Source organism: Cheilinus undulatus, linkage group 2 (genome assembly GCF_018320785.1).
Source record: "Cheilinus undulatus linkage group 2, ASM1832078v1, whole genome shotgun sequence".
NCBI lineage: Eukaryota > Metazoa > Chordata > Actinopteri > Labriformes > Labridae > Cheilinus > Cheilinus undulatus.
The window spans coordinates 44,063,563-44,266,529 of record NC_054866.1 but is presented as its reverse complement, the minus strand read 5'-3'; the positions used below and the strand labels follow the sequence as shown (position 1 = coordinate 44,266,529).

The window sequence follows — 202,967 nt, the reverse complement described above, 5'->3', positions numbered from 1 at the left end:
CTGTCAAAAGGAATCCAATGCTTTTACCAGCTTGACAAAGATGGCCTTCTTGACACCTCTCTCAAACCAGGCATCTTCTTTGGTCACTATCCTAACGTTAAATGTCTTTTATCCTTCATACATAAGTGAACAGCCAAGTTCTGATGAGCTGGCTGGTGTTATGCTCATGCATTTGTGTAAGAGTTGTTTTGTTTCCCTGTTATCATAGTCCTCATATTTATCAGTGCATTGCACATTCTTCAGTGCTCTGTGGTCAAATTAATCAAAATTTGAAATTCTTTTGTAAACCACAGACAGCATTTCCTGTGGACTAAAATGGAGAGGAACCATCCAGCTTGTTATCAGCGCATAGTTCAAAAGCCTGCATCTCTGACGGTGTGGGGCTGCATTAGTGACTTATATGTGGGCAGCTTACATATCACAAAAAAGGCACTATCAATGCTGAAAAGTATGTTGAGATTTTAGAGTAGCATATGCTCCCATCCAAACAAGGCTTTGCTTATTATAGCAAGACGGTGCTAAACCACATACAACACCCATCACAACAGCATGGCTTCAAAGTGAACTGGCCTGACCTTTCACCAGCAGAAAACATTTGTCTCATCATAAAACAAGAAATCTGTCAAAGAAGACTCAGGACTATTAAGCAGCTAGAATCATACATGAGACAAAATGAGACAACATTCCTCTCCAAAACCTCCAGTATGCTGTCTCCTTACTTTCCAGATGCTTCCCAATGGTATACATGGCCCTGTGTCTACTTTTGTGAGAAAATGATTGAAGCTATTATTTTTTATGAAATAGCCAAATGTCTCAGTTTCAACATCAGAAAGTTGTTTATTTATATTGTGAATAAAATATGAGTTTATAAGATTTGTGAATCATTGCATTCTGTACATTTTACATGGTGTCCCAACTTTTTTGGAATTTTAGAATTTTAAATCAGAAGATTCTAGTGATTTCTATGTTGCTTTTTAAAACATCCATTTTGTCTAAGTTTTACAACCTACAGACTGTTCCAAGCATCACAGGTAGTTTTAAGCAACACAACATGGAACAAACTGTCACTATTGCAAAATAAATAAGTGAAACCTAGAAACATGTGGCTGAGATTTTTCTTGCTTTTTTCCTGTTGAACTAAGCCTGTCTTGCAAAACCCAGGTATGAACTGAACCATGACCTCTGTGAACTATTACCTCCAATAAAACCAAACCTTTGAATGTCATTATTTGCCATCATTTGAGCAATCTCTCACAGACCTGAGACTTGAAAAATACTACAATGTGCACCAGGTTTTACTCATTCTTTCCCTTGTTATCTACCAGTCAGTTCCTCATTCATTACCTGCTGACTATGCCCATTTTTATTGTAAAGTGTTACCATCCACACTGAAGCTGAATTCCCAGTAAAGCACACTGCATGTTTGCTTCCAAAGCTGGTGGAGCAGTTCCAGTAATTTATCACCCAGACTTAAATTTGTGCCGGGGGTCCGGCTGGACAGGTATCACCTTATGAAGGTCAGTGAGGCAAAAACTAAAGCCGCTTTGCTCCTCTTTTGTGCGCTGAGGAGATTTGTAAGAGGAAAGTTAAGACACAGCCAAGGCTTTCAAGCGTGCTGGTCTGCATTTACTTTCTGGCTGTTGCTTTTTTCCTCAGGATGTGTCCTTTACCTGACACCAGACTCATCTCATACCGCTGTGGCATTTCCAGCTAAAAAAGCTTACCATCCCAATTTCCACTGTGCAGTGAAAAGCAATAAAGCAAATCCCAGAGGACTCTCTCATGCTTCAGAGGTGCCTCTTTGTGTAAGGAGGAGGTAATCGTGCATAACTGCTCAAACGTCATCTGGACATGGGAGTCATAAATGAGAGCTTGGCACTTGTCACTTTGGCAGATTGCACTGTCAGGAGGTAAACAACGGAAAGAATGAGGAAGGACTCATCTGATAGGAAATGTCAGAGCATGATTGGATTAAAAAAACCTGCTAAATTAGGGTCATTAATCATTAGCTGGGAAAACAGTGACAGGTCTCGTTCTCAAAAGCTCTCCTCTGGAACCAAGCTGAGTGCCACCCGGAAATTGTGCAATTACCTTAATACCTGATTTAAATGAAGAGTATGCATGGCAGTGTCAATTGTTAATTGGGGAAAAGCAGCTCATATTATTGAGAGGTAATTGCTATCACAAGAAGTCTGGTTATCTAATCCTGTCGTTTTTATGATTCATCTGTTTGTCCCAGTTGCATAATTAACACAAATCACTTATATCTGATGCTGCCCACATTGTGCAGTCACAGCTTGTTCTGAATGCCACATGAAAAATGTTCTCTGGTGTGGTCACAGCTGGACCCAGTAAGGATGGGAAATAGAGTTTTTAAGATCAGTGCTGTGAAAAAGTATCTGCACTCTTCCTTAACTATTTATTTTTTGTCATCCAAACCTACTCTATGTGAAAAAGCAATTGCCCTCCCTTGTTAAATCCTAGTTTACAGTGATTAACCACATGACACATGACTTCAGTTTAACTAGCTACACATAGACCTGGATCAAGAAATCACTTAAATAGAACCCATCTGACTAAGTGAAGTACACAGTACACAGATGAGAAGCAAAGAAATTGACATCTGTCTGCCTGGAAAGGGCTAAGGAGCAATTTCTTAAGCTTGGAACTCCAGCCAACCAGAATGAGAGCCATTGTCTACAACTGGAGAAAACTTGGAACAGTAGTGAACATTCCCAGGAGTGGCCAAAATTACTCTAAGAGTGCCTCAACGACTCATCCAGGATGTTACAAAAGAACTCAGAACAACATCGAAACACTTGCAGGCCTCACCTGGCTCAGTTACTTTTAATTTCCACATACACTGGCCGCGCCACAATCTGCAGCGCAGTGGTTTTACTCAGTGAAGGTGGACAACCTTGCACACTGGAAGCATGTCTAGTGCAGACCTGAGCAGCTTGAGCCAAGATGGCACAAGATCACAGGAGAACTATTAGTTTGCACAGGAAAAATATGTCAACAGTGGATCATTTGGCCTTGCAGGGTTGAGTTGCCATTCACTTCAACATGATTCCATGATTTTATCGCTTCTATCATGGGAGAGTAAATTAGGTAATTAAAAGCGTTATGTTTACTACAAAGGATGTGTTGTTTCATGTAAAATTCTGTGGTTTTCCACTCCAAAAGTTAATTTTTCCTTGTCAAGTGGTACTGTTGTAGCTCTGTGACCTGCTGACCTCGTGGTGATCCTTTGCTCTCGGTGCAGGTTGAAACGTGATGTTGATATAGTGATGATTTACGATCGGGAGTCCGTGCATTATGCTGTATTTTTTTAAGTTAACCTGATACTTTGCAGGTTTTTCCAGATCGATCTACTTTACCTGGATTTATGCAGTTTGGCATTGGCTGCCAATAGACTTGCCACACATCTCCAACAAAGCAGAGCAGAGTGGCGCTTCTAGAATGCGCTGGAGCCAGACTGGGCAGTGAAACCTCGAGAGGGAGTGGTTTGCTCTGCAGTGCGCTTCACTGGTGGATTTAAAGACAGCTGTTGTATGTGTAAATTATAGGTTAAGGTCAGTGTTCAGGATTCAACAATAAGAAAGAGACTGGGCAAGAATGGCATCCATGGGAGAGCTCCAAGGCCAAAACCAATGTTGACCAAAAAATCCCACAGAGGCTCTTCTTACATTTGCTACATGAAATCTTGATGATTTTCCAAGACTTTTGTGTAAATATTATGTGAACTGATAAAACAAAAGTTTAACTTTTTGGAGGGAGTGCATCCCATCACATCTGGTGTAAAACTAATACAGCATTTCATAAAGAACATCATACCAACTGTATGGTGGTGGTAGTGTGATGGTCTGGGGCTGCTTTGCTGCCTAAGAATCTGGAAGACTTGCCGTAATTGATGGAACCAGTTCTGCTCTCTAACAGAAAATCCTGAAGAAGAAGCCACCAGTTCATGACCTCAAGCTAAAGAACACTTGGGGTATGCAGGACAATGATCTGAAACATACCAGCAAGTCCACCTCTTAATGGCTCAAAAACAAACTAAAGGTTTCAGAGTCAAAGTTTGGATTAAAATCTGATTAAATGCTGTGGCATGACCTTAAAAAGGCTGTTTATACTCAAAAAACCTCAGATGTGGCTGAATTGAAACAATTTTGCAAAGATGAGTGGGCCAAAATTCCTCCACAGCGACATGAAGGATTCATTGCCAGTTTTTTTAATGGCTTGCTTGCAGCTAATTTTTCACAGGTCTGTCTTCAGTATGGTGTAAGATTTTAAAAATCTTGAGTGTGTACCAGGCTTAAAAGCACTGAGATATGAATTTTGCTCTATGCCCACCAAGCCCCAGTAACCAGTAATACACATGTCAAGTGTGACATCTTAAAGTCTATCATCTATGCTCTTCCACATGGACAGCTGGGCCCTGTGCATTGAGCAGAAACATATTTTTTCTTCGTCACTCAGTCATCATCTTTCACCCAATAACCCAGTTCAGCACTGCAGAGAGCACATAGCAATTAACTGGGAGCAACAGTTACACTAATGTATCACATTTCTCTGCTCACTGCGTCGATGTAACAAACTGCACCCCAGAGGGCTGCTGCTGCAGAATGATGGCAGGGAGGCTGAAATTGACGGGGGCATGTTAGAAACCCATCAGCTCCCCCTCCTTCTTCCTCTGCCACCACAATCAGACCAGACATCTTATGCATGCTGACTGCCCCACTGTGTGATGCAGCGATATCACAGGAAATCTAATCAGGAGTTGCCTGACTTGTGCATAAGTCATTGGAGAGCTAATCGATGCTTTTCTGCATGGATTATTGATATCTTTTGTGAATATCAAGCCTTTTTTTTCCACTTGAGCTGCTGATTCCCTGTCAGGCATGGCTGGGCTGGCTCTGTTAAATGCAGTGAGAACGAGACTGAAGACGTGGGAAGATATGTCTCGTATCTGATTTCTTCCCCCACACGTACAATATGTGAAGACATCTCCGTCGAATATTTGTGCAAAAGAAAGTGTGGTTGAACTTTTGTCTCTTGTGCGTGCATGCATGCTCCAGGCAGTGTCATAACGGGTCTTTGTGGTCTCCATAGGTGCAGTCACAGAGAAAGGCAGCTGCTCAGCCGACTAAAGTTTGCATGACTAATATGAATGTGTGAATGCCTTTATGAGAGAGGAGAAGAGGGACATGAGTCTCTACTGAGTATCATCTTAATTAAACCAAATTTTCCTCAAAGACTCTACAGGCAGCTATTTTAGATTGCAATTAGACGTGCTTCATACAGTTAAGCACTGGTCCACAAGTCTCTACTGGTGCGTTGTCAAGGCAATATTTTAGACTACTTTTCTGCATGATTCTTCCAGAAGTAGCATACAGCAGGAATGCACATCATATTCACTTTATTTTCAGTGAATTACCTCATCACTGAACCATCGCTATTCCCACGGTCATATCCCACCAAATGGATGAGGCATCCAAGGGCATTATTACGGCTGCAATAATCACATTCCCCCAGGCAGACTGGGCTCCCCGGCCAGCTATGTCACATGCAATTTTAATATGATTTTAGTGGTGGTGACCACAATAAGTGTTACCCCCACCCCCCACCAATGAATCAGTCAGGGTTTCACACTGGGTTTCATTTGCAGACGAGAGATTTCATCACCATAAATGCATGCGTCTAAAGAAACAGTCACATCTGCTGGTGCTGATACCTCAGGTGCAACCAGAGGCCACTTGCTCCTTGTGGAGCTCATTCCTCAGGCATTTTGGGAGTGTGTGGCAAAGAATCAGACATGAAGTAAAAGCTCATGTAAGCCTAGTTTCCTCTTATGTTTGTTTATGCTAGCAAGTCAAATGGGAATCCTTTCATTCCCTGCATAATATTTTTGCCTGGATTTACCTCAAGTTTGTTAGAGAAAAATAACTTTGGCTGTGAATTTTGTAGATGCCAAATTAAATTGAATCAAACCTCTGGTTAGGTAAAGGCAAGAATGAAGGGAAGGCTAAGGCTACCGAAGTCAACAGTAAAAACCCTGACCTGCAAAACCTAATTATAATTAAAAAGGCAGGATAAACAGTCTGCTTACAGGAAATAGGCTTGCCCTGCATGGAAACACTCTAACACAGCTAACATAGCTACATAGATAATGTAGGTGTGAAGTTAAAGAGCTAAAGCTTAAGCTAATGAAGCTACGCAAGCTACATAGGTAACATAGCTACATAAATAATGTTGCTAAAGCTAAAGCAAATGAAGCTATTTGAGCTACACAGAAAATGTAGGTAAGTAGCCAATTAGCTATGGTAAAGTTAACAAGCAACTCAAGATACATAGGTGAGGGAGCTGTAAAGCTAAGGTAGCTAAAGCTAAAGCAAATATAGCTATGTAAGCTACATAGATAGCATTGGTATGTAGCTAATGAGCTAAGGCTAAAGCTAACGAAGCTACTTAAGCTATGTAGGTGAGGTAGCTGCATAACTAGGGTAACCAAAGTTAACATAGGTGTGTAGCTCAGGCTAATGCTAATAAAGCTATGCAAGCTATGGAGATGACATAGCTGCATAACTGAGGCAGCTAAAGCTAAAGTAAACAAAGTTACGTTAGCCACATTAGGTTTTGCTGTTTCCAAAAGCTAGATCCGTTGTAGAAGTAGTGATGCAAAGGGTTGCTTAACCTAGCTTCGCTGACATTGTTGTGTATACGACAAGAGCTGACACAGGTGATAAAAAGATGAATAGCTTTTGAACTATGAATCTAAGCCTCTAACTTTGTTTATCCTCTTGAAGCTAGTCGTTTTGCCATTCCAGTGGCGCTATCCATGCCTTTGAAGGCCTCATGGAAGCTGTTCTAGCAAGACTGGAACTTGGGTGACTTTTCAGGTATTTAAAGATAAAATCCATACCCATTAATCTGATATTTAGTGTTTTTTGATCTATTTCTAATCAGTTTTCGAATGTTTCTGCTGCTAGCAGCTAATGCTTAATTCCAGTTTGTGTCCCACAATGCTTTGTATCGGGCTGCGACAACCAATGGCCGGCTGTTTCATTTTCATGTCATTCTTTGTCAAACTGTTCAACTCTGTACTGCTCAAGTCATGCAGGAGTCGGCCTGAAAAATCTTTGAGTTTTAATTTATGTTTTTTCTTTTCTATAGTCCCATAACTTTTTGAAAATGTAAGTGGCATTGCTGCAGCACACATATTCTGAAGGCCCAGGTCGTCCAAAAAAAAAAAAAAAAAAAAAAAAAGGATGTTTAGATCTTGACTGCGCACCACAGGGTTGATGTTGCACAAGTTATTTAAGTCCAGGTGAGACTTGAAGGGTTAACTACGTAGCTATCAAAGCTATGTAAGCATTAGCTTAAGCTAATGAAGCTAAAGTGTCAGCGTAATGATTTCTAAGTTCAGTCTAGGAGGAAATGAACTAGAGTACAGAGTTCATTTCAGTTTGTGTCCTTATATCTATCAACAACAGAGCAAAAATGAGCCTCAATACTAACAATATGTCTACAGACAGCTACTAAAAGCAGAGGTGAAGCAATAACCAACAGGATTTATATCTGGAGTCTTATTTCATCAGGGAGTGCAGACAGTGGAGCAAGTATGACCTTTTAAAGACTGCAGCAAAGTATCTTGTGTTCTTCTGATCTACGGATTCTGAAACTCATATTTTAGGTCATAATAACTGTGGATTAACAGCCATGTCTTATATGTCTCGGTATGTTCCAAGTTTACATCTACATTTTGAAGTTGTATGACTTTCAGTCAGTAAAAGGACATACAGGATAAATTCCTCTTGTTATGACGGTTCATGATGTCTACTTTAGGTGAGATAGGACATGCTTTTTAAAGCTTCAGTGACATATTACAGCTACAACTCTGATCATAGGTCGTTTCAACTTTATGCAAAGGTAGGTAATAGCCTGGGGCCTTATGCCCCAGGGGCCCCGAGGCAAAGGCGATACATGGTCACCTAGGATGCCACCCACTGCGAGTGAGTCATTTTGACTTAGCCTGGAAAGTAGTGTAAAATGTATATCTACTGCTAGATTGTCAACCTTCCTGCCCATTTATCTTTCCTCTGCTCACTCAGCGTCGCTTTGCTGCTCTCTCTCTCTTTTATCCTCACTGCTTACCCGCTCTTACTACATTTGCCCTAACACAAATTACAACATGAGAAGAGGTGGCACGTCAAAGAATTTATGTCCCTGCAGGAAAAAAAAAGTATCTTTTGTTGTTCCAAAAATAGTAGCAGGCAGAGGGTAAGAAGTGAGACCCTGTAGTAACTTTTCCAAAAATGCAGCTGATAAGGTTATGAGCATTACTCCTCATTATAACTGAAGGTCCTTTTGCTAGAATGGCATTTGAGTGAATCAAATAAAAGCCTGCTGAGGGTTATCACAAACTGACAGCTGCACATGAGAAATAGAGTGGTGAGAGAAAACAGCAGAAAATAGGGCACAAGGATTAAATGATCAATGAGTTAATCAATATTTGTATAGCGCCAATTCATAACCAAAGTAAGTGCAAGACATTCTACAAAGAGAGCAAGTCTAGCCTGTACTCTTTTATGTTATTTATGAGGACCCAACGTGAAACCACCATGAGCCCACTCAGCAGCATTCAATAAAGTTACAGTGGAGCGGTAAAACTTCCCTTTAAACAGGCAGGAACCTCAGCAAAAACAGACTCATGTTGGACATCCATCTGCCAAAGCTGTCATGGGGTTGATAAGTGATATAGGGAGATACAAACAAGAAACAAAACAAGCATATCCAAGCCATAAATCCACACTAGTAAAAAGAAAATAAAAAAAGAAAACAACGACACACACGTCTTAAAACAGGTGCTGGATCCAAAAAAACAAAGCAAAAAGAGAGGTCCACACTACAAGAAGCTCCAATGTCAAGAATTTATTTGCAACAAGTGATGTTTTGAGCCAGCATGCACTCCTTTAGACTCTCTGAGGAAGAGTGTGTTAGCTCACGATAATAGATAATAGAATTTGCATATTTGGTATTAGCAGGAGCAACCAAGCACATTGATCATTTTAATACTAGCATTAGCAGCAGTTATGGCCGTTAAGAAACAAATGGATGTAATTATAGCAATTCAAGTTGAGCAGTTTTTAAAATCACTTTAAAATGTATAATAATAACAATGATGATAAATGTTAGACTGGTTGTAGTGGTCAGAATCAGGTGGGTACACTTTAGCAGGCCATCAAGGGGAACATCAAGACATGGAGCGCCAGGAGCTCTCAGGGAGATAAATGACAGGTTAGTAGTGCCAGTGCTACACTGCATTAACCCTAGGCTATCAAGAAATAGTCAGTGTGTATCTGCAGACTGCAGATCTCTGACACTCCCCCTTGCAGACCACTACTGAGATTCACATTTGTCAGAACAGAAATACAAGCTAAAATTATCTAAACAAAATTGGATTAAACTTCCAGTTAGGGTTGGGGTAAGGGTTGAGGTCAAGGTTAGGCCACAACAGTTAAAGGTAAAAAAAAAAAAAACAGACCTGGGAAAACCTGTTAAAAAATGCTTAATGAAGCCAAGTAAACAGTCTGCTTACAGGAATAAACTTGTCCTCCTTGAAAACACTCTAATGCAGCCAGTGTAGCTAAAGCTATGTAAATAAAATAGCTAACGTCGCTAAACCTGAAACATGTTAGTGGCATAAATTACATAGGTTAATGTAGCTACCTAGTTAAATCTAAAGCCAACAAAGCTACCTTAGCTACATAATCTCTGCAGGTCACCTAGTTACATAAATAATGTAGCTTAAGCAAATAAAGACATTAGCTTCATTTGGTTATGCTATGTTTGCTGGGCAAGACTCATTTTAAAAGTGGTTACACAAACTCACTTTAGCTTTGTTAGATTTAGCTAAAGCTTATATGGCTACGTTGACTTCCAGCCTACGTCTATCTAGTAGATACTTTACATATGTAGCTATGATGGCTTCATCTAAAGCTACCAAAGCTACATAAACTATGCACTTTTTTGTACTTTTTTGTAAGGTGACCTAGAGTGTCATGAAAGGCACCCTTAAATAAAATGTATTACTATCATTATTATGTAGGCAATCTAGTTACAACACTAACATAACAAAAGAAAACAAAGACATAATTGACTATAACTGGTTACACTATGTTTGCTAAAGCTAGACTAATTTTAGAAGTAGCTAGGCAAACTTGCTTTAGCTTCATTAGCTTTAGCTAAAGCGATTATAGCTACTTTAGCACACAGATCACGTCTGTCTAGCAGATAGAAGAAGAAGAAGATATTCCTTTATTAGTCCCACAAGGGGAAATTCACAGTTTACACTCTATTGTTATACATGCTACACACACATAGGCTGAATTACATGCAAATACTCATGCACAAACAGGATCCCCATGGCCGTGCACTAATGGAGAGATGTCAGAGTGATGGCCTCGCTGCTCTCGTTGAAGCGCTGCCGTGAGCTGTTGGGGGTTCAGTGCCTCACTCAAGGGCACTTCGGCAGAGCTCAGGAAGTGGCCTGGCACCTCTCCAGCTACCAGACCAAAGTCCAGATATGGTCTGACCAGGTCTTGAACCGGCGATCCTCCAATTCCCAGCCCAAGTCCCTCCAGACTGAGCTACTAAACTAGCTATGTTCACTCCATCCGAATCTAATGAAGCTACATTAACTATGTAAGCTATGTAGGTAACTTACTTACATCGCTGATGTAGCTTAGGCAAACAAAGACCTTAGCTATGTTTGGCTATGCTATGTTTGCTAAAGCTAGACTCATTTTAGAAGTATGCAAACTTGCTTTAGCTTGGTTAGCTTTAACTAAAGATATTAAAGGTATGTTGACTTCCAGCTTATGTCTGTCTAGTAGATACATTAACTATATTGCTATGGTAACTCCATTTAAAGCTAACGAAGCTATGTTAGCTATGTAAACTATGTAGGTAACCTAGTGACATCACTAGCATGGCTAAATCAAACAAAGACCTTAGTTATGTTTGGCTATGCTATGTTTGCTAAAGCTAGACTCATTTTAGAAGTAGTTACGCAAACTTGCTTTAGCTTGGTTAGCTTTAGCTAAAGATATTAAAGTTATGTTGACTCCGAGCCTATGTCTGTCTTGTAGATACATTAACTATATTGCTACGTTAACTCCATCTAAAGCTAACAAAGCTACATTAGCTATAACTATGTAGGTAGCCTAGTTATGTATCCAATATAGCTAAAGTAAAGATGTAAGCTACATTTGGTGATGCTTTGTTTGATTAAGCTATACTTATATTAGAAGTATTTACGCATCTTGCTTTGATTTTGTTTGCTTTAGCTAAAGCTATTATAGCCACATTGACTTAAAGCTTACATCGGTTTAGTAGATACATTTACTATACTGCCAAGTTAGCTCCATCTAAAGCTAACAAAGCTAAATGTTTTGTCTGTAATGTTTGCAATGTGGTTATTTCATGAATATAACTGCCAGACTTTGTTTATGAATACAGTTGAATTTTATGTCCCCTCTGCTCTGACAGATACAGGGTCTCACAGTAGTGGTCTGCAAGAGGGTTCGTCTGAAATATGTGGCCTGGAGCCAGACCCCTGTCATAGCTGTGATATTGCAGTAAACTGTCCTCTTAAAACAAATTTTGAAGAGTTTTTCTGATTTCTCTTAGCAAAATGGGGACTTAGCCTATCTCATATTAGTATTTGTCTGGGCCCTACATGTCACTTAAAAATCATCACTGCTTGTGCTATAGTTGTACTTGATGGGATGGCCTATACTGGTATAACTTTCCAATGGCAGGGTGAGTCACAGGGTTAGGTCATGAATACAGCACATTGATTTTTTACAGAATATATATGGCAATTTCATATTAGAAGGGACAGTTTGACCACAGGACCAGTGGCTGGATTATGACATCTATACACACAAACAACTAGGCTACAGCCACTAGAAGCCACCTAGGAAGGTTATCTGTCTCTGATGATTTATTTCCCTGCTTCTTAGAGTCAAAGCATGTATCTTATTAAGAGAGGCTGCTAGTTAGTTATCAAGGAAGACAGGTACAAGGTAACCTTCCTAATGACACTGAACGAACGCCTCTCCCCTCCCACAGAGCACACGTCTGCTCTTGATAGCAGAGCATTAAATAATTAATGTTTTCTCATTTGACTCTGTTTTCTTTCTAGCCAGTGCTGCAACATTTTCCTCTCCGTGGAGATTGTTTTAACATGCTGCACTAAGATAAAGCCTCTTTCCAGCCCCCCCGACACTGCAGAGCACCATAAGCAGAAAAAGTCATCCAAAAGACTTAGTGCCACTGGTGACAGAGCCTCGGCTTCATGCCTACCAAAATACTCATTTAAGTGTGACATCATTATCATCATCTTTTCCCGCTGCTTGAAGAGAAAGTGACAAATTCCCCCATCTCCAATTATGCTCTTGTTTAATTACTTCCATTTACCAAGGTATTAATTCAGATCCCTCTCCTCAAACCCTCACTAATTCCACTATGATGCATTGTCACCCATAATTTCTGCACACTACACAGTTCATGACTTTAAAAGTGAACCCGCTGGCATAGTTGAGCCAAAAACCTAAGATGTGGCTGAGTCACAGCTCGGAGGGTGTAATAATAAGATAAGGAATTAAAATGGGAAAAAAGTGTAATATAGTGTGGAGCACTGAGTAATGATTGAGAGAGTTACATTTGTGCAAAAGCTTGTTATGGGATTCAGTTGCTTTGTTTCCATGGCAGAGTTTGGCTGTGATACAACAAGAATTTGTCATAAAGTTGTACCTGGATTAGTTTGTTTTTGAAGGTCTAAATTAGTTGATAAAGCTCCATCAAATACAGACTCAGGGTGCTATTAACAAAGCAAAACTGGCAAACAGCAATCTTGCTTTCCTTCTTTCTAAGTATACATTAATATTTAGGGCTGTCAGCATTAATGCATTATCCATGGTGTGATTAAAGTCTATGATTAGTGCATTTATTTAATTAAAAATCCCAGTGATCTCATGTGTTTTTGTCCCTTTCAGCACACTCTGGTTAAGTCACTGCAGTGTATCCTGCAGCCACAGTGATGAAAAATAAGTCCACCTCTGCTTCTTAACCCTTTTATAGGACAAGGATTCGTATATGGTCAAATCAGTTGATTTCCTTTGTGGCCTCCTCCCAACGCTTTGTAATACTGTAGAACCAGAATGGTTTCTTTCAGCCAATCAGTGATCAGTCAGCGTTATGGAACGTGATATCACACCATATGACCAATCAGCGACGGCCCTGAGCGGTTCAAACTTCCTGTTTCCTCCAGAACTCAGAAAATGCCGTTTTACATCTCTTTTGGTCCCAAATAAATGACCCTAAAATCCTAATTTACCATAAGTTGATGAAACTCACGCATTATAAATGTGAGTAGTAATGCTAAATTATGATTTTGTTTGTGTACAACTTCCAGCAATCATAGAAACTGTAGCTTGAAAACCAGAGGAACCATATTTACACATACTCCTGTTTAGGGGAGAAAACATATGGCCAACTTATCTAGCAACCGTATTAAGAGTATTTTCTTGACAAATAACACACTATAATGTAGGATAACAGTACTCTAATGCAAGGTTGCCCATAAGGGGGGATAAAGGGGAAAGCTTTCTGGGGCTTGTGGAGGTCAGCAAAGTCATAGTCCATTGTAAAAATAAGCTGAGATAACCTTTTGTTTTAGCTGAATAATAATCACTTTTATTAAAGCAATAATTTTGCTATTCATTTGTGTCATAGTATACCTCTGTAAAATGTAATCCCCTTTTCTTAAAACAAAATTATAACGGTCAAAAGGGGTAAAAATGGGATAACATACAAAAGTAGGGGTTACAAGTGGCAAAAATGAATTTAAAGTGGAAATGATGGACATTAAGATAATGAAATGCGGTTAAAATGGGCTAAAATGGGCATAAAAAGGGGTGAAAAGAGTTAATAGTGGCAGATGTTTTAAAACAACATCTGCACCTTGTGTTCTATCCTTGTCAATCCATAACAAGTTCCTTTTCCATGGTAAAGTTATGCCGTTATCTTTGATCTACCTGAAGTTTACTTTCCTTATAGTAAAAGCAGGTGTATATCCAAACAGGAAGCCAATCACCCTTGATCAAAGCCAGTACAGAAACCCCAAATGAAACCAAGAGTACCTTGATGCAGGCAAGATGGCCGACATACATCCAATCCTTACTGGAAGTCTCAACCGGAAGTCTGTACATCTAAGGTTAGACTTAGGCATTTAAACCCATGTGGTTAGGTTCAGGGTAAGGCAGCGGGGAAGGTGATATATTTGAGATCCAGTACCAAGGGTTACGCTTAGGTGCCGGCAGCTGAGTCTAACAAAAAGAAGAAACTTCCACCTGGGACTTCCAGCATGGATTGGATGTATCGCGACGCCCATGTCGGCCATCTTGACTGCAGTTGGGTCCCTCTCGATGAAACAAAAACAGTTTTAAACGCAAAATAGTGTGATTTCAAAATGTGACCCATACAAAAAAATAATTACACAAAATTAAGGTTTTAGAGAAGGTAATCTCATTTCGTTCAGCATCTATCATAGAGAGAGTTTCACTGCAAGGCTGCTCACTTAACACTGTGCACATGTGAGAACATTTAAGCAGAAAGAAATTAAATAAGAACTGTACAAAAGAATCTTCAACAAGTGTATTTTTCTGTTCAAACAAGATGAAGCATTAGAAGTGTTAACTTGGAGGGATAGAAGAAAGGATTAGTAAGAAATCAGAGTTAAATATTGTATTCTCAAACATTTACTCTATCAAATCAGGCAAAGTCTGGCCTTAAAGGTTTCACGTACTCTGTCCATTTAGCCCAAGTCTGGACTACAGGGGAAACTACCAGCCTATTCATAACATATACTTAATGTAGTATACGTGAACATTCAACAGTATGGACCAGGATTTTGCTTTTTGGCTGTATTCTTAAAATATTTTATATTTTATTTTCATTCATTCTTTTTTTTTTTATTTCTCCCTCAAATGGGACCATGGGCATCTGTTTTTTCTTTCTCATTAACCATATTTAGCAGAATGGCTATTCAGTTTTATTAAATATCACACATATTTACTGTATCACATCTGATAAAGGTTGACTCCTGAGAATTTCCCACAGGCGAGTTGGAGGGGTGGTGATGTTTATTCCCCGCAAACAGTGTATTAAATTTTTAACAGCTTCTTTCTCTTTTTTGTGTTGCTGCAATGCCAGAATTTTCCATCTGGGGATCAATAAAGTCTTATCTTATCTTATTTTGATATTGTAGTGACTCAACCAAAGTGTGCTGAATGGTACATTAGGGCATATATTAAAGATGATATAATAACAACAAAAATAAAATAAGAATAATGTTAATACTATGGAATTGTGGTAAAACGATCAGTTAGAAATATCTATTAATACATTTGCTTATTAATTTATTGATATAGAACATGAGTTTTGAAGGGGATGGTGTCAGGTGTGTTGGGGGGGCTGCTCAAGGACTAAAAAATATTCCTGCACAGCCCTGCTGTAATTTCATTTCTGAACCATTATAATGCATAACTAATGTAAGTAATCGTGAAAATATGTTTGTAACATCCCAGTGTAATCTTACTTTTGCTTTTTAATCGCTCTTTTAGCCTACTGCATTTTATTTTTCAACGAGATACACAAAAGCTAGTCTAATAGCATAGGACAGAGAAACCCCCAGTCGTGGATGACAGGCAGCACTTTAAACTCTCCAAAAGTTGCCAGCAGGAGTCTCGCGACCACTATTTTTATGATGGTGCCTGAAAAAAGTGAAGAAAATCAAAGCGGAAGTGAGGAAGCAAGCGGAGCAGGAAAAGTTTTTGGGGAAACTTGGAGGCGGTTGTATTACATCGGACCAACGGGATGAAAAGCATTTTCGTGTGTATGCTGAGTTAAAAAAAAGTCGTCTTCGTCGTTGAGGTACAATGGGACTCCCCACTTTGGAGTTCAGCGACTCTTTCCTGGACAGTCCGGACTTCAGAGAGAGACTCAAATGTCACGAAATCGAGCTGGAGCGGACTAATAAATTCATCAAAGAGCTCATCAAAGACGGGAACATGCTCATCACAGCGCTCAGGAGTAAGTAACCCTCCCTGCTTCTTTTCTCTCCTACGGCTCCACAAACAACGTGAAATAACTGTAAACTACCTGAAAGCCACAGGCGACTTGTAATTAGAGGATGCCTTCATTACAGCTCGTTGTAGTCCACCGTGAGTGAGCGTGGATGGTCCAGCCCCTCTTTGATGTCTCACCAACCCCGTAGTCTCCCATTGGGAAGCGTTCACTGCTGCTGAAAGCTTCAAATGCAACAAACGCACTAAATTCATTACACCTAGCTTGTTGTGACTCCTGTTGTTTGCCTTTGTGTCTTCACTGCATGCAGACACAGAGTCAAAGCTGTTTTGGTAATATTAATGTCTTTAGTGTAATAATATCTCATCATGAGGCCACATGCTGGCATATGGAGAGTATTAGTGCAGAAGTGGAATTAATAAAGTCTAGTCCATTCATGGGAAAGGCTTCCTCACTCAGAGGGCTTCACTTTTCTAATAGGACTGGAACTGCTGCAAGTTTATAATGTTATATAATGATATAATTTTCAAATGAGATATAGGATATACAATATCATATGGAGCTACAACTCAAATTCCATAAAGTTGGGGCACTTTGTAAAATGTAAATTTAAGAACAGATAAACCTTTGGCTGCAATGACAGCACAGAGTCTGTCTGAATTGGTCTCAATCAGGCTTGCACATCTGAACACTACAATTTTACTCCATTCTTCTTTGCAAAACTACTCAAGCTCCGTCAGGTTGCACTGGGATAGGGCCGTTTTCATGTCCAGCCCCAGATTCTCTACTGGACTGAGGTGTGGGCTTTGACTCAGTCACTCCCTAACACTCACCATGTTGTCTTTAAACCATTTCTGTGTAGCTTTCGCTGTATGTCTTGCTGGAAAATAAATCTTGCAGACCATGAATACTGATTAACCAGTAACTGGACATTCCAGTTTACTGGACATATACTGAGATATACGGTATATTGTGGGATATCATTTAGCTAACAAGATGGTGGTATGTTTTATGGTCCATATAGCCCAGACCTAAGCTGACACGCCAGATGGATTTGTTTCACACATCCATCTAGGAAAGCTTCAATAGGAAATGTTTGAGAAAAGGCAGCGGCTTTGAAACATCCTCTGAGTATGATTGGGTGAATGTTCTGTCACATCTCTACGGGCCAATCAGAGCAACAAAGCGCGTGACGTAGCCGCTAGCAAGCTGCGTGTGCACAGCTACTGAGGAATAACTCAAAACATGGCGGCTACAGACATGTAAGTACTCGACTTTTGTCGTTTTTGAAAAGAAAACTACTTTATTTATTTATTTATTTGTGACATGGGACAATGCACATTAATGGACATAGACATGTAAATGTGCCAGATTGTAGCCATAGGCTAATTTCCATCTGTAGTCCCTGGCAGGGTGATGGTATATACCAAAAAAAAAGTACATTAAAAATCTACATAAGAGTCAGACAACACCAAAACAAGACAACATAGATGATACAATAACATACAGAGACCCAAATAAAACAATACTTTGCTTAGGACAGACCAGAGATAAATTGACCATTCCAGTTAAAGTGCATAGGGCATATGATAAAGTGCTGTAGTGCTAAAGTGCAAGTGTGCTGATATATTGCACATGGTCATGAGTGTGCTTAAAGAAGAAATTGCACATCGCCCTAGGCCTAGTTAGATAAAGTGCTGATATTATTGCACATACCCCTATTGCACATAGTTAGGATTAACAGATGTGTTTATGCATATATTATTGCACCAAGAAGAAAATATACATAAGTGCATCTATGTATGTATTATTGCACAAAATGTGCATACATAGCTGTATGTAAGTATGTATGCATAGAAATATTGAGATGGTTAAACATGGTCACAATTCTGGTTTGTCCTGAGCCATACTTTCAGATTGCCCTTGAAACTTGCAAAGCTGGAGCATTCCCTGACAGAGAGTGGTGGAGTGTTCCACAGCGTGCTTCCTCTGAAAGATATGACATTTTGCCCAAAGGTGGAGTGCCTAAGAGGTATCTCGCAGTCCCCTCTAACAGTTGCTCTAGCGAGCCCATGTAAAACTTTATATATCAGGCAGGCAGTTTTAAATTTTTGAAAATTTTCAAAGCTCAAGAGCTTGTACTTTTGAAGGATATTACAGTGGTGGTATGAGAGCGGTTTCCTGTCCAGTATTTTAATGCTCTTTTATACAGGGATTCAACAGGTTTAAGAGATGATGCTCCTGTAAGTGACCAGCTAGTTATGCAGTAATCAATATGTGAGAGTATCATTGAATGTAAAAATAAAAGAGCAGCACCTTCTGAAAGAGATGTTCGAATTTGTCTGAAGTCATTTAGGTTAAATTTAACCTTGTTTGACACTTTCTTAATGTGGCTTCTAAAGGAAAGAGAAGAGTCCAGAGTAACCCCCAGGTACTGAAACTCATGCACTAGTCGTAATTCTTCCCCTCCTAGAAATACATTCGAGTGAGACATCTCTTTTGGCTGTTTAGAGAACATCATGCAGACTGTTTTCTTAGTATTTAAAAGAAGACATGATTTGTTAAGCCAGTCCTAAATGTGGCTCATTGCTAAGGTGAGAATTTGACTGGCTTCTTTGACATTTTTAGCTGGTGTAAAAATTACGGCATCATCTGCATACATCTGAAAATTAACATCTTGACAGGCACTGGGAAAATCATTGATGTACAGGGAGAATAGGATCGGTCTGAGAATGGAGCCTTGTGGGACCCCCCATGGACAGTCAAGGTAAGGAGATTTGACACCGTTGACCACAACACACTGTTTCCTGTTTGTTAAGTATGATTTGATCCAGCTTAAAGCTTCAGCAGAGAAATTGAAGTGGGTAAGTTTAGAGAGCAAGACTGGGTGGTCAATGGTGTCAAATGCCCTTTTCAGATCCAAAAATACAGCACCAACACAGTCTTTTTTATCTAGGAAATGTTTGGTTTTTTCAAGGAACATAGTGAGAGTGGTTTCAGTGGAATGGTGGGTGCGAAAATCAAACTGCATGGGGTGCAAAGGGGTGTGACCGCTGTTTAGATGTTCAATTATTTGTGTTGCAACCCATTTATTTTTTATTTTAGAGACAGCTGGTAGGATACTTATTGGCCTGTAGTTGTTTGTTTCTGTTTCATTTCCTGATTTGCTGTTCTTTGTTCTTCTTTTAATGAAGAAATGTTGTCAAGTTCTGATAAAACTGGCGCTTTAGCAGCATCCACGCTAATGTCTTCCTCCATAACTGCACCAGCTCTTGCTGCTGCTTGTTTATGTCACGACTCTGCTGCACCTGAAAGTACTGCCCCTCGTCGCTGATTGGTCCTGTCGCTTTCTAACTGGGCCCAAACGGTTCAGATGGGAGCTTTGCAAGATGTATTGGCCAGTGAGAAACAAGAAAATGGACATATCCATCTGCTTTGCAAGGTTAGCCCAGAGCTGCTCTGTGGTTGATGTTATTCCTGTTACTGCCTTCACTGGTAGCAGACAGAGCTAAAGCTGTGCCTGTCATATGAATGCCTGTTTTCCTAATAACACCGAATCATGAGGCCACATGCTGGCATATGGAGAGCATTAATGCAGAACTGGAATTAATAAACTCACGTCCATTCATGGGAGATGTTTTCACCTCCAGGCTTTAACATCACCTCTGAGACGTTGATGAAAACAGGCTATTTTTAATAATTTAATTTGAATGAGAGCTGTGGGACAGTCTCAGCTCTTTGACATGGGTCACTGTCCTCTCAAATTCCTCCATGCTGATTAAAGTTGCACTTCCTGTTCTGCTGTGTCCCTGGGGACAGGAGTTTGGTCCGTTACCGTCAGAAGTGTGTCTGTGAAATGGAAAGAGATTAGAAATATAGGCCTAATAAATATGGAAAATAGCAGGCCTGGAATGGGATGGGAAATCCTCAGCAGTAACCCATTACTGTCTTCATGATTCATCCAGGCATGGTCCTGTCAAACTTCACTGTGAGAAAGCATCGCTCCTCATGCTTCTGCTTTTTATCTCCATTCATGTGAACTGTACATGTTTTTGCTTTTTAATGCTGTTGTGAACAAGTCTGTTTTTGCAGCCTAAATACAACAGATGAGTTCTCTGCAGGGGATGTCAAAGCTGCAATATCAAACTTTTTCACTCTAAAGCATCCAATAAACAAACATCATCCGTTTTAATATGCAGCACACTGATGCTTTGTTTCTCTTTGTGGCTGTGTGTCCACATCATCATTGATTCAGCTCAAATAATGAGGCTTTTTGAAGTCTTCACCATGCACCATGCAACATATATAAGGAAAAAGACAGTTCTTTTAATGGTGTCTGTTTAAGCTGTCAAAAAAAATCAAGATAATTTTGGAAATTTTGTTGAAATACCTTCATTATTTTAATGATAAATAGCATCAATAAGCACTGAAGTTCATCTTCAGTCATATTTTAACCAGAGGTTGCTAAGAGTAAAAGAGAAAAGAGAAAATTTGCACAAACTGAAATGTTGCCTTCATATACCAATACAGCATCATGATGCAGGATGGCCTTCATGACAGGTTCAGGGATGTTACTCACTAAACTCTTTTCATTCATCATTCTGTTTCATTGCTAACTAGACTGAACAGAAAAAGACAGCCTTTTGAGTAAACAGCAGTATAGACTAGAGCTCAGAGTAAGAGGAAATTACATCTGTTTAAAAAGATACTGATTAATTTCACAAACCTTGGCAATGACGCATAGGTCATTGGCAGGGGAAAGGAATTTGTGCGATCACTGCAAGGCATTAAATATCTAATATTATTGACAGGACAGGGTGATGGAATCCAAAAGCAAATGTTAGATTTTTCAAACCAAACATGATTTACAATTTTAAATGGTTTTCTTTCCTGCTTGATATTGCAACATGTACATGAGGAGCAGAGAGAACAATGGATATAAAGATCAACAGTGTGCTTCTGAAAGTAAAATTCCCATTAATTTCCTGCATAGCAGAGTTGATTATTAGCTATATAAGCATGAAATATCCGAGGCAGACTTACAACAAGCTATCTAACTGTAAAAAGATGACATATGCTCCTAAAAAAAGATATCAACCTCATTTTATGAAAAACATGTTTTATTTGCAATTTCAGACAAAAATACTACAACAACCCCAATTCGGGAGTGTCACAGCGACTACTCTGACGACAATACATGACGCCGTACTACAAACTGATAAATATTTAAACTACGATGCATTGTAATGTTAACCTTTTAAAGTTTAAACAGGTCAGTAAAGGTTAATGTAAAACTTGACATACACTGCATTCAGAAAATATTGAGACCCTCCTCACTTTTTTTGTTTTCTTATGTTGCAGCCTGATCCTACAGTAAAAAAAAAAAAAAATTCATTGTCATTAATCTACACTCAGCATCCCATCATGACAACGTGAAAACAGAACTTTAGAAATTTTGCACATTTATTGAAAATAAATTAAATATCATATTTCTAAAAGTATTTATCCCCTTTGGAAAAAACACTTGAAATTTAGCTCAGGTGCCTCCCATTTCTCTGGATTGTTGCTGAGATGTTTCTACACTTTGATTAGAGTAAATTAAATTGACTGGACATGGTGTAGTAAGGCACACACCTCTCTATAAAAGGCCTCACAAAGATCTGGGGAACTCCAGGACTCCTCTAAAAGCTGGTCACTTGGCCTCAGTAAGAGAGGTGACCAAGAAACTGATGGTCACTCTGACTGAGCTCCAAAGATCCTGTGTGGAGATGGGACAAAGTTCCAGAAGGACAACCATCACTGCAGCCCTCCACTGATCTGAGCTGAGTGGCTCAACAAAAGACTCTCCTCTACAAAACCTTCAGTGCAGATCCCAATCCTGTCTCTGAACTCTGCAGGCATTTCCTTTGACCTTATGGCTTGGTTTTTGCTCTGATATACATTGTCAGCTGTGAGGTCTTTGCATGCCCTTCCAAAATCATGTTCAATCAATGATATTCACCACAGGAGGACACCAGTCAAGGTATAGAAACATCTCATAAAAGGAGGAACCTGAGCTAAATTTCAAGTGATGCAAGGGGTCTGAATACTTACGCCAATGTGATATTTCAGTTTTTACTTTCAATAAATTTGCAAAAAAAATTCAAAAATTCCATTTTCACTTTGTCATCATGGGTTTCTGTGTGTAGATTAATGAGAATAAAATTGAATTTTCTTAACTGTAGCATCAGGCTGCATGAAAAACAAAAAAGTGAAGGGGCTCTGATACTTTATGAATGCACTGTACATATCTGAACAATCACAAGCTAAGGAAAACCAGCAGACATACTTTTTTAATTAGAACTTGATATTTTGGACTCCATGTTGTTCAAAGTTTGTTAGTGCTGTTTCATGGAGTAACAATGATTTTGAACAGTTTTAACACAAAAACATATGGTTAATGTATTTGGCTTATCTTGGACATTTTCAAGGGTTTTGTTCAAGTGTGAATAGGGATTAAAAAAGCTACTAACAAATCTGCTAAGAAGAGGAATTATCTAATCAAAGATTGCAATAAAACTCCTGAAAACTGCCTAAATTGCACAAATACATGTCAATATTTGAGAACCAAAACATTACAGATGGTTTTTTTTTTGTTGTTGTTGTTGTTTTTTGCATTGTAGGCAGAGTGCAGTAGTCTACCTTCCATTTTCGGGAATTAAAATCAAGGAAATTGCACAATATCCCCAGGACTTACTTTGCATTTGTAATATCAAAGAGTTTATTTTATTTTACTTTTTATTTTTCCAGTATCAGTTCATTACCTGGTATTATGACAACCCCTATATGGACCTATTATTTAGAAAGCCCTAAATATTTAAAGCTTGTTTATTCTGAAACTTAATTAATGTATAAAAATTGCTCCCAGAGGCTATAGTTAAATCACTAATTAGTCATAATCCCTGTTTTTGTCTCCAGTATCAGGGCTCAAAGATACACTCTAAGCTGTAACATAACTCCAGGTTGGTTAACAAAAAGTACATTTAGGGTAGCTATATTTTTTATTGAGACTACCTGGATGTTTTCACAGGTTCAGTGCCATATTTCAGCGAGTTCTCTTGATATCAACAGAAACAGTGAGGAGCAGTTCTGAGGGCAGCTGAAGGTCAAACCTATTTTATAGCTTTCCTGCAGGAGTATTGTTGTATCAGTGGGCAGGGCACTGCAGGTGGACATGAAACCCCCGCTGAATGGTTTATTCATGGCACCTCGGATACTCTCCAGGAAGATGCCAAAGGTCCATGCAGTTTAATACCCAATAAGACCTTTACGCCCATTTTATCGGAATACATTCAAGAAAGGTGAGCTGAGTCTTTGATTACATTTGATTAGTTCATGGTTGGAGGGAAACTGCAAAGCTGAGGCTCCATTGAATCCATGTCCCAGGTCTGGAGTCTCCTGACTAAAAGATAAAACACAGAGGAAAGAAAGCAGCCGGTGATGAACCTCAGTGTGTGAGCTATCGCTGTATATAACCCTAAAAGTTGACCACATCTAAACTAGCTCCTGCAGGCTGTATTTGTCTTGTCTTTGTCATAATGAGCTGTACCACACTCTAACAGTTTCAGCGGAGGATGGAGTGAGGGAGCGGGAAGAGAGAAGATAGAGGTAAATTATTGATGGTCTTAAACTCTGGATGCCACAGAGGTTTACGAGCCTTTATGACCCACCATCAGTGGTGACATTACTGAAAGACCTCTAATGGACCCTTTCTAATAGTTATCATCTCATTTTTCAAAATTGAATATTGTATCATAACTCATCGTTTCTCTCATGTGCTGTTGTTGAGCATCAGCTGGCTTTAATGGTAAGACATTAGGTGTAAAATGCTTCCAGACACTCTCAGCAGTTTCTTATGCAGCTAGAGTACTTTACTGAAGTATTCCTAGAGGGTGCATGGTATGTTAATCTTGTATTTAAAGTTTGTGTAATGCAAGTTGGTCACCAAACACTACATTTATGTTGGAGGAAAGGGTACTGGATTAACTAAGCCCCACATTAGAAGGTTTTTCATCACTTTTAGATTTTTTTTGGGGGGGGCAGGACCAACTGGGGGACTTGATGATGCACCTTTGCATAATTCTGCCCCCATAGTGCCTCACAGTACCTCAGGATCCTCATTTCCCACCGCAAGATTGCAGGTTATTTCAACATTACACTCTGCTCATTTGCTTGCTGTGCTTTTGTCCCATAAGTGCGTCTTGCTTTCTGCAAATCTGAAAATATGAATTGCAGTTTTTAAGGGTTCAGAGAGGTCCTGCCTGGTTCTTGTGCATTCAATGGACAAGCAGCTTCCCAGAGCTAATATTACTGTGTAATTGTCCTTGATTTTGAACTTTAATTTATACACACATAGTAAATTGGTCATCACTACAGTGCTGAGAATTCAATTTCAAAAGCCACACCCAGCCTGATTACTGCCAGACCTGCTGAATCAAGAAAACACTGAAATTAAACCTCTTTGACAAAGTGAAGTAGGCCAAAAGATCTCAGTAAGCAATACATCATGCCAAGATCAATATAAATTGTAGAACAGACGAGAAACAAAGTTATCTACATCTATCTGTCTGGAAAGGGTTAGAAAAACATTCCTAAGGCTTTGGGACTCCAGCAAACCAACTGAGAGCAATTATCCACAAGTGGAGAAAACTTGGAACTGTGATGAAACTTTCTAGAAGTAGCCAGCATACCAAAATTACTCCAATAGTGCATCAAGGACTTATCCAAGAGGTCACCCAGAACAACATCTAAAGACCTGCAGGCCTCACTTGACGCAGTTTAAGTCAGTGCACATAATTCAACAATAAAAAAAAAACTGGGCAATAAATGACATCCATGGGAGTGTTCCAAGTCCAAACCACTGTTGACCAAAAAGAACGCAAAGGATGGTCTCACTTTTTAGAAAATATCTTGATGATCCCCAAGAGTTTGGGAAAATATTCTGTGGACTGGCAAGGCAAAAGTGTAACTTTTTGAAAGGCATGCGTCCTCTTACATCCAGTGTAAAACAAACAAGGCATTTCATAAAAAGAATGTCATACCAGCAGTCAAACATGGTGGTGATAGTGTGATGGTCTGGGGCTGCTCTGCTGCTTCAGGACCTGGACCACTTGATAGAACCAGGAATTCTGCTCTCTACCAAGCTCTGAATGGCTTAAATAAATGAATGAAGGTTTTGGAGCGGTCTAGTCAAGGTCTGGACTGAGATGCCGTGGCAATTCTGCAAAGAGGAATGGACCAAAATTCCTCCACAGTGATGATAGTTATACAGTTATGGCAATAGCTTATGGTTGTTGCTGCACAACCAGTTACAAGGTTCAGGGGCTGATTATTTTTTTTACATTGGGCCGGGTAAGTTCTGACTGTTTTTCTTGTAATGATTGAAATCATCGTTCAAAAACTGTATCTTGTATTTACTTAGGTTGTCTTTATCTTTGTCTAATATGAAAGTTGTTTGACGATCTAAAATATTTAATTGTAACATATGTGAAAAATAATATAAGGAGTATTCAGGAAATTGGCAATTACTTTTTCACAGCGCTGTAATTTTGCCTGGTGTTTAATGATAGTTTGTTGTCAGAAACTTGTAACACATATATTTCTTCAAACAGACTTTAAAGAATCACTAAAAAGGATCTTTGCTAATTAGTGAAGTCTGTGGTAATCTAAAGGCATCTTCACATTTGGCATGAGTGTTTTACACTGTGGTCTGGTATAATTACTCCCACTGTCCTCTTCCCTGCTGTCTGCTTTTATGTAAGGAACATTCTTCTGTGCCAGAGAACACTTTGGTATGTATTCTATCGGGTATGGTAGATCGGGTATGCACATATTTGGCCAAGAAGAAGAAAGAAGACAACCTTGGCTACCACTCAGGCCAACATTTTTTTTTATACTCGGACTGTATGGAGTCCATTCTGCTGGCCACAGTGGAGGTTTTTAGTATTTCAAGGTCCCAACAACCACTGTCCTACTTCCACATCTTCCATACTACTAGGAGGATGAAATGGGCCCGTGGTGCATGTTTATGACGATTTTTTGCATTCCATTCTGAAGGACAAATAACCGTGCCTACAAGCGGATTTGGGCACCGTGCATGAGAACGGTACACTTGTGTTCACACTTAAGATAGAACCAGACTTTTAAAGTCTGTTCTAAACTCATTGGTGTTTTACACAGAGATTTAAATTCCTTTTGTAACCAGCAGATCCTTCGTAAGGCTGAGTGTATTCTGGCTTCTCCTGATCATGTACTTATTGGTGAATTTTCTCTATTGCCATCAGGACGTTGTTATGTTTTATCAGTGTGTAGAACTGACCGCCATTTAAAATCATGTATTCTATGTGCATTCAGATTATTTAATGCTCCTTGGGATCTTATGTATTTCTCTTTCAGTCTTTTACCCTGCAACTCCCTTTTAAGCCTCAGTATTCACCTTTTTAGGTCTTATTGTGTATTTTAGCTTACACATACTGTTGCTGTCTTTGTCACTGTGTTTTTATCTGTTTTTATGTACAGGCTGCTCTGACACAGTTGCCCCTTGAGGGATTAATAAAGTTGTTGAATTGAATTGGGCTGAAGAGTACTCAGATCCAGACCCTGGTCCCAAATGTGAAACCACTCTAGAATAAATAAATATTATTTAAGTTGTTGCTCCTTGCTTGTTGAAGGAGTTACTAGATATCAACAAACCAGACTTTGATGATTCAACACCATATTTTCTTCTTGATTTTATTTATTTAACCTTTATTTGATCGTGTTAGTCCCACTGAGATCAGAGACCTCTCTTCCAATCGAGATCAGACCAATGCATAGTTTCAAAAATCAAACTCACACATACTCTTACAGTTCACAAAAACTTAAGTGCAAAAGGTGCAGAAAGCCTAAAGCTTTCTTTCCCAACTCAGTTTGCACTTTGAGAACAACAAATTACACAACGTCAAGCAAGTTCACGTTTTGCATTTCAAAATGAAGAGAGAAAAGGAAGTGTGGAATTTTCCCCAGAATGGCTTTATATTTAGATGAAGACCAATATGACATATATCCAAGATGACGTGCTCTTAAAGCATAGAATATAGAATGCAAGGATGAATTAGAAATACACTGTTTGTAATAAATGTCAGGGCGCCCTGATACACGTCTAATATATAAATACTCTAAGCAGAGGCATTTATTTGCAAAACATCACCATGGTCAAGAATCGGCAAAAAAGTGGACTCAACTAGCTTCTATTTGTTCATAAAGGAGAAACGAAGACTTCATCCTTCATTGACAAGCTGAATGTGCTCCCTAAATGAAATTTTTTTTATCAACTAGAAACCCTAAGTATGTAGAAGAAGATGCTGTTCTTTGTAAGTTTACCCAGAAAATGTTCTTTTTGCTGTTCTTGAAGCTGTAAAGAACATATAATTATATAAAGCTGATATTTTACTAAGTCAAACGCAGAAGATGTGTAAAAACGTGCACATGCATAGATGCACAGCAGTAAATTACAGTGTCATCAGCATAAGAATGAAATAAAGAATTAGGAATACTCTGTCCAAGACAATTAATATAGATGGCAAAAAATACAGGGCCCAGCACCGACCCTTGTGGCACCCCCTTCTGAATTTGCAGTACCTTACCTGCAATTTCCACATAGGATGACTGTGCTGTGCACTGAAGCACCGCAGGTTTGCTCCAACCAAAGGCTCACCCACTGGAAGCATGTCTAGAACGCTGCACTGTGGCGTGCAGCCCTGATTAGTGGGCAGTGATCATGGGAGAACTGCGAGTTCACGCAGGAATAGTATGTCGACAGTGGACTATTTTACCTTTTGGGGTTAATTTATTATCCTTTCTGGTATAAGCCCATGATATAATGGCTCACTGGGTGAGTACATTAGGAAGTTAAAAGGTTAATGTTTGCTTAAAAGAATGTGTGGTTTTATGAGAAAATTTTTTTGGCTGAATGTCCTCAAAAGTTAACTTTTCCTCGCTATCGTAGCTCTGTGACCCACTGACCTCCCGGTGACCGTTTGTTCTCGCTGCAGGATGAGATGTAGTGTTGATAGTAATGATTTACGATTGGGAGTCCGTGCATTGTGTTGTATTATAAAAGAATTGGATATTCTACACTTAAGACTTCCTATTTGGAGCTTTCTGATTGACGAGTATTGATGCAGTTTGGCAGTGGCTACCGCTGAAAATAAACCTGCGTACCTCGAACAAAGCGAAGCAAAGCAGAGTGGCGCTCCAGGCGCGCCGCCACCGGACTGGAGTGGCGGCTGTGGAAATACTCTGATAGACTAGAGATGGAGCGATTTGCTCTGCAGAACAATTTTCACCAGCGGATCATGGCGTGGTCACTGCATGTGGAAATTGAAGGTTAGAAGTAGCGTACTCTGACTGAACAAGCTGATCTCAAGTTATAGGTCTTCATTAGGAGTTTTTATATCAGCATAAAAAATATTGATATATGTCTTTGTCAATGCTCAGGATGAGGATTGTGATCCTGCTATTACAAATTCCCCTACATGTTGACCTTATTTAAGTCTTGGCATGGCTCATTGGTTCTAGGTGTTGGTCACATTAATCTGCACATGCTGTAGATAGCTTTGCCCGCTTATCTGGCACCAACTGTTCACACCTGGTGTAAATAACCACCACTGACTTTTATTAATCCCTCTGCTTGGCTGCTGTAATTGAATACACTAAAAACACTAATTAGCTCTTTGCTAGCAGGGTGGAGAAACCACAGATAAAACTCTGACAGTAATACATTTCAGATGTTTACCTACCTGAAGAACTTTGACTGGTGGTAGATATCCGTGGGTGTAATTTTAGACATTTTAAATTGTCAGTAGTGAGACAGGGTGAATAACACTGGATGCCAAAATGTCAGTTTGTAGGCTCGTTCATTGACCAGTGCTTCCTGTGGGAGTAGCAGATTGGGTTATTAAGCTATGCTGTGATTGGCTTTCTGTCTCTATTTTGCATCCTCAAACCATGTCTAATGAGGATTTGGATTAGGTAAGACCCCCCCCTCTATTGCATATTAGCTGCTATAAAAAGTGTGCAGATATTTTGGCAGATTTTGCCTTGATTTGTTTATGATCCAGCATCTACAGTTTATTAGATGTGCATCTCCCTCTTCTGATTTTTAGCCTTTTTCTACAACCACTCGTTTATGAAGTCAAATAAAATAAAAGCAGAGATTGCAATGCATAGCTGGCTTGTAAACAGGCTTGTGTTTTAAGGGCTGCTCCACTCACTGGGCATCTTTACAGTCCTTTTAGTACTCTTTGGTTGATGTTATCCAGCTGTATATTCTACAGATTGTTTTACATGGAGCTGCAGCAGTAAAAAAGTTATGTTAAAAGCTCCTCCAAGTGGCACTGTTATCTATAATTTTGTGGTATATCAAAGCATTGTTTAAACTTGCATGGCTGGTTCTCTATAAATTCACAGACAGTATTGAACTCTGCACTAAAGGAGCGTAGCAGGTACCAGTGCAATGAAAACATCCTCAGAGACCTGCTTAGCCTCAGGTAAGCCTTTAGGTGGTGGATTCTGTCCTTCACTAATTATTTGCACATATTAGTTAAAAAATGAACCAACCGAGTTCCTGTATTGGCAGCAAAACAAAGCTTTCAGGGTGGCAAGGATGCCAGGTTTTGTAGAAAAGGTCAAATGCATGTCATTTTTAAAGGAGACTTTATGAACCCTGTCTAGTCATCACTTGCTGGGTAGACATGCTAATAATTGCACTGAACCCCCTTATGCCTCTGTATGAAGGCTGGGGATCTATGTATGTTTACATTAGCAGTATGCCCCCACTTTCTGCTCCAGCTAACAAGCGACAACCTCCAGAGTTGAAAAATAAGGCAATGTGAAAGTGCTAAAAACGGCAGTTTCTTGAGGCTGGCTGCAAAAGCCCCAGTAGTCCCATTAACATGCAGCCTTATTAAAGTGACTGTTTTGACGGCAGAAATAAACATGTTTACAGCATGGTTCAAAAATGGTTTTGGTCTAAATAGCTCATGCTCATAATGCACACTGCACAGAGGGTGGCATTTTTGTCATCATTTTTGTCATCATTTTTGTTATCGAGGCCAAATGTTTTTGCATTTTTAGGGACACGGCTAGTCTGGCAGACAGCTGGGAACATTGTAGGCGTTTGTCAGGAGGCTTAAGGCCCAGCTCAACTTGTCCTTTACCTGCTGGACTGAAAGATTAGAGGCAAAAATTTTAACATGGGTACCTTCTAGGGCTGGGTACTTCTCACAACTTCATGATACCATGATGATGCCCCATGTATGATACAGCAGCATCAGTACAGTATGCATTGTGATAAATGTTTATTCAGGACAACAGCATGTTCTACATGGTATCAGGCCAGCACACAGAATTAGCTGGGCCCCTGAAAAACCCAGAGAATAGCCCCTCCCCAGCTGTGGTTTATTGATCTCATTCGAGTGTGTTGGATAAGTAGCATTGGTACTAGCAACCTGGCTATTTAACTGTACTACTTTTAAACCAAGTTTTAAGCCATTTTTTGCTTTTTTGACACTTTATTTGCCTCTTTTATCCCATTTTTGCCACCTTTGGCCAATTTTTGCAATTGTTTTGCCAATTATTTTTTGGCACTTTTATCACACTTCTGCTGCTCTTTGCCCCTTCTACGACTTTAAGAACATAAATTCACTTCTTCAGAGATCCAAGAAGTAAATTAAGAAGCTTTTCTTCTGTTTATAATCTTTAAACCTTTAATAAAGGAAAATACAATATTTAATTTTAAACTTAAAGTAGACCTCTCTGGTGTACCTTTTTCTTGAGAATTGTAGATACAACAAAAACATTTTTGGTTTCACTTGACCGTGAGTCCACTTGTATTTTTTTTTTTTTTAATCTGCCTACAGTTTAGGTCCTGCAGTTTCTGTAATGAAGCAGTGAGTGGGGATTAAATAGTGTGATTCACTCTTATCATTATGCAATTTGATACGGCACGCTTTGCTGTGTGATCTCAAGTCTTTACAGATAAAGCACCAAAAGTGAATTTGTGATCTTGTGAGGTCGTTCAGAAGTTGAGGTGAATTTGACTTTCAGTGGTAGTTGAGAGGGCAGAAACTGGCTTTGTGTGGTGAGCCTTAGCTGTTGTTGCTATAGTGACTTGTCATGTGTAGATGAAGGTTGGCTACCTTTGTTTTTGCATAGCTTGCATATTGTATGGGCCTTTCTCAGACTGCCCCCTACACCTTTATTGTGCACTTTCTCACTCCATCTGTGCTCTTTTCCACCACGCTGAGTGCTGTCAAATACCTCTGAGTGAGAGTACTTCATTGAACCTCCATCAGTGAGTCTGCATCGATGCTGACTTACTGCACAGGTGTAACACTTTTCACTGTTTGTTAGGGGAGACACTCCACAAACTTTAACACACCTAAATAAGTTAAAAATATAATTATACTGATATAGAGTGAAAATAAATATATATTATCAGGATCTAATTTAACCTGAACACCCAGATAGACTGGTCCACATATTTCATGGGATATATCTATCACCAGATTGTTACACTGCTCTACAGTGGTTGGTAGTTTGAATAAATAGTAAACCATACCATTTATCATGCTTTAAAGAGCTGATGAAATGGTGTGGGATAGAAATGCACTGACTGCAAAAACAAGGGCCTATACTGAATAAGAATTTTGCCAATGCTGATACTGGTGTTTTTCTCATTCCTTATTTGGTTTAACACTCCTAGTTTGCCATCACTTTTTCCCACAGTTGACCATTAAAAATAGATCGCAGTTTGTCCAACAGGTCACTTGTTCTAACGGACTCACCAGATTGACTGTTTCAGATATCCATGGCATAGGATATATTTCACATCTATCTGGGCAGCTGACCACAGTCCGTATTTGAGAATTTAAAGAAAATCTCTGAGGGTGATTGAGTGAGTGTCTGCCACTTTTATAACAGGACAATAAGAGCAACAAGAAATAACATGGGCTGCAAGTAGCACTGAATGGGCTCTTGCACCTTCATAGGCATAGGGGTTTGGTGGCACGGCTTGAGGCACAGCTGCTATATACATTGTTTTAGAGATGTCTGTCAAACAGAAAAAATCCCAAATATCAGACCATTTTCTGTAAAATGTAGAGATGGTTGTAGGGGTGAGTATGGAAAACCTGTACCAACATATCCGATACCTATCTGATTGAATTACAACATAGACATCAATACTTAATTTTGATACCCTGCCACCTTAATGTGCCCCCTGCTACCCAATTAAAGGCAAAAGATACGTTATGGACTCTGTGTGATTTATATTTTAAGTTACACTGGTTTCCTTTTCTCATCCCATGTTACACTGGCATCTTACAAAGATGTTTCTACAAATCATGTATGATATTCAGACAGCTTTTATTCTCCCGCTGACTGTCAACACATTTTTTTTTCTTTCAAAAGTATAAATTCAGGCGCCATTTAGGCATTAGCATGGTATACAAAGTATTGATTTAGCTCTGGTATCAGTAAAAAACAATACTCAACCCTAGAAGGCTGTGCATGAAAACCCCAGAAGATCAACATTTTCTGAAATATCCAGACCAGCCCATCTGCTCCAACAACCATGCCACTCTAAAAGTCACTTAAATCCCCTTCCTTCCCTGTTCAGATACAATACAATACACTTTATTGTTCCCTTAGGGAAATTTGTCTTGGACTCCAAGAGCTGCGCAGATGAAGAAATTAGAAGAATAGCAAAAATGACCTTGTGAACAGAGTTCCACATATCAATGAAGATGCAACCACTTAACCCACTCATATTGCACAAGACTCTCATTGAAATCATTACACAAAATGCTAGCAATAAATATTAATGAGAAAGAATTGAATACAGTAGGACAGAATATAAGGGAAAAAGATAACCATGACATTGTTGCACGATACGGCTACATTTTCCGGAAGCATTATTCAAAACCCTAATTGAGACGGGCACAAACAATTTTTTAAAACGATTCAACATTTGATGCTCGGTTTGAACTTCAGCAAGCCAGCTTGACCACCTCTACATGCCCGAGTGTATTGAGTTGCTGCAATGTGATTGGCTGATTAGCTATTTGTGTTAACAAGCATTTGAAAAGGTGTGCCTAATAAAGTGGCCGGTGACTGGCGGCAGCCATTGTTTACCAGCTTGCAGTACAATTTAACCACTCTGTCGGACCAAATCTGTCGGCTTTGCAAGGTTACATTCCTTCTGTCATGTAAAACATTTTGTATTAGTTAGATATACAAGTTATGGTCATAAAATTGATTCAAATAAACAGCTAAATCCTAGCTGATATCTGTACCTGCCTCATAATTTGGCTGGTGGCAGACTAGAGAGCTAGCTTGAGAGAACTAGAACAGTATTATAAAGCCTTATATAACTTTTCACAAGTTTGTTGATATTTTATGACCCCAGCTATGTTCCATGTTTGTAGTCTGAATAAGTCGTGCTTTAACTTTAGGAAAGTGTCCATCTCTGCCGTACCATCAGGTGTCTGCTGTTTGAACCCTGGGCTAAAATCTTCTGCTTAACTAATAAAGTTTTCATGTGCATCGCCCACTGTCTTTGTCTCAGTTATTTTGGGACCTTTCTAAAACAATGTTGTTTTTTAACAAGATCCATAAATCCCAGAAAGCATTTAATTTTCATAAGCTTTTATAAATGCACCCAGATTAGCTCAGTCTAAACTAGAAGACAGCCCATTATTATGTTAGCTGACTGTCACGCCTGTTCACCATCCACAGACTGAAGCTTCCTCCCCTGGATATACGCAGTAATGAACGGCTGACACGCATGGCTGTTATCAAAATTATAGTTTTTAGCAAGTCTGTAAGCAGCATCTTTAATTGTTCTAACTGTGCTTTCCTAATTCTGAGGTATTTATGCAATTTGATACGGCTATAATTTGTATCTCATTTATAAAGGAAGACATGGGGTATGAGATTTAAGTTAAGACATTCATAAATCACTTTGAGATGGGGGAACTCTGAGTGTTTGTTTGTCTGAGGACAGATGATGCTCCCCAGGCTCAGCCACAGGAAATGTCCTGTAAACACACTTGTATAACCATCCCCCATCCTCCCTCTGATAGCACTGAGCCGGACATCATTGTGCGTCAGTGTGAGAGCGTCTCTGACTGTAAAGCAGGCTGCGTGCTGCAGGATTATACCATTTATTATGTATTGCTGTCGTTTTGACGACTTTGATGAATTTGAGCTCATGTTATGGAGATGAAAAACAAGAGTGTATGATGTGACTTGTTTAGCAATAAAACTGCAGCGAGAGCGGCTCATGCAGCTCTGCGAGGGACACGGCTGTTTGTGTGGACAGATTTTGATAAAAGGATTAGAAGCCGTATTGGTAAAAGCTGCTTCCCCTCAGACTGTGCAGGGAAATGTGTTTGACTCCTGATTGAGGTCTGTTCTGAAGTCACTGTTGTTACTCTGTCAGTCAAAGTGATTGTCACAGCGAGCACGCCATTCTCATGCTAACAGTCGGCTGGCATTGCACGCCGCTGCTGCTTTTGTTGCTCCTTCAGACTGAACAGAATAAAGTGATGCTTTAGTGTCACTCCTCCACAACATTAAAAATTCACCAAATCTCATCAGCGGGATATGTTTAGTGATGCATTATTTAGTTTATGTGTGTTTTTATCTTTTTTCTCAATGTAGATAAAATGCCAGGTTATCGAGAAGATTTAAAGACAGCTCTGTCCTTTGATCCACGAGTATTATCTGGTGAACAATGGAAGAAAAGACTTTAAAGTGTGGTTGTGAATCATTCTGCATCTCTTTCTTTGATTCAGAATAAATTTACTATTCAAAGTTGTTTGAGATTTATAATACATTCTGTTTGTGCTTACTTAAGGATCCACTCCAGTCTGTTGTGCACAAAAAGCTGAAAATTATCATTTAATAATAAAAATCAGTAAAATGTGTTCAGGATGATGCAGTTTTTATATTTTAAACATTTTGTAATTTGTTTTCTGTGCTGTAAATTATGGCCTGACCAGTACGGATTTTTGGGGGCTGTTGCCAACACTGATATTAGGGAATAAAAATTCCAATAACTAATATATTGGCCGTGTTTATCTACATCCAAGCTAAAAGCTACACTAAGTAGAAGCCGCTGCTATTAGCTCACAGTCCAGTGTAACTGTGCCCGTCACTACCGCCTTGTTTTCCTCAAATAACACCGATTGGTCCGAACCCTGTTCGGTTCAGCACAAACGTTGTGGATTGGAGCTTTTCAAGATGGATTTACCTGATGAAACACATGGTGTCTGGCCAATCCATCAGCTTTGCAAGGTTAATGGTTTAGCACATTAAACTCTGATCACACCCTCATTTTTCAGCTGATGTCTGTCCAGCCACACTTGTTGAGACAGGAAATCTGTCTCCTTTAAGAAATCCAGGTCATTTGTCTAAGCCCAGTAGAGCTGGATGTTTTGCTTCCAAACAGCAGCTGTGAGTGATTGGATTTATTTACAGTATTTTCAATCATGTATTTTTATGAATATCAGCCATTACCAGCTTACAATCAACTGGAATATCCCTCACTGAAATGCATGTTGTCCAGATCTGTAAGTTGCCACTGCCTAGAATTAAAAATCCTAAAAGAATATTTTTGAGAGCTAAATGTTCAGTTTTATTGTAAGTCAACTGAAAAGTTTTTGTTGTTCGTAGTGTGCTAATGTTTACCACAATGAAGAAGGGTCAGCTGAAGTCTGCCTGCTTCCACAGTACAGCCAGTACATGAGAATGTAGACACAACTTACTCAGAAAACTCTTTCTCTTTTTCCCCATTATGGAAAAATCCAAGTATTATTTGTTGTGCAGACAGCATGTATAACACTATTTAAGGTAATACACAGGGTTTATTATATGGAGAAACTTAGAATGAACAGTGAGAATGAACAGTATGAATGTAGACATGAATCTCACCTTACTCACAGTGAGGAAATACATACCTTTAAATTGGAAGGCATCAAAACCCCAAGCAATAGCCACTGGTGGAGTGAACTTTCACGCTACCTTGTCTTAGACAAAATCTATTTCAGTCAGGACCACTTTGACCGCATAATTTGCAGTCATATTTTTTCAATCTTTTTATTAGCAGTCGTTAATTTTGCTCTCATTGCTGTTATTTATTTATTTCATCAAGCAGGATCAGCACACGCCCCTGACTGTCCTGTGCCTAAAAGGAAAGCCTGAGGCAGGGTTAAAAGTAGCAATAATATCAGAGCAGGCATCAGTGACAACAGAATGACATTGATTTAGTCAGATATAGCATGAAGGAGGAGCTGGGGTGGAGGAGGGTTGCATAAAGCAGCTTGCAGAGGGAGCAGCCAGGCTAGAACAGTTTAAATATTGCAGCATGACAGCTATTAGCCAATAGCACTCTTGAGCTAACATGAGACACTTAATTTTATAAATAGAGGCAGAACCTTGGAATTTTTGAATATATGGCATTATCATATTAACTGTGACTTTAAGAATGTTTTACATCAATGTTAAGAACTACAGTGGGCTCTGAATGCATCTATTATGTTGCTCTGTTGGCTTGACCATGGGTTTTGTAGTTGTTTTATTTTCTGTCTGAAATTAAATCTGAAAAAGGATGTAAAAACAGCCATTCTTTAGGGAAGATCGTGCCCTCATTTTTCAGCTGATGAGGAAGAATGTGTCAGCAGCTGGTGTGAAGTGCTCAAATTGGCTACTAGTGAAAATGTAGTCAGGATGAAAGACAGAACAACTTGAAAAATCAATTTTGGGAAATTTGAGTTGATTTAGGTTCATAGAAATTAGAAATGAAAGATTTTTCCTGCACCTCTGCCAAAAAAGTATTCCTCTCAGATATGAGCTGTGTGCAAAAAGATAAGTATATAATAAAAGATAAAAGGAAGATTTAGTCTTATTTAAAGTGTGATGTTGATACATTTTTCTAAATGGCTCATGCAGAGCTAGATAGAAAACTCTAACAAACCAAAAGAATGTAAAAGATGAACCATTTTCACATCAATTTAGCCTACGCCTGTGCTAAACTAAGATTTTGGAAGGCACATGAGAAAGTCTTCATGGCCCCAGGGGTTGCCAAGTTTTCTCCAAGTGTTAGGACAGTGGGGGGTTTCAAGTACTTTTGCACACCTCTTTGTTTTTGAATTGTCTCACTCTGAAGCATGTCTCTGGATAATTGTATGTGCCATGATGAGAGCAAGAAGCCCTCTCATGAAAGAGATCTTTTGTAAAGTTGTATTGTGAAGTCTGTTATAAATTCCAGTGAAATTCTGCTTATTTTTTTTAACAGAGCGCTTCTTCCTTCAGAGAGGAGTTCATCTCCGTCAGAGGTTGTGTCAGATGTGCTGTGAGAGTGTCTTCTGAAAGAAAATCTCTCAAGTCAGTCTAAAGGCTGCAGACTGGGTGATAAATGGTGGAGGCTGGCCTGCCTGGCTTTTTTCATTCGTACAGAACTGCAAGGCTAATAACTCTGATCCTTTTCTTTGGAGTTTTAAGAATTGGCTGTAGCATTGCATCAGCCTCATATCAAAGACCCAGGGTCAGTATTTTCCTTCTCCACGCTTGTTTTCAACAATTTAGATGAGACAGAGCAATTTAGATGTCTGTTCTGCAGGGATATGCGTGTGTGACGGATGCATCTCTTTTACTCTGAGAATCAGTGATCTTTTCATTGTTAAATCATTGATTTATAAATGTAGCCAGCACATACATGTTAGATTGTTGTAAACAAGTCGATGCGGATCAGCTCATGGAGTTCTTTTCTCCATTAAGTGCACTGGCATCTGAAAAGGACTACTGTTATAAGAGGCTGTGCCCTGATTGACCGTCTCATGACCAATATCAACAGATTTTCAGGCTATTTGGCCCTGACTGATGTCTGTGTGGTCCTTAAGAATACAGCCAGTTGTATCCCAACCTCAGACTACAAGTTTCACATCATGCCCACATTGATACAAACAGTAATGCCTCATCCACAGCAAAGCTAAGAAAGCATTGAAAATTGCAGAATTGCAGGATTTACTAGTCGGTTAAACAAATTACCTATCATTTTTTTTATGAACACGGGTTTGAAATCCCGTTCAGTAATGCTCTTTTAAACTGTAATGAACCTCCCGCCACTAGAAGCTGCTGTAACTTCAGTTAATGGCTGCTGCCTTCCTCTCTGGCCCTTCACCGGATGTAAATATGAGAAGCTCAGCGGTGGCTTAGAGGTTAGCGTGTAGTAGGATGACCGCGGTACGACTGTTGTCTAAAGTAGTAGATAGAAATAAAGTGGTATTTGGGCTGTCTAGGGTTGAGCTCACATATAACTACTAACCCAATGTGAAAAGAGGCCAAATATCAAAGCATGATATTAATCTGCAGAGGAATGAAGGCGGGCGGTGCTAGCTTTCAGTGCTAGCCATGCTGTTGAGAGTATATCAGACTAACATCACACCCGCTGACACAGTGACTCTGTGAGGAATCTGACTGTTTTCTAGGTTTTTTTTTTTTTCTGGACTATTTGGTTAAACAAAATGTAATAAAAATAACAAATGATAATAAAAATAAATGAGCGTTTAGCCGAATAGGGAAATAGATGCTTAGGAACATCCTTACCCAGAGGATGAATGCAGATTGTTTCCCAGGACTTTATCCTCTTGCCCAAAAGGAACTTCCTGCCCAGGCCAGATTTGCACATCCACACTACCCACAATACTCTCCTGCTACACAGAAATAAATCTGTACACTTTGTCAGGACTGATGTGATGTGTTTTACGATTCAGAGGCCAAGATATGATACATATTGTGATACATGTTTATTTCAGATATTAGATGTCATAATAAACATGTCCTACACTGACTTCACTACAACAGCTTGTCTTTAGTGATGGATAACAGAAAAGGTATCGCTTGTAGGTTCTTGCACTTTTAAACACATGAATTCAGATACTCAGAGATTCAAGTAAATGAAAACAGTCTATGATAACAGCGATTAGAAAATGCAAATACAGTCATATTCAATTTATAAACTTAAATGTCCCTCTCTGTTGTCTTTCTTGCTGTTGTTTTCGTACTATCATATTAAAATATTCTGGTTTCACTTCACTTGTATTTGGGATTTTTGCTTTAAAACAGCACTGCACTTTCTTTAAAGAGCTGACAAGTGGGGATTAAACAGCGTTACTTGGAGCCTTCATATCAGCACTGCTATTCGGCTCATGTCTTTACAAATAAAGCATAATGAAAATAAAAACTTATGATCTCCTGATCCCATTCAGAGTTGAGCCAGCTATTGTTGCTAACTGCTAATTGGCCTGGTGTCATGTGTTGTGTGTTACTGCAGTGTTTTACCTTGTTTCTTTCACAGCTCTAACTCTAGTGTACAACATCTGACGTTCTGGTGACTTTCCAAATAATCCAGTTTCTTTGCTTTTAGTCCTGCTGACAGTAGATAGACACTGTGATCCATGCTACTGGTGGGAGTATACCAGCTTGTTTTGGTGTCTAAGCGTGTGCTTAGTCATGCAGTTTAACAACTACTGCTGTCTGCTGATTTTTTTGTTGATTGTATGGGCGATGTGCAATTAAAACTCTTGTCACAGCATTTATGGCCGTATGGATTCTGTAACATCTGTATCAGTACATGTATCACCAAGGTGCACTTTACAGTATATTGTTGTATTAACTTTTTGAGCACCAGCCTTTTGTAAGACAGAGTAAATAACAGTAACATGACATCATGAAGAGATCTGTCAGTGAGTCTGTAGTAAGTCACTTATCTTTCCTCAGACATCTGTTCCATTCTTGGTGGCTTTTAATCCAGTGCAACCAATGCCATTGACTCAGTCACCAGTTTGGTTATTAGCAGGCTTCTTGGGTCCAAGTGCACTTGAGCCCAAAGTCCAGTTTGTATTGGTCAGTGTGATTGCAAACAAACCGAACCTTGGCACCAGGCCCGGGCCCACTTGGGGAGATTGTCTCGGGTGCGATTCAAGTGGACCATGGCACGGTTCAGATGAGATGTGAATCCAGTCATGCCCAGATAGATAGATAGAGGGTTGTGTCAGCTTTATGACCTCATTGTAAAAACTAAACTTCTTTCCCTGGCAAAGCAATTTGTTCACAATTTTCCTCAATAAAAGGCGGAAATCAACAGATTCAACTCAAGAAACCGTCTGTTATGACTCACCTTACAGATGAAAAAAAGTTGGAGTCAATAAGATGAAATTGAAAGGCAATAAAAGTCTCCTGTCACCTTTAAAACTGCTGTATCTGCTAAGGGCTAGCTCATTTAATCCTCTGAGCTGCACGTACATGTGTAGATATGAAGAGCGACTTTGCAGGCATCATCTGATTTTAAAAACATTCATAATGGCAGGATGAACTTTTTGCTGGCATAAAACATAAACAACCATCGCTTAGTTTATGACTTGAGTGGTTGCCATGGTAGCTGCTTCTTCTTCTTTCCCTTCCTTGGCAGGTTTGTAGGCCAGCTGCCTGCATACTGCCACCTGCTGTGTCAGACTGAGGGAAGACGCAAGTGGGCCCGGCACAAATCAATATTGCTAGTGTGAAAGCAAGTCGGGGGGGGAATTGTGCTGCAGCACGGTTCAGGCTAAAAGGGCTAATGTTTGTTTGCTTTTTCAATCACATGTCCCTTGAAACTTACCGTAGCTGTTGTAGAGCAGTTACTGTATTCCTCTCCTATCTTCATAAGCCAGAGCCAAGTTGGAGAAGTGGAGAAGTTACACCTTTCTGTACTGTTTCCTTCTTCTTTCTTATAGCCAGGAGATCATGTCAGACGAGTTACACATGTAACGCTAAAGCAGTTGTAGTGGCCTTAAACAGCATGTGTACAGTGTACGAATAACGAAAGGTTACTCTTCTCCACATCTACCTTATGAAAAAGACTGTTCTTAAAACTTTGGTCACTTTTGATATTATAAATCACTGAATTAGCAGCATTGGATCACTAAAAAATGTGTGGTATAGAAAAAGTGTTAAATAAGTATCTATAGTTCTGAAAAACCTGGTCCATAACATATTGTACCCTCACCCTAAAACTTTCTTGCTTGCATTTAAAAGAAAGTGGTGTGAAAACTGGCAACCAATATGCATTTTAATTGTACAGTATACAGTATATGACTGTGCCCCAGAGACAGTGTTCTCTAGTCTCTTCCCTCTCATGTTTAATTCAGCTGTATTAAGACCTCTCTCCTTAAAAATGAGTCCAGAGGCTGACCAACTGCTACATAAAGTTACCGCCTGCTCCCAGTTATTAGATCAGCCTTTTGTTTCAGGCAAAGGTTGGCTGTGGGAAACGTTCAGTATGCTGCAGGAGTACATCGGCCTGTCTGCTTGGCTCTCCTCACGCAACTATTCTCTCTCTCTCCTGCTGGGCGACTGACAGGCAAATGTTACAGCAAGCAGGTGGAAGAGGCCTTACCTGAGGGGCCACTACCACGTTACAATCCCTCCAAATGGAATCAAAGTGCCACAATGCACCCTACTGTTGCATCAAAGAGATCTCCTCATCTCTCCTTAAGCTGGGTGCATGGAAGTGTTCCCCTTTGAAGACCTTCTCATCTGAAATCTGCTGCGTCTCGCTGAAAGGATGAAGTAACTATAGCGGTTCTCACAACTACGTTGATGTGCAGGCAGGCAGTGTGTGCAGAAGAGGAGCATCATATTAGTTTTGATTGCTTGCCTTAGAGAAAGGCAAAAATGTAAAGAGTGGGAATGTGCCATAAATTTAATCAGATATTACCTTGACGGCACTCAGAGCCCTTTGATGGAGAGTGTAAATATGTAGCTCTTCAGCAAAAAGTGAAGCTGAATGCTTTATTGTGCACATAGTTGCTTTTTAATGGAGCGCAGTTATGCAGCAACTCGAGGTTTTAAAAGCCTTTCTGCACTAATTTACGTTAAAGCACTTCATTAAAACCCCTAAGAATAATCAGAGGAGTGAAAGCACAACAAGGATCCAGTCTGGTAATTAGAGTTGTGATGAGCATGTCAGTCACATAACACAGAGGGCTGGAATAGCAGTTCAGGTTTTAACGTGTCTCAGCATGTGCCACACAACAACACATTGTTGAAATAGTTTCTCTGTATGTTTTATAAACTTGTTAAGGTTTCCTTTCTGTAAGGAGGGGACAAATTATAGAAGAAATTACCACATACACTTTGTTTCTCTGTCCCTGCAGGTTTATTTTGGGCTTTATTCCAGCTTTTCATTCGTGTGATTGGTCTCTCTTGGTGGTGTGATGGTTGAGACTATTTATATTATTCATGCTGTTGCTTTAGCATTTTTGCCTTTGCAATTATCTCCTTTGGTGGCATTTTCTCACACATTACACTGATACATGTAGCAATTAAAGACAAGTGCTAAAAATCACCTTTGAATTTGAAATTTATATCACAGCAGTTGTGCACTCTTTGTGTTGGCAGAAAAACAGCACAGGTAAATGGAGAGAAACATGAAAAGTAGTACTCATAGGGATTGACACTGTTAGAGTGACTTAACCCTCACACCAATTTTTTAAAATGAAAATCTGTATATGTGGATTTAGTGGTACAGTGATCAGTTATAGGTTGTTTCCACTGAGCAGTCTGGTTCAGTTTGGTAGAGAGCGGTCTGGCTACAGGGGTCTCACAGAGCATTGAGATTTTTTTTGTAATTAAACTTAGATCATTTAGATTAGATTAGATTAGATTAGATCATTTTAGAAGTAGTTGCACAAACAGTGACTCTTTTTGCTTCATTAGCTTTAGCTAAAGCTAACATAGCTAACATAGTGTGGTCTTGAGTACAACACTACCTCAGACATCTGTTCCACACTTGGTGGCTTTTAATCCAGCTCAACCAACACTCAGTCACCAGTTTGGTTATTAGCAAGCTTCTCCGATCCAAGTACACATGAGTCCCAAGTCTGGTTTGTTTTGGTCAGTGTGAATGCAAATGAACTGCGCCTGGGCACCAGGCCTTGGCCCACTTTGGGAGGCGGTCTCAGGTCCAAGTGGACCCTGGCACGGTTCAGATGAGATGTGAATGCAATTGTTCCCCGGGTCAGAGAGTAACATCAGCTGTACATTTGCGTTACTACATAAGCCAGTGTAGTTAGGTTAGCTTTAGCAATGTGAGCTTTCATAAAAGTAGGTGGCTTTAGCTATGCAGTGTGTGAGTGCCATTATTCATAGCTACGTTAGCTTCAGCAAATGTAGCTTAAGCTGACTAAGCTATGCAGATAATGTAGCTTTCATAGCTGCTTTGTGAGCCTAAATTAAGCTCTGTTGGCTACATGGCTACATTAAAAAGCTAACATAGCTAAGGTTTTTGACTTTGAACTTTTGGTATCCTAACTGTTACCTTAACCCTTACCCCAACCCTAAACAGAAGTTAATCCGATTTTGTTTCTAAAGTTTTAGCGTGTATTTCCGTTCCGAGATAAATGGTGTCTCAGGTGAACAGTCGTGAGGCTGGTCATCAGAAGTTAGCGGGCCACAGCCATATTGTCTTCATTTGGTACGGTACATGTTTATTTGCGTTTCTATCATCAAAAGATGGAAAGTGTCCAAAATAACTGGCCCCTATCATCCCACTTTTTTGGCACCCTTATGTAGGGGTGCCAAGCTTACCCATCTGTCCCAAAAGAGAGCTACAGACAATAGAGGGTATTCACTGACGTCTTTTTCAGCATGTGAAAACTGGCAAAAAAACAGACTCGTATCTGCTTAGGAGGGATATTTGGACTCAACTGAGATCCGTCAGGTCAGGTATGGGAGCATATGCTGGTTCCGGTTCCCAGCTGCCCACGACTCACGCAGCCACGCCCACCCTCTGGACTAGCCCACTGGGTCCTGGGCACCCAGTATGTGGTGACCTGAATTAGGGCCAGGAAAGCGCGCCAGGTACCAGTAAAAGCGTTACTGCCATTCCCAACCCTACTCTCCTGAGCACGTCAGCATTTAACACACAATCTTTCCAATGATCCCCAAAGATGCGCCAAACAAAGTTGTAACAAAGTCCAGTCAGCAAATCTGGCCATCAGTCAACATCCAGGCCTCACAAGATTATAGTAAGACCAGGATGAACAAAACTCGCAAGACTCTGACTTTCGTTTGAATGCTCAGATACCATGAACGCCACACTGTCTTACTCAGCAAACATATCACCCAGTCTGTGGTTGATCTCAGCCTTGCAGTCAGCAGACTGTTAGATGATGCTTTAAACGTAGACAAACTGCTCTACACTGATTCGATGACAGCATCCAAGATGTCCCCAAATTCCTGGGGTGACTGTGTGTTTTGTGAAGAGGGCAGGATGGGAGGTGAGAGGTTACCTAGAGAAATAACAGAAAGGGCATGGCACAGGCCTGGAGGATGGCCATCAAGAGGCCAGATCAGAACAGAACCAAGGTTAATCGGGTTAATTTACAATGGCTACTTTATTTAATCTATAATAAATATCAGAGACTTCACAATGTTTGCTTTTCCCCCTACAAAGCCATGTTTATCAGATACCACAGGGCTTTATGTAGAGCTATAAAACATAATTCATTTTCCTTAGATGCCTTAGAGGCCTTATTTCTTTTAAGGTAAAAGGAAGAAGAATGAAGTAGTTTCTAAATACAAGATTATGAACTTATGAGGGTGAAAAGCGGTTAAAAAGTGGCACCAACTCTCCCTTTGTCTGGTTTGATTTGTTATGTATTCCAGAATGTTGTGAGCATTGAAGCAGCTGCTTGCAATACAAAATGAATCGAGTGGACTTTCAGTTGTGTTAAATCTCATACAGTGTATGACAGTGGTAGCTGCATGCACATGCAGTAATAATGGCCTGTATCTCAGTACTTTATACTGGTAAACTGGTTGCATTGGTATAAAAGATGCAGCCAGCTTTTTAGATTAACATTTATGTAGCCTGTTAACAGTGTGTGTTTCCACTAGATTTTAAAGTGATCAGTTACAAAAGATTTGCTACACAAAAGAAATGCTACACAAACTTGAGAACTGCTAATTTGTTCATTTCATAACCACAAAATTGTGCAAATCTGAGTGGCAGTCATCAAACCCATGCATGTCCTAAATGAACATTTCTTGAAGTCAGCATGCACCTGTGCTGTGCATCCAAACTGCAGACTTTCCTGCAGTGTTGTCTGTGTTTTGTCAGAGCTTGTCAGCAGATGGAATTAGGTAGTACGTGGTTGCCCTGGAGACGAGATAAAGGTTGTACCCGGGGGGCTTTGCTGTGTGGAAACTGACAGCCATAGTCCTCTCTCACACATCAAGAACACCGGGCACTGACTCGGGTTGCTGCTCCATCCAGTCGTGTCTTTCTTGGCTGGGTGGTCAGAGCTCCACTCTCTGATTAAAACCTGCTCAGGAGGACAGTCCACCATGACTATCGGTCACTCTGTTGCTTCTTTTTAAAGCCTTGCTGTGTGAGCAACCATTACTGCAGGTCAAAAACACTGTTAGAAATATAATAAATAGCCTAAGATGACATTTTTTCTGTGGATAATAAAAAAAGACGGCGCTATTTTAAGATGCAGGTATAAATGGTGTATAAATGCGCTCTTTCTTCTTATTTCAGAGATACGCTTCATGTAGTAAATAGCTTCTTCAGATTTAGACCTTATCAAAGTTACACTTCTTTCCTTTTATTACTCCCCTGAATGGCATGGCTCGTTTTTACCTCACACATTTGCAGCATCCTCATGCTTCTGTCAGAGGAGGTGTAGGGGAGTGAGATGAAATATCAGGGGAACCATGAGGTCTCCACTCCCTGCACACCTGAGGAAGTGTTCATCCTTCTTTCTGTCATGATTTTTACTCTCTTCCTTTCTTTAAGTGTGGAAAGTAATCTGCTGTAGCTGTGCTGCACTGATATCGGCTGTAAAGCCTTATTTTTATCATTGAAATGTGGACATTACGTGACAAACAGGCTCATACACATGCATGGGTACTGAATTACTCTGACTACTTTAAATGATTTACCCTTCGCTGAAAATCCAGCCTAGGTAACCACATCGGTGCCATTTTTACTAATTAATAAGCTGATAAAGTAAAGCTTAATACAACCTATTTGTATGCAAAATACAACAGAAAGCCTGGAGGATGAAACAGCCTCATAGCAGAGGGTTTCTGCCTACATTGTTTTCACTAAAACTTTTGATTGTACAACATGGATTATTCTGCACTGTTTATGCCTTTACTGCTTGCCTCAGGTTAAAATTTTTCAGCTGTTCATTTATCTTCCTTTATGCTCTTTTCTCTTTCCATTTATCGTTGTTACTCGCTCATGTGATCTCTTTAAGAAAGGTGGTTTTTTTGAGCGATTTTATTTCTGCAGCCGTGCGCACTAAAGAGCACCGGGCTGAGTCATTTCTGGTGATTCCAAGAGTTAGTAAATAATGCATGGGAAATAAACACAAATTTCCTGTTTAAGTTCTTTTTTGATTATTGCTCTGATTAAAGCATAATAAATTTATTCTTGCCAATGGTAATATTAAAGTTGCAGTGTGTCTTATCATTAAAGTCATCTGTGTCTTTTAGCTCTGCTAGATTTTGTTCTGCCTAAATATACAGTGCTGCTACTGCAATAGCATCCTTTATGGCACATCATCGTTAATAAACTTCTGTGTATTCAGAATTCTGCAGCACGTCTCCATAACTACACATGCGTCCATGGTCTCATCACTCCTGTCCTGTAAAATCTCTACTGGCTACCCGTTCTACTGCATCCAATTCAAAATCCTGCATTTCACTCATAAAGCCCTCAAACACCGAGTCCCCTGCTACCTCACTGACCTCCTCCATCGTCACGCTCCCTCCCAAAGCCTTCTTCCAATAAAACCACCCCTCCTCCATCAGAACAGAGCGTCAAACCTGGGGGGACAGAGCCTTCTTCATGGCTGCCCCCTCCCCCTGGAGCAAACATCCCATTGTGGGGATTGGAATCATTAAGTTTTATTGATATTGATGCCCTTAAAGATACTTCATATTGATCAGAATCCTTATCAGTACTCTATTGATACTTTTCAATGTATTGCTTGGTGGAAAGACAAAATGACAATCCACTTTAGCAGAAGTGGTATAAGCAGATTAAAGCTTGAGTTAGACAGTTGTTTTAGTTTAGTTTCATTAACAATGCCGGTGTAATTTGACCTTATGTTGCAAGAAGTGATTTATGTTTTTGCACCTAGGATATGACCAAATGATGTTACATCTAGCAGTATCGATAAGCTTAAACATAATTGGTTTTCAGGTTTGGAAAAATGCAGAGCCAGTTTCTTACTGAACCAGATTTCAGTCTCCTAGTCCTGGTGTATTTGTGCTATTTGCACAGTTTTTGGGAGATTGCTTTCAATTTTTGACCTTTGAAAACAAGAAATATCCTAGTATTGGGTGGCTTGTCTTGCTTCTAGTTTTTGTTGCGGTGGTATCAAAACAGGTGCTGACAGCGATGAAGCTAAGTGTTAATTCATGCAGGACAAAGAAGTCATACGCCCCACCATGATTATGTTCTGATGGCCAGCTGATCCCAATTATTACCTCCCAGGCCTCAGAGCCAATCACAGCTCATTCGCTCAACATAGTCATCCATTTACTAATCTGTACTTCATCAGTGCTGAGGCACCTTCTGCTGCTGCTGGCAAAGCTTCACCTCCTCCACCCCAGCCTCCTCTTTTATAGCAAAAAGCTTGTTGCGCCCTCATATTCAGATTCATGCTACTATGCATCAATTGCTTCTGAACTATTCAGTAAACATCGTCATAAATGCATCTATCCATATGGAGGTTTCTAGCTATGCAGTCCCTGGAAAGTTAAAGCCTGCTGCTTGATTTACCCAGGGAGCATCGTTTGAGCAGCACCTTCTCCACCAAGTGAAACTGTATAACCATTTTGGAATAAATGTATGACAGAGTTCCTTACTGAATTATATTTTAATAGAATCATAAGTAAGTGTAAAATCCTGGTATTTGCATGATTTTACATTCTGTTTTATATATATATGTATGTATAAATATTAACATTTTACAAGTATCCGCCCTTTTAATTGGTGTTAATCTGCAAAATATTTGAAGGCTGTGAATCTTGATGAACAGCACTATCCTTCATATGCTTTTTTAGTGTGTACCCTGGATTTTAAAAGCCATAAGAGACAATAAATGTTTGCGTTTGAGGTTGCCTGGCCCCTCTGAATGTCAGCACTGAAAGATCGTCGTTTATTGATGGCACAGAAAGCACATCCAGACAGCTGCAGCCAGGTATTGATCTGAAATCAGCAGCTTTAGAGTCAAAGCAGAAATGATAGGGGCTCATCGCTGGCACAATATGTCTCCACTCAGCTGCACTCAGCAACATTTACAAGTGGGCAGACAGACTCTTTCAAGGTAGAGTAGATGGCCTCAAGAGCCTTTCAGTCTTTGGTCTCATTTAGTCAAAGTCTGGTTATTCTACTCCTTCTCAGACCTACAAAGCACAACAGTACAATACAACAATGGTATGTAAAAAAAAAGGATACTCACTGACAATTATCACTTGATTCTCTGCTATCAGGCTTCCCAAACAATTGATGTTCCTGTGGTGATGAGAGTATTGATTTTTGTGGGCTTTTAATGCCGGTTGGATAAACTATTGTTGTCACTGTGAGAGCTGTATGTGTTTCAACACAAAATCCATTGTGGGCCAGCAGACCTTACATCGATGGGCAGAGCTTTAACAAACACTGAAAAATGTGAAACACTGTAATTTTAGAACTTACTGTCAGCTTTCCTGTTATTATTGTAAATAAGAAAAATCAATTAAAAAGGTTTTGTTTCTTTTGAATCCGTAATGTTGGCGTCACTGTTGAAAATATTAGTACTGATTATTTTATTCAACTTTAAACTTTTCTTTTTACTGTTGCTGCAGTAAACACTGTTACGTATGGGAATTGGACTGTCAAAATATATAATCACAAGATACTTTGATTCTTCAGTTCCAAAACAACCTTCATCACTTTAATGGCTGATATTAAAAAATGACTTACGCTGCATTTCTGTTTCATTGGGGAGGAATAAATCAACTTAATGTTGCAGAAAAACCTCCTTTACATTGTCTATATCGCACTAATATGTTAATGTTTTGTAAACAAAGCTTTGCCATTGCAATTTAGACTGTATGTAGGAGCTTGCTGACAGATTTTGGTCATTAATATCAATGTATTGTTTAATTTTGGTTGCCTGGGACATCCATTTTTTTTTCAATTACATATCAGTAAAGTACAATGGTGGGTCAAGAAGAAGGGCTGGGGTGGTTTCTGTAGTATTATGAATCAAAGACATCTTATGAGCAAGGGATGAACATAGAGTCAAATTGCCTTGACCTTTGACCCATGATCTCCAAAGTTTTATCAGCTCAGGCTTGAGTCAAAGGGGACATTAGTACAAAGTTTGAATGAATTCCCTCAAAGTGTTATTAAGATATCACATTCACAATCAAGAGTTGAACATGCAGTCAATTTATTTTGACCTTTGACCCATCACAACCAAATTTAAAGCAATCAAGCCCTGAGTCAGAGTGGACATGTGTGCAAAGTTTGAAGATAATGCTTTAGTGTAAAGAAACTGCAGGATCACCAACAAGGGATGAACATGAAACCTTTACTTTGGATCCATGGCACTTAAACCAGTTTATCCTTGAGTCAGAGTTGACATCTTAGTTTGAAGAAGGTCATTTGAACAGTAGTTTTTTTTTTTTTTTCAAGGCACTTCATGTAAAACACCAGGGTGTGAGGAACAAACTGTATAAGAAGCATAACTGAATATTATGTGCAGCTAGAAGTCGTCCAACAGTTCCTAGGAAGCTTTATATCTGAAATGTTGGAGTTCTGATTCAAACTTGTAAACAACAGCCTCAACCTCCATACGTTATATACAGTAATTAATGAGCTTCCTGTCACAATAAAACCAATTTTATGAGCATTATTCTTTATGAGCGTGTTGGTTCTTTGTTCTTAGAAATAAAGACAGCACTGTTGTGTGAGAAGAAAGAAGCAGGGAAGCAATTAGTGAGTCATTGTCAACAATGGATATGAGAAAAATGTCTGCATGTCCAACTGTGTGGGCTGACAACTAAAATGTCACAGTATTTTAATATCTCCATCCACTCTTGCCTTTAATTGTGAATTCAGCAGAATTATGAAATGTTAAAAGCCTCCATTATGTGCTGAAGCTTTATCGCGCTCTCAAAAGTACTTGTAAACATAGGTTGGTGTCACCTCAGCTACAATATACTCACACAGCAGACCCACACGCTCACCTTTATGTAGCTGAAGTAGCAAACAAATTGAAATCAGATGCATGATTTTAAAAAGAGACCGAATTACAAGTGAGTCATGCACATGGTTTTCTAGTTGTAGATTAGTATGCAGCTCTGAAAAAATCTTTCTTTCCCAAGTGTAGGATTTCATTGTAAAGATCAGCTCACTGAAAGGCCTGGTTTTTTTATCAAGGGTGTGTTTGGTGTTTGTTTTGGGTGTCTTGGTAGCTCTGTATTATTAAAGTTTATCAGATGAGATCCAGATTATATTGTATTTTTGAAATAAGTGTTTTTTTTGTCTTGTCTGTAATTGTAGTTATTAAATCTCACCCATCATCTTATCTCTAAACTGAAGCCATGAAAGCAGATCATTGTAATAGTCTTTTAAAAGATCACTCTGATAATGTTTATTTTTAAAAAGTAAAGTTTTCTAAAGTATAAATTTTAAAAGCAGCTTTACTGCATTTAAACATTTATGTCATCAAAATGAAACTTGGCATTAGTTCATGCAGGACATAGTAGTCATACGCCCAGGCGTGATCAGCTGACGGCTAGCTGATCCCAATTATTGCCTCCCAGCCCCCACAGCAAATCACAGCTCTTTCTCTCAACACAGCGGTGTATTTAAATATAACATACTTCCCATTAATCCCTGCTTGCATTAATGCTGATGCACCACACTGCTGACAAAACTTAACCTCCTCCACCCCAGCCTCCTCCTTTAAAGCATAAAGCTTGTAGCATCCTCATATTGAGATTCATGCCACTATAGATTAATTGCTTTTGAACTAATTTTATTGATTAATGTACTGAATATTCAAAATAAAAGTGTATTACTGTGTAAAACATAAAAATGTAGAAAGATGAATATATAAAAGTGAAAACAAAACTCTTCAGATAAGTTAAATAAACAATTATTTAACAAAACATGGCATATCTAGGGACTATTGTAGCAGGACGTAAAAAAGGTGAAGTTAATTGACAGAAAGAGAAAGCTGCTGCTGAAAGCACTACATTTCCTGATGTGGGCGTTCATAGTAAAATCACTCAAGGAAACAATGACTAAGGAATTTTATTGTAAAAGATTTGTCACAAGAACCATATTAGTTATTGATTTAATCAAGCTTCAACAGCAGCCACTGTGTTTACAGTCAGCCTCAGTGCCGCTCTTTACAGCGGCATCTCTGACCTCAGTTCTTTGAATCATCATAGACTTAAAACAAACAAGTCATGGGTTAAAACACACCTTTAAAAAGTAGTTTAAGCAATTATAATACTCTCTTATAGCTCTTATAAAAGCAAGACAGGTCAACAGAGTTTGACTGCTTCATGTAGTTGTTAATAACTAAGAGAGGAGAGAACACACCTTTACCTCATTACTGTGCTTCACTTCAATCACACAAACAGTCGGCATTTGGGTTTCTATCTGACTGCTCTTTAGTGTCTGAAAGCCATCCTATGCCAACAAGTAGTAACTAACAAGTTTGGAACATTACCTATCTCAGCTAGCATACCAAAGGGCTGTTCTCATATATAGACAGTAGCAACAGACTATATTCACCATGGCAACAGCTGAATCCCCATACCCATCCTCTACATGCAAACAGTTGGCAAACAACAGGCTCTATACACTAGCAGAGTCAAATATGTGCAGAGATCTGGTAATATTGTTAGTCACCATGGTTCTGTGGCATTGCCACCCTCTTAACCAGGGGTGTAGCACAGGGGGGAAAAGGGTACTGATTACCCAGGCCACAGTAGGGTGGCGCCCCTTAAGAGCCTGCAATGAAAGTGTGTTTATATCTACTTTTTCTTAGTAATTAGTGTCATTATTGAATCAGAAGTGACAAAATGAATGGGTCAGCAGACTGAAGTTTGCATCAAATAGAGTAAAATAAATACTGGTTGGCCCCAACTCCTCCCTTAAAAATGTCCAAATGGTATAGTCCAACGCTGCGAGATAATGCAAGTAAATTCAATTTAACCATAGTAAAAATATTGCTCCTAAAATGGGGAAATTATGGTTCGAAAATAAATTAAAATGCATATGTATTTGTAAAAAAAATGATGCAACATTTGTTGCTTGGCTAGTCAGTTGGGGGGCCTGTGTAATATTCTTTCTGGGGGCCCAAAATCTAGGGATGGGAATCACTGGTGGCCCCCACGATATAATATTATCACGATACTTGGGTCACAATTCAATATTATTGCGATTTTAAACATTTTGCAATACAGTGTGTATTGCAATGCCATATATTGTGATATATTGTGATCTATGCAGTTTTTCAACTTTTTAGCTGATTTAGCATTAGTCTTGCCCTCATGTTTGTTGTGTTTCCACAGTATTTTATTTTCATGTAGCACTTCTTGCAAACCTCATATGTCTTGTCCATCTAATTAGCACCCTGCTTGCATTCCAAATGTCCTTCCCCTGGTGCTGCCATGTTTGTTGTACTGACTTTCTCCTGCTCTACGACCGTCACTTCTGCCGACCTCACTGGACATTTGTCCAAACAAGTGATTTTATTTTTTCATTATCATAAACTTCAGTTCATATTAGCAATTCATTTGAAAAAAATCGATACTTGGTGGACGATACAATATGATACATCACCAGACAAAATATCACGATACTATGCTCTATCGATTTTTTCCCCCACCCCTACCAAAACCCTTAGCTACGCCCCTGCTCTTAACAAATGAAAATTATCTGTGATTGGTAGTTGTAACAGGGGGCCCTCAGTGGGCGCCACTAACGTCAAAGCATGCTCCAAAATCTCAGGTACTACCCTGAGTAACCTGACTGATGTGTCCAAACTCAGAACTCTTCAAAAGAATGAGTCAATCCTGGATGAACTGAACATTTCAATGAGTTCTCACTGCTCACGCCTCGTCTCAAATTTGTCCTCTTGAATGACAAACAGACTGAACAGTTCTTTTGTCCTGGCTGCCTTTTATTTGTGATAATTATGGACTGCAATTGTTTATCTGTCAGGTGTATTTTGCATTTTATTGTATTTATTTTCGTATTTTGTTCAATGGTTTGTGTAGTTCTGTGTCTTTGGAAGAAAATTGCCTCACCTCAGGGAATAATAGAGATATCCTTGTTCCTTAGACTGAATAGATAATGTATGTTCCTTTGAAGTTTTGAATAAACATAAGTCTTTTGGAGAATATTCACTGCAAGATTTTAAAAATACCATTCATTCACAAGTATGGGCACAATGATCCATTAAATCCTGATGGAAAAACTGAAAAAAAACTGCTGTTTCGTTCTATTTTTAAGGCTTATAATCCGAATGAAAAGGTGGGAGCAGATTGTTACGAGATATCACACATCCAGGATGCTCTGTGTTTAAGTTGTTTTTCTATTTTCTGTGCACAATAAGTGAAGTCAGAGGTTTTCTGTTCAACCACCAAGGTCCAGGAAGCAAAATAAAGATCTTTTTCTTTTACAGTAGGAGGTGAGAAGATCATAAAGCTCCTCTACTTCCTGAAAGGACATGCAGCACCTTGGCTGACTCATCACTACAAACACTGAGTAATACTTTTTGAACAATTCTGGCTTATTGCTGGTATGTCAAAGGTGGAACAGTGTATTCATCAAAACTTAATGAGACAAATCCTCTGGGTGAAAGCAGGGGTTGAGCTTTGTCACGCTAAATAAATTCAACATGTACTTTTGGATTCTTTTCCTGACTTTGGATCACATTTGGATCAAACAGCGGTGATTAAGCACTGATTTGTTCTTGACTGATAAATTTTAGCCTTGTTATGTATACACACAGTACGTCTACATGCACAGTAAAGTTGATCTGCAGTTACAGCTTGATTAGAATGATTAACTTGTCTGTTGTCCTTGTCCTAATATACATGCACTACAGGCGAATCGATTTATTGACAGAAGCATCACTGCCTCCATGAATAGATTGGGATATAACCTGCCACCTACTTATGATGGACATTTGTCCTGTTGACTATGCTAAGAAAAAGTAAACTGGTTGAGTGCTGAATGGTGAAAACATGGACAAAATTTACACCTGTGCATTTTTGATACACTTTATGCTTTATGCCTATGCCTAGCTTATGGTGTCGACAAAGTTGAGGACAGTGTGACTTCTGCTACTATTAGCATTTATGCTGTTTGACTTGAGGCTAAAACCTCAGCAGTAAGATGGAGTAGCATGTGCTGAACTACTAGTTAGAGTAAATCAATCTCCAACTACATGATCTAGGTGTGCTGTTGGGCTGAAGCGCTTTGGAAAAATATTGAATTGCAAATTAATCTGACTTATTCTGCAGTTTGGATAAGATTAGTTCTGTTAAGAGTTACATCATTATTCTGTTTTTAATTGGAAATCATATTTTTTCTGTCAGGAACACTCTGGTCATGCATTTCACCATTTAATTGCAAAATGGTTATACAGTTTTACATGGCAGAGAAGGCTCTGCTCAGAAGATGCTGCATGGGTTAGTCAAGCAGCATGCTTTGTTTTTCCATGGAGGACATGGCTAGAAACCCCCATTTAATTAGATACATTTACGACAACGCATACTGCATATAATTAAATTAGTTCAAAGGCAATTAATCCATAGTTGCATGAGTCTGAATATGAGGGTGCTACAAGCTTTTTGCTATAAAGGAGGAGGCTGGGGTGGAGGAGGTCAAGTTTTTCCAGCAGCAGCAGCAGCAGCGTGGTGCATCAGCACTGATGAAGCAGGGATTAGTGAGAAGTACCTCATATTTAAATACACCGCTGTGTTGAGAGAAAAAGCTGTGATTGGCTGTGGGAGCTGGGAGGCGATAATTGGGATCAGTTGGCTGTCAGCTGATCAGACCTGGGCGTATGACTACTGTGTCCTGCATGAACTAATTCTGAGCTTCATTAATCAATTATTGAAAGAGTAAGCATGATTGATGAGTGTGTTTTTTGCAGTTTTTACCCCTCAATTGGACCCATACTGGCCTATACTTTCTAAGCATGCTCCGTAGCTCGCCAAGCTTTGACCCCCAAAACAAAAAGCAGCAGAAAGCTGGAAGGTAACAAGATAAAGGTGTCAACATGGGGAATGCTAAAGTGAGAAGATAATGTACACTGCTGTAACACTGTCCATGTTTATATATTTTGACACACAACTAGTTTATCACTTGCTAACTTGTTCGTCGATTGTTTGGTCTTTTGATCAATTATGTAGTTAATGTTGATAACTCCACTTTCCATCAGTCATCATTATCTGCTCTTATTTACTCTGATTGTGTAAATCCTGCTTCTATTGTGTTTCCACTTGGGCTGGTACTTTATGTAAACATGAGTGCCCTCTGCTGGTGTCACTGCCAGCTTGTTTGTTGAGTCCTGAGTCTTGTAGCCAGTCTGCACCATGTTGCCCCATGGTAAGTTGGTTTGTTGTAAGCTCTGTTAAAATCCTTGACTTCAACCAGTCAGATTTCCATGGTAAAAGTATTTTATCCATGTTAGTGAGAATCTCTGAAATCATCATCAAAATTTCTGCTTCAATATTGATTTGTTTTCGAGTCATTTAGACTCATTAAGTTGTTATGCTTTGCTTGCTAAAATCTCAGCTACAGTATTGATCTGTGTGGTGAGGCATGTTAACCAACAGTTCATACTTGTTTCTACGTTTCAGCAGTTTTGGAGCTCATTACTACAAGAGTAGCTGTGAGAGACTTTATATGCTTCTGCTTTTATCAGAATGAATCGTGGGCTGGAGCCAAAAGTCTAACTTAACGCCTGGTTTGTCTTACAATGCAAGAGAGAGTTCACAACTTCTAAGAAAATCTGTAGTAATAAAAATAATTGTCAAATGTGAACATTTTTCCTGACTCCATCAATGAGTGTTTGAAGAAAAAGAGGACTCACTCTTCCTCAGTATTAAAGCTGAAACGACAAAAAGCTACAATATTTCATCCTTGGAGGTTGTCAAATGTCACTGGGAAAAAAAGCAGAAAAGAAACCTATCTGACTAAATGCCTTGTATTCAATAAACATCATACATTTATAGCTCTTGATGTGAGAGTTTCCAAAAGTGGAATATTAGAAAGGATTTAAATTTTTCATGTGCACTTCATCATTTCTGACACAAAGGTTAGGCAGCTGGGCTTAATTCTTCTGGACAGATCTGGGTATGATGATGAATGGACGAGTGATGGTGTAAATACTGTGGATCCTGCAGCCATCACAGAGCTGGTATTGTGTAAATGTCAGTGGGCATAGAGTTGGACAGTCAGCAATAGAGCTGTCACAATACCAGAATTCCAACTTGAACATGATGCTAGTAAAAATAAATTGATATAAATACCTGTTTCAATACCATGGCAACAGATAATGGAAATCCAACGTGGCCAATGTTGAAATTTTTTCATTCAGTTATAAAACGCTGTAAGCAAACTCCTACAAGCTGTCTTAACTACAAAAAGTAGGCAGCAACAATTTGGTACCCAGAACATTTGCATGAATTTGTACAATTTATACAGTGTGTCAGCAATTATAAGATTGATTGTTTCTTCTCCCGTGCACCTGTCTTATGATAAAAAAAGGATCTTTTTTTTCAAAGCTTTGGTACTTTTTGATAAAATCACTTATGAGACGTTAGGTGTTTAATGAATTGGTGGCAGATACACCTGGCTGCAGATGTTTTTCATGATTGATTTCAGATTGTGGGCAATTTTACAGATATATTCAGCTCAGAATTATGTGGACAGTGGTGCAATTTCTTTTCTGTCATTTGGTTCTTTTTAACACCGCTGGGATCTGAAATGAAACGCTCAAGAAATTACTGAAGTGTAGACTTTCAGTTGGGTTTCACAAAAATACAATATGGCATTTCTCATTTGGGAATTACAGTGATTTTATTCAGAACAGATCCATTATCAGGAGTTCAGAAGTGTTCGGACAAACTATCATTATTATCAATGTTCAAGCAATTTTGATACATGGCTGAAAATTGTTTGCAATCAGTGACTGCCTGAAGTCTGGAGCCTATGCACATTACTAAAACCTGAGTCTTCACCCTTAGAAGATAGCGCCTTTTATTTGAGCACACCTTTTTTACATGCGAGCAAAAGCATTGGAACACATGTGTTTTGTTGCCCAGGTGTGTCCTATCAAATTAACTATTCCAAGAATAAATAGCAATGAATCTCTACACTCAGTTTCAAATTTGGGTTTTGCCTGTGCAGACTGCATTTACAGTCTGAGGTGTATCCAATGAAAAAAAACAGAGAGCTGTCTAAGGGTGAATAACAAGCAACTATGAAGCTGAGAGAAAATGGAAAATCCATCAGAGTCATTGCACAAACATTGACCATAGCCAATACAACTTTTGGGAATGTCCTGAGGAAGCAAGAAACCACTGGCACACTAAGTAACAGACGTCAAACAGATAGACCAAGGAAACAGCAGCAGCTGATGACAAAAACAATGTGAGAGCTGTAAAGAAAGACCCTAAAACAACTGTTAGTGACATCAGCAAGGACCCCCAGAGCGCTGGAATGAAGGTATCACCATCTTCTGTCCGTGACATCAGCATCAACCTCCAGAGGTCAGGAGTGAAGGTATCACCATCTACTGTTAGTGACATCAGCAACATCTTCCATAGAGCAGGAGTGAAGGGATCACCATCTACTGTTAGGGACATCAGCAACATCTTCCATAGAGCAGGAGTGAAGGTATCACCATCTACTGTTAGTGACATCAGCAACATCCTCCATAGAGCAGGAGTGAAGGTATCACCATTTACTGTTAGTGACATCAGCAACATCCTCCATGGAGCAGGAGTGAAGGTATCACCATCTACTGTTAGTGACATCAGCAGCATCCTCCATAGAGCAGGAGTGATGGTATCACCATCTACTGTTAGTGACATCAGCAACATCCTCCATAGAGCAGGAGTGAAGGTATCACCATCTACTGTTAGTGACATCAGCAACATCCTCCATAGAGCAGGAGTGATGGTATAACTATCTACTGTCGACAGAAGACGTCATGAAAAAAAAAAAAAAACAGAGGCTACACCAGAAGATGCAAACCGCTAGAGGAATAGGAAGGCCAGGATGGAGTTTGCCTAAAAGTACCAATACAAGCCTCAAAAATTTTGGAACAAGGTTTTGTGGATGGATGAAACAAAGATGAACCTTTATCAAAGAAGAGGAAAGGCTGAAGTTTTGAGAAAGAAATTATCTGCTTATGATCCCAAACAAGCTTATCTGTGAAACGCAGTGGAGGTAATGTAATGGCTTCGGCTTGCATGGCTTCTAGGCTTACTAATTTACATTGATGATGTCACACATGATGGCAGTAGCAAAATTAACTCAGAAGTCTACAGAAACATTTTGTCTGATAATTTTTAAAGATGCAACCAAAGTGATCAGGGGATCCTTCATCATGCAGCAAGATAAAGACCCAAAATAACGGAGGAGTTCATCCGAGCAAGAAGTGGATGGTTTTAGACTGTCTGAGTCAATTTCCAGACTTAAAGCCAATAAAGCATGCATTTTACCCGCTAAAGAGTAGACTGAACGGCGTAACCTCCCAAAACAAACAGCTAAGAGAGGCTGCAGTGAAAGCCTGGAATAGCATCACAGAAGAAGAATAGAAAAGTTTGGTGATGTCAGTGGGTCACAGGCTTGATGCAGTTATTGCAGCTAAAGTTTTATTTACTTGAATCTATTTTAAGTCTATCTGTTACGATGCTCACCTAAGAAATGTGTTGTTCCGTTACAAATAATGCTATCTTCTTAGATGTGTTTCAGATCCAGATGTAAATACCTGGAAATAAAAGCTGAAATGTTGATCTCTTGTCTCATATTCATCTTTTGATGTCTAACCCAAATGTCTTCAGTCTACTGCAAAAATAAAGGAACTGGCCTCTCTGTTCCAAAACCTTTAGAGGAGAGTGTATGTTGTCAGGCTGCACTTGCACCCTTTCTTTGCTGCAGTTGCTATAAAAATGAAAAATATAAAGATCTGCCAAAATGATGTGTAATAGTATAGTTAAAGGCTGGTCAGTCCATATATGGAGAACATATGTGTACATGTTGGATGCTGCTTACCTGTGATGTAATCTTTCGCCTTTGTTTTTTACCATCTCTGCTGCCAACTTGTCAATAATCAGAAGATGATGCAAAGGCTATCCTGACATGCTGGTGCAGTCATATAGATTCTAATTCCATTTATCATCTACCCAAAATAATCTTTAAACGGCACAGAGAGGTTTCACATGCTCCTTCTGTCTCCTGCTCATGTATAGATTTTTATCCATGTGTCTTTAGTGTTTGATTCATCCCTGTGATGTTTTATTCTGATGCTCAAACCCTTTATTTTTCCAGATCTCTCTGCAGCTGTGCAGAAGTTTTCCCAGTCCCTGCAGGAGTTCCAGTTTGAGTGCATAGGTGATGCGGAGACAGATGATGAGGTGAACATCGGTAAGTCCAGTTTGGCCAAGCCCATGAGGGCAGATCCCTCTCCCTTTGCAGTCTTTCATCTTCCTTCCTCTCTGCTCTGCCCAATTAATCACTCTGTCCCCCACTCAGAACCTTTTCTGACATTTCCATAAGGGTCCTCCTGGGTGATACTTAAATACAATTGGCTGGCATACTTAAACGTATCATGAGAGCTAATATCCTCCGGCTGAGGGGAAGTGCTTAAACTGTGATATTATTGTGTTTGAGGAATTTAACATCAGCTAAAAAGAAAAGTGAATGGCTATCATTATCACTGGGAACTCTTTTCAGACAGAAATTAGCCTTACCCTGCAGATTCTGTGAATGGGATTCGGCTTTGAGTATGGATCTTAAACTTGTCTGCATTGCATGTATAATTAATGCTATTGATTTGCTTATGATGCTTCCCCTGTATCTTTTCAAGCCTATAAGAGATCAAAGGGACTAATTGTGATCAGTGTCAGAGATTAATGGAGGTGCGAACCTCCTAGCCTCCAACAGGAATATGAAAGCAGCTGTGCAGAGGGCCTTTCTGCCTCTAATGGGCAGGACTCCCAGTCTGGCCTCTTCTTTTTCCTTTTTTTTTCTCCCTGCTCATTATCCTCAGCTTGAGTCCTTCGCTCCATGGAGCTGCAGACTGCTGAATTACTGTCCATCTGTGAGGGCTAGACTGGATATCGACCTCCTCTACATGAGGCTGTAATGTTCATCTGAATGCGTAATGAATAGTCATTCTTCGCTTTTTTTCTGCTGAAGCTGCGGCGGCTGTGTGATAGGCAGGATGCTGGAGACCAATTATGCTTATTGGCAAAATCTACACCCAAATCCAAGCCTCATTAGAATCAAACCACTTTAATTTGAGGCAGCGCACCCCTTCTCTGGACTTCAATCAACAGCAGTGTTTGTACAATGGATATTTAAGCTGCCCACCTGTTATGTAGCTGGACACGCTTCATATTTACAGTGCAAACCACTGGGCTGATAGAAGCCAACGCCATGGCTGTGCTTCAATGACACAGCCGTTTGTTTGGAAGCTTTTCATTTACTCTGTAATACAGACGGTGTTTAATTCATTTGGGAGGCACTGAATGAAGTAAAGTTGTCCCATTCACAGGATGTAGAATGAGTCTGGCACATTTTAGGATGCAATTTTTAGGCTTTTTATGCCTTTTTTGGAGAAACAGGATGGTGGATAAAATCAGAAAGTGGTGATGGAGACAGTGTGGAATAACATGCAAGAAAGGAGCCACAGGTTAGATTTATACGTCGGCTGTCTGTTGCAAGGACTGCTGCCAGGCTATTCAACTAGAGGCTAGGCTAGGTCAGGCCCCTGAGGTAAATTTTAGTGAGACTAAAATACTTAAAAAGTGATCCGCACAAGATTTTTGATAAAATAATGTATAATGTATATTCTATTTGTATGATTATGTGTCACATTAATTTCCCAGTTTATTTGTCCCACTTCACGGTGTCACAAGATATTCCCGTTTATCTTTTCCTTTCATCCCTGTCTAACATGTGCGCTACTCTCCACTCTGATGGCTCAACATGCACATTTGGTCTTGCAGGTAAAGCCGGGCGTACACTGTGCAACTTTTAGCTGACACTTCCGGCTTGATCATTCGTCATTTGCCGTGGAACACACTTTGTCTGGCCATGGCCCGAACAGCTGCTCCTGACAAAGCCTGACAGAAGGAATTTCTTTTTGATGTACCTATCTTCACTTTAATAGAGAATATAAGCAGGTAGGAAATAGGCCTACCTGCAGACCTCCAGCTGAATTTTTGTTATGATTTAGCTGCTAGTTGTGTTTGCTGGTGGTTTTGTTTATGTGTAAGACACAGAGATAATACAAATTTGTTGCTGCTTGTAGACATTTGAAGTGTTATAAACGAGACAACAGATCTGACTTCAACCTCTGTCTGTGGTATTTTTTTTAAAGAAAACTTCACTGACTTTAGTTCCAGTCCGTCCCAACTTCACTCATACAGAGCAAGCACTCAGGTTGTGGCCGACCATCCCACCACCTGAGCACATACATCAAGACTGATGGTTGTGCGTTGTAAATGACTAAACATGACTGTTATAGGGTTGGATGAAAACTGCACAGTGTAAGCTTGGCTTTAGCCAGTAAGCCCTGACAAAAATGGTGCTTTCTTAAAAAAAAAAAAAAAAAAAAGTAGATACAGAGAGCAGACCCTTCAACAGCAAAAGGATAAAGACATATGTGTCCATTGACACTACTTTTTTTCACATGGCTCTGATATTTGCTGCAAGAAGATTTTATGGTTGACCTCATGTTCCAAACAAACATGTCGCAGGCTAGTATCAAACAAGACACAGCAAAATCAACTTCACTAGCAGCACACAGTCACCCATTATAACCTTCACATTAGGCTGTCGGGGTGAAGGTTGAGGGTTCAATCCCTAGCTCCTGCAGTCACATGACAATGTGTCCCCAGTTGGGATTCGTTGATACTGATGGCCAATTCTCCATAGCAACCTCTGCCATCAGTGTGTGAATGTGAAGTGACTGGCATGAAAGGGTATGAATGGATAGGTGTAAAAGTGATTTGAGTTGTTATGTAGAAGTTAAGTAGTTAGAAAAGTGTTATTCAAGCTCAGGTCCATTTAACATTCAAGACACAAGGCTTTTAATCTTCTAGTTAATACAAGTACAAGACACATGTTTTGATATCAAGGTTATAAAAATGTGTCCTAGGGAATCTTTGTATTGTTTGTAATGATTATAAATGACAAGCAAACTCCTGCACATAGTCTTAATTGGACAAATCATTATAGACAATTTGGCACCAAATGTGTCTTCGCATTTGAGACAGTTTGCAGGTCTTGCATGCAGTTTTTGATTGATATTCCTCTACTTAGAGCCTCTTTTACCCTAAAATTTCACGAACTCCAGGACAACATCCCAAACGCACCATGCACTTAGGTCAAATTTCCACTTTTCTACTCAAATTTTGGAATTACACAGCAATCTGTCTCTGTCTTGTGTGATAAGTGCCGCTCCATTCTGTACCACTCAAGATATGCGGAGCCTGAGGTGAAAAATGTCAGCCCAGTCTTAGGAGTCCAGAAGAATGCTTCCCAGTGCATTTTTTTACTTATCAGGCAGTTAAATGCACTGTTTTCAAACAGTTTTAAGTACAAATTTGGATTTAAAATGCCCTCAAACATCAATTTGAATAAAATGATAGACAGTTTCACCAGGGGGAAAACATCCCCTAAACCAACATATTTGTATTTTTAATTGTATTGTGTTTAAAGTGTCCTCATCAGTCTAACATTATAAACAACATGCTGAAGATAAATCATTTACACTTCTTGGGTTGCAGATTGTCTCATGTTAATTTTATGTGATGACGTTTGCGAGTTAGTTCTGTCAGTAATCACAACCACAATGATTCACACCTGACATGCATCTTAATCAAATCACATGACTCACATCCTCCTAAATTAGTGGTCTATTTAAGCTGCAAGATCTCCAGTCTCTTCCTCTGCTCTGCAATTGCCTGCTCTGCCCTGGATCAGCACCGTGCTCCCACTTTCAACCCACCTCCACCCCAGCATCCACCTTTTGCTGCCAACTGACAGTTTAAACTGTTATCTTATCACTCTTCATATTCTGTATGTAAAAATCTGCAAGGAGTGATTAAGTCAGAGTCTGATGCTAAGCATGTTATGTTGCTGTAATGAATGCTTACACAACCTACAATGTGAAATTATTGGCAGAAGTATGTTTCGTAAGGTTTCGTAAGTGGGAATTTTATGGAAAAAGAAATAGAATCAAAGCTATTCACTTAAAGAAAAGAACATGAAAAAGCAAAATCTGGACTTCCAGATAGAGGTTTTTTTACAAGGATGCAGAAAGTGTCAAACATTTAATATAGTGGTAACATAATTTTATACTGCAGTATCTGTGTGAGCTCTTAAAAGTTTAAAAATACTCTATTTGGGCACAAGAATTAAGTTTTCAGGTTGCATGGTCCATTTGCTATCATCATCTATTTCTTTATGCATTAATTGATTATAACAATCAACATGCTTTTTACCAACCTGAGAGATAATGGGCTTTAGAGAAAACATTTAGGCTTTCACCCCAGGCTCTGCCTGTGGCCCTGAGTGTATTTTCAGCAGAGCACGTCAGTACACGCCAAGCAGTTTGACCCAAACAGCATCTCTCTCCACTACATCAGCATTACCTCATAACCTGTGGCATAAGCTACAGTTTGTCAGGGGTCAGAGGGTCACAGAGGTAATGCGATGCCATGAACGAGAGAAGTTAATGTTTAAGTGGTACACCACTCACAGCACACATTCTTTCTTGAAAACGTAAACCATCTCACATCTTAAGGTAGGCTCAAGAAATCAACAGAGTAATCTCACATTGCTCACAGTGCTGCTGTTTGTAAATGAATGGATAAGGGCATGTGTAGTCAGCTGGAATTTACAGGTTATGGTAGTTGTGGAAGATAAAAAGGTGAAACAGTCGTAAGAAGCTTCAGTACTGTTTGATGCTATCAGTTATTTAGGCACCAATCATATCATTAAAATAAACATGTGAAACTTAAAAGTAAGTTTTAACATTTTGACAACCTTATTTAGATTTTTCTCTCTGCATTATCTAGCCAGAAAACAGTGGATTGCTGCCTCCGGGTGGGGAGTGACAGCGTCTGCTGCCATAGAGCGATCTCTGGCTTAGAACCATGCAGCAGAACACCGGCACCTCTTTAGACCACTTTACTCCTCTCTAGTCTCAGCCCAAAGACACAGAGCTCTTCTTTTACACTCCTCATGCCTTTGAGGGTAAAAATATATCATAAAATGTGTTTTTTAAATTGTTTGAAGTACAAAAGGCTGTGCAATAGCATATGATTGCATTGCAACCAATGTTTTCTAATGTACTGCCACACTCTCAGGGCCTGTTTCCACCACATGGAGGTGTGGTCCCTCTTTTGAGTGAGGAGTGATGATTTTTAATTTTTTGCACCAACAACACACATTATATTCCCCTATAAATGAGCTATGTGTCGTGTGCAAAGCCTGATAGAGTTTAGCGATTCAACATCCTGCTGGATGTGGATTATGTCCTCACTCTGAGCTCTGTACTGCTGTGTTTACTCACTATCTCAGAGAGAAAAGGCCATTATTTCTGCCATAGAAAAAAAATGAAACCGTCTGTTCAATCAATCTAGTCATCAATGAAACCGAGCTCTCTGAGTGACATGGCTGGACCCTTTGTGAAGGCCATCCTCCATCTTGATGCAGTATTGGTATAGCTCACTTTGATGCTCCTAACTTCCCACATATAACATCAGGATCCTGTATGTGCTGCCAGACAGGTTCAGCTGACCTTTATTGATTTTACTCTATGACTTCCTGCAGTGACATTCACATTCCAGGCCGGTTATCTAGGAATCAATGGGGGCAAAAGATTGATGCGGCTATAGAAATTTAAATTTTTAGAAAAGTTACGTGGCCTTCTCTCAGAAGGTCAATCCTTCAGTCCCTCAGAGCTGTGCTGAGCTTTCTTGAGTGGAACATGTCAGATAAAGGTCTCCATCTGGAAAGTTTAAATTCAAGCAGAAAGACAGCATTTAAGGTTATCGAAATATAACATTATTATCATACTGTAGATAGGGCTGGTCAGCCTGTCAGATTTTTTCTACAAGTACAATAAAGGGTAAAACAGTCTAATGTATATTGATACAGTTTGTTTTAGTTTAAACTCATTGCTGTCAGGTTAAATGCTCTAACCTCTAGATAAGATTATGAATCACTACAGTAATATATCATTTTAGACTCAGTCCCAGAGCTCTCATGCTAACAAATATGCACATCTGTTGCACAGCGTCAATCAACTGCATTTCTGAGTTCTGTATGCTAAGTTCTGCATGCTTGATATTAAAAGAAACATTTCTCCCTAGAAGACTAACAGCCCCAGAAATATGTGGCCAAAATATTTCAGTTGCCCCTGTGTTGAGGTGCTGCTGCAGCTCAGAGACCTCTCTTATACAGCCCTCTCCCATACAGACCTCACGCCTGCGTCTGCTGGGGCTGATTTATCGTTTGAAACAAAATAGTGTTCAGATTATTTTCATTCTGCTTTAGATTTAATTTAGAACACTGAACTTTGCCAGACATAAATCACACAGAATAAAAATGTGATGAAGGCCTGACATAAGCTAAGCTAAGCTAAGCTAAGCTAAGCTAAGATAAGATAAGATAAGATAGGATAAGACACACCATTGGGGGGAATTTGTTTTTTTGTCACAACTCAACAGGACAAAGTAACCAACAGTATAACAAACAGTAAGAAAAAATATGCCTGCAATACTTAAAATTCAAGATAACAAAACTAACAACAATAAAACTCAAATTATTATTCACGTTACGTAACATTATGTTACACTACGTTACGATACGATACGATACGTTATAATATAATAAGATAAGATATGATACAATATGATATGATTTATTGTTTCCTTAGGAGAAATTTGTCTTGGACTCCAAGAGCTGCACAGATGAAGCTGCCAGGTAATAACATTAAAGTAATAAATTAGAACAATAGCAAAAATTAGAGAGGTTGTCCAGTGATGAATATCACCTTCTCTATCATCCTTCTCTCACCATCTTCCTACACAGATGTGTATGAACAGAAAACATATCATCATAACACTGAATGTGAATGATTGTGCTTTAAATCATTTTTTATAGTATGAAAATAATGCTTGAAGCACATGGTATAATTTATTTTTCAGTTATGCCAGCCTTAATAAATAAGTAATTGATTTTTGTTATAATTAACAGAAATATATATTCCCCATGCATGGGAACTGGTGTTCTAAGTGGGTAACGCAGACTTGAATCCATTCCCCTCTCTCACTGATTTCAAACACTGTCCACTATCCTGTCCTATAATAAAGGTTTAATGCCTAAAAATAAATCTTAAAAAATAAGTAGGACTTCCTGACATACTGATGCATAATAACCACCAAAATATTTCCAGTTATACATAAACCATCCTTTTACCCATCTAGTCATATTTACTTCAAACAATAACATATTTAAAGTTTGTTTTGATATTAAAGTCATTATATTCTTCTTAGATTTATTGTTTAAGCACCAAAAAAGAAAATGAATCTGAAATTTCCCCTTAAAATGCTAATAAACACATTTTGCTGCACATCTTTTTGTGTCATTCCTAGTTTATTTTCTCTTTAAATACACTATTATATATTATTAAATCTATTATTAAAAAAACAATGTGGATGAGCTTCAGAATAATCTTTGTTTTTGTGATTTCTTCACAAAAAATGGAGATATACGTCCTATATCAATATTCAGCTAAAATATAGAGACGTGTTTTGTTTTTTTTTTTGTCCAGCCCTGATTCAGGTTAATGAAAATGTACCTTTAATGTCTCCCAGTAACTTCCTGTAAGCTCATCTTCTGTCCTCATCCACCCTTGAGGTAGTAAATTTGATTTTATTCAGTGATTCATCAGCTCTATTGCCTTTCCTCCATTTACCAGTGAATGATATGCAAGCTGTAACCTCACTTTGACTCCCATTTCCTTTCTTTGGAGTCTAATCTTGTCCCATCAACGGCTCCAGCTGTGCCCTTTACCCCCTGAGAGGTTTGTGCTGTTGATAAAGGAGATGGTGGCGTTAATAGGAGGCCAGCCTGCCTGCAGGATCACTGGCACAAAATCATTGCTCCCTGCTCTTTAAAAGCTTTGGTGTGTAAATGGACCAGAGTGTCTAAGATGATGCATGGCTCCCCATGCCAGGCCGTCGTGGCTGATAATGATGTTGCTGTGTTGGCAAGCACAGCAGCTCGACCGCTGCTAAATGGTTGGACACAGGGTGACAGAGGCTGACCAACAGGGGCCACACCGTATCTGGCCCCCTATTTAATGAAGCCGTGAAGCTATCAAGGCACTATTTTCTGGCAGATAAGATTCGATATATTGTATGCTGAATTCAGCTGGCCCTGCAGAATGTAATATAAGCTGGGGAAGTACAGCCCAGATGGTGTGAACACATCCGTCTCTGCTATATTGTCACAGTATAGTCTAAAGCCTTACAGGGAAAGAGAATTAAAGGGCGCAATTACATCTGGACAATAAGGACCAAAAGTCATACTCTGATATTTTTAGCTAAATGCCAATACACAATTTTTCTGTAAAGAAATAAGCTGGATCAGGACCTTTGTTATTATTCTAGTAAAAATCAAACAATATTGTTACCACAGCAACCGAAGCAGAAGTCCTTTACCCTCAGTATCAGGCGTTTTTAATCCTTAACTATCATAGATTACAGCCAAACAGGCCCCCAAGAAAGATTTTTTTGATAATGAAAAACAATAACAACATATATGAAAAAAAAAATATATATATATACATATTTATATATATATATATATATATATATATATATATATATAGTGCTTATCAAATTTATTAGACCACATGTCATATTTGCCTCAGAGACCATCCAGCATCATGAAGTGCTTTAATGTGGACTCTTTCATTTTCAGTCAGCTCTCCACGTTTTACCATTTTGAACAGGAATGAGGAATTTCAAACTGAATTCATCTTTTTATACCCAAATTTGAGCCGGCTCACTGGGCTTCTCTGAGAAGTCAGAAATTAATCAAGCATAACATTCAACCACTAAAACTCATTTTTCTGTTCAGGAATGCAAGTAAATAACTATAATTTGACATATTAATCAAGAAATATTAATGTGTTTTACTATTTTTTCAGGGGTTTTTTTGTAAATCAGTAAATTTGAAAACTCATTATAACAATAATAATTCTATTTTAGCATTAAAAATATCATTTGGGTTAAAGAGCTTCTACATATTGGTGTATTAACCATTGCAGAAACATAAAAAAATGATTTTGGTAATTACCAATGCTGTTAATTTAGGGCAGCTGTGGCATAAACCTTACTTTGGTTAGGGTTAGGGTGGTCTAATATATTTGTTAAGCACTGTATATATATATATATATATGTGTGTGTGTGTGTGTGTGTGTGTGTGTGTATGTATATCATTATATTAGCCTCACAGCATAATTGCCTAAGTCAAATTTTAAGGTTTTTAGGAAAAATAAAGAAAAAGCCATAACAAGGACTACTTCACAAATAAAAGTGACTTAAAACATAATCATTAATTGATGACTTTAAGCATATAGTGATTATGGAATGTAACAAGCACTCTGATTGGCTGAGGATATAGGCAGTCGGGCACAATGAATCAAAAGCATTTGGAGAGTAGAGTTAGGCAGATATCACGATTTGGCCAAAAAATTACTTCGGCAATTATACTATGATGCTAGCGATTGTGACATTATTTATAATGGTAAATGGTATTGGCTGAAATAAATGCTGGCACAGTGGATATTGACAAAAATCTAAAGATGTGCACCCCTGCATTAAGATAATCCATCCTTTTATCCATAATTTTCTTCTGCTCAGCCGCAGGCGGTTAGCGGTGGCAGCAGGCATAGCATGTGAGCCCAGACATCCCTCTCCCAAGTAACGTTATCCAACTCCTACTGGAGCGATTCCGGGGCATTCCCCAGACAGATGGGATACTCAATCCCTCCAGAGAATTCTGGGTCTACCTTGAGGGTTTTCTCCCAGTTGGAGCAGCAGCTCTAATTGGGATAAGCTAGATAAAATGTTATTTCCTTATTTGGACTTAACATTTAATGAAGATTATCTTTTAGTAAACACACGATTTAATGTTAGTGATTCTTACTGTAAACAGTCTTTTACAGAGCATGCGGCCTGACATCTCTCCAAAATAGTTAATTCAAGATTGCACTTACCATTTGCCAGATGAAGTCAGAAGATGTTACTTTAAGACGGTATAAATAAAATCATTAAAAACAACATTGTCATACTCACTCTGTCATTTGAAAGTACTTCTATATTAAAATCTCTATATGTTTCCCAGCCCTGTTGTATGCTGCATTCAGCTGGCCCTGCAGAATGTAATATAAGCTGGTGAAGTACAACCCAGATGGTGTGAGCACATCCGTCTCTCCTATATTGTGACAGTATATTGTAAAGCCTTGCAGGGGAAGAAAATAAAGGGAAGCAATCAGAGGGTTCCATTTAATTGAAGTATTGTGTTTTACTGCTATTCTTGGTTTTAAATTGGACAGCTGCATGATTTTATTAGGTTCTAAAATGTGCTGCTCTGAAAGCTCTGAAGCTGCAGTGAAAATAAACATTTTAGCACCGTGCTACAGTGCTAGTGGGGTGCCAGGAACATCTGATGTTTAATGACTGAGCTACTGTGTTAAAAGTATCTTTTTTTATCTGTAGAATGTAATAAAATGCCACTAGCACAATGGGAGACATACTGTCTATGATGTGTCATACATTTTGGTGCATTTATTGACCAAACAAATAGTATTTCAGCTTTAATATGGCATTATTGAAATGACTTTTCTTTGTGTTTCAGCCCAGTCCTTCAAAGAGTTCTCTCAGCTGTTGAACACTGTGGAAGAAGAAAGGAGACGCTTGGTAAGAATGAAATTTAGACTTTTTATTAAAGCAAGCTTGAACATGCATAAAACATAAGGGCTCATGCTTACTTTGCTTTATAAGGAGAACCACTTTAGCAGAAATTTGTTTGTCCTGTCATATTTGTATTTATTTGGACTGGTGTCATCTGGTGAAAAGAATTGAATCTGCAGGTTTCTAGCCTCCCACTTCCCCTCCAGAGCAAACAGAGCTGTCGAAAGCACTGTGGATTCTGCCACTTTGTGTGTACACAAGTCACCTTATTCAGCTCTGGAAGGACCTGGGAGGTGCTCTTTTGAAATGCAACGAGGCTGGAATTACCCCAAAACTCTCCTGACAGTGTTACAAAGAGGCAGTAATGGGAACTGAAAGAGGAAAACACCTTCTGGTGGTACACAGTACATCAGAAATGCTCAGCATGTTTACATGCAGTTGGAAAAAGTTGAATTAGTGTTAATCTGACTTGTAAAATGCATGTAAACATGTTAGGCTCGGTCCTGTCTATGACTTTTATCCTTACACTTCATTATCCAGCGCTCCTGTAATACTCAAAACAAAGTTATGGGGGTTTATGGTGAAATCTTCCCCTATGAACTGGGGCGACCCTATCAATGCCTGATTCGTCATTAGTGGTGGTTGTCGGCATTTATGTTAGCAGATAGAACAACCTCAACATGCAGTCATACTGCGAGAGACCTTTTAAAATGCTTGTTTGAAATAATAGGGCCATAATGCATTGAAAGAACATTAAATGATGCAGTGAGCCATCAGGTCCCTTTAAAACCAAAGTTAGAGCTGTCAAACACAGTCCCGGTGTGTGTTGGCCTCCACCAGGGCTGTTGCTTATCTCCAGTTCTGTTTGTGATTTACAAGGACATCGATGCGCAGGAGGGTTTTCTGTTGGGTGACCTCGGAATTCCATCTCTGCTTTTCACAGATGATGTGGTTTTTTTTGACTTCCTCAGCCAGGGACTTCCAGCAGGGACAGGGGCAGTTCGTAGCTGAGTGCGGAGTCAGGGTGAGTCAGCACCTCCAAGGTTGAAGCCAAGGATCTCTGCCGTAAAAAGGTGGATTGCTCCCTTCAGGTGGGGAGGGTGTCTTTGGCCCAAGTGAAGGAGTTAAAGTACCTTAGGGTAACAAGTGAGGGTAGAATGACTGTGCAACCACCTGGCAGATTGGTGCAGCAGCAGTAGTATTGCAGATGTTGTACTGTACCATCGTATTGAAGTGGGAGCTGACCTGGAAGGTAAAACTCAATTTAACTGTTGATCTTCGGTCCAACCCTCAACTATCATGAGCTCTGGGTAATGACAGAAAGATTAGGAAAGCAGATATAGGCGGTCGAAATGAGATTCCTCAGGAGGGTGTCTTAATGGTTCAGGCATCTGATCAGGACGCCTCCTGGTCGCCTCTATGTGGAGATCTTCCAGGTGTGTCCAGCTGGAAGGAGACCCCAGGGTAGACCCAAGTCTTGCTGGAGGGATTTTATTTCTCATCTGTCCTGGGGGCGCGTCAGAATCCCCCAGGAAGAGCTGGAAACTGTAGTTAGGGAGAGGGTTGTCTGGGCTGAATTGCTTAGCCTACTGCCACCTTGACTGGGCTCTGGATAAGCAGAAGAAAATGGATGGATGTCAGTGTTTCAAAAGTCATTCTGGGAGTTTTTCCATAATGCTCACTTTGGAGTGTGCCCCTTGAGAATCTAGCATAAAATGTATGGAGCTGTAAACATTTGACATACAACCAGTTTGAAGGTGGCTAACTTGTCAGCAATTTATTGGCAAGGTCAGCTGGAAGAAGACCCATATTATATAGTTGAGAGAGGACATTATCTACAAGCAATAGAGGCAGATATACTGCCACTAATAAATTGATTGTCCTGCTTTGCATGGATGCTGATGCAAGAACAGTGGCATATCCAAATTTAGCTTTAACTGTAGCTCAATTTTAACTCAACTCAACTTTAATCAACAATACAGCCAGAGGTCTCATCCAGTCACCCCGAACAACACCTTCTATGTGTTGTTGCCCAGCTGGATGTGAAATATGTCCCATGCCATGGATATGAAAACATTCTGTCAGGCATGTTCTTAACTGTTCTCGCACTGTATCGGTTCATTGTGATAAGTTTTGCCTAATATTCCTATTTCAGGGTAATTGTTCAATATCTTCACCTCTGTGTGACTCTGAATTTTTTCTTACTTCTTCTGACTTTTTGACTTATCAGCTTTATAGTTCTCAGCAAGGCTTCCTCTTCCCTCTAACTGTGGAATAAGAGAGCAGATCTGCACTGAGCATTTTGTTTTGTAAAAGTCGACTCTTGTGGGTGGTGCTGAAGGTGCCTCAAGGCAGGAATTACCTTAGACCACATACTTGAGCCGTGCATCTGATTTACCAAGTCTGATATGCAAATGAGATCAGCGGCAGGTTTTTCAGTCATAGACTTTGTAACTAACTGAGACATTTTCATTAGGACTCTGTTCTCCGTGAAGGAGCTGAATACAAACTTTTTATAGACACTTTCTCAGTCTAAGGGGGCGAGAGATTGATGCAGAAAAGATTAACTTGGAATAAAACTTTAAATGGCTGCTACAAATGGGACTTAAGGGCAAACACGCTGAACAGAAAAGCTGTTCCAAGAATAATGGATTGATGCACTGTAGATGGATGCAATGAAGTACTCCCTTGACTGGTTTAGGGGTGTCACGATTCCAAAATTCAAACTCTGATATAACACAGTGTCTTAACACATGATGGCCATTGTATTGCATCATAAAAATTTAATTCGAATTTCAGGCTCCACCTGTGAATGGCACGACATCTACCGCTCTTATTTTGAATGCAGACAAACAATCGGTCCTGTTGTTGCACAGTCTGTCATTACAGCTGTCTTCTTCTTCATGAAGGTTTGCAAACAGCTTTCACATGTGCTACAGTCACTGTCCTGCAGTATTACTGCGTTAAAGCTAGGCATGTTAAGATAATGGGGGGAAAAATGACATATATACTCTATATTGCCAAAAGTATTCACTCACCCATCCAAATAATTGAAATCAGGTGTTCCAATCACTTCCGTGGCCACAGGTGTATAAAATCAAGCACCTAGGCATGAAGACTGTTTCTACAAACATTTGGGAAAGAATGGGTCGCTCTCAGGAGCTCAGTGAATTCCAGCATGGTACTGTGATAGGATTCCACCTGTGCAGTAAGTCCAGTTGTGAAATTTCCTCACTCCTAAATATTCCACAGTCAACTGTCAGTGGTATTATAACAAAGTGGAAGCGATGGGAACAACAGCAACTCAGCCACGAAGTGGTAGGCCACGTAAAATGATGTAGCGGGGTCAGCGGATGCTAAGGCACATAGTGCGCAGAGGTTGCCACCTTTCTGCAGAGTCAATCGCTACAGTCCTCCAACCTTCATGTGGCCTTCAGATTAGCTCAAGAACAGTGCGTAGAGAGCTTCATGGAATGGGTTTCCATGGCTGAGCAGCTGCATCCAAGCCATACATCACTAAGTGCAATGCAAGGCGTGGGATGCAGTGGTGTAAAGCATGCCGCCACTGGACTCTAGAGCAGTGGCGGCGAGATTTTGGACAATTCCATGCCTCCATTTTGTGGGAACAGTTTGGGGATGGCGCCTTCCTGTTCCAACATGACTGTGCACCAGTGCACAAAGCAAGGTCCATAAAAACATGGATGAGAGAGTTTGGTGTGGATGAACTTGACTGGCCTGCACAGAGTCCTGACCTCAACCCGACAGAACACCCTTGAGATAAATCAGAGCAGAGACTGAGAGCCAGGGCTTCTTGTCCAACATCAGTGTGTGACCTCACAAATGTGCTTCTGGAAGAATGGTCAAAAATTCCCATAAACACACTCCTAAACCTTGAGGAAAGCCTTCCCAGAAGACTTGAAGCTGTTATAGCTGAGATGTCGCTGTTTCACATGCCAGTCAAGACAGGTGAGCAAATACTTTTGGCAATATAGTGTCTAAATTCACAGGTTTATGTAGATTTTATATTTTTTAAAGCTTTTCATTTCTGTGACTCCACATGAGAGTTTTCCTCCTGACATTCAAAGTGCAGCCTCATTTATGACAGACAGAGCTGCCCTTTTAAAGACATGGGTCACCTCTGTGCAGGCCATGTAGCTTTATGGGATATCGTGTCATCCTAATCAGTTTGACAAGCATAAAGTCACCGATCATAAATTCATATTGCTTGTAGAGGTGATGAAGCAGGCTTTTTCTCCCCAAAGCTGTAATTCTTGTAAATGATTTAATTGCTGTAGATAATTTGTGGCCTATAGCACCTGTGTCAGGTTGAACTAGTTATGCATGGATAATTTAGAAGCGATGCTTTTAAAATATTTTTCCCAGGAAGATAATTTCATTTCGTCTTTAATTAATTGCTACATTTGAAACTCTACGGCCCTTTGATGAGATTTTAGAAATAGGACTGAACTGTAGACATCACAATCACATCAGTGTTTATTTATGATATTTGCCACTCTGAAACAAAAATTATACCAGACGGGAGAGGGTCTTGCCCCACTTTCACTCCCCTTATTTCCTGCCTGTCATTCAGCTGTCCTAAAGGAAAAATATCACCCCCACTTTTGTTCTTGGTTGTGGAAAACTGTCAAAGAATAAGCTAGTAAATTCTGAAGACCCAAACCAAACAATACTCTTCTCCTAAACTGGATGGTCAGAGAGCCTGGTGCTTCAAACACCAGTGACCCCAGTACAGCTCATCTTAGCGTGGCAGCTCAAAGAGGAGCCACTCCATCTGAAGATGAGGCCTGATTTAATCACTATCTGCCTTAATACATAGCCCAGCTTCCATGCTTTCATAGGGCCGATCAGACCAACATCTACTGTGACTGACATATTTATTATTGAGGAGTTTCTCATATAGCCCCACTGCAAAAACACCAAACTACTCCTTTAAGATGGCACTATTTTCTTTCTTTTAAAGGAGAGAATTTTCTTCACATTTCCCTGAAGTTCCAATCAGTGCTGATGGTAAACGGAGTAAATTGAAGGAATAAATTTCTCGGTATGTGTCTCACAGAGAAATCAGAATGCTCCTGCTTTCTAAGCTGAGCTGGAGATGCAAAAGAAGAAAGATGAGACTTTGTTATTACTGAGATAATGTCATTATTTTTAACATAGTTTGCTCTAGTTATGGAAGCTTGAAATCTCCTGAAAAACAAAACAATTTAGAGGCAGTGTGTTTGACAATGACTTTTTGTGGTGGTTTTGTAAAACTGTCTGGTTGCTTTGTTATTTGCTGTGTCTTCAGTTCTTTAACTGGTTAGTTCAGTCTCAGCCAGTGGAGACCAGTATTAATACAGTCACTGGTCAAATTTCTGCCTCAGAATTGAGTTTTGCAATGCCATCAGTAGTTTAAATGCATGCAGGTTGTAAGGCCAATGAGAGGCATAACTGATGCCACCATTAGCTTAAGCCTGCCACTCACATAAAGATTTCTACCCCACAAATACTCACTGATTTTCCAATTTTGTTCATACAGAGTGCAGTGTTGAACAAGAGGACCAACTCAGCACACCACACACTAACATATTTTGTTTATCAGCTGCCAGAGTCAGCCTGGTCTCATCTCTCAAAATGCCAAATATTAGCTGTAAAAGGTGACTTAAAGGGGACATACTTTATCCTTTTAAGACAAGTTTATGTTTATATTTATATTTATATTTATAGTTTATTTTGGTCTCAGAGGTGCCCAAAACATGCCTCTGAAGCCTGTATCTGAAAAAAACACTCCAGTATTGGATTTTTGTATTTCTAAAAACCCCTCTGTTTCAGCCCTGCTCAGAATGAGCTGTTTCTGTGTCTGTTTCTTTAAATGTTACTGAGCTGTCCGAAGCGGCAACCTTGCAAAACTTATAAAGCGGCAACCTGAAAAATGAAGCCAATGCGGAAGTGCAAAAAAATTGCAATACCGCGGGTGTCCACTTGAGGCTGGCTGCAGGAACACCGGAAGTCCTGTCTGGACACATGTTAAACAGCTGGTTTTGACACTAGAATAAACTGGTTTACAGCCTGGTTTAAAACATCAAACGTGTCTCATTAGCTAGTGTCTTATTGTGCGCCCAAAAACTGCTCACAGACCACGAACGGTTTGTTACCTACCTAAAATATTAAATAACTCCAAAGCAAAAATGCATTTAGAGATATTTTTGATGATTTATTTAGTTTTGAGCAGATGATGCTGTGGTGTAGTGTCTCGCCCAGTCTCAGGTCGACTCTGACTCGTCCTGATTCGTGCGCTGGAGAGTTTCTTCTTGTCTTCCAGCACCTCCTCCAAGTCTTGGATCTCCACAGGCTCCATGTTCATCCAACATGGATGAAGTCTCGTTCTCCTGGTCTGATCTGAGCTCACCCAGTTCACTCTGCAGGTTCTGGCTGATATCCTTCTCCTGATTGGTCAGTTTGGTTTCATTCATGTTGTCCTTTAGCCTCGATACCATTTTCTCCACAGCATGGGTGATCAGTGGAACCTGAAGCTGAAATTGTAACTCCCGCTCCAGCTGCACAAATGTCTTGTTCCTTGCGGCCTCCAGGTTGGCTGGCTGCTCTCTCCTCAGCATGGCTTCATTGAGATTGTACAGCTCATTGAGAAGATCTCTGAGCTTTGCTGCCTGCTGCTTCCATTTGTTTGGGGTCTGTAGGTCACTTGGATCAGCCATATTCTCAATGCCCAGTAGTAGACGTTGACAGAACCGCAGAACCCAGAGGTTACGGTCTTCCTCACTGTCATCACTGTCGTCATGACTGTCTTCATCCTCTTCTTCCTTTTTATTTGAATTATCCTGTATTTCCTGAAGATCGTTGAGATCGTGATCCAACTGTTTCTCCAGCAGTTCCATCAGAGCGTACTTCACCAGCTCAAAGCTTCTCAGTAGACTGTCATCCCTGTCTTCATCCTTTTGTCATAACAAACACAGAGCATGGAGCTGTTTTAAAGTCCACTGTTGTCTCCACGACGACACCCCTACAGTTTGTGTATTCTTTTAAAGATAAATGTTCTTAAAGTGGCGGTTAGCTACACTAACATTCCAATAAAATGCTGTTGTCATGGCAAAATCCACAAAAGGGGCAGAACACATTGTTTAAAGAGTAACCTAACCCTCACACCATTTTTTTAGGAAGTACTGTCAAACTCAGCAGTTATTTCCCACTTTTCCCACAATGTTAACTTCACTAGTAACTTTTGACAGATGAAATTCTGGGGTCACAGCAGGCTCCACCAATCAGAGATGTCTCTGTGTTGCTGTGGGATTGTGGGTAGTGCTTTTGCACAATATTGCAAAAAAAAGCCTTCTACATGAATATATGATTTCCCTGTTCATCTTTTGTTTAAAGGAAGAATCAAATTCATTAGTGGCAGAAGCTGTTGTCTGAGGTCGCAGATAAAGCCGGGCTTACACTGTACTTTTGTTCTTCTTATTGCCAGTTGTTTTGCCGTTCTAGTGATCTTATTCACACCTTCAAATCCTGTACAGAAGCTTTTCTAGCAAACCTGAAACTTGGATGACTTTCAGGATTATTTAAAGATTAAATCCACGCCAGTAAATCTGATGTTGAACATCTTTTAATCCACTTTTAATCGGTATGATCATTTCTGTTGTTAGCCACTAATGCTAACTGCTATATTGTTTTCCCATAATGCTTTGTTATAGGCCAATGGCAGGTTGCTCTGTTTATGATGTCAGCCTGTATCAAATCGTATGCTTTAACACTTAGATTATGCAGAGACAGAGAGGCTGTGATGTGGCCTTCTGTGTCACTGCAGACAGGAGCTGCTTTGAATAATGACACAAATAGAGCCAATGTAAAGAAGTGCAAGGACCTTTTTTGGAAATATGTGAATATTTTGAAGACTTTTTGTCACAGAATAGATGTTTTGTTACTTTTTGGTCCCCAGGAGATGGGAGGTCAAATTTGGGCAAAATAATCTTCATTCCTTCAATTTATTGTTTACTGTGTGTCACACTTGAAAAAAAAATCTGTTTAGTTTTTTTTTCTTTTGTCTTTATAGTCCCATAACTTTTTTTTTAAATTCAAGTGACATTATTGCAGCACAAATATTCTTAAATCCCAGGTTGTCCTGAAGAAAAGGATGTTTAGGGCTTGACTGTGCAACACGGGGTTGATGTTTTACAACCTTTTTAAGACAAAAAGTCAAGGTGAGACAAAACAGTTAAAAAATAGTGTAGGGCTCGAAGGGTTAAAATGAAGAGATTGATTGTGTTGTCTATATGAGCATTTATCATCCTTTCACACTCAGATAGCATGTGGTAAGACTACCTTGAATGGTTAAGGCATAATCAAAATCTAAAAAGCAGCATAGACTCTGGTAATGTAGCTGCTGTGGACCATGAGAGAGAATAGTGGGAGTGTGAAGCCACTCTAGTGTCTTAAATCAGTTAAATAGCACACAAGAGGAACATTAGAAATATTGTGAGTTAAAGAACATGTATTAGATCTTCCTGGGTCCAAAACAGGATGTGAAGAAGTCGTAAAATAAACTCAGTGTGACACAGGGCTGGTCTGCTCTCACAGTCTGGATGCCTCAAACTCTGCTCTGACATATGGCTGTGACTCTGTCGTTCTGGTGAAGTGGTGGTCATTTGATGGCTGTCGAGGACGATCAGAGCAGATTTGAGCACAGCAGGATACAGAAAGGATGGGGCATGATTTTCAACCAACTGAAGAGTCATTAGTTTTTTTCTTAAATTTGAAGATTTCATGTGACTTTTATAAAATCTTAGAAATACCATTTTCCCATAATTTCCCATCATTTGGCTGTAATGTGGTATAACCAGAGGGTCAGTCTCAAAACCATCAGCAATCATCGGCAATCATCATCTATCATCTGTCATTTATGAGCTTTTGATAAATGCTTTTCACCTCTAGGTGAATTTTTCTTTAGTTCCAGTGAAGCCAGCACTTAGACTTAAATGACTTCCAGAAAGAATTTCCTTTTCATGTAGCGGTAACATCTGCAATATCAAGACTGTTTTTTTTTGTTATTCCTGGACGAGTCCACAGTAGACTGCACGTAGGAAACCACATTTATAAGCCTGAAGAAAAAACACAGTTGAAGAGATTTTCTTACAATTAAGGTGAACTGAGTTTGCTGGAATGAAACCATAATGATGTAGATGTGTAAAAGTGAAAAGGGGAGCTTGGCCAGGTCTGTCCTTAAAGGGATATTTCAGTATTTTTGTGGATGAGTTACTTAGCAATAAAAGTGGCATTCACCTTCAGTGACTAGTCGGCCTAGAGGGGTACTGCTTCTCCCTTAAAAATGTCTAAATGGTATAGCCCAATGCTGTGAAATAATGGAAGTAAATCCAGTTTAACCATAGTAAAAATATTGCTCATAAATGGCAAAATGATGGTTAAAAAATACATTAAAATGCATATATCTGTAAAAATTGTGCAACATTTGTTGCTTGGCAAGCCGGTTAAGGGGGTCGCTGTGTGGTATTCTTTCTTGGGGTCCAAAATCCTTAGCTACATCCCTGAGCGTATCTGCTCAGATGTTTGGGTCTGCAGCTTCGTCAGAGACATCAACAACAAGCTGGAACTCGTTACTTCAGCTCAGATGTCCACCTCAGTACCTGACACAATGTTTTCAGCAGGTCATATCTACCAATTTATTCCCAGAAAGTTTAACTACTATTGCTAAGTACCTTATACAACTCAACTTACTGAGTTGTTTAAGGTATCCCTAAGAGAAGAAAAAAGCAACTTTTAAATTGCATGTTTTTAATGGAGTTTGGTTTCTGATGTGTGATGAAATCTCACAGCTGTTTGGCTTTACACCCCTTATCAGGGGGATTTGTGGCTGAAGTTCAAATGTCTGATGATGATCTCTAAGGGATTTTTAGCTGTATGTTAGAATATCTTCAATATCTCTGCTTGTTTGTTGTTAAAAGGTAGCATTTTGTAAGTGTACACCAAAACCTGCTGATATGTGGGGTTAACTTTTTTTTTTTTTTTTTTGAAGATTTGGCAACCAAGCAGTAATTTTCAGACAACAGCTTTGCATGAAATGACTATCCCTAATACACTTCTCATAAAATATTTTTCCATCGCAAAGAATGCATACTGTATATTTAGGGATCACAAGCCTACAGTGCACTCCAAAAGTTTTCAGACCACCGTCACTGCAGCCTGATGCTACAGTTGAAAAAAAAAATCTCATTAATCTACACAAAAGAATCAATAATGACAATGTGAAAACAGATTTGACAAAAAACATCTCAGCAAAGATCCAGAGAAATGGGAGGCATTTGAGCTACATTTCAAGTGTTTTTGCAAAAGGTCGTAATGTTTATGCCAATGTCAGTTTTTTATTTTTAATAAATTTGCAAAATGTTCTAAAATTCTGCTTTCACTTTGTTGTGATGCAGTACTGAGTGTAGATTGATGACAATAAAAATGAAGTCTTTTGACTGTAGCAACAGGCTGCAACAAAACAAAACTGAAAAAGTGAATGAGGTCTGATAGTTTCTGAATGCACTGTAGATGCCACAAATAGGGTGCGCTACCCTACAGCTTGACATATTCACATCATTTGTATGCAAGGAAACACAGAAGCAAAGCAAATGCATATTCATGCAGGTGTTACAGGTTTCTCTTTTCAAGAAAGCACCTCATTTCAAACGGAGCAAAGAGACAAAAACAAATCAAGATGACAAGCGGAGTCACGCCTGGACTGAATAACAAAAATTAAAATGACTGTACAGCTGAGTAGGAGGTAACCTGTGATACAACTCCAAAACACAACAGCAGAGTAAAAAACTTAATAAATCAAAGCTGCTATGACTAGTCACAGGCTATAGGACACAGGCAGAATTTCACTCAGATGGGACAAATAAAAAACTATTCATAACAAACACATTTCCCTCCTCCATACTGTACCCTTCTCTACTTGCTTCAAAAGCATCTTCTTTGCATCATCTGTTGTCTTTTTTTAACCCAGCCATGTTCAGATCACAGGGATACAAGGCAAACGGCTCTGATCTCTGCACTCGGAGCTGTTGGTTGATTGTAATGTTTGTGATCCTGTGAGTAAAGCTTGTTCTGTACTTGTTCTGCATGTGCAGTGTTTCGACTCTCTGGGGACACGAATGAATTTATGTCACATGCAAATATGTTTGTAAAAATCCATACAAAGTGAAGACAACATGTGATTACGTTTTACCCGGGAGATCAAGCTGACATGGTGTTTTCTTTAAGAGTAAAAGTATTTTCTCTTGTTTTAATCTTTTCAGCTCCAATAAATGAACAGTACACAGCGTATGACTCATCTCACTTTGGGGTGTAAAGCTGTGATTGACAGTTTTTAATAAGCTACTGTAGGTACTCTGCTTATTTTAAGCATATTTTATTACTTAAACTTAACTCTTCTCAAGGTTTCTGTCTGCTTTAAAGGAATTTTTATCCTCTTCACTGTAACTTTGCTAGATGTTTCCTAGTGCTGAATTCACAATGGATTATTTTGGGTCTTTATAAATTATTAACAAAGAGTCTAGACCTGCCTTCCTTGTAAAGTGTCCTGGGACAACAATGGTAGTGAACTGGTGCAGTACAGAGAAAGATTCATCGATTGGTATTCAGAAACAGACTGAGCATGTTTAGGTCAAGGATTACTGACTGGATTGTCAGGTCCTTGACTTTAACCGTGCATCTCAAAGGTCTACATCCACCAGTTTTAATGCATATTTTCAATTTTAATATTAAAAAGCTTGACTGGGGCCCCAGCTTGCCTAGCAGTTAGTTTGCACCTCATGTATGCAGGCAGCCTGGGTTTAAATCTGGCCTGTGGCTCCTTTCCTCCGTGTCATTCCTAATTTTCTCATTCCTGTTTCTGACTATCCACTGCCCTCCTCTATGGAAGCAGAAATATAGAAAGTTATATAAAAAAAAAAAGCATGTAAAAAATCTTTAAAAAAGAAACAAAAACTTGACTGGAGATGCTGCAAACTCAAAAAAGCCCTGGCATATTGCAAAGAAGTTTTAACATTATGTGGAGATAAAATAGAAGGCAAAAAGTAGATAGTTAAAGCGATTAGTTCATGCAAGAAAGAACAAAAACACTAAAGCTACATGCAGAAACTGCAGAACCTGTCATGAAAAGGTCGGCTGTCTGTCATGTCAAGTCATAGAACACTGCAGCCGGGAGAAATGGGAGAAAATGGGAGAGAGTGAACAGATTGGACGGAGGTGAGTTTCTTCTTTCTGGGGGGTTTTAACAACCATGACTTCAACAACATTTCTGCAGGATGCAGCTACTCGTGACCGGCCTCCACTCACCTCAGTTGTTTTCTTCTTGAGCATGACATCCTTTTATGTGTGTCTCCTGCTCACAGGAGCTGACTTGGTCCACTAGTTAGCAAAAGTGGGAGGGCTGATAGAGTGTGCGCGTGCCTCCCTTTGTTTTTCACTGAGGAGAGGCTTCTGTCTAGCCACTGCCATAAAGCCCAGATCAGTGGAGGGCTGCAGTGATGGTTGTCCTTCTGGACCTTTGTCTCATCTCTACACAGGATCTCTGGAGCTCAGTCAGAGTGACCATCAGGTTCTTGGTCACCTCTCTTACTAGGGCCCTTCTCTCCTGATTGCTCAGTTTGGCTGGATGACCAGCTCTTGGAAGAGTCTTGGTTGTGCCAAACTTCTTCCATCTGAGGGTTATGGAGGCCACTGTCCTCTTGGGAACCTTCAATGCAGCAGAATTGTTTTGTAGCCTTCCCCAAGTCTGTGCCTTGCACAAAGATATTTCCATTAAAGTTAGAATAAAGATACTTTTTCAGGTTTGAAACTTTTAAGGTGATTTAGAAACATGCATGTGTCTCCACATGTCTTTTAATTAGGGCTGTCCTGCATTAATGCATTAATCATGATGTAGTTAAGGTCTATAGTTAGTGAATACATTTTTTAAATCACATAAAGTGGAATAAAACAAAGAATAATGTGGATTAACTGGAGAGACTGCGAGGTTAGAAAGCTGATCACACTCTGTACAGGAGAGGAGAGAGCAGACACATCTCTGCTCACAGCAGTGTCTGAAAAGTTCCGTCATGTGTTCAAGTAAGTCCGGTACTCTGAAGTTTCTGACGTAAATACGTGCGCTGTGACACCGCTTGAAGTCGGACCTCAAACTCAGAAACATGGAGGAAAAAAAGTCTTTTGGATCTAATCGATCAAAATGAATGTTCATGTTATTTTCCTTGTATTTTATTTAGAAAATACAAAGTTGTGAACTGAGAAATCCAGAGTTTTGAGTTTCATTGAAAGCAGCAGCTCGGGTAGTGGCTGCCATCTGATTACAGGACGCCAGGGTGTGTGTGTGTAAGCTAGGGCATGCATGGCTCTGTTACACCTTTGTGTGAATTGCTTGTTGCGGAACAGAGACAGGCATTCCTTTTCACCTTTATAGTGGAATCGCTGTGTAAAAATGGCTCATGACAAGATCTTTCTACTGTGCTTAAGTTCACAGCATCTTTGATCCTCCTCAAAAATGCACTTTTGACTTAATTTGAAGTCAAGACATACCGAGAAGTCTACTGACCAAAGCACACATTTAGAAACATCCAATAAAACGTCAAAGGAGAGTGCAGACTTTAACAGGACTCTTCAGCCGGTCAGCAGAAGAGAGCTCTACACACTCTGGCTTCACTTCCAGTCAGCTCTTGCTCCGTCCATCTAAATAAAAAGTCCATAGTGCCACATCATTGGCAGCCATTTTGATCGTTTACATAAATGTGTTTTTATTTGCTTCCCATTTCAAATAAACTCTTTTGACTGGCCCAACCTGAGTCAGGTCTTAATAAACCCTTAGAGACTCCCGAGGCTATTTTGCTTCTGGTTTTTTGTTTTGTTTTGTTTTGTTTGTTTTTTTTTCAGCTGTTCAACATAGATTTTGGAGAGCAAGCTCTGTATACTTTTTGTATACTCTCAGCACCCTCATGACCAAAAATGCTCCACTGAAACCCATTAAAATCACAAGTTTTGATCCCCTAGCCATCGCAGTAAACATACATGTGTTTTTTTATATCGGGCTTTCATTTGGTAATCATTGCTTTAAACTTGCAGTTTTTTCAGTTCATTACCAAATGTCATCCATTTTCCTATATTCGGCATAAAGGAAAATTGCATGTTTTTCTTCTGGTTTCTCATTGCCCAATAATGACTGATTGATAAGACTTAACAAGGATGTCTCTGTGTATTGTGTGAAAAAAATGTATTTGCATTATAAGCAAAGGGGATTTTATGTTAGTAAACTGGCATTTAAAATAATTAGATTCCAGAAAATTCATACAAATATAAAATTTCTCATTTGGTCACATATTGATTGAAAAGAAAAGTGCAATAAAGATGGGGAAAACTATAAGTGTGTAATATTCTTATTGCCATTTACGTACAGTGTCCTTTTTTGGACACAAGGAGTCGTTGAGTGTAACAATTTTTAAAAAATCTTTCAATGTGAACAAAAAAACACAAATGTAAAAGATGCTGCTCATCATTGACATATCCAAGGCTGTGATAACCTTTTCAAGGAAATCCAATTTGCATGTAGTTTATGAAATTATTTTTGTGTTTTTTCCACATTAAAAATAAGGGGATTTTATTGTTTTAAACTGGCAATTAAAGGGTTAAATTCCTGAAAAATCAACTAAATTTGATATTAACCATTAGGTCTCATGGTGGTAAGAAAATTAATGCAAAAAAGTGTGAAAAATATCAATGTATATAACAATATTTTTACTGCTATTCATGTATGGTGACCATTTTTGGACACACTAACATTATTTTGAGGATAACTGAGGGTTAAATCTGTCTAACTGGGAGGAGGGGCCAAATGTAGACACTAAAGAAAATGAAACATGAGCTTCTTAGGTTCTCAGGATCTGTCTGCAGCAATACGGCACATCTAGATGATGCTTTTTGTCCCATATTTTATCTTTAAGTTAACAAACTGCAGCTTTGGATATTGCACTTAGCTGCAGTTTGGATAAAATCTGAATTATTTAGGTAGCCCTACGGCTTTCTCTTTTCATTTTAACAGTAAATTGACAAATTTCTGAGGTAGTTTTTTTTACACATTTATTTTTTGTATGCGAGTGTCTGGCTGATTTTTATGTCCTGTTGAGCTTTAAAGGTACAAAGTCAGAGATGACGGCGTACCAGTTATAATGTGGAGATGATTTTCATGAGGAGATGTGCCAGGCACACAAACTCATCTGTCTGTCATTGGCTTAAATTTAGTTCATTGTCAAATGATGAAAGACAAAACACTTATTTGTTGGAGCACTTTGCACTGAGCAGCCTCTATTTTGTAATTCACTGACTGTCACTGGATGAAAAAGCAGCGAGGAAATTCCTGAAATGTTTTCCAGCTCAGCTTTATCATGCTGTGTGCATCTGGATGTGCAGATGACCAGAAGGTTTCATTCTGCTCTCTTTGTAATATGAAAGCAGTTGGTCTGCAGACCTCAATTAGCACACCTCAAACCAACACGTGTTCCCCAAATGTATGAAATTTCTCTTCACCAGGGAGCTATACTTTCCTCCAGAGATGAAATATAGTGAATTTCATGAGTTGGGACCAGACTCTCTGCTTTACTTTAAAGTCAATGGCTGCCAGATGGTGCTCTGTTTGCAGGGTTTGTTACTGCTAATAGAGTACGGCACACAGATGTGCTAGTCACAGCCCATGGTTGGTAAAAAGAAACTTGACAAAAGCAGACTTAGTGGGTGCAAACTTTTGGAAGGAGACACTTAGGTGAAGCACATTTATTCCTCTCCCCCTCTTCCTCTTATTTCACATGTGGACTACATTTCAGGACTAAAAATAGACGAGATGAATGAGACTGTGTTAAAGTCAGACATTTTGAAGCATATGGAGGGGAAAACTGCCCTTTGTGGAATGTTAACTAGCATACTGTGAATCAGAGGTACCTCAGCTGCTGGAGGTAGACTCTCACCAGTAGCCCAGTGTCTGCCGCTCTCGTCGAGCATGAAGTGTTTTATTGTCTGTTGGTTTGGCAGCTGGCCAGGCCTGAAATCTTTTTGCTTGTGCACTTTGTGATTGGCTTACCAGCTACCCAAGTGTGTTATTCTACAGGAAGACATCCCAAATGCTATCTTTTAAGAAAGATTTCTGCTACAATTCCCCTGCTGGTAACCCTGCAGCAGCATAAAAAGTGAAAGTGGTTCAAGTTCTGCATGGGCTGAGGAGGTTCAGCTCAGCTGAGCGTGGACGGCATTTAGGAGTGGAAGGCAGTGCCCTTATGTTGTGGCTTTTGGGCTGATGGTCAGGAACCCCTGGGAGGGAGTCTTTTATAGCAGCGGTGGAAAACAGAATGGGTTTTTCTGTTGTTCAGAATGGTTACTTCTCTTTTAGGATTGTCATGATAGATGTTGATGTTTCCAGGCAACCAGAGCAGTTGGCAGCAAGAAAGATCCACTCTTGAGTTATATCCTGGACTTGTTGTGTTTTTTCGCAATTAAGTTGACAACATATGTTGAAACCTGTGAAAACAAAGAAGATGGATAGTTCAGGACACCTTTGAGAGAAAGAACGGGAAATTTCTATCAAGAAACACCCAAAAAAGGTGAAAAGAAGACCTCAGTCTCAACTGCAACTCCTGGCTAGCTTAAAAGCTAGCAACAACTGCCAGTAACTGCCACGGAACACTGCCTGACCAACAGGAGACTACTGAGTGCTACCTACTGAGGTAGGATGGGGTGGCGTGTATGAACGCAGTGGCTGGGCGCTCAATCACTAGCAGCAATGCAAAGCCCTACACTTACACTGGAGCTGGCGGCATGCCCACGGGGTTTACATCTTTCCTGGTGGGGATTGTCCGGAGAGCAGGGCGCTCGGAGACTGAAAGGAGGAGGACATGGAGCAGCACAACAGCTACAGCCAGTGGGGAGGAAGCAGCAACGGCATTGTGCGAGAAGGCGGAAGCGGGGCAAACAAGCTGGGCTGCAGGCTAGGCTAAGAGTGGCCCCACACAAACCTGCCCTACCAAGCATCTTTCTCCCCGATGCCCGCCCCCTCGCCAGCAGGATGGATGACATAAGACTGCGGATTTTTAACCACCGCTTGGACGACTGTGTTTGCTGCTACAGAGGAGACTGCCAGACATAATTTCTTTGCGTTTTTACAATACAATGACAATAAACAACTATCTATCCATCTATAGCAGATTTTCAACCATGTTTACCATTTGAGTAAGAGGCGCATCGGTTCAACATCAGTATCTGTGATATCCGCACATTGACAAATAATCTGGCATAAACAGATATCAGTAATTTAATGCTGGCATCAAGCAGCCAACTGCTGATTTAGAGAAGGTGTTTTTTTAACAAACTGATTTGTTTTTATTGGTCAAACATGAGAGAAAATGTCAGTATTTGGAAGTCTCAAACCAAAAAAGTACTTAAAAAATCCAAATGAGGGGAGCAGGTGGCCTAGTGGTTTAAGGTGCTCCCCAATATGCAGGCGGCTTGGGTTCGAATCCAGCCTGAGGCCCTTTACTGCATGTCTCTTCCCCACTCTTGACCCTGTTTCTGACTCTATCTACTGTCCTCCTCTATCAAATAAAGGCACAAAATGCCCAAAAATAAATCTTAAGAAAAAAAAAAAATCCAAATGATGCATCTCTAATTTTAGTTATATCAAATGACATACATAGATAACCTTTTCAATGCCATGGCAACAAAACAAATGAAGTAACAGGCACACACTCATGGAACTGCCCCATGTTGGGCAAGAGACACCTTCTACTGCTCAACACTACAGAAAAGTTGACAATCTTGGTTTCTATCGTAGTGTTTAAAACAGTTTTATTTTTAATATTTTTCAATGAAAGAAAGTTGTTCTACAACTGGAACCTGTAAATCTGAGCATACACTGCCATTGCAAGCGGACTCATCAACAGTCGTGGTGGATTGTCACTTCATACTGTGCGACTGAATGGCCTATGACACACCACCATCACTTATGATTTATATGCTTACAGTATACAGAATGATGTTCATGTAGAAACTGAGGTCTCACACTGTGTAAGTGAAGTTGGAATGGACTGTGAAAAAAATCAGTTGAGTTTCCTTTGAAAAAGTCTCACATACTGAGGCTGAAGTTGTATCCAGTCATATCCTGGCTCTTAAAATACTCCAAAATTGAGGATTCTACTTGTGGTTCTGCTCTCACTGTGGAGTCATATGACCAAAGTTTCAAACACATCAGAAATCCCTCAGACCAACTGGGAGCAGCTGGTCAGGCCTTAGTTCAGGTCATGGTCAGCTGTCGTTTCCCCCGTACACAGCTTGACAAACACCTGACCCAACTGAAAATCGGAGTGAATTCCAAGTGAGTCGTGCAACTTAAAAATTGTGGCTGAATTGGATGGAATTTGCACAGTGCATGATGGCACTGACTGATAACCAAGCAGGTTGTGCCTCTACACATTTCAGTTTTTGTGATTGCAAGCTCAACACTGATTTATTAATTAGTGGGGATGCTGAGCATCCATACTATTGATATTTTGACTTCATTTGTTCAAACATCCTTGTCATGTGTAACAGCATGAGAAAATTGTAAAAAATGTGATGAAAGTTCTCCAAACTTATAAATAAATCCAATAAAACAAGAAGTCAGTACTTCAGGTCTCATTGTACGTCATTCAAGTTTTAAATGATCAGAGATAAACTTACAGCAAAGGCATGACAAGCTCTCTGTTCTCAAGAGCTATCCCTTAAATCTTTAACAGCTTGGTAATTTTCCAACTGTAGCGTCTTTATTTTTCTCTCAGCAATATGTGCAAGACTTTAATTCATTTCTCATTTCCTCTCCTCTATGAGATGAACAAAAAACAGTCCCCTAAGAGCTGATTGTCTGCCATGTGTTGTATTTATTTCCCACGTTGGAAGTTTCCTCTTGGTTTACATTTTCTTTAACAGCCTTTAAACGCCTTAAAATTGCACATAATTTGTCTCAGCCACAAAACAGAAACCAAATGGTATGAAGTGTGTCAGTGTGCTTCTGCTGCTGTTTTCTCAGGATTTAACAGTACAGTAACTCGGCTCTGTGGGTAACTTGTGTGCCGGCCTGCTAACTGAGGAATGTCCCGTTGACCCTGAAACAGCAATATGAAATAAAGGCAGCCATTGTTCTACTACACCCACGGTGGCTTGTTTAATGAAAGTCTGAAAGTATTTGGAAAGGACAGTATCAAACCCACTCAGCTGAAATCAACCTACATGAGCAGGAGTCAAGGACGTCAATCATTCTTTACTTCAGTCCTGAATATTAATGAAGCTTCTGAAGCTTTATAATACCACTCAATACCACGTTTGAAACAATAGATTCTCTGTATTTTAAAGACTGATAGAGTTAAAATGTACTGAACTTTTAAAAACTATATCTGATACGGAGGATAGGTGGTTACTTACAACACAGACAGAAAAAAATGAACCATCTCATTTATCATTGATGAGTTGTGTGGGTTTTAAAGAATGGATTTCACCTGTAGAAAGAAAAACCTAACTTTGTTTCTCTTAATCATAAAACATTTTCTGTGAATGATAAGCAAGAGGGTTCCTGGTGTGAATCCAAGTTGGGGTCTTTCTGTGCTATAGTTTGCATGTTCTCCCATGTATGTGTGGATTCTTTCTGGCTATTGCCATGAAAGGAGCCATTTGAGACAGTTCTGCCATCTGAAAGGGTGCCTCCTTGCCACCTATCTGACTGTGACTGTTGAGTGGTCATGAGAATAACTCCATGATTGTCATCAGAGTGACTCTGTGACTGTTGAGTGGTCATCAGAGTAACTCTGTGAATGTTAAGTGGTCATAAGAGTGACTCTGTGACTGTTGAGTGGTCATCATAGTGACTCTGTGACTGCTGAGTGGTCAGCATAGTAACTGTGAATGTTGAGTGGTCGTCAGAGTGACTCTGTGACAGTTGAGTGGTCTTTGTAGTAACTCTGTGAATGTTGGGTGGTTATCATAGTATCTCTGTTCGTTGAGTGGTCTTAAGAGTTATCTGTGACTGTTGAGTGGTCTTTAGAGTGACTTTAGAGTGACTCTGTGACTGTTGAGTGGTCTTTAGAGTGACTCTGTGACTGTTGAGTGGTCATCAGACCAACTCCATAAACAGGATCCTGGCACAGTTGACTCAAGGTGATAAGCAGGAGAAGATGGATGAATGCATGGATGCATGGGGGCATGGATGGCTATGACACACTATCAAAATTTTAAAACCACCCCTTTATACTGATTCCCCACAACATTTATACAGTGTGCAGCATTTTTCCTGCATTTTTTTGCTCATCAAAAGCAGGACCATTGGTGTCTAGAACTGCCTTTTTCTTTGACATGATATCAAAGCAGGTATCATATATCATTTTATCATTAAATATCCTTGCTGAAATCCTGGCATTGTTGCAACCCTGTTTGCTACACCAACTCCCAGACTGCTTTTTGACTGGTGAAACGTATTTTTCTGACACAATTGTTATAGTATGATATTTTTATGAACCTCTCGCTGGCATGCTCTAGTAGGATCTGTTAACAAAAATGCTTTTATAATGAACAGGCAAAGAACAAAGCACCTCCAGTCCTACAGATTGTTTGGCGAACCCGAGTCATTTTAACAAGGCAAACCACGCTGACGCGGTGCATTCCAGGTGTATCTCCTGTTCACACGGTGGCTGAGTGAAAACAAACCTCATACTGTCACAGTTTTAAAGCCTGTCAGCACTGCACTGCAGTGATTCCTTTTCTTCTCACTGCCTCTCTGCTTGGTGCTTGTTATGTGTCACTTATAGAAAACAGTATAGCAAGGTCACAGATTCCTCTTAAACAAAGCGCTTTCTCTGCTGATGTGGGCATTCAGTCTGCAGACAGCTGTTTTGTGGAAAAGTGTAGAAAACAAAAGCAGGTATTAAAACAGTTTTCTGGTGCTGACTTAATGCATTTCCTCATGTCGACTGTGCTAAAGAGGGACTGGATCCCACAGAGCCTGGCGGGCTGAAATACCTCTCCCAGGCGAGAGTTTTATGTCCTCATATATCTACCTGAAGCTCCACTAGACACACATTAATTAATTCATGAAATATGGTTGTTAAATATCTATGTAACTTCAGCAGACAAATTATCTGGCTCACTCAGGGTCCTTGGTAAACTCCGCCTGCCAGCTTTACTAACTCAGTGACGGCTGGCGACATTTTTTAGGATCCAATTGAATTTTTTATGATGACAGTTGAGCTGGCGTTGTAAATGTTTAGTTTCTGTGCATTTGGGGCTGCAGTGAGGATCTGGCTGCACTTTCACAATGGTTCCCCTCACAAAATACAGCCCACTCACACACCTGAGTGACAGTCAGCCTTCCTGTTTTGACACACAGGTATCATGAGTAAATAATAATGCTATTTTTAAGTTGCTGTCACACCTCATGGAGTTGATTTTGAAGTGTTTCAAGTCAAGTTTTCTCAAACAAAGTTTTACTATAGGAAGGATATTAAAAGACATTTAGCTATTGTTGGCAAAATGCAAAAAACATCTGCAAATAGCCCTTCTAAATATGTATGGAGTAGTCTGATCAAAGTGTCAGCTGTCACCAATTATCTAAACAGGATAAGTGTCTAAATTTATATATCTATATATACAGTGCTTAACCAATTTATTAGACCACCACCCAAAGTAAGGTTTATGCCACAGCTGCCCTAAATTAACAGCATTGGTAATTACCAAAATCATTTTTTATGTTTCTGCAATGGTTAATACACCACTATGTAGAAGCTCTTTAACTGAAATGATATTTTTAATGCTAAAATAGAATTATTATTGTTATCCATGAATGTCATCAGAGCCTCTGTTCTAGTTCGCTGTTGAGGCGTTGCGTGGTTCGGCGAGCCTAAGCTTCCTTTAAGTTCAGTTTCGTTCGGTTGGAGTATAACTCAGAAAACAATGACAAGTTTCATTCAAGTCTGTGGAAAACAGTTCGCTTTAGTCCGTTGTCAAGCCGGCGTCCTCTACTTCTCTCAGTGGCAGCATTCCCCACTACCTGAGTCTTGTGACGGCATTTAAAGGTGACACAGTCGCAGCTTCGCACACGCTGCTGTCATGATGCATTCAAGACTGTCGGACATTCCAACACAGCCTAACCCATTGGTTATTTCACACATGAAAACCAATCCAAAACAATTTACAAAGAGAAAAGAAAAGAACGGAAGAGGAACTGTATCTGTTATGCTTATTCCATATATATAGCTTTAGGAGGTCACTTCCAGGAAGGTCAGAACTGTACAGTTTGTGACATGGCTGTTTCAGTGCTGACAGAATTTCAGACTTTATCTTTTTTCTCTTGTGAAATGAGCACATAATTTTTAGCACAATTGTAACCATGGAAAAACAAGCTCCAGGATAGTTACAACTAGAAAAGCACTCGGAGACCTTCGCCATTAGCCCCATCTCCCAGTAGTAAAGAATCCTTTAAAAAATTCCTGGATCCAGACGGTGATCCGGATCACTTCCAAAATCTAATCAGTTCTTCCTTATGCCATTTCTGACATTCTCTGAAAATTTCATCAAAATCTGTCCTAAACTTGATGAGTTATGTTGCTAACAAACTGACTAACAAACCCTACCGATCACATAACCTCCTTGGCGGAGGTAATTAGTGATGTTCTAAGGTGTAGGTATAATTTTCCATCTGATTAAACCTTTTACTTTGTTTACTCTAAGGCTGCCAAAATTAGATTTGTATATGTTGACTTAAACTATGATAAAACAGTTGTTAAGTATTTTATACATTTGATAAGAAAAACATGTATAGGTCTTTTTGGGGATTTCTCAGTCAAACAATTAAAATTGATGTTTATTTTTGACAGCATTCTGTCACATTTTCTTTTCATGTGGGTCTCTGGGGGGCTCCAAGGAAAAGTGATGGGGAAACGCTATTCTAAATCAAAATAGTGCAAAATAGCGCTTAAGACGGAGCGTTTGACCAGTATTGTTGGTCTGAACTGATAGAAAATGTTCATAATTAGTTTAAGCGACTCATAATTCTGGTGCCAACAACAGAGGAATCAGAATTGAACTGATTGACCAGCTATTTGTGGGCATTACCAGGTACAATCATGCATACTAATGTGTCTGAAAAAAAGGAAATATAGGAATTATATGGTGCTTTTGCATCATGTGCTAATAGCTTAAAACATCTTGACTTTACTTGTTTTTTTTACATTTTCCATTCAGAATCTTACCTGTTATCACCTCTGGCGGGGCTTCAAGCAAGTTGAGCTAATACTCAAAAGTGCCATTGAGACGCTGCTGACCACTGAGTGGTCAGAGGGGCACTGGTTGTCCCCCTCGCCATCCTTTAAGACTTCTGAAACCGTCTTCTACTTTTCAAAACTATTTTGTCTCGTTGCTTGCAATCATCTCTGGCCCAAAGCTCCTCCCTCTGCTTTGGCAAAAAGCCACAAAAGATCAGGAACCAGATCAACTTCACTATTGCCTCAATATCCACCATAGATGTTGGACATCACAGCTGTTTTACACAGCCATGCTATGATGACCCTGCATACTTTAAGGAAGTACATACTGTAATGGAAACTGAGTTTCTGTACTGAAACTAAGAGGTCAAGAAAAGCAGATCTGGTACCACATATGGAAAGACACCATTAGTGAAATTTGCAGCATTACATTGCAGAGAAATGTTGTTAATTTCTGCTCAACAGCCAAGAAACCTGCCCCCCTTCTCCTTAGGAAACCTGCTAATTGGCTCAAAAGTTTACTGTGGATGTACAAATCTGTGTGGTATAAAATAGAAATCTAGTCTTTGAGGGCCATGGCTCTTCATATTTTGAACAACAGTTTGATAAACATGGATAAACATGTACAGACGCATTTGTTACAAAAGCCTTAAACTCGGGTATCAACAAGCATTAAAATATATCACAGGCAGCACAAACAAAACGAAAGCCTCATGGGACCCACACGCCTGCCGCCGTCTCCATCTCAGCGGCTGCTTCTCATCCACAGCTCGCTCACCGCTGAAAATGTGTGGGGCAAACAAGTCACATCTCCTCTCTCACTGCTCTGTGACTGTGTGCACAGGAGTCCTTTTATATCAGAGCCCATAAAAGTTAGGGGGGGATGACTCTTCAGCTGGCTGCAGGTAGCGGGCCTGCACCAGATAAAGATTTAGCTTTGCAATGGGATTGTTACACCCTGCCACAAAAACACACACTCCTCGGTTCAAAACAACCTGCAGACAGAAGTGAGTGAAACACAGCACTGCACTCTCTTTTAATAAAGGTCAAATCCCACTGTCAGCATGAAACGAGACGTTTTATTCTGCCGTGATGGTGAAGGTTAGAGTGTTGAATATTCATTGAAAGCATTAATTAGTTTGTGTGGGCCTTACACCTACTTTAATAACAAAGACTAATTCCTTCTGATTGCTACGGCTGTTATTGTGGATACTGGTGGAAGCATTGCTGATGTTTTTGATGCTGTTTGCTGTTATTTGCTGTATTATGTGACTAAGAGGAAGACAAAGAAGTGCTAGTTCTTTTACAGAGAAAGAAAACACGCCCATCTTGTCCAGAAGATCTACCAGCAACATTTTTCACTGCAGTGTTTCTCAGCTATACCTGTCAGCGTCTTTGTAGGATTGTCCTGACAGAAAAAAACTGAAAAAAGAATTTAAATCAACTGCATTTCAGTCTCAAAAGTCATATTTTATTCACATATGGCAGCTAAACGTAGGTAGAGGCCTGGGTGGGGAAGTGAATCTTCCAAGAACATTGTTAGCACTTTTATGCATAAATGCACTTTATTCTGCTGTCAACCTGCAAAGACAATCTTTAGGTAATTATTTGAACAGATGTACTTAATAACATGCTAGTATTTCTTTAAACTGGGGCAGTCACATCTTCCCTATATTTCCCCTGAGTGCTTGGGTTGCCTGCTTTCAGCACTGTTTAACTTTGGTCATAGGCTACTATATGTTTCTCTTCAAGAGTCTGTGCGGCTTTACTGCACTAGTTCACATACCAACCTGAGCAAGTAAGAAGCCAGTTATCCTGTCCGTTAGTGTTTGATACAATGGCTGAGGCAAAGAGACACAAGAGGATGGTGATGGATGGAGCTAAGAAGAGAAGAAAAGAGAATCACCAAGTAAGAAGCCGGACTACAGTAAGATAGTGTCCAGGCTTTTATATATGTGATAGTTTTGAGAAATTGTAGGCTGTAAGCAGCCAGCCCACAGATTTGGCTGGGTCCCTGACAAACCCAGAGAATGGGCCCTCCCCGGCTGTGATTTATTGATAACATCAAAGCATGTGGGTTTTAGCATCATCACTGATGCTAGCATTTGTCCAGGAAAACAGTTACCTCATTTTGGAGCTGAAAAGTTTGTCAGACTACTTTTGGGTTCTGATGTTGAAATTATTTATTTATGCACATTCCCACACACATTTTCCACTATGATTTGCCTCTTTTTACCAAGTTTTTCCACTTAAAACCAGTTGTTTCCCCCAGTTTAATCCATCTCGTCACTTTTCCTGCCCACGTTTGCAACTTTTTACCAATTTTACTTCTTCAAAATCCCATTTCTCCATCTTTTCTGCCTGTTTTTGCAAAGTCTTTCCACTTTCCACCTATCTTTGCCACTTTGAAACACTTTGAAAAATCAAATTTTTGCCACTTTTAAAATCCCACTTACCACTTCTAAACCGTTTTTACCACTTTTTCTGCCCATTTTGCCACCTTTAACTACTTTTTTGCCACTTTCTGTCTATTGTTGTTTCTGTTGACCCATTATTGCTACTATCACTCCTTTTCACTACTTATTACACCCATTTTTGCCATTTATTTCTGTCTTATCTTACCTCCTATTCTGCCCATTTTGCCACTTTAAACCCATTTTTCTAATTAAAAATCCAATTTAACTCTTTTTCTGCCCATTTTTGCCCCCTTTTCACCACTTTTTCCACCTTTTATGCCACTTTTAACTACATTTTGCCTGTTGTGGCCTCTGTTGTGGCCTCCCCATTATTGCCCTTATTAACCCCATTTCACCACTTTTTCACTATTTATTATGCTCATGTTTTTTGCCACTTTTATCCCACTCCTGCTACTTTTAAAATCCCCTTTCACTCTTTTTGCCATTTTCACCAATTCTAATTCTGTTTTTAAGAAAAGGGGTTTACATTTGTAAGAAGGCTGTCAAAGTACACAAATTCCTATATAATGTTGATTTAAAACAAATTTGCTTTATTTTTTTCTGTAGTAAGATAAGCAATTTTCAGTAAATCATGTACTTATAAGAAGATCTGGACAAGTTTAGATATTTTTTCTTAAGTTTCTATATCACTTATTTTCACATTAAATTGTAAAACTTGTAAAAACACACAGTTTAAGAGAAAGTCAGTCCTGGTTGTAAGACTCTTTGAGGCTATTGACATGAGGCTTCAGTTTTGGGTAAATGAGGAATGCTGGCATTATAACAGTGCTCTTAATGGACAGCTCAGTGAGGCTTTTCTCATTACTTCTCCTCTTGTCAGTGAATATTTGACCCGTTCCTGTGAGAGACTTTTACAAACTTGTTAAAGTTGGCTGTTTTTAACTGGCAAGCACAGACCAATGAAACACCCACTTGTTAAAGCTCTGATGCCTTTTTTCAAAAGTCTGTCCTCTGCTGAGATCAGCATGTGCTTAGATAATCTATGTGAGAGCAAAGTTACTAAAAAGACTGAAGACAAATAAAAGGTTGTTCTCTTTGAACGATAGGGCAGTGAGGGGAAAAGCCAAGCTTTGATAAGACCATTTCGACTTACAGTGACAAGGCAGGACAGGTTTATTTGTGAAACGTTTTTGTGTCTATTCATCTGCATACAGATTTAGTTGGTTTCAGTAAAGCAGAGCTGAGCAGCTAGTTCCACGTCTTCACTTGACTTGGAAATGTCTACCAGGAGATTTTAGAGCACCTTATGCTTCCATCTACTGAGAAGCTTTATGGAGATTCTGATTTCTTTTTCCAGCAGGACTTAGCACCTGCCCACAGTAAAGCCAAAACTGCCAGAAACTGGTTTCCTGGGCTGACCATGGTAACGCTGTGCCTGACCTGAACCCCACAGAGAATCTCTGGGGAAATGTCCAGAGGAAGAAGAGACAGCAGAGTCAACAAAACAGATGAAGAAGGCTGCTATCAGAGCAATCCAGGCTTTATAACACCCCAGCAGTGCCACGGACTGATTGGCTCCATGCTACATGGCATTTCTACAGTAATTTGTGCAATAGTAGCCCCAGTCAATTACTGAGTGCATAAATCAGCATAATCTTCCTGAAGGTCAACATTTCTGAAGGACTGGTGTTTTGTGATATTCTAGTAATTTGAGATAGTGGATTTTTGATTTCTGAAAGCTGTAAGCCAAAATCATCAACATTGAAACAAAAAGTCATGAAATATTTCACTTTGTAATGATGAATCTTAACACGCCAGATAGACTTTATATCTACAGCATGGATATATTTCACATTCATGTGGGAAAGCTCCCATAGAAAGCGTTTGGGAAGGGCAGGACTTTTAAATAAATTCTTGGAAGTTGATTGGAGGAATGTTCCAACTGTCAAATTCATGACGGGCCAATCAGAGCAACAACACAAAATGAGGTTGTGTACATGCACAGCTCATGAGCTGACCGGCTACCGCTGCCATGGTTGTGAATAACGGAGCTCCTCAATGCCAAGGCCAGTCAAGAGATGTGCAAAAACATCTTCTCTGCCGAGTCAAGCTTTTGGTGTGACTCTTAGTGCTTGTTTTAAAAGAAAATGTGGTCCAGTTCCAATTAAACTGCCGCTTTCCTACAGCTACATCTGAGCAAATAGCTACCGCAGCAGCAGCCATTTATACACTGGCAGACCCCACCCATAATGATCGCAAACTTATGCCGAAGTAGGCTGGCAGAAGAGTGAAAACATGGTAGGGCTGCAACAACGATAAAATCAATAATTGAAAGTGTTGGCAACAAATTTGTTTATCGCTACACTATGTAGCATCAACGAATCGAGAAAACAATCATCCAGTGAATCAATGATTGAAATCATCTTTTGTTGCAGCCCTAGTATCCATTGGTGTTGTTTTACTCTTTATTTCATACAGAAACGTGTTCCAGTTCTGATAAAACTGCTGTTGTTGAGCTAATCACCTCACTGGAGGCAGCCATTGCAAACAGCTGGCTTTAGTATAACTAAATCTCGCCCATAGGTACCACCTTGTTCTCCTTGAATGGCAATGATTGGTCCAAACTGTGTTGGTTTGTCACAAACACATTGGAAAACTTCAAGATGGATTTTCCTGATGACAGAGACGGAGGCTGGCAAATCCATCTGCTTTGTGAGGTTAGGTTAATCTAGATTACACTTTTTAAACTAAATCACAGGAAAAAAAACTATTCAGTTTTTTTAAAGCACCTGTATTAACACATCCAAACACCACTAAAGCAGCAGTGGGACCAATTTGTGGTTAGGAGTTTTTGCCAAAGGACACGTCGGCATGTGACTGCAGGAGCAGGGGATCAAATCTTATGGTTTCTAGACTACCGACTCTACAGTGCTATAGTTTCCCTAATACAAAAATAGATTCCCAGGGATGGCTGTTATTGATACTATAAAAACAGAGAAGGTATTTCAGTAAATCTGAAATCTAAAGAGAACTTACCTTGGCGATGGTAACCTGTTAGTTTGGCATACAGAGAAATTTGTAGTGTTTTAATTCACATAAAAGACCTTCCAGGGATGAGTTTTGCCAATTAGCATCAACTTAAACACCGTTGCTTACATGGGATCCCAGTTAGATTATGTGCATAAACCACAAATGAATAACTAGAAAAACACTCGGAGAGCACAGACCTCCGCCATTAGCCCTATTTCCCAATAGTACAGAATCCTTTAAAAAATTCCTGGATTCAGACAGTGATCCAGATCACTCCCGAAATCCAATCAGTTCTTCCCTATGCCATTTCTGACATTTCCTGAAAATTTCATCAAAATCCATCCACATCTTTTGAGTTATGTTGCTAACAAACAAACAAACTAACAAACAAACAAACTACCAAACCATGCTGATCACATAACCTTCTTGGCGGAGGTAATTAAAGCTATGACAGTCACATGATAATCAGGGGACAGATTACTGTAACATAGGTCACTCGATTTATTAAATGTTAATGTTATTTCCCTTGTTCAAGAGCCATAGAGGTCATTTCTACAAATGACAGAGGTGATATTTGAAAGGCACACTTTGCTCTCTTGAATTTATCCTGACCTTGGAGAATTCTGCTCTGTCCCTGCAAATTAACCTCAAGAGCTTGGCTTTTGATCCTCCTGATATTTGGACTGGTAAAAGCCGGAGCGAGGGAAATGCAGCACATTGACATTCCTCCTCCTATCTGGTAATGAAATTGCTTAGCGCTATTGCATCCTTTCAAGCATCACACTGTGCTCGCTCATATGGATTTAATCCTGTTTAGAGAGGGCTGTTGCTGACGGCGTTCGGCACAATGCCAGGCTGAAAGTAATCCATTGAGTCTTAAATAAGTTGCCCTCTCTCAAGTATAAATATCTAAATGAGCTTATTGGGAATTAATAATCAAGACTGATCTGAAATCATGAGCATGCTAAATCTTCATGTGGTGATAAAGGTCTATATTCTGCAGTGGTTTGTCTCTGATGTCTGCTTTTTAAACAATTGATATTTCCAAAAATTCAGTGTTAAAGTATAGTTTTAAGGCAGTATTATGTTTCTGCACAGCATCATCTCTTTTTTCATGTCCAGTTAATATTGAAATAAAAAAACAGGCTTATTTAAATCCAAAAAAGAACAAGAGTGATTTTTTTTTAAATTAATACAAAATAATAGACTGTAATCCAACCAGCTTACAGTGCTGTATATTTAATTGTCCTGTCTATTAAAGTGAAAAAGAAAAATCCTAATGGTATTAGAAATTTACATTTAAAGCATAGGAGATCTTGTAGTCTCAATTCCACTAAAAGCCTGAGAAATAAGAGCGAGGAAATGGCTTTATCACATTGGCAGAGTAGTATAATTCTGGCTGTTGACACAGTAGATAACAGGATGACTTGGATATGACTGGAGGATTAGAACGGCTAGATTTGATGACCGCCAAACGTCCTCTACCCTCCTAATGGAGTGTCACTTTTAACTGAATTGCCTTGGTTTATCTTACTGAAGTGCTGTCCTCCATATGCTTTTGTAATGCTCTAAAATCCCATTCAGACTCAGCATGTAATACAATATAGGATAGGATTCTGTGTGAGGGGGTTTCTGCATACAGTACATCCATATTTATAACAAGCTAATGATTGCTGAAGGGTAAAGATAGTGCATTAAAATGCTTTTATGATAAATGTTTGTTGGCTACTCAGATTGATCAAACTCATCTCAATAGAAAGGAGGGTTCAGCCTGGAAAACGTTCAAATCTCTTGGGATTTTAAGAGTATAAGGGGGATTGTAAACAACACTGTTTTAGCATTATAATACAGTTAAATGTGTCCATATTTATGCATCTGTCACTGGTTGAGACGCACAGCACACTGGTTGCTAGTCATTAACAGGGCTGATTTATAACGTATACAGAAAAGCATAAAGCCACTCTCACACCTACAGACAGTTAGAGTCATGAATTAACCTAACAAGCATGTCTTTGGTCTGTGGGTGGAAGCTGAAGTACCTGGAGAGAACCCACGCATAAACATGCAAACCACACGCAGAAAAGTCCTGACTGACAGGGATTACAACAGGAACCTTCTTGCTGCGAGGCAGCAGTGTTAACTGATTCACCATGCAGCCCCATCTGTATTGATGCTATTGTAATATGGATTGGGGATGTTCTGATTGAATAAAATTCCAACTTAGCTCCATAAAATACCAAATGTGGCTATTCTGGGATCCCCATGCCTCTCCACAAGCCAATGTGGAGAGCATCAAGCAGGAACAGCTCATGTTCCTGCTTACAAGGAAAGCCTGAGACATGGCCTATTCAGACACAAGGATGTGCATGTTTACTACCATAAGAACGCTGCAAGTGGACACTCAAGGAATAAGTTTGTTGTTGTTTCTGCACTGGCTTCATTTTTCAACATTGGAGATTGCCACTTGTATAAATTTGATGAGCTTTTCTAAAATTGTATCTGTGTAGAGCAATCAGAGTGTGATCATGTGCATCATTAAAGGGTTCACAGTGAAGATCTCTGCTCTATTTAACACCTGCTGGAGGACAATAATTAAGGGTGCATTATCGATTTTTTTAGCCATTAGTCAAATGATTGATCAGACCTTAATTGTCAAAGATACTTCATAGAAAAATCACAACACCTAGAACAGAAAAAGCCTCATTGTCCATTGCTAGCATACACACAGGGGTGGAAAGTAACTAATTACATTAACTAAAGTTACTCTAATTGAGTTGCTTTTTGTCGTACTTGTACTTTTTGGTTAGTTTAATCAGTATTTTCATGAGGGATGCATGATATTATCAGCCTGACAGTGGTATTGAAAGATTTCTGCTGATATTTACATCCAATATTTTGGCCGTGAATATCAGCGTATATTGACCGTAAAATGTGGGCACTGATTACCTAGGCCGACTGTAAGTGGAGGGCCTTTGAGAAACCTGGAATAAAAGGTGTGTTTTATTGATTTTTTATTTTCTTATTCGTAATTAACCCCTTAAAGCCTCTTGTATCATATTAATACATACTTTAATGATACCGCTCTCTAATCAATACGATCATAAATGACTTAAAAAAAAACTTCTTAATACAATCTGATTAGATGATAAAAATGCCCTCAAGTGGATTATCAGTTACCAAAAACAAGTACTGTATCAAATGCAATAAAAAATATATATGTTAAGTTTTATGCATAAAGTTAGAGGTGAAGAAATACATTATGCTGTATTGAAAGAATTTTTCTATTATTTTATTTTTTTTAATTCAAATGTATTTAACCAGAAAAACATCAGTGAGATCAATAATGACATTTACAAGAGTGCCCTGGCCAAGACTTTTTGGGGTTATTGTCTAATACTTTTGAGTAGGCTTATAAACACATTAAGGACAGTGAAGAAAATAATACATTTGATTGAACCATACTAAAATATTGCTCATAATATAGGGAAATTGTTGTTAAGAAATAAATTTATATATATAACTCTGTCTTGAATACACATGCAGAGTTTGCTTCTCCCAGTGGACTAAACAAAGATATTTATTATGAAGGAAACAGTGCAGACACATTATTAGTCAGCAAATATTTGGAATTATAATACAGGGTAATCACAATAATAACTGAACAAGATTATGGTTTCCCGTGTGAACCATCCGTCTACATCAGAAGGACCACAAATATCACTGTGTAATTAAAGTGCATTATTATAACAAAGCTACAAATACACTCAGTGGGCTCACATCTCCCAGCACTGCATGAAAAAGGATAAAGAAACATCTCAGGCGCAGAGAGATTGCAGCTTTCATCTGAAGTCACTCGTTCTGGTTGGGTGATGGAGCTGACAGGGTTATTTTGGGACAATGAAAATACTCTGTGATTAATGGTTCAAAACAAAAACACCATCCTGAGACGGTGTGCGCTCACGGAGCTGTAGCTGTGGAGCTGATAGTCCATCTGAGCCCACACCTCTAAATTAGTGTTGCTATCATAGATGTATGATAGAGCTCGGCCTTCAGTTCATCACACACGGAACAACACCTTAAATCAGCGTAAGAGCCGTGTCATCTGTGACGCCCCCACCGCTCTGATGTCATCTGATGGACGCCCATCCACAGGAAATTCAGAGCCACCTCTAATGTCACCTTTCTGAAACACTGGATGGTGAGCTGTAATTGGCACGATACATCTCACCTGATCTGTTTCTGTCTGGAGAGAGACGGCAGAGTCCCCATGAGAGGGACCTTTTCTTCAGTCGTGACACAGGAGAGGTCACCGTAATGACATAGCTCAAACATTTAAATGCATCGCAGGCTGCAGCTGTAAAGCTCCTTCATCTGCTGTGCTGTGTCATATTTCAGTGAGATTTGACAATGCTGGCGCTTCACAGCTCCAATAAAAAGGCTTCGTTTTCTCTATCTAGCTGAGCCATTGTCGAGTGCTCTATCTCTTATCTCTGCCGTGCTCATTTTAGTACCTCACAGTCACACGTTGTTCATTGTCACAGGCTTAAGAGATACTAATGAATGTGATTGCTCTATCCTCCTCTTGTGTTTGGGCTCAATGCATATGTATTTGACTTGGGCTGGATAATTCTCAGCGCTATAATTTCCTGTGTGTCACACTCTCCCCAGCACATTTGTAAAGCAAGACCATTGTAATGGAGCTGAATGACGAGTAGATTAAAAGTTTTTGTGATATTTTCTTCCTCTGATAGTGGCTTTTGAATTATTCAGGAGGTTACAATAGGTCACATCACACCTTTCAGTCTGACATCTCCTCCCCTTCTCTGTATTTTTCTTTATTCTTCTTTCAGATTCAGAATGCAGATGACGTGCTGATTACTCCCCTGGAAAAATTTCGGAAGGAGCAAATTGGTGCAGCGAAGGTAGGAGACCACCTACACACGCAATTAGCAATCGAACGGCAGAGGGTATTTCATGTTTTCTGACATCCTTGCCTTTCCTCCTCACCCCCTTCATCTCCCCTACGGTATGTAAATCATTAATTAAAAGCAGAACGTGACACTGCCGAGACAAGTGACTTAATCAGACGGATAGGGCGGATAAACAAAGCTGTCAGTTTGCAAATGTGATATTAAAAAGATATTAAGATGTGTGAGTTGACAAGGGCAGCACTTCTTTTGGTGTTACTTGTGCAGATTTGGTTGAAGATGGCGGCATATAAAACTTAATCTATCCATGGATCACAGTTTTATGAGGGTTTTTTTTTTTTCAGACATATCTGATTATGAAATATATTTCACAAATGACATTTTAGTTTTTAAAAGCATAACCAAATGGAGTCCTGTATTCAGCACAGTATTCAGTTTAACCCTTGGAGCCCTGAGCCAGTTTCTGCTATTTTTATTCCGCTTGTATTTTTTATGCAAAAACGCCTGTACAATCCCAACCCAGTTAAGCACAATAATGTTAGACATCTATTTTTTCAGGACAACCTGGACTACCAGAATACGTGTACCGCAAGAATGTCAGATGAATTTATTAAAAGTTATTTCACCAAAAAGTCCAAGTAAGAACAAAACGGGAATTGAATTTCACAGAGCTTCATGCATATCGCACCCAGACCAACAATAAACTTCACATCTGCGTTCAGTGCCTACAGGTCTTGTGTATCAGGACAAAAAATTAACTTGCTAACAAATAAGAAACAGAAACTATCGCATCTCTCTGTAAAACCAATTCAAATTTTGCTGCATGTGGTATTCCATTGTGTAAAATTTACATGAATCCCATTTCTGGAGCGTAAACATCAGCTTTCCTTATTTGGGCCTAAAATAATAGTAGACTTTTCCTTGCAAGGCAGATGGATACGCCTGTTTCCGTGTGTCTCACTGGCGAATCCATCTTGCAAAGCTCCCATCTGAACCATTTGGGCCCGGTTAGAAAGTGACAGGACTAATCAGTGATGAGGGGCAGCACTTTCGGGCGTGGCGGAGTCGTGACATAAGCAAGCAGCAACAAGAGACTGGTGCAGATATGGTGGAAGACATTAGCGTGGATGCTGTGAAAGCGCCTGTTTTATCAGAACTTAACAACACAACAAAAGTCGAGGCTACGACATCACTTGTTTAGTTGCTCTGATTGGCCGGTAAAGATGTGACACACAGAACATTCATCCAATCAGCCTCTGAGTTTTTTTTCAAAGGCTCTGCCCTTTCCCAAACGCTGTCTATGAGAGGTTTACCAGATGGGTGTGTGAAACAAATCTATCTGGTGTGTCAGGTTTCAGTAGACTATTTTTTCTTACCTTTCAAACTGGCAGAAATTGTCTTGACCCTTGTTGATCTTTAGCTGGCCCTGATTGGTTGCTACCACACAGAAAACAATAAAAGACAAAATTTGCACATCGTGATTGGCCTTTGTTTACGTCAGGTGTCAGTGAAACAATGTTAGCAACACTACTAACTTTATCATTGCAAAAAACATAATAAATATTCAACACATTATGGATTTAGCAGTGTGGATTTTTAGTGTGAAAGCTCTGAATAAAGACTGAGCTTTGCACCTGGATTAAAATTGTTCAGGGAGGGATATAAATGCCAGGTACTCCTCTATAGATGAACGAAAATGTAACTTCAAATCACAATTTACTCTATAGAGATCTGTCTTCTGGTTCCTGAAATATCATAAACAACACATGCACCACCATGTGAAACTGTTAGCAATGCAGCAGTGTTAGGAAAGTTATTTTGGTTTTGGGCAATTAGTTAATATAAAAATATGCATTGTATGTACGGTATGTTGCTGTTTTTAGTGCCACACAGCATAGCTTGGTTCTCCTTTTGGTTTGCATATTAACAAGTCAATCAAAAAAGACAGGAAAATGACAAACAGAGAGCCATATTCACCAGGCTGTAGCAGACGTGAACATCCACATCTGTTTGCAATCAGAAGCTAGCCTATAAAGCATTGAAGATGGGTTCAATTTTTCCTTGTAATTTAGTGAGTTTAATTAGAGCTCTCAGCTATTTTTTAACCATTGTGTCTTGTCTGGACTTTTTGTCTTAAAAAGCTTGTAAAACATCAACCCTGTGGTGCACAGTCAAGCTCTACACATCCCTTTCTTCAGAAGAACCTGGGCTTTAAGGATATGTGTGTTGCAGTAATGTCACTTGAATTTGAAAAAAGTTAAGGGGCTACACATACAAAATAGAAAACTAATTGGAAATTAAAACTCGTGTATTAAACACAGTAACATTAATGACTAAGAGTTTTTTTGCACAAACTTGTTCTCCAATCTCTTTGGGACTAAAGAATTAAAAAATCATAATTCACTGACAAAAAAGTCTTTAAGATATTCACATCTTTTCATTTTTGGGAATTTGAGTCATTATTTAAAGGTTAATAAATGGATAAAAAGATGTTCAGTATCCAAGTTAGTGCCGTGGATTTAATCTTTAAGCCTTTACCTACAGAGCCAGCGCCGGTGATGTGTTTTATATGTCCGGAGTATTATTACCATAACTCTGTCAAAGTTTGTCCAATTTGAAAAATTCCAGCGGTGTTGGAAAGCTGAGAATTATGGGCATGTGCACATATATGGTTTATTACGGTACTCGCAACCATATAACATGGGCATTCATAACAATACACCAGAAGTTTGGAAAAACAGCTACATGGATTCTCAACACCGTAAATCCTCAAAAGTTTGCTCAGTTTAAAAAATTCCAACGCTGAAGAAAGCGAGTAAAAAGAGAGCGAGCGAGAGTGGCATTTTGTTTTCTAAAAATAGCGTTAGATAGTGACATTGCGTGTCTGTGTTTTATTACACACATTTAAATGTCGGGAAGACCATCAAGAACGGTAAAACAGCTGCTACGGTTCATAGAGGAGGACAGGGATTTGGAGGATGCATCTTCTAAACTGAGATATATGAAGAGCATCTGTATAGTTCTCTTTTGCACACCCAGAGTCCTAGACTCAAAAAATGACTGGTGATTGTTCTAAACATGTATAGGTTCACATTTCAAATGTCCAATCAAAACTTCATGAGCAATAACAACATTTCTTCTCATAAAAGCCATGAAAAACAAATCAGCTTTTCTTGTTTATCTTCTTTTAAACTGCTGACAATTCCATATAATGTGCAATAATCATTAACCAGATGTTGAAAAGTCAAGTTCAAGTACTCCTGGGAAAAGGGACTAAAGCTTGCAGATTTAGGGCATTTCCTGACTATTTTACAGCCATAATAACAAAATATGTCCAAATCACCATTTTAAGCCTCAGGAGGTAAAGGGTTAAAGACCCTGGAAAGTCAGCCAAATTCAAGGCTCACTAAAACAGTGGTTCTCAATTGGTGGGTCAGGATCCAAAAGTGGGTCGTGGAACCCTTTTCAGTGGGTTGCAAATGTGTTTCAGGAAATAAAATTGCATCAAAAATATGAACAAAACTTTTTCAAAACAAGCTTTTTTTTGCCTCTCATCTTTGATTTGTGACATGTTTTACATTTTTGAGGTTCAAACTGAGATATTTTTCATTAGATTAACCTGATTGGTCAACAAAGATAAGAAATTTGGGTCGCCGTTTTTCACTTGGAAGTCGATGGTGGGTTCCGAGGCTTGACCAGTTGAGAACCACTGCACGAGCTCTAAGGGTTAAGGTAAAAAGTAGGCCAAAAAATGCTGGCAAAACTGTACACTATATCAAACGTTTTTGAAGCATTTTATTTTTCACCCAGAAAGCCTCTGTGTTTGGCACTATTTTGCAATGCAAGCTTTGGCTACCAGTTACCGGTGCTCTCCCACCTCAGCGCATCTGAACAGCTGTTAAGGTCTGCAGGCTTCCTCAAACGAAACACCACCATTGCCCACTACTATCACCTCAAACAACCTAACTTCAAAAATATCGAAATATTCCTTTAAAGTTGTATTATTTTACCTATCTGTGAGGGAAAAAGCAGCCTGTATAGTTTAATAAGTCAGACTCTAGTTCTCCTTCCCACTCTCAGCATGAACAGGGTCCACACACACTCATAAGAGAATTTCAAAGAAATATACAAGCTCACAAACACAGCTTTGCTCAGGTACTTCCAAAAATAACTGTGGTTGCATACAAATCTACTACTGTGCTGTTTTAAAAGCTGGAGGGGGGTTGGAGAACTGAAAGGTGCACCCCAATCAGATTTAAAGCTTCATAAGGTGGAGAATGTAGAAGTTAAAAAGAACGAAGTCAAAACAGCAGTAGGGCCTCTCACATCACTCATAAATGCAAATTAAGGCTGTAATGAAGTCGCTCGTCAACACTAATCACACTCCTGTAGATGAGTCTTCTGGATCAAGTTTTTTAGTGCTCAATAATGTGATTACTCTATCTTTAAAGTATCAAATACATAGCATTCACCATTTATGTAATCAGATTACTGTAATCCTGTTACATTTAATGCATTCCTCCATAACCTTTTTGATATAGAGGATTGAAATCAGTGGGGGCTCTGCAGAGTGTAGCTCCAAGGCATCCTGATGCTACAGCGGCTATGTTGTTGAAGTCCACGTCGACTGCAAAGAGCAGTGTGGGCTTGTTGCTACAAGCCATGCTTTCATTCCTGGCCAACGCTAAGGCATAAAATGAAAGTGGAGCAGCTTGTTTGTGGTCATCCCCGTGGTGAGATCACACATGATCGGGCTGTGAGAACTCAAGCCTTTACACAGATCTCCCACTGAGTTTCTTAGTCCACTGCAAACTCTCCTCTTCGCTGAGTGAATCATTTGCACATCTTTACATAGCTCTAACCACTGTGCGGGACATTATAGTCACTCTCGCTCTCACTGTGATTTATTTTACATGACTTGACAGCAGAAGGAGTCATTTTACAGTGCTCTATTTGGTGTCTTCTTCATGCCAGGCTGCAATGTAAAGGAACTACTTTTCCTCTCAGTGTTCATGTGTGAACATCAATCATTCTCCTTTTTACCGTCCAGACTAAATAACCATTGTCGCTCCATGTCTCAAAGTATCTACTGTAATGAAATGGCACATTTCGCCGCCATCTCTCTCCCTCTCTGCCTCCCATCTCATTGCTCAGTGTTATTGCACTGACTCTCTATGTTTATAAAATGGTTTCTTAAAAGCCACAGCCCCCGTTACTCCCACCACTCTCATATCCTCCGACCACTTCCTCCTAATGGCTCTCTCCTCCTGCGGCCCATCCCCCCCCCGCTAAACATTAGCCCAACTAGAGTGAGATAAAAGGCAGACATCACGAGTGGCTGAGCAACTTTCCACTCTTCCGAGAATCTGGGAGAGATCTGCAAGGCTCTCTGACCCTTCCAGTTCCTGCGCTACATGTCTGAGAACGTCAGATGGTCAAACAGGGAGCTCTTGCCTTATTTGGGTATGCTGCGAGTAATCCCACTGAGGTTACGTACCAGTGTATCAGCTTCCTAGGCACAAGTACAACACTTCCACGGTCATAAAACAGCAGCAGATTGATTGCAGGACATATTAGGCACAGTCTGCTTCACACAAGGCTGAACCAAATGTTTTGGAATAAAACTCTGAAAGCAAATAAACTTTGAGAAAAGCCATGAGTATTAAAAATGTCATGTTTTCTCACTGGAACACGCTCTCAGCAGATGTGCTGGCTGCCAAACCCAGATGTAGAAGTGAAAATATCGTCACACTTCTTCTCACTTTTAGATGCATTTCTTGTAAGCTGAAGTTGTTGACTTCCCAGGCGAAGAATAATGTTTTCAAAAGTGAAAAAGGGAATGGAAACAGCTCTGGTTTCGATGCATCTCTGCTGTTTGCTCCAGCTTTTATATTTTTCTTCATAAATGCTTAAACTTACACATGAACTTTTAGTCTGAACTCTACAAACCTGCTGCTTTAAGGGCTGCAGTGTTGATTTTCTTGAACCATTGGAGGTAAACTGCCTAAAGCTGGTTCAACACTATTTTATTTCCCTGAGTTTTGGTTGCCTGTCAGATTTTTTTCAAGGCTTGAAATTTAAACAGACCTCTGGGACACTTTGTCAAGAAAATACCAGGGGGTGTTAAACTGGTGGGTGGCAGTCCTGCTCTGAAATTTCGATATTATGTTTCCTTCAGCATTAGGGCCACTGTAGGGGTCCCCCACTAGCTGACTGGGTAGAATTAGTGCTAACAGGCCCAGATGGGAGTCAGATGGCCACTGATAATTTGAGCTGTCCTTAGCCTACAAAGAGTGTGGGGACATCACTCACACAGTTCTTGGCTGGTTTTTGTCTCCAGAGGCAGGAATGACATTTGCTTTCATGCTATGAAATCCCAAAATATGCTAACCAGCACGGTGTGGGGTAAAGGGCATCAATTAAGGATATATACACCAGCTGTGGGCGACTTTTCCATCATTAAAACATGTACAGTATATTTTTATATTCTAATTCACTTTGGGAAGTTGTGGTTAAAAGACGTGGGTATAGTTACACTTAAAGGATATGACTGAAAGACTCTTCTTTTGATGCTTTGAGCTGTCTTAACTTCAGAAATTAAAGCTTTGCAAAACCAACCATTTACTCAACTTTTTGTATTATTTTTGAGTATAGATTTGGATATCCAGAGTGTCTCAAGCTGAGTTTCCACTAGTGGTCCAGTCTAGTGGTCAACTTTTTCCCCAGGCACCCGTATCCTCACTTGGTGGGTGAAGGGGTATGCATGTGATGTGACAGGTAGTGGGAGTCTCTGCCATCAGCTGCTGTCTGAGTGGCAGAAAGGATGAGCTGGTGACAGAAATCAGCAGGGAGTAAACAGTAAACGGCTTTATTTCAGCAGAAAAGTGCCTTCTTTTTTAATAACTACATCTTGCTGATGATGTCCAAACAGATCCTCAGCTGATGAAGTATGTTTATGGAACTGTCTAGAACTGTAATGGCACATAAATAAAGCCACTAGATGAAACTGGACTAATACAGTATATGACACACACAAATGTGTTGCCACAATTGTAGAATTTATGTTAATTTTAGGCATACAGGTTTGTATGCCTAAAATGTGCATACAAACCTGTTTGGTTTTGTGGGTGTATTCACCATCTGCTGCTGCAGTAGCTATTAGCTGGGATGTTGCTATAAGCAGCTGTATAATCAGACTTGGACAACATTTCTTATTAAAACAAGGGCAAAGAGCCATACCCAGGGCTTGTCTTGGCATAAAAGCCGTTCTTGCACATCTCCTGCCCAGCCTTGGCATCAATCGTTTTCACAGAGGAGCTCAGCAATCTCTGGCAGGTAACCTGTCAGCTCCAGAGTAGCGCATGCGCACAAAGTCAATTTGTCTTACTCTGATTGGCCTGTGAAGAAAGTGACAGTTGGAATCATAGACATTATATACGTAGACGCCTCATTGGCCAGTGGGCTGTACGTCAACTCCGCTCACCTCTTGCTAGAGGTGTTCCTGGTTAAGATGCATTGCTCCTGTGCTGCGTGGGGCTGACAAGATCGTGTGGAATAACATTTCAAACAATAACAGAACCCTTCATCCCCCATATACTTGGATCGTTTTATGGAACAGTCCTTCCTCTAGCAATATGGCGGACAGTTGACGTATAGCGGCAGCGGGAAAACACAGCCAATAAGGTGTCTACGTATGTTACATGTCTATGGTTGGAATGTTGTAAAGGGTTCCAGGTGAAAGCTAAAAGCAGTTCTTCCAAAGTGTTTGCCTGTGGAACTTTAGGATCAGCAGGTTACTAGACGGTGTTGAGTATTGATTATGACACTGATTTAACAGAGATGTTATATATGATGACATTTTACCTATTAGGGTTTTAGATGATTCAGAACCAGTGCCTGTCACGCTTTATAGTTAGAGGACCCCAACCTAATTTTTCATGTAAAATTCAATGGTGAGAGAGGAGTAATCATCACCTGTGATGACTCTATGGACTGAGTGATAAATGGAATACAGGGGTTTAACAATGGAGGCAGATTAAAAACATCACTATAATCTAAAATAAATACAAAAGATGGCCTCTGTGATGCATTTCCTACTGCGAAGTGGGAAGTTAGTTTTGTTCCTGTAGAGAAATAACATTTTTTATCTTAATTTGCTCATCAGAGAGTCAATGTGAAATTTGAAAGTGAGTTTTTGATCAAACCAAATACCTAGGTATTTGTGCTCAGAGACTCTTTTAATACTGTCCTGACAGAGTGGTGAACTTAAGTACTTTATTATGTTATGTACATTACATCATATGTTTGGTCGCTCTGATTTGGACTACAACAAATTCAACCCTCAATTCTGCCTTTCCCAAACATCGTCTATGGGCTGTTCCTCAAATGGATGAAAGTTATATTGAAACTAAGAAGTCGGCACTCCAAAATGTCCTTTTAGGCATTTTATATAGGCAAGGCACCTTAAGAAGTTCATTTTTTGGAGTGTGCCCCATTTTTGCTTTCACATGTGAGATATATCCCAGGCCATGATCTTTAAAACAGTCTATCAGGCTGTTAGGTTGATCATGAACTTTGCGTCAGACCCTTAAAAAAAATCCATAAAAGTTCGAATTTAACTTCAATATAAGGGCATCTTTTTAGCATTTAAATCACTTAAAGTATCAAAAAAGTTATGAAACATCTAAAAGAATCACGTCAGTTTATTCTGCCAAGTATGCATGATCTATGACAGTATGACTTAGCGAGCAACAAATCCTAACAAAATCCACATGGTTTCGCTTTCTTTCTAGCTTGCTTGCTTTCTTAATTTCAAGCCCATTAAGGGTCCCTTACTCCACTGGGGCCCTGGGTTGTCGGTCCCAAGCATTAAAGTCCAAGCACTAAAAACACAGACAATCACATAAGCAAAGGATGTAGTGTAGGGATGCAAATCATGTTGCATAATGGTTCAACAGATTGTCAGTTTATTGAGCTGAAAGCACTGCAAATGGGCCCAGACTCCAACTTTAGGCTGTCTGCAAAAACAACAAAATGCATGCAATGCAGGTGATGCACATTCAGTAAATTTCTTTCCATTATTCTCATGTCTTTCCCATCACTTCTCACCGTGCCCTACTCAATAAAGCAGAAACACCATTAAAGAATCTTTCAGAAAGTAATTACTTTTTCTCCTCATCGCCACAATTCACAGGGCAGTCAAAGTAGACTTTGAGAGGTTGGTCTATACCTGTTTGAAGGCAGCAGCCAGCCACTGAGAAAGTATATGCTTTTTGCTGTTTGTAAAAGCAATATGTATGAAATTAGCCTACATGAAACAGACACATCAAACATATTTATTTGATGGAGAATGTCTGACAGTGTGGTACCTCAGGCGAGTTGCATATTTTTTGTTATGTTCTGTGAAAAAAATATAATCTATTAAATAAAACAACACAGACTCTCCCATCACTTTGACTTTTACAACCTGTCACATAATCTTCAAAACAGATTTTGTTTCTAAAGGAGGTCTCAATGCAAAGTTTTCTTATTGTACACTTAGTTTGTACTACTCACAAATTTCCTTATTTTATGGAGTTTTACATATTGTAAAAGACAGCTCTACTCTAACCTTCTATCTAGCTGACAGTCTGCTGTGCACTGCAATTGAACAATGATTGTATAGAGTCATTTTGAAGGATAAACTGACATAATGGGTTGTAGTTTGTATTTTCTTTCTTTTTTTCTCTAGAGCTGTGAGGTGGCACAGACTGTTTATGTCATGACATCCCTCTCTGTGGTGAACCTTCATTGTCAAACCTCGCTGTCTGTGGGAGTGATGAAGCCGAGAATGCTCTTTATAGATAAACAGAAGGGTTTCTAACAGTAAAAGTTTGCTAACTGATAAAATATTTATTCCTTGAAGCTAGAAACATGGTGATCAGTTGAGGAGACACTGACATCAACTTCATAACAAAACAAAAAAATCTTTCATGTCACCCCTCTAAGTATTAGCATGTGCAAAGAGGAGATAAGCTCAGTCAGTACTTTAACATGAAGTTAGAAAAAGTTAATTTATTGTGTTAGTCTGACTTAAAGCCTTTGCACACAGACACATTTAGTTCCCAAACCTGCAGCCAATCAGTGCAAGCGTTCACACTGGTTTGTAATGTAACTTTGCTTTGTATATTTGAGACTTTTATTTCAAACCAATTTCATAAAATTTTTAATATTACGAATTGTAACAGGACATGTCTTGCCATGATGGCTGCCACAACTCACCTCTGTAACTTGGAGACCTCGCACACTCTTCATTTCCAGCAAGTTAAGACATGTCCTGCTCAAGACCACCCACATCTGTGGCCTCCTTCTCTGTACTTCGTGTTGTTTTGAACAATGAGAACTCTGTTCAATAAAAAGATACCTCAAAATGTATTTTTACCAAACAGAAAACTGTGTCATTTATGAATTTGTCATTATCAGGGATAAATGTACTTAAAAGTGCATTCATGCCAGAGATGGTCCCAGTGTGCATGTGTGCTGGAAGCGTCACTGAGGCGCATGCGCATTCTGCGGCCTCCTCCAGCATGAATGTAGAAGTGCAGTTTTATGTGCATTTCTCCCTCATCATGATAAATGTATTAAAAAAAAAGTTGGAAAATTCGTTCAAAACAAGAAGTAAACAGCAGAGATGGGTGTAGCTGGGCAGCACTGGTTTGTACTAGTCTTATCATACTACTGTCTGGGTTTAGAGCCCCCTGGTGGTGGTGGTGTTGTCAATTATGGTTGTCAATTTATGGTAAGAAAAGGGTGCACAATCTCCCAAACTGTCTTGATAGGCACCCTTGGTGACTCCAGCACATCTACATATTATTTTTTGACTGTTTAGTTAAGCCACATTTTCAACTGTACTGTTTAAGCTGTACTGTGCTACTGTGGTGGATGCAAAAAAGTAAAACCAATCATCAGAGCAACCAGTCAATCTGGATAGTTGTCTGTCCATTCTGAATTTGGAAAGTCATAAGTTAAAATAGACTTTTAAACGGGTGTTTATGCCGTTGTAAGAGGAAGAGCTGCAGCGCTGGCCTCTGCGACCAGCCAAAGCAGCACTTAGCTTGTGTTACAGCCCCAGGCAGGCTGACAGAGATGGCGCACTGACTTAGTTGCGGTACAGCCGTCAGACTTTGAGAGGAAAAAACATGTGTTTTTACCTGCTAACTCACACTAAGGCAGATATGATGACGTCATTAACAAGCGTTAATGCGATTGGTCGGTAGAGTCCAAATCTCTACCGTAGGCCAAATTTATATCATTTATACCATCTACTGCATATACCACGCACCCCTACATCTAGATAACGTGTGTGAAGAGTGCTTTATTGTTGCACAAGTCCACCATAAATTCTGACCCTATCTGGACTAGGCGCTTTAAGTATTCTCCAGTATATGCACTGAATTTTGACCCAGAAGTTGACAAACACAAATGCAAGGCATAGCAGAAGTTGTGTTATCTGCCACCTGCTATTACTGTTAATAGGGTTGTAGGATATTGTTGTTGTTGTTTTTTGTTGATATTGAGATGCTGATATCCAAGCATTACGATACTGATATTTAGATGTAGTTATGACCCAGAAGGCCAGTCCTTAAAATCCACAATGTAAAGTTTGAGGTTGAACCATTAATCAAATTTCACCTCTTAAAACACACTTTAAATTTTGAGAAATGGTGATGAATAAAGAAAAATACTTCAGCCGATGTAGGTCTGTTGGTCCCGTCTGAAGCTCCATTCTTATTTCTCCACTTACTTGTTCATACCACCAATATTTACAGCTTATATAGGCAGAATTTTACAGCCAAAATATCAGTTATAAATATTGGCCTAATTTTTTATACATATTGAGCACAGCATTAGTTCAGGAGGGCCACAGAGTTGTGCGCTGACATATGATTGAGATCAGCTGATCTCCCCCAAGCCCTCATCAGCTGGCGGACAGCTGATTCACTCTGGGCATGCTATTGGTTAACTGCTCTCATGCTACCATGTTTAAACTGCTTGAGCCTGGCTGTGCTTTCCTGCTTCTTCTGCAAGCTGCTTTTGCAGCCGTCCTCCACCCCAGCTCCTCCTCTCAACTATATCTGACTTAATCACTGTCATTCTGTTGGCGTTGATGCCTGCTCTGCTCTGGCATTATAGCTGCTTCTCTCCCTGCCTGAGGCTTTCCTTGTAGGCACAGGAAAGACATGAACGTGTGCTGTCCCTGCTCGATGCTTTTCACATGGGCTTGTGGAAGGGATCCCAGAACAGTCCCTTTTTGACCAAGTGGTCCTGACTGAACTGTCTATACTGATAATACACTTTTGAAACTTTTTGGCTTTTGGCTAAAAGAGGGCATATTGAGGGCATGCCTCCATCAATAAATCAACTCTGCCCTGGTGCTTATAAACAGGGAAGGGCAGAAGTCTAGTTAAGTCTCCTAACTGAGCTATAATCATAGCCTGACTTAACTGCATGTAAACATACTGAGTGTTAGTATGAGGTAACTTCCTGTTACTTCAGATATAATAAGGGTATTTCAGCTCCTTAGTCACAGCTGTAGTCAAGGCACCGCTGACCGCTGACGTGGTCCAAAACAAACAAGTCTCTGATGTGTCAACTAAACAAAGATTTCCAAACTTCCCCGATGATTCAGCTTGTCTTTTTCCTCTCGTTATCTCTCTGGTTAGGTGCAGAGAGAGGTTTAGGTTGATCTTTTTTGACAGTGAGAAGCCTAAGGCATCCCTATAGGATTCAGTATGGAGCCATATTCATGCAGAGCTTGTCAAAACCTTTTTAACACCTCGATAATAAAAAAGCCTTTGAAGGTTAGCCTATGAAGATATCAGTTTTATTCTCCTGCAGCTTTGCCCAGACTTTCAAAGAAGATATGACCGTCACCAGAGCAGTGTGAGTTTTGTACTTTCATTTTTCTAACTTCAGATTTCTTACATCATGTGTCAGATTGAACAGAGGCACTAATAAATGATCATTTTCCAGACTAAAGCCCTGCAGTTTGCCTCTCACATGCACACACTAGACATGACTTATTTAAAAGTCGGGGTATTTGTTTTTCAACTCCTCAGAAGCAGATGTTTGTAATTATTTCGTGTTAATTGGCCGACTTCTCGCTGTCTGTGATGTCTCCTCGGGAAGTAGGATTTCAGGTAAAGAGGGAAACATCTTTTGGCTTCGCTGCAAAGTAACTGAACTCATGCTGGAGCCTTGTTTTCTCCCCTGCGGATGTGAGACCAGCTCATGTGTGGTGGAGCATCAAAATAAACCGTCGACTGCTATTTAATCGCCATTCTGAAGCCCTGCTGCAATTAGCAGTCTCCTAATGAGCCCGTAGACATAGGTTGCCTTTCATGTCACTGCTCAGCGCTTCATTTAAAATGTACATGTTCTGAAATATACTGCATGTGACACATCATGAGCCATTACTGTTTTTATATCTCCAAGGTGTTGGATAGAAATGAGGAACTATGGAGTAAAGTGTGTGATATCTGTGGGTTCTTTTTATTCTACATAAAAAAAAACATGGGCTCATTGGACCTCTCTTGATGCTTACATCTGTTACCATGTTGATTAGAGGTGCGGGGATGATTGGTCTGGGGCTCGTTAGGGCTGGTGTCTAACTGGGGATGTATGGCAAGCCTCCAAATACTCCTCTTCCTGTCTTCCATCTTTTTCTTAAGAATGGTGAGCAGAGCAATAGCTGCCTACAGTTTGTCTTATAGTTTTCTACCCTGTGATATTACATTATCAATTAGCAAACTCACCCATTCTACAGCTGGCATCAAAGTGCTTTTAACAGCAGCACTAGGCTTGCCAGTTAGAGATTCCACCACAGAGGAATCTGCATCAGAATATTCTCTTCCTGCATCTGATTTATTCATGAGCGCGAACAAAGCAATCAGATGAGGAAATCTCCCAAGTGGTGGGTTCATGTGTGTTTTGCGCACCACAGAGTGTAGGGAAGTGCTCCGGCTCTATCCATTCCCTGCCAGCTGATTACTCAGGGGCGCTGGCATTAGTTTGTGTCAGAGACTTGTGTGCTGTGGGGTATATATCTATCCACATCTATGTCCTCTGCCACCACGTGTTGGGCTTCAAAGCCTTTTGCCTGCATGGCTCCCCCTTCCCTGGATGTCTTTGCAATTTAAATCGCTCATATTCCTCTCCGATTGCACAAACATATCCGGAGGGGGGGTAAGGGTGGGAGTTTGATCACCACATGGGCAAAGCAACAAACACCTGGTGTTCTTCGAGGGTATCATTAAGAGCGCACCAGTTTATACACGTCCTGCCTGGATCAAAACAAAGAAGGTTTTTTAGGTGACTTAATCAGGGTGGCTCTGCAGATCCGAGTCAGTGCTCTTTGTTTGAATGAGAAAGAGCCAGTCCAGAGTAGAGCTAAGTGATACTGGAAAAAACAGCACTATTCTTTTATATTTTGTAAGTTACTGTTTATTTTGATATAGAAGAGGTTATTCCAGATACATGAAGGGGGAAATGTAGGCCTAAACATAGACATTTAGTATTAGAATAATACACTTTAGTGATCCTCCTAGAGGACAGGCAGAGGCAGACTTCACCATTAAGCAAAGGCTGGCAGTCGCACGGGGTCCCGGACTTCATGGGACCCTGTGAAGATTTAAATAACATAATCCTTTCTCCAGCCTGTACTCTGGCTGTTGGGAATTTTAAGGTCGTCACACTCATTAAAAGTGTGAAAAATTGTGTAAACTTGGTCATGTTATGACTGTTAGAAAGAGGAAAATCTCAAGATTCTGACAAAGTCCAGCAATAACAGCTCACAGATGCGCAGCAACAGAAACTAGCCCTTTAGTGTAAGGAAAAAAACAGAGAAAATTAATCTCATGGTGTGTCCAGAATGCTTCCTGCATCATATAGAAGTCCCAAAATCAGAAAATATCCTGTTAATCTTGTTAATCCTGGTCTCCAGTTAAAGGTAAAGGTCCCACAAACAAAACTAGCAGCTTCTTTTAGTCCAAAAAATGCGCTAACTGGAAAAATCATAGATAAAGAACACTCCACAAACACTGCTGATCTCCAATAAGATATATTGTGCATTTGTTTTTCTCTTTGTCATATCAGACAGGGGCTGTGTATTTAAGAAAGTTCACCCTATTTCTGTCTAGTTGACTGTGCCTTTGCACATTGAGTCAGTTTTTTCTGTCTGTTTGAGCATGAATCATGTTTGAACACTTGACACCAAAATTTTCATTCATCATTACTTTTATCGGAACAATTTCAATGCAAATTTTCCTATCAGTCCAAGTCATTTAGACAAGTGATTGACTAATCAGAGCAGTGCTTGCTGATGCTCCTCGCTTGCATGCCCACCTCCTCTCTCTCTCTCTCTCTCTCTCTCTCTCTCTCTCTCTCTCTCTCCCTCTCTCAACCATTGATCTATAACAAATAAAGGCATGTTTGTAGCCTACTCACAGGTCAGAACAGAGACTGAATTAAAAAGTGGCTTTCCATCTCTCCAACTTGGCACAGCCAAATGACGCAGGAGTGGGTGCTGGAAAAAAAGCTTTATGTCAGGCACAGCTTGACAGAGGCACAGGCTTGCAGTATGAAAACAGTTTGCCACATTTTACAAATTTTCACAGTGAAGGCGAATAAAAATGCGACAGACCCCTGCAACAGGGTTTGAGTGTGTGATGGGTTTTTTTTGGATCACAAATCAGAAAAAAATGCATACAAATAACGGACCCGCCGTTTAAAGACCCTGAGGAGCAAAAGGAGCGCAGCCATATGGTTCGGTGGCCTGTTTTGCCTGTAGCTACAGCTAACATAACTATGTTCTACAGACTACATAAAACAATGTAGCATTGTGAGCTTAAGCAAATGTAGCTCACTAGATAACATAGCAATGGAGTGTGCATAGCTGCTTTGAGAGCTTAGCTTAAGCTATGTTAGCTACATACATACACTGAGCTACAAAGCTCAGTTATCTACATATCTAAGCAGAGCAGAGCTGCATAAGCTCATTTTCTGATTGCTGTGTCAGAATGTTTTTATGGAGGACAAGCTTTTCCTCCTATTAGACTGTACTCAGGTGGGTCGTGCCCAGTGTACGAGGGTTGGGGTCCAGCCTGCAGTCCCTCTCCCGCATGTCTCTTCCTCACTCTAACCTCTTTTTGCGGTTCTGTCCACTGTCCTCCCTTGCCAGTGAAGGCATAAAAAGCCCCAAAATAAAAACATTTTGTTTTAGAAAATGGGAATTTAGCTCACTGTTCACTGACAGGCTACACAGTCGAGAGCTTAAGCCTAGTAGTGAAGCTATAATTTTTACAAACGACATAACAACATGACGTGCCAGCTTCTCAATGACAAATCAATATCATCTCGGAAATGTTGGATATTGATTTGTTGTGATAAACTCATGTTTTTCTTGCAGATATTCATATTGGGGTATTGATCCAAATGTAATTTATTGTTCAAGGTATGTTCATTAGTGCATAAAAATGTGAATTTGTTGTGCAGACAGGAGTTATGGCATTGCAAAGATAAAAACCAATAACTGCATTACTATTTTATAGTAAGGAGAAATCCAGACAAAATGCATTGAAAACTAACATTAAAATGCTGACACTAACAATATTGATTAAGCAATTTATGAGAAAATGCTTTCAAAGACACCCACTCTAAAATTTAAAACATCTTTGCATAATTAAAGTGCATCATCTTGTGTTAGCTTGAATCAGTCTTGCTCCAGACGTTAAGCCGATATGCTCACACTGGTCAGCAGTAGGGATGTCATGATTACAGATTTTCTTGGTGTGATTATTGCCAGAGAAATAATTGCGATTTTACGATTATCAAGATTATTTTTGCATTAATTAATTTCACACAACAATGAATAAGTAAAATCACATGAACACTCCTTATAGGTCTTGTATTTTAATTTATTTCCATCCTAGGATGCTCTCATAACAAAATAATATATCAACAATGTAAAGTGAACAAAATAGCAAGAAAAATTATAATAATCCCGTTTGGATGGACCACTCAGGGGTTTTAGCAGAGTAGCGTTTGAGTTAAAAAGCTATAATTCAGTCGGTCACATCTATTTTATATCCCTCAAATATAAACACATTCTTCATATTCACAACTGTATTTATTTGTATGTATTTAGTTTCTTGTTTTTATGTGGCATTTGAATACACAACATATATAATACAATCGTCTAATTTACTGAGGTTACCTGAACGCATCATATTGTCTGTCTTCAGCTCGTAAAGTTTGCTAATTAACTTCAATTCTGCCGATTCCACCGCAGACTGTAGGATTCAAGCCTAAGCTCTTAATGTGATGCTATCTTCAGTTTTAAAGTGAATTTTTGCATCTGTACAAAGCTTGTGAGCTTGTGTGGATGCCTGTTGGTATTTTTCCTCAGGGTCACTCTTGTATGCCTGCACACAAAGTAACGTCACATCACAGCCGTCAGAATGGCAGACAGGTTTCTTCTTCTACAGTGAAAACTTGATCCTATAGGGTTATTTATTTTTCTGCCCGAGAAGTATCATTCTTATCGTATTTCTTTGTTATCCACCTGTTAATTTTCTCATTTTTTTCTGAATAGTGGGCATAAAAATATTGATTTCATGCCTCCTCCTGAAGAGCTCATTCCTGGGTCAGACATGACAGGAAAGATGGAAATAAGATGCTACTACATGAAATTATCTATTGATTTTTTTATGCTGTACTTGTTATAGTTATGTAGGAGTGTAACAGTGTCTTGTGCTGGATTTCTCTGGTGAGTTTAACTGCTGTGGGGGTTGCTGAGGCAGAACACCGCTCTAGGTCATATCAGTAGCTCGTAGATTAGACTTGCTAAATTTCAGGGCCATGGGAATGAAAACAAACAAGCAGGATCTGGTTACATTGGCCGCTTCCTCACACGTTCCCCTCCCCCGGCTGTTCTTTTGCTCCTGTATGGATGTTTGAGCAGTGAGATGGGTATGAAGTGGGCAGAGTTTGGTTTAGAGGTCAGACTTGAAGATGAGACACTTGAGTGCTCTCATACAGTCAGGGTCTGTCTGCTCGGCAGAGTTTGATTAAAGCCTGAGGAGTAAACCTTTTTTATATGGGTAAAATGTTGGACTTCTCAGTCCATATGCTTTATAGATGGGCATCTGGCATGAAAAGCCCATTTCCTGTTCCTTCCTCAGAGCCCTTTGGGACCAAGCAGTAACCCCCATGGTTGAATAATGAAACCAATGCCGAAAAAATGTAAAACTGCAGTTCCTCTAGTGGCCACTTGAGGTTGGCTGTAAAAGCACTGGAAGTCACAACCACAAAATTCTACTCTTGCATTTGAGCCCCTAATATCTGCCTTTAAACTTAGTCAAAAATGACACCTCGCCCACAAATGCACCAGCTGCTCACTGACAGGACACAATATTTGTACTGACAAATACAAAAAGTAAGCAGGGAATGCCAAAAAATAAGATTTTAAAGAATTTATATTATTATTATTTTATAAGATAGAACTTAATATTTTAGCTTACTATGACTGCTAGAAGTAATTCTGTTTTGGTGATTAAACTCAGAGATTTTCTCAGCAATGCTCAGAAATTGCTGTTATTTTGATAGACGAAAGAACTTCTAGTTTATGGGCATTTTAGCAGTAACTAAAGCCTGCCATACACGAACATTTTAAAGCCTTAACCATTTTTTTTCAGTGTGAGAGAGCCCACACATGTTCACTAGTTATATTCACTGGTTTTGCTGTTTTGTGTGTATAATGTGTGGTGTAGAACAAGAGGATCAACTGAGCACTCCACACACTAACAGATTCTGTTTGCAGACTGCCAGAGTTTCAGCCTGGTCTTGTCTTTCAAAACACCACATCTCATGCATTCATGTGACTTTAGAGTAAAGAAGTTACTCTGGGTAGCTGTTAGCTACACGCTATGTCCATTGCAGTTGCTATTTCAGTCCAGCTCCCTCCTTTGTCAGTTCATCTGTGGCATGTTTTGCAGTACACGTTGTTAAACACTGATTTTGTTGCCATAAATCAGCATTGCTGCCGTTTATTGTCTTCGCCCTGGCTGTGTTATTGTTTCCTTCAGTCAGCCTGCTTCCTGATTGGCTGTTCCTCCACGTCGCGTCACAAGTTTGTTCTTGTGTGCTCAGGTGTACTCGGTGCTCACCACACACAACAGGATTTCTGGTTGTAAATACTGAACGTGTTCAATATTTACGATCTCAAGTCGGAGCACCTCCAGTCAGGTCAGAGAGGGAAAATTTTGCTTGTAACACACCACGGGATAATCTGGTATGGTAATCTTGAGGACCATCCAATAATCAGGCCTTTGCTGACTTTGGTCAGAGGGGAGCAGTCAGCCCCACATTTGGCACGATTATCGTGTAATGCGTGGCCTGTTTTAACCACAACGAAACAAGAAATAAACAAAATAAAGCTTGATTTCAGTCATATTCTATTTTAGTGGAAACATGACTAATGATGTATAACCATAAACTGTTATTTTAGTGTTCATAGTGATGAATTTTGCCAACAAAGCACTGAAAACTATAGATCCGTAGAAGGAGAGGCAAAGAAGAGACAGGTGACTGAGCCACACACTGGTGTGGGGGTTTTCTTTTGGTGTTTTCTAAACATAAATAATGGTAAACAATTATGTTCCCTTGATCATGGGTAGGTTAAAATCGTGATCTCGATTAAAATTCAATTGACTGTGCAGCTCTACTTTGTCTCGTTACTTCATGCTCTTAACACTGTTTATCACTAAGCTTTACTGTTGATCACTAATTTTAAAGCTGACAACCTCACTGCTTATTGTATGAACGTGTTGGATGGGCTTCTCTGCCTATACATAGACTAAAACACTGGCATTTTAATTATTTACAAGGCTATAGTCAGTCTTTTTCTTTCCTACCTTGACCATCATCAGTCAGAGAAGCTCTAAACCTATCATCATTGGTCTCAGGATCTTTTCTTACGCTCTGTTCCAAAGGTCAGCACTGACCTGGGGATAAAGGTGTTTCAGTTTGCTGCTCCATTTTCTTAGAACAAATTACAAGAGGACCCGAAACTGATGACTTGGTCTCACCAGATGCTTTTAAGAGGATATTGAGTGACTTGGAGGCAGCTATATGTGGATGTAGAAGTTCTGCCCTTTATGATTGTAGCTTAGTTTTGGAAACATTTTTTTTTTGCATATCAACTTATTTCATGTTTCCTGACATGCTGCTCATCATTTGTCTTTAACTGTGCTGCTGCTGCCTGGGTTGGCCAGGATGCCCTTGAAAAGGAGATTCTAAATATTATAAAGATTTTCATGGTTACAAAAGTTAAATACAATTAATAGAAAAAGGAATGATCCCGTCATAATACATTGAGTAAACCTGTGCAGGATATGGATGCCTTTTAGCTGAAATTACAGAACCAGAACACTGACTGACAGCTGACAGTGATCCTCATATTATTGAGTAATGTGAACTAGCCCATGTCAGCTAAACACCACTCACCTGCACTTTGGTGATAAACAATTCCTTGCCTCCCAAATGGCATGACCCAAACACATAAAAAAATGCAGAAAACTGTCCATACATCAGTGGGCACTGGTATGTAAACATCACTAAACTGACAATCACAAGTCTCTCCACGCATCCCTCACTGCATCCTTCACATACATTTAGACTTTTCCACAAGAGATGCATGAAAGGAAGCAAGTGAAGTATAAGGAAACAGGAGACATGAGATGACATTTCCTTCATAACATCACAAGAAGCAACATCTGTCTTTGATGACAGCATCGGCTGATCATTCAGGTGTCAGCTGGCTTTTTGTTTTTGCACTCATACACAGTTTTCTTATTAAAATAACACATTGATGCCGTTTCATTTCTGTATGTTACCTGATAACACAGGAACATGTTAGACAGCCTGCAGTCTGCTACAGAGCATACAGACCACTGCTACAGTGCAATGCTTTATTATTAGGGGGGAGAGCCTCTCCTTCCCAGGACAATTTGATTCAAATCTTGATTCACAGACTACGATTCGATTCACTGATGATTCATTAAAATACAGAACGATTCGGTCCGATTCGATCCAGTACAATCTGATTATAGTATTATCGAAATAACTTTTTGCTTTAACAAAAATTGGCAAAAAAGGGGGAAAACAAGATCATATCATAAAAATCTAAGTTTATTTGAGCTTATTTATAAAAGACAAAATGCAAGGTCTCCTGTGCTAGCATTCTGAAATTATGTTTAAGAAAGCTTTCGTCACACCCAGGTGCCCCGGTGTCTTACTTTGACATTAAACTGGGAGATAAATATGAAAATGAGTTTTTACTGGTACATGTTCGTCCTTCTGTACTTCCTTAGCATTATTAATCCCAATAACAATACAAACTAAATATCAAATTTTCCCAAGAAGCACAAATTTAAACAGATTTAAAGTCACAAGGAGATTTGGATAGACAGAGCTCTGTGTGTCTGCTAGTACAAGAGAACAAGGGGTTAAAATAATGTGGAAAACACTCAAATTAAAACAGCTTTCTATACAATTTTTTCCTTTCATAATTCCTCTAGTTGTGAGTATTCAGTCTACATGTCGCAAAAACATCATTATTTCCTTTCTCTGTGTATCTGACCATTCTTGATTGTTTTTATTCTTGAACTGGAGAACTGGAGGTGAAGTCGTCTCTGTCTAATATCACATCAGTGGCTCAGATGTATTGATTATGTCACCAAATCAATCACTCCCAACAACACGTTACGGTGGTAAACCCCATGAATAAAGGGACTGTTGTTACGGTGATAACTGAAGACTTCTCCAAGTTTTAACTCAGAAAAGTGTTTATGTTCGGGTCTGTTTGTGCTGCATTTAGCGTTAGCATCTTAGCTAAACTTTAGCTCCGCCGTCTCAACAGGTGAGACTTATGAGCTGCCGTAGTTCTTAATCGCTTTTCCCCAAAGCGTACAGACGGGCAGACATTTCGAAAGTCATCCCTCATATGAAGTCGACTTTTTCCTGAGGTGCAGAACTGAAAGACGCTTAGGCGATGACCGGTGAACATCCAGCTACCTAGCGAGCACATAGGGCAAACGGAACTCTCGTTTAAAGGTAAAAGGTCATCGCGGGTTGCGCAAGATTACAGACGCTGAGTCAGAGCATGGCTGAACAGGCTATGAGAACAAGCCTGAATGAACCGATCTCTAACGTTAAAACCAGTCCAAAGACCACCGCAGTTTTACCGATCCAGGGCTCCGCGGACCGATGCACTCGGACTGCTGACGTCAAGATCAGTTAACCGATCCATAACAGGTTATCTTTACACCACTATCTATTATTCAATTATTTATTGATTAATTCCTATTTATGTATGATATGCAAACCCTGTCATTTACCTGATCCTTTTATTCTGTCACAACAGAAAGTTTATTTTGTTTTAAATTGAATTAAGATATTAAAATCATCTAACAGTTCAAAGCCAACACTCATTAATGATCAGCCTTAAATTACTTTTTTGACTTGATGATAAATCTAAAAAATGTTTCTTGGTGTCAATAACTGGCCTTTTAAAGAAAATTTAGATTAAGAAGTTGTTTGTGATTCTTTTGATTTTAAGACATTAACTTAAAAGACTCTTCTGTTTGATGGTGACTCAGAAAATTGAATTCCATAGTAATGCACTATATTTTACTGAACTGATTAAATTTGTGTCCAGTATTCTGTTATCAATACTCATTTTGCATTATAGTTTTCCTGTATGTATAATATGAAAACTGTCTGTTGTGTCTGTTTAGTGCTGTGATTCCCAAAGTGGGGCCTTTGTCCTTGGGGAGGGACTCAAAGCTATGACGGGGTGGGTCACAGCAAGGCCAAGTAAAAAACAATGCATTCCATTTTGAATTGCCAGCAAAGTATGGCAATGTCTGCGTGACAACATTCAGATAATAGAGCAAACAATGAATCTACAGCAGACTTCACAACTATTAAAACAAAGACAAGAAAAAAAAATATAGAACAAGTCATATCTCGCCCTCAGCTTCACCTGCACAACAGCAGGTGATGAAGGGAGCCACACTCCTTCCTTTTGCTACATCACACGTTTGTTAGGTTTTTCTGCCTCAATCAGGACACAATACAGATGATATCTGGACTCTGAAAATGAACTAGTGTCAGCCTCACAGCCGCGACTAGACTTGAGAAGAGCTGTAGCACAAAACAAGCCCACAATAGCCACTGAAGTTACTGCAGGGGTAGAAGTGTACATCTGAAAGATTTTCATTGCTTTTTATTTAATATAGTTCTTCTTTAGAGAGTCAGCTTTCAACAAAATGTTTTCAAAGCAATGACTGTTATTTCACCTGGAGAATCTGGAAGTTTTATGTTGCAGTATCATTTTTAATTGCTTTCTCTTTGAAAGTGTCTTGTTAGTTTTTTAGCCATATGTAGAAGTTTTGCAATTTTAAACTTTTGCAGAGAACAGTTGAGATAAATTCTAAAAATATAGGGACTTGTTAGCTAAGGGTGTGACTGACTGTGTTTACGGCATATCTCTTTAAGTGCCTAGAAAAAGTTTTCAACCCCTTGGATGTTTTAACCTCTTTTATAGATCAGTTATGGTTGGTTATGTCAGTTAAATAAAAATAAGTAATGTAAGGTAAAGTCTGGCCTTTGACTTGTCCACTCCAAACACTTTGTTGTCTTGAAACTATTTCTATGAAGCGTTCGCTGTATGCTTCTGGTCATCGTATGGCTGGAAAATAAATCTTCTCCCAAGCCATAGTTCTCCTTAGCCTAGTTTTTATGTTGGTTTGAGCCAAATAAGATTATTTTTAGATTTCATTTACCTAGTTTTAGTGAACTAAGAATCTTTAGCGGAGGTTATTAGGGCCCTTACCTGACAAAGAAACAGTTTGGGAACCCCATCTCGCCTCCCTTTTAAAACTCAGGTGATGTTTTAAACTTTCTTCATCCAATGAGGAGGTCTGTCGGTCTGTCAATAATGAGACTTCCATGAGGTCTGCTCTCATCCGTCCTCAGATCTCCCTCCACTCCTTTTGATCCTCTCACCTCTGAGCAGCTTCAGGGGCTTTGGGGTGATCCCAACATGGAGGGTCAGGAACTACCTCCAGTTCAATCAAAGAGCAAAGTACCAGGAGGCCTCATTTAAGAGACTTCTTTCTGATTCTTGGGAGTTTAGTATTTGTTTGCAGGAGAATTAAAATGCACATATAATGCTCAGTCAACATGCTGTTGTTGACTTAGGGTTACACATATTGGTACTGGGTGCTTAATTATGATGTTGGCTTCTCAAGATGATATAACAAGATAATGAGCATATAGATTACTGTGCCCCATGCTATGTTGTGCATAGGTGTGGGGGCACTAGACCGGCCCTATTTTCAAAACTAACAAGAAGTCAAAATATCCAATGAAGCACACTTACATCACATGAAATACAACATAATTACTTAAGCGGTGGGTGTGTGCCGACAAGGATTTAACTCAGCTGAAAAGAAAATGAGAGCACAACATGCTATGGTCTCAAAAAATAAAGAATCATTCTCAACATGATAGCCTTCATTTACAATCTTCTTGGCAAAATGCCTTCTTAACCAGTTCCTCTACAGCAGCTTCACTGACGGCCACAACAATGGTATGTTTCAGAAATAAATCAGTTATTTTTAGGATTTTCCCACCCACATCCAACAGAGCATTTCTCTTATTTTCTTTGCCATTCCAGTTGGTTGTTAAATGTCTTGTATCATCTTCTTTTGCCAACATTAGATCCTAGAAGTCCTGCACTGAAACCTTTTGACCTTTCTGCTGTCACTGCTATGTTTGATGGTAGCCTACCTCGACATTAAATACTTTATTTGTAATTTTTCAGGGAAGACAGAACATTCAGACTGTCATAAGGAAAGAAGGGCAGAGAGCAACACTGAAAGCTTTTCATGACGGGAAAAGTGTTTACACTCTTCTCCTGGTTTCCTTTGGCATGGGTTTGTGATCTTCTTGGGTGGAGTTTGCTGGTGTATCTAAAGGCTGCTGCCTTGTAGGAAATGTACATGTAGGAAAGAGGCAGTTTAATCAGAACTGGACAACATTTCTTTTTAAAACAAGAGCAAAGAGCCACACTGAAGGCTTGTCTCGGCAGGGAACATGTTTTTGAACCGGGCTTGGAATTGATATTCACAGAGAAGCTCCACCATTAACAATCTACAGCAGTGGTAACCTATCGGCTCTAGAGAAGACATGCGTACAGCATCATTTAGTCTTGTCACTCTGATTGGCCCGTTATGAATGAGACAGAACATTCGTCCAATCACTTTCTGGAGTTTTTTGAAAAGTGCTGCCCTTCCCAAACACTTTGTATGGACTGTTTCCCAGGTCAGTGTGAAATAGATCCATCATCGTCATCCTTTCATACACCTGAATTACATTAGAAGAACACTGTAAAAACAAAAGGCGTCAAGGGGTGTTGTGGGTCTGAGATATAGTCAAAAACCGCCGTATTGGTTTAACCTGGTTGTTTTTCCTAGTACCCATGAGCCAGTCTTTAAAGCAAGAGGATGTCTCTTTGTTCCAGAGATTTAAAATGATATTTATGACTTTATATACTTGAATTTTTTAAGTTTGGAAAGTTATAAATAAATTCTAATTCCTCTGTAAATGTATAACTTTTTAAAGTAAAAAACTGAGTGTGGGTGCCAGTTTAGCTCATTGGTTAGAGCAGGTGTCCCTATTAAGAGGCTGTAGTCCTTGTAGCTGTAGCTATTCTTAAGAAAAAATCATGAGTTTGGTTTCTTGTAAATTTATTACATGATAAACTCAGAACATGTGTTTTGATGAAAAAAATGAACAAGAACATCTCTGAGAAAATCAGTTTCATTAGAATTTTTGTCTGTTTTACCCCGTATTTTTATTAGTGGAATAAAGAGTAATTCTCAGAGGCCCTATCAGTCCTAGCTGGCATTTACCCAAAATTCAGATGTCCAGTCTTTCACTGGTTGAGTCACATGTTTAGAGACTTTAGTCCTTGTCACAGCGGCTGTGGGTTTACATCCAACCTTAACCCCTTGCAGCTATTATCCCCCTCTCTCCCCTCCAGGTGTTCCTGTCTCTCTTCAGTTTTCTGTCTGATAAAGGCAAAATGTTGGTTTGTGCTGTATGGTTGAAGTGTTGAAGTATTTGCTGTTATATTTTGGCCACAAGACTTGACCGCCAACACCTAATATACTTAGTTAATTTATCTGAGTTTATTTATCATTGTTATATATCATTATTTTACAATATTTGAATTTTTAAAACTTATTTATGTTTCGTTATTGCTTGCATTGCATTACTGCTTTTCAAAGTGAAGGGTTAATTGATGTTTGATAAAATCAGATGTTGTACAATCAATGAGTAATCACTTTTTCCATCAAAATAATCCTGAAAATGATTTCCACCATAACTGAGCGGCCCTCCTGCAGCTTCAGTAAATGAGTGATCTCCAATAAGGAGGCTCATCTGTCAGTAAAAGACTCCTGTGAAGTCTGCTCTCTGGTATCCTCACTCATCGCTCTTCAGATCTCCCTCTCCTCTCCTCGATCCTCTCACCTCTGTGCAGCTTCAGGGGCTTTGGGGCGATCCTGAACATGGCAGGTCGGGAACCACAACTGGTTCAACAGAGGAGTGAGGAGACGTCATTTAAGAGACTCCAGACACAGCTTCTGTCAGATTCCTGGGACTCAGTGTCATAGAGCTTGATGTGGGTTTGCAGGTGGAGCTCAAGATGCCCAATCACTGCTGAATACACAATGCTTTTGCTGATTTACAGTGTCATATATGATGTTGTGGACTTAAGTCAGCAGCTGTGAAAATAGCCTCATATATTTCTCTGCAGTCATTTAGATAATTTAGAGTCCTTGCTGACCATTCAGACATTATCTACACTTGATTGCATCAATCATGTGTCACTTTTATGACCTGTAATTATAACAGCCCTGTGACAGGAACTCTTAGTGGCATTTTCCAAATGACATGTGAAAGTGAAGTGAGGCTTCCACCTAGTGGCAGCTCATCACACACCCACATCAGGAATGCATGACACTCTCTTAAGGTAATATTTAAGCTCTTTATTTGTCTTCTGGACCCTTTCAGGAGGGAAAGAAGAAATTCGATAAGGAAACAGAGAAATACTACTCCACACTTGAGAGACACCTCAACTTGTCATCCAAGAAGAAGGAAGCATACCTGCAGGAGGTAAAAGCAAAACCAATTTTCTTATCCCCAACACGTTCTTAAATAATGCTATTTTATGGTCAGCTGAGAGTCTCCTTAAAAGTTAAGCTTTTTGTTTGTGCACCTCTCCGTTTCCAGGTGCTGGGGTAAGCATTAACTCTCTGTTCACATGGTGCTCTCCCTGTTTGACCCTGCTCTTTGTTATGGCTCTAACCCCGCTCTGTTTGCTCCTCCACAGGCCGACACACAGATTGATAAGGAGAGACAACTCTTCTATGATGCATCGCTCGAGTATGTTTTCAAAATACAAGAAGTGCAAGAAAAGAAGAAGTTTGAGTTTGTCGAGCCGGTAAGAAAAGTGTCCTTTTTACACATTTCTGTGCTTTATTAGTGCTCAGTATATTTAATATCCAGTAATTATTTAGTCTTTTTACTGAAAGGGCTGCTCGATATGGATCATAAATCATATCTTGATATTTTTAGCTGAATGGCAATATTGCACATTTTTTTTAAAAATTAATTCTGAAATAAAAAATTACTGTCACAACACCAGATTTATAAACTTTGATATGATGCTGGACAAAATCAAATAAAAGCGAAACCTATTTGATACTACTGACCATGCAAAGCCTATGGATGGGCCAGATTCCACATCAGTCATCAGGCAGATTCCTTCTTGTAAAGCTGAAAAACTTATTCCTAGTCAGAGAAGAAATAGACAGTAGCTGTGGGTATGGTATAGTTGTACTGCAACCCTGTAAACAATGGCAGCCAGTGAAGAGATTAGCGTAGATTTAGCTTTAGCAGTAGTTTTATCAAAACAGGAAAACATTTCTTTATTAAAAGAAGAGAAAAGAGCTGCCAAATAATTAATTAACCAAATTAACACATGGCAGGATGTCAGGAGCACTTCCTTAACTGCACATGCACATGTGCAACATTTAAAAAAGCTGGTGGACTGTGCCAGCTCTACCAGCTTTTCCAAGTATTGCTAATGTATTTGCACAATTTAGAGTTGTGTAAGTATTTGCATATAGTATTTGATCAATCAGAACAACAAATATCCCTATAGGTTGTTTTCACATGATGTCATATTACTGATACAATTCCAGATGAGGGGCAGAAAGTGTTTTCTGCTTAACGAAGTGCTCTCAAAATGCCAGTTTTGTGCAATTTATAGCTGTGCTAGTAAAATCGGGGGAAAACCTTGAGCTTACTTTTTAGTCCTGAAAGTAGTGAAAAGTTTAAAAAGCAAACAGAGAATCAGTGCAAGACATGGCACCATCTAAAGTCTGGCGGATCAGAGTCAGACAACAGTTGTGCAAGGCAAGGCTAGAATATTTTTAATCAGGAGAGTCTTGATACAACTTTGATGACAATGTATTTTACAAATTTTAATCAAAGAGAAATGTTCAATGTCTTAGGCAATTAGACTCCATCGTGGTGACTACATGTACTTGAAGGGGTAGTGAGGCAAATAGCAGGAATCAGATAGCCCCCCCCCCCATGGAGTCTAGACACTGGTGGTGGTGTTGATGCAGGATGCAAGATCAGATGAGGAGTACAATTCTGAAAAGCTGGACTGGGAACCCAATGAGGTAGCTTGGAGGAGGAGACCAAGGTATGCAAAGATCTGGACCAGATGCTGATGAACTGAATGGAGGTGGCTGGGGTGGATGAGGGTTGCAGCATCCACACTGAAATGACAGGCTGACTATAAAGAGAGGATGACAGATTTACAATATTACAGGTGCAAGATGATTGGTCAAAAGAGTTTGTGTCAGTATCTGATTAGCTTAGTACTTAAGAGAGTGAACGTCCTTAACCAGCTGATCATCAAGCAGGATGAAAGAATGAAAGGAAGAAGAAAAAGATATAAATGAGTGGTGACTAATGAATGAGTAAGAAATTGTGTTCTTGCTTGAACTTCTGCTGAGCTCCATTTAGCTACTTAACCTTATTTATCTGGCTAAAATGTAAAAATTAGATATATTGTCCAGCCCTAGTATAAATAAAAGTAAAAGTTTGAAAAGCACAAAAGCAAAATAGCACAGAATCTTTGTACTTAGTGCTAATGGAAGTGTTTTTTTATGTGTTTCCTCTCCCTTTTCCTGAGTGAATGCACAATCATACATCTCTTACAAGTATATATCTAAGCTTGTTTATTCTACATATTTGTCATCTGCATCACAAATTCTCGGTAATATTGTCGACCTATTTAGGGAGGTAGTGGATAAAATTAGATAAAGTGGTTGTTGTCAAACAAAACAAGACAAAGTGGAAGCACAAATCCAAGCCTGGGTAAAAGCCCAGACCTTACAGATATGTCGAGTCAATTCTAACATCTTTAGGGGAGAAGTTACCAGGAAACATTAAGTTCTCTAGGTGTTAAATGTCTGGGAACGTGAGATGGGAGCAGAGTGGCTGTTTTAAAAGCCTCCCACTCCCATGTGTTTATTTCCACTGGCAGGTCACCCATAACCCAGGCCAGAAATGTAAATCTCCATGCTCCAGGTAGTGATGGGGGAAGCGACAGGGCTCAGCCTTGCCCATGATGAATCTGGGCACAGATAAGATGCTTCATCCTTGAACGTTTGACATCGCAGCCTCATGTTAAAAATGAAATCAGTGTATGTGTGAGGATTGGGGTGAGAAAAGCACTGTGTTCTCAGGATTCTCTTTACCAGTGATATATTCTGTTTTTTTTCCTCCTACTAGACTGTCAGTGTTTTTTTTTTTCCTGCCGTTTATTAAGGATGCTTGTGAGTGATACAGAAATAAAATCAATATGTGTCAGTCTAAGGGGACGAAAACTTTCTGAAAGTTTTCTTTTTTCCCTTCCTACTATGTGCAGTATTCAGTGCATCAACATGATATTTAATGTTTTCAGATTTGCTGAAACATTATTTGACATTGTTTTTAACCTTTATTTACAGATTCTAAACAGAAATGTAAGTTTCTACATGGAGGTTGTGATTATCAGTATGTGAAGTGTTTGGGTTATTGCTGTTAAAGCATTTGTAGACAGACATGTATTGACCAGTTGTCCCTTTCTTGGCCTTCTGATTGGTCTGCTGACCCTCCAATCAGAAAGCCCTCTCCCATAGCAACCAGTGTCAACGCCACCCTCCTTGGTTACTGTTCCTCAGTTTGACAAACACTGTACTCACTGGCTTCTTTACCATTTACAATGAACATATCCTGATTGATTGATTGATTCTTTAATGACCACACAGCCAAGCTGGTGGAATTTGTTGTCAGTACAGCTGGTACAGGCTCCAACATCCTATAATTTGAATTAGTTTAATTCACATGTGATGTATGCAGTTATTTAAAAACTTTGCCTAGGTGAGAGAATAAAGACAAAGATACAGTGCAGTGTATGAGGATAACTCCAAATCTCAAGATTTGATCAAATCATTCAGACTCTTTCCCATGTCTGAGGCGAGGGATTACTGGATGTTTCTGAATGTCATATTGTACACATAACACTCATACTGCGGCTTACTGAAGGCCCTGTTGGCGACATTTGGATGATATATCAGGCCACTGGCTGCAGAAGTGATCACTTATTGAGTCCAAGTGTTAAAGGTCAGTGGATGCAAGAAAGGTAGCAACCAAGGGAGGCAACTTACATTTGCTGACATCAGTGATGGTTTTCAATAATTTTAATAAGATTTTAAAGTTATCCTCACACACACCATTTTATTTTTTGTCTATTCTTTCGCTGAAGCCAAGTTCATGAAATAATTTATCAATTAAATATAAATCGGGGCTTTCAAATGATTAAAATTCTTAATCGTGATTTATCTCTGAATTTCTTTAATAAATGGCGATTTATCTCTTTATGACACTCTTTCAAAATCCAATATTTTGTGTTTAACCCTTTAAAACCAGTTGTATCATATTGAATACATACTTTTATGAGACCAATGTTCAATCAATATTATCAACGCATTCTTTAAAATCTTTTGAATACAATCTGATGAATGGTGAAAAATGCCCTCCTGTAGATTGTCAATTGAAAGATTTGTGTAATGCAGCAAATGCAATACATAGACATTTTTAAAAAATTTTTATGTCAATTTTTCCTTTTTGTTTCTGTTTTTGTTAGTTTGTTTTTTTGTTCCTTTTTTTTGTTCTCAGTTCCAGAAAGTGAGATTTTTCTGGCTATTATTTGAGGTATCAGGATTTAAAGGGTTAAACTGTTTTTGTTTAATTTTGGATTTTTGTTCTAATTTAAACTAAAGACTGACTTTCTGTTTGGAAATGGACCTGCTTTTATTTTGAAGTTTGGTCAAAGAGAATGGCTATGTCCAAAACCACTCACTCATTCCCTACTCTCTATTCACTTTGTAGTGAGCAGCATACAGTGGACTGTATAGTAGACTCAGCAGCAAAAAAAAACAAAATTTTAGGGCACGCAGACGCTCAAGTTGTTTAAGTTGCACACCATGTATTCAGGCAGGCTGGGTTTGAATCCGGCCTGTGGCCCTTTCCTGCATGTCTCCCCCCTGCTCTCTTCCCTGTTTTCAAGTCGATCCATTGTCCTCCTGTATCTAATAAAGGCATGAAAAAGCTCAAAAATAAAATTGAAAAAAAAAAGAAAACACTTTTTCTGACAGTACTCTGGCTGTGAACAATGACTTAATCCTCGCTAACAAAATGTATGGCAACAACCACTCTTAGATTACCGAGACAGTGATTAGGAATCTAAACGTGTTTACACAAATATAAAAAGAATACACTAATGAAAAAGTTTTGACTTTTGTAGCAAAATAATCCTGAATATTTTTATGAACAATCATTTGTTTCATAAAGATGATGGTCTCATGTCTGTAATCATCATAGTGAAAACTTTGTTTTAAAAGCCTGCCCCATAATTACAGGTTATATAGGTTTCTCATGGAGCTTTTTTTGTTAGAGGTAAAGAGGTAAATCCCCAAAAAGACAAAAAAAAACCCAAAAAAACAAATACACTCTCCAGGCTTGGTCATGCTAGTCAGGCAGTCACATATCTCAAACAGAGTGCATAGCGTGCTGTGTGATTGCAAAGATTGACCGAAGAAGGAGCAAACTGCTGAGTGTCCTTTGCATGCAGATTGCTGCACAGATGGAGAAATTTGGAATTTAGACATAAAAATCTAAAATAGCTGCCGAAATAAATGCTGTTATTGACAGTAAATGATGTTGCGTACATAATTGCCTCATGAAAAAGGAAGTCTTGCTTAGTTAGTAACACTAACTTCTGTCTTCTTCAGAATTACAGAGAAACCTTTGTTGTTCCCAACAGCATTTGCCAGCTATCAGAAAAATGATTGATTGCTGATGTGTTTAGATTGCTTCTGAGATTGCAATGCTTTAAATTAGAGTCATTAGGTTTTCCACTGACAAAAATTCAAAGTAAATATTAAAATGAGAGTTTTTCTTCAAAAGTGGATTCTCAAAGAGTGTGACTTTGACTGAAACACAAATTAAAGCAAATTTTGTACTTCTGGAAATAAATCACAACAGATTTAACTCCCCATGTGTCAGAGACATAAAATGATTATTGTGTAGTTAAGAAAGTCATCATGGCATCTGCTTTTCAAAATGGAAATCTGAAGTTGCAGTGTTCCTTATTAAAGTGTTCTCTGTGCTGTGAATTCTAATCAAGCTCTGTGTTGTTTATTCACTCAGTAAATCAGCCTTAAATATTCTTTCTCTGCAGCTCCTGGCCTTTCTTCAGGGTTTGTTTACATTCTACCATGAAGGATACGAACTGGCTCATGAATTTGAGCCCTACAAACAGCAGCTTCAGTTCAACCTACAGAACGTAAGTCTCCACACCTCAGGGCTTGTACACAAAGGCAATCAGCCTCGTAATCAGATTCTGCAGCTTATCATACCACGACATAACAAGACGACTTTTCACAAATGGAAAGCTGTGTGATTAAATGAGATTCTCTGCTGCACAGAAGATCAATATTTTCAGAATGTGGTATTGCAGGCAGTCACTGCAGGCTATTCAATGGTAATGTGTCAAAAAGAGTTGGAGTTGGGAGTTAGACTACAGCCACAGCCGTGCCCCCCTCCTCTCATCACCATAACCTCACCACTTGTAGCCTGAGGGCCCAAATTTCTCTTTGACCTGAAATGTCAGGATTTCTGCCCTGACGGTTTCCACTGTATGACCCTCTCTCCATGTCCGAAGATGCAGAGAGCTCAGAGAGGAGCTGGAGAAGGTGAGGCTGTCTCAGCATCTCCCTAGTAAAGGAAATGAAACCTTTCTCTGAAAAATAGACAAGAGGTTTCTCGTACTGTTCTCTAAAAAACAAAAACAACACAAGAGGTTTCCAGGGATCATTAACAGTTAAACTTTGGAATCACTTTAAGTGGACTTTTCCAACTATTTGAATTGCAGCAGTTTAATTTCTAAAGTTTTTGCCAGCGCCTTACTAAGTCTTAACAAGGGCTGCAAAATAAATCACAGTTTTTCATTATTGTGATATGAGCTTTCACAATAAACACATCACAAAAGTCTTTTTTTTTTTGCCAAGGATACGTAAAATAACTTCATGCAATCAACCAAGCACTGCTTTTTCCCCAACATTCAAAGGCGTTACATGCTCTCAGATTTTTTAATGCAGCCAGATGAGAAACTTAAGCTAGCTATCAGCTTCCCTCAGAGTAATTGTATAAGCAGTGTTAAAATGTGTTTATTTTGGATTCACAAGAAACATATTGCAGATAGCTGTAGCTGAAGCTATAAAAGACTCTTTCATATTAGTATATTTTTGTGCTGACAGCATTAAATTGTTAATTGTGATGCGATAAGAGTCAAAATGAATGCATAAAATTTTCTAAGCATATGAGTTGCATGCTATTTTTTTCCACATAATATTATACTATACTACTATACTATAATATTCTACTCCTGTAGAAGGGCAGAGATCGGATGCCACTCACCGTAGCATCTTCTTGCTTTCCCAGTGATGTAAAATGAGGACACCGCTTCACCTTCAAATACCTTATTTCACTTTTAAAATCATATAGGACTTGGAGACATAATTGTTTTGCACTTGTATACAAAAGGAAGGATACAATAAAACAAGGTTTGGGAAATCAGTTAGATTAAGGCAGAAGAAAAAAGGCAACAATAAAAAAATACTAGTAATTTTAATAAATGAAAAGGAAAAAGTCAAGCAAAAGAAAAGGGGTATGCACCATGCTTCGCAGTGTGTGTCTCTTGATGTCAAACATTTCACTTTGATGTTGTTTCCTGTAGCTGTTTTTCTTTCTTTTTTTCCAATCCATGGCAAGTTCTTTTTTCATGGTTAAGCTAATGTTGCCTACCAGAAGTTTCAGAAGTCAAAGGAATAATAAAGGACAGTTTCTTGAGAAAGTAGCTTAACTGTTGTTCTGATCTGGGCTACTTGCAAGGAAAAGGCAACTAAACTCTATCAGTGCACCAACCCGACATCATTGAACTTCAGTGGGTCATTTTGTACATGCACTCCTCAGGGATATTTTTCATGTATAACAGTGTAATACACTGTGTTTCACAACACTGACCAATGACTTTGGTCAGAAGGAGGGATTCAGCCTGACAATGCGGGGAGTTCTCCTGAAGTGTGTGGAACGCTGAAAGGGATACTTCAACATTTTGGCAAATTCGCCCACTGCCATAATCCCTATAGACTTACTAATAGGTTTGTTACCTTTACACTGCTGTCTACATTATTAAGCAAATGACATTTTTCTCTTATTTTCCTAAATACCATTTTTAGTTCTTTACAACCAATAAAATGTTTTAAAACTCTGTCGTGCTTAATAATGTGGAACAGTGCATTTTGAGGTTTTTATTTTTTTTTAAATTATGGTTATCATTATAAAGTTTGTTCAAAAACATTTGAATTATGCTCTAATGGCTGATGACTTGAAAAATACTCTGACTTTCATTTGCAATAATATTTAGGAAAATAAAAGAAAAATATCATTTGTTTAATCATGTCGAAAGCAGTTTAGTTGTAGGTGCAAGCTATTTTTAGATCAGCGGTGCTGAGATAAGAGCTGCTCTGCCAACGCTATGGTGTCTTATGGTATTTCCTGCTTTCCCTCATCAAACTCATCAAATAAACAATCCAACAATTCGGAAACACTCCTGTGGACAAGTTGTGACCTGCATATTCACCACACCATAAAATACCCATATTTGTATTAATTTAATTCAGAAATCAGAAAATGCTTCACATTGTTGGTGCTGACTTTGAAAATTGTTTTGAAAATTAAAATAATTAAATTCTACATATGCAATTACAAGCAGTTAATCATGATTAACTACCAATATGTAATTATTTGAAAGCCCTTGTGTATTTGTAGCTCTTTATATCATTATACTGAAAAGTAGTTTTGTGCATCACATTTTTTATTATCAATGCAAGATAATAAATTCATTCATTTGGAATAACTTAAATTTATTTTTCATCTTATGATATAAATTACAAAAAGAAAATATATCGCAGTGTCACTTTGTCTTATTTCTTTCAGCCCAAGTGTCCCTTTGATGCTGCACAAATACAAGCCATGTGTCGAATGTTTGATTTTTCTCCTTTGTTTTTCTTCTCCATGAAGTCAGGAAGTTATGGTTATTTTTGAGTTGAAAATGTGGCTACACAACACTTCCACTGACGATGAACTTTTAATCCAACCTTTTATTTTCTGTGCAGACACGAAACAACTTTGTGAGCACCAAGCAGGAAGTGGAGAAGCTGATGAGGAGGATAAGGTCTGCAGATCAAGACTATAAACCCCCAGGCCAGTGGACGATGGAAGGCTTCCTGTACGTCCAGGAGAAACGTGAGTCTTTCCAGCCGTGCTCCAATCCAGACAGGACCCCTCACCCCACTTTTAAGTGCAGAGTTTTACATCTATCATCATAAACATGTCTCGAGTTCTCCCAGGCCTCTGCAGAGGAGATTCTCTCACACAGAGCTCATAATTCATCCTGTTTATCCATTCACTTTGATGTGCGCTCAAACGAGGGGGGAGATACCCGAATGGTAGATTTTTATCAGTAGCGATAAACAACTTTTGATTTATCACACTTTAATTGCAAATTGATTTTCAGAAGTCTTTCCAGAAGCCTGCTATTCAGAGAAAAATGTTTTGGCTCACAGACTATTTTGTTCTTTTTTGGTCCTGTCCTAGGTCCCCTGGGATGCACTTGGACACGTCACTACTGCACATATGAAAAAGGCAGCAAGACCTTCAGCATGAGCAACACTGAAAATAAGTCAGCTGGGAAACAGGTAGCTCAGATTAGCAGCACAAACAAACGATAAAAGTCGAAAAACACAGAAAGTTTAATCCGTGTGGGTGAAACAAAGAACCCCTTTGAGGTTTATAGAATTTCTCAGCCCAAAGGGGTAAAAAGGGGAAAAAGCCGAGATGACAGAAATACAAATTTGGCACAGGAAACAAAAGTCCTTTTAACTTATGTCAGACCAAAATGGTTCAAAGATAACTAAACCTTCAAGAGAGAGGAGAGAGGAGGAATGAAAATAACATTAACAGAGGAAGTTAGGGGTTGGTTTGTTTTGTAGGAGTTTGAAGATTCCCTGTATGTTAATGCCTATCGTCGCTGTCAGGTAGAAGCTTCGGGTCTCCATTTTGATAATTTTTATACTATATATCAGTGCTTTTGGTCACACTACATCTGTCAGTAGATTTGACAAATTTTTAAAAAAGAAAAGTATCTAAATGAGCTTGTGGCTAAACTCATTACTGCATCAGATTGAATGTACTTATGAGAAGCTAAATCTTCTATTTCTATTTGAAAACCCTTGTTACTACATTCTGGCTCAATGTTTGTAAAATATTAAATATGTAAAGAGTAACTGAACCCTCTGACCAGTTTATCTAGATAAAAACCTATGTGTATAGGTATTTAGTTGTTCTGTTGTTCAATTAAGTGCAAGCTATTCAAACCTACATTGATTGTCTTCTTACAGTGCTTATAAAAAAAAGTATTCACCACGTTGGATCCTCTTTCTTTTTATTGATTTTGTAAATCAGTCATGGTCAATATAATTTGGCTTTTTTGATCAACAGATTATATTTTTAAAAAGCCTTCTTTAATGTCAAAGTTAAAACTAATTTCTACAAAGTTATGTCAATTAAATAAAAATATGTAAGGTAAAATGAGTGATTGCATAAATATTCACCCCCTCTAAAGTGACTGACCTAATTCAACGGAGGTCCAGCCAATTGGTGCTAATAGTCTCATGATTAGTGAACTGGGGATCACCTGAGTGCAGTGAATGTGTCTCAAGTGATAGTAGTATAAACACAAGAGTGTCTGGAAGGCCCAGTCACTGGTTAATCAGTATTCCTGGCTACGATTACACCATGAAGACAAAAGAACACTCCAAGCATCTCAGAGTAAAGGTATTGAAAAGTATAAGTCAGCTGATGGATACCAAAAAAATCCAAGGCACTGAACATCCCCCAGAGTTCAGTTAAATCCATCATCAAGAAATGGAAGGAATATGGCACATGTGTAGATCTGCCCAGAGCAGGCTGTCCTCACAAACTGAGTGACCGTACAAGAAGGAGACTAGTGAGAGAGGCAAGCTTCAGCAGCTGAGATGAGAGAGACTCTGCATACAACATCTGTTGTCCAGGTTCTACACCAGTCAAAGCTTTTTGGGAGAGTAGCAAGAAAAAGCTGCTGTTGAAGAAAACTCATATAATCTGTACTAGAGTTCACCAGAAAGCATGTGGGAGCCTCCATGGTCAAATGGAGAAAGTTCTTTGATGAGACCAAAATGGTGCTTTTTTGCCATCAGACAAGACGCTATGTTTGGCAGATAAGAAGAAGAAAATATAGGAAAATCCTTAAGGACGATCTTATTCAGTCTACAAGAGAACAACTTTGAAGATTGATTTTCCAGCAAGACGTTGACCTGAAGCATACAGTGCAAACTACACAGAAATGCTTTAAAGACAACAAGGTGAATGTTCTGGATTGGCCTAGTTAAATCCCAGACCTCAATCCAATAGAAAAATTATGGCTAGACTTGAAAATGGAGAGATCCTTGTGCAACCTGAGAGAGCTTGAGCAGTTCTGCAAAGATAAATGGAGTGAAATTACAGTGTCCTGATGTGCATACCTGATTGAGCCCTATCCACACAGACTCTGTGTATTGATTGCAGCCAAAGGTGCATCTATGAAATACTGACTTGACCGGGGTGAATGTTTATGCAGTCACTTATTTTTCATTCCATATTTTTATTTAATTGACATCCATTTTTAGAAATCTGTTTTCACTTTGACATTAAAGAGATTTTTTGTCCTTTCTTGTCAAAAACCAATTTAAATTGACCATGATTGATTTATAAAATCGGTAAAGTTAAAGCATCCAAGGGGGTCAGTACTTTGTATAGGCACTGTGTATTCTCGTATTTACTGAAGACATTTAACATTACAGATGTTCTTGGGTTAGAGAAACAATGTCTAACAGTATGAATTATAATCACAGAGTGGCATACCAAAGATCAAATTATGTATTCTACAGCTGACACGGTACAGAAATGGTGTGGCCTATAGTGTTAGTTATATCAGCTCAGCTTTCACTTCCAAAGCTGACACATTGAGTGTTTTCATGAGGTAACCATACCGTGCCCACAGTACCTTGTCTAATTATCAGCCATTAGAAGAACAAAGTGGCGGCCGTGGACTTACTTCGATGACAGATTTTCATTTGGCTCTTCTGGTCAAGGTCGGTTTTTCCAATTTTTTTCAGAGTTGAAGAAAGTCTGTAAAACAGTTCACTTCAGTCAAGCAGTTAACTCTGAATGCAGAATGATGGAGACTGCAGGTGCCTGTAAGCCGCTGTCCTCTGATTCAGTAATGTCCTGATAGAGTGTTTAGATAAGTCCCACTCCTGACAATAGTAGCTCTCTGGGTTCATTTGCATGGGTTCAGAGTTTGCACACCTACACCACCAGATGACTTTGGATCTCTTCTGTCAACAGAGTCAACTGAAGTTGCTTTCCTCCCTCTTTTGGCCAACTGAGTCTCCATCTGCAAAAGCTGTTCTTCTGTGTACTCCGGTTCACAAAAGTACCCCCTTGTATACACAGAAATCAGCACGCTAGCGTCACTTAAGCCCAAGATTTTCATCACTAGTTTAGTTTGTCGCTGCAGTCTCTTTTCAAAGGCATGCCAGACAGCTGAACAGGGCTGACCTCCAATGTCCACATACACCGAATGCATACAAAAACTAATTTCCACAACTTTAACGTTGATAGTAGCAGCTGATGGCTGAATTCTGTGGGTCACAGTTGTCTTCAGGAGTCAGAATCATCATATTGATACTCAGGGATTATCGGGAGTGTACAGTTTTTACTTAATATTGCAGATTAACCATGTTTTTCTTAAAATAAGATTGATAACATACAAGCTTGTGTCTTCTGCATGAGCATATATCATCATTTCACCGTTTAGATTTGATAAGAAAAAAATAAAGCATGCTAAAAATACATACAGGTAATGTTGCTTTTGCAACACAGTGTTTAATTAAAGAGAAAACAGTTTAGTTTTTAAGTAGTGAGATAAGATGTTTGTACCTGACAGTGACAATATAAACTTTCAGAATGATAAGGTTTTCTAAGTTAATCAAGTTTTAATTGTTTTTTTTTTTACTCCTTGATCAACCAAGTGCAGCCATCACATAATTTTTCCGTTGACTGCAAGGATAATTCTGGCTTTTTAAGACTTTTCCTGGAGGAGATGTTTCTAGTACATGCTTTAAATTTGTGTTCAATGTTCAATAATCAACAATGTCTGTTTTTATATTTTGTTATATATTTTTTCAGTGTAGTGTATCTGTCGTTTTCAGAATGGGCTTGTCCTGAACCAAGCAGAAATGTTCAAGCTGAAGTCCTGCATTCGGAGGAAAACAGACTCAATTGACAAACGTTTCTGCTTTGATATTGAAGTGGTGGAGAGGTCTGTGACTTTAAATCATTTACTCATTTCTAAAGATGTCTCAATACTTACATGGACTGAAAACAGACACAGAAAACATGACTTCCTCTAGCATGTGATGGTACATTTGAAGAGCAAATTGACAAAATATCCTACAGGTTTTATCCAATACTCTGCATGCTGCTATTTGATCCATTTAATTTGACATTATCTACAATATGCTACACTGGCTTCTTGTAATACTGTGATATTACTCCAGAGGGGTGTACCACAAAGTGAGATTCAGGAGTATCCCTGATCTGTCGAGCCTAAAGTCAGAGTTTTTTGTATCAAGAAGCTGGACCTCTTTAACCTGGTGAGATCATCATGGCTGACTCTCATAACCTGGGTGCTGCCTTATTATGTTCAGAGGTATGCCTCTAAATCCGTGTAAAGTCCTGCACAAACAGAGCCATGCAGTAGAAGACTGATGGGGAAACAAGAAACTTGCACTTCAACAGCTGGGCCTTACATCCTAAAGCATCATTTCAGTATGGCTGTTTTTTACAATAAGACACAGAAAATTAATTTGTCTTTATCAGGTACTAGATCATTTCAGTAAATCCATTTATATTTAACCTGGCTAAATATTCAAGTTATTTCCAAGTATTTTAATGATGTGAGAGACTTGATTGCAGTTCCTTGGTTAAGCTGCTGTTTAAAAGTTTTACGAAGTGCCATTGTACCTACAGACACAAATTAAACTCACTGAAAATTTACAGCAGCACAGCTGTACAGCAGCAGTGTCAGTTTAAACACATTTTTATGTATTCAGCATTTATTCTATTTTTTTTTTTCAGCTTGTTAATTGTTCATTTTAGTGCAGAAGAAGCCTCAATCAGAACCTGAGTTAGCAGAGAAAGTTTATTACCAGCTTCTTGATGTCAGATATCTCTAACAGGCTTTGCTGTAATAAAATCAGGGAATGTAAAAGTCACTTGGTGTTGTACCCCTCTGATATTTGACATTTGCAGGTTTGCATTACATGGTATTTTAGGCTGAACAAGTCCTGCAATCCCCCACATGGAAATAAAATCATGCTCACCATTCACTTTGTTGGATACACATATTTAACTGCTCTTTAATGTAAATCTAAGCCAATCAGAAGACAGAAACTGATGTATTAAGGCATGCTGATATGGTCACGGTGATCTGCTGAAGTTAAAACTTAGCATCTGAATAGAGTACAAAGGGGATTAAAGTGATTTCTAATGTGCCATGGTTGTCGGTGCCAGATGGGCTGGTCTGAGAAAGACTATATCTTTTGTAAGAAAATTTTAAAGGAAAGTATGTTTATTTTTAATCAAAGGGACTAAAATTTTAGTGCTAGACTGTTTGACGTTCAAAATCCATCTAAGTATTACAGTACATTCATATGAATGTTTTATATTTATATTCAGTTTACAAATTGGCTGATTAAATTAGTGCAATGAGAATGGAATTGCTTTTTTATTTTAACAAAATGATTTATTGCTTTCCGATTGGAGATGGGAGGCAAAAACATATTTGAAATTTTTTTCAGATACAATGTTTGATGCTTGTACACTACTGGTTCAATGGCCCATTGTTGTTGATCAAAAGTTGTCTTAGGATCTACAGTATTAACTGAGGGAGTCAGGGAAATAGTGCCGGGTTAATACCCGGTTTTATTTGGTGTTAAATGGCACCACTTTTACTGCTTGTTGCAGTAAGCACTGGCCTTTGTGGAACTTGTGCCATTTCTAATAAGGCTTATATGTATATGAAGGGAGCAATTTTGCACTGATTTTTGAATACTCCTCCTCATTGACATGTATGTAAATTGGGCAAGGTGCTTTTTGCTAGGCTGAGCACTTTTTGTGCATTTTATGTGTAGTTATGTGCAGATGCGATATATTTTTGCCATTTGCACAGCTTAAAACTAACAAAAAGATGTGCCGTTATTTACTGGATCTGCCCCTAGGACAAAGAATAATATAAAAATAGCTGCCAAACTGAAGACTGGTTACAACTGAGGTTTTCAGAAGAGCATATCTTAATGCACTTCACTTATTTATTTATTTTTTAAATTTTTATCTATTTTTTGAAGAAGAAGAAGAAGAAGAAGAATTACTTTTAGTGCTTTCTTGCCTTTATTTAACAGAACAAATTCAGTTTGATTCAGAAACTGGGGAAAGAGGGGAACGGCACACAGTTAGCCACAGGCTGCCTGATCCAAGGACAACAGCCTCCACACCGGAGGCACACCGATATAACCACAAAACTACCAGCACCTCGACATGTCAAACCTCAAAGCATTTGGGGCACTGCAGCAGAACATTACATCAGGTGCCACTCCTGTCAACTAAGAAAAAGGAACCTGAGGCTACAATTCACAGTGGCTCACCCCAAAAGGTTAAAAAAAGAGTAGAAAAACATTGTCTGGTCAGATGAGTCTCAGTTCTGCTGTGACATCCAAATGGTTTGGTCAGAATTTGGCATAAACAACATAAAAAACCTACCAGACCACCAACAACCATGGCACATTCAAAGCCACTTAAATCCTCTTTCTTCCCCATTCTAAGAGGGCTGCCCACAGAATTGGCTGGGCCTAATGAATGTGCCCTCCCCATATGTGATTAATTGACATTATCAATGCATGTGAGTTGGATCAGTAGCATTGGCGCTAGCATCCTGGCTAACTGTTACTTTATTAGAGCTGAAAAGTTTGTGAAACTATTACTGGGTTCTGATGTTGGAATTATTTTTAGTGCAACTTTTTAACTATTTTTCAACACATTGTCTTTCAATTTTTGCCTCTTTTAACCATTTTGCCAGTGCTTTGTTAATTCTAGTCACTTCATACCAATATTCACTGATTTTTTCCTTATGCCACTTTGCCACTGTTTTGCCACTCTATGTACATTTTTGCTACTGTTTTTGTCTATTTGTCGCAACTTTCCCATTGTTGACATTGTTTTGCTACTTTTAACCCATTTTTGCAGCTTTTAACCCCCTTTTGCTGCATTTTGTCCATCTTTGCAATTTTTTTTATGCTTTTTGTCAATTTTTACCACTTTTAATCCACTTTTGCTGCATTTCATAGTTTTTTACCGATTGGTGCTGTTTTTCCTCCATTTTTTGCTTCTTTTAGCATATGTTTGATACTAAGTTTTGCTTGTTTGAACCCATTTTTGCAGCTTTTAAGCCATTTTTGCCAATATTTTACCAGTTCTTACCCATTTTTGACACTTTTCCCTCAACTTTTGGCCTTTTTTCACAATTACTATTTTTTTCTGCTTTATTTTCTGGCATCCTGGCATTTGTGTGCATTATGGCCTAGCTTTACTTTCCAAATATTTTAGCCCATCCACATAGTTACCAGTAAATGGGTATTTTTTTCTTTTCTTTTTTTTTTTTTTAAGTAAAGGGTTTTACATTTTTAAAAAATGGTTGTATTTGTACTTAAGCATAAATGAAAGATTTGTTTTTGTTTATTTTAACAGGAGTGGTCAGGTTAAAAATGAACATGGTTATCACAGTTTAACTGTACAATGGACCATGATTTTGCTGACCTCCATGGGCCCCAATTCGGCTGGGCTCCAGAAAGCTCTCTCCTTTATCCGCCTTTGTGGTTGGCCTTGCATTCTGATGTTCGGTTTGGACTTTAGCAGATCACTTTGACCATGTCTGCATGCCTAAATGTTTGAATGGCTGATTAGTTATTTGTCTTGATAGCAGTTGATCAAATGTACCTAATAAAGAGACTGGTAAGCGTAAGGCACATTCAATGATTAACCTAAAGGTTAATTTTAGAGCCTTAATTTTAAGAGTAATGAAGCACACCTGGGACGTTTAATTCTCATGCATTTTAAGTTTTATCTAGACCAGTTAATCCAGATTATTATTGTGCTACTGAGAGCTATTTAGGTTGTATCTTCTAAGACTCTCTGTTTACCAGTTTTGGATGTTTTCAGCTCTGTTTGTGTCCTGCATGCTCCTCCAGTCCTCTCCCTCCTCAGCTCTTGTTTGTTGAATGTCCACAGCATCAACATTGACTCTTTTTTTGAACCCATACCGTCTTCTCTCTGTGTTCATGTTGATGTAGAAATGACATCTATCGTGGAACTCTTTTCAGACCACTTCAGTTTTTCTGTAAAGTCCGGTATGTGAACTGACCAGTGCTGCCCTTTCAGAGCAGTTGCATGTGCTGCATGTGTGCTGCTAATCGTCTCATTCACTCAGTCTCAAATCCAAACCTTCTAATAATATACTGTCGCCTTCTTACCACCTCTCAGAATCAGACGTCTTGTGGTTAATATGGCTACAGGACACAAATACAGTCTTAAATTATTCATACTTGTCTGCATCTACCCAAGTAATGCACTGATTAATGTTCTGAGAATCACTTAATCTTTATGTCTGGAAGTTTGAAGCCCTTCAGCTGTGTGGGAACATTTATAGCTGATTTGCAGTTAATGTAGCTCTGGGGAATAGATGAAGGTATTCCACAAAGATCAAACCCCTTCACGTTGGCTTTTTGCTGATTAACAGTGGCTGAAATGATTAAGGTCTACTTTATGAGTGCTTGATGGGAGCTTATAATTGTGATGTGTATTTCAGATTATAGAGTCAGCTCATCACGGTGCATTATCGTTGCACAGGGCCAGCTCTGCTCACCCTCGCTGAGCATTGCAGAGCTTGGACAATAACTGCAGTTTATTTGCAGAACAACTCATTTATCATAAACAGCGAGACCCCAAGGTGCTTGTTCTAACCGCAAGGACAATGAGGGTCCAGCTCCAGTCAGCTTGAAGCTCTTGCATTCATCCTCATTATAATAAACATTATGTGGTTTCATATAAAGCCCAGCTCAAATCAGCCAACCATCCCAGCATTTTAAAGGGTGGGTTCATACCAATCACTGTGGGTTATTCAGCCATGCAAATACATTGATTTATTGACCAGATTTTGAGATAAAAATCTCTGAAAAGTCTGCTTTCAAAAGTGATATGACTATTGTTGGTGCATATTTTTTAACTAATTCAATGTAAGAATAAGAAGCAGAGTTTAACCCCCCCCATAATAAACGAAATAATAAAATACCGTATGATATAGAATATGATATGAAACATTACAATAGGTTATAATGTGATGTGATACAATACAATACAATACAATACAATACATTATGAAACAACACCATACAAATTGATACCATACTGTACCATACCATATGATACAATATCATGCCACACAACGCAATATGATAACATACAGAGCGATACAATGCGATAAATAGATGATACAATATGATAAAACCACTACATAATGCCAAGTACTATGAAACTGTTAGAAAACGACAGGATAGGATTGGACAGTAAGGAAAAGGTATGATACAGTAAGATACGATACTATGTAATGCTTAAGAGTAGAGTATAATAAGATACCTTGAATTTACCTCATGATAATTAGTGTCTGTTTATATAATGCTATCAATATGATGCTATTTGAAATGATGACATGTAATGCAAATATAAAGGAAATGAAACAATATAATACGATGCAATGCTATATAAAACTGTAATATAGTATGACAGGATAGTAAACCATACCACACTATTCTATATTATACCATGTAAGCAGTACCATACAATACCATTCCATACTATACTGTACCATACCATACTATGCCATGCTATACCATACCACATAATGCAATGCAATACGATACAGTACAATACCACGTAATGCCAACAATTTTATAAAATAGATAACTATCCCATACTATACCTTTTCCATGTAATGCAATAGAATATGGCACAATTACATTCCATAGCACATCATACCATACCAAATAGTACCACACCATACTATGACATACTAAACCATACCATGTAATACAGTGCATTGCCTTACAGTACGATATAATACAATGTGGTCAGTGCAATGCAGTGTGTGATATGACACCATGTAATGCAAAACAATAAGTTAGGAAACTATACCATATTATGCCATACCATACCATGTAATACTATAGGATACAATACAATACTATTCCCTACTATATCATACCATACCATATTATGCCATACTATACCATACTATGTACTGCAATGGAATACAATACCATACCATACCTCACTATGTCATACCAATTAATGCAATGCAATACCATATGGTAACATTTAATGCAATAGGATAGGATAGGATATCATACCATTCCATACTATGCCCTACTATACCATACCATGTAACACAATACAATGTGATTGGATAGGATACCAAACCATTCCATACTGCGCCCTACCATACTATGCACTGTAATGGGATACCATACCATAACTAATTATGCCAAACAGTACCATACTATATACTGCAATGGGATCTGATATGACGCGACACAACTTGATAAGATTTGATGCAACATGAAAGGATATGATACGGTACCATATGATACAAGATAATACATGTTTTATATTGTAATGTATATTGCAATCTGGAAAAATACAGAAACATATTCCAAATAAAAACAGAAACTTTATATAAGCATGCCCTTTACATTGGAGTCAAGAAATTCTAATTCAAATTACTCTAGATCAGCTGTTTCAAATAAAAGTAAAAAATTAAAGAGTACATTGATTTGACAAGACAGGTGTTTGGTAAATAATTACTCCATTAAAAATGTGATTTTTAGTGATTTAAAACCAGAAAGTTTGTAATATTTGGTGGTTATTTTTTGGTGTCTTGTTATCAGAACATATGGTTATCAGCTTATCTTTAAGAGTATACTGTATTATAGTTAAAATTTCATTTTGAAACAGTGCTTATAGGGGTAACTTTTATTTTGTCTGTTATGTTTTCAATACTGTGAGCACGAGAGAAACTCCATCCACCTCTGCTAGTTGGGTGAAGACCTCCATGGTAAAGACGAAAAGAATATCTGGTCAAATGAAGCCAAGAAGCATGGCAAGATATCCCAGCAAGTTTAAGTGTTTGATTAGGTCTTCATCTTGTGAAGCACAATTTTTGCTAGTTGACATTACTCCATGCTAGTACTAACTATCACCACTGGGTGGGCTTTATGTATGCCACTAGTGTTATCACATGGTGTTTTCACGAGGGTATAAAAGTACAGAAGCAGCGCTGTGTATGAGCTGCAGATAAGTCAGACAGTCTTTATGCTATAAAACACGCAGTGAGGTGAGATATGAGACACAATATCTGCTGTGCTGTACCACACAGATGAGATGAAGGTGTATGCATGCTGGGTGAAGAGAAACCGAATCACTGTAATATTAAATCACATGTAACATTTAATTGGGAGTGGAATGTGAGGCACCGAGCCAACTGAGGGCACAGTTTGGAGTCAAGCATTTGCACATGAGCTATTTTAGTCACACTAGTCCTTTTATAGTGGTTTAAGCCAGTGTAAACATGGCCTGTCCAGGGGCCCCTAAGGCAATGAGATCAGACTGAGACCAGCTTTTCTCTGAAATCTTTCCAGGCATGGCGTTATGACACTGCAGGCGCTGTCAGAGTCCAACAGAAGACTGTGGCTGGAGGCCATGGATGGCAAGGAGCCGGTGAGGAACTCTGCCTGTTTGTCTTTGAAATATTCTATTTTCTCTGTTGGCTGCTGTTTGGCCAGGATGTTTTTAAGTTGCCCATTTGACAAGGAAATAAAACTAAAGCGGAATTTTTGACCACTGGCACCCTCTTCTGGTTGGTTTGGGTCAAGTCTCCCATGAAACTATGACCTCACCGCCCGCTTGTGCTAATAATAGGACAGTTGCTTTAAGCAAATGAACTCTAGGGAATAACTGTGGAACATATTTTCTTCTTTATGAGACTTAGACTTCAGCCAACAGTTTTCATAACTTCTATGTATTCTTTAAACTTCGTCCAGATTTACAACCTACCAGCCATACTGAGCAAAAAGGAAGAAAGTAAGTGAATCTGTTCATCTTTATACATACATTCAACAATGGTGGAATTTGAATAAAATCTCCAACAAGCATGCTGTTACTTGAAGCTATCTCTGTTCATTAAGACAATTACTTGACATCCACCCACTCAGCTGACATAGCAGAGCCTTCCAGCACAAGGGTTGTATCTTATTAGCCAGAGCACAAGCATAGGGGAATGCTTATTATTCCTGCATGATGCGTAGTTAACCCTGATGGTAATTGACATGTCAACTTTATTCTCCTGTTGTATTACAGCATTTCTTAATGAGGCGGGCTTTAACTTTGTAAGGAAATGCATTGACCTGGTGGAGATGAGAGGTGAGGCTTTTAAATCACTCAGCTTTCATTTGTCGAATCACTCGAGTTCAGCCTGGCTGTATTAAAGATCAACAATGGGCCTCATTCATTAGTCGGCATGGAAACATGTTGTATTGACATCAGTCTTAAATAAATGGAAAATCTTTATGCTTTGTTTTGTTTCTCTCATTAACTTTTCACTCACGCGCAGGCATCAATACAATGGGACTGTACAGGATTGGAGGGGTCAACTCCAAAGTACAGAAGCTGATGACTACAGTGTTTTGTAAGTAGTCTTTAAATTCACAGAATGTAAGCTCATCAGCCAGAAGGGATCTCACTCAAAACAGTAACAAAATATAACAAGCAGAGATGCACTGTTCAGCTACACTCAGCTCTGCTGCTTACTTATTTAAATCAGAATCCTGTTCAGTAGAGAAATGAAATCAATCATTGTTTGTATAGCGCCAATTCATAATCATAGTTCTCTCAAGGCGCTTTAAAAAGAGTACTGTCTAGATCGTACTCTTTGATGTATTATGATAAAGACCTAGCACTCACAGAGGCGAGGAAAACCTTCCCTTTTACAGGCAATTACTGCCAATGCCATGCTGGGGTTGGATAGGGGTAGAGGGTGGGGGAGGAGCAGGGGGAGTGAGTCAGGGAAGCAGAAGGAGGGACAACAGAGACAACAAAACAACAAATGAAAAATTTATGGCTGTCATTGCCGTATAATTATCTTCCATTTTGCAGAATATGGCTATAACATCAATAGTGCTGGTGCCTGTATATGAAGAATTAGCAATAGCAAGCATAACTCAAAGAAAGCAGAACACTGTAATATTAGCATTAGCAGTAGGGATGATAATGAAATAATGAAATGGAGAGGACTATCATTAATAATTAATTCAATACAACTATGCTAGTGATAATAGAAGTAAGGATGATGTTGAGAGATGAAGCAGTTGTAAAGAGAGAGAAGCTCAGTGTGCCGTTACCCCTGGCAGTCTAAGCCTATAGCAGCATAACTAACAAATGGCTGATCCAGGCTTAAACTAGCCCTAACTATTAAGCTTTATCAGAGATAAAAGTTTTAAGCCTTCTTTTAAAGGAAGAGAGAGTTTCTGCCTCTAGATCCCTGACAGATGTGTGATGCCAAAGGAGAGGGGCCGGATAACTGAAGTTTTCATGTCCCATTCTACTAAATTCTATTCTAGATGTTACTGAGCACCAGTGCAGAGAAGCTAAGACAATAGTAATATGATCTCTTTTCCTAGCTCTAGTCAGTACACATGCTGCAGCATTTTAAAAATTGTACTCCATAAGCTGTATTTACTAAAATGTCAAACACAGTTTTTGTTTAATGGATGAATTTTAGTCACTAAGGAGGAAACCTGAGGTTACAGGTATGTGGGCAGCCTGTGGCTCCTTTCTCAAATGTCATTCCCTGCTCTCTTATCCCTCTTTCTGAATCAGTCCTTCCCTGTAAATAAAGGCATAAAAAGCCCAAAAGTAACATTTGAAAAACGTTGTCTCCCTGGTTCACACTGAGAGCTACTTGCAAAATCTTTTGGAATTGTTCACAGCACTAACCAGGAAGGGCACTTTTAACGTCGTTACAGGAAATTCATTGGTGATGGAGGCATGCATTATGGGCTGAGCTTGGCCTATGGCAGGGAATAATTGTGGTATGTCACAAGTAAGCAGCACAGAACTTGACTGAGATGCAGCAACAGAACTGCAGCTTCCTGTAAAAGTTCATGCTTAAGCTACCCATACGTCAGAAGACTTTGAAAAGATTTGGGAAAGACTCTTTGAAAACTATCAGCTCACACCTGCTCACATCTAAAGACAAGTTTTTAGAGTTTTTAGTCGCAGCCTAGTCTCAGACTGAGATTTTACAAAGACTGTGAATCTTCCAGGGTCACTATTTACAAGACTACAACTAGATTCTTTTAGCAATTTTTTCCCACCATGCAATTTTTTTCAAAGTCGTGATATGTTGGACAATTCACATCAAACAGGCTGGGCTAATCTGCCCACAGCTCCACGAGCCGCTCCTTTTTCTGGACGGTCCATATTGGTCGGGACCTTCAACGTTTCACTGCTGGTGTTTCTTGTTCGTCAATGCCACTCTGCCGCTTTTGTGGTTGTTTTGACCGTCAGGTTTTCTGTTTCCGGTTTTGTCAGAGCTCATCTGTTGGTTGTTGATAGTGTTATGTCACTGTGACTTGCAATCATATCAAACACGTTCAATATGATTGCAAGTCCAAGACTTAGAAAAGACTGATATTAAACAGTGCAGATTACCACCTTAAACTTAACAATAGAGATGACAGGAGCATGCCATGACTCCAGTAGGACTCCTAAAATTTACTAAAGACTTGCAGTTTTTAGTCTGTGACTATGAAAATCTTTTGGTGTAAGCCCGGCATTACCTAGATAGCACTGTCTCACTTGAAATCCAGTGTTCTTAAAGCAACATGTGTCTGCCACAATTATTTTGACGTAGCAGCCACCATGATAGGACATGGCAGCAATAAATTCTTCATTGATGGATTTGCAACATTAGCCTTTACCCCAAATGTACTGCTTTTCTGCTGCCTTACTAATGAGTCAGTAAAGCCTATAGCTGTGTTTATGAATGACACATCCTCAACCCAACACAACTTTATTTTTATAGCACCTGAAAGGGTTCACGCAGAACAAACTGACAGAAAATAATACTTACAATAGCCCAAAAAAGGCAGTTAAATAACTCAAAATAAGATGATAAATAAAATGAATAAAATTTGTGCCATAAAAGACACTACAATACCAAAAATCAATTAAAAAAGGATAAATAAAATTATTTAAGCTAAGAAAAAACTGAGATAAAAACAATGGTAAAATAAAGGCTAAAACAGGTCATGTGGCTTTTAAATTATCCATTATTAAAATGTTGATTTTAAAGAAGTTGTAGTGTAGTTTTCTTTTGAAAACATTCAGAGAACGTAGATATTTTGTAATCTTTAAATGCCTGAATAATCTGTTCTTTTGTTCTTATTGCTCTCACAGCTCAGAGTAATTAATAGTTTGTTTCTTATGTTCATATTCATGTTGAATCTAGAGATTTAGCAGAGATATTCTGGCCTTACAGTGAGGAAAGAGGTCCTCCTTGTGGTGTGACTGTGTAACAGCCACGTGGCCTCATATTGCTTTGTCATCAGCTTATTAGATGACCAGAGGTAACCCTGTTTGCTTTCATCACAAACATCTGATCAGGAAATGTCTGAATGATGTATTTAAGCTTAATGATCATCTCTGTGAGCTACTCTTATGCATATGTATTTATTCAAGAGTCTATTTACACAAGATGGGAGTTATTAGATTTAATCCCTCCTGGCAGGTCACATCAGGTCGTTTTTCCAGGCCGTTTACAGCCTACTCATTGTGGTGATATAAAAACAAAATGTGTTTCCAATAGCATCCAAGGCACCAGTGCATATGGACCTGGATCCAGAGACGTGGGACAACAAAACCATCACCAGCGGTCTGAAGAATTACCTCAGGTCAGCTTGCCCCCTTCAGCTGTATGTCTTTAGCCGTCAAGAATCATCATTACCCCCATTATGCCTCTTAGAAACCTCTCTGCTGTTAGTCATGCATTCAGCGCTGCCTGTGACTCAGATTTGAAAGAGCTGTGTCACTCAGGAAACAAATGACAACTGCTCTCTCTATTCACCAGGTGTCTCTCTGAGCCTCTAATGACCTTCAAGCTCCACAAAGACTTCATCATGGCTGTCAGTAAGTTCAGAAAAGTTTCACCCATCTTTTTATATACTTTTTACAGCTTACTTTTATCACTGTACATGACAGATGGAGCCTTCATTGGGCAGAGTGTGGATGAATGAAATGTACACCAATAATAGTGTACATTTCCACGACAGAAAATGTTTTAATAAAGGATGTCAGTGATTTCATAATGTTGGATTATGGGAATTCTATATTTTTAATTTCTTTTTAATCAAAATGAGCAGCTTACAGTTGTAGTGATAGGATTTAGATGCATGCACATGAAAATATAGCTTAAGAATATGGGGAACCAAATGAGCAAAAATAGGTCTTGATAAGGTTTCCATCTCAGACATTGCCAATGTAGCGGGAAAGACAGTAATTTCCATATTTGGCATTATATGCCTTCCTTTTTACCCTCTAGATCAGAGGTTCTTATCAGGCTAGTCAGGACTTAAATGTGTGTTTCAAAGCTGTTTTCAGTCAGATGGGAATGAAGGAAAATTGTGTCAAAAGTCTTTTGTTTGCAAAGATCACAAGCTGACATTCATCCATGGACTTTTATTCTGTTTTCTGGAGATCTTATTTATTTATTCATCTAATTATCTTTGGATACCAAGCTGGTTTACCCATGATAATGTGTTAGTTTCTACACTACTAATATGTACATGTTATCAAAGAAAGCAGTAATGTAAATTCATGTGCATTTACCTTATTTGGTTTTTAGTTTCATAATATTAAATGGAAATATTTTTAAAATGTTTTTTATGCACATTTGACACAGGACCTTACAGTACAGGGAACTAATGAGCAAAGATTGACCCTTGATTCAGTCTCAAAAGGTGCTAACATGCCACATGCAGCACAAAGCTTGCATTTCATATCTAAATGAGTAGTTAATCAGGTTTAATCTCTCTTTTTTTTATTTCTGAACATCTGGAAACTTTGCTAGAAGTCAGTGATTTGCATCTTGGCATTTGATGTTCTTTTTTTTTAATTACCCTCCTGATCATTTTCCATCCACTTTCTCCTCCTCAGAGTCAGATGATCAGAACTACAGAGTGTGTGCAGTCCATGCTTTGGTCCATAAGTTGCCTGAAAAGAACAAGGAAATGCTGGAGCTCCTAATAAAACACCTCGTCACGTACGTGTTGCCGTAATGAATCAGTTACACAGCAGCCTTTGAAAGGAGATAAAAAAATCTCTGTGACCGATTAAATTGTGCTCGCAGTTCAAGGAGATGTTAACACATTTGCAGGTGTCTTTAAAACCATCAGTTTCTGGTCAAGAACACCGTTAAGAGTTTATTTTATGGGTGCAACATTAGAGTAGCACGTGTAACTTCTGTGTTCTCTACCTGCAGAGTTTCCACACAAAGCCAGTCCAACATGATGACCGTGTCCAACCTGGGGGTCATCTTTGGGCCCACTCTGATGCGCTCACAGGAGGAAACTGTGGCTGCCATGATGAACATCAAGTTCCAAAACATTGTGGTTGAAATACTCATCGAGAACTTCAACAAGGTGGGCATTCAGAAAGTGTTCAGATCCCCTTCACTTTTTTCAGATTTGTTTGATTGCAGCTAATGCTACAATAAAACATATTTTTATTCTGATGAATCTACACTCAGTGCCCCATCATGACAAAATTTAAAAAAACAGAATTTTAGAAGTTTGTGCAAATTTATGAAGAATAAATTGAAATATCGCATTGACATAAGTATTCAGACCCATTGCAACAACACGTGAAATTTTGCCCAGGTTCCTCCCATTTTTTCCAAGAGCACAGTGGCCTCAGTAAATCTCAAGTGGAATAAGTTTTTTCACATCCAGGACTCTCCCAAGAGCTGGCCACTCATCCAAACTGAGTAATTGAGGGAGAAGGGCCCTAGTAAGAGAGGTGACCAAGAACCTGATGGTCACTCTGACTGAGCTCCAGATATCCTGTGTGGAGATGGGACAAAGGTCCAGAAGGACAACCATCACTGCAGCCCTACAATGATGTGGGCTTTATGGCAGAGTGGCTAGACAGAAGCCTCTCCTCATTGTAAAGCAAATGAAAGCTGCTTGGAGTTTGCATAAACTCCAAATGAAAGCCAAGCTAATAGTTATGTCAATTAGATATTTCATGGTTTGTTTTTTTTGTTTGTTTTTTTGTTGGAAAAAAAGCAAAGATTTGTAATCTCCTGTTTCACTGTTTCATTAGGGGGTACTGAGTGTAGATTATTAAGAGAAAAATGAATTAAAACTATTATGGCATCAGGCTGAGAAACATACAGTTTTTCTCTCTAGAAACTCCCAGAAAGCTCAGTGGATAAGTACAAAGATTATCAATGGCGGGGGATCAAACCCTTGACCTTCCTATTGAGAGACCAATAACTCTACCACTAAGCCATAGCCACTCCTGTCTTTCCAGCCAGCTGACAAACTTTAAATACCAACCAGTCTTAATCTATGAGGGGTAAACAGATTGTGTTTGTGTTGAGTAGTCATTATGTCTCTCTGGACTTTCAGATCTTTCACCAGCCTCCTGATCCAAACGTACCCCTTCCCCAACCTCAGAGCCGGCCTGGCTCTCGAAGGAGCCGGGCCATCTGTCTGTCAACGGGGCCCAGGAAGCCTCGCAGCCTCTACACGCCAACACTGTGCCTTGCAGATGCAGAAAGTGAGTACCATAGCAGTGAGGTACCGCAGTGGGTCATCACACCACAATTTTCTAGACCTGTCGGCGGTCTCTAATATCCAACACAACAAGCGTAAACACAGACTCATTAAATTTACAAAACATTTACCTAAATTTAGCCTTCTTTTCATGTGTTTTATAATTGAATACCAGAATAGCTTGCAGATAATAATAATCTTCAAAAATAGGGATATTTTTCTTAGCCAGAAATTACCCAGAATGTCACTCAGCAGGTTTTAATGAGGGCTTTGTATGCCTCTTCTCTGGTCCCTGCATAGGTGACACTTTCAGCAGCAGTCCAGGCAGCACCCCCATGGGCAGCATGGAGTCTTTGTCCTCCCACTCCTCTGAGCAGAACAGCTCCTCCAAAACAGCTTCCTCCGCTCAGGTCAAGGACAAGTCGCTCCTGGACCTCCGCCGAACGCCATCACAGCTCTCAAATGGCCCCAGGAGCACCGTATGTGTCAGCAGCCCTGAGTCCAGCTCCAGGGAGGATGCAGGGCGTACAGATGGAGAGTCAGAGGATGCTCTCAGCCTGTCCTCTCTGAGTACGGCACCCAGGCTGTCTCCTGCCCCAAAAAAAGCCCCCCACTGTCGCACTGACCTCAGGCCAGCATTGCTGAACCGCTCAGCTGCTCCCTCTCTGAAATCCCTGCATATATCTGAAGGTTAGATCATCATTAAGTCATGCCAGCTTACTCTTCTGTCATTAGTTTGTTGATTTAGTTGCAGAAATGAAGTGGAAATAAATGTCATAAAAATGCAATTTTCAGGACAGAATTCATAAACTGGGTGGTTTTATTATCATAACATATTCTTAAAGGATTCAACACTCTTAAGATGACAGCATCCCCTCGACTGAAGTATAATATAAACAGCAGTGGTAAAATATTATTTACACGTCTCATTTCTGGAGTCGCTTGGCACATAGGTTCAGCTGTGTGGGTAATAAACTTTACTATCTTTGTGTCGTTTACACAGACAGGAGTTGTTATATCTATGTCTCCCTCCAGGCCGCAGAAGCTGCTCTGGATCTGTCCACAATCTGTCAACACTGGAGCCCAAAGAGAGTTTAAAGCCTGCTGAGCACCCAGACCTTCCTCCAAAACAAGTGGTTCGCCGCAGGATGGACACCTCAGCCAGCAACGGATACCAAAGACCTGGCTCAGTGTAATGACTCCACTAGAGACAATATTTTCATTCTTTCACTATGGTTCTTCTAATGGTATTTGTTTATTCCTTCCATGTAATCTAAAGACATCTTAGCTGTTTTCACACATGCACTAATGAAAATTACAACAGAATTTCTGGAGTATACCCCTGAAAGCTTCTAAAATGTATTTTGAATACATGCACCTCAAAGCAGCTGACTATACTCATTGAATGGGAGGGGCACTCGTCTGCAAAGGCAGGACATGATGTCGAAAAAATAACATGGAACTTGTGGATAAAGCAACAGATGATGCTTGTAATCTTCGCCTTTAGATCCATGCGATGTGTAGTTTTACCAGCTTTGCTGTTGACCCATCATATAGCTTTGCTTACAATCTTCTGCTGCAGCTAACTGATGTCTGATCATTGAACAACAAAAATACAAAGGCTTAGTTAATAAGATGATATGATTAGTTGACCTTATAAAGCTGAAGTTGGCCATAACATGAGCTGTGATTGGGTAACTTTGAGTGACCTACTTCGCAAAGTCTGCTTTAAGGTGATGTTATACATGCTAATACATGGTGTTACAGACTCGTAATGTATGAGGTTATATACTCATCACTTTGCAGCAAACTTCACTAACATCATGTTGTCTTACCTTAAACCAAATTGATACATTCTTGTTGATCTTCTTTATGCTAAGCTGACTGTATAGTCTGCCACATAGCTCAATCCAAAGGAAAAACTTTGCTGTTTTTTTAGGTTTAAGGGAACATTGGATAAAATACTCTGCTTTCCCAGACTGTGAATCAGTCCCACAACCAGTGTGTCAGGGACTACAGCTTCTGTATATAGGCACCTGCTCTACCAACTGAGCCAAACCAGTGCCCACTAAAAAAGCTGTTGTAATATTATGTAAATTAGTCAGGCTAATAAATTGCAGAGGTTGCATAAAACTTATGTCATTAAACCATTTGACAGGACCCCTGAAAAGATTCAGCAAACAGGGCGTCCTTAAATGTAATTTTGCCATATTAATGCATGCGGCAAGTATTTGAAAATCTTCTTTCCCGCATTAAAACATTTCAGAATAGGCAGTCTGCATGCTTAAAATGCTAAATATGTAAGGTACTTTTTAAACATATGGTAGCTATTCTAGTAGATGAGATCGTATGTGGCAATCCCACAAAGCAAGTCTTACATTTTCACAATACAAACAAAAGAGAGGAAATGTATTATGAAACTGGCTACATTTAGCTTAACCAACAGTTAATAGAGTATGGAATTTTTTAAGTGTCAGTGTTTTGGTTTAAATGTAAGTAAGTATTTTTGCATAGCTAATATATATGTTTTAACAAGGTAATAATTGGCCTTCTTGCCCCCCCCCCCCATGAGCAGCCCTGGCCCATGGTGAATTTCCCTGAATATTTCTGCTGTTTTTGTACATCTGCTCAACCAAACTTCACAAAGAAATTATCCTAGGACTCTGGCAGCAAAAAGTGTGGACGAAAAATGTTTGCATTTATAACAGCAGCTCACAAAAAAAACATCTTGGAGAAGTTCAAGAGTTTTGTAAATATTTGAATGGGGTTAACCTTAATGCATCACTTCCCAAAATCAGTGCTTATAAACAAGTAGTGTCAAATTTAATGAACAATTGATAAATGTAAACAAATTCTGACAATGTTAATGGAAATCTTCCATAGAACATAACTGGCTGCTCAATGGGGAAAAGATTTTAATACAGCATGTTCTGCTTTTTGTTTTATGCCATCATAAATAAGTTTTTTTAAGCTGTAACCGTGGCTTTTAGGGGAAAAAAGTGGGTATTTTCTACATTTTCTGACATATTAAGTAAAAAAATGAATTATTATTCAGAAGCAGGAGCATCAGGTTTACATATAATTAAAATGAGCTGTGGTTGCTGTAAGTACAAGTAAATAAGGCTTAAGGACAATGGTTCAGCAACATTTCTTTTCCTCCCTCTCTCTGTCTCTCCCCTCTGAGTCATCCTCTCCTCCTTCGCCTGTGTATGAGCACCGAGCGCTCTCTCAGATCAGATGAGTATGTGTTAGTAGATTTATGTCTTTTCCTCTCTGGTGGGAGAGCTGGCTTTAATTGCGCTCAGCCTGCTCTGGGGTTGATGTGACCCAGCAGCAGTCTGCTGCAGTTCTCTCGGGACAAATAGATTGTTTGACTTGTCATGTCTGAGAGGCCTGTCACACGGTCTCACAAGTAGTTTCCTTGTATAGCACCGATTTGCCCCGGGCTTCGCTGTCCCCTTGTCTCTGAGGTTGTTGTGTGCGGGGTCAAGTGTAACCTGGTTATATAGTTTAACTCAATTCAGCGCCATACTGAAGCAAAGTCCGCCCTGACAAAGGAAACCTCCCATATTGTCATAACATATTTCAGCACGTTCTAAACAATGAGGAACGTTGGCAGGGCAAAGAGAAAGTGAACAGATTTGTTTTTGTCTGGAATGTTTCCTGAAGCAGTCCTGATGATTTATAGACGCTGAGAAGTCAAAATAGAAAGGGCTCCAGTATCTCACTCTGATTCTCTGATTTCTTAGCATGATGTCATTTACCAAAAATTTTGTTTGTCAGGAGTTTATCTTATCCATTAAATAACCAAGTGTAGTGAACTTTCAATTTCTCATATTGTTCCAGTGTTGCTGCCAGGGCGCTGCTTTTTGAAAATGCCTCTTCCAAGAAGTCTGCTCCAGTCGGAAGGTACCTCGTCCTACATCAGTTTCACCACATTAATCCAACCTTCACCTCCTTAAACCTGCCCTAATTCTGCCTGTTTTTATTTTCTTTACAGAGATGCCAAAGCAATGTACTCCTGTGAAGCAGAGCACAGCCATGAGCTCAGCTTCCCCCAGGGGGCGCACTTTTTAAACGGTGAGCACAGCCCAAACAACACATGCTTCATCGACAAGATACAATGGCTAGAGAAAGTTTACAGCCCACTGTTAAAACGACATGTTTGTGGTGCATCAAAATAAGACTAAGATAAATAGTTTCAGAACTCTTTTTATTAATGCTACCTGTAACATATAATTCTATTAAATAATAACCAAATCTTTTTGGAGGAATTAATCAGCCCTCCTAGTGTCCTGATATTTGGAACTTTCTGATGAACTAAAAGTGGATTAATATTTTGGCCAGATTAACATACTGTTGTCCAAATGTTTATTTTCTGTTAAATGTGCTGCATTTTTAGCCTTTAACATTTAGTCCAGTCCTGATCATTTACTGCAGCCAGCCCCAGGGTGGCAAGTGAGATATTTTTTTACATTTGGGGTTGTAGTATTTCCAAACACCAGGTTTAACACTGACATGCTGTGCTGTGACTGGTGGAAAAACATGTAGGAAACAAGCCTTTAATTCTGATTCTACGCATGGGAAAATTGCAACCTCAAAGTGTCCAAAACAGAAAATTGATGCAGAAAACAGAAGCTTTGATAAGGAATGAGCTGATGATGTTAATTCTGCGTCATATGTGCTAAAAATGGCTAACAGGTGGGTTTCTGTAAAATGGATCAAATATTTTCTCATTCCTGATCAAATTTTTAGAAAATACCCTAAATACCACAACATATTTTTTCCCTGCACATTTTCTCAAATGGGAAGTCATGGGAGGCCTGATGTGGCCCTTGGGCCGCCAGTGTGCCCTCTCTTCCCTGCATAAACACTCAGAATCTGTCAGGTTATCAGGGCATTTCCTGTGCACCGCCCTCTTCACAGGTTTCCATAAGGAGTCCTGACTCTGGTTGGGTCATCCCAAAGTTTTTTGTCTTCTGGTGAAGCCATTCTTGTGTAGATTTGGGTCACTGTCATTCTATAAGGTCGGGCTCCTCTTTATTTTGAGCCTTAAAGATGACATCCAAAGTTTTGTTGCCAAAATTGCCTGTTGTTTGAAACTATTCATAATTCCCTTTGCCTTAACTAAAACTCACATCCACATTTATACAACCAGATTATTATTTTTTATTAATTTCTTAAAGATCTTGGTTGACTTTCAATTAAATTGTAAATGGTTTAGGTACATTAAATCTGAAAAAAAACTTCTGAATGACAAGCTTGCCTCCTTTTTTTTTTTTTTTTAACAATCAAAAACGTGATATTTTGTCAGGGATTTTCAGACTTTTCAGAGCCACTTTACTTTGCTGCAGGAGTTCTCCCACCAGCACATTTTCCATCTTGCAAACCTGATTGGACATTTACAAAGAGCACACAGACAGCCTGGTGTGTACTGGCAACACATCGCACAGATCTGGCAAATTCCCAATGTTATGTGGAGGCATAAAACAATTTTGCTCTTAGCGTGACACCCCCATATGCATTGATTAAATCCAAACAGCTCTGGGCTTTTTTATTGCCTCTTGCCTTTCCATGCAGAGCTGACTTGGCCCTGAACCAGTGCAGGCAGGTCACTGTAACCTAGTGATGGAAGGCACCGGTGCCTGTTCCCTGTTAACACAGCCAGTAGAGCCGGCAGCCAAATGCAAAAACGTCAACAAACGCTCCCTCTGTACTTACCAGCAGGAAGACTTCTTTTATTACTCTCTACATTAACAGGCTATTTTTCTCGACATCAGTAATCAGCACATCTCTGCCAGATTGTTTTAGATGATTATTTTTAAAGCTTTTATTCTCAATGTTTGCTACATCTGAATAATGATTAATCATGTTGTTTATTATAGTTTATGCTGTATGTATGTAATTAAATGAAATGATCCTGCTTTCATGTCTGCTGAAATACTCCACAGGGACTGACTTGAACGCAGCCTGACCCGAGTCCTCCTCAATCTGCTATAAATGTTTATTTTCTCTGCCTAATAGCTTTTTTCCTCTTTCCTTTTTAAGCCTGGGAATAATGTAACCAAATACAGGCTTAGTGACTCTAATCAGGTTTTACTGGTTTAAGAGCCACCGTCTCTCCTCTCAGTATATTTTCTCTCTTTTTTGTCCCCTCAGTCTACCCCTCCGTTGAACCAGGCTGGCTCCAAGCAACATACGAGGGAAGAACAGGGTTAATCCCTGAGAATTATGTCGTCTTCCTCTAACACGCTGGTAAACGCTGCATCTTTTTCATGGTATCCATGGAAATATAATGCAATATAATGAGACTGATGTTGTATTTTTTTTTTTATCTTATTGCTGGTGACTGACTTTTCTGCATTATATGCAGATATCAAACAGGACAGTTGTTGCTCTGACAGTGCTAAAAGTCCAATAATTTACCTCTTAAACTGTAATGACTTTTTTTGTAAATGTTTGGGGAATCAGCCAAGATTCAGAGGGTCAGTACTGGGTTGCACCAGCTATGTGAAAGTTTAAACATAGTCTAGTTTAAGTAGACTTCAAACTTATGATGGCTTTACACTCTGCTAACATTTGAGGTGTTGCACCTGCAGAGATGGTTTTAACGTAGGCTTAAGTCACAACTTCAATCTTACATGCACTTCTTAGTGGGGAGAAAGTCTTGCAGAAATATGGTTGTCTAGGTGTGGTGTTTAAAAGGAAAGGTAACTTGGAGAATAAGGTGAAGAAAAGGTTTTAGCATCTTCTCTGGGATACATTTAGGGCTGATGATTTCCAGTCTATTGGTTTGTGCTCTCTTCAGAGCTAAATCTCACTGGTGGACAATCACAGAAAGAGAGTGAGAGAGAGAGCAGGGAAGTAAGAGCGCTCAGTGATCAAGTAGTGTATTGAGAGGGAGTGCCAGTGATTCCAAACAAAACTCTCATGCAGAGAAATTAGATGTTATTTTCATATTGTTTCACAGCAGTTAAACTCTAAATAACAAACACGTCAACACAAGCTGCTACAGTGTTGAAGCCGCTAACCTCTGCTACCTGATTTTTTCAGCACATGGAAAATATGTTTTATTAAATCCCTTGAGTCCCTGAATCAGTTGTCATTTCAGTACAACATGAGGTTAGAACATTTATAATACTACAAACCCTTATGTTTATATTTAGTTCATTTTTTTTTAGTTCAGCTGGTCGGGTATAAGGACCTACCACCACTTCCAACCCACTTTTTAAAAACTGTCAACCACTGAAATTTATTTTGTTGCAATTTTGAACCCAAAAAGAACAAAGAATAATTGAGCAAATAGATTGAACAAATGTGTTTAAAAGCACATGCATGCAAGAAGGACATGCATACATCTTATTTTACTCCATTTTCTCTAGACCACATGGAATTTTGGTCATTTTTTGAGTTTCCTGGTTATCTTGGGGAAACTAGCTTTGTTATCCAAAGAAAATGAGATAAATAAGAGAAATCTTTGGACAAGTACCAAAATATACTGGTCATCATAGGGCAACTTAAAAACTACATGTATGAATTTACTATATGTCCAGTTTGGGCTTCCGTATATAGACTTTTCAACCCTTTTTTTTCTGGCATACATTCACAACCCACTTGAAATGGTTTTGGGTCCTAACACCAGTTGAGAATCACTGATTTAGACTACCAACCATAGTACACATACAACACTGTCACTGATTAGGGAGATCTGCTGTTTTTATTTTAACTGCATTTTGACTGGTTTAAAAGTGGGTGCAATTTTAGTCAATCAGGTTTTTCTTTGACATATTGACATTGACCTATCCCAGGCTGTAATAATTCAACCCAAAAATATTTACTTTCCATGTAGTACATTGAAAATAATTAATTTTTCTGTTTATTTTATTTTGCTTTTTTAAATCAAAAAACATGGTGGCACCACGACAAACAAGTGGCATTCAAGGGGTTAAAATCTTTAAAAAAGTAATGAACATTTGACATCAACAATTAGGTCAGTTGTAGGAGAAAATGAGCTCGATGAAAGTATAATAACATTTTTATGTTTAATGTTTTTATAGCTGTCGTATGAAAGGAACATTTTTTTGCACTATACAGCTTGGGGTCAGTCTTTCACATTCCTTTTTACTCCATAAAAATCAATGCATATTGAAACTGAAAATAATTCATTTTTCTTTTTTTATTAAAAACATGGTGGTTTCATGGCAAAAATGGCATTCTAAGGTTGAAATCTTGAAAAATTAATACAATTTTGATATCAATAGTTAGATCAGTTGTAGGGAAAAAAATAGCTAAATGAAAGTAGAACAGAATATTAATGTATAATGTTTTCTATAGCTACTGTATGACAAGCGCATTTTTTGTGCTTAGCAGCTTGAATGTGCCTAATAAAACAATCTCTAGGGGTAATAAACTGAAATGCAAGAGCTGTTTTTAGGATGTAATGTGGATTCATTTTTCTTGATATGCACAATTTGGTAGTCAACGCCAAACTACGCACCAATTTTATGCTGTAAATAGAAAGCTAGAACCTCCTTGTTTTGACTTAGAGTTGTATTTTTAACTCACGAATTTGAAGTTTTGAAAGATGTAATGAAGTACAGTACTTCCCTCAAAATAGACTTAAGTAAATTACAGTAATTAGAGTAAATGTAATTAAATACTGTCAACCTCAGCCCTGTATTATCAACCTAATTGTTACTATCACAACATGCAGAGCTGACTTTTTTCAATTCATATTTTGATTTAACTTGAAGCAAATACTGCCACTTGCATACACAGAAAGGCTGCAGATTCAACCTACCTAACAGCACATGCTCTCTCTGTCATGCTGCATCACACAGGAAGGTGCATACACACAGACACACTCACTCCAACTGCTCTCTACAGTTTCTACACAGTGAAGAAATATTGTGGATTTTCAAAGTCCTACAGCCCAGCACTAACATTTTCTCCTTTATGAAAATCAAACAGACTTTTTTTTCTAAATTTTTATGATCATTTTCATTCTGTCTTCCTTGTGGAAAAAAAGGTTGTCACGGTACAATTTTAGTCATATTTTAGCCAATTAAAACTAATGTAGGGTTTAGTATGGGCGTTACAGCTTGCGCATAGCTGGTGCAATAGACCACAGAGGAAATAGATAAAAATGTAAAAGATGTACTGTAAATACATTCCCCTTATATTGCACTGATATTTAAAGTCACAGTATTACACCTCAGAGTCACAAAATAATCACAACCCATTTCACAAGATTTATTGTCAGAAATATATTACCTTTAAACTTCCTGTTATATCAACATAACATTTTTATAATGCAAATCTGTAGCTTCATAAACATGTATGAACTGTAATTGAACAAGCTGTGATTATAAATAAGGATAGAATCTATTTTATTAGAATCTAATAGAAAAGCATAATGGTTTGCACCTTATCTTTCATTGTTCATCCACTGAACCTGCTCACATCTGCAGTGCACTTTCTATTAGCTAGATGGTACTGTACTGTACATTAGGTCTTCTCTAGTTTCTAATCAAAATATTTACTTCCTGTAACTGACAGTGACTATAAATTATCACTTTGAATATACAGTGTATGTTGTATGAATATAAAAATGTGTTTTTATAAGGCCATGAATGCTGTTTATGAGGTGGAGCCTTCACCTTGAGTGCCTTTGATGGTACTAAACTCACTGGTACACTGGTGTACTGGTATCGCATGATATTATGTAAAAGATTTTATATAATATTTAGTTTTTTATTACTGTCACAACATTTCCAAAGCCAATCAAAAAAGTTAACTTTAGTGATACTATTTTAGAGAAAAAGATTAAAGAAAGAAGCTAATGAACAAGCCTTTTGATTTTTACTTATTACAAACTTAAAAAGTTATATCAAAGTGAAACTTTCCCTGCTGGAAGTAAATGTTATTTGGGAGGTGGTTTTAGATGTCGCACTTGCCAAGATCATGTTGTTCTTTCCCACTTACATTTTTTAAGTATGTGAGGTGGCCTTGAACATTGATGCTGGAATAATACTCCCTTACAGTCTGAATGTGCAGGGCTAATATCACGGAAATGATAGTCTGAATATGTAACATTTGGCATCCTTTATTTGTTTCCTTGCAATCAGTTACTGTGTCTTGACAGTGCAAAAACATGTCTATAAATAAACAGCGTGATTTATAAGACCTGTGCTCTGAATTCTTTGTAACAATGAAGTTAACTTTTGCTCATTGCAGTGAGAAATTCAAAACAGGTGGAGCTGTGGACGTGTTTTAAGTGTAAGTACAGTTGGACTGGTCTGGACTGGTTAGTTTCTATTACAGCATCATTAAATACATCTTCTTTCTTTTTTAACTAACCAGCTGAAAAGATTGTTAATTATATTAGCCCTAACTGACTGAGAAACAATCAGGGAGCAGTCATCTGATCATAGACTCAGAATTGCACCAGTTCCATCACTAAAAAGCCCACGGATTTTTCTCTGGGCTTTTGGTTTTGATAAAATATTTGTTTGGTGTGATAACATTTAATGTTTCTGACCAACTCTGTAGTCCTAGTGAGTCACTTGTTAGCTGTCTTTTTAAGACATGAACAGCTTCAAAGATCTCGTGTTGGAACATTTTAAGATGTACAGTGTCATGTACATCTAGTAGTGTGGTGCATTTAAGGAGGAAATTTTCTTCCTGTTTTCCTTCATTTTTGTCAGGGCTGTTGACATCAGTACATTAATTGCAATTAGATAAGATCCATAATTAGTGCATCACTTTTGAATTCCATCAGTTGCTTTATATTCCCTTGCAGCAAACTTTGGTTAAACCACTGCAGCTTCTCCCTGCAGCTACAGTGATGTCAACAACTCCCCCATTGCTTCTTAAAGTCTTGATTCATTTTTTTTTAAATCAGACAGCTCAGGGGACAAGTCAAATCCTTTTTCTTATGGACAGACGAGTAGTTTTGTTACCTTAACATGTTTCGACTGCTTATTCCTGCAGTCTTCCTCAGCAGAGTCTTATAAAGTTGTTGTGATGCGTCTTATCAGCTGATCTAATGCAGATGTGGTCCTCCTGTCTAGTCCTGTCAGGATGCCCAAACCTGCATAAGCCTGGCTGATAAGATGCATCACGAACATCACGAGACTCTTCTGAAGAACACTGCAGGAAATTAGCAGTCGAAACATGTCAGGGTAACAAAACTACTTGTCTGACAATAAGGAAACAAAAATTTATAGTTTGTGAAGACAATATGAACTTATTTGGAATATAAATCAAAAGTCATCTGCACATTATGTCATCAAACATTTACCGTTTTATTGTTCCCTATTTCCTTTTCAATGCATAACAAGCTCATTTTTCCATTGTTAAGTTCATGTCATTGTTTTTAATCTGCCCACAGCCCCTTTTTTCAAAATAAAAGCAGGTCTGCACTAAACAGGAGGTCAGTCCCTCTTAGTTTAAGACAAAACTGCAAAACAGTGGAATTTCAAAATGTAACAAGGTGAAATTAATTGTGATTAAACTCAGGAATTCTGAGATCACTTGTGCCGAGGTTTTTTTAACCGTTTTGTTTTTTTCCTTCTTACTCTGACTTATTTTTTCTCTGCTTTTCAGTTATTCACCTCCAAATTAGGAAGCACAGTGCATTCACATGAAAAAAATAAAACCTTGCTCTGTTCTGCTTATATACTGGTATCCCTATCTTGGAATTACAAGATACATTCTTGTAAAAAAAAAAATATATATATATATATATATATATACATTTATGCTCTGTTTTTCTGTGCTTTTTCTCTTTTCTTGCCAAAAATTCCAGCTGATACTGAAGCTCTCACATGCATGCAGTTGATGATAATTGGACTCACCCTCTAAAATGAACTTTTACATGAGTGTCATCAATGTTTCAAACCCAAACAGAAATAAAACTGGATCCAACTAGACAGTTGGACCATGTATGCCTCATTGAAACCTGCATGAGAGCTTCTGCTCTATTGTAGCATTCACATGTGAATGAAAGCTTCTGCCTCAACTGGGATTTTTTGGATCGATTATTGGCAGTTTATTTTTATTTTTATTTTTTTTACTTAGAGCAGAAAAAACGAGCAGAACGGCCTTTTTTTTCTCACTAAAGTTTTCCCGTTATTCCAAGACACTGATGTTACTAACTCTGAAAATTAGCAAAGCTTTATTCTTTCATGTGAATGTAATACACTTCCAAATGTGTTTGCCAGAGGCTTTATTTTGGGCATCTTACAGAAAACTCATTCAGAAATCCCATAGATGTGAAGATGATGGAACTGCGGTGCTAAAATGCTAACTCATTTCAAGACTCCATACTGCCCCCCTCTGTTTAGAAATGTAAATAGTCTAGGAAACTATTTGTTTTGTGGAGCAGTTTGGTTCTCCATCAAACTAAACCCAAACCAAACTGTCACCCTAAAACTGAGCCACAAACTGAACCGTTACACCCCAAGTATACACTGATTTATGAATTTACAAGGATTTCTCAATTCTTAATCTTTTTTGTCATATGGGACATTTTGAAAAATTCCCTTTCTTCTTAGATTTGTTCTATGTATGCCATTGATGGTTATCATTACATGCATGCCGATACCAATATCATTTCCTAAAAATTGCTCTATTATGAAAATGATACGTTTAAGGCATTGTGCTGTTTAGGTAGAGAGAGATGCACTGATTTGTTTCAAATGAGGCACACGGTAAGATTATTTTTGCTTGTTAAAGCTAGTCATCTTCCCAGTTTCTCCTCCCTGAAGTACAGTATGTACTGTGAGTCTCTTGAATGCTACCCTGAAAACAGTTTTAATAGATTCAGGTTTTATTGTCTCCTTTCTTTTTTTGGTTGTAGGAATGAAATATTGGTGCCAGTTATCTGAATTCTTTGTGAGTATTTTTGTAGCTACAGTACAAACATACCTTTATTGTTGAAGGTTCTCGTTACCTTCTGTGTGTCAGCTAATAGGTACCATCTGTACAAAGGTTAGAGGATGGTAAAGTGTGGCTACACCAAAGTTGAACAGATGAGCTTTATTGATTAATGCCTCTAGATTCAGAAAAGTAAACAGACTAAAAAGATGAAAATGTGCATGTTGTAGGCTTGATAAAATAAAGTGACTAAAGACCATCAGAGGCAGACTGGCAGACATGAACTATGATGGTGAAGGCTATGAGGAATCCAGTAATTGAAAGGCCAGTAATCCAGTAACAAGATGTCTCTGCAGAGCTCTGACGTCTGTGCTTGTTTCATCACTTGGAGTGGAATAAGAGCGGCCTCACCATGCCTGCCAGGACCTTGGGGAGCTGGGAGGCAATGACCTCTGACATCATCTCTGGAAACTCCACTTTCATGGCGTCTGCTTGGATGTAGGTGCTCAGACAGTACAGGTTGACCTTCTTGACTATCTGTCAGCAAAGAAACATTAACTCCTGTTAAGAACTGACTTATGTAACACTTAAGACTCACTGACCACATCATTAGGTACACTTTTTCAGCTGTTTTTTAACTATGGCACATTCAAAGTCGCTTAAATCACCTTTCTTCTCCATTCTGATGCTCAGTTTGAACTTTAGTGCATCATCTTAACCACATCTACATGCTTAAAGGCACTGGTCTCTGCCATGTGATTGGCTCGTTAGATATTTGCATTATTGAGCATATGAACAGGTGTACCTAATGGAGTTATCAGTAAGTATATGTGTATTAGGACATAAATTGATGTGATTGTACTCATATACAGAGGACATACATCATGCATAGCGTCCATCAGCTTGGTAAGGTGGTAGAATCGCTGTGAGCTGGCCACCAGGCCCTTCTCCTTCATGTGGATAGCCTTGGTCAGCTCCCGGACGTAAGTTTGTCTCATTTCTTCAAATGCTGCCTGACTTTTTAGTCCCTCCAGAGGCACTGAGAAAAGACAAGGTTTAGATATTTTAAATGTAGAAATAGAAATGCTTTAGAGATCAAAACAAGAAGGTTTACTGCAAAAACTCAAATCTAAGTGAGTTGAATTTCTTATCAGAAGTATATGCTGTAAAACTTTAGTTCATTAACCTTGTCTATCATCAGGCAAATCCATCTAGCAAAGCTCTGATCTACAACTTTTGTGAAAGACCTGAAAACAGTTCAGACCAGTGTCATTTAAGGAGTACAAGACTGGGAATATTTGTACTGAATGCCGCTAGCAGTGGCTACCACCAGTGTAGCGATTAGCTCAGATGTAGCTATAGCATAGCAGCAGTTTGTTTCTATTCTGCCAACCTTTATTTATAACCTATAAATACCCGTTTGCAACAAGCTTCCACTCAAGATACACCCCGGGGGAGGAAATTTGACCTCAAATTGAGCTGAAAATTGTGTAGTGTGGCCATAACGCAGTTAAAGCAGCAACACAATTAAAGTTACAGACATGAAACATCAAAACACCAGAAACAAAGATCAACCATCCGCAGAGTCACAGAGCAGGAAGTCATCAGTCAAACACATCTGCAGCCAAATTAACATATGTGTTTTACAGTGTTAAAATGTTGCACTAGAAATGGAAAGAATGTTTGGTTTGATTTTGAATTTCAACATTTTTTTCCATTTCGAGCATATGCGCTCTCCAGCTGATCTGTAACCTTTTAACCTTTTCTCTAACTAGAGATACTGCCTTGCAGATGCATTTCTGGCAGAGGTGTAGAACTGCTGGACAGTGAAAGTACAGCAGGAAGAAGGGCCAGAGAGGCTTTTGACCTTGACCTCCTGCCTCCTGACAGCATTCAGTTTATCCTCGAGTCAGAGTGAACGTCTGTGCAAGGTGTGGAGAAAATCGCTCAAAGCTTTCTTGAGATATATGGCAGATAATATTGTTTATCAGTAATACCCCTGGCTATCTCAGGCACATGTCTAACTAATTTAACTGGTTGAGTGTCTTTAAATGAGATGTCAAAATTAGTATTTTTTTAAATGAAGACACTTAACAATTGAAGAATATCTTCACTCTCAGAGGTTATCTGGACTTGTCAGCCAAATGCATGTTTTTAACTGTAAATCAGATAAATATAACTGCTTAGATTTGAGTTTTACACTGTGTAATAAAAAGGCCAGTCAAAATAATAACTTACTAGAAACATGGCATTTAAAACAATGTTCTCAGTCAGTGTAAAACTAGAAGTTGATAACAGCTGTTACATAAATCAAGGTCTTTACAGTAGTACAGTCATCAAAGCTTCACATTTCTGTTTGCAACACTGTAGACTGAGTCCAGTCAGTGACAAACAAGGTCACTGTAGGGAAGAAAAGAGTCATCCTGAAACTGATAGAGCAACTTTTCAGTCTTTTACCTGTGTTGAGTAAAATGAGTGCTTTCATGCAGAGAAACTCCTCCCGGGTGACTTGAAGATTGGCAAACTCCTGAGGGATGAACTGTATAGCCAGGCAGAGGTCATAAATCGGAGATCTCCTCATTTGCTCCCTGTCAGACAAAAACGTAAAACGGTCGATGCTTCTGAAATACAGACAGCCTCTTTTTGGTCTGAAATCATTGCTTCATGAATAAATGCATCAGTCGAGTGTCTCTAACCTTTAAATATGAATCAGTGAGAATAGAAGATGGCTGAAATTGCCTGTATGATTGTTACTTACTGACTGAGAACCAGATCAGGAGCAAAGTATAAATATTCTCTGGTGACATTCTGAAAGGAGCGCCATCCCAGAGAGAACACCATCAGGTTCATCCACGAGTACTGGATCAGGGTCATCTGGTCGTTGATGTGGAGATTACGAAACCCTTCAAAAGAAAATCAGAATCAAATAGGAGAGGATTTGTTATGTCAGGTCAGACGTTTGCATGGGCAGTTTTACCACTAGGCTAAGGTAGGAGGATTCCTCAGGCCTCATGCACCAAGGGCCCTCAAAGCACAGGCAAAATGACTTATGGGATGCCTGCTCCAGGGGCAAGGCTTTGGTTTAATTGGGTAATGAGCATCTAAAGGTCAATGTAGTCTAGGGGCCCAGGATGGTCCAGGGACCACACTACTTATTTAACTTACTTTATATTTTCTTTCTATATTAATTTATGTAATTATGTTGCCCAAAAATACACAACAGGAAGTTAAATCTTAGTGAGTATATTTGTTTAATTCCTCATCAGAAATATCTCATTATGTTAAACATAAGCTTGTTCACCAGACAAGTCCAGATAAATATTTAAATTCTTGCAAAGCAAAAAATAGGCATGAAATACTTGTTACGAGTAAAATTATGTGCCAGTGCAGCAAGAAAAAATTAATTGCTAAATGTCCTAAAATGACATTAGATTAAAATTAGATTAAGATATCTCACTCCAAGATTATCAACGTGTACAATATGAGCTTTAAATGACTTTACTGTAGTGAAGGACAGTGGAAAGAGTCAGAAATGTAGATGAGAGCTCTTAGAATAATGTGGAAAAGAAGCCACAGGCTGGACTTGAACTCTACTGCCATAGTAGGTGCAAATAAATGTTTCTGATGAGAAATTAGATAAATATAGATTGTAATATTTGAATTTTTGCATTTTGCTAAAAAAAAAATGGATATGGCCAAATTACAAATACATAACAAATTACAAATTGGTCACAATCCTGTCACCTCAGAGTTTCGTTGATGCGATTTTGCAGACGTTAGCATGTACCAAGCAAAAACAACATCAAAAGTAACTTTTATTTCTGCATTGGGGTACATTTTCCCATGTTTTGACTCAATAATTCTTGATGTAGTGTGGTCTTTAGGACAGGCTAATTGTAGAGAGGTCTGGCTGCAGATCGTTCACCTCCATCTGTTGCTCTTGAAGACCGTTCCTCTAGGATGCTGTCTGTTTCAGAACAGGACTGCCGTAATTTGCCAGTGCAAGGTAATTCCAGTTTTAGTTTGTTTTTTTTTTAACTCTTTTTTTCAACTTTTTTCTAAAAATTCAACTCTATTCTGTAACATTCATGAAATAACATTGAAAACATGACAGACTAAACAACATTTCATACATAAAATAGAAAAAATGTCTGTCTATTCTAGTATAAAATTATGCATAGACCTTTTTTAGAAGTAGTTAGCTTCATTAGCTTTAGCTAATGCTAACATTGCTACGCTAGCGATATAATTAACATTACTGCATAAGTTAGCCTTAATAACGTGAGCTTTAGCAAACTAAAGCTAAGATAGAGAATGCAGCTACATAGCTTATGTATATGCTTTGTGATCTTAGCTTTAGCTACACTAACATATGGAGCTGCATAGAGAATGTAGCGACATAGCTACTTTGTGAGTTTAGCTTTAATTATGTTATCTTTGTAGCTATGTTAGCTACATGGCTATCTTATTTACAAAGCTTACACAGCTAATAGAGCTATGTAAGTAAGGCTTGTTGCATTAGGATGTTTTCATGGAGGAAGAGTTTTTTTTTTTCCTGTGAACAGACTGTTTACTCAGATTTATAAAATGATGTGGCAGGTCAGGTTTTTTTTACTTTTAACTTTTGGTGCCCTAACCCTAAAGGTAAGTTGAATCCATTTTTCTTGCAAAAGTTTTGGCGTGTATTTCCGTTCTGATGGTCTGTAGAGTTGTCGTCAAAGATGAACAGTTTAAAGTGGGCTAATCTTGTGGGCTAATCGGGGAACCATGTCATAGGTAAGGGTGCGTGCATCAAATGTAAGGTATAAATCATAAATTATTTCACTGATTAAGATGAATATTAGAATGGGTGCACTGAGGGCATTGAATATCATCAAAGTAGACTTTAATGGTACCCCTCTCAACTGAGGTTAAAGCCCCTCCACATCTTCATATCAAGCAACAAAACAGCAAGGCAGAGTTAAGAAGCATCAGACCAAAAAAATGGTGGATTGCTGTGAGGTAACTTGCCTCTAGATCAGTTAGTTCAGTAAAAGTTTGAACAAATTCAGATGGGCTTCTGACCTCAAGTTATAAAACAAAAGTTTAGGCCTGAATGTCTCTAAGTAACTTAAAAAAAAACAGGAAAACTTGAATTGTTAAGTGTCTCAAAATAAGATGTATCTGCTAATTAAGACATGGTACTCTCATTTCAGGTAAAATGTAAAATCCTATTAGCTAATCAGGCTTTAGTTTTTGTCTTTTACATCCTAAAATGAGATGTTTATCCAGACTTTCCAGATTAATTTGGCTTAAAATAAGTGTTTTAAAATCATTTTGACTTGAACGTGGACAGATATCCTGAGAGATTAAAGTTTTAGCTGTGTGCACAGGACTTTGTGTAACTAAATGCACTTTTCTGTCCTGTGTCTGCCTCTGGTTTGATGTGGTTGGAGTAGGGTTAAAATACTCAAATCTTGGCGAGTGTATTTGTCCAAGTTTTAGTCAAAATGTGTCATTACACCTAATATAGGCTGTATTGAGCTGACAGGTTCAGATAAAAATATTTTTCACAGGTAGGAATAATAAAAACAATGCCTAAATTGCTTGCTTTTAAAATTTGCTGTAGTTTTTGGAAATGAGATCTTTACTGGCTAATATTCCCACCTATTATGAGCAATGTAGGCCTTATCTTTTGCATCAGTTGGCACTTGTTAGGCAAATGTGGCTTAAATTAAATTACATTAGACATTCTGAGATTTTATCTTTTTTGCAGATTATGCTCATTTCTCCATGAAGTTGTGGAATCTTTGTGGAAATTTAAATTCTGATATTTTGTGAATCTGTCATGACCCTGCTGCACAATTCATTTCCTTCATGATACTAAAGTTGATGTGAAATACTTATAATAAAGCCTTGTATCTCAGTCAGGGTTTAAGGCTAAATCCTTTAGCGAGGCCTGCCTCCTGATCTCCATGTAAACCACTGTGATGACCCTGAGTCCAGAGCGCCGTTACCTGGCAGAGACTTGGACCACTTGACGATCCACATCAGCTGTTTCTCACACAGCCTGTTGAGGCTGTTGAGCAGGAGATGGGGAACATTGACCTGGGAGCTGTCATAACCGGAGTACACAACGTCCGGTTCGATGTTTTCTAGGATATTGATGATTTGTTGGGAGAGATGCACCTCACGGACGCCTGGTAAGCAAGACATGGAGGTCAAGGTCTGGTTGTCTCCGGACATGGCCAAGTGAGACTGGAACATCAGGGAGGGGGGCAGACCCAAAGCTTTCAAGGCCCCGAACCGCTTCAGCTTCCTACCTGTGACATGAATACAAGGCCAGGTTAGATCTGATGACAAACAGCATGATTTTAAGCTACAGACATTCACTGCTTGGCTCTCTACACAAAGTAATCCCCTGTTTCACACCTCTTTCCTCAAAAATAACTTTTTAGAGTTAATTTCAGTCGTCAAAGAGCTTTAAATTGTCTTTATGATAGTAATCTTTATGTCAAAATGTGATTTGGTGTTACAAATTGAGTTTTATTCATACAGCAGAGGCACATTATCTCTGAGCTTAAATAAATCTCAGTAAATGTACCTCCTAGCATCATTCCAGCTTGATAACACTTCCGAAGGCGGCAGGCAGGGCAGTTTTTCCTCCGGATTTTGTCCACAATGCAGTCATTTCGCCCAGCACAGAGATAACTATGATGGCCTGTGGATTGAAAGAGTACAGACAATGCACACAGTTATAACTGCACTTTATTTTTATAATATTCAAGGAGACAGAGAGGAGAATAACAAGGAGAAAGGAGACTTTAAGGGCTCTTCCATCCACACTAATGCAGCGTTCTGGGGAGATCCGCAGCAGAAAATGAGATAGAGGCAAGGCTGTAAGGACACAGTGACACGGCCACTGTGAGACAGAGTGGCTCTTATGTATCTCTCGTTGCCAGATAACGAGAAAAACAAGTCCAACATGAAGAACACGGTGAACACTGGTCAATGTGATACAGTTTCTAATGACCTTTAACAACTACCATAGAAGGTCAGTAAAAATTGACGTTACCTCCCCCTCGGTGGTTCATTACACTGCAGACCTTTGATGTTTTCTTATGGAGAACGATAGCCTGTAACTTCCTCTTTATATTTAGTTTTTTAATCTTTTGGTTGCTTCGAGAGGAAGGATGCCCTCTAAACATAAAAAAAAAATAACACCATAACCCTTTTATTGGTGTCAGGACAAGAAAGGCCTTTACTTATTTTCACAGATACTTGCATTACAAAGGTAAGAAAGACTATGAAGGTTGTTTTTCATCAGAACTTTGAGTTCTGGGTACTTGATGGTTCCTGGTATCCACCAGGGTCTAAAATCCTTGGAAGATTATGCAAATTAGGCATCCTGATAAAGCTAAGTTTAAGAAAGACATCTATTGCTAATCAAGAGATCATTTATGCTCTTTGTTTTGAACTCTTACAGACAAACCTTTCTTGACAGACAAACCGTTATCTTGAAGCTTACGGATGTTGACCAAATATCGCAATACCACCGCCAGCCATGGGGGCAGCCCAGAGCAGCAAAACGACAAAGAAGAATAATTTGCAAAATGGCAGATCTTCTCTGAATTTTCTGAGGAAATACCAAATATTGAGATGTTAGCTCAGCTGGGCACAAAGACAACTAAAAGCACACAGCTGGGCAGAGGACTGGACTCTTTTTGTACAGTTTATGGGACAGATATAGCCAGAAGGGTGTTTCTGGTTTATGGCAGTCTTTCAAATAAAGATTGCTAGCTACTGCTGTTGCTACTACTCACAAAAGCAATAATCAGAGTGTTGTAGTTAATGAGTTAAGTAAGCTCATGTCCTTCAGAACGAGATGTTTCGACTAAAAAAATAAGTGAGTGGAATTAAACTTGTTAAACTAAAACAAGTAAAATTAAATAACAAAGGAATTTGAGAGTCTGTACCCAAAAAGATTATTATTTAACCTGTACTTAGCAAGCAGTCATGATGTTAGTGAAAAAAAGTGAGGCTTACACAACTAAACATGCATAAAACAGTTATATAAAATTAAGGGAAAACACAAATAACATAAAAAAAGGACTTCAAGTGAACTTTAGATTTCTGCCTATCAAAGTGTTGCTGTCCTGAATCTGCTGCCTGCAACCCTGCTACATCTTTGCATAAACGGTTTCAGAAGAAAAGAGGTTTACATTTTGAAAACAGCTGTATTTACCACAGCATTAATAATGAAAAGCCAATTTTTGTTGCTTTGGTAAGAGAGGTTATTATTTGGGTTAGGAATAGAATATGGTTGTTGCAGCTTAACTTTACAATGGACCATGATTTTCCTCATTACGAGAATACTGACTCTACCTCCTGAGTCACCCCTTTTCTATTTACTATTTCGACGTATTATAATGAAGGGTCTCAGGACTCTTCAATCTAATGCTTCTTTGTAGATGATGGGGGGAAGGACTCCAGATAGGGGCAGGAAGACTTCTGCACCATCACATTAAGACTGTGCCAACCATTCAAACTGCAGGAGAAAAACAAACAACCTTAAGCTATTTTTGTGATCTAAAAGTAGTGAAACATTCAGGCAAAAGGGGTAACACTTTATTTGGATGGGTATGCGTAAGACTGACATGGCACCTGTCATTCATATAAAGGGGGCCCTATGAACATTTATGAATGTTATTAAGAGCCATTCGGTCAATGACGTCACCTTTAAAGTGAAGTTGACATGGTTTGATCCTTTTTTGCTTCTTTGCACAGTAAGGTAAGGCTTTAGCCAGGTGCTGGAGCTGAGCATAAAGACTGGAAACAATAGGGGAGAGTGGGATAAGATCAAATTTTTACTTATGTGGCTCTCCAGGAAAGGAAAAACTCTGCAGGGCAACCAGACAGAGTGCAAGGTACAGTGAAAGCATCTACTCTTGATTTGGGATGTCCAGTGGTGTGTGGAATCAAAGGTGTCATAACTGACTGAATCACTCTTAATGAAAACATTCATAGATTTTTGTAAAGCCTCTTATTTGTGAAAAGTTTTAAAAGCTCACAGAGATGCCTAGATGCCCAATATCAGACAATGCTTGATGGTCCATTTCCACCTAGTGGTCCAGTTTGGTTCAGTACAGCCTATCCCTGTGAACCCTGATCTTGCTTATGTGTCCACAGCTTATGTTCATTCAGCCTCGATCCTGACCATTTTAACAGTTCATTAAAAAGAATTGTTTTACTGTTGAACAGTAAGTATAACTGAATAATTCTCTCTGTCTTCCTTCTTTCTTGAACAAATGTTCAGATGTTCTTGGAAAGAAGTTCATCTTTATCTTTTGTGCCTTCCTGATTTTTGTCCTTCATTCTGATCCAGGAACAATTTCAACACTAAATGCACAGGAGCCTTTGTCAGAACGTGCTGAAACCAGACTGGTGAGAGGAACAGGGCCTTAAATTGGGATCGGCTTTTATCTGAAGTTGTACGGTAAGTGACTCCAGGGAGGTAAATTTCATTTTTCAAGGATTAAATGTCATACAACATGTACTGTATGAAAGATACAGAGTGTGCTTGAAACTTCAAATGCACCAAAAGAACAACAAAAAAAAGAATCTTTCCCATCACAGATTAGGGTAGGAGATGAGAACAAACGAGGGCAGGTTAATAAAACAGTCAGGCATGTTTGATCAGCTGTCACTGACCAGATGTTTTGTTATAGTGAAAAATGTGGGGGGAGCGTTGTTTCCTTTGGCTGATGACTTTGACTTTTTCTCATTCATAACTGTGGTACAGTGTGACTGAAAGCATGAATAATACTTGGGTAGCACTTTACACCAAGGTACACAAAAATGGAAATAGCTGAGAGATAACTAGAGAATAGATGAGGAATGAACTGCTACTTAACCATTAGTTAACATGTTTATGATGAGTACCTCCTCATTACATTTATTGAGCTCTTAATGTTTACTGGGCAGGCACACAAGCTGCTTGTAAATCTTGTAAAGTTAAGGAACAAATACAGAGTTAACTGCTAGTTAACCAAATTGAAAGATGTACAATTTGGCTGTCAACTATTAGATTTTTAAATCACTTATGATCTCTGAATCTGTAGTAAATAAAGATTAATCTTCCTTTTCTTTTTTTGCTTTGTTGGGAATGTTGTTACCATCCAGTTGCAGATGCAGCGTGCCAGCATGCAGGACAAAAAGGCTGAAAACCTCTTTTGTCCCTGCTGCCATTGTTTTTTTTAAATGATTAGTTATATGCCTGTGTTATTTCTTACTATTGTTGTTTTGCACACCGTCTCTTATGCTTCTATTTATTGTGTGGTTTATACTGTATCTATGATTGGTCTGGATGTATGTCTTGACTGCTGGCTGCAGGAGAATTGCCCTTCACGAGGATAATAAAATTAACATTAAACCTTGCTTTTAAAAATTCCTCTATTCTGCATTTTTAACTGTTTTTTGTTTCATTTTGCTTTTTTAAATTCTGATATGCCAAAGAGAATTGCAGATGAAAATTAGCTCTAGGCTAACTCTGATATAATACATCAACTTGCAACACTTGTGTTTCATTTTGTACACGGCTTCTTTCAGGGGCATAGCTAGTCCCCAGAAAGAATATATAATAGAAACAGGGCCCTCCTTAAAGGGCTAGCCAAGCAACACATGTTACATCATTGTTTTAAAATATTTTTGCATTTTAATGTATTTTTTAAACATAATTATTTATGAGCAAAAATTTTACTATGGTTAAATTAAATATACTAACCCAAGAGAGCTCATGTCACGCCTCTTTTAATCTCTCTGCACTGGCTTCCAGTTGCAGCTCGCATTAAATTCAAAACTCTAATCATTGCTTACAAAGCAGTAACTAAAACTGCTGTTTACCTGGAGTCCCTCATCCAGGTCTACACCCCTTCTCGCCCACTACGCTCAGCCAGCGAAAGGCGCCTGGTACTTCCAGCACATCATGCTCCTAAGTCACTAGCTCGACTCTTCTCCTCTGTTGTCCCTAAATGGTGGAATGAATTACCCAACTCCATTCGATCTATAGACTCCCTGTCTACTTTCAAGAGAAGGCTAAAGACCCAGCTCTTCAGAGAACACTTTGCACTTAGCTAGGCAATTCTCTACTGTTGTCCCCAGTAGTAGATTGAGTCTCAGCCAGACTATTCTCCACTGCTGCCCCCAGTGGTTGAATGAGTTTCCCAACTATAGTTAGCTCGCACTGTCCTGCTCTACTTCTGGGATTTCTTTGCCCAGCTCTTTGGGAATGATCCAGCACTTGGTACTTGGTAAATAGTTGTTGTGAAGTCTAATGAATGGCGATTAGTGATCCCACATTTTCCTTGATTCATTGTTGCTGTCTAATAACAAAAAAACAAAAACAAAAAACAAAAAACAAAAAACAAAAAACAAAAACAAAACAAAAACAAAACAAAAACAAAACAAAACAACAAAAAAAAAAAAACTACATAAACAACGTATATTTTAGGTACTCTGCCTTAAACTCTACACGGCAGCACTTGCGTCCAATTGGACCTGAAGCACTTGATGGCACTTACTGATGTTGTTTCTTCTTGTCTAGATCATTGCTTGTGTTGTTCTTGCTCTCAAATGTACGTCGCTTTGGAGAAAAGCGTCTGCTAAATGACATTGTAACATTGTAACATTGTATACTTGCATTATAGCCCAGCACTGGACTGTACCATTTGGACATTTTTAAGGGAGGAGCAGGGGCCCCTCAGAATTGTATTTTATTCTATTTGATACAAATTTCACTCTGCTGATGGATTCATTTAGTCGCTTTTGATTAAATAATGACCCTAATTACCAAGAAAAAGAAATGAAAATACACTTTTCACTGCAGGCTCCTAAGGGCCCCTCACGACTGTGAGCCTGGGTAATTAGTCCCCCCCTAAAGGGTTATTGGATTTCTATGTATCTATTTTTATTTTGAAAGAACTAAAAAACTTCAGCTTGATCATAGATTATGGCATTAATGTAACAGAAAAAGGAACTTGGTATGGATTGAAAATGAAAATAAGGGAACAGTGAAAAAGTTCATGTTTGATAACACAAGGTGTGGATGATTTCTGAGCTGTCTGTAAGTTTTTTAAACTGATATGAGACATGAAGGATCAGTGGTGGACTTAATTTACATCATTGCAGCTGAGGGAGAAGTTAAAGTGGCTTAACAATGGCATGCAATTAAACTGATGTTCTAATTATGGACCTTAATCACGTCGCAGATAATGTGCACAGCCCTAGTAGTTAGAAAATCCTCCCCAGATGTAATAAGGACTATTTTCAATTCATCGTCTGCCATTAACTGCCAGTTATTTACTACATTATTGTGTCGTTCGTTAGCTTACCTTCAACGGCTCTTTTAAAGAAGACTTTACAGCTCCCACAGGTTAACACTCCATAATGACAACCAGACGCCTCATCACCACAGATCACACAAATCCTCTGAGGTGGCATCCTAAACAAACAATTATAAATGATTATATATGCAGCTTTTCTGGTAAACATATAGTAATGTATTATTGTAGATATATTGTTTTAAGACTTATACCCTAATTTGGATTGTATGCCCCCTTTCAAACATTTCAGTTAACAGTAAAAAGAGCAGCATATGCACTAAGGAAAATGTTTACTTTGGCTTCTTATTTTTATCAAAGGTAAGAACTAAATATGCTGTTCTTACGGTAAAGATTTGCTTTTTTATTGAGTGAAGACAAGTTTCTTGAGCTTGTGTTTGTTGAACCCCAAACTCCCAGAGATTATGACATTTGTTTTATATCAGAGATAAGGTTAATAGTACAGCAGTGAGCCTATGAACCTGATTCTAGTAGAAAAACGGTGACAATTATTTTCTTTTTCTTTGTATTTAATCAGCAAGTAGCCTTACATTTGGGTTACAATATTTAACTTTTTTGATACATAAACAGTAAGGTCAATTTAAAGAAGTTCACTGGTGACACTGCTGCTGGTAAACCTGAACTTTAACAGCAAAATATAAAATAAAAACATCCTGATAATTGCTCCAGTAACTTTGTATAGCAATTATACACTGTAGAACCTAACAAGTTGAAAATACTAAAAGTTAGCATAAATTTCTTTTAAAAAATGAAACATACATGTTTCACATCCTGTTTTTCCTAATGTTTTTCACATATTCTGTTTTTTGAACAATCATGCCTCCCAAAGTGAGCTAATGCGATTGACTATAATGACAAAGACAAGACTGAAAGGGGAACTTTTACCCAGAAAATTTCTCTTTCAGAGTTCAGTACATCATTCTAGCTGTGAGGAAGTTGGTCCTCACAGGAGAGCCTGTCCTAACTGAGTGGGTAACTTCACTCATGGTGCAAAAGTGTGTAATGCTCAAAGATGCTCTGGAAAAACTCAGATTATGGGATGACTGTAAAATAATTTGAGTACAATGACAAAAAAACTTTGAGTGATGGAGTACTGTTTTCTTAAAACTAAAAATGTGTTCTATCAACGGACAAAAATAGAGCTTAAATAGCTTATTTTTAAACTACTTTTTACTGTTCTGTCTTGCAGTGTATAGTGGAAATTGGTGGCAAAAGTGCTGCCAGAAATTGACCGTAATTCTACAGTACAAAGTTTTACAGTGTTAAGCTATGGTTTAACACTCACTCCTGTACTGCTCGGTATGTTACTTTGTGTTGATTTGGGGGCCTCTATGGCAGCAAAGCTTGACCAAGCAGGGTCAGATAGCTATGTTTTCTCTTGTTTTAAAATTTCAATCACATTTATGCTGTTTCAAGTCTCTGCAAGAGAGATTACACTGTAAACACACAGAGAGAGCAGAGGTGACTGCCTATCAGACTATAAAAGCAGAACTGTGTCATAAACGAGTCACTGTTGTTCAGAATAAATAATTCATCACAGTGTTTGTCATTTATTCTAAAATCTGTCTGATTATCATTCATACAGGCCGGGTCTGTGATCCAAGAACTCCTGCTAAGAGTATCAGAACCATTCAAGAGAAGGCTGAATATTTACATGTTTTTAAATCTTTTAGGGCTGGACAATATATCACATTTTTTAGATTTATCGAGATGTTTTTAAACGAGATATAGGGCTGGATGATATCATTTATAGATATAGTTTATGTTTAGCTATATAGATATTTTTAAAAGGTGCCAGGCCCATTGCTCAGTGAGAAGATTGTTTCAAGTAAAAACCACTTACATTAATAAGCTCATTTACCACAAGGTACTATTTGAAATGATAAGGTTATATAGCTTATTGTGATTTTCTTTATTTTATTGCGTTTTAGGAGCCTTTTCAGTCATTTTTCCAAAAAAATTAAGTTTATTGATATGCTGTTTTCATATGAATGTTACATTTAGCACATTTAGCATTTTGCCCATGTGGATTTGACTCAGAATTTTGTGTTTATTTCTTCATAAAAAAATAATTATATGTCTTGTATCGTCCAGCTAAGAACAAAATGACAGTTTGCCCAGCCCTAGCATCCATATCTCAACACTGACAGTAAGAAATGAACTTTTTTACCCAGGGAATGAGTTGAAAGGTGAAGGGTTCCTCTGAGTCAGGACCTGGTTCTGGATAGCATCATAGCCTGCATGTGTAAACGGATCCTCGGTCACCCCTGCAGACTGGCACCAGTACTGAGACTCCGGAGGGGACGCCTGCACCTGCCAACGAGGAACCTCGCTCTTAAACATCGTCATCTGTGAGGACGTGTGCGTGTTGCCATCAACCTGGATGGCAGTCTTTCCTGGCAGACTGCATCTGGAGTCTGTCCTCCCCTGGCTCAGCGCCGGGAGCTGCTCCGGCTGGTTCAGGTCGATCAGAAAGTTTGGAGATCCCCCCAGCCCCTGTCGAGGAGCCGCTGCTGCTCCAGGCGCGAAGCTTGTCGAGTCTCCTTCTCTGAAGCCAAGCTGCTGCTTCCTGTCGCTGTCACAGCAGGAGTCCAGAGCAGGGATCTCCGTGGATGGATCAAAGTTTGGAGAGGGGGTCCCCATGATCACAGAGTGCTCCTGCTCGTCTTTGATGAACTTACAAGCACCAGCTGTCGTGGAGAGACTTATACTTGCGTATGGTAAACTTTCATCTGTGGCTACACTAGTCCTCGGAACATTCAACAGATCTTCCCACTGAACACTGTCACACTTCAGAAAGTCACTGCCACGGTCATAAAAATGCTTTTCAGCGTGTGAGCCATCGAGAATGGTACAGTCTTTGAAAGCTGCGTCTTCGTTAGAGGAGTTGGCGCCATGGACCAGTGTGCCAGCGTTTCCAAAATTACGCAAGGATGAGGGCATGCAAGTTAGAGGCTGTGAGTCATTCGATAATTTATTATTACTATACACAGCTTCGATCAAGTCACTTACTCTCGTATCAGTGGAATCCGCCATCGAGGAGCTAACGGTGCTTATCCTGCCGCTTATTTTATTCTCCATTTCCTGCCCCGAGGAGCGCACAGCAGAGAGTGGAGGGCGCCTGGAGGCTGGACGGAGAGTGATGAGTCTCAGCTCACTTTCCTGTAATCCTCCTCCCCGTCGATGAAGGCTGTAACTTTGACTTTCATTCACATAGAGTCTGCATGACACAATTTAACAGAAAACCGAGCTCGATTGTTCAAGATGAGGAATGAAAAAGTTTGTAGTCTATCTATTCCAGTAAATATCACGGCATTCTTAACTTAAGTGTGAGTGCCATGATTAAGTTAAATGGAATTTATTTTCTATGACACACAAAAGCTCTCCAAACTCAGATTCAACTGTAATAATCTACCAGGAGTCAGAGGAGGAATCAATGCAGAGCTACACAGTGACAGATGTATGGAGTAACTCCATCCTTAAGGAAAAGTAAACAGCCAATGAGGAGTATGGATGAGGAATCACTTCAATGTCAAAAGCCTTTAGTCTCCACCCTACTGAGCATAAGAGAGGTACAATAAGGCATGTCCGTGCCTTTATATTTAAATACTGATGACTCTTGATGGGCTGTAAAAATCAACCAGACCATCAGCATAACGAACTATTATTTTTATATACTTATTTTTCATTCTTGAAACCATTGCTGCAAGTTAGGTGTCAGGCAGGGGTGTAACCATGGGGTGTCCACCCTGTCACCTGCCTTGACACACATATGAACTTAAGTGACATCCCATTCTTAATCCATAGGGTTTAATATAATGTCGGTCCACCCATTGCAGCTATAATAGTTTTAACTCTTCTGGGAAAGCTTTCCAGAAGGGTTAGGAGTGTGTTTATGGGAATTTTTGACCATTCTTCCAGAAGCTCATTTGTGAGGTCACACACTGATGTTGAACTAGAAGACCTGGCTCTCAGTCTCCGCTCTAATTCATCCCAAAGGTGTTCTGTCGGGTTGAGGTCAGGATTCTTTGCAGGCCAGTCAAGTTCATCCACACCAAACTCTCTCATCCATGTCTTTATGGACCTTGATTTGTGCACTGGTGCACAGTCATGTTGGAACAGGAAGGGGGCCATCCCCAAAGTGTTACCACAAATTTAGGAGCATGGAATTGTCCAAAATCTCTTGGTATGCTGAAGCATTCAGAGTTCCTTTCACTGGAACTAAGGGGCCAAGCCCAGCTCCTGAAAAACAACCCCACATCATAATCCCCCCTCCACCAATATTTACACTTGGCACAATGCTGTCAGACAAGTACTGTTCTCCTGGCAACTGCCAAACCCAGACTCGTCCATCAGATTGTCAGATGGAGAAGGGCAGTTCGTCACTCCAGAGAACGCGTCTCCACTGCTCTAGAGTCCAGTGGCGGCGTGCTTTACACCACTGCATCCGATGCTTTGCATTGCACTTGGTGATGTATGGCTTGGATGCAGCTGCTCGACCATGGAAACCCATTCCATGAGGCTCTCTATGCACTGTTCTTGAGCTAATCTGAAGGCAACATGAAGTTTGGAGGTCTGTAGCGATTGACGCTGCAGAAAGTTGGCGACCTCTGCTCACTATGAGCCTCAGCATCCGCTGACCCCACTCTGTCATTTTACGTGGCCTACCACTTTGTGGCTGAGTTGCTGTCATTCCCAATCGCTTCCACTTTGTTATAATACCACTGACAGTTGACTGTGGAATATTTAGGAGTGAGGAAATTTCACAACTGGACTTGTTGCACAGGTGGCATCCTGTCACAGTACCACACTGGAATTCACTGAGCTCCTGAGAGCGACCCATTCTTTCACAAATGTTGGTAGAAACAGTCTGCATGCCTAGGTGCTTGATTTTATACACCTGTGGCCATGGAAGTGATTGGAACACCTGATTTCAATTATTTGGATGGGTGAGTGAATACTTTTGGCAATATCGCGTTTCAATGATTTTTATAAGAACTGAAATGGTATAATTGTCTGTATTGGAATGAACCCAAATGTATGCAACTACTTGTACTTGGTTCAAGTAAAAGTTTATCTGTGGATCCCTCTTACTAAGTATTAATAAGTATTTGTACCAAGATTGATAATATATCATGATTTACTTGGTGAAAACAGCTCTGCAGAGTTAAATGACCTTTGCTTTAAAAGTAGGTGTTCAACTGTGAGATTTGCTGTCAAATAAAACGAATCGTTTGACAATCCTACAAACCTTTTCTTAACAAAAGCCCTCTGTATAAACTATCTGGTCGGAGCTTTGTTATGATTTCATTTCACTTTTGCAAAAAAATGTCTTAGACCCTAAGTCTTTCATTTTATTTCTATTTTACCACTTGTGATTTTGTCTTTGTGTTGCTTAAATTTCTCCTCCTGGCTCAAAGTTTTATCTTAAGTCTGAATAAAAACAGCAAGTGGGCCATCATGTATCTACTTTCTATTCTTCTTGTCCTTGTCAGATTACATGTAGAGTGACACTCTGTATGTAAATCAGTGTTGTGTGGGTGATGCTGATACATGTGGTCATGATGCACAGACAGACCTTGGCCCACTGTCCTGCGTCATCTGTTAGTCCGTATCAGATCAGAGGGGATTCTCATGCTGTGGCCAACATAATTCTTGGATAACAGCTTCAAAATCACATCTACATGACGTGTTTCAATGCTGTAATGGCTTACTTTTCTGTCAAGGCTGTTATCTGTAAATGTGACTATCATTAAGACTGCTAACAACCTTCAATCATTTAGCAGTTTCATCTCTGTAAAGACAATTAGTGTAATATTGCAAACATTCACTGGGTTACATGATTTTTCATTGCACAGTCACACATTTTTACAACTGCTGATTTCTCCATGTTTTTCTTGGTACAAATGCTTCACTGTAGCTTCATTCAGGGAGCTGACAGGACTGCTTTTAACTCCACAGATGGAGGTGAGCTGTTTGTCTACCTGCCAGGTCAGACTGTTCTCCGACATTTGTCTTGCTTCAAAGCAAGCGTGAAAGAACAAAACAGCACCTGCAGTAATAGTTTTCAAAAACCATAAACCTCCTGGAGACAATGAGGCCAGCTTATTCAACACATTTAAATTGCATTTGTTTAACATTATGATTACGAGAAGAACAATTTAATGAAACGTAGCAGTGATAAATCAAAAAGTTTGTGTTCTGTATGACATTTAAATAGCAGCTCTGTTTATTGGTTTTAAGGTTACACTACAGAAAATATACTCTAATAACTTTAGATTCACAGAAGCTCTGAGGGCAGGAATTACAGACAAGCTTTCATTTATTTTGTTATGTGTGACTTTATGAGCCTTAAAGTGACACATCTAAACATATGCTGTTACTTTCTGCACACTTTCTCTACTCCAGATGGGAAAAAGCCTCTAAATCAGCCTCACATCCTTTAAACAGCTGCTTACAGGCAGCACGGCCGTATGTCAGCAGTCAGCAGTGCAAATTAAAAACACAGAGACTGCAAAAAGTTGTCGTTAATGCCAACATGTGATGAGCAGTGAGATACTGGGAGTATACATTGTAGACATAAAATTAAAACTAATTAAGAATTTTGAACAATTTTATGTTTAAAATGAAGATTATAGAGGCCCCAGTAGCCTAGTGGTTATTTCCTAGTGACCCATATACTGAGGCCGATGTCCTCGTCACCTCTCCCCAGTTCCCCCTCTATCCCCTATCCATAACTTTAATAATATAGGCATAAAAACCACAAGATAAAATTACAGATTATGACTTTTAGTAGTTAATTTTTGTCCTTAAATGTATGCTACAGTCAGTGCCTAAGGCCCACGTGACCCACAGTGAAAGCTTCATCTATGACAAAAGTTGTTTTTCTTTGTGTAGATACAGCCCCTATAAAATCTTTCTTAACAAAAAATAATACTACTTTAATTCTTTTAATCCTCTTTAGGCTGGACATGTAAGACTTCTCCCAGTTGTCTGATGAGCTTTGCCACTGTCTCCATATCCTGATCTCCTCTTTCCAGCAGCTCGTAGCGGAGACTGGAGATGTCCTGTTTGATTTCTTTCAGTTCACCTGTGGGACAGGAATGGAAAACATGGAGAAATTAATGTTTATTTATTGATCCAGACATTGTAAAGCACTGTCACACTCACCTTCATTGACTTCATCATTTTCTTTGTCTCTCTGAGCTTTTAGGATGAATCTCTTGATAAGGCGGTTCATGATCTTCTGGAATCAAGAAAACGTGTTCTTAGTTTTTAGTAAAGTAGAAGGAACTGAGACATTGTGAGGGAAAAATATTTAAATAAGGACAAGAACTGGCAAAAATGGGTTAAGAAATAAATAGGTGAAAGAGGCAGAAATGAGCAATTACTGTCAAGAAAGGTTAAAATAACTGCTGAATAAAGTAGTGAAAGGCAGTTTAAAAGTGGCAAAATGGGTTCAAAGTGGAAAAAAAATGCATATAATGGGCGAAATAAAAAAGGGAAAAGGGGCTTAATATTGGCAAAAATGGGTAAAAGTGTCGAAAAAATTTGAAAAGATGACTGAATAAAGAATTCAAAAGAGGTTTAAACTACGCAAAAATGGGTCCAAAGTGGCAAAAAAGCAAAAAAGGCTGGATAAAGTAGTGATAATAGGGTTTATTAGTGGTAAAATATGTAAAATGACTAGATGAAGTGGCGAAAAGGGTTAAAAAGTGACAAGGATTTGCCAAATGTGGCAATAAAGTAGAATAAAATGGCTAGATAAAGTAGTAACAAATATTGGCAATAATGGGCCAAAAGTAGCACAAAAAAAAGAGAAAAAAATTAGACTGAATAAAGTAGTGAAAAGGGGATTAAAAGTGGCAAAAATGGGCAAAAAAATTGGGTGGGGAAATGAAGTATCTGTTAGCCAGGATGCTAGCACCAATGTTACTGATCCAACACACATAAATTGATATTATCAATAAACAACTGGGGAGGGCCATTCTCTGGGTTTTCAGGGGCACAACCAATTCTGTGGGCAGGACTGCTTTAAGTTTTCTTGGGAGATCAATTTTGAGCTCAACAGCTGAGTCATTTACAGTTCAGTCAGTTCAATAGGAAATTGTTTTACTTGATGATGGGAAGAAAAAAGTGGTGCCTCCAAGTTCGGATCATCATGTTGCTTCAGCTAAGAACAGAACGAGAGAGAAAGCGAGAGAGAGGGAGCAATTAATGTTTTAAACCAGACTTTCACCAGCAATTTGTAAAAGTGACACCAGAGGGCACTGTTAACCTGTATAAAGGCAAGGCAAAGAGGCGAGTTTAAAATTACACATTTATTATGTCAACATTATGAGTATGAAAGGACATGGGACTAAGCAACAATAAAACAATAAAATGTAAAATACATTAAATTTGAATAGGAAACATGAAATTAAGTAAACTATAATATTAAATAGAAGATATATTAAAGTATCCTTAAATCAGGCAGTTAATGATCAAGGTCTTTTTTCTTTGATTAACCAATTATCATTACTTTTGATCTGCCAAAATACCTTTTTATCCTTTTAAATAAACACAGGTTTTCATCCAAACAGGAAGTCAAATACACTTAGCTTGAGAAAGTACATTTTATTAGTTTAAAAAACATTTCTTAACAAATCTTTGTCTGAAATGCAAAATAATTTAATCATGAAAGTGCAGTTTAAATGTGATCTAGTATAATTAACTATCAAAATTCAACAGGTAATAGCTATTTTTAAAAACGACAACTTGATAGCTCTGAACCTAACCAAAGTTTACTTTAATAGTAAGATATTTTAAAAATCCTGTACATTCAGTTACAGGTGACAAATCTAATTTGGTAATTTCCTTGTCTGATATATAATTTGTGAATGCAGCTGATACCTCACCTTGTTAAGCTCCATCTCATCATTTGAACTTTCTTTGCTTTTCCCCTGAGGTCCATCCCAGAGAAACTCCTTTATCCCCAGCCAGAGAGAAACAAAAGACATGGGGCTGGGTACGAGGTTGAAGGGTACGGGCAGAGTACCACCGTTCTCAAAGTAGGAGAACCACAGCTTCGCTCTGGCAAACTTCCACTCAACATCAGCATCATCCTGCAACAGGATGGGTGGAGAAACATGAGACAACTAACAGGTGAAAATCTAAACAACTCATCTGCACCTCTTCATCAGATTGGTATTATTTTAGTATAACCACATTTTTTAAAACATGACTCAAACTTGACATCTTTAAAGAAAAGTGCTCTAGATTCTAACATCTGAATTTTTTATCAAATTATTTAAAAAAAATAACCAAATAGTTATTAATCATACCTCTTATTTAAGCAGGAAAAAAAAGTTAATACTGCTTTAGAAATGCTGATTGATCAGATTTACCTCAATCTCTTGGAAGGAGCTGTTAAACATGGCAATGAGCATATTCAGCAGGACGATCACCATGATAATGTTGTACACCCCGTACAGCACATATCCAGTATTCTCAATGAACTTATGGTCAATGGTTATGACCACTGATTTCACCTCTGACAAGCCAAAGATTGCCCAAAAAAGCGTCTTAAAGCTTTCTTCAAGCCTGGAGAAATAGAGAGATAGAAATCAAATTTGCAGGCTCAGCATATAAGATTCTACCTAAAGGCGCAATAATGAAATATATTCAACAATTTTCAAGCAAATTGGTGGTCTAGAGTCAGCACTCACGTTGTGAAAGCGTCGTTATGCTTGGCTCCAAGGTAGTACGAGTACAGATTGAACATTCCCACCATGAAAGCCACAAAAACTGTGATGAAAATCACCATGAACTTGAAGATGTCTTTGACCGTCCTCCCCAGAGAGATCTGCAAGGGCCCGAAGCTCTCGTTGGCAGGCAGGATATATGCGATGCGAGAGAAACTCAGCACCACTGCGATGGCGTAGAGGCCTTCAGAAATCAGCTGAGGGTCTGAGGGCATCCAGTTAACCCGGGCTGAAAATGAACAGATGCTGAATGTGATGTGTTCATTCTGTTAACTTTCACTTTACTTCACTTACAACAGTGTGGTAGATTTATAGGAAGCCCTAAAGAAGTTTATTTAGACTGGGTATTTCACTGAAGCCCTTGGCAGAAATCTAATACTCAAGAATGGCTGGAAAAATGCGGACAAATAAATTAAAATCACTTTATATTAAAGCACTTTTTGTTCTGAATATCAACTATGATCAGGGAAAAGATAATCATCTATTAGTTCAAACGTTTTACATCTGATTGTGCAGTAAATCAGATACATGTAGAATGCAAAACTAAGCCACTTAAATCTAAATATTTGGTAAATCCAGACATGCATGAGAATTACTAGTCCAAACTTACCCAGCTGGAAATACTGTATCTCAGAGGGCAGGGCCATGTTGTGACGGCCGTTGTAATGTTTGTCAATGTAACACTGAGCAGAATACGCATGCCAGAAAGCCATCAGCCTTGCAATGAAAGAGGTCATAAAAATGGTCAAAATACTAAAATCGAGGAGGTTCCAGGGTTCGGAGATGTATTCTCGGATATCCTGTGACCAGATGTCTTTACATTCCTCCCAGATCTTTCCTGTAGAAAACAAAAAAACACTTCTGGTTGAAACTAAGTTCTACTGTTTCACAGATGAAATAATAATGGCTAGTGTGATTGTTTTGCCTTTAAACATGATAAATAAGACTTAAATTTATAGTCACAACATGTAAATCTCAAAGGCCAAAGTCTTGTTTACATACATCTTTGTAAAAGTGTCACCTTTCTTTCATTGATCAATTATAAGTCATTATCAGTCTGATTTATTATGGTAGTAGAATAAATCATCATCTGTGCAGGCAATTTCCTGACATGACATATTTAAGGGGTTTATAACTCCCTAGTGGCTGCTGATGTCCTTGACCCTGTATGCACAACATAAAGATGGAGGAAGTATAAATAGGGAGCTCTTTGTGACTGTATAGAGAGAGAAGAAGTGGTGACCTATAACCCAGGAAATGATAAGAATCTCCATCCAGGTGAAAGGAGTGGTCTTCATACGAAACAGCTGTGAGGGGTGATCCTGGGTCGTCATGTTAGGCAGCAGGGACGTCCCGCCAAACCGATCAGCTGCGTTCAGAATCAGCAGGCAAAGAAATATCATAAAGGAAGCTGCATGGGCAACGAACTTCAGGAAAGGTCCGCACATGAGTTTCCCCAGCTGAAACAAGAAGAGCATTTTCTTATGTTGAACCAAAAAACTGCAAGGCCTTTTTTAAGTTCACCTTGGAGTCTGAAGAATTGCCTCAATAGATGTCACACAAGGCAGGGTCAGCTGGACTATTAACTTTAAAATCTGTAGACGTGGAGCTGTGAAAAGGGAAAATCTCCATGTCTCTGTTTAAAGCTAGTTCTTTTGAAGCAGTATTAGCAGCAACTAGTACAACACACAGACCATTTCACTGAATTCTTTATACAGCTGCATCATGAGTAATGTAGGAACTGGAGTTTATCGAGGCAGACAAACAGGTAGAATAAGAAGGCAATATCTATTCGACTGTATTTATTCTCATGCTTCTTATCCAACAAGCCATCTTAAGTCATGGTAAGACAATGGGCCTTATTCACTTATATCTCCTTGAGATTTCCTTAAATTTGTTCAAAAGAAAGTTTTCGAGTAGCATCTGCATAAGATTCATGATACACTCTTAAACTGCTAAATTGCTCACAACTGGAAAATGCCATGTGCTTGTAAGCTTGAAGCCCATGCACATTTCTTTTTCCTAGCATGGAGAAATGCCCCTTTAATGCCCAAATAAGGGCATGAGACTGCAGGGCTGTGTGCAAGCACAGAAGGCACATGGAGTAAAAAGAGAAGTAGCAAGATGTCAGTAATGTCCAAATTAAAACACACCAAGAAAACAATTCTGCAATTCACTGCAATACTTTAAATAAAAAATTAGTGGTGATTTATTAATGCTGAAATCAATGTAATGTTTAAAAAAATCTTTTAAATGTAACTCTGCATATGACTTCAATTTGCATGACTGTGTTCAACTATGCTTCAGGTACCTCCAGGTACAGTAGGGGTCCTGGTACTCTGGCACCATTATTTTGGGGGTCATGGGCAATGTTTGTGTGCATACTATTGATAAGTATTGATTGAGAAACCATAACTTGGAGATAGAAGACAGATTGAAAGTGTTTATTCTGTGAAACATACTGGTTACGCTGTTTTTACATAAAGAAATATGAAGGAATGCATGTTCAGAATTACTCAGTGACATCCAATAATGCCGAGTGAAAGGGATATTTTGGTACTTTTGAAGCTGGGTTTTGTAATGTCCTTGGTAGTAGTAATTACATTAGCCTTTTACCATCATATCAGCGTTTAAATTTGCCTTAAAGTGCTTCCAAGTGTTCTAAGAACCAATCACAGACAAGAAAACTATAGTGAATGTCAGAACCTTCTTCAAAATAGCTTGAATGGGTTTTTAGAACAAATTACTTCTTAAGAGAATGAGGCCCAATGATAATAGCAGGAAGACGCTAAATTGCAACGTGCTCTTTGAAAGATAAGTTAGGTGCCAGGCATACGGTCAGCTTAATGCTAATTATGTTGCCAATGCTATTTTTGTGCCTTTGAATCGCCCCCTAAGGACAAATAAAGGTTATGTATTGGAACTGAGTTGAATCATTCTGCAAGATAATGAGCAACTAGAGTGTCACATCTTAAGTTCTATGACAGGAGACATTCTTGCACATTTTTAAATAAGTCATGACATAAGAAAAGTAAATCTTATGGATACAGCCATTTCTTTTCAACAGGAAACAACTGATTTATGTAACTGACCTTACTTGATGGAGCAATCCAGTAAATCAGGGCCAGGAAAGGCAACCCAGCAGCCACACCAAGAACAAGAAGGATTTTAACTGCTGTGGTTTGCTGACGAAGTCCAGATAAGTTCTCGTACCAGATGGAGAGGAGCTGTTGTTGGCAGTTTGGATGTGCCACAAACTGCATCGTTGGTTTGTGTGTGTATGTGAAGGAGATTGAGAGGGTGGGAGATAGAGGAGAGAGGAAAAGGAATATTTGAAGGGCCAAGAGGAAAGAAAAATCAAGATAAGATATAAAAAAAAACTGTATTAGTCTGATGAATAAGAGTCAAAAGGCTTATCTCCTGTGCTTACTTTTTTAACCTCATATTTTATAGCCAGTTTTAATCTGATAAGGTTTTGTCTGCTGAAGGTTTGAGAGCCCTGACAAGATTCAGTGTCCCCATTTAAGACGGCCTTCACTTCCTCTGTGTTTCGACACAAATCCAAGAGTCCCACCACGAAGTCTTTACACTGCATGGACAGCTTCAGGTATTCGTTCTGTAACAAAGAACAAAGGGGGCATCCTTGAGATTTTAGAGATCATCAACAGCACTAAAGTCAGGAATGTTTCTTACTGTACCTTGAACTCCTTCTCAATGTTTGCCAGAACTGCCAGCTCATTCCCAAGCTCTAGAGCGGCCATCACAGGGTCTTCATTAGAGAGGGACAGATATGCTGGACTAGCCAGACCTTTATATGCATTAATGCGTGATTGTGAATGGCTAAATGAGTCATGCCTCTGCTGCTCACTGCAGATCCTGCACTGGCAGAAGTAATCATGGGGCCTCTCTATTCGAGCCCCCTTCATAAGAAGTATATGCACAATCTCATAGTCATGGCACTGAGAAGCCAGGATGATGGGAGTGATGTCATGAGAGAAACGTGTGCCATCTTCATCATAAGCAAAGAAATCATCATGTGTCCCAGCCTGGCTGGGACTGTTAGTCAGCCTCTGACCGTCTGCGAAGGCCTGGTGGTTCAGTATGGCCTCAACTATACGGATGTAGCCTTTACTGATGGCTAACAGCAGAGCATCTCCTATCCTAGAGAGGTCTTTCTTTCTAAGAAGGAGCTTAGCAACCTCTAAATGCTCATTGGCAACAGCCAACTGCAGCGCATTCAGACCCATGTAGTTCACACAGTTGACGTCCAGTTCTGGCAGCTCCTCCAGCATGCGCCTCACTTCAGGAATGTTCCCATATTCTGCAGCCTCCAGAAAAAGTTCCTCAGTCAGTGAAAGGCAGGAGGACTGAGCATGTAACACATAACCAGCTCCCCGAAGAGTTTGTCTTCGAGGTTTGGCCACAGTCTGCCGTGTCATCATCATGGCTCTCCCTTCATTGTTTCATCTAAGACCGGGAGAGACTAGTAAATAAAAGAAAGAAAAGCAGTTATTTATACAAAATGATGTTGCCTAAGGTTGATGAGATGAAGAAATTCATGCATATCCCTCTTCTCTCTTCCTGCATCTACCTCTTCTCCATTTCTGTGCATCCCTCTCCTCCCTTTTTGCATTGCTTTCCTCTCTTTTTGCATCTACCTCTTCTGTCTATGCATCTCCCCTTTTTCCCTTTCTGCATCTTGTTCCTCTCCTTTCCAGCCTCTCCCACCTCTCTTTTCCTGAATCTCCCTCCTCTCTCTTCCTGTATCCAACTCTTCTCTTTTTCTTTATTTCTCTCATTTCCCTATCTGCATCTCCTTCATCTCTGTTTCTGTATCTCCCTCCTCTCTCTTCCTGCATCTACCTCTTGTTTCCATCTTCCTCATTTCTCTTTGAAAAGCTCTCCCCTTTCTCTCTCTCTCCCTTTATGGTCAGGCTTGTTGTCTTTGCATATCCCTCTTCCTTTGCCCCCCCCCCCGTCTTTCTGCATCTACCTCTATGCTTCTCAACCTTTTCCTTCTGCATATTTCTCTTTCCCTCTCCTTCTCTGCATCTCTTTCTTCTAGACAGATGTGTCTTGGTGATGTGAACAGCTAATGATCACATGAAGATGACTGAGCATGCATGGAGGAGTGTGTTTCACATAGTATGACAATTAACAATACAACCAGCATGCAGCCTATCATCTTCCTGTCTATCTTTTTGCTAGAGCTACATTTAAAAACATATACTTTAGATGTTCTAAAATCATAAGTGCATACACTGATAGGATGAAGACTGTTTGGTCTTTATGCAAAATATCTAAGTTCAGCTTGGCAACCATTTTAACATGGATTAGATTTATTTTAGTGTTTAAATGAGCAACTTTTAAAGTCTTTTGTTTTAGGTAAATCAACATCAGCTCCTTTTATATCTCCAGAAAATGCCTGGAGAATCGGACAGTGTCCAAATGAGTTGAAACCAGTATTAAAAGGACAGCTGGTCTCAGCTGAATTATAACTACATGTGTGACGCCACCCACGGGCCCTTCATCTGCTCGCCTTCATTTCATGGCCTGGCACTGTCTTTCCTCTCAGCCTCTGACTGATTTATTGTTAAATTCTTACATACAACAACATTAGAAAGATTTCATGTTAAACCAGTGCACAGCTTTTATTTTGCATAGTTTCCAGTAAAATCCTTTAATTAGACCATGACTATAACCTCACATGACAGTCGTTCTAATGGAAATAATTTAATTTAGTGTCATTGTCAAACAAGTAAATCTACTTTCTGGGCAGTAATTACATTTCAATAACTCAGTTATCTCAGGAGCTGATTGCTTCATTCAATCAGAATTTGTGTTAATACCATTTGAACAGATCGAGTAAGCACACACAATACATGAATAATTTTGTAATTCACCCTTTTTTCTGCTTTTCTTAAACAAGACGGTGTACTTTTCTTAGAGCTCCTGTGAGGAACTTTTGAGGCATGCTTGTTTTGGTGACAACTATGGTACTTCAGTACAACTACAATATAATTTATATATCTAATATGCAACTGTCTTTATAAATCTTTGTCAGTGAATTTCAATAAAGGCTGTTTTCTCTCTACACACTTTTTTCTGTAACCTAACCCCCTGCAGTTCTTTCACACATTACTAACAATAATAAAGATGTAGAAATATTGCTGACTCTTTAGTTTAGTTGGTCCTTATTACCTAGTATTTTTATAGTAGTAAATATAGTTATCTAGTCATTTCTCTGTAATATGGTGGTAATTACTATGTGATAAAATGGCATTTTTATTAAGTTATAAATAAATATCTGAAATATGGTTATATTGAGGAAGTACACTTAGTAACAATGCATTAATTATCAAGTAATTCCTTGCAATATCATAGCAATTCTCTGGTGATTAGATGGTATTTTACCCTAAACCCCTAAGCCCTAACCCTCAATATACCCGGGCAATTCTCTGGTAATTAGCTAGGTGGTATTTTGCCAAGTAATTTTTCAGAAATAGGATGATGATTTTCTATAAAAGTTGTTTGCTAATGCCCAGGTAATTTATTTTCCCCTACTAAACTGAAGTGAAACCTTCCTGAATAATTTTTAGGGTTAGGGTTAGCGTTAGGGGTAAAGGTTACGGTAGGGTTAGTTTTAGGGTTAGGCGTAGGCTAAAATACCACCTAATTTCCTGAGAACTCCCATAGAATTACGAGGGTTAGGGTAATAGGGTTATGGCTAAATACCACCTAACTACAAGAGAAATGCCAATATTATGAGGGTTAAGGTTAGGCTTAGAGGACATTAAGATTAGGTTAAAATACCACCTAATTGCCAGAGAACTGCATCAATTTTACAAGGAAGTACTTGATAATGAATACATTATTACTAGGTAAATACCTCCTTAATATTACAGAGTTATTAGCTGGTAAAATGCCAACTTATTACTAGGTGATAACCACTTATTACGGAATAATGTCAAGGTACATGGCCCAGTAAAATAAAGTGCTCCCAAAATATTCAGTCACATTGATAATGGTATCCTAGGTCTAGCTGTGGTTCTCAACTTGTGGGTCAGGACCCAAAAGAGCTGTTTTAGAGGGACGTAAACGTGCTGGGGAAAAAAATGTAGCAAAAAATCTATGGTGTACACAGAAGCCAAAGGCAGACTAGATCAACACATTTTATTTTACTCTATTTTGCCACAATTAAATACATTTTGGTTGCTTGGTCAAGATCTGGAGTGTACATCTCTTATCTTTGTGTAACAAAGCTGGCTTTCACATGATGATGTGTTTATTTCTCAAGACTGAAAAGCAATATTAAGTTAGATATGACAGGAAATTGGTCCTGAGGCCACACACCCCTAATACACAGTGGAGGCATCAGTATTATTTTCAGCCTGTTTAATAACCAGCTCAAAAACTATCTCATGATTTGAGTAGCCTTTAAAGAAAAAAAAAAGGATGTTTTCAACACTAGATTCCAGAGGTGGCAGTAACATCACTGCTTAATGTTGAACTGTATGACTGAGATTAGAGCTGACTGAGTGCACGTGCCATGAAAGAATGAAGCACAACTCTGTGTTGTATTGGCTTAGTGATAACGACTGTAAAGCCTGTTTGCATATGTAGAAAGAGTCGTCTTTGTGAAATCTCACTCACAAAATGAAGACATTAGTGAACATTTAAGAAAAGATGCACAACAGGAGACTGGAGAAAAATGCTGATATCGACAGACTTCATAATGGTCTTCATAACTGAAGCTATATGATGGGCCTGAAGCTGCACGAGCCTTAGCAACAAATTACCTTTTTCAAGTAGGAAAATACACCAATATAAAGGTAATTTACATGTTTAAATGCAACAAGGTTATTGAGCGTTCACTTACCTTCGACAAGAATACAACGTCAAAATGACCCAGTTATCACGCCATGAAGTCCACACGAGCCACAACTTCGTCGAATCGCTTCCAACTGCTCCTCGTGTGTCCACGTTAGCAGAGGGACTGCTGAACACCTGTCAGACTGACTCCACCACCTTGGGACTTGATGCTGACGGTGCTGCCTCTCCTCGGCACGCCCACTGGGCGGTTTACTAGCAGCTTTATACCACAGGACTTTAACACATTTGTTTATTACATTTAGGCTCTGTTTCTTGGGGTTATAGTAACTGTTTGGGTCTGTTTTTAATCCCCTTGATTTTCTAAGGCTGTGACAAGCACAAACAGCGACATTAAAGCACTTTGTCAGAGTAAGAGAGGATTTGAGCTCAGCAGAACTCCACTGACCTGTGACATAAACAGAGAAAAAACTGGCCATGGATTATTTTCTTTGGACTATTTGTAAATGTCAGTGTGCAGGCAGCAGCAGGAAATAGCACCATTAATACTCTATATGGTGTTTGACACAGTGGAACCAAATTTGATGCAGTGGCCTCCGTCTATAGGGGAGGATAAACAATCTCGAAAAAAGCAGATTTTCTAAATCCTCTTAACTCAAGGTAACATCAAAAGTAACAGGTAAAAGCAGCACACCTTTGAATCATATGGGAGGCATAATCCCAGGGCAGTGGAAAGATGAATTTCAGTGAGAATGGGGGTGCAGATTAAAATATATCCCAGGCTTATGTATTAGGTAGGAAGGGCATGCAAATATAGTGTAGACTTCCAGTCCTTTTTATTGGAAAATGAGATTTTTAAAATTTTTATTATTAATATTATTTTTCTTTTTTTTTTTTGTAAATCTTTATTTTTACCATGCAAGTGACAATGAGATTTTTTTTTCATGCTA

General features: G+C 39.0%; 3 protein-coding genes across 6 annotated transcripts; 1 reads left to right on the top strand and 2 right to left on the bottom strand.

The window, feature by feature from the left end:
* The first annotated feature begins 15,881 nt into the window (after positions 1-15,881).
* LOC121519818 (rho GTPase-activating protein 42) lies at positions 15,882-170,163 on the top strand. Of its 4 annotated transcripts, none has more exons than XM_041802824.1 (25): positions 15,882-16,158; positions 59,879-59,974; positions 70,496-70,557; positions 104,179-104,250; positions 131,437-131,538; positions 131,756-131,866; positions 137,228-137,332; positions 140,226-140,355; positions 140,707-140,807; positions 144,402-144,511; positions 148,596-148,652; positions 151,995-152,073; positions 152,397-152,436; positions 152,713-152,775; positions 152,966-153,040; positions 156,221-156,305; positions 156,482-156,540; positions 157,567-157,672; positions 157,892-158,051; positions 159,042-159,192; positions 159,489-159,878; positions 160,224-160,380; positions 163,035-163,097; positions 163,189-163,268; positions 165,348-170,163. In XM_041802824.1, exons 1-25 carry the CDS (start codon positions 16,005-16,007, stop codon positions 165,434-165,436), a joined length of 2,697 nt encoding a protein of 898 aa, XP_041658758.1. In that variant the 5' UTR covers positions 15,882-16,004; the 3' UTR covers positions 165,437-170,163. The 4 variants fall into 4 exon arrangements, with proteins under 4 accessions (XP_041658758.1, XP_041658749.1, XP_041658775.1 ...); XM_041802815.1 differs by having other exon boundaries at positions 159,477-159,878; positions 165,348-170,161; XM_041802841.1 differs by lacking the exon at positions 148,596-148,652.
* A 141-nt stretch (positions 170,164-170,304) lies between these two features.
* pgr (progesterone receptor) lies at positions 170,305-187,777 on the bottom strand. Its single transcript, XM_041802857.1, has 8 exons — positions 186,615-187,777; positions 184,436-184,545; positions 178,651-178,767; positions 178,064-178,369; positions 174,826-174,970; positions 174,525-174,655; positions 172,949-173,106; positions 170,305-172,604 (listed from the first exon to the last, which is right to left on the bottom strand). Exons 1-8 carry the CDS (start codon positions 187,523-187,525, stop codon positions 172,449-172,451), a joined length of 2,034 nt encoding a protein of 677 aa, XP_041658791.1. The 5' UTR covers positions 187,526-187,777; the 3' UTR covers positions 170,305-172,448.
* A 2,976-nt stretch (positions 187,778-190,753) lies between these two features.
* On the bottom strand, positions 190,754-202,192 carry trpc6b (transient receptor potential cation channel, subfamily C, member 6b). Its single transcript, XM_041796835.1, has 12 exons — positions 202,067-202,192; positions 197,886-198,670; positions 197,618-197,803; positions 197,280-197,444; positions 195,431-195,647; positions 194,798-195,025; positions 194,152-194,416; positions 193,831-194,026; positions 193,342-193,548; positions 192,561-192,617; positions 191,615-191,690; positions 190,754-191,534 (listed from the first exon to the last, which is right to left on the bottom strand). Exons 2-12 carry the CDS (start codon positions 198,630-198,632, stop codon positions 191,395-191,397), a joined length of 2,484 nt encoding a protein of 827 aa, XP_041652769.1. The 5' UTR covers positions 198,633-198,670; positions 202,067-202,192; the 3' UTR covers positions 190,754-191,394.
* Between the last annotated feature and the right edge of the window lie 775 nt (positions 202,193-202,967).

What these genes read in the sequence shown, in the direction of transcription:
- LOC121519818 (XM_041802815.1), top strand. Translation starts at nt 16,005, where the DNA reads ATGGGACTCCCCACTTTGGAGTTCAGCGACTCTTTCCTGGACAGTCCG. An exon ending in AGTTTGAGTTTGTCGAGCCG is followed by an intron (nt 131,867 to 137,227) that starts GTAAGAAAAGTG and finishes CTTTCTCTGCAG; the next exon opens with CTCCTGGCCTTTCTTCAGGG. An exon ending in CCATGGATGGCAAGGAGCCG is followed by an intron (nt 152,074 to 152,396) that starts GTGAGGAACTCT and finishes AACTTCGTCCAG; the next exon opens with ATTTACAACCTACCAGCCAT.
- pgr (XM_041802857.1), bottom strand. Translation starts at nt 187,525, where the DNA reads ATGGAGAATAAAATAAGCGGCAGGATAAGCACCGTTAGCTCCTCGATG. An exon ending in AGCTGGAATGATGCTAGGAG is followed by an intron (nt 178,370 to 178,650) that starts GTACATTTACTG and finishes TTCATGTCACAG; the next exon opens with GTAGGAAGCTGAAGCGGTTC. An exon ending in CCTGATCTGGTTCTCAGTCA is followed by an intron (nt 174,656 to 174,825) that starts GTAAGTAACAAT and finishes TTTGTCTGACAG; the next exon opens with GGAGCAAATGAGGAGATCTC.
- trpc6b (XM_041796835.1), bottom strand. Translation starts at nt 198,632, where the DNA reads ATGATGATGACACGGCAGACTGTGGCCAAACCTCGAAGACAAACTCTT. An exon ending in GATACAGTATTTCCAGCTGG is followed by an intron (nt 194,417 to 194,797) that starts GTAAGTTTGGAC and finishes GTTCATTTTCAG; the next exon opens with CCCGGGTTAACTGGATGCCC. An exon ending in GCTCCTTCCAAGAGATTGAG is followed by an intron (nt 193,549 to 193,830) that starts GTAAATCTGATC and finishes ATCCTGTTGCAG; the next exon opens with GATGATGCTGATGTTGAGTG.